Source organism: Hemicordylus capensis, chromosome 2 (assembly GCF_027244095.1).
Source record: "Hemicordylus capensis ecotype Gifberg chromosome 2, rHemCap1.1.pri, whole genome shotgun sequence".
In the NCBI taxonomy this organism is placed as follows: domain Eukaryota; kingdom Metazoa; phylum Chordata; class Lepidosauria; order Squamata; family Cordylidae; genus Hemicordylus; species Hemicordylus capensis.
The window spans coordinates 8,921,512-9,209,869 of record NC_069658.1 but is presented as its reverse complement, the minus strand read 5'-3'; the positions used below and the strand labels follow the sequence as shown (position 1 = coordinate 9,209,869).

The following is a 288,358-nucleotide window of genomic DNA, read 5'->3' as shown; positions in this document are numbered from 1 at the left end:
GCATCTTGTAACTCTGACTGCACCATAAATCCACTTGGCTCTCACGCTTTTTTCTTCTGTGCATAATGTGTCTCATCTTGTTTACTTATTACTGGTGATTTATTTATTAAACTGCTCACAGAAAGAAGCTATCAACCCAGAAGGAGGGGGGAACCCATTGAAGACCAGGAGGAAATTTCTTTCTGGAAGTGCTGTAACCCAAACTGCACTGAATCTTCACCCTGAAACCTGTTTAGGTAAAAATGTGGTCTTGATAGATGAAAAACATATCTCAAAAACATCCATACCTTCTACCTTTTCATGTCTTGGGGGGGGGGCTGTTCTTTGTAACCATCATTCTTCTAATCTGATGCTACTTCAGTACCATTTTTAACTTTAATAAGGGCTTCTTCATTCTCCTTCACTACGTGATCCCAACCAATCAGGGATAACATAGTGAACATGATGATGTCACAGAGACAATCAGATTTAATTATATGGAGATATCAGTGAGAGCAAAAGAAGCCACATTGCTGTGATTTTGAAGTCCTATCTACAAAAGATGTTCTAGGGCAGGGATGGGGAACCTTGGCACTCCAGCTGTTTTTGAACTACAACTCCCACCATCCCCAGCTGGGGATGGTGGGAGTTGTAGTTCAAAAACAGCTGGAGTGCCAAGGTTCCCCATCCCTATTCTAGGGTATACTGCCAAATTAAAAACTAACAAATCATGAGTTCTGTGTAGCATATACTCAAGAACCCTCAAATAACTCAAATGTGACATTTCTGATCTTCTAACCATATATATATATAGAGAGAGAGAGAGAGCCAGAGCCATCCCTAAAATTGGGCTCTGTGCCAGGAGATTGGAAAGTAATGCCATTTTTTAAAAAGGGGGATCCAGGGAGAACCCAAGAATTTTCAGGATGCGCAGCTAAAATTGGTGGGAAACACAATTAAAGACAATTTTTAACACATATAGAAGAATAAGCCTTGCTGATGGTGAAGAATTATGGCTTCTGCAAAGGTAAGTCCAGTCTCACTAACCACTTACAGTTCTTCGAGAGTGTCAACATGCACATGTGGACAGAAACAAACTGATTGATATTGTATTGGCATGGAAGCAGCAGTTGTGGCGGAAGGGAGAGCATCTTGAATAGGCAAGTCCACCAGTCCTGCCACAGTCTTGTCTCAGCTACAGCCACAGCAGCTGCCAGACTACCAGACTCAATGATAAAGCTAACCTGAGCCACCACTGTGACCTCCTCCTCCTCCTCCTCTAGCTCATGCATCAGCAGCCATCTAGCCTAACCTCCTTTTCTGTGTTGAGTGTTGAAAAGTTGGGTCACAGCTGTGAAGTTGAAATAAGGTGGCAATTTACACCTATCTTAAGTGCCAAAGTATTTTAAGTCAAGGAATGGCCGTAACTGGAGATAGACTTGACTTGGAATGTCCTAAGTCAAGGAGTGCTTGTAGCTGACATGGCTGCTAGCTTACTGAAAACAGCCATGCCTCTTCCCCTCTTATGCTAAATATGGGTAGCTGCATAGCCTGAGAACCTGATTTGAAGTTCTAGAGCACATCAAGAAATCAATCAGATGCAAGGGTGCAGCTGCCAGTGTTTCAAGGGTGTCCTTGGAACCCAAGCCGCATTGCCCCGAGGGCTGTCTCACTCACCTCCCCCTTCGGCCAGCCATTCCTCCTCCTCTTCCTACTGCCTACCTGGCCACCATCCATCCATCTGCCACCTCCTCCTCCACCGCCCTGCCACTTGCCAACCCTTCTTGCTTCTGGCAGTTGTAGTGGTGGCAGCGGCGGCAGCAGCAGTGGGTGGTCAGAGTGGGGGCCACATGCACCACCTGGGGATGGGGAACACAGGCCCCCTCTCCCCTAGCTGCACCACTGGTCAGTTGTGTATCGCTGTACATGTGCAGAGGGCTTTTCTACTGATAATCAATAAGCACAACCAGCCTCCCGGTCTCCTAGGGTTAAGTTGGTATCCAAGTAGAAATGTTGTATCAGTCAATAAACTGTCTGATTGGGTTGTATGTGCCACATTTGAGCATCATGACTGCATTTTGTATCTAAGCTGTCTGAAAGCCCAGGTTTAAAGAGGCCGCTTGGAAAAAGCACAGCTAATCTCCTTCAGAAATGAGAGCACTATCACTGCCAGGTTGTATTTTAACAGGGGAGAAGATAAACCTCTCCATATTTGAACCGAACATGGTTATTAATGGCCTTCCTCATGCTGCCTGACTGTCCGGATCCAGGCTGTATTGCTCAACAGCTGGATTTCCCAGCAGCTTCATATAATATTCACAGCCAATTGTCCCTGCTGATTCCCGCGCCGGTGAAAGATATATGGCAGCCTGAATTATCTCTTTGGTGTTTGCTTCTGAACTTTTACAAAGATATTGGGCAATTATTTGTCTGTTGCTCACTAAAAGGAATCATGTGGAAGTGCAAAAATAAAGAGTGAAGAATTTGGTATCTTGTCCTACATGCATGCATTTTAAATCAGCATATGCGGGGAGTACTTCCCAGTGACCCTGAAAGGTATATAGAAGGCTGAGAGTTAGGGCCAAACTATGTGTTAGGGTGATTCTTTTTCTCAGTTATTTTAAAAGGGGAAAAAACATCTGCAGGAGTCTTAAATCTTGAGCAGAGGTCTTGGGGTGGGAAAGGGGATGCTTAACCCTTGGCTCAACAGTCATTTTTTTAGTGCAAGCTGCTTTTCTCCCCATGGGGGAAAAGATGTGGGAACCTGCTGTTGGGAATTCTCTCTGGTAAGAAATACCCTTCTATTACAGCAGAGTGCACAGAGGCACAACACAGTGGAGTCTGCCTAGGCATGCGTGTATGCTGAGAGTAAAAGAAACTTGGAGCCAGTTCATAGTTTCCAATCAATATGAGGAGTCTTTATTGGTGAACTCCATTCTAGATAGGAAAGTGGAGAGATAGGATCTCTAATCTCGCCAGCTAGCTGGATGCAGAGGGATGGTTTCTGCATCTCTACACACATGGTGCAGGGAGAGAGGAGCGTGTGTGTTGCAAGGGAGAAGAAAGGGAAAGAGGAAGCATCAGGAAGGAAGGAAGTCCCTGAGAGTAGCAATCTACATATCAAAGGGATAGTGTCAAAACAGTAGAGAAGGGATGACCAATGTCTTGACCCCTCCGACTCACTAATCTGTCCCCCTCTGTTACTGAGACATTAGACAGCGCAGAGTCCTTCACTTCCAACACCTGCATCATTTTCCCCACAAGGGCAAAAGCAGCTGAGGAGTGTGACTTTGAGTGGGCAAAGGATAGGAGGAAAAGAGATAACCCGCCTGTCCCCCCCACTCCCCTGCCATTGAACTGGTCCTCCAATCAAGGTTCCAGCCTCCCGTGGGTGTGTTTCCTATAAAAAATTAAGCACAAAACTACAGCTAATGTGTAGTTTAGCTGACTACCAGTCACCCAGTGAGATTCATGATTGAGCAAGAAGATTTGAATGGTAAGGAAATGCCCCTGCTTGTGGGTTTATGGCTGGTCCAATGCTCCTGCACAGACAGAAAGTTGGCAACCTAGAAGACAAAGAACAGCCATGCCTGTAAAAGGCCTCCTTGATTGTGACATATTTCTGCTGGCAGAAAGGTATGAGTCATGAACCTAGCTAATCAGCATTTTGATGCATTTCCCCCAAATATACACAACACTCTACAGGGAACAGAGTTTCTGGGGTTTCCTTCTAGAAGGCATCCTGATGAGTCACAAGAACAATAACACAGCCTCTGGCTATCTTAGCAGCATCTCTACAAAGTATCCAGTGATGTTTGATTAAATACAGAAGTCTGATCTAAGTGGGGAGTCGGCATAATTGAATTCACCAAGTGATACCCATTCTAGCCACAGGTCGGAAGCCCTTTCTTCAGACTAGCAAATCAATAATGAAAGCACCCATGAATGGCACCCAGCCCAGTAGACCTTTTCAGGCCTTTATAGTCCCACTGGAAAGTAAAGGCTGATGCGGGTGTAAGCAGAGGACCCCTGAACCAGGTCAGGCAGAGAAGAATTGAGTTGCAAGAAATTCCACAAACCACACCGTCTTCTTGACCCAGACCAACATTCCATCTTTCTCCCAATTCTGTCCTTCCCATGCTGCTTTTCTTTTCACTGCACAAGTAGCCATGGGTGTTCTCTCTCTCTCTCTCTCAGTGTGTGAGTGCTAGCATCCTTTCTATTTTTAAACTCACACTGGTGGGGTTCTGCAGAATTCGCTTTTTCTGGCTCATTCAGCTTGGTGGCGGCTTGTTCGCTATCTATGGAGCAATATTAAATCTGTGAGCCTGTAATCGGAGCAAGACAATGGAGTCAAGAATTTATTTCCTTGGACCAAATGTGGGCATCAGAGCCATGCATCGCTGAAGTCCTGGCTGTCCTCTCTGCTCTGGAGTGCCTCTGGAAAGCTGCTGTTCTAAGCTACCTCAAAAGGACTCTCTCTAGCCCTCCTTTACCTTACCTGCATGCATGTGCAATATTAAGAACTGCCTTGCAGTTCTCACAGTGCAGCCAGCCAGGTACAGCACTAAAAGGACAGAAGGGTAGGGATGGGTTGGCTCCCCACCACCCAGCAGGGATGGGTTGGCTCCCCACCACCCAGCCTGCTCAGAGAGATCAGTTGCCTGTCCCTACCACTACGTCTCTCTCTCTCTCTCTTCTCTTTCTCTCTTTCTCTCTCGCTTCTGCAATTCAGCTGGAAGCCAATCACTCCTGCTTGGCTCCAACAGCCATATTTCACTTTCCCCTCCTCTCTGGGAGCTCTAGACTGCTAACAGCCTCTCTAGGAACCCTGTCCCTCTAGTACTCTTTGGTAGTTCACCATTCAGTGTGCCTCAAACACATTTCAAGGCAAGATCGTGTGTTATTTCCATTAAAAAAGCAAGCATAGATGACTCAAATGACACATTTAAAGTAATGTGTAGATATATACCCTCGCTTAATCAATAAGCTCCATCACATGCTAAAAAAAAAAAGCAAGTAGTTCCTAGACAACTGAATACCTTACAGTCCAACAGTCTTTCTCCCTCTCCCTTAGATGCTTCAAAATATCTGTGGCCTCCCTTGGAAGATGGGCTGTTTTCAAATCCCCGTTCAGAATTTAGCTACCTCGCGAGTTAACCAGGATGCCAGAAATGGTCCTGAGGAAAGGCTGAGCTCCTTTGGGAATGCTATTCCAAAGTTACTTCTGTCTTATCCCCTGACGAAGAGAATCTGACTGATGTTGTGTTTTTGGTTAACCCATTCCTGGATTCAGGCCAGCTTTTGAATGGGGCATTAGTTACTACTTGTATTCCAGTCCTGGAGAAAAGGCAGTGCTAATAAACAGCCAGCAGCGAGAGCATTGAAAAGCAGTCTGCACTTGCCTCTTTGTATATAATATCTATTTCATTAAACTGTTAATATTCCTGATTCCACTGCACTGCCTTGCAACAACTCTTTCTTCCAACAATAACTCATTTATTTCTTTCAGCAACTCAACTTTCATACAGCAACACTTACTTTCCCTTGGATTCTACCACTGACATCCTTACTGTGCATGTGTTCTGAACACTGTGCATGTGTTCTGAATGAAAGCTCACATACAGAAATAGCCTCTTCACTTCTGAAGCTGGGGCATTCTTGTGAAAAAGTGCAACAATTCTCTTCAATCTCCCCTTTCTCCAGAAGTGCTATTTGACTTGCAGAAACATATTCCAGAGGGCTGTGCGATTCTTGGGGATGCATTTTGCACCTCATTTCTCTGTTGCACAAGAACACCATGTTTTGGAAGTGGGGAGGCTAGTGCTGTGCATGTGCTTTTGTAAGAGTGTGCACACAGCATTCAGATGTCAGTCCCTATCTCAAACATATTGGGTTTGTTTGATTCCCACCCACCCCACACACAGTTAAACTGTATCCTGCACCCAGATAAATTCTTATTTTTATTTTCCAAATTGGTATAGTAGTTATTTAAATGGGTTACCACTGGAATAAGCATGTACTTCCTGTTCATAGAGCTGATCATGGGTATGCATGAGCCTAGCAGTGTGCATGAGAGAGCCTAAAACAAGTGCATGGATGTCAGAGTGGGGCTGCTCTTGAAGAATATCCAGAAACTGCAGCTAGTGCAAAATGTGGCAGCTAGGATTTTATCTGGAGCTGCCCGATGGGAGCACATCACACCCATCTTGAAAGAGCTGCACTGGCTACCAGTTTGTTTCCGGGTCCAATTCAAGGTGCTGGTTTTGACCTTTAAAGCCTTTAACGGTTTGGGCGCGGGGCACCTGAGGGACCGCCTGCTCCCAAGGGTTGCTGCCCGCTTGACGAGGTCATCTGAGGGGGCTCTGCTCTGGGTGCCGACAATGAGGGAGGCCCAGCTGTCGTGCACTCGGGACAGGGCCTTCTCTGTTGCTGCCCTCAGACTCTGGAATGCTCTCCCGGTGGCTTTTCGCTCCTCGGTCTCCATCTCAGCTTTTAGCATGTTAAATCTTGGCTTTTTACCCAGGCTTTTATATGATTGTCTCTGCTGCTGCTCTTTGTATTTTGTACTGTTTTTGTGCTTGTGTTTTAAATTTCTTAATCAGATTTGTTTTATATTTTTAGCTTCATATTTTAATTGTGCCATTTTTACAATCTTGTTTTCAAATTTTGCTGTAAACCGCCTTGGGATTGTTTTAATGAAAGGCGTTATATGCATTTAACAATAAATTTAAAAAGTAAAAAAAAAAATAGTCTTGTATGGGAATATTTTATTTTTTGTTCATCTCTCCATCACTTCTCTTGGTCTTTTTTGAGGGGTGTCCATAAAGAATACCACCCTTTCAAAGATCTTTTAATCCCTTCATCCCTTTTGTCCAACTTGGTCTTTAATAATACCCAGTCTGTTGTTTGCTACAACTTTGCAACTGCCTCCCTTCTTTAATGGCAGGCTTAGTTTATGGATAGTCCCCATGCATGTGAAGGCCTGGGAGGCTGCACCAGTTGGCCTACAGAAACATAGACTGGGCCACCGCATTATTTATGGGGCCCATTTTAGTGGCATTGCCATTCATGCCCACCAAGCACACAGACTCCTCTGTATTAGATCTCTTGATACTGTGCGAGGTAGTGGAAATAATTTCTCCAAATGGAAGTCAGTGTTGGAATGCATTATTCATACATAGCAAGTGGGGGGAGGGGTGTTGATGTTCTCTTGCAGTTAAGCATCATTCGGCTACCCAGAGCTCTGCTTATTACCTGCTGGGAAAAGTTGGAAAGTTGCAAATTGTACACCCCAAATGTAATTTATTGTGATTAAATGTCGAGAGAGGAGTAAACCGATCTACCACTGTGATTTTAGATCTTTTCTTATAGCACAGCAAAAAATGGGCATTCACCAAGGGGATTTTTCTCTTCAGTTTTTTGTTAATTACTGTAATTTTTTTTACCCTTCATGATCACTTTATCCTATTCTCCCCATGCAACATTAAATTGTATCTTTTAGCAGTGACATACCAAATGAGCGTTAAGAGTGGAAAAAATAAAAAGTGACATCAATAACATATTTCCCAAATTCCCTCATTTATGCACAGAACTAACTCATCTGTTGGATAAGGCTTTCAGCAGAACCCTATTCTCAAGTTATGTTCAATGCACATAAAATCTGTGACTGACATTCTGCGCAGTGTTCCATGTGTATTTATTGGACTGTGCACACATTTGCGCGAGCGCGCTCTTGCACAAATGTAGTTTGTGGCACAAATGCACCGTGGACAACTGGTGGAATTATCTGTTGTCCATCACACAAGTGCTTTAGCACAATTCTAGCATTTGTGCAAGTGCTCTTGTGCAACATACTGTGCACACATTCTGTTAAAGCACACATGGAACATTGCACAGTATGTCCACCTGTGTACAGTGTACACATATACTGATCTGTATGCACATATAGTTAATCATGCTCATGTATTTTTCTTAGGCTTCTGACCTTTCCATATTTTAATTCTTGTATTTTTACAACTTGTAGTCCCCTGAGGAAGAAGTCTTAGCCTCAAAATGCATTGGGACTTGCTTTCAGCAAGGAATAACTTTTTCAGTCTTCAGTCTTACACATGCATTTCAGTCGGCCCATGCTGCTGAAGGTGCCTACTAACATAAGACCATAAGAGCAGCCCTGCTGGATCAGGCCAAAGGACTATCTAGTCGAGCATCCTGTTACACACAGTGGCCCACCAGATACCTCTGGGAAACCCACATTCAAGAGGTAAGGGCATGCCATCTCTCTTGCTATTGCTCCTCTGCAACTGGTATTCAGACAAATCTTGCCTCTTAGGCTGAAGTTGGCCTATAGCCACCAGACTAGTAGCCATTGACAGACCTGTCCTCCATGAAGTTATCCAAACCCGGTCCTGGCAACTGCCATGAACCAAAAATGTAAGCACCCCTTCTAAGAGCCTGGTCTTCCCACAACACATCCCCATGTTCGGTTTTTGCTGATCACAGTCACCTGGCTAGCCATGGACCACTCTAACCCATAGGTGTTCTTCTCCAGAGTTCCCCGCAGAGTCTGATGTGCATCTTTTGCAACGTCCAGCCTGACTGGGCATGATCAGCCTCCAAACATTGGATTCATCCCCTGTCTTCCCTAATCTGCCTGCCCAAAGCCACTTGGACACCTGAAGCGGCCAGGACCCCTTGGCAATCTAGAAGGGTTGAGTAGAAAGTGGAAGGTATGGAACATGAGCTATTGCTAACCAGAGGTTACAGAAGCCCCACATCAGCAGCCCCCACTATAGTCAAAAAGGCTACCTCATGAGAATACAATCAAATGAAAGCTGAAGCACATGGTGCTTCTGCTTGCTCTGGCAGATTAGCCCTCTCATGAGAAGGGCAAGCTGGCGTGAGACCAAGGGTGTGTTGAGATTTCCTGGACTGCTTGTTTCATGTCTGCTACTCTAATAACCCCCTTGGTTACAGTGAAGCAAACCTGAGGATCCTCTGCCTGCCTTCATATGCATAGCTCTACCTAGGAACATGGTCTAAGCCCTTCCTCGAGTGCTGGATAATCACCCCAGACTATCTTCCCATCCGACAATCGTCGTCTCTTCCCCCAGGAGTCTCAGGCACATTTTCAGGTCCTGTTTCTCCCACCTCAATGTTCATTCTCACTAGAGAATCTAAACTCCACTGGCTAACATCAGAGAGTCCAACGATTAGTCATACACATGAGTTTACCTAGGTTTATTAGCAGTTAGGGTTTTTCTTAGCAGCTAAGGTTTTTTATTAGCGAGAATTGTTCAACTTTAGAAAATCAATGTTTTGGCATGCGGGTTGACTCGTGTGTACACCTGTCATGTGGGAATGCCCACTTACCTCTAGTTTTCGATTTTCCTTATAAAATTTTGCTGTTGGACTTTTGCTGTGTCTGTAATTGTCTCGAACACTCCTTCCAGCTTCTGATCCCAGAAGGGAGTCAGAAGAACATAAGCACAGCCCTGCTGGACCAGGCCCCAAAAGGCCCCACCTAGTCCAGCATCTTGTTTCACATAGTGGCCCACCAGATGCCTCTGGAAGCCTACAGGCAGGAGTTGAGGGCATGTCCTCTCTCCTGCTGTTACTCCCCTGCAACTGGTACTCAGAGGCATCCTGCCTTGGAGGCTGGAGGTGGCCTATAGCCCTCTGACTAGTAGCCGTTGATAGACCTCTCCTCCATGAAGTTATCCAAACCCCTCTTAAAGCCATCCAAGTTGTTGGCTGTCACCACATCTTATGGCTGAGAATTCCACTAGTTGATTATGTGTTGTGTGAAAAAATACTTCCATTTGCTGGTCCTAAATTTCCCGGCAATCAATTTCATAGGATGACACCTGGTTCTAGTGTTATGTGAGTCCTCCCTTCATAGCAGAACTACAACTCCCATCATCCTCAGCCACAATAAATTGTGGCTAGGTGTGATGGGAGTTGTAGTTCAGCAACATCTGATGATGAACTACATCTGGAGGACCACAGGTTGGGAACTCCTAGGCTAGAGAATGACTCTTCTTTTAATGATAGCTGAAAATTCAGGGTCTGGGATACCTCCGGGTGACCCACACTCCCTGTGTCTATGACCCTAATTTCAACTAATGACAAGCTTCTCAAATCAAAAGCCCTTCTTCTGCACACTTATTAAAGGCACAGGGGTCCTTTTCTCCTTTGCACTTAGAAAGGAACCCCCTAATCAACAGTGCTTATGGATAGAGTACTCTCCTGTTTGAGGCCCATGGCAGGATTAGCAGCAGTGGGATCATACAAGCAAAAGTATTTTAAATCCTGACAATAGGTGGGTGCAGAGATCAGCAGTCGCATATTGTATCATTCACCCTAAAGGCGACCGTGTTGCTACTTACATCAAACAATCAACCTGCAACCAGCTCAGGCAAGATGCTTTAATTTCACTGCTTGGCCTGCAAAAAAAGTCTTTCCAATCGAATCTTTATAGATCTTTGAATGCTAAATCTAGTAAAGTTATCTTATTCCTGTAATAAGAAGGTCAGTAGTTACCTGGGGCTCTTCTCATCCATCTTGGCATTTAGTAAATCAAGCATTGGTTACAAATTAGAGAAGGAAATTAAATGAGCGCAGCAGCCTGAAGTCTGAGCTTGAAGGTTGAAAGTTTAAATACCGTTTTGGGTGGAAACCTGGCAGAACTCCATATGTCAATGCCTGAGCACGGTGGAAAGGGGTGTTCTGCTAGCATGCCCTGGACAGCAGGCACCCAAAGCAGCAAATGCATATTCCTTTGGGACCTGATTTGATGGGAGAAAATTACATTTATTAACCTCCATCCCTGCAAAGGGAGCCTGCTTGAGGTAAAAGAACATTCATCAGAGAAGAGATATCTAAAGAGAGAGCTACAGAGGTTTCATCAGATGCTAGGGTCCAAAAACCGGGGATGGTCCATTGTCTTCATTCCAGCCTGCAGAGACCAGCTGCTACCCCGTCAGTAGCACTCAAGCACCACCTCAGCTGGGCTCTGCGAATCCAGCCAGTTGTTAGCTCCAAGCCCAGCCCTCCATGGAAGGTCCTCCAAGGCTCTGAATGCCTCCCAGCATGCTTTGCCCTGCCAGCAAACTGCAAAAGCCGCATTTCATTAGCAGCTGCCCTCCCATTGGCTACAAAAGAGCAGGGGATGGATGCAGCCCTGCCGAAGCTCTTCAGCTTCAGGAGCATCGAGTGTGCTTTGGAGGCTAGCACTTCTGTTGCTGACAACCGCTCTGGGCCCAGGTGTCTATGGTTGCCCTGAAGATGTGGGCAGTGTGCATGCTGGTAAGCCCAGGTAGGAGCAGCAGGCAGGTCGATAGAACGATCAGGGTAGAAGGCTCTCTACCCTAATAAAAACAAAGAAACAAAACAAGCTGGGTAGCCCTGCTGAGAGAAATCTGGGCTCAAGGGAAATTCATGAGTCCTGATGATCATGCAAATCTGGGTAGCCCACCTCCTACCCTGATTTTAATGGTCATGTGAACCAGCCTAATAGCTGGCATACTGTACAAAAGTTCCTTGTGCATTGTAACCAAGGGTGCATCTAGGTAATTTGGGTGCCCAGACCACCCAGCCAAGAGGCACCCCCCATGCATGATGACCCCCCCGCACACAACCCCCCCAAAAAAAATCTCCTTTGGGGGGCCCGCCCAACCAAACCTTTGCTTTAAAAAAAAATTCTTACCGCAGCCAAGGGGTGGCTGTGTGTGCGTGTGGGGGGGAGTGGAACAGTCCTTCTCCCCTCTCCCCCCTCCCCAGGCAGCAGTGGTAGCTGCTGGAGGCCCCCGGCCCTGGCCATTTGGAGGCCCCCCTGGACCCTGGAGGACTGGGCTGGGTCCCCAAGGTCCAGGGGTTACAGCACCGCTGATTGTAACACAACATGCATGCAAATGCAAAAATTGTGCAAATGCAGTTGTGTGATGATATGGCCATGTGCATTTGCACAGTTCCTGTGTTTGCTCCAGAGCTCACTTGCACAACTCTGTGCCCATTGTGTTGCAACATGCATTGATCTTTGCACAGTATGCCAGCCAATACTAGGTTAGAGGTACCTGCGGTTTAGCCCAACAAACAGTTCTTTTAGAATTACACTTTTCTGGATTACGTTCCTTGAGGCTTGATTTTTATCTCTGATGGAAAGCAGCACATTGAGAAAGGAGGCATAAATAACAGGGATCGGAAAGGTGAAGGAGGGAAAAGTGTTTATCTAAAATCCCCAGATGAATATTTAAGTGCTGTTATTTCAGCATGCAGGAGAATTTCAGCCTGGAGAGACTCATGCATAAGGTAAGATGCTTTGTGGAACCCCAGTGGGATCAACCACTAACTACTAGCTTTACAACACTCTGTGTTTCCAGGGACAGCCATCTGAGCATATTAAAAAGGAAATTGTCACATACTGGATGCAATTAGAATGGGGGTTATGGAGCGGAGAGTGGGTACAGCTGATGACTGTTGGAATTAATAGTGACTATGGGGTTGGTTCATATGTATTAATTTATTTCCAGCGACTTCTTTTATGCCAAACACCTCAAAAGTAGCTGTACGCAAATTGGTTTTCACCCTGTATTCCTTTTAAACCGAAATCTGCAAGCAGTTTTATGAGATGGCCGCTTTACATGGTGCTGGTTGAAAAAATCATCCGTGGCATTCACATGGCTATCCTGGGTGAACGGACCAGTTTTACACCCCTTTGCTGCTCTCCGGTAGCAACCCTGCTGCCACCTACAGTGTCACCAGGTTCTGTGCAGCAGCGATTAATATCCAGTGGATGATCATCATGCGTGCCCAGAGCCCACCTCTATGAACTACAGGACAGCCATGGCTACTGCCATAGTGCAGCAACCCAACAACCTATAGACCCGCAACTTCCTGGCTACTCTTTTACTGGCTTATATTTTTGTGTATATTTTATGATATCCTTTTAACACATATTAGCTCTTATTATTTTAAATGATGACTGTCATGATTTTATACGTTCTAAATCTTTTAAAGCCTTTCTTACTTTATAAGCATGCAACACGATCTAGGGTACAGCTACATGGTCTATTCCTATGCTTCTTATTGCAAAGGTAAAGTAAGTGTGCCGTTGAGTCGGTGTCGACGCCTAGCGCCCACAGAGCACTGTGATTTTCTTTGGTAGAATACAGGAGGGGTTTACCATTGCCTCCTCCCATGCAGTATGATATGATGCCTTTCAGCATCTTCCTGTATCGCTGCTGCTCGATTAAGTACCAGCGGGAATTCGAACCGGCAACCTTCTGCTTGTTAGTCAGGGGCATAGCCACCATTGTGCAAACGAGTTCCAAGAACCCAAGTTGCCAATGGCAGGGGCTGCTGAAGCCCCCAGTGGGGCGTGGCTCAGGCTCCGGAAGAGCCCCAAATGAGCCCTTTCAGCGGGAATTCGAACCGGCAACCTTCTGCTTGTTAGTCAGGGGCATAGCCACCATTGTGCGAACGGGTTCCAAGAACCCAGGTTGCCAATGGCAGGGGCTGCTGAAGCCCCCAGTGGGGCGCGGCTCAGGCTCCGGAAGAGCCCCAAATGAGCCCTTCCACCCGCCCACGCCTGGGCTACTAAGATCGCCAAGCTGAGCGCTTGCCCATCCTTTTCAACACTGCCTGAAATGACAGGGAAGGGCTCGCTCGGGCTCTTTGGAGCTCGAGGCCACACGCATAGGGGCCATGGCCTCGAGCTCCGAAGAGACCGAGCGAGACATTCCCTGTCATTTCAGGCAGTGCTTGCTGCCTGAAAGCATCTGTTCTCCAGTTCATCTATTCATCTATTCACAGTTGCTTTCAGGCAGCAAACGCTGAAAAGTGCTCACTCCTGGGTGGGGAGGGGATTTCTCTCGGGGCACGCCCTGTATGTGTGAAGTCACTCACACGGGACGTTGTCAGAGGGGCCGCCGGGTGGGGCTGGACCCAGGCTGCTGCTCGGCTGGCTCTGCACCTGCTATTAAGCAAAGCACTTCCCCGCTGCACCACTTAAGGTGATCTTCTTATTGCAGCCGTAGTTAAATCAGAATGTAGCCCAGAGTCAGCTATGTCTCTTATGAGAGCCATAGCTAGATTTTTAGTGCAGTCACGAGCCTATTTTTTATATTTTAAATCATTTTATGTTAGTAATGTGCTTTAGCATTTTTTAATATTTCTTGTTGAATATTTTAAATCATCTTGTGATAATCTTAGAGTATAAAATCGATTGCTACTTAGGTTTTAAAATGTACTTTATGCTGTTCTCTGTCCGGAATAAAGATTGATTGGTTGATTGGTTGATTGATTGACATTCTGAGAGCTTTTCAGGGGGAAGAAACTTTGATACATTCATGGTGGACTCACAGAAGTATCCACTAGGGGGGGCAGCTTTTCAGTTGTTTATTCTTGCTGGACAATGGCAGGGCACTGCATATTCTCGTGGTGTGTGAAAACAGGACAATCTCCATGGATAGTGACGGCGGCAGCACTTCTGCTCACTTCTCCAGCAGCTGGCAGTCACGATTTTCTTTCCCAGGATGCACTGGGAAAGCATCGCTCCAAGAAAGAAAATGGCAGCTGGCAGTTACTGCAGGAAAGGAGGAGCGCTTGCAGGGACCTAGCAAGGTGGAATTAAAAGTCTCGCTTCATCTTCAGAGAGGCGTGAGGGGAGAGAGCAAAGAGCAAGCTGTCACCCAGCCAGTGGGGTCCTCCTCCTTGTGGGGCCAGGGATATCCCCCCACACTTGTTATTTTGTTTGTTTGTTTGTTTGTTTCATTTATAAACCGCTCCATCCAGAGGCTCTGGGCGGTGTACAGCAACTTTTAAAAACATAAACCCCACAATTAAAACAATGCTAAAAACAAGATAAAAACAATTCAAAATGATTAAAACTGTTTAAAACCAATTAAAATGCATTTTAAAACAACACCACTTTACAAGCCTTGGAAGGCTAGGCCAAATAAATAGGTTTTTAGGGCTCTCTTAAAGGCCGACAGCGAGCCTAAACTGCAGATATCTGCCAGGAGTGCATTCCATAGACCAGGAGCAGCTACAGAAAAGGCCCTGTTCTGAGTTGCCACCAGACGTACCGGTGGCATCTGGAGACGGACCTCTCCAGATGACCTCAATGAGCGATGGGGATCATACAGAAGAAGGCGCTCTCTCAGGTAACCCGGACCCAAGCCGTTCAGAGTTTTAAAGGTAATAATCAGCACTTTGTATTTTGCCTGGAAACATATTGGCAGCCAGTGCAACAGTTTTAAGACAGTCATAATATGGTCTCTCCGGCTTACCCCAGAGACCAATCTGGCTGTGGCATTTTGGACTAACTGAAGTTTCCAAACTACGTACAAAGGCAGCCCCACGTAGAGCACATTGCAGTAGTCGAGCCTGGAGGTTACCAGCTGATGCACCGCTGTTTTGAGATTGTTCATCTCAAGGAATGGACACAGCTGTCAAATCAGCCGAAGCTGATAGAAAGCGCTCCTGGCCATAGCCTCCACCTGAGATACCATGGTGAGGTCTGGATCCAAGAGCACTCCCAAGCTGTGTACCTGTTCCTTCTGGGGGAGTGTAACCCCATCCAGCACAGGAAGATCTAACTCATCCCTTAAATTCCAACCCGCCACAATGAGCACCTCCGTCTTGCTCGGATTCAGCTTCAATTTGTTCTCCCTCATCCAGCCCATTACTGCCTGTAGGCAGGCATTTAGGGATTCAATGCCATTTCCTGATGATGAAAATGATGATAAGGAGAAATAGATTTTGGTGTCATCAGCATACTGATAACACCCTGCCCTAAATCTCCTGATGACCTCACCCAGCCGTTTCATGTAAATATTAAAAAGCATTGGTGACAAAATGGAGCCCTGAGGGACTCCATATAATAGCTCCCATTTTAAAGAGGAACTGTCACCAAGCTCCACCATCTGGAATCTGCCTGAGAGATAGGAGCGGAACCACTGCAAAGCAGTGCCTCCTATCCCCAATTCCCCCAGGCGATCCAGAAGGATACCATGGTCGGTGGTATCGAACACCTCTGAGAGATCAAAAAGAACCAACAGAGTCACACTCCCTCTGTCGATTCCCTGGTAAAGGTCATCCATCAGGCTGACCAAGGCTGACTCAACCCCATAGCCAGCTCTAAAGCCAGTCTGAAATGGGTCTAGATAATCAGTTTCCTCCAATACCGCCTGGAGCTGGTTAGCCACCACTCTCTCAATCACCTCACCCAACCATGGGAGATTGGAGATTGGCCTATAACTGTCCATCTCTGAGGGATCTAGGGAAGGCTTCTTAAGAAGTGGTCTAAAAATTGCCTCCTTCAAACAAGGAGGCATCCTACCCTCCCTCAGCGATGAGTTAATGATATTAACTAAGCCATCCCCAACAATCTCCCTGCTAGATAAAAGCAGCCAAGTCGGGCAAGTATCCAGAGAACAAGTGGTAGGCCGCACTGCCCCAAGCAGCTTGTCCATGTCATCAGGCATCACAGATTGAAACGGATACAATCTAATACTGCAAGAGGGATTGCTGGACACCACCTTAATAGACTCTGCAGAACCAGTGGAGTCCAGGTCAGCCTGAATACAGGAGATTTTGTCCACAAAGAACCCATTAAAAGCATCACAGCAGAACAAAGTCCAACTTGTTCAATTGTAGCTGAGCCCCTGAGCCCCTGAACTGATGCTCCCACTGGAGGGCCATAAAGGTCAAGAGAGCACCACCTTGACTTGGACCTAAAACACCACCCAGCTCCCGGGAAGTTTGATATTGCCATAGAAAGGAACCACATTGTTCATCCCAGCTTCATGATTCCCTGGTCAAAATAGTACCAGAAGGCTGTAGGATGTGCAGAAACACCCTGGGACAGTTCACTTGTCTTACAGAAACTTCTTTGGCTTCCCTTGATCTTTCTTTCTTTCTTTCTTTCTTTCTTTCTTTCTTTCTTTCTTTCTTTCTTTCTTTCTTTCTTTCTTTCTTTCTTTCTTTCTATCCCACCCTTCCAAAAAAGGCTCAGGGCAGTTGACATTTTCACATTTTCAGGTGTTTATCCCTGGGAGGAACCTTGAAATTTGCCATGAGTTTCACTTTTTTTGAAAATTTGCTGCCCTCTCTGGTGGAAAGAAAGCACAAGGAAGGCACGCCCATGCTTCTGTGGTACTGTAGGAAGTGCCTCCAAATGGCAGCCCTGATTAAGCACATTCCAAAACGGGTAGAATGCATCACAATAAAAGCACCAGAGCGAAATTACTGTGTGGATCCCATTAAGTTGCTAGATATCTCTATTTCTGTGTGGTTCATCTTTCCATTCACAGCCTCACAGCTATTTCAAACCCCCAGTAAGAACAACATGCATCCAGTAATTAATTTCCTCGTTGAGCTGCGAGCTACATTTCTCACTCACCGCTCCCCTCTGCCCCACACCTCTGTTCTACATGTTGCTGCTGAAATTAAGGTTTTCGTTCTTTAAGACTAATCTCCCTTGTTTACACTGAAGCAGTTGGCTGTCATCTTTTTTATGGCCCTGCGTCAGGATTATGTATAATTCAATCAATACCTTGGGGCAAACTATTTGATGATTACAATAAAAAAAATCTCATTTTGCTGTACTTTGTCAAGGCGGTTTCATTATTGTATGTCACTTCCTTACAAGACTTTATGGGACTGTAAGCCCCATAGGACATTTTAAAACATACGGTTTTTTACGACGATTAAACTCCAAGATAAACGAAAACATTAAAATAAGGTAGTGGGCTCATTTTCTTTTGTCTTTGATGGATATGAATGGGCGATATAAAAAACAGAAGCTCAGCACCACCTGGAAAAAAAAAATGAATGTATTGTAGGGAGACTAGTAACTCCACTTTCCCTTGTGGCTTATGATTGATCAGTGGCAAAGGGGCGATAGCAGAGCTGAAACACCCCAACAGATAAAATGTCAGCCGCAATATGGAAGATGACCCCCCTTGCAACAAAGAATTTCCTCTCGTTTTTTATCCTAGCATTGTTCCAACTTATTCTTTGCTCGGATGGATTTATTGTGCCTGAATATATTAGTTGCTACAATCATTCCATGATAAGAAGTGTTTAGTGAGCTTCCTTAGGAGTGCTGTGACGGACTTAATTGTGCAGAAGCCTCAAGAACAAAAAGAGTTTTGAGACTTTCTGAGCAAAAAAACCCAACTCATTTGGGGGATTATCAACACTTATTCATCACCAGGCACAAGAAAGGTATAGTAGAAGAAAAACTAATAGCAGCAGCCACTGCATATGGAAATATACATGGTAATTGACATGTCAGATACACAGAATGAATGTATAAGTATAGAAAATTAAGTTGCAGTCAAGAGTAGAGCTGCTTCTGGGATTCTTTTGTTTCTGTTTTTACTCCCCCCCCCACACACCATTGAATTTTATTTCATATTCCACTCAGATATTGTTGGTTTTGTTTCTATTTTCTTTCACTTTCCTTTTTTTAAATAAACGCTTTTAGAAAACATAAAAGAAAGTGGTCGACATACTGTGCAGCGTCCCACAGTCATGAGCAAGACCACACCTGCACAAATGCATCCACACATCTTTACAAGCCTGCCATGCTCACAACAACTGTGAGATGCTGCACAGCATGTCAGCCAGTGAGTTGGCCGCTCCCCCTAGCTTATCTCGAGGTCGGGCTCTTTGCCCTGACCTTCTAAGATGCACGCCATTGGCTAGAGGACTGTTGGGGGTGGGGCGCAAGCTGTCGTTGCGGTTCTCGGCCCATCCCAAACTCAGTCTGGAGTTGATGAGTAACCCCTCCCTCCCATCCCTGGCTATTGTGTGGGTTCTTGCTGGTCATCCCATTCGGGGGGCCGGTAGGGATTTTGGGGGCTCTGATAGATTGTCTTTTTCAAGGGTCTTTTTTGCCTACCTCACACTATATGCCTTAGTTAGTAGTAGGTGTTTCCATTGCTCACAACGGCAGGCACAGTGAGGTTTCTTAGATATTTGGCTTCTGGTGAGCACTTTTTAAGGCACGGGTTTGGCTTAAGGAGCGGTCATTGCAGGTCCCTAGATGCTTTACAGCTCAGGGAGGGTTGTGGCTTTCTTCAACCTGCCAAAGGAAGCAACACCCTCTAACACTTTATAGCTTGGGGGTGGACCTGACTATGGCAGGTGCTTGCACATTAGGTGACTATGATGGGCAGCGGATGGACTGAATCTACCTGGAGAGGAGGTGTATCACCCTAGGTGATTCTGGCTGGCTCGCAAATAAGCAGCGAGTGCTTCAGAACCACACTGTGTGGGGTGGAGCACTAATCCTCTCTGTTTTGTTATTATTAATAAAGTTGTGGCCCTATTTGAATCCATATTATTGTCCCGTGTCTTTGTTGTCCGGGTGCAATCTTTCTTTCTGGCAGTAGCTTCACCATGCAGCAGTTATTTTAATGGCCCATTTGCCCCAGAATATATGTTGCAGGGCATTATGGGTAAAAAATGGCTGCCGCCACAACAAAACTGCAATAGCCAGATAGAGCTGATATAACTAAAGGTATAACTAAATGTAGGTCCACAGGTTGACATCCAGATTATGTCGCATGCACTGAAATACATTTTGTGAACACAATGGGGAAGGGGTAATTTTAGCCAAACTATCATGACCCCAGGTGACTCTAGAGCAGGCCTGTTCAACATAGACCCCCACCCAGCTGTTTTTGGACTCTCTCTCTCTCTCTCTCTCTCTCTCTCTCTCTCTCTCTCTCTCTCTCTCTCTCTCTCTCTTCATGTGCCTTCTCTGATGAGGGGTTGGTGGCCAGCAAAAACCATAGATCATGGTCCCTAGAATCATGGATGGTATCGTCTCCAATTCTAGCCATTTTTCCAGGTCATCCCTCCTTCCTCCTTCCTCTTGATCTTGTTCCTGCTAGCTTTCCTTCTAGCCTTAGTTGTGGTTTTGGACTGCAACACCCATAACCCCCAGCCATAGTGGCCAAGAGCCAGGGATTATGGGAGTTGAAGGCCAACATCTGCAGGAGGGGACTGAAGTTGAGCAGCCCTGCTCTTGAGTCTGACCACTAAGAGGCAGTACCAGCCCTGAGCCCTGACACTGGGTCAGACGCTGAGAGGGCTCCAGAGATGCAGTCCCTCAAGCACCTGTAAAGCCTGAACTCCACAAAGAAGCACCCTTGGAATCCGAGCCTCTGTGGGAGCTGGCTCTTCCTCTTCAATCACGTGCCCCATCCTTCCATTCTCTACTGACTCCCTCTTCCCTCTGCTCCCTCAAGATGCTATTCAACCACATCCTAGCTCTCTGTCCTCTGACACATTCAGTCCAGTCCCTTTCTGTCCATGTTTTGGTTTCAGAACACTCCAGATGGGGACCCAGCTTTGGCTGGGTTGACACATGCAGCAGTACGAGATGGTCAAATGAGGAGGTGGTGGGATGGACTGCATCACTTGAAACCAGAGTTGGGGGAGTCACCGGACTGGAGGCTCCCTTATATGAGAGATTTTTAAAACCTGCTTGGAAATAGAAAGTCTGCACAGCAGGAAAAGATCGGGGCTAGAATTTTGCTCTGCTGTGCTCATTTGCTATTTGCAAGAAGTTAATGATGTGGGGAAGAATTCAAGGTCCCGGACTCTAATGTAAACTTGTACAGCCTGTTCTATCCACGTCATTCCCCCCTCGAGCTACTGCACATGGAGACCAAACCTTGGTACTGCCCTCCCTGAGCTTTATTCCAGCTCTGCACCACGACTCGGGATCTGCACAATGCTGGTTTGCCCAGTTCGGTACGAATCCGGACTGGATTTGAACTGGACTGGGCATGTTAGTTTTGGCTCCCCTTGAACAGGGGCCTGGTTGGGTTTGAATCAGAACCAATTCAGGCCCGGTTCGAGAATGAGGGTGTGTTCAATTTTCAGGTTTTTTTAAAATGACTTACTACCTGATAAGGGCAGTGGTGGCCTTGTGGTGGAGGGGTGCTGCGGTGGCCATGGGAGGAGGTCTCCAACATTTCCCCCCCCCCCCAGCTGCCCTTTCCCCAGTCTCCTGTTTTGGGGCCGTTTTGTCCCTCTGAGAGCACACAGCGACCATTTCCATGTGCATGCGCGAACCGAGCTGGCTTGAGTGTGAAAGGGTTCTAATTAGAACCAGTTCACACATCTCTAACCATCACCATCATCCATGGCTCAATCACTGAACATCAACTGGGCTTGTGGGGAACTCCTTGGATAACCATTTCACCATGGATTTTCAAACTGGATTTCCCCACCAACCCAACTTGACAGCAAGCCCCTTAATATTTTGTAGTTCATAGCACACTAAAGGTCTGCTAAGAATTACCAAGGTCTTGTAGTTTGTTTCCTCACAAAGCTAGGCCACCACAATCTGCTCCATAGGGACTGCTTTTGAGAATAATTCCAAAACTTCAGCTGGTGCATGTCGACCCCTGGCCAGTCTCTTGTTCAGGATGACTCACCAGATGCACATGACACCACAGCTCTACTCTTCTCCCAGGCTCTCAAGCACCATTCAAGGTGTTCTCATCTTGCAAACAGATGAGTAGATCTTCCATTGGGTACTGGTTCCATTGCTAGTTGTCTACACAGAGTAGCAGCATGAGCAGCATGACTACTTTAATGCCCAAAGAGCAGCATGTGCAATAAAGAGGTGGGCTTGAATGTGATCTGAGCTTGAGAAAGGTAACTCCTTCTTTTGTGAGGAGGGGTGTGTGTGTGTGTGTGTGTGTGTGTGTGTGAACAGCAGCTTGCAATTTGAAAGAGACAGAAGTTGGGTTCAGATAAAATATGAAAGTGGAGGTCCCTTCACCTCTGGTTTTTCTAACTGAACCCCTGAACCCGGGGAACTACAGTGAAAGGGGAAAATGGACTGGAGGTTTCCCTCCCCTGACTCCATTTGTCACCTTCAGTTATCTTTAGTTTCATTGCTCCAATCTCCAGTTTGCCTGTAGCAGTGGTTTGCTTGAAAATGGCACTGCTGTTAGCCTCCCCCCAAGCCAGAATAGAGAAAGGAAGCTCTTCTCTCACTCTTGATGCTATTAGCTGTGTGGGCTGTCCTTCAGGAAAGAAGGAAGCCCACACAGCCAGCTCCTCCACCTCTCTGCAGTTTCCTGACTGCAGAGAGGCCCCTCTCCCCAACATCCAAATGCAGACGGGAGAATGGGGGGAGGGGCGCGGTATCATGGGTCCATTGGATCCACAGCTCTGTATTCCTTCTGAACTGGGCCAGAAACAGAGTCAAAGTGAGTGATTTGAGCATTGCTGATGCTGAAGGCACCATGGGGATGAAAGTCCTCTCTGCACTCTGGTGGGCCACTGTGCGAAACAGGATGCCAGCTGTTTCTGGGCAATTCTTGGTGATCTCCCCTTCCCCAGGAAGCCCTCGGTGCCACCCAAAAGTATGTCTGTGCTGCAAAACTACTGCAGCCCTCAGGGACATATTTCTGGGTTTCCTGGGGAAGGGGAAGCCATCAGGAATTGCCCCTCCCCTGGTGTGATTAGTGGGAAAGTGCTGTTAGGCTCTGTATGCTAGCCAGTGTTTTTACTGCACATCCCTTTGGCACATTTTTTTTAGTGGAGAGGCAATTCATAAATGCAATACTCAAAGGTACCATTAGCAAAATGAATTCCTCCAAACCTCCTTGGAGCCTGGCAGGCCTGCAAACAAGCATCTGTACTCAAAGCGAGACTGGGTAGCTAACCCAGCTGCTGCCTTTCCTTCCTGTTACATCAGGCTGACGGAGGTCGAGCCAATTCCGCGTCGGATTCAGGGGAGCCGATAATGGGAAGCTGCCTTTCGCAAAGCGCTCCCAGGCCTCTGCTGACAGCAAAGGTCTGGAAGCAAGGTGTGAGTCACAGGAAACTGATGTGAAGTGATCCTTGATGGTGACGGAAGAGACTTGGGGATGCTCTGGTGAGCCCTAGCAACACATCTCTGGCATCTTCTTGTTATTTTCTGGCATTTTCTCCTGGCATATCTCTGCTTCAAAGAGGTTATATCACCTCTCTGCTGGAAGCAAAGGGCTGGCCATGACCCCTTTCATGCCTGCAGGTAGGAGATCAGCATGGACCTGCCTCCAAAAATGAATGGATGGATGGATGGATGTTTGTTTGTTAAGAACAGTCTCTGGCAGGAGTCTTCTCTTTTTCAGGGCTTAAGCAGACAGCAATGCCTGTTCACACTGGATTTGCAAAAGCACATTCTCCTGCATTATTTGAATAGGAGAGAATATTTTGGAGAGTGCCATATGTGTGCTGATGGGTTCTTGGGAGGAGGACCATTGCAGTAGGAAGCTGCATGGGGCTGTGGAGAGCAGATACGGACCTGCTCTCCTTTTGAAAGAATGCTGCTCGCCCCCACCCTGGTGGCGCCAAACCAGTTCAGACCTTGTCTGAACCAGTTTGGCACCAAACCTGTGCACGAATCATGGTTCATGCACACCCCTAGTGTACAGAGGGACACCTCGTGCATTGCAGGAATCCCAAAGGTGTGCAGTGTGCCCATAGACCCTAGGGCTGTGAAGAGCTGCAGGAGCCCATCTGCATTGGGCCCACTTTGACCCCCTTTGTCTCAAAGTCAAGCACCCCCCTGGTACAGGGTGAAGTGGTGATGAAGCAGAACACACCAGACTGAACCTCTTGCCCCCTCAAAGCTTTACTTCACCCAGGCATGTAGCTATAAGGGCAGATGTTGCAGCTGCATGTGGGCCACCAATGCCTGGGGGCGGCCTGTCACATCCTCCCTTCCCACCCCCCAATGGTCATGGGGCCACTTGCCGGTGCCTCCCTATGCAGAGCCCACCCACCACTGACTTGTCTCCCTTTGCTGAGTTAGGATGCATCTAAAGGACTCTGCACTGTCTCATGTCTCAATGACAGAGGGGGATAGACTCGTGAGTCAGAGGGCGAGAGGGGTCAAGACATTGGTCATCCCTTCTCTACTGCTCTATCTCTTTGATATGTAGATTGCTACTCTCAGGGACTTCCTTCCTTCCTTCCCTTCCTTCCTTCCTTCCTGCCACTTCCTCTTCCTCTTCCCTTTTCTTCTCCCTTGCAACCAACATGCTCCTCTCTCCCTGCACCATGTGTGCAGAGATGCAGACGGCATCCCTCTGCATCCAGCTAGCTAGCTAGATTAGAGATTCTATCTCTCCACTTTACTATCTAGAATGGAGTTCTCTAATAAAGACTCCTTATATTGATTGGAAACTATGAACTGGCTCCAAGTTTCTTTTACTCTCAGCATACACCCTCTGCATCCAGCTAGCTAGCTAGATTAGAGATCCTATCTCTCCACTTTACTATCTAGAATGGAGTTCTCTAATAAAGACTCCTTATATTGATTGGAAACTATGAACTGGCTCCAATTTTTTTTTACTCTCAGCATACACGCATGCCTAGGCAGACTCCACTGTGTTGTGCCGCAGTGCACTCTGCTGTGATAGAAGGGTATATCTTACCAGGGAGAATTCCCAACATAAATGACATCACTGTGCTGGTGTCTGTTCTCGCAGGAAGTGGCAGCATGCTCACACCAGTGCAATGATGTCATTAGACTGTCTTGCAACCCAGCTGGTTCAGATATCACATGAAACCATGGCTTATTTAAATTAACTGTGGTTACTTTGCATGTCTGAATCCATGCCACTCAATCATGGTTTATTTATTTCCACTCTCCGCTACCACGTGAACCCCATGTTTGAAGTTGTTTGGTTTGTCTTAATCATGGCCGTTCCTGACATCTGTACCTGCATTCATGATCTAACCTGGGTTTCAGTAGCTCCATCCTTTCAGGGTACTCACATAGACAGGGACCAGCCTAGGTCATGGGAGACAAGCAGAAGGGGCCATACCCAGAGGGGGTGAAACAAACCAAGATCTAGGGATTGTCTGTGGTAATAATCCAGGCTTGTTAAATAAGCCTTAGTTAAAATAAACCATGGTTCTTTGTGATGTCTGGTCTGACCCTAAGTGAATTTCCATTCTCCATAAGAATGAACATATGGTCCATTCGGTTATGGTTCCAAGAAAGTCACTAGGAGTGAGTGCTATACCTGCTCAACCATGGAAAAACAAGACTGCCTGATTTCTTTGGCTCTCTCTCTATGCAGCTAAATGTTTCTAGCATGCCATCTCCATTCTGGATTGTGTCTTGAACCTTCTTCAGATGTTATTCCAAAGATGCTGCATGCGAGTACAAGCATCAAAAGTAGGCCCAGAAGTACCACCCAGTGTGTCACTCACCGCCCCCACCTTGTCTGTGCAGCTCACAATTATGACAGTGAGGTGATATATCTTCAGATATATTCATTATATGGCAACCAAGCCTCTCAATCACAAAAATGCCCACCACCTAAATGGCTTGGACTCTGAGTATTTAAGAGAACGTCTTCTTCATCATGAACCCCACCTCCCATTAAGATCATCAGGAGAGGTCCGTCTGGACCACAAAATTGAAAAAGATAAACATCTGCCACACAATACACCAGATTAGTCAAAAAGAAAGAAAAACAAGTCAAAATAATCGACATAGCAATACCAGGTGATAGCAGAATAGAAGAAGAAGAAACAGAAAAAATAACAAAATACAAAGATCTACAAATCGAAATTGAAAGGCTGTGGCAGAAGAAGACCAAAATAATCCCAGTAGTAATTGACGCCCTGGGTGCAGTTCCAAAAGACCTTGAAGAGCACCTCAACACCATAGGGGCCACAGAAATCACCATCAGCCAACTACAAAAAACAACTTTACTGGGAACAGCCTATATTCTGTGACGATATCTATAACAACAGCAACAACATTGATAATATAATCCAGTCATCCCAGGTCCTTGGGAAGGACTCGGTGTCTGGATAAAACAAACCAGTCAATAACCACTGTCTGACTGTGCAAACAATAAATAATAATAACAACAACAACGATTGATTGATTGATTGAGCAAGTTATTGACTGCCTGACTTTTCAGGAGCGTCTTAAAGGACAGAAGAGAGGGGAAATTACGGATCTCAGGAGGCAGAGTGTTCCATAAGAAGGGGGTTGCAACAGAGAAGGCCCTCCCTTGAGCCCAGGGCCCACGCACCAGAACTCTGAGAAGCCCCACCTGAGACGACCTCACATGGCGGGTCAAAGTTGGTCAGGAGAGATGGTCTGAAGGTACACAGGCGCCAAACCCAGAAGGGTTTTATAGGTGACAACCAGCACCTTGAACTGGACCCGGAAGTGAACTGTCAGCCAATGCTGCGACCTCAGCAAAGGTGAAACATAATCATACTTTCTGCTGCCCATAAGCAGCCGGGCTGCGGCATTTTGGGCCAGCTGCAGCTTCCGAGTCGTCTTGATGACGATGATGATGATGATGATGATGATGATGATGATGATGATGATAATGGATATCACATTTTCCTCTTCAAATTCCACCATATCCATGAGCAGTGCACGGTTGGAGGTGCACTGCTGGGGGGTGAATATCACATACAGTTTCTTTGCAATACGGTCTGAAGAGGGCTTTGGTCACACTATAGTATGATGGAAACATTTAAACTGCATACAGATAGAGCCAAAGAAACCTGCCCAAACGTCCTCCTGGAACCCTAACAGCTGCCTTTGTTACAACACCTGTTCTTGCCTTAGAATTGTTGCCATCCCGCTGACCGAGGCCACTTCTCAGCCAAGATCCAGGGGAAGGACCCGCCAAAACGCAGTCCGCACCTGTCCCTCCTGTTGCCACAGTAACCTTTCAGGTGTCTCAGCCGGCATCCAACATCGGGAATAAGGCAGAGCTCATTCATCATATTAGCTTAGGGAGGAACAGCCCTGGAATACGGAATGACTGATACAACGTGTTATGATGGGAGCCAGGCTGGAGCTGGAGCGGCATCTGATGTGGCACTTACCAAACGGATTTGCATCTGGGTGAACAGGAGAGTGAGAGGAAGAGCAAGAAGCCATTAAGGGAGAGCTCTGTGTGTGTGTGTGTGTGTGTGTGTGTGTGTGTGCTGTGCATGGACAGGGCCCTGCATTCGAGCCTATTGAAATCCCTGAGCGACTGAGATGGGGAATCAAACTTCTCTGAGCACTTCAGAAGACTTTGCCCTTTGTGCTCCTTCCTCATGCTCCTGGTGCCTCTTCCCACAACTTGTATGAGCTGAGAGAGGGGGAAATGGGTTTGGGGAGGGGAAAACAGGTAGCGTTCACTCTAATGTTTTGGGAGGGGGTTTACAGACAGCAGTGGCAGCAGAGGGAATGTCTAAAAGGCTTTTGCTCCTTTACCACCACACCTGTGCAGGCAGTGGCAGGCATGTTGGGAGCACTGGAAGACTCCTGACAGCGACCAGGTTTTTACCCACATTGGACCGGGCAATGAAACAAGTGTGGTGTTTGAATACACCCATGCTATTGCCACCACTGCTGCTACAGAGTGGCGCCCCCACCACACGCACAAAAATTGGGGTGAACATTGTGCAAAAATCATTTGCGGTGCCTCCCCATTTTCACCACCAGTGCTCTGGGCAAAAATGAGGGAGTCTTTTCAAGCCAGCACTATATACAAATACAAATATTTATATACCGCTTTTCAACACAAGTCCCCAAAGCGGTTGACATAGATACAATAAATAAATAAAATGGCTCCCTGTTCCCAGCGGGCTCACAATTTTAAAAAAGAAACATAAGATAGACGCCCGCAACAGCCACTGGAGGGATGCTGTTCTGAAGATGGATAGGGCCAGTTGCCCCCCCCCCCGCTAAAACACACACAAGAGGATCACCACTGTTTAAAGGTACCTCTTTGCCTGCCTCCTGTAGATTACTCTTCATACATCTGTGAAGCTGAATGTAGTCTAAGAAAGTTTATGCTACAATTTTTAAAAAAGAAAAGACTTTCTGCCCGCATTCACATGTAATGCAAAACTGGAGGTTAACAAACCCGCAGTTTCAATTTCAAACTGTAAACATTTCAAACTGTGCTTCACAGACATTTATCCAACCACAGTCCGGCAACCTCTGGTTTCAGGAGAGAGGAGCCGCTTCCTCTTACTGGTCTGCCGAGTAGATCCCAGTAAGCTCCATAGCACTCATGCCACCAGAGCGGCTGCCATTGGCCATGACTGTAAAGCGGGGGAGGCGTGCCGAGTGCAATTGTGGCTTTTTGGAACTGTCCACTGGCCATCAGCAGGGAAAGGGCATTTCAATCTCACAGCAATTGCACCGCCACCCTCCCCAGAGGCCCACAACAAAACTGTCCCACATAAGCATGATTATGAGGGTGGGAGAAGGGTCTTGGGGGAGCACGATTTCCCTGTTAACCAGGAAAGGAAAGGGAACATGATGACTTCCTAGGAGGGGATATGTGTGTGAGGGAGAGCAAAGGATCCTGGCGGGTCTGTCCTGCCATGACCTAGGATGGTCTTGCAAGGGCTCAGCCTGGCAAAGTAGTCCATGCAGACCAAATCACACTCCTGCTCCCATTGGCAGCTTGCTGCCGGTGGGCTACTTCTCAAATGAGCGAGCCAGTCTACTGGGGAGGACCATATGGTGGAATGCCCTCGGTCTTCCTTTGGACTATGTGCTCATGAGTTTTGCTGATGCTCAACTCATCAACTGATGATGAGTTGAGCTCATGAGTTGATGCCTCTGAGTACCAGTTGCAGGGGAGTAACAGCAGGAGAGAGGGCACGCCCTCAACTCTTGCCTGTGGCTTCCAACAGCATCAGGTGGGGCACTGTGTGAAATAGGATGCTGGACGAGATGGACATTCTTGGGCCTGATCCAGCAGGGCTGTCGTATTCTTATGGTTAATGATGGATTTTTTGCACTGGCAACCCCCTCCTCCCCGGGAAGCCTTGCATGGACCCAAAGGAGATTGTGATGCTCCATGTGCCGGAGCCTAGTGTGTGTACAGGTGGAACACCGGGTGCGGGGATGGATCTTTACACTCAGTCAACATTCCCTGGTTCAGACAAGCATTGTGTTGTACACAGATCTGCCCCAGTGAGGAATCAGAGGAGAGGGGGACCCCCTCTCCAGCAAGTGCAGAAGAGCGGGTTCACCGTTTCAGAGCACATACAAGGGTGGAAATGTCCAAGTGGGTGGTTGGGCCGGCAGAGGGCAAGCTTTGACAACTTCTTGGCCAGGGAGAGCTGCTGATGGTGGAGCTTGTATAGAGCAACTGGGCCGGGTGTCATCTGCCATCTGGCCACCATGGCCTGTCACTCTCGCGAGAGAGTGGTCCATGGGAGACAGGGTTGTTTTGTCAGTGCACATTATTAGTGATTCTGCTCGACACCCCTGTCTCCACAGACAGTTCTTCTCATGAATTGTGAGGGGGGCCTTACACTCTGTGGCCTTGGCCTGGACCATGGCCTCTCATGAGTGAGTGGTCTGCTCAGGATCAGCATCCATCGTCATCCCATATGTAAAATCACTCTTTTCACTGGGGCAGTGCTGATCCTACTGCCCAGCCCTTCTCACGAGTAAGTCTAGGGACCACACAGGCACCCCCAAGGGGACTGGGCCCCCCTTCCCCAAATTATTTGTTCTAAAATTAGAAATTGGCTGCTCAAGCATCCCTGATTGGGGATGCCTTATAGCCCAGCCCTGCCTGCCATTTGTTTCCGTCCTGGGGCTTTAATGGGGTGCCCGGCTTATGTTGCCACATGGAGTGTATGTGCTTGTGAAAATACATCCTGGTTGCTTTATTCTCAGGGAGCAAGGCACTTATTGGCTGTCCTGTCACTCTGTCCACTTTTTCTCCTTCTTGCCAGATGTGGGGAGCAAGGGTCAGAATGGGAAGAGGGAATGCCCCAGTGTGAATTTACTGCTTGACAGGCTGACAAGTGGGAGGTGGGAGCTTTCCTGTTGCTGGGCAGGAATTTGTTGGATCGGAGACAGGAGGGGTGGGTTGAGTGCTCAGAGAGAAATGGCAGCTACCAGGAGACACCTGTATGTTGGGTCTTCTGCTAGAAACTATATCTGCAAGGAGGTGAGGCTATTCTCACGACCAGCAAGGAGAGCCTAGCCCGATTTTTGCTGCTCGTGTAAACTGCTTGCGAAGACCTCCCCTTAGCCCAGATTAGCGGAGCAAGTGCTCTGCTAACCAGGATTTTCAGATTGTGTGTTTTCAGAGCTGCGCCATGGCAACTCACGAGGATACCCCCAATCGAGAGGCTAAAAAGCAGCCGCCCTGCTCGGGGGTCTCTCCAGGATGTTCTGCGCACTCGTGCAGAGCATGCTGGAACTTCTGTAGCTGGCAGTCGTGTGGGTGGCCGATCCAGCCGCCCAGGGCAGATTGGACGATTGTCTGCAGGGAGAGCAGGCTAACCCCGTTATGGCGGGCCTCACCGATCGTGAGACCCACCTTGGTGTTTCACTTCTTTCTCTTAAAAACTCCCAGTGTTAATGGGATTCCTGAAAACGAGACTCCTCCATCATTGTCAATGGTCCCCTCTGTTGCAAAAATGAATGCATACCTTTACTGCAAAGGCATAGGATGACCAGTGTGGGCAAGTTAACTTTTTGCATTGCAAAAAAGCTAATCTTGCGACAAATTTGAGATCACATTCAAAAGCCCAGTACAAGAACTCTGCAGAAGACAGACGCTGTCTTGGAGAGATGATGGCTGTTTATGGCCATTGCTGATTTAACACCAGAGAGCTGGACTTTTTCTGCCACACTGATAAGCTAGAAGAGCAGTTAAATGCACATCCATTTTGCAGTAAAATTGTCAGATGGGATTTTGGGCTTTCAATCTATCCCAGAATGGTTGTTTTATGGCTTTCAAAAGAAGACATCTATTCCCTCTTTGACCTTATTAAAAGGCAGGGAGATGATAGAGCGAAGGGTTTAATTAATTCTCTTTTGTAGCCTAAAAAGGAGGTGGGGTCGAAGAGAAAGAAAAGCTCCATTTAGCAAATAACATCATCATAAATTTTCAGGTTTAATATTCCTCTCTTATCTATTTCCACCCCCCACCTCAAAGCACTCCAATATGCGGAGTAATAATGAGGCTGTAATAATCAATAACTCCCTAATGAGAGAAGCAGGACCACAATAATAATCTTTTGGCAAATCAATAGAGAAAGCAATAGGAAAACCATTTGATGAGTTCTGACTTCCTCCATTTTAATCTCCAATAATATTCTCTTCCTCCTCCTCCCCAGAGACTGGGGGGATATTTCCATTGTGTGCAATAATCACATAATTAAGATGTATGAAATGTGTCCACGTGTGACACGTGACATGCACATTGAATGAAAGAAGCTGATGCCGCCTGCAAGATGCACCTTCCCTACCTAAATAATAGTGTGCAGGCCCCCAAAGAACGCAACCCTCAAGAAAAAAGAATGGCAGCTAATTCATTTGCAACGGAAAAATTTAAAAATCATAGCCAACGTGTTGCACAAGGCAATGGCAGTGTTTCCAGACTTCTGGGGAGGCTGCACATGTGAAAGCCAGCCCAGCAACACAGTGCAGGAGCACACACTTCCATACCTAATTAAAACAACACATGGACACTTGCACAGCATGATATTCACTTCAATGTCATGCTCCAGGCAGTCTTGGAGGAAACTGATTATCTGGACCCATTTCAAACTGGCTTTAGAGCTGGCTATGGGGTTGAGATCGCCTTGGTCGGCCTGATGGATGTATACATGGAGTATACATCCAGGATACATGGAGACAGGAATACAGGTCTACCAGGACGAATTACTACAAAGGTTGAAGAGAGATTGCACTTGAAGCGCTGAGAGCATTTGGAAATGCGTTATATTTGCATCTTCATAGGCTCAGTATGATGGTTATCACGTGTCTGCAAGTGGCGGAATGCCAAGATTTCTTTGCATGTAACACTTCGGCCAGAAGTAGCCGCGGTGTGCTGAGGAAAGCTGCAAAGCTACACTCTGCAAGGAGGTGGGAAATGATGCTTAGCATAATGTGTTGGGAGATGATGTGATAAGTGTCTTCTTGGCACTTTATGCTAATACTGAAAGATGGTGCATTGACCCTGCAAGACAGAACCAGCTCCCAATAAGCAGTTCTGCCTTTTGGGGAAGGGGTAAACGTTTCTCTCGCTCACCCCCCCCCCCCTCCACCAGAGGGGTCCATTTGTGAAAATTGCAGCCAGGAAGTTCTGCCACCTGATGATTTTTATGAAGTTGAAGGGAAAAGCAAGGTACGATTTTTATGGAAGGCGCTATCAGGTAGATACACATTTGACACAGAGAGCGCTGAGTTATCAACTCCCGCCAAGGGCAGCCGTATATCTTGTGCATCCAGAGCCAAATGATATTTGACACTTCATTTCAAGACCAAGACATCTTGATGCTAAAGTAGAGGATAAGGGCTAAAACTGGGAACATTCAATTTGACAGAATGGATCTTTCTCATCTGATCTTCCTTGTCCCAGTAATAGACAGGTTCTAATTGACCCCTTTTCCCTCCCATACTTTTTATTTCATCTGGGTGAAAATCACTCAAGTGTATTTATTTATTAAAATATGGCCACCCGCATTGCATTGATGGCCAAGACCAAGGCATTTCTCTTTTAGCATTGTTGCTTCAGACACTCACAAGCAGAGAGCCATCAGTTCCTATTGTTTGGTATTTGAAGATAAAGTGCCTTTGTACATGGAGGTTCCATTTAGCTGTCAGGGCTAATACTATTGTGAATAGACCTCTCCTTCACCTATGTGTCTAATAAATTTTAAAGCTTCCTACACTACCAACCCTTTGATAGTAGCCTTGCCATGTCCCCTGGAATTTAGGGTAGCCCCCGGATTTTGGTTCCTCCACCTGGCTGCTAAATTCCACCCAGATTTACATGGATTTCAAATGCGCTGCCCGGATTGCCCCGACTTTACTCTGGTTCCGATCATATGGGAGGGCAGAGAAGGAGGGGAAAGTATACAAATCTGTCAAATAAATAAATAAATGCAAATTAGTTGCTGCCTAATTTGCATAACAGGCAAATTAGGCCACCCAGATTCGGGAAGCTTGAAGATGGCAACCCTACTCTCCCCATGTTTAGCCTGAAAGCAGAACAAACACCTGTAAAGAATAAACATCAATGGAAGTGGGGAAATCGCTAGACTTTGCAACTGGTAACAAGTGTACACGTGTGATCTTTGGAGCAAGGTGCAACAATATCTTACACTCCATTGCTGTTGCCATTGGCCAACATGTTGCACAAAGCAACGCTGGCATTTCTGAGCACACATGAAAGCCAGCCCTGCCTTGCACAAGAGTACACTTGCACAGCTATTTTAGGGACGTCGGAAGCTGCCTATGAACCTGAGACCTTCTGCCTGCAAGCATGCATGCAGGTGCTCTTCCCAGAGCGGCCCCATCCCCTAAGGGGAATCTCTTACAGTGCTTGTCTCCCATTCAAATGCAAACCAGGGCTGGCCCTGCTTAGCAAAGGGGACAAGTCATGCTTGCTACCACAAGACCAGCTCTCCACCTTGGAGGCGAGGTGACTGCAATATGCAGGGAAGCCTTTTATCAGCGGCAGCGGGAACGCCCACCGCAATCTTACTTGGAAAAGTCAGATCTGACGTCAGTCACTAATGCATTGGAGGCATTTAGATTGGATTACTGCAATGCACTCTATGTGGATATGCCCTTGGAGACAGTTTGGAAGCTTCACTTGGCCCAGAATGCTGCTGCAAGGATGCTCATGGGCGCCAGTCACTTCTCAAGGATTACACCAATCCTGTGGCAGCTTCATTGGTCACCCATTTGCAACTGGGCTGGATTCAAAGTGCCTTAGGGCCAGAGTACCCATATTCACCCACATGAGCCCACCAGGGCCTTCCTCGTCACATCTCAGGTCCTGTTTGCAGCCCCTCAATTGACTGAGATCCGGTTGACGGGGACTCGAGACAGGGCTTTTTCAGTGATGGCCCCTTTACTCTGGAAAGCCCTCCCGGGTGAACTTCGCCACGCTCCCCCCCTAAGTGGTTTAAAGAAACACTTACAAACTCATCTTTTTAAAGAGGCTGTAATTTATTTTTTTAAATTCTTGTCTATTCTGTTGGGTTATAAATGTGAAGATCGGGTTTTAACTGGGTCTCGTTTCAACTGAGTTTCGTGCATTTTATTTTGTTTTATTGCTGTGAGCCGTCCCGAGCACTATCACACGGGAAAGGCAGTCGCAAATGAACAAATATTTAAATAAATAAATATTTGAAATATTTATATCCCGCCTTTCTTCCAGTGCAAGAGAAAAACCTGTTTCTTCATTCAAAGGGCTAAATGTACATTTGGAAGGGGAAAATCAAATGCATGGTAAACCTGAATAGGAGGCATGCTATTCTGGTGTGTGGACCAATAAAGAAGTCTGGCTGGGCTACGGTCCACTTGAGAAATCTGTTTCAGGCTCTGACTTTTTAATATAGTCTCTGTTTTACTAACCTGCGTTACTGAAACGCAAAAAGTAGAAATATAGAGTGTGTATAGCAGGCATATAATACAGGCTTTGTGAAATGTGCATAATTCCACAGGAGCATAGGAAGCTGCCATATACTGAGTCAGACCATTGGTCCATCTAGCTCAGTATTGTCAACACAAACTGGCAGCAGCAGCATCTCCAAGGTTGCAGGCAGGAGTCTCTCTCAGCCCCATTTGGAGATGCCAGGGAGGGAACTTGGAACCTTCTGCATGCAAGCAGGCAGATGCTCTTCCCAAGCAGATTCACATGCAATTTCACATTTATAGAAGGAATTCCTGTAGACATTTAAGAAAGGAGTTCACAGATTGCATCAAAGAGATCATTTGAAGACCTATGCTCAGGCGATACATGCGGCAAAGAAGCGATTCTTTTCTGCCCGTATTGCATCCACAAGTTCACGTCCGGCAGAGTTGTTCAGGGTTCTGAGAGGGCTAGTATGTGCCCCTCCTCCCTTGAATCAGAATTTGGAATCATCGATTACCCGCTGCGATGTGTTTAATTAATTATTTGTGGGGGAAATCTCTCGTATTCGGGCCGACTTAGATTTTGTCTCCACACTTATTTCAGTATCTGATGTGGAGGTATCCAGTGACTCCTCTTACGTGGTTAGGTTGGATCAGTTCCAGTTTGTGACTCTTGAGGATGTGGACAAGCTGATTGGAACGGTGCGGCCCACCACCTGTCCTCTTGACCCTTGCCCGACATGGCTTTTACTATCTGGCAGGAGGGTTATTGTAGAAGGCCTGGTAGAGAGGTCTCTGAGGGAAGGTAGGATGCCTCCTAGTCTTAAGGAGGCAATTATTAGAATGCTTCTAAAGAAGCCTACCTTGGATCCCTCAGAGTTAAGCAATTAAAGGCCTGTCTCCAACCTTCCGCTCCTACTTCTCAGGCAGGTTCCAGATGGTGTCCCTTGGAGACTGTTGTTCTTCAAAATCTGAACTTTTGTATGGTATCCCTCAGGGCTCCGTATTGTCTCCGAAGTTGTTTAACAGCTAAATGAAACTACTGGGAGAGATCATCAGGAGATTTGGTGCAGGGTGTTATCAGTATGCTGATGAGACCCAAATCTATTTCTCCATGTCCGCATCATCGGGAGAAGGCATTACCTCCCTAAATGCCTGCCTGGAGTCGGTAATGGGCTGGATGAGGGATAACAAACTGAGACTGAATCCAGATAAGCCCCTGGTGGCGCAGTGGTAAAACTGCCGCCCTGTAACCAGAAGGTTGCAAGATCGATCCTGACCAGGGGCTCAAGGTTGACTCAGCCTTCCATCCTTCCGAGGTCGGTAAAATGAGTACCCAGAATGTTGGGGGCAATATGTTAAATCATTGTAAACCGCTTAGAGAGCTTCGGCTATAGAGCAGTATATAAACGTAAGTGCTATTGCTATTGCTATAAGACGGAGGTACTCATTGTGCGGGGACGGAACTCGAGAGATGATTTTGATCTGCCTGTTCTGGATGGGGTCACACTTCCCCAGAAGGAACAGGTATGCAGTCTAGGGATGCTTCTGGATCCAAGTCTCTCCTTGGTGTCCCAGGTTAAGGCAGTGGCCAGAAGTGCCTTCTATCAGCTTCAGCTGATAGGCCAGCTGCGACTGTTTCTTGAGATAGATGACCTCAAAACGGTGGTACATCTGCTGGTAACCTCCAGACTGGATTACTGCAATATGCTCTATGTGGGGCTGCCCTTGTACGTAGTCCGGAAACTACAGTTGGTCCAGAATGCAGCAGCCAGGCTGGTCTCTGGGTCATCCAGGAGAGACCATATTACTCCCGTATTTAAGGAGTTACACTGGCTGCCGATATGTTTCCAGGCAAAATACAAGGTGTTGGTCATAACCTATTAAGCCCTAAACTGCTTGGGCCCTGGGTATGCAAGAGAACGTCTTCTTCATCATGAACCCCACCGCCCATTGAGATCATCAGGAGAGGTCCGTCTGCATTTGCCACCAGCTCGTCTGGTGGCTACTCAGGGATGGGCCTTCTCCATTGCTGCCCCTGGACTTTGGGATGCACTCCCTAGTGATATAAGAGCCTCCCCACTTCTGATGATTTAAAAAAAGTCTTTAAAGACACATCTGTTCACCCAGGCTTTTAACTGATATTGTTTTGATTGTTTTAATGTTGTTTTTAGAATATTGTTTTAAAATTTTAAATTTCTTATTTTTGTTTTTAATTAATGTTGTTGTTTTTTAATCTTGTTGTAAACCACCCAGAGACGTAAGTTTTGGGCAGTATAAAAATATGTTATGTAAGTAAGTAAGTAAATAAAATATTTAATATTACAAAGTAATTGTAGTCCATGGGGACCTGCAGTCAAGAACCCTTGTTATAATGCATTCAGATGTCCCCTTCTAATGTCCCCTGCTAACTGAGCAGAGAGGCGCCTTTTTAAAGTGGTGATTCTCTTTCTTTAGCAGGGGGAAAGCAACTGGCCCTCTCCACCCCCAGCACAGTACCGCCAGTGACTGTTGCTGGCGTATATCTTATGTTTCTTTTGCACACTGTGAACCCATGTAAAACGCTTTGGAAACTTCTGTTGAAAAGCGGTATATAAATGTTGAGTACTCTCCAGCATCAGTTGGGTTGGAGAAACTAGCCATTTTGACAGAGATACAATCCAGTGATTGTCCAGTGACAATCCACACATAAGCATAAGTGATTCTGCCCTCTGCATAAGCATCAATCCATTTATGTGATAAGAACGTAATAATTATAAAATGGTCTCACTGATGCACAGCTCTGTCACTTTTGCACAGATGTTGCATTCTACCACGTGTGTAATGTTGCACCGTATGTCAGCCAATATTCATTAGCTGCTGTTTTATATTTCTTGACTGCCATTTCTCCCCATTTTTAGGAACATAGGAAGCTGCCATATACTGAGTCAGATCATTGGTCTATCTAGCCTCATATTGTCTTCACAGATTGGCAGCGGCTTCTCCAAGGTTGCAGGCAGGAATCTCTCTCAGCTCCTGATGTGCCTTGTAACCCCCCACCCCCAAATTACAGTACTACCTGCATATACTTCATCATCATCAATTTTATTACGGCCGTTGGCCAGCAGAAATAGGAGTAACAAATAAACTCAATACAATGATCAATAAAACAATGCTAAAACACAATAAAACAGAATGCAATCACTCATAATAAATTACTTAAAAACAATAGACAGCTCTCGCAATTAAGCACTTAATAGGGACCTTAGCCTGGTTGCAATGTAGAAAAAATTAGCTACAGTTGTTGTAATCCTGGGGCTTGAATCCACGAGGCAGTAATATGTATAAAAGAGCTCACACCTTCTGGGAAATTTGAGTAACAGAGGGGAAATAAGTTCTTCTCTAGCATCCCGATATAAAGAGCAATATAGCAGTACATGGGTGACAGTTTCCAGAAGGCCGATGCCAAAAGGGCAGAAAACCGCAACAGGATGATCTTTAGCAAATCTCCGTTCCAAAAGAGAAGAGGGCAACACATTAAACCGGGCCCGAGATATACTTCATAACCTTGTGGGTTTCCAAATCCTTGTGTGCAAATCTTTGTAGATATATCATGCAGAGGCATAACTGGGGAAAACGGCAAGCTCTGCTCCTGAAATTGCACCCCCCGCCCCCCCACATACCTGCGCCCTGGCCAGAGTGAACGCGGCGGTGGCGGGCGGCGGGCAGCGGCGGATCGTGTGCCCCTGGGATGGCTTGTGGTGGCGTGGGAGTGAGCACGGCATTGGCGGGCGGCGGCGGATCGTGCGGCGGTGGTGGGCGGCGGCGGATCGTGTGCCCCTGGGATGGCTTGTGGCGGCGTGGGAGTGAGCGCGGCAGTGGCGGGCAGCGGCAGATCGCACGGCGGTGGCTGGCGGTAGCGGATCGTGTGCCCCTGGGATGGCTTGTGGCGGTGTGGGAGTGAGCACGGCAGTGGTGGGCGGCGGCGGATCACCGAGTGCAGAGCGACGCCGAGGCCTGCCGTCTGGCCCGGCGTCATTTCCCAACTGCGAGGCGTGCCTGCGCAGTTCATTCTATGGGGGGGTCATGGCACTTTTTGGCGCCCCCTCCACGTGACCCACCAAAGTGGCGCCCAGGGCACGTGCCCTGCCTGGCCCCCCCCCCAGTTACGCATCTGATATCATGTACAAACAACCACTTTGTATATAATTGTGCTTTGGCAACGTACTGTATGCTTTGGTAGTTTGTTGGTTCAATAAAAAAATCTTGTCCTATAAAATCTTGTCCTATCTTGGAGAAGCCAGGAAGGGAACTTGTTACCTTCTGCTCTTCCCAGAGCGGCTCCACCCCTTGAGGGGAATATCTTGCAGTGCTCACACATCAAGTCTCCCATTCATCTGCAACCAGGGTGGCCCCTGCTTAGCTAAGGGGACAAGTCATGCTTGCTACCACAAGACCAGCTCTCCTCTCCTCTCCTCCTCCATAAGACCTGTACTCCTCTCTCCTCTCTTCTTCCTCTCCTCCTCTTGTGCACCTCTTATTTTGCTTAATAAGAGAAGTGGCTTGAGTTAGGTTTTAAAGGGTTCCAGAGGGGATATTGCAAAAGAGCCAGCATACTGTAGTGATTAGAGTGTTTGACTAGGACCAGGAAGACCCAAGTTCGAATCCCCATTCAATCATGAAACTCATTGGGTGTCTCTGGGCCAGTCATGTATCTCTCAGACTAACCTACCTCACAGGGTTGTTGTGAGGATAGAAATGACCATGTACACTGCTCTGAGATCCTCAGGGGAAGAGCAGAATATAAATGCATTACATCAATCAATCAATCAATCAATACTATTTAACTGGGCTTTGTAGGCTTTGACTGTGCTGTCAGCTGAATGTGTGTGTGGGGGGGCAATTTCCAGGGGATAGAATAAGGATGAAGTGGGGGGGGGAGTATCACCCAAAGCAGCAGTGCTATTCTTGGGAGCCAGTGGCTGGAAGCCACCATTTTTACTTCTGAGGCGACCCCCTAGGAATGATGCTGTCACCATGTAGTGTCTCTCTCAGGGGATTTCTGGGGCGGGGCTGGGGGAGGGAATGGGGCTGTGTCAGCTGCCCAGCAAAGCCCCACTTCTGCTAGGAACCTGGAGGCGGTCGTGAATAATGCTGAGCTCGGGGTTGGTTTTGCCCTTCCTTTGCCCCCTCCCAGGTTCCCCTCCAAATCTGAGCTGAGATTTTTCATCTAAGACAGGGCTGTACAATTTAGCTGTTGCTGTACTACAACTCCCATCATCCCCCACTATTGGCAGCGGTGGCTCGGGAGGATGGAAGCTGTAGTCCAACAACCACTGGAGGGCCAAAATTACATTGGAAGCTGCCGTCTACTGAGTCAGACCCTTGGTCCACCTAGCTCAGTATTGTCTACACTGACTGGCAGCTGTTCTCCACCTAGGTAAATTTGGAGCCTGGACCTAAAGGCCTTTGGAGGCCCCCCTCCTCTGCAAATTGAGCATTATCATGCCTGGCCAGGCATCCATACCACCCGGGACAGACTAAAGAGGATTTGGGGGGGGGGGCTAGGGGCTGTGCAGGCCCTGGACTTTGTCCCTGAAGTCCAGGGGGAAGAGCACCTCTAAATATGCATTTAGACTCGATTGCTGTGGCAGGAATTCAGTGCAACATAATATGCATGTGCAAACCAGCCCGGAGAAAGGGCGGAGGCACACATCAGCCACGAAGTGATCACAGCAGTTGATACCTGTGGCTATCAGCAACGTTCCTCTCCACTTGTCTTACATACTGAGCTGAGCATTTCCATGGTTCTCTTGCACTCTGCCTTGCCTCTAGAGCCAGCCCACTGACATTTCTATAATGGCAGGCAGCAGACTCCGTCATTCTCTCCCACTGTCGGCAGACAGAAGAGTCTCTCCTGCTTCTCGCACGCTCCACTTTTCTCCTCCCAGACCTTGCCAGGTTCGAAAAGCACACCACAGCTCCCGTATCAAGGCAACTCCGACCACGACCGAGGACTCCATAAATAAGCATGCAATATACCTGTCAGTCACCTGCGATGAAAAATACGGCATATGCCTGAATAAAAGATTGTAGGTTGGTGTACCTTCTCGGAGATAAGGGAGACGCCTGATGTTTCAGTGTATTTCAAGAGCAGCAAGTAATAAGTTTTGTTCTCGTGTCTAGACAGTTTTTATCCATTGGGTTAACCCATCAGGACTATCAGTCAGTCAAGGCAAGGAGAAAAGGGCTCAGTTTTAAATTAACATGATGCCATTTTCAAATGGCAAGGAAAAGACTTTTCTCACACTGCACATCATTCCTCAACGGAAGCTAAAGTAAAGTGTATCATCAAGTTGATTTCATCTCCTGGTCCCCACAGAGCCCAGTGGTTTTCTTTTGGTATAATACAGGAGGGTTTTACCATTGCCTCCTCCCACACAGTAGGAGCTGATGCCTTTCAGCATCTTCCTATATCGCTGCTGCCCAATATAGGTGTTTTCCATAGTCTGGGAAACATACCAGCAGAGATTTGACCTGGCAACCTTCTGCTTGTTAGTCAAGCATTTCCCCACTACGCCACTTAAGGGTAATTTAACAGGCACAAAATTAATCGGCACATTACCAAAGGGGTTTAGAAAAAAGGCAACTAAGTGGAGACACAATATAAAATTGCACATGATGTGGAGAGAGTGGATCTCCCTCTCTCACAACACCTGAACCAGGGCTCATCCCATCAAACTGATTGCCAGGAAATTTAGGGCCGACAAACGGAAGCACTTTTTCATACAACACATAATTAATCTATGGAATTCTCTGCCATGGGATGTGGTGATGACCACCAGCTTGGATGGCTTTAAAAGGGGCTTAGACAAATGCATGGAGGACAGGTCTATCAAGGGCTACTAGTCCTGATCGCTATAGGACACCTCCAGGTTCAGAGGAAAGATGCCTCTGAATACCAGTTGCAGGGCAGCAACAGCAGGAGAGAGGGAATACTTACATCTCCTGCCGGTGGGCTTCCCTGAGGCATCTGGTGGGCCACCGTGATTCCACAGGGCTGTTCTTATGAGGAAGGGAAGAGGAAAAAGAGGAAGGGATCCAGTAGGGGTTTGAGTAAAGCAAGTTGTTTCAGAGGTGGGCTTAATAACAAGGCTGACATAATGACAGAACATGGCGAGCTAGACCCCCACAAATCATGACCCCCACCATTACAAATGCAGCGAACCTTGTGTGCATTGTGGCCTGTCAGATGCTTGACAATCCTCCTCCAACTCCCACACACTAAACTCTGCAGTCCCAGGCAGGCAGCAAAAGCAAGATATTTACAGGGCCTCTGGTGAGCCATAGTACATGGCTGGTGGGCTGACTTTGGCTTGGTAGATCACCAGTTATGCAGACTTGGTTTCCTGCATCGTCCTGTAGTCCATCAGCAGCCTGTATTTCTACTATCAACTTCACCCCCCCACCCCAATACATACTTAGGTGAAATAAAAAAGGAAATATTCCTCTGTGGCAGCTGATGGGAGGGGGTCAAGGCTGGTGTGTTGCCGAAAGAGTTTCTGTGGCTACTGCCAGACGTGTGTGTTATCCAGGAGGCCATCTTGCCTTGTGGACTCTTACATGGCCATGTCCCTTCTGGGTGGATGCCTTTTGGACTTTGTTTGTTTTTTGCTTGTTGCTGTGTATGGTCTGCTTTCAGAACAAGACAGTTATCCTTCTCCTTACCTGGAGAAGTACGTGGAATCACCAGAGTTTCAGCCAGTTGCCTTTTGAAGTCAATGATCAATATTATGATTGTCTCTACTGCTGCTTCTTTGTATTTTGTACAGGGCTTATGTTTGTATTTTAAATCTTTTTAGTCAGCTTTGCTTTTATATGTTTAGCTTAATATTTTAATTGTGGCATTTGTATAATCTTGTTTTTAATGTTTATGTGAGCCACCTTGGGATTGTTTTAATGAAAGGCGGCATAGAAATGTAACAATAGATAAATAGATAAATAAAAACATAAATGAATGAATAAATGAATAAAATTATTTAACAGACAAAGACAGAACACTATATCCTTGCAGATTTCCTTTTTACATAACAAATTGCTCCTTGAAGTCAAATGTGGCATCTTTTTCTACATATACCTCTCCCCTCTTTAAGATCCAGTATTGAAAATCCATTGATGGATTTTGAAAATCCACATACACACATAGGAAGCTGCCATGTACTAGTCAGTATTGCCTAGACTTTCTAGCAGTAGTTGATGTATTGCACAAGCTTCTGATCATGCGGTAATAATGCACGTGTGCAAGAATGCTCTTGTGCAAGCGCCTGAAATTGTGCAAATGCAGTTATGCAGTGGACTGCCATTATTTCCAACGGCCATCTATTGCACAACTCAAGTTGCTCAATGTCAAGCATTTGTGCAAGGGCGTTCTTGCACAATCATGCACCCGCCTCTTTACAAGCTGAACGGAAGCTCTTGTTCAGTATGTCAGCTAGCAGCTCTCCTAGGTTCCAGGCAAGGGTCTTTCCTAGCCCTATCTGGAGATGTCAGGGACTAAAACTGGGACGTCATACATCCAGAGCATATACTCTCCCACTGAGCCATAGCCCTCCTCACTCCATCAATCCATCTAGACTTATGGCCATTGAAGAATGGCCCTTTTCCTTGTTGGCTTCCAAGCAGTAGAATCAGTTGCTGGTGAGGCTCTGTGGCTCTCATGGCCCATTCAAAAGAACTTGGTAGTTTAGGCAAGAGTGTGTGTGTGTGTCCCCTACTCCTCCTCACCCCACCAGCTCTTATTCCTCCAGCCACCACTCCAGGCCTTAGTGGAACCCTTGATCCCAAGGAGGCTCCCAGGTCTCCAGGGGTTGCTGATTTCTCCCCAGAATGCCCCCAACACAGGCTGACATCCTAGCTAACACTGCAACAGCATTCCTGGTGGATGTGTTTGCACTGTGGAGAGCTTTGAGGGTAACACAGTTGGGGGAGAAGAATGTCTCTGATCTCTGGAGGCTCTTGCAGAAGAAGCAAAGATGAGTGAAAATTGCCTTCCTCCACCGCATGCTCAATGCTGTGCCACTCAGAAAGCTCTCTCCAGTACAGATGCATCTTCTTGTGGTGGTGGTGGTGCTGCTGAGTTAGGGTGCCAGTCACTGTATCATTCTGGAGCATTCTGGCGGAAAGCTTTTTTAGAAACTGCTTCCAGTTACTTCTTGGTTTGCAGGGAGTAAAACCAATGAATTTGCTTGGAACTACACAACTCTTCACAGTTCTTCTTGTTATCGCCTTCCGGGGAAGTGAAGCCCTACAATGGGGCACTCTTTAAATCCCAGACAACCATAAAACCTCTGGAGTACGCAATCACCCGAAAGGCAATTGTGCAATCAGTTTCCTTGAACAAAAAGGAGCAGAGAGACTTCTGTTACAATTCTTCCTCCCTACATGCTTTTGTACTGATGTAACTTGAGTGGAATTACTTCTTGCTGTACTGGGGGAAAGTGAGATTAGAAGTTTGCAGAGACGAAAGGGAGCCCAGATTGATTAAAAGTAGTAAATACACTCCAAGGCCAATTCCCTCCCCTCCCCTCCCCAAGAAATCTCTTCCTCGATCCTAGTTATTCTTTGTGAGGAAAGGAGATTAAGGATCCCCACTATTTAATTGTGTCGCAGAAAAGCAAGGACTGTGAATTCCTGTCACTGTAACAAGTAAAACAGAACTTATTTATTTTTTAAGCTAGGCTCCTTAATTGGTGTATGAACTGCCCAGCTCCTGGCACCTCCTACAAGGTCTTCTGGGGCTGCAGTGGTGGGCCTTCTACATAAAACGAGCCATGTTATTTATGAAAAGGACAAATGTGAAGTCAAGGAGTGTAGGGGAACTTAGAACTCCCCAAGTCAGCTGCCAACACACACCGACTTTTCATCAAGTGCTTTTACAGAAGTCCTTTTTGATACTTAGGAAATTGAATTCACGTTTCCACTTCAGTAGGAAGTGAGGATCCGAGGAGGAATGTTAGGAGACCAAAAGGGCAGAACACATTCAAAACTAGATGCGTGACTATGGCATGCACTTTTCTATGGCCGAGAAGGTGAGAAAGGGAGAGGAAAACTCTGCAGGATAAGGTGAAGTTGCACAGTAAGAAGGAAGAAAACCGTATACCAGGGCTGCTCAACTTTGGCCCTCCAGCTGTTTTTGGACTACAACTATAATCCTCAGCCACAGTGGCCCATAGCCAAGGATTATGGGAGTTGTGGGCCAATATCTGCAGTAGGGCTGAAGTTGAGCAGCCCTGCATATACAAACGATTGTTCCTTAATTCCTGAACCACTAACCCAAACCTGGTTTCCCAGATGCTGTTGGACTACAACTCTCATGATCCCCAGTCACAATGTCTATCACTCTCATCAGCCTCCTCTGCGAGGTCAAAACTGGAAGATCAAATTCCTCCTAAGTTCCTCTCTTGAGATCTGACTCCCTTCTCTCTTGTCCCATAGTATGCATGCTGGAAAGTCTTGAACGGTTCCATTTCTTTCCACCTCTTTCCATGGCCTAAGTAAACCAGATGGGATTAGAATCACACCCAGTTAGTTTGTCTCCTCTTAATAACTCTGAAGCTTTTGCCATTTTTAAGCCATTCAGTTTTTTAAAAATGTGTACCGATTTGATGCTTATTTACACACAATAAAGAAGTCGTGAAAAGGGGTTGTGCAGTAATTAAGTTCCATCTCTCCTGTCCGTTCTTGGAACGTGAAGATAATTGCCTTCAGCCCTTATAAATCGTCAGCCAAATTCCACCAAGCAATAAACACAGTACTGTATCTTGGTAATTGTCTATTGACTGCACTTTCCAGTATGAATTAATTTTCAATTACAAAACTTACCTTCTTTCTGGATCAGGCCAGCAGCTTTCTTTAATTGAACTGACAAGTAATGGGTGGCATGTCATGCGCCATGTCGATCCCGCTGCTCAAAGGACCAGCTGCTGCTTCTCCAGTGGGGCAAGGAGAGAGAGAGAGCATGACTGGCAAGCTGAGATGTGGGGTTTCAACCCTCCCTCCTTCACTTCTGTCTTTCTTACCACCACTAGCAACTTGACATACCGAACATAAGAGCACAAAAACAGCCCTGCTGGATCAGACCCAAAGTCTAAGTCCAGCAGCCTGTTTCCCACAGCAGCCCACCAGGTGTCTCTGAGAAGCTCACAGGTAAGAGGTGAGGGCATGCCCTCTCTCCTGCTGCTGCTCCCCTGCAACTACTATTCAGAGGCATCTTGCCTCTGAGGCTGGAGGTTGCCTATATTTCATTTATTTATTTATTTATTTATTTATTCATTCATTCAATTTCTATACTGCCCTTCCAAAAAGGGCTCTACAATTAAAAAGCCACCAGACTAGTAGCCAGGGTATTTCAGAGAGCACCTCCTTTGTCATGAACTTTTAAGATCATCTGAGGAGGTCCAGTTATGGTTACCACCGGCTCCTTGGGTGGCTACTCCAGACCGGGGTCCTTCTCTGTGGCTGCCCCCGGGGCTCTGCAATGCACGGGGTCTATGATTATGAGAGTGTCTAGGCCAGTGGTGGGCAAACTTGGCCCTCTCCAGCTGTTTGGGGGTTTTGTTTTGTTTTTTTAACTACCATTGTGGCTGAAGATGCTGGGAGCTGTAGTTCAACAACCGATGAAAGGCCAGGTTTGCCCACCCCGGCCTAAGGCCTAGAAAGACTTTAATCTGGCCCTGCTCCTACCAGCTGTGTTCCCTCTAATCAAGATACCAGAGTTGTGTTTACTGTGAGAAAAATGAGTCTTGGGTCCGGGTATAGGGAACAACTGATGGGGTCGAGGCATTTTAATGAAAACCAGCAGGTAAGAAGAGGCAGTATGTACCCTTCTCCAGCACAAAGGGTCTCACGCTTTTGCCAAGCCAGGCCCTGCCCAGCTAAAGGAGTGGCTGGACTTTGCAATTTACATATTCCCTTTAAAAAACAACAACAAGCATAGACCATTTTATCATCCAAAAAAGAAACTAAGCAGCCAACAACAATGAACACTTGATATTGTAGCTGCTGTGCGCTTTTCGAACCTGGCAAGCTCTGGGGGAAGAAAAGTGCACCGTTCAAGAAGCAGGAGAGAATCTTTTGCCTGCTGACTGTGGGAAAGAGCAACTGAGTCTGCCACTGTTATAGAAATGTCAGCGGGCTGGCTCTAGAGGCAAAGCAGAGTGTAAGAGAACCATGGAAATGCTCAGCTCAGTATGTAAGAAATGTGGAAAGGATGGTTGCTGATGGTTGCTGATAGCCAGGGATCAACTAGTGTGATCACAGTCACCATGGCTGTGTTCTTCCCTTTCTTTGGGCTGGTACAGCATCAAAGCAGCTCCCACTACTAACGGGAATTCCATGACAACAATGGAATTCAAAGAGAAAATTTCTGAAGTGAAACCAATAAAATATCTGAATCAAAAAAGAGGCAATAATACTAGGATCTTGTTCATCCAGGGGCAGGAACTTGAAAAGCCTGAGAGGGCTTTCCATGTGCTCCAGGATAGGAACATAGGAAGCTGCCTTCCACTGCACCAGACCATTATTGTCTACACCAGGGTTTCGTAACCTTGGGCCCCCAGATGTTGTTGGACTACAACTCCCAGAATCCTCAACTGCAATGGCTTTTGCATGGGGATTATGGGAGTTGTAGTCCAACAATATCTGGGGGCCCAAGGTTAAGAAACCCTGGTCTACACCATGGGTTCTCAACCTTGGGTCCCCAGCTGTTGTTGGACTTCAACTCCCATAATCCCCAACCAAAGGCCACTGGGGTTGGGGATTATGGGAGCGGCAGTCCAATAATATCTGGAGACCCAAGGTTGAGAATCCCTGGTCTACACTGACTAGCAGTGGCTTCTCCAAGTTTACAGGGAGAAGTTTCTCTTAGCCCTATCTTGGAGATGCCAGGGAGAGATCTTGGAACCTTCTGCTCTGCCCAGGTGGATCCTTTCCCTTCCCTACAGCAAAAAACCGTAGAAGAAAGAGATGAAGGAGGATGAAGTGGCAGCATGGAAGAGGCATTCCCACTACGGGAGTGCCTGCCAATGCTGCAGCTTCCTTGTTCTCCTCACATCCTCCTTCTCTGAGAAGGGAGATCTGCAAGCACAGCTGTGAGCAGAAGCGAGATGGATGGATTGCTCAAGGCGAACTGAGCCTGTTTTGATTCAACTCGCACTCATGTGAGCAGATGTGAGTACTCCTGGCTCAGATGATTGCCCCATCCCATAAGAAGAACAAAAGCAACTACACAGGGTCTGGGCAGTTCACAGGCAGTAAAAAGCAGGTGCAAATATCAAAATGAAACTTACATCAACTAATCAGCAGCAACAGCAGGGAACCTTCTGTGGTTCCCAAAGGCTTCTCAAATTAAAAGAGCCACATTTTTCTCTTGTGCTGGAAGACACTCAATGAATGAACCAAAGGGGTTTCTCTAAGGAGGGCATTCCAAAGCCTTGGTGCCATGTCAGAGAAGGCCCTGCTCCTCATAACCACGCACCAAATGTCTTTTTACAAAGGGATATGGAGTGGGATCTTGTTGAGCAGAGGGCATTAATGGGGTTTATCTGGGATCAGGTGTCCCATAAGCTATTCAGATTCCAACCATTTAGGGCTTTAAAGGTAAGAACCAGAACCACCAACTGAGCCCAGAAATGATGGGTAACTACTGCAGATTAAATGACATTGGGACAATATGTTCCAAAATACTCAGCCCCAGTCATATGTCTGGCAGTAGCATTCTGTACCATTGGCAGAGAAGCACGGACTGCAGGGAGAACAGAAGATCCAGTCATGGAGTACGTTGGCACCAGGGAGTCTGGCTAGCTGGGCTGCTTCTGTTCTGTTCTGCTTCCAGGAGAGCTGATCTTGTGGCAGCAAGCATGAACTGTCTCCTTTGCTAAGCAGGATCTGCCGAGCTTGCATTTGAATGGGAGACTAGAAGTGTGAGTACTGGAAGATATTCCCCTCAGGGGATGGGGCTGCTCTGGGAAGAACAGAAGGTTCCAAGTTCCCTCCCTGGCAGCATCTCCAAGATAGGGCTGGGAGAGACTCCTGCCTGCAACCTTGGAGAAGCCGCTGCCAGTCTGGGTAGACAATACTGAGCTAGATGGACCAATGGTCTGACTCAGTAGAAGGCAGCTTCCTATGTTCCGATGTACTGTAGTCATAGATGGGGAAACTGGAACATCAGGATAGGGCTGGAGAAGTTCATAAAAGCACAGGAGCAAATAAAGCCATTCCCTCATCTCCAACCTGAAGTGGGGCAGTCCAGGAATGGATTTACCATGTGGCACACTGAGGTTATTCTCACATGCAGCCAAGACCAGGCTAAGGCAGCCAAGCCTGGGCTTGGCTGAGTGTGAGGACTGCCCGGATCGTGTCCGATCCCAGCAGCACTTGGGTGGCAAACCCACCTGCGGAACCAGCCCCTTCAACAAGGTTACGGGAGCAAGCACTCCCTTAGTCCCAGTTTTTTAACCGTGTGCAGTGCCAGCTGCTTTTAGCCAGCACTGTAGCAGTGATGGGCACCCACCTGTCACTGTGGAGATCTCCCCACAATGGGATTCCCTGGGGCTGGGATGACACATCCCAGCCTCTGACCCTCCACGCTGCCAGGAGCAGCCTGTGTCCATCTGGGAGGGCATTCTGCGCATGCAGCATGGACCCAACAATCATCTGTGGGAGAGGTCAGCTTCAGCAACCTTCCTCCCCATGGACCCTCAAGCTCCTCTCATTGATCGTGAGAAAGGGCTTAATGAGGCTATTCCCATGAGCAGCAAAAATCGGGCGAGGACAGCCGAGCCCAATTTTTGCTGCTCGTGTAAACCAGCGGGCTTGCAGACGAGCCCGGTGGCTAACCTGCTTGAGTAGCCCACCCCTTAGCCCAGGTTAGCAGAGTGAGCATTTAGCTAACCGGGGTTAAGGGATCGTGAGTTGCCTCTGCGCCACAGCAACTCACAAGGAGACCCCCGACCGGGAGGCTGAAAAGCAGCCTCCTGGCTCAGGGGTCTCTCCAGCATGTCCCACACGCTCCCGCAGGGCATGCTGGAGCTTCCGGGAACCACGTGGCCCCCCAACTCCCCAGCCCTGGCTTGCTCTGTCACGGAGCCGACAGTCGTGTGGGCGGCTGCTGTGGCCACCCAGAGCAGACTGCTGCTCATCTGCGGGGCGAGCAGGCTAAGCCCGCTCTCCCCAATAACCCCCTAGAGGCTCTTCTCACTAATCGTGGGAAGAGCCTCATTGTCTATACCAGTCGTTGGCAGGAGACCAGTTTGGCCTTAGTTTTGATGGGCCATAACACCTCAGCTCAGAGCAGCATGATAACCCTGAGGCTGATCACGGCTCTTCTTGGCTGACCCAGGTCAAGGGATCAGCAGGGCAGATCCTCCACACATGCTATGCAGCATTTAAGGTGGGTGATGCTCCTGCTGCCCCCGCCCCAACAAGTAGAGAAGACGTAGTCATGACTCCCTGAGTCACAAACGCCCTATTCACGTTATGCTCAACATGCACACAACCAGCATACACAGGTACAGAACTGAACACAGGTACAATTATTCACACGTTATGTTGAACACAGGTACAGCAGTAAACTTCCTATCTATACCCTGCACTTGAGGGATGTGAACCCAGGTTCATTTTTAACATGAACGCAGGTACATTCATTTACACCAACACATGCATGAGTGTATAGACATCTGTATGCTTGTACCGCTCTATGTCTGAATAGGGCTAAAGTCTCTAGGGAATGGCTAGAACTCTCTATTTTGCCAGACAGATGCCTTAGAGTGCTCACCATGGTCGATCTAGGTCTCTTCTGACCAGGGAACTTGAAGAAGAAGGAGCAGGAGGAGGAGAAGTAGTTGTTCGGGCAATTTCCTTTCTGTTCAACTGGAAGCTGCTTATTAGTTAATAAGTGTTGCATTACTTCACCTGCTATTATTCCATCAGTCATGCTTTGCAATGAGGCACAGTGATGTAAATGGGCTATACCTCCCTTGCAGCTCAGGTGGAAGAGGAATGGAGTCCATCAGACAGTAGAGGAGGAGAAAAGAGGCCTTGAAGAATATATCAAGGACAGTGAAGAAGATGCACTTCAAATGGTCAAGAACGAGAAACTATTCAACACCAATGAAAGAAAGCAGGCCTACAAGAAAGAACAAGTCAAGAACCGAGCAGAAAAATGGAGATATAAGCCCCTGCATGGTCAATATTTGCACAATATAAGTGGAAAATCAGACATCACCAAGACCTGGCAATGGCTTAAGAATGGCAACTTGAAGAAAGAAACAGAGGGTTTAATACTGGCTGCACAAGAACAGGCACTAAGAACAAATGCAATAAAAGCAAAAGTAGAAAAATCCACAACAAACAGCAAGTGCCACCTTGCTTGTAAAGAAGCAGATGAAACAAAGGACCACCTAATCAGCTGTTGTAAACAGATCGCACAGACTTACTACAAACAAAGGCATGACAAAGTAGCAGGGGTGATACACTGGAACATCTGCAAAAAATACAAGCTACCTGTAGCCAAAAATTGGTGGGGCCATACAATTGAAAAAGTTGTCGAAAATGAAGATGCAAAAATATTATGGGACTTCCGACTACAAACAGACAAACATCTGCCACACAATACACCAGATATAACTGTAGTCGAGAAGAAAGAAAAAGAAGTTAAAATAATCGACATAGCAATACCAGGGGATAGAAGAATAGAAGAAAAAGAAATGGAAAAAATCACAAAATACAAAGATCTACAAATTAAAATTGAAAGGCTGTGGCAGAAAAAGACCAAAATAATCCCAGTGGTCATTGGCGCCCTCGGTGCAGTTCCAAAAGACCTTGAAGAGCACCTCAACACCATCGGGGCCACAGAAATCACCATCAGCCAATTACAAAAAGCAGCTTTACTGGGAACAGCCTATATTCTGCAACAATATCTATAACAACTGACAATAAAATTCAGCCATCCCAGGTCCTTAAGAAGGACTTGATGTCTGGATAAAACAAACCAGTCAATAACACCTGTCTGACTGTGTAAACAAACAAACAAAATAGCCCCCCCCATAACAATATGGTCTTTGATTAACTATGGAGAGCAGTGTGAGGTAGGCACAAAGTCCCCCCCCCCAAACAAAAGTTTCTGGGACATTCTATTGAGGACCAAAAAGAGTGTCTCTTTTGTCATGAAATCTCCGGCCTTTTCCGATCTTCTGGAGAGGTCCGGTTACAGTTGCCACTAGCTCATCTGGTGACAACTCAGGACCGGGCTTTCTCTGTGGCTACCCCAGGGCTTTGGAATATGCTCCCGGCTGAAATAAGAGCATCTCCTTCTCTGTTTGTTTTCAGGAAGACCCTCAAGACTCATCTGTTCTCGCAGGCTTTTAATTAAATTTTTAATAATTTGTTTTATGTTGTTTTTACTGTCTTTTATGTATTTTAACCTGTGATTTTTAATATTAAAATTTGGACACTGTCTAGAGATTTACAAATTAGGCGGTATACAATATGATTGCTTGATAGCTTGAGAAATAAATAAATACAATACAATACAATACAATACAATACAATACAATACCCAAGACATGCTCCCCTTCATCAACTGACAGCTGCAGATCAAACTGCAGTTAAGGCACAAGAGTAGTCCCAATTGCTTGTTTTCCATATCAGCTGGCAATCCTGAGATGGTTTTAAGAAGCAGGGTTTAGACACAAAGCAGGCATTTTATGAAACAAAGCAATCTGGGTGAAAACTTTCAATGAAATCTCAATAACATCCAATGCAAATGAAAAAAGCTGATCTCTGGCGCGAGATTGTCTAAAGGCGATGCATTTTTCATATACTTCTGAATTATTACCTTTCTCCCAAAATTAAAAAAAATGAAACATTAGATCAGCTAAGTGTATCACTTTGATAAAAGCTATGCAAATCTTTATATACAGACCCCATCTATAATGCTGACAGTTCAGATAAAGTATTTGATTCCAGCTTCAAAAGAGAGAATCTAAGTACTTTATGTAAACGAAAGCTATTTTTAAAAAGGAAAGCATTTGGCCTTTTTTCCTTGCTATTTCTGACAGTTACAAATTACATATATTATTGACTGTGCTTCCCTCCACCTCCCTGAAATAATTAATGCTGTAATAAGACAATGGCTAGAAACAAATTCTTCTTCTTCCTGGGTTTCAAGGAACAAGACAAAGAATACAATTAGAATCAGCATTTGGGTTTCAAGATGCTCTCAAAAACAGTGAAAGTACTTTTAGACTCTTGTAATAGCTCAGGAAGAAACACTATAGTGTCAGATTATTTTTGGCAGAATTTCCAGATGGAACACCTAACAAGGAGGCGGCTGTGAAAATGTACTATCTTCAGCTGATGTGGACAAATATGTGAATCAGAGGGTCTTTGCGTTGGCAGCAAAAGAAGATTAGGAATAAAGTTGCTTGAAAAAATGTGGTTCATTGTTATGGAAAACATCTTATTTAATGGTGTACAGGTCAGCACATTGTCTGATTATATTTTTTATTCACTGCTTTACTTTGTAAACTTTTATAGCTGGTTTTTATTATTAAACTAGTAGGCGCAGCCCATCATAGGTAACATAGGTAACATAGGAAGCTGCCATATACTGAGTCAGACTCTTGGTCTATCTAGCTCAGTATTGTCTTCACAGACTGGCAGCGGCTTCTCCAAGGTTGCAGGCAGGAATCTCTCTCAGCCCTATCTTGGAGAAGCCAGGGAGGGAACTTGCAACCTTCTGCTCTTCCCAGAGCGGCTTCATCCCCTGAGGGGAATATCTTGCAGTGCTCACACATCAAGTCTCCCATTCAGATGCAACCAGGGCAGACCCTGCTTAGCTATGGGGACAAGTCATGCTTGCTACCACAAGACCAGCTCTCCTCTCCATCATAGGGCAAAATCATTTTGGGTAGATTACACTTATAGAAAAGTTAAAGGAATTAAATATATGTCATATAATTTTTTAATTCATGTACATGCAAAATGGAAGTCAAAGAACGGTCTGAAATTTATAGGATTTCAATTTCAGACATTATTCATTTAATTGTCTAATGACCATATATGGTAAATTCGAATCATGGCAAATCTGAATCTGAGAAAGATCTGCTTTTCTTGGGCATGATGTTGTCTTGGAATTATTGATCTTATTATTGAGTGTTAATGTAGAGAACAATAACAGTTAAAATATGATGATTATATTCAGAATTTCTGCTTAAAATGATTTTTAAAAACTGTGTCCCCAAGCATATTCTGGTGTAAAAAGTAGTGTATTCAGCTAATTTAAGTGGCATTATTGTTCATGCAAAAATTGGTATCTGCAAGTATTTGGGAAGTCTGATATTCAGAATTTATTTTTTAAAACTACCAGAAAAAGTATTTACATTTTCACCAAACATATCCCAGTGTAAAAAGTAGTGCATTCAGCTAATTCCAGTGGTAGGATTCTGTATGCAAAATCTGGCATCTTTAGGTCACTGGGAAGTATGACTTTATTTCACACAAATGAACAAACTCTTCAAAATACATAATAGATGTGTGGGTTTTTTTTTGGCGGGGGGTGGTTTGCAGGGACCAATGGTCACAAACAAACTGATACTGACTGAGCTTGTAAATGCCTATACACTTAGCTGGAAGAAGGCATCACAGAATACAGTGGCTGGCATCTTGTCTAAGACAGTGGCAGCATGCCAGGAAGATCCACACTATGGAAGTCTTCCAGAGCTCTGGAGGGTGGAGCATGTGAGGGGATGAATTTTGCCAATTTCTGCTTCTCCCAGAAGTACCCTGTGCCACCTGAAAATATGTCCCTGAGGACCCTGCAGGGGGAAGGAGAGATCAGTGGAATCCTATGGAGCTAACAAACCTTTCTTCAAGGGATATGCAGAACATTCTGTGGTAGGAACGTTCCACCTCGAAACAGGCCATTTTGAGTGTGCCAAGCTCAGAACAGAACACTCTTCAAATGAAGGGCCTGTTCCGAGCTCGGAATGGAATGGCCTGTATTGAGTTGGAACGTACTGAGCATTCTGAGCACCATTTTGGAACTGAAATGGTGCTTTTCTGGCCTCTGCACACATGCGGCAGCCATTTGAGGGGTCACCACCACCACACAAATGTCACCATGTGTGCACAGAGTCCAGAAGAGCACCATTTCAGTTCCAAAATGATACTCAGTACGTTCCAGTGAGGAATGGGGTGGGTCCATCGGAAGCACCGGCTTGACTGATTGCTCCAACGGAATGTTTCACAGATTTAGTGTTCATTTCATGCACATCCCTACTTTCTGCAGCAGGGGTGCATATTCCCAATAGACTGTTGCTGGCTTAGTCAGGATGTCAGCCAATGACACTTCCTTCTGCGTAGAAACACATACAATTGCATTGGACCTGTGACTGATACTATTATGTCTGGTGTACTGTAATAGTTGTGTTCATTTTCTGCTTTAAACATCTTTCTTTTTTGCTTTTGTATGTTTATGCAACAATAATAAAATCTGAAAGCAAAAACTGATATGATAATAAGGCAGTGTGGAAAGATGTCTCCAGTGGGTTAGGGTGGAATTCGATGTTACTGGAGATGCTGTCAAAAATTGCAATCCTTCTGCTCTCTAAAAATGTATAATGAAATATAAGATGTGATGTGATGTCATCACACTCAAAGGCTGCCTTCAGACGTAACATAGTACTGCACGTCTAATGGACCTGTGTTTCCATGCCTGCCTCCCCTCCGCTCTCCTGTCCAAATTTGGACATTCAGAAGAGCTCCCTTTCTGCCGTCTCACTGACTATAGAAAAGTGGGGGCAATGTCTGCTTGGGCTCACTTCTTTACTGAAAGACAGTCCCGGCAGCAAATATTACCTGGAGCAAGGGAGGAGCTTCCTCTCTCAACTCTGGTGGCAGAAGGGGAAGACTGTGGTGCCAGTGTTCGGACATAACTCTGGCACCATGGAAAAGGAGGTCCAGGAGGAGGACCTTACTACAAACCAAAGGTGCAAAATACAGTTTGGGGAGGGAAATCTTGGGTCCTTTTTAAAAAGGAACTGTGGCTGCCCGCATTCAGATGTACAGTTTCCAAAATGGGGGGGGTCCCTTCACCTCCAGTTTCATGTTATGTGCAAATGCAGTCCAAGTTTCCCTGCCTTTGCTACACCTCACTGGCTGCTGTCTACAAGGGTGGGGAAACAAAAACAAAAAAAAAAAAGAGCAGAAGATATGATGACACAACATCATATATTCTGCTTAAATAAATACTACCAGGAAGAACAGAGTCCTGTTGACTTATTGCTTGGCTGTAATATACATTGTATGGATGTGACAAAATGGATTTTGTGTTCTGTTTCAAGCTCAAAATGGAACACAGTTGGCCGAAATGTTTCGTCGAAACAGCGGCCGACCCTGGCTGTTTCAACGGAACAAACTCAAAACATTTTGAGTCTTTTAGCCTTAGGGAACAATGGGGAAACTCAAAACACCCCATTGTTCCCCATGGGTAGTTCCTAAAGACACCAAAGTGGGTTGTTTGGTAGGGCATGATGGGTTCTACCTACCACCCAACCTACAAAAGAAATGGGCAAGTGGGCAATTTTTAAGAAATGTTTAACCTTTCCCCCAAACCCCCGAAGGATCCAAATGGCTATCACACAACCCACTTTGGTGTCCCTACGAGTTACCCACGGGGAACAATGGGGTGTTTTGTTTTTCATGTTTCCCCATTGTTCCCTACGGCTGGAACAAGCTGCACTCACTGGCTGCATTCACATGTAAAGTGGAATCGCAGCTCCAGTGGACCCGCAGTTCTGAACACCCCTCCCTCCGCTCTCCCATCCACATTTGGACATCCAGGAGAGCGTCTTCTCTGCAGTCAGTGAGTCAGCAGAGAGGTGGGGAAGCTGGCTGTGTAGTAGGGGTGTGCAATTCGGGTTTTTGGGTGATTCGGCTCGGACCCGAACCGAATCACCCCTGATCTGTTTTGTGCCCAAATCTGGGTCACCCGAATCACCCTTGATTCGGTTCGGATTTGGATTTAATCTGAATCTGAATCCGAATTGATTTGGGGGGTAAAAAAGGGGCCCAGGGGCAAAATTTTTGGGTGGGGTGGTAGGGCCCAATGGGTAAAGTCTACCACCCCAATTTCAGGGGGATTGGGCAAAATCCAGATTTTTGGTGAATTTTTAAAGTTTTAGTGACTTTGGGGCAGTTTGGGGCATATCATGGGATCTGGGCAAAAGGAGTGGGGTGGGGTGGTAGTGCCTAATGGGTGCAGGCTACCACCCCAATTTCAGGGGGATTGGGCAAAGGGCTGATTTTTGGTAAATTTCTAAAATTTTCATGTCTTTGGGGTAGATTGGGGCATATTGGGGCAGAAAGTGGGGCCTGGGGCAGAATAGTGGGGTGGGGTGGTAGTGCCTAATGGGTGGAGGCTACCACCCCAATTTCAGGGGGTTTGGACAAAAGGGTGATTTTTTGAGAATTTTTGAAGTTTTAGTGATTTTGGGGCAGTTTGGGGGCAGAAAGTGGATCTACCCCAAAAGAATGGGGTGGGGTGGTAGTGCCTAATGGGTGGAGGCTACCACCCCAATTTCAGGGGGATTGGGCAGAGGGCTGATTTTTTGAGAATTTTTGAAGTTTGGGTGTCTTTGGGGCAGATTGGGGGCAGAAAGTGGATCTGCCCCAAAGGAGTGGGGTGGGCTGGTAGATAGTGTCCAATGGGTGGAGGCTACCACCCATCCCCAATTTAAGAGTTATTGGGCAGGGGGTGAATTTTGGTGAATTTATTTTTATGAGGTTTGTCTTCATAAGGTGAAGTGTGCAAAATTGATTACTTCCTCATTTATATTCATAGTAAAGGAAAGTGTGAAAAAGTGAAAGTGGGGTCATGAGAGTTGTCTAATTGAAAAAAATCTCATTTGCTATGATAGAATGAGAATTCACACCTCAGAAAAAACTTCTGAAAACTTCCCACTCCTTTGGGGCAGATCCACTTTCTGCCCCCAATCTGCCCCAAAGACACCCAAACTTCAAAAATTCTCAAAAAATCAGTCCTCTGCCCAATCCCCCTGAAATTGTGGTGGTAGCCTCCACCCATTAGGCACTACCACCCCACCCCACTCTTTTGGGGCAGATCCACTTTCTGCCCCCCAAATGCCCCAAAGTCACTAAAACTTCAAAAATTCTCAAAAAATCACCCTTTTGTCCAAACCCCCTGAAATTGGGGTGGTAGCCTCCACCCATTAGGCTCTACCACTCCACCCCACTATTCTGCCCCAGGCCCCACTCTCTGCCCCAATATGCCCCAATCTGCCCCAAAGACATGAAAATTTCAGAAATTTACCAAAAATCAGCCCTTTGCCCAATCCACCTGAAATTGGGGTGGTAGCCTGCACCCATTAGGCCCTACCACCCCACCCCACTCCTTTTGCCCAGATCCCATGCTATGCCCCCGAACTGCCCCAAAGTCACTAAAACTTTAAAAAATCGCCAAAAATCAACCATGAACCGAATCACCCGAATTTTTTGGGTCTGAAATTTGGGTGATTCGGCTCCTGCCTGAAAAATATCGGGTGATTCGGTTCAGCCCCGAATCACCCAAAATTGTTCATTTCGGGCACAGATCGTTCTGTGCCCGAAATTTTTTGCACATCCCTACTGTGTAGGCTTCCTTTTTTACAGTAGGGCAGCCCGCACAGCCAATCAGGGAGGGAGAAAGGGAGGATTTTCCTTCCTCAACTCCAGTTTGGACAAATGCAGCCTCCAGTGGTGCTTGGATGAAAAGGAGGGTCCCTGGATGCTTGGTTTGGAGCAGCTAAACATCACTCCAAACTGAGAGTTCAAACTGGAGTCTTGTCAATACAACCTTGGGTTGCACTGTGGACGGGACTGGAGTTAGCTGGGTTTGGACTTAACGGTAAGGAAACTGGCTATCGCCAAATCCAGTCCGCAGTTACGTGCAAATATGGCCATAGAGTACACAAACAAGTTTTGCATTGCAATTTGCAATGCATTTTGCAACCCTGGTGATTTTCTCCCCGCATGTATGCTGAATTTGATCGTACTATAGTCACTGTTCCCTAAAGGGTCCATGACACTGACATCACGCACCAGAACCTGGGTGCCACTCAGGATTAAGTCCAAGATTGCTTTCTCTCTGGTTGGTTCCAAGACCAAATGTTCTAGGGCACAGTCATTCACTCATTCAGCATATCTAGACATTTGACCTCTTTGTTGTTACCTGACTGTGAATTTACCCAGTCTATCTGTGGGTTATTGAAGTCACCCATTATTACTGCCCTCCCTCTCCTTGACACCTCCCTGATTTCCTTTTTCAACTCCCAGTCACTATCAGTGTTTTGATCAGGAGGGCGATAGCATGTCCCCAGTAGCTCATTTCCACTTAGGCCTTGTATTGTCACCCACAGGGTTTCTGTGGAGGACTCCAGTCCTCCTAGGTTTTCTCCCTTGTTAGATTCGATCCTTTCTTTTACATACCATGCTACTCCACCTCTAAGGCACCTCTCCTTGTCCTTTCTATAGAGTTAGTTAGTCTCAAGGCATGATATGGAGCTCCTCACAGCAATCACCAAGGAATATTAGAGAGAGAGGGAAAGAGATCGAGCTTCCACTGTCCATTTCTTGCCACAACACTATCTCACAAACAAAACAAACCACAACTCAAGGAAGGCAAGCACCCACGTTCTTCCTTTGTCAATCGGAGACCCAGCAAAACCAGATAGTTATAGCAGGAATAGCACAGCATATTATAGTCATTTCCTCCCAGTCCCTTTGAATACATTTTTAAATTTCCTCCTTTTGTGACCCCCTCCCTCCCCTCAGCCAATGTGGGCATAGTTGCCCATGACAACACTTGATTTGTATGATAACAAGCCAACCAAGAAGCAAGGAGATCACAAGCCACTCAGAAGCCAGTGCCAGAAAACCAATCAGCAAGAGAAAAACAGGCCTGCAAAATGGCACTTGGAATGTCAAAACATTTCCATTGAAATGGGATTGTTCTGTTTTGAGCTTGAAATGGGCCCTTTATTTAAGGGTGTTATCTTTCAAGCTCAAAATATTTGACATATTTCATCGTTTCAAGTCAAAATGTTTTGATGTCAAATCATTCTGCACATCCCTAATACCTTGCGAGGCTGATTGCACATCTTACTGGCTTGCAGTACTGAGCACCCCCGCCCCCTCACAGGATCCCCTCTTCAAAAGAATTCTGACCATTCAGCCATTTCCTACCCCTTCTGACTTTACCTGTGAAAGCATCAATTCCTCCAGCTAATTTGGTCATACTGAACACCTGGCATCCCCACTGAAGCACAAGGCTCCGCCTGCAACTTGCCAATCTCTCCCTGCATTGTCTCAATTAGCTCGCCTGGTACACCTGGATGCAGCACGGAAGCGACTTCTGTACGGATGAGAGGTGTTCTGTTCTGTGAGCAAGCCTTCCATCACTTGGAAGGAGACAGAGAGCTATGGTCGGAATCACTACGATCGGCATCACTTTTAAGGAGATGGAGAGAGCCTGTAGTAGTAGTATCACCAGTCCTAGCAAAATACTGTGTTACTGATGGCATTGGGTTGGAAAATTAGAAGGTGGGATAGGGAATGTCATCATTGATCCAACATCTGCTCCCCACACTCCACCCCAGTTGGGGGTTCTACTAGGCCTAGACCAGGGATTCTCAATGTTGGGTCCCCAGATGTTAGTAGACTTCAGATCCCATAATCCCAATCCCCAGTGGCCTTTGGTTGGGGATTATGGGAGTTGAAGTCCAATAACATCTGGGGGCCCAACATTGAGAATCCCTGGCCTAGACCTTTCCCAAGTCCTGGCCAAATCAAAATGCCTCTTTTGCCATCCATGGCACATCCCTCCTTGCCATTCCCTTCTTCATACTCAGATTGGCTCTTCTTATAGAGATGTCTCAATAGTGGTTTCCTCCAAAACATGGATTTAAGACAGGAGGTGATGCCAGTGGTTGAGGTTTACAGGAATCTTTGGAGAGTGGGGGAGAGCTGGTCTTGTGGTAGCAAGCATGAATTGTCCCCATAGTTTAGCAGGTTCCACCCTGGTTTGCATTTGAATGGGAGACTAGAAGTGTGAGCACTGTAAGATATTCCCCTCAGGGGATGGAGCTGCTCTGAGAAGAGCATCTAGGTTCCATCCATGTTTCCTCCCTGACAGCATCTCCAAGATAGGGCTGAGAGAGATTCTTGCCTGCAACCTTGGAGAAGCCGCTGCCAGTCTGTGAAGACAATACTGAGCTAGATAGACCATTGGTCTGACTTGGTAGAAGGCAGCTTCCTATGTTTCAAATATGCACTGTAGCTAACTATGGCTTCTGGTTTAAAAGGTACCCCCCCTTTAAGTTCATTTAGGCCCCTAAAAGTACAGGGAATCGTGGGAATCAAAGTTCTTTTAAGGGCTCCAGTCATGTCTTGCATGCTTACCTTTTGCTAAGGCCTCTGATCTTAAAAGTCCTTCGGCACTCCCTTTAAGCTCCATGTAGGTCCCACCTACCCCTGGTGCAGGGGATTGTTGGTGTATTTACCTGAATACAAAACAATGTTGAATTTAAGATGAACACTTTAAAATATAGAAGCTAAATACAGGTTATAGCCTTATTTATTCAAAAGCAAGGGGACTCTGAATTTAAGATGATCCCCTGATTTCTAACATGAAAGAACTTTTTGGGGGGAAAACTAGTCTTGGATTCAGGTAAATACAGTAGTCCTTTTAAGGAATGCAGCCATGGTTGCATCTCTTAAAATAACTGCAATTCCCACAATTCCCTTCACTTGGGGGGACCTATATGGAGTGCAAAGCAGTGGTGTGTGTTGGGGGGGTGTATGTTTTAAACCAGAAGCTATGGTTGGCTCCCCTGATCCAGGGAGCGTGAAGAGGCCAGCATGCCTGCTGCTTCCTACATACGCCTGGGTCCTAGGTAAGGAAGAGGGATGGGGAGAGGGCAGGGGGGGGACACTGGGGGTGTGGGGGTTTCCACCTGAATGTCAGAACATTGTTGGATTTCCAACACAATCTAACCAAATCTGATAGTTTTGCAGGTTATTATGTTGGTCTCTCTGATGATTTATGTTGGGTGGGGTTGGATCGGTTCCTATAATTTTGAGCATGCACAGGCCTAGTAAAAGCTCATGGGAGAAGCAGTGGTGTTCACACGACAGCCAGCATGTGTAAGTCGTACTGTATCTGACAGCGTGCCTAGGCTCCCAAAAGTGCAACAGCCTCTGCAGCTTCTTGGCTGCTCTTTCCAGACTCCAACACAGCAAGAGACAAACTGCTTGGGGTCAATTCACATGACCAAATTGGATTTGTCCAGAATTTACCATCCACTGAAGAAGTTCTGCAGGTCACCCTATTACTTTGCATCAGGAATAAAAATGACTCCAATTCAAATATATGGGTAAAACCAAAAGAACAGCATTTTGATGAGGGTGTCAAGAGGAGAAGGATTTTTCTCGTTTGGGCACGGAAATTGGAAGCACAAACCCATTCTTCATCCTCCTCTCCTCCTGTCAAGACCTTGCAGTCCTCTGAGATTTCACTAACGCTCAATCGGAGGTCATGTTAATAGAGAGTTTCATACTGCGGGTAGATACAGGGCTCACTTTTTAATACGCAAAATCTTTTGATTCCAAGTTTTGATTCCAAGTATTTATCAGCTGAAATGTATTTATAATTTCAAGATAGAGCGGTCGATACAGGGCAAGGATGCACCGTGCAGTGAGAGAGCAGCCTAACAGAACTTCCCTATTGCTTCCCAAGAGAAAGAATTGGGAGAAGGGGGTGAGGGAGGTCAGGGGCAAGTAAAAGGTGCTACTTGAGAGCCTGACTTGTGCCATATGTCACTACCTGGACCTTGAGATCCTCTTCAGAGGCCCTGCTCCAAGCACCCCTGCCAAATGTGGTGAGGTGGGTGTCTACTAAGGAGAGGGCCTTTTCAGTGGTGGCACACGTTGATGGAAGAGCCTCCCCAGTGAGGTTTGCCAGGTATCATCATATAAGACCAGAGGGCAAGCTGGTCCTATGGCAGCAAGCATAACTTGTCCCCTTAGCTAAGCAGAGTCCACTTAGGTTGCATATGAATGGGAGACTTGGTGTGTGAGCACTGGAAGAGATTCCCTTCAGGGGATGGAGCCACTCTGGGAAGAGCAGAAGGTTCCCAGTTCCCTCTCTGGCAGCATCTCCAAGATAGGGCTGAGAGAGATTCCTGCCTGAAACCTTGGAGAAGCTGCTGCCAGTCTGAAGACAATACTGTGCTAGATGGACCAATGGTCAGACCCAGTATATGGCAGCTTCCTATGTTCCTTTGGATGCCAGGGGAAGACCTTTCTGTTCAACTCAGGCTTTTAAAAATTGATTTTAAAGAAATGTTTTTCAAATGTTCTTGCATTTTGTTGCAATCTTTGTTTTGTGTGTGTTTTAATTGTATGCTTTACTCGGGTGTGGTTTCACTTTGTGAGCTGCCCAGAAAATAATTTGTTATGGGGAGGCCAACTAATAAATAATAAAATAAAATAATAATAAACTGTACTGACAAGACTGAACCCTACATTTCACCTTCTTGCTGCTCCATCAATGCCCTTTTTTGTCCCTTCCTCACCAATCTGAGATTTCAGATCTGATGAAACATTTTTGTCTCATGTTCAACTTGTGTATATAATAATTATCATTATTACTGGTGATGCAGACAATGCCTTGTCACTCTTGGGTCTGTGAGCTGAAAAGGCGATTTGAGAAGCATCAGAGGGTGGACAATTTCTACTACTATTATTTATATATCACTTTTCAACTAGTTTCCAAAGTGGTTTACATAGAAAAATAAAATAAATAAAATAAGACTATTCCCTGTCCCCAAAGGCTCACAATCTAAAAAGAAACATAAGGTAGACACCAGCAACAGCCACTAGAGGAATGCTGTGCTAGGGATGGATAAGGCCAGTTGCTCTCCCTCTGCTAAATATGAGAGAATCACCACTTTGAAAGGTGCCTCTTTGCTCTGTTAGCAGAGGTGCACCTAGGTAATTTTGGAGCCTGGACCTAAAGGCTTTTGGAGGCCCCCTCCCCTACAAATTAAGCATAATCATACTCTGCTGGGTGACCACACCACTCAGGACAGACTAAAGAGGATTTGGGGGCCCCCAGGGGCAGTGGAGACCCTGGACTTTGGCCCTGATGTCCAAGGGTAAGAGTGCCTGTCTGTTAGCAGGGATTAGTGATGGTTCTATTCTCTTGGTCCCTTGATGTTTGTCCGACATAAATGGAGGAAGTTAATTTTGATCAAGAGCTCGCTCTTGCTCAAGATGGCAGCACTGTGGATTGAACACACTTTTGTAAGGCATTGACATGGCTGGAAGGCGTCATTCAACTCCAACTTTTGTTGTATGAGAGCACTTTTTGGAGACAAAACATGCATTTTCTTAGCAGCGTTATCAACTTCCCCAGTCAACTCTGGTTTTTTTCTTATTCTGTGATTTAAGCAGTCATTGATTAAAGCTCAAAGTCTTAAGATAACATGTGCACCAATTGGGTCTTCTTAATATGAATGGAGGCAGGAGCAGTTAGTCTCAGATGTTCTAGGGAGGCTGAATCAGCTCGTTTTTCTTATAGGGAGTGGATGAGCCAAGCTATCAACAGCTTCATGTGATGGAGCATGGTGTAGTGGTTAGAGTGCTGGACTAGGACCAGGAAGACCTGAGTTCAAATCCTCATTCAGCCGTGAGACTTGCTGGGTGACTCTGGGCCAGTCACTTCTCTCTCAGCCTAACCTACTTCACAGGGTTGTTGTGAAAGAGAAACTCAAGTATGTAGTACACCGCTCTGGGCTCCTTGGAGGAAGAGTAATAATAATAATAATAATAATAATAATAATAATGATGATGATGATGATGATGATGGAGAACTGGTCCTGTGTGAGCAAGCATGAATTTGATAAACTGGGTCTGCCCTGGTTTGCATTTGAATGCGAGATGACATGTGTGAATACTGTAAGATATTATTTTGGTTACCTGTCTTGCTTTGTTCACAGAACGGCTGCTGAAATTTCTGCCCAGCTTTTGCCCTTGTGCGATTCAGTGAGTGGAGACGTTGAGAGAGTCTTTCTTGAAATTATAGCCTCCTGCGAGGGAGAAACCTGGTGCGGCTGGAAAGAGCAATATTACTATATGTAGCCCAGGAGAACAATCTCATGTTATGGTTTCTACTTTCCCCAAAGACAACATGTTTTTAGCACTGGAGAAAATAAAGGACGGTGCAAAGGTGAACGTGACATTTGGATAAAAGGAAACAAGAAAGGCTGGCTGGCAGAACTATTAAGAGTTTTACAGAACACAATACAGGGTGCGGCAAAAGTCATAAGCCCATTTTATTTTTGCATAACTTGGGAACTATAAGTGATATCTTTGTCATTTTGGGCTCAGATCATGGATTAGGCCCTTGTGTTTCAAGGCATGGGGAAATGGACAGCTCAAGAATGCTTTGCTATAGTGAAGCTCTACTTTAAACACCGATTGTCCCATCACTGCTGGGCAGAGTGAAGAGGATTTCACAGGCCCCATCAAAATGTGTCATCAGATAATGTGTGTCCCGATTCCATGAAGATAGCACTGTGGCAGATGCACGGTGGACCGGCAGACCACTCTCTACAAGAAACAAGAGAAACATCAGGCAAGTATGTGAAAGTGTATTGAATGGTCTGTCGAACTCAACACAACCATCTTTGGCAACTTCAATGATCCAAAAGATCTATCAGACCAATTCTGAAATGTGATTTGAACTGTTTTCCATATAAAATCCAGTTAGCCCAGGAGTTGCAGCGAGTGGCAGATATTTCAATGACATTATTTCCCTAAGTAACCCATAAACAGCATATGATCTGGTGATTCTGAAAATATGTACCAAATTTGTAAAAATGCCAGGCGTTTCTTATTTATAAATAAAATTTATTTATGGGCCACACCCTTCAATTTAAGCTTCATATGGAACTAGATTTTTAAAAATAAAAGAATCGAAGCCAGCGGCATCTGGTGGGCCACTGTGTGAAACAGGATGCTGGACTAGATGGGCCTTGGGCCTGATCCAGCAGGGCTGTTCTTATGTTCTTAAGCCCTGCTCTATATGACACATAGTTCAATTTATTTCACACCCTGAGCTCTATTCAGACATGATGTTGAAGTCTGGGTACCCGGTTCCCTGAAATGCAGGAATACAGATAAGAAGTGTATTGCTGTCCCTGCATTCAAAATAATGTGAATAATCATACAGCTCTGTACCTGTGTACAAGGCACACAGATAGTAGGAAGTGAACATAATCAGTGAAGAGGACTCTGGTGTCAACATAATCTGAAGTTTCCCTGCTTTGGCCAACCAATGCTTTGAAGCGATGGTAGGGAAAAGCTCAGCCTAATGAACCTTCTCCCACCAAAAGAAAACCTATCTGTGATTCCCTACATGTCACCTTTTATTATATGCTTGTTCCGACTTTCTTCAGGGTCGTATATACGACCCTCCCTCAGCTTATCTTATGTTATTTATTAATTTATTTTTGCATTTCTATCCCACTCTTCTTCCAAGGAATCCAGAGTGGTGTACATGATTTGATCCTCACAACAACCCTGTGAGGTAGGTTAGGCGAAGAGAGAAGGGACTGGCCCATAGTCATCCACTGGGTTTCATAGCTGAGTGGGGATTGAACTTGGGTCTCCCCAGTCTTGGTCCAACACTCTAACTGCTCCTACAACCTTATCCCAATAACCACCTTGAGAGGGAGGTTGACCAAAGTCACCCAGTGGGCCTCATGGCTGAAGGGTTTTTTTGAACCTGCACCTCCCTTGTCTTGCCCTGACACACTAACCACTATACCATACTGGGTCTCATTTCCATATGTCCAAGTATCTATGGGAATATTGCAGGGATTTTTCACCTTGTGGCAATATCTCCCTGTGTAAAGTTGATGGTGCAAATACTATTCCACCTGGAACAGAGACCATTAGAAAAGTTTAAGAATTTCAACTTAAGAATGCAGACTTGAAAAGAAACTCAACATTAAGGGAACTTAGGGTTGCATCAAAAGAGCTTTAATAGATTTGAAATATTTGGTCAGTGTACATGAGTCCTTGTCAATAGAGCAAACACAAATGATCTCTGTTCAGCATCTGTTTAAGACCATTAGTGATCCATTTTAATCGCACCCCCCCTCGTCATGTGTGGGCTTTCAGTGGCACTTCATAAGCCATCTCCTCCTTATAAAAACCACCAGGCAATTGCTTTTTCCAAATGAGAATTTGGACAAATCCCATCAATGAACCCAAAACTTCAATTCTAACTATGCTAAACTTCCACCACACTTTTCTGTCAATGGTCGCAAACTCTGAAATGAATATGTCTATAGGCATGACCCAAGGTCCAAGTTCGGCGCAGTTATGCGATTCAGCTTCCCAGTCCAAAGATACAGCGACATCAGGTGCATATGAACAGTTAGAAAACCCAGAAGGCGTCGTCCTTCAGTAGAGCTACCGTCCTGTCATTGCCTGTTTTCCAAAATTCATGGCCAAAATATGTAGGCAGGAAAGCTCTTGACCATTTCAGCTGAAAACCAGATGATGTTAGCTATCCAAACTACCAAGCGATTCAGTCAACATCTTCAGGTACCATCTCAAGGAACCAAAGTGACAACCAACTTGTGTGCAAATTTTTGCCATCAGAAGTAGAGTTCATTTTCTCCAGTACTATGGGGAGAAAAACAGAGAAAATGAATCAAGAATCTCTTATTGTATTGATTTAGCCTGCATGTTATAAGTGCTTCACTTGTTATAAATGAAGTAAGTAAATAAATAAAAAACAGTCATCCCTTGTCAATCACGGTTGTAAGTATCCATGAATGGGAAATTGTGACTGGTCGAGCCAACCACGATCCACGTACCCTCAGCTGGAGAGGCATTTTTGTGATTTTGGTGGGGTTCAGAGGTTCAATCTGCTCATTCCTCTTGGTGATATTAAGGGATTTTTGGTTATTTTTAGTGGTTTTTGAGCATTTTGTCCTTTATTTTGGGTGTTTTTGCAATCGCAGTTCCCATAACCCCCTGTTTCCCATTTATTCCTATGTCTCACCAACCATGAATGTGTCAACCACAGGGTATTGTGGGAACCCTAGCAGTTGGCAAGGGAGGATTGTACTTTGTTAGTTGCCCCATAACAAATTGTTCTCTGGGCAGCTCACAATATGTTAAAAAAGAATCCAATCAAAATATAAAAAACACAACAAACAACTAACAACCAAAAAAATACAAAGCATTTTAAACTTTTTTTTTTAAATCATTTTTAAAAATCATTTTTAAAACTGGTTGCTGTTTCCAACAGAGTTAGAAGAAATGTTATTTTGGGTTGGTTCTTACTGGCTACATGTGGTAGGGGAGTGAGATTGTGGCTGCCCACCCTTGGAAGTGCTGGATCTCCATTCATGGGTATCCCATTTACATGGCATCCCATTGGTGAGAAATCCAACATGTCGCAAACCTGAATTTACATGACTGATTCCAAGACTGCATATAAGCTGTTGATTTCATTGTTGGAACCTATGGCATTTTAAAAATTTTAATGTGTTTTATCTATCACAATTGTACTTTTTAATGAATTTTAAATGTGTTATGTTTTAATTCTGTACCCCACCTAGAGATTTGTATTCTAGGCGGTATATACATTCAATAAGCAAATAAATATTGGACCTTTTTTTGCACACAGAAGCTATGCAAAAGGAGCTCAAACAAGGGCACCCAGTGGGCCCAAAGGCAGGACAAGCACTCGCAGTGGGAAAGGTGGACGAAATGCCACTCCCGCACACCCCTTCAATCAATGTCAGTCATGTAAGCAGATAAGTGATGTAAAAGATTATCTTCCTCCGACAACTCCAGAGAAGACCAAAGAAACCAGCAGCACACTCAAGCCCCACCCAGCCTGCTCCCAGCAATCTCTCTCAACAACCAGCCACTGCCCCTACATTTACAAATCTATTTTCAACACTTTAAGGACTAGAAACATTTTTGTAAGTGTCAGGGTTGTCTGGATGTAGAATGTGGTTCCCAGTTGCAATTTCTACACTTGTGCGATATGACAAGTCACAAAAGACTTGTGGAGTTGGGAACAGGAAATAGGCTTCTTGATGTGCACCAGAAAGGTAGATAACTTGGAAGTGGTTCCTCACTTCCTTTTGACTAGGACTCATTTTGTAGGCTTCGCAAGCTGATCAGCATCAGTCAACTTGAGGAGAGAGAACTGGGGATAGGCAGAAAGGGCTTCAATCCTCCTGGCAACAGGGGCAAGAGCACAGTGGAGCAAATCCTAAAGATAGTGAGGTACACAGGTCGAGGAGAATTTCATTACTTGCAGAAGTTCATTTCCTTGCCTATTACCACGAGTAACAGAACTGCGAGTACCGAGGCATTATGGCTATGGGGGAAGTGGGGGTAGGTTACAGAGTGGAGGGGGAAAGGCAAAACGCTGGCCCCAAATGCCCCATAAAGGTGGTGGTGGTGGTGGGGAAACAACTTACTGTGGTGTGCTCTGCAGTTCCCCCACGTGCCCAGGAATGCCCCGCAAAGGATGGAATGCCTCCAAAACCCATCACAGGAAAAAGTCCAATTTGTGTAAGAAACTAGCCACAAAATGGTGGGCAGAAGTGACCTCCACGGTCACTTCCGACCCTCTAAGAACCGTGGATACGTGCGTTTTCACCCTATTGTATCCGTAGATACTGGAAACAGGAGTCTATTAGACACGCGACAGACACATGGAACTGTCAATAGCGGTCCTGCAATTAATGAGGTTCTCTTGTACATTAAGTAACAAAAATTAACGTTTCTTCACTGCTTTTGAATCCTCATTCAAGGATTCAAGAGGAGCTATTAATTATCTGCTTGTAAGCGTCATATCAGCTCTGAAAATCAGGACTGCATTTGTCATTTAGTTGCGTCCCCCCCCTTTTTTTGGCTAAAAGTAGCCGCTTATAATGTCATTTTTTTAATAAAAGGGCTTGCACATTTATGGTATCTGTAGTTTCTTTATAATGCCTATAGGAGCTGATGAGATCTTTTTTTGGCCTGTATACACTCCTGGGCAAGCCAGATTAATTATCTGCTTGTAAGCATCATATCAGTTCTGAAAATCAGGACTGCACTGTCTCCATACTCCAGATGGTGAGTGGGTGGGTGGCTTGACTAAGGTCACTTCGAAAGTGCATGGCACAGAGGAGATTTGAACTGGGAGCCTTACCAATTTCATAGGTCAAGTAAAATAGCCACTCTCTTTAACTACCAATTACACAGTATTGCAGTGCAACATGATAAACCACCAAACCAAGGCAATCCAACCCAACTTCAGTTTCTTTGCTATGCACAAGGGCATAGATGAGTCCATTAATGAGGCTTTTAATTTGGATCTTGTTACAATCCTAACTTGTAAAACTGGAATGTAGGACCAACTCAGACACTTCTCATTTACGGCTCCGCTTAAGCTAACAATCCAGAGATGCAATAGACTCAGCGCCTGTAATTTCTATTCAATACAATATATAGATCAAAAACTAGGCTAGTCAGTTCTGGAGCCATTCATTTGGGAATGTTAAAATCAGATTGAGCAATTTCCTCTCTCTGAAAGAACCAGCAGCAATACTAAAATGAAGACAGTGGTATGAGGAGATTAGAATTTAATGCTGCTGACACTGGATTTTCTACTCTACACTGAGAGTCTTGCCCAAAGTCTGAGAGAATGTTCCGATTTTTTTTTAAATTAAAGAATGTACTTTGTCTGAAGAGGCAAACACCATGTGTGAACCAGAAAGCTGGGGTAACCTACCCTTCCAATCACAGAAGCAAGCGCCATCACAATTATGGGATTTTCCTCTTCAGATGAGCACTGTAAGTCAGAGGGCCACCTCCAGCCTCAAAGGCAGGATGCCTCTGAGTACCAGTTGCAGGGGAGTACCAGCAGGAGGGAGGGCTTGCCCCTTTCAACTCCTGCCTCTAGGCTTCCAGCAGCATCTGGTGGGCCACTGTGTGAAACAGGATGCTGGACTAGATGGGCATTCTTGGGCCTGATCCAGCAGGGCTGTTGTTGTGTTCTAAGTGGAGAGAGAATGAGGAAGGTGTTGTTTCTCAGTGCTGGCGCACCAGGGCAGGACTTCTGGGACGCTATATCAAAGTACAGCACCCATTTTTTTAAAAAAGTCCTTCATCCATCCATCCAGGTATAGGGAAATCTGAAAAGCATCACCACAGTCCAGAAAGCAGAGAAAGTCACCTGAAACCTTCTCTGCAGAGAGATTCTTGGCCAATTACCAACACTATATGCACTCTCAGTGTATTCATTGGCAAACTAACAGACAAGGGGGTCATTTTTAGTAATATGCACAGGGATGACAGACTGCTGAAAGAATAGCAGGCTTTTGGTGTAAGAGCCAGGCTACACCCCTCTTGGCCCACATCCCTGTTCTACTAAGATGCATTAAAGGAATTTCACGTGGTGAATCTCCTCCTCCAGAGTGCAACAACTCTCCCATTAGCTCTCATAATTCAAAGCACGTTTCTCTCAAGTACAGCATCTGGTCCACGGTGCCAATCTTAACTTTGTTACTTTGCTGTGGTTGAAGCAGTTCTTAACAAAAAACAAAAAAACACGGTCTGCCTTACTAGCAAATTATTGCCTTCCATGAGAAAGTGCTAGGGGTTGGTGAGGTTTGCTGTGCCATTTGTTCTGAAGCCTCACCTGGAAACAGGAGGACGAGGAAAAAGGTTTGAGGGTCTGGCTGCTGGTTCCTCCCTTCCCCCCTCCCTCCCTCCACCGCTCGGATTCTACATCTGGCCCCGCTGGGCTTCTGTTACCATCTTGCCCTGACGAGGAGCTGCCTGCCAGCTTGCTGTCTTCAAAATAGCCTGACAACCAACACCCATGTTGGCCAGCAGTCCTTTGTGGCAGAAGGGGCTGCTGGGTAGCTTTAAAACCTATAAATATTGCTGAAGACGCGCTGGCAGCGTGGCCGGCGGCCTGCCTGTAGGCGGCCACTGAAGCCAGCCGCTAAAGGGGGCCGGCCCTTTGGGGGTGGGACTGAGGGCTGGGAGATGGTTCTTTTGTGGGTGGGTGGATTTTTTGGGTCAAGTGCTGTTTTTATTGCCCTGAGTTGTGCCAGGCCTAGTTGAGGAGATGTGTTTGGGCTCTCCTGAGGGGCATGATGCGGGGAGGTGCGCCTGGCAGCCTTGGGGCAGCTATTGCTGTAGTGGTGGGGAATAGAAGAATTGGCGCTGGCAGAACAGCTGGCCGTTACAGGGGAAGAGAAATTAGTAATTTAGTAACTATTTCTACTTCCAACTGTTCTGTCAACTCTCAGGCCTTGGGGAGCAGCACCAACTACCCACAGAGCCTGACCTTGCTCCTTTGTAATGCCAGGTCAGTTCAAAACAAGACCGAAATTGTTCATGATCTGATCATGGATGAGGGAGCTGACCTGGCATGCATAACTGAGACCTGGTTGGGGGAAGCGAGTGGCCCAGTGTGGGCTCAGCTTCTTCCTCCAGCTTACTCTGTTGTGGAGCAGGTTAGGGGAAGTGGATGGGGGTGGGTGGGGGTGGAGTGGCTGTGGTCCATAAAAATACCATCTCCCTTACCAGTGCCCCTGTGAGACAGTTGACCTATATTGAGAGTGTATTTTTGAGGCTGGGAACTAGGGATAGATTGGGGATTCTGTAGGTGTACCGTTCATCCCGCTGCCCAACTGACTCCCTAACTGAGCTGACGGAGCTGGTCGCGGAGTTGGTGTTGGAGTCTCCCAGGCTCTTGGTGCTGGGGGACTTCAATATCCACTTTGGGAATGGCATATCTGGTGCGGCTCAGGAGTTCATAGCAGCCATGACAACTATGGGCCTATCCCAATTAATTTTTGAACCAACTCATGTTGCCGGCCACGCACTGGATTTGGTCTTCTGTTCGGATCAGGGGGGGTGCTCCGTGGGTGAGGAATCCGGTGGTTACCCCATTGTCATGGACGGATCACTACCTGGTTAAGGTTGGTATCACGGTCACAATCCACCCCTGCAGGGGTGATGGACCTATTAGGATGGTCCGCCCAAAAAGGCTGCTGGACCCAGCAGGTTTCCAAAAGGCCTTGGAGGGTTTTGATGTTGGTGCGGCCGGTGATTCTGTCGATGCCCTGGTGGGAACATGGAACAGAGAACTCACCAGGGCAGTAGATAGTATCGCTCCTAAGCGTCCCTCCAGGCCTGCTTCTAAGATGGCCCTCTGGTATACGGAGGAGTTGAGGGGGATGAAGCAGCTTGGTAGGCAACTGGAACGCAAGTGGAGGAGAACTCGGCTCGAATCTGACAGGATGCAGCATAGAACCCACTTGAAGACCTATGCAATGGCAGTGCGCACAGCAAACAAGCGTTTTTCGTCAGCGCGCATTGCGTCTGCGGGCTCACGTACGGAAGAGTTATCCCGGGTGGTGAGGAGTATAATCTCTGCTCCTTCTGCCCCAAATCAGCTCCCGGAGACACTCTGCTGTGACGCCTTTAGTGGGTTCTTTGCAAATAAAATCTCCTGTATTCGGGCCGACTTGGACTCCACTATTTCTGCGGGGTCTGTGAGGGAGGCATCCAGCAATCCCTCTTGCAGTGTTAGGTTGGATCAGTTTCAATCTGTGACTCCTGATGACGTGGACAAGCTGCTTGGAGCGGTATGGCCTACCACTTGTTCTCTGGATCCTTGCCCGACCTGGCTGCTTCGATCTAGCGGAGAGATTGTTGGAGATGGCCTAGTTAATATCATAAATGCATCGCTGGGGGAGGGTAGGGTGCCTCCTTGTTTTGACAAGGATTGTAGAATAGAACAATACTGGACCTCTGAAAAGTATAAGCATGCATATGCATTCAGTACTTGGTTTGGGCCCCTTTTGCAGCAATTATTGCCCCAATGTGGCGTGGCATGGATGCTATCAGCCTGTGGCACTGATGAGGTGTTATGGAAGACCAGGATGCTTCATTAGCGGCCTTCAGCTCTTCTGCATTGTTTGGTCTCATGTCTCTCATCCTTCTCTCGGCAATGCCCCATAGATTCTCTATGGGGTCAGGTCAGGCGAGTTTGCTGGCCAATCAAGCACAGTACACTGTATACTTTTCAGAGGTCCGATATTGTTCTATTCTACAATCCTTGTCTTCTTGGTTCCATGTAATATTCTAATTTTCTGGGATTGTGGATTTGGGGTTTTCATGAGCTGTACGCCATGATCATCACAATTATAACAAATTAAGGCTTGACTTATCTCGCTTTGCATGTAATACGTCTGTCTCATATATCAGTTTCACCTTTTAATTTGCATTACTGAAATTAATGGACTTTTGCACGATATTCTAATTTTCTGAGTTTCACCTGTATACTGAGAGAAGCTGGATTGGAAGAAGAAGAGTGTGGTTTTAAAGTTGGAGGAAGAAACATCAATTACCTACGCTACGCTGATGACACCATTCTGATAGATGAGAATGCAGTTTTGCAAGTCACATAACACAGGAATTAAAGCAGCAATTATTTTGACCCTTTAAAATAAAGCAGGGATTGCCAATACTGGGGCCCCAGATGTTGTTGGCCAATGAGTCTGGGGATGCGAGGTTGAGACTCCCTAAAGAAAACCACATAATTGTGGAGCATGGGGGTGAAGCACCAGCTCAGCGGACGAGCCCCAGTTTGATATGCAGAAGGTTCAATCCCTGGCCTATCTAGGTACAGCTGGCAAAAACCCTTGTCTGAAATCCTGGGAAATTCTAGATGTTACTGCTCAAGATGGACCAATAGTCTGATTCACTATAAGGCAGCTTCCTTTGTTCAGAACACGTAGAGTCTTGAGAACACCACTTGGGGAAGACAACTAAAGTTTGCACGACCTTCCACGTGGTCAGAAGGCATCTGCTTTAGCTTCTTTGAAGATCGAACGTGGCCTACCAGTTCACACGGCACACACTTTAAGAAGGTCTTAGCGTGTGGATTTGATCTGACAGACGAGGCATTTGCATGCTCCTTTGTGGGATGGGAGCTGGTATTTATCATACCAAGAAAAACTCACGTTTTTAAATTGTCACTCTAGCAATGCAAAGGTGGAACATAGAAAGCTGCCATATACTGGGTCAGACTATTGGTCCATCTCGCTCAGTAGTACACAGACTGGCAGTGGCTTCTCCAAGGTTGCAGGCAGGAGTCTCTCTCAGCCCTATCTTGGAGATGCTGCCAGGGAAGGAACTTGGAACCTAGATGCTCTTCCCAGAGGGGCTCCATCCCCTGAGGGGAATATCTTACAGTGTTCACACATGTATTCTCCCTTTCATATGCAACCAGGGTGGACCCTGCTTAGCATAAGGGGATAAGTCATGCTTGCTACCACAAGACTGGCTCTCCTCTAAACTGCTTTGAGCACTTTTGTTGAAAACTGAGATATAAATGTTTGTCGTTGTATACAAATCTTTACCATATAAATGACCCAATGATTATCTGACTACCGGTATATTAAGCATAATGTGTTCTCTCATATGAACCTGTCTTGAAATAGTGATCTGCTTCAGAGTTCCTCCTCTAGGGCTTGCCATCTTTGGAGGTGAAGCAGGTAGCAACCAAAGACAGGGCCTTTTTAGTGGTGGCACTCTGGTTACTGAATGCCCTCTGCAGGCAGTTTAAACTACTTTTTTGGTCTAGGAAAAGGGGCTAGTTTTACTCTCCAAGGCTTTTAATGGGCAACTGGTGGCTGCTGATTTGAGTAACCTCTTCTTATCTGATGCTAAACTGTATATTGCAGCTGATGCTGCTTTAATTCTTTAAATGTGGATTTTATTGTAAGCCACTTTCAATACTTTCATAGAACAGTGGTATACAAATATTCTAAACAAATACAGAATGAAACAAAAATGGTAAAAACTCAGGGACTTTCAAGTGCCTCTCTAGGTTTTATTTTTAATAGATATTTTAGTATTTCAAATCCTATTTTAATTCTGGTATTTATTATATGATTTTCATCTTGTTTTCTGATGTTGTATGGTTTTGAGTTGCTAGTCATGTTGCAAGAGGAGCTAGATTTTTTCCTATTATTTCTACTGCTAAAAATGTATGAAAGAGTCAAAGTTTTGATGTAATTGGAGACACAAACTTTGGGCAAGGACACACAGGGACAAAAGCTGGAGAATCTCTGCCATATACAACTGTCCACTTACTTCCGACAATCATACAGGAAACCCTTGATATTCGGGGTGTATGTGTGTTCCGTTCCTCACTGCAACAGCGGATATGGAAACTGCGAATATCAAGTCATTGGGGCTATGGGATTGTGGGGGTTAGGTTCCTGGAGGTCTTGAAAATCTCAAGAATTGGCCAAATTTGGGGGAAAATGTGGGGGGAGGGAAGCTGCCTAATCATGTTTCACTGTGCCCCCGAATGGCTGAAAATCGACTGAAAATGACATTTTTCTCTTTCTTTTTAAAAAACAGCCATTTTGAGGCTCCCAAACACAAAATAGCGGCTGCAAATGACCTACAAGGTCATTTCTGGCCATCCCTGACTCATGGATATGTGAAATTAACCCCTTATTTGCCGATTTCCCCTCATGTATACCAAGGTTGGGTGTCAATTACCCGACCACAGATACACAAATCTACGGCTGTGGAGTCCGTGAATATCGAGGTTCTCATATACACAGAATCAGAACCAAAAAAACATTAGAAACTATGAACTTGGTGTTCTCCAAACATATAGCCAGACACTCTCTCTGTGTTTTTAAAGAGGAGATGAGAAAAACATGCATCGTGCCACAGCCCAGCTCAAGAAAGCTCTGGATGGCTAGTTTAAAGTGCATTATAATGACAGTGCTAACATTAAAAAGGTCTCTAAAGACTTATTTTTTTCACCCAAGCTTTTTAACTGGACTGTGGTTTTAAAAAGGTTTTTATTTTTAGTCTGTTTTATGGTGTTGTAAACCACCCAGAGATAGAAGTTTGGGGCGGTCTACAAATTTGAAAAATAAAAATAAAATAATCAGAATGGGACACAACACGCCTGCAGCTTTAAAAGTGCTGGGGAAGAGAGGAAGGGAAAGGTTATGAATGAATGAGCTTGATTGCAAAAAAAAGCAGAAATGGATGGCTAAGATCAAATCTGTAAACTCTGATTTATTAGTCCGACCTGGAAAACACATTAACACGCTACTGGCAAAAGAACGATGAGAAATGAGGTCCAAGCACGGAGGTCTACAAAAGAAAACGGCTGCAAGCCTCCCTTGGGAAGGGCAAGAGGGAAAGACTCTGGTTGGTCTTTTCCTTTGGCCCATTTGGGATTCAATTCACTGGATCCATTCTCTGCAGTGCAGCATGGGTAGTTCTGATCCACTCACGCTGCTGCAAGCATGCAAGGAACCACCAGTAGCCTTCAGCAAGAGTGCAAATAAAACTAGCGTGCCCACACTCCTGAGTGCCTCTTCGGCTCCTTTAGGTATTTGCACTCTTCCACAAAAGTACAAGGTATCTGGAGATTCCTTTGGAGTCTCCAGCAGTGTGGGCGGCTCAGAGCCGCTCACATTATGATACAGAACATGCATGCCGCTATCTCAAAATGTGCCTGCAAAAAAGCAGAGGGGAGCAGAGCATGCTACCAAGGTCTATTCTTGTGAGATGTCAGACTACTGGATGAGAGGGAACAAGCTGAGACTGAATCCAGGTAAGACGGAGGTACTTTTTGTGTGGGGTCGGAACTCAGGAAATGATTTGGATCTGCCCGTTGTGGATGAGGTTGCACTTCCCCAGAAGGAACAGGTGCACAGTCTGGGGGTGCTTCTGGACACAAAACTCTCCCTGGTGTCCCAGGTTGAGGCAGTGTCCAGAGGTGCCTTTTATCAGCTTCAGCTGATAACGCCAGCTGCGTCCATTTCTTGAGAGAAATGACCTCAGAACAGTACATCTGCTGGTCACCTCCAGACTTGACTACTGCAATGCATTCTATGTGGGGCTGCCTTTGTACATAGTCCGGAAACTGCAGTTAGTCCAGAATGCGGCGGCCAGGTTGGTCTCTGGGTCATCTTGGAGACAGCATATCACTCCTATCTTAAAAGATCTACACTGTCTGCCGATAAGTTTCCGAGCAGAGTATAAGGTTTTGGTTATAACCTATAAAGTCCTAAACAATTTGGGTCCTGGGTATTTAAGAGAACGTCTTCTTCACTATGAACCACACCGCCCAATGAGATCATCGGGAGGGGTTCGTCTACAGTTGCCGCCGGCTCATCTGGTGGCTACTCGGGTGCGGGCCTTCTCCATTGCTGCCCCGAGGCTTTGGAACATACCGTATTTTACGGACTATAAGACGCTATGGACTATAAGACGCACCTTAATTTTAATCCAGTTTTTCAGAGTTTTAACATATTAAACTGTTAAAACATATAAGACGCTCCTGAATTTTGGCGGATGTTTTTCGAGGAAAAAAGTGAGTCTTATAGTCCATAAAATACGGTACTCCCTGTTGTAATAAGAGCCTCCCCATCTCTTACAACTTTTAAAAGGGCAGTCAAGACGCATTTGTTCACCCAGGCTTTTAATTAGATACTGTTTTAATTATGTTTTAATTGTTTTAACTTTTAATTTTAATTGTTGACATGCTTTAATCTTTTATTGGCTGTTTTTATTGTTTTGTAAAATGCCCAGAGAACTTGGGTTGTGGCCAGCATAGAAATGTGTGAAATAAATAAATAGACAAAACCCTGATATTGCCAGAACCATTGTAATTGGTGTCATCCTTGCGTCTCCCACAAGAGGGTGCTTGCGCTACCGCAGGCACATTTCATTAAGAGGCAGATAACACACACAGTATGTCAGCCAATGGATTGTCACACAACGCTCCAGGCCTGCTCAACTTTGGCCCCCCAGCTGCTTTTGGACTACAACTCCCATAATCCCTAGCCCCAGCAGCCAATATCCAGGGATTATTGGAGTTGTAGGCTAACGCCTGCAAGGAGACCCAAGTTGAGCAGGCCTGGTTCTAATCAGTGTGTGGAATCTGCTTCCAGAAGGTGTGCTGGCTGCTGGCCAGTTGTGGTTTTAAGAGAGGAGGTTAGGCAAATGCAGCTGTTCTATGATATAAACCATTGTTTCTAGCTCAATAAGATACATGGAGTCTCCAGGTTTAGGGGCAGTGTCAGGAGTGGCTCGTTCTAATGATCCGGGGGGCGCCAAAGGAGGCACACCGGCCTCTCCTCGGAGTTCAGTCTGCTCCTCTCCCCCACATCCTGTCCCAGCGTTAACAAGAGATGCGCTGCCTGTAGGCTGGTCATTAAACAGGTAGAGCTGTGCTGTTATGGTAGAGCCAGAGTGTTGGACCAGGACCGGGAAGAACTGAGTTTGAATCCCCATTCAACCCTGAAACTCACTTGGAGACTCTGGGCCAGTCATGTATCTCACAGCCTAACCTACCTCACAGTGTTGTTGTGAAGATAAAAATAAGCATGTCTCCGAGCTCCACGGAGGAAGAGCGGGATAGAAGTGTAATGAAATAAAAATAGTCAATAACCACGCAGCTCTACCTCACAAATGGCCAGCCTGCAGGCAGTGCAACTCTCATTAACACTGGGGCCGAAGAGAGATGAAGAAACTGAGCTCCAGGAAGCAGGGGCAGCTGTGGCTCCTCTGGTGCCCCACGGCTCATGAGGACGAGCAATTCCTTGGCAGCGCGTCTCCTTTGGGGACAGGGAGGCATTTTATTTATTCATAGCTATGTAAACTGCTTGGGGAACTTTTTGCTGAAAAAAGTGGTATCTAAATATTCATCATATTCATTGTATCGTGATGACCACTTGCTGGGGCAAGCTGGCAAGGAGGGAGAAGGCTGTTGCCACTGTGTGCCTGGAGGCTCTCTCTCGCTGGCCACCGCTGGAAACAGGACACTGGGGGGGAGAGTCTCGCGCCGAGATCTGGCCTTCTTACCTGAGCGAACTTGTGGATCTGCTCCACCACCGCTGCAAAGAGGGCGTGGACACTTTCGTCTATCAGACTCTGCATGTAGTGCACAGCCTCTTCGTCAGAAAGGTCGAGGCGGAACTTGTCTTGCACCTGGGAAGGGGAGAAGAGGACAGGCACATCTCTACACGGGAGCACATATGCGCACACTGCACCAGCCACTGGCATACCACGGAAACTGGAAAGTTCTTTTTGCACTACCATAAGAACGCAAGAGCAGCCCTGTTGGATCAGGCCCAAGAAGGCCCATCTAGTCCAGCAGCCTGTTTCACACAGTGGCCCACCAAATGCCGCTGGAAGCCACAGGCAGGAGTTGAGGGCATGCCCTCTCAACTACATTTTGATTACGCGGCCAGATTCCGGCAGGAATCAACTTCAGTGGGGAACTTCAAGCCCTGTGGCCAGAGTTGAATGACCTCCTGCACATTCCAACGCTGAGCCCAGCAAACTAATGTAATTAACAGTTTCGTTCAAGGGAAGGTCACCTTGGCCCTCCCACTGTCATTGAACGACAACTCCCATCGGTTGTAGTTCAATAACAGCTGGTGTTAACAATGGTGTTATTATTTCTTTTAATTTTATAAAAGCAGAGGCTCACTTTTTGTATGGACTGCTTACAAAATAAGCTTGCATCCACCTGGTTCTTCCTGACAGCATATCTGATTAATTTTTGCAGTACTCACTACAGATCTTTCCAAGTTCCAGATTGCAATCCCCCCGCCCTCAGTCTGGAATTTGGAAAGATCTGAAGCCAGCATTGCAAAATCAATCAAACAGGCTGCCAGGAAGAACCAGGTGGGCAGAAGTCCTTCTGCACGTTTGGATTTGTGAGGAAGCAACCATGCCAAAGCAGGTGCATGTAATATGGACTTAGATCCTGACTGCCCGGAGGTGGAAGGACAACCAGGGGTGAAGCAGAAGTTTCTTATCAGAACTTCTCTGACTCAGGATGGCAGCTTCAGGGCTGGGGCTCACAGAATTGTCCCACTGGCTTAGTCCGCTGCTGCAACTCACTCTGTGATATAGGCAGTGATGGGAATCAGATCTATGGGAGGAGAGCTGGTCTTAAGAACATAAGAACAGCCCTGCTGGATTGGGCCCAAGGAGGCCCATCTAGTCCAGCATCCTGTTTCTCACAGTGGCCCACCAGATGCTGCTGGAAGCCACAGGCAGGAGTTGAGGGCGTGCTCTCCCTCCTGCTGTTACTCCCCTGCAACTGGTACTCGGAGGCATCCTGCCTTTGAGGCTGGAGGTGGCCTATAGTCCTTGACTAGCCGTTGACAGACCTCTCCTCCATGAAGTTATCCAAACCCCTCTTAAAGCCATCCAGGTTGTTGGCTGTCCCCACATTTTGTGCCAGAGAATTCCACAAGTGGACTATGTGTTGTGTGAAAAAGTGCTTCCGTTTGTTGGTCCCAGAGTACCCAGCAATCAATTTCATGGGATGACCCCTGGTTCTAGTGTTATGGGAGAGGGAGAAGAATTTCTCTCTATCCACTTTCTCCACTCCATTCATGATTTGGTAGCTAACATGATTGTGGTAGCACGCATGAATTGTCCCCTTTGCTAAGCAGGATCTACCCTGGTTTGCATTTGAATGGGAGCCTACATGGGAGCAACGGAAGATATTTCGCTTCGGGGATGGGGCCACTCTGGGAAGAGCATCAGAAGGCTCCAAGTTCCCTCCTTGGCAGCATCTCCAGATAGGGCTGTGAGAGACTCCTGCCTGCAGCCTTGGAGAAGCCACTGCCAGTCTGGGTAGACAATACTGAGCTAGATAGACCAATGGTCTGACTCAGTAGAAGGCAGCTTCCTATGTTTTTTAGCTCCCAGCTGTTGGCAGCTGCTCTTTCCTCCCCAGGAATGTGATTTCGACATTGTGGCAGGGAATTCCTACCATGCTTCCTGCCTCCACAGTGGAGCTTTCTGGTGGCAGGGAACGGCATCTATCAGTGAGCAGGAGTGTAGCAGGAACACAGAAAGCTGCCTTATACTGAGTCAGACCATTGGCTGATCTAGTTTAGAACTGTCTACTGGAGAGATCAGTACAGAGGCTTTCAAGGTTTCTGGGTCTGATTCTAAGGAAACTGTGAGTACGTCCTGGCCAGCAAAATCTTACAGAGGAGAGTGAAGGTCTCCTCTGAAGCTGGATCTAGGATCCCCCCCCCGCCCCCAGCAAAGAATGACACGATGGACAGGGAAGTGAAAGGCCATTTGATCCAAACCCCTGCGGAAAGGCAAGCCATTCACTCCATGAGCACCCCCAACCACAGATTAGCCTACACAGTCCAGGCCAGGGTTTGGCTAAGGGAGAGAGAAGGTGCGCCATCAGCAGCAAGGTGGCTTGAAGCAGCGGTGGAAACAGTGCGCCAGAAGATTCACGATGGGCTGAAAGACATCATGATGTTGCATGCAGCTGGGTGAATCGTTAGAGGTACAAGGTGCAGTACCTCCAGTGACTCTTAGGAACATAGGGAACTGTCATATACTGAGTCAGACCATTGGTCTATCTAGCTCAGTATTGTCTTCACAGACTAGCAGCGGCTTCTCCAAGGTTGTAGGCAGGAATCTCTCTCAGCCCTATCTTGGAGATGCTTCCAGGGAGGGAACTTGAAACCTTCTGCTCTTCCCAGAGCGGCTCCATCCCCTGAGGGGAATATCTTGCAGTGCTCACACATCAAGTCTCCCATTCAGATGCAACCAAGGCAGACCCTGCTTAGCTATGGGGACAAGTCATGCCTGCTACCACAAGACCAGCTGCTGGTGTCTTTCTTATGTTTCTTTTTAGATTGCGAGCCCTTTGGGGACAGGGAGCCATCTTGTTTGTTTGTTATTTCTCTATGTAAACCAGTTTGGAAACTTTTGTTGAAAAGCGGTATATAAATATTTTTTGTTGTTGTATGTGGAATGCCCTGTATAGGAACATAGGAAGCTGGCTTGTCAGACCCTTGGTCCATCCAGTTCAGTGCTGTCGACACAGACTGGCAGCAGCTTCTCAAGTTTACAGGCAGAAGTCTCTTGCAGCCAGGTTCGACTCCCAATATCTCCCTGTGATCCCAGAAAAGCCACAGTCAGTCATATTAGACAATATCCACGACAAATATTTATATACCGCTTGTAGTGATCAGTCATTGACCAGCCCCTCCTCTCCCCTAAAGAGTAAACTGGAAGTAAACCTGTCCTGATTGACAGGTTGGTGAACTCCAAAGCTCAGCCAATCAGCACACCAGGGGGGTGGGACCTAGAGAGCCATGAAGAAGAGGTTCCTTTGTAAGAAGAAGCTAGGCTGGAGATGAGAGAAGCATGGGCGGAAAGGCTTAGTGAGGAGCAATGGAGTTTTACTCCCTCATAGTCAAAAGCTATCCTGGAGATTTCTGTCATGGAAGGATCTTTGCAGATCCTTGAGAGACAGGATTGCAGGAAGCTTGATTCTCATCAGATGGTGGGTGAGTTTTCAAGGAAAGGGTGATTCAATCTACTGGAACAGTTTGTTAGTCAGATTTTGCATTAGGAAATTATATTTCTTTTATGTGCTTTGTAAATCCCTGATACTGTTCTAGGATGGTCTCTCTGTAAGCTTTTAAAGATGGTTTTGTATTTTTCTACATCCATGTTCTTTGCAGCTGATAACTATGATTTTTAAAAATGTGCCACCCTAATATCATTTGGGGTGCTTTTTGAAGTATTCTTGTAACCTACTGAGTAGGTCTTTTACCAGTAACTAAAAGCTGAGAGAGCCTCAGACCGAAGCAGTCTGTAGCATTTGAATAAAGTTTTATCTTTTTGTTCTTTGCATTTTGTAAGCCTCTCTGGGTGGATTTTTAACTCAGGAAAGGGGGAGGCGGCAAGGGGGTTTCTCTGGTGCAACATGCCTCATACACTCAACAACTACCAGTTTTCTCACCACATGTAAGTTTGCATGTGGAAGGTTTTTGTATACTTTTCCAATAGCAAAAGGAGAGTTTTCCCTGGGATTTCCACCCAAGCGTGTGTGTGTGTGTGTGTGTGTGTGTGTGTGTGTGTGTGTGAGAGAGAGAGAGAGAGAGAGAGAGAGAGAGAGAGAGAGAGAGAAACTCTGTCGATAATTGGGTGGTGGCGGCAGCCTAGATCCTACCAAGATTACAGGAAAGTTTGGGGAGAAGACTTTGCTCAGAAAGCATAGAGGGGATGATTCAGCATTTTTCTTCCCTGCATGTGGGCTTGCTCTGAGACAAAAGGCAGGTAATCCACTACACCACTCTTCAACCAGAGTTCTCAAAGCGGTTTACACACAAAAAATAAGATGGCCCCTTGTCTCCAAAGGGCTCATAGTCATAAACAACAAAAAACCTCCACACAAGCTAGATACCAGCAACAGCCACTGGAGGAATGCTGTGCTGGGGTTGGATAGGGCCAGTTGCTCTCCCCCTGCTAAATAAAGAGAATCATCACTTTAAAAAAGGTGTATCTCAGTTAGCAGGGACATGCCTGTGCAAAGGAGGGCTGCTTCAGTTTCAGCATTTCGGAGGTTCTGGAGAAGTCCCCAGTTTGCAGATGGTGCTTTGCTCCAGGCTGAAGGGGTCTGAACCCCAACAGGGCCCCGAAGCTTCACAAACCCCTATTAGACAATAGTGGGCAAGATGGACAAATGTTCCAACCTCACTAAAAGGTAGCATTATATGTATTTACCATTACAGTCCAGCACCAAAATGCAGCCACCATGCAAAGCAAACACTGCAAACCAGCAGGGACTTTCATGAGAGGTTTTGATGTTGCAATTAAATAAAGGGGGAGGGGCACTGAATATCAGAGAGGAAGACAGATGGCAAAAAATTATTTCTTGGGGTCATTGTAGTAGCAGGATTAATGAACACCAACTCCTGCTTCCAAAGAAACCCATATTTACCCAATACCCATCGGGCAAGTGAGATATGGGAAGAAATCTGTGCCAAGGGGAAAAAATAAAGCTAATATTGTTTCAAGTCTTTGAGCGTTTGGAAAGTTTTTTTAGCGAAACCAACAAAACTGAGAATATTAAAGCAAGTGGATACTTACCACCACCACCCCAGCTTGCATGTGTATATTTGCATGCAGTGTTAGAACTCCTTGTTAAAAAAAATCTGTATATCATCATTAAGATTATTCATGTCTGCCTAGCAAATTGTATATTTAGATGCAAAATACAGGAAAAGAAACAGCGCTATAATTCCTCTGCTTCTTCTACAAAGGCCCTTAAAATTATATCTCCTGCTGCATCTAATTAAGTATGGACTTGAGACCATTCATAAGACCTGGAACTGAAGTGGGGTGTGTGTGTGTGACCAGCAGAAGAATGGAAGTTATTGTTTCAACATGGTCCTAGAACTAAAGGGGAGATGAACAAACACCACATCTTTTGCTGGATCAAATCTGATTGCTAAAAAAATATGCAAACTTTTTCATCAGTTCCTTAATACTGTTCCACTTTGGATACAGAGTTTGGTGAGATTCAAAAGATATTCATACATTTAGACCAGAGGCTCATATAAAGTGCAATGTACCATTATTATTAATTATTAATTATTATTATTATTATTATTATTATTATTATTATTATTATTATTATTATTATTATTTCTTGTTTACACATTCAGACAGGTGTTATTTACTGGTTTGTTTTATCCAGACATCGAGTCCTTCCCAAGGACCTGGGGTGGCTGAATTTTATTGTCAATGTTGTTGCTGCTGTTATAGATATCGTCGCAGAATATAGGCTGTTCCCAGTAAAGCTGCTTTTTGTAATTGGCTGATGGTGATTTCTGTGGCCCCTATGGTGTTGAGGTGCTCTTCAAGGTCTTTTGGAACTGCACCCAGGGCGCCAATTACCAGTGGGATTATTTGGGTCTTTTTCTGCCACAGCCTTTCAATTTCAATTTGTAGATCTTTGTATTTGGTGATTTTTTCTATTTCTTTTTCTTCTATTCTGCTATCCCCTGGTATTGCTATGTCGATTACTTTGACTTGTTTTTCTTTCTTCTCGACTACAGTTATATCTGGTGTATTGTGTGGCAGATGTTTATCTGTTTGTAGTTGGAAGTCCCATAATATTTTTACATCTTCATTTTCTTCAACTTTTTCAATTTGATGGTCCCACCAATTCTTGGCTACAGGTAGCTTGTATTTTTTGCAGATGTTCCAGTGTATCATCCCTGCTACCTTGTCATGCCTTTGTTTGTAGTCAGTCTGTGCGATCTTTTTACAACAGCTGATTAGGTGGTCCACGGTTTCATCTGCTTCTTTACAAAGGCGGCACTTGCTGTTTGTGGTGGATTTTTCGACTTTTGCTCTTATTTCATTTGTTCTTAGTGCCTGTTCTTGTGCAGCCAGTATTAAACCCTCTATTTCTTTATTCAAGTTTTCATTCTTAAGCCATTGCCAGGTCTTTCTTGGTGATGTCTTATTTTCCACTTATATTGTGCAAATATTGACCATGCAGTGGCTTGTTTTTCCATTTTTCTGCTCGCTTCTTGGCTTGTTCTTTCTTGTAGGCCTGCTTTGTTTCATTGGTGTTGAATAGTTTTGCGTTCTTGACCATTTGAAGTGCATCTTCTTCACTGTCCTTGATATATTCTTCAAGGCCTCTTTTCTCCTCCTCTTCTGTTTGATGGACTTGCAGCATTACTCTTCCACCTGAGCTGCGAGGGAGGTAGAGCCTATCGACATCACTGCGGGGTGCAGAGTATGATTGATGGTCATGATTTTCCTGGTCTTATGATCTAGCGTCTCTAGCTCTGCCTGGGTCCAGTCTATTATTCCTGCAGTGCATCTGATAACAGGTATAGCCCAGGTGTTTATGGCTTGTATGGTGTTCCCGCCATTGAGTTTGGACTTGAGGATTTTTCTAACTCTCCTGATGTATTCATTTCCAATTTTTCTTTTAACTTCAGTGTGTGCAATGTTATCAGCCTGGAGAATGCCCAAGTATTTGTAATGTTCTTTCTCTTCCAGGTTCTTGATCTTGCTTCCATTGGGCAGTTCTATTCCTTCTGTTTTTCTTATTTTCCCTCTGTTCATTATTAATGCAGCACACTTGTCTAGTCCTAACTCCATTGCTATATCGCTACTGAATATACGGACAGTGTTTAGCAGTGATTCGATTTCTGACTGGGACTTTCCATACAACTTCAGATCGTCCATGTACAGCAGATGGTTGATTTGACTTGATGTTTTAGATGTTTGGTATCCGAGTCCTGTTTTGTTTAGTATTTGTGAAAGTGGGGTCATGGCGATTGCAAACAACAGAGGGGATAGTGAGTCCCCTTGGAAAATGCCTCTTCTAATGCTAACCTGTCTAAGTGTTGTTGTTGTGGTGGTGGTGGTGGTTGTTTTACACAGTCAGACAGGTGTTAATGACTGGTTTTTTTAATCCAGAGATCGAGTCCTTCCCAAGGACCTGGGATGCCATAATTTTTTTATCATCATCATCATCATCATCATCATCATCTATATCCCGCTCTTACTCCAAGGAGCCCAGAGTGGTGTACTACATACTTGAGTTTCTCCTCACAACAACCCTGTGAAGTAGGTTAGGCTGAGAGAGAAGTGACTGGCCCAGAGTCACCCAGCAAGTCTCATGGCTGAGTGGGGATTTGAACTCTGGTCTCCCCGGTCCTAGTCCTGCACTCTAACCCACTACACCACATGTACACTGTTGTGCAAGAGCACTCTTTAAAGTTTACACCAACACAAACTGCTTGTGGATCCGAAGAGGGGTTTTTTTTGGGGGGGGGAGTTAAAAAAATTGCTTAAAATCGCCCACTTGCCCATTTGTTTTGTGGGTTGGGTGGTAGATAGCACCCATCATGCCCTACCAGACAACCCACTTTGGTGTCCCTAGGTGCTACCCATGGGATACAATGGGATGTTTCGAGTTTCCTCATTGTTCCCTATGGCCGGAACAAGCTGCACTCACAAAGTACACGCACAACCTTTGCACTGAAATTTGCATTGCATTTTGTAGTCTTGCCTTGAAAAACACTGTAGAAGCACACAATAAAGGGAATCTGTCCCTCCTGACACAGAACACACATTTCAAACAGTCCAAAAATGGTCAAAAAAAGAATCACTGACCAAGAATCCACAGCTAACCACAGTGCCTGCACTGCACAATTTGCTCTCTCTCACACAATTAGGACTCCTTATGTTACTAGCATGGCAACAACAGCAAGTACAGTAATAAGCTCAACTAGAGCAATGCCAGCCACATTTTGACCGAGTACAGCTTGCAATGCAGTTTGCAGAGCAGAGCAGAGCAGCGAGTGAAGCACACATAACTCTGAAGGCCCGACATGGAGCACATCACAGCAACCACCAAGAAATATTCCACACCAACAGAAACCCACACACACAGCTGCTACTGATGTATCTTCTTCAAGAGAGGCACACTATAGAGGCTCTCTTCCTCCCAGTCCCTTTGAATACATTTTGAAATTCCCTCCTTTTGTGTCCCCCCTCCCCCCAGGCAAAGGGGGCACAGTTGCCCAGAACAACAAGAGAGGAGAGCTGGTCTTGAGGTAGAAAGCATGACTTGTCCCCTTAGCTAAGCAGGGTTTGCCCTGGTTGCATATGAATGGGAGACTAGAAGTGTGAGCACTGTAAGATATTCGCCTCAGGGGATGGAGCCGCTCTGAGAAGATCAGAAGGTTTCAAGTTCTCTCCCTGGCTTCTCCAAGATAGGGCTGAGAGAGATTCCTGCCTGCAACCTTGGACAAACCTTGTCTGTGTAGACAATACTGAGCTAGATAGACCAATGGTCTGACTCAGTATATGGCAGCTTCCAATGTAACACTTGATTTGTATAACAAAAAGCCAGCCAAGCAAGGAGATCACAAGCCAATTGGAAGCCAATGCCACAGGCCTAGAAAATGGCGCTCCAAACACTGAAATGTTTCAAATCGAAACGGAGCTGTTTTGTTCCGAGCTCAAAACAGGTCCTTTATTTAAAGGGCATTTTGTTTCGAGCTTGAGACACTCGAAACGGCCCATTGAAAAGTTCTGCACATCTCTGCAAAGAACTTGGAAAAAACCTAGTCTTGGATTCAGGTAAACGCAGTATATTATGTCTTATGTGTAAAATATTTCCCTTAATGGATTGGGCCGTAGCTCAGTGGTAAAGCTTCTGCTTTGCATAATAGAAGGTCCCAAGGTTCACTCCTCCAGGTAGGGTTGGAGAAGACTCTTGCCTGAGACCTAGGAGAGCCTGCTGCCAGATAGTGCAAACAATGAGTGAGATGGATGAACTAATGGTCTGACTCCGCAGTTTCCTATATCCCTAGAGGTTCCTATAAAGCAATGAATGAGCTCTGGAACTATGATTCCAACCACTCCATTCACCCCAAACATGAATTCCAAAAGGCTGACTTCACACACACACAATGACAGGAAGACAGCAGAGACTTTGTAAAACTGTGATTTTTGTAAGCTTTATAGAGACTTAGAAAATACAGTGAGAAAGACAGTCCTTTACTGATACGCATCAGCGCTTCCCAGGTTGCATTCCAACCGTGTCAGACTAAACTGCAGGCTCCCTTCAGCAGCTTCGGAGATTACAGCTAAAACATCTTCCTCCTTAGCCATTGAAAGATTTCCTGCAATTTTTCTTTTAAGCACAAAATGAACCTTTGACCAAACGTCTGCTTTCTCTCGCTCTCATTCATCAAGAAGCTTCTTTGGAATTATTGATACTGAGGCACCTTTTGCTTATCAATAAAACTGGGAAAGTTAACAAGTGAGTCCTATAACATCAGGGGTTTTTAAGCTTGGTCCCCAGATACTGTTAGACTACAACTCCCATTATCCTTTTGCCACTGCAGTTGGGTGATGATAGGATTTGTAGTCCATCATCATCTGGCGACCCAAGCTTCAGAACCACTGGGTTACCAAATTTACCAGAATCCAAGGCTAGGTTTTTCCCCAGTTCTTTGATGCTAGAAATCAGGTGGTTTGTCATGAATTCAGAGTGCTCTTCTTTGGGGGTAAATACAAATATAACCTGTATTTACGAATACAACAAATATTTATATCCTGCTTTTCAACACAAGTTCCCAAAGTGGTTTACATAGATGTAAACAAACATACATACATTTGGGCGCCTGTCCACAAAGGGCTCACAATCTAAAAAAGATAGATAAGGTGGAAACCAGCAATAGCCACTGGAGGGATGCTGTGATGGTGATGGATAGGGCCAGTTGCTCTCCCCCAGATAAATAAATGAAGAGAATCACTACTTTAAAAAGGTGTCTCTTTGCACAGACTGGCAGCGGCCTCTCCAAGGTTGCAGGCAGGAGTCTCTCTCAGCCATATCTGGAGATGCCAGGGAGGGAACTTGGAACCTTCTGCATGCAAGCATGGTGATGCTCTTCCCAAAGCAGCCCCATCCCCTAAGGCAGGGATCCTCAACGTTGGGCCCCCAGATGTTCTTGGACTTCAACTCCCATAATCCCCAGCCAAAGGCCTGGGGATTATGGGAGTAGAAGTCCAAGAACATCTGGGGGCCCAACGCTGAGGATCTCTGCCCTAAGGGGAATATTTTGCAGTGCTGACACACATAGTCTCCCATTCAAATGCAAATCAGGGCAGACAGTGCTTAGCAAAGAGGACAATTCAGGCTTGCTGCCACAAGACCAACTCTCCTGAACTGGGCCAATATTTTCCCAGGCTAAGAGCGTCTTAAAGGCAGGGGCCTCTCTACCCAGGTTCTTCTATGTCTGAGATGCCTTTGTTGTTGTGCCATCGAGCCGGTGTCGATTCCTGGCGACCACAGAGCCCTGTGGTTGTCTTTGGTAGAATATAGGAGAGGTTTGCCATTGCCTCCTCCCACACAGTATGAGATGATGCTTTCAGCATCTTCCTATATCACTGCTGCCCGACAGAGGTATTCCCCATAGTCTGGGAAACAAACCAGTGGGGATTCGAACTGGCAACCTCTTGCTCCCTAGGCAAGTTACTTCCCCGCTGTGCCATTAGGTGGCTATCTGAGATACCTTTAGGGCTTTTTATATGGCAGGGCTTCTCAAGCTTGGGTCCCTCCCCAGATGCTGCGGGACTACAAGTCCCATCATCCCCAGCCACAGTGGAAACATCTGGGGACCCAAGCTTGAGAAGCCCTGATAAATGGAAAATATTCTAGCACTGAATCACAGCTCCTTCCTTCTCCCGGCAAAGGAGCCTCAGCAGCAGAAAACACACACAACACAGAAGGCATTAGAGATGGAAATCTTAACTGCTGATGAAGCTACAAGCACAGCAAACTCCCAATGGATCGCGAAGGGCTACCATCCCACCAATCCAGGGCAAGGATCTCCAAAGGGCTGCCCACAAGGCAGTAACCTGTCCCGGAGAGATAATGGATTAAGAAGCTGGGGTGGAAGTTCAGGCCGAGTCTTTCCCAGACAAAGGCGAACAATGCTTGCATCAGCTCCTCGGGGCGATTCGGCATCAATGTTTCATGACCGCACGTCGTGGACTCAGAGTTAAGTACAAAAACGGAGAGAGTGCTGCTCACACCAAGTCCAGAGCTTGCATGACAAGCCTCTCCTATAAATGCTCCCCCGGCTGGATCTTTCATTCCCAAGACTAATTGCAAGCCAATCACTCTGAAAATTACCTGTTGCTACAGCAATCGGGTTCAGCCGGGTTAATGGGCATTGCCGATGCTCGCTATGATGAATGAGCGGACTGTTTAACAGAAAATCGCACCACGTTGCCTGTTTTTAAAGAGTGCACGGCAACATTTCAGAGGGCGGTGGGCCCCTCGCGTCATCACGGCTGAGGAGAAGCTGCCTCCCACTGAGTCAGACAACTGCTCCACCCAGCTCAGTATTGTCTACTTTGACTGGCAGCAGCTCTTCAGGGTTGTGGACAGAAGTCTCTCTCAACAGGTGCTGAGATTCTTCTCCTAACTGGAGATGCCGGGGACTGAAGGTGGGACCTTCTGCATGCCAGCCATGCACTCCATCGTTAAGGCAGGGCTGCTCCTGTTATATAAAACAGCATCCTGGATGAAACTATTAGTTGAAGATGCTGTGGATGGAGCCTGGACTTTCTACTTGCAAGCCAAGCATGCACGTGCACCAGGGGAACTCAAACATGGGTCCCTAGATGATGGTGGACTACAGCTTTCATCATCCCCAGACACAATGACCATTGTGGCTGGGGATGATAGGAGTTGTAGTCCAAGAGCATCATCTAGGGACCCACGTTTGAGAACCGATGCCCTGCAGAGTTACTAGAAATCCTCTTGCACATCAATCATTCTGAGAATTACCAGCTTTACCATGGGAGGAGCTCTGGTCCGGTGGTGGCAAGCGTGAATTGTTCCCTTTGCTAAGCAGGGTCCAACCTGGCTTGCACTGGAGTGAGAGGCTACATGTGAGCACTGTCAGATATTCTTCTTTACGGATGGGGTCACTTTGGGAAGAGTGTCTGCATGCTTGCATGCAGAAGGTTCTAAGTTCCCTCCCTGGCATCTCCAGACAGGGGTTGAGAGAGACTCCTGCCTGCAACCTTGGAGAAGCCGCTGCCAGTCTATGAAAACCATACTGAGCTAGAGAGACCAATGGCCTGACTCAGTAGAAGGCAGCTTCCTCTGTTCCATCTACCACTGTTCTAGGTTTTCCTCCCAGCATTTCCAGGTAGGGCTAAGTAAGTCTCCTGCCTGAAATCCCGGAGAGGCACTGCCAGCCAGAGCAGACACCGGTGGCCCATCCGCTGCTTTTGGACTAGCTCCGCATCCCTGCAGTGGCCGTTGCTGGTGTCTCTCGTGTTTCAGGGAAGCATCTTGTTTCTTATTTATCTATGTACGCCACTTCATGCACTTTCTTGAAAAGCTGTATATAAATTATCCGTGGCGGTGGTCTACAACTCCCATCATCCCCTGCCAGAGAAGGCAACAGTCAGGATTGATGGGACTTGTAGTCCAACATCTGCAGGAAGGCCAAAGTTGTGTAGCCCTGAAGAGGAGAATATGGACCAAAGGTCTGACTCAGTATAAGGCAGCTTCCTACGTAATCTATGCCAATTCCTTCCTATGTAATCTATGCCAAGAGCCCCTGGTGGCGCAGTGGTAAAACTGCCGCCCTGTAACCAGAAGGTTACAAGTTTGATCCTGACCAGGGGCTCAAGGTTGACTCAGCCTTCCATCCTTCCGAGGTCGGTAAAATGAGTACCCAGAATGTTGGGGGCAATATGCTAAATCATTGTAAACCACTTAGAGAGCTCTGGCTACAGAGCGGTATATAAATGTAAGTGCTATTGCTATTGCTAATTCCCCGAGAACGAGCTCCAATTTTGGGGAAATGCAAAGATCTTCTTCCAGAATCAGAGTTACTAAAAACGAACCCCCTGCTCCCAACCTCTGGGCAAATGCTCCTTTGTCACTGGCTCCAAAATGCGGGGTCACTGTCACAGGAGCATAGGAAGCTGCCACCTACTGAGTCAGACCATTGGCCCATCTAGCTCAGTATTGTCTTCACAGACTGGCAGCGGCATCTCCAAGGTTGCAAGCAGGAATCTCTCTCAGCCCTATCTTGGAGATGCTGCCAGAGAGGGAACTTGAAACCTTCATGCTCTTCCCAGAGTGGCTCCATCCCCTGAGGGGAATCTCTTCCAGTGCTCACACTTCTAGTCTCCCATTCATATGCAACCAGGGTGGACCCTGCTTAGCTAAGGGGACAAGTCAAGCTTGCTACCACAAGACCGTCCCTGTGGGGGCTTGTGGGTGTCAGGAACTCCAAGGAGCACGCCTGGCCAGAAACACCCTAAGCTTTCACTACTATCAGCAATGCTCAAAAAAATAAATAAATAAAAATAGACACTTTGGGCTTAGCATAAAGCATGTCAGCAGATGGCCTCACAGACAGCCCACGCTCCTGAACTCCAGCTTTATAAAAGCAATGCTGCAGCGGCCCCTGCTGTAGGGCCTGGAATGCAGAGAGAACGGATTATGCCTCTGAACACTGAGTGAGCTCAGTTTGGCAATGCATCGTTGGTCCCAAGTGGTCTCATTTAAAAGGTCACTTTTTCTATGAAAGACACACGCTGGACTATGCAGCAGCCGAAGAAATGCAACTAAAAAAGAAAGAAAGAGGCAAACTCATGTGCCTCACGAGAGCACCACTCCTAACACCTCAGACCTCCTCTTCTTGAATGCTAAATTTGATATGGCAAAAAAACCCTTGCATCTTTTTTGGAATTGCATGTGAGCACGAACACACACACACACACACACACACACACACACACACACAGAGAGAGAAACAAGGGGGAAGATTCGTAGAGACAGATGCCTCGATTTCTCCTCTCAAAACAGTGATGGCTTTGACGATGAGGCTGTTAGAGAAAAATGGATATATGTTTCTATGTGGATGACTCCACCTGGGTTCTCTTAAAAGAACCTGGGTACAGGTCCCTCAAACGCTTGGCATAGACTAGGGATGTGCACGAATTCGCAGCACATGCCTGGCACCTTTAAAACGGAGGAAGGCACGCGTAGAGGACTTGTGTGTGCTGGTGTCGTGTGAGGGCAGCTGGGGGAGTAGGCTGTGGGCTGGAGGAGATAGCTGGGTGGGGTGCCACTGATACAGGAAGTGGTGGCTAGCAGAAGAGGAACAGGTATGCACCTGCTCTCCTCCATTTGAAAGGTGCCGGGGATGTGCTGCAAATCGTGCTTCATACACATCCCTAGTATAGACAGGAAGCTGAGTGCTTGTCACAGCCTGGTCTCAACCAGCCCTGTGATCTTAAGCTTCACCAATGCCACCAAGTAGACTTTTGTACTTCACCCCCCTTGGCTGTGTCTACTGAAACAAGACTTCCAAAACTCTGCTTCTCTCAAAGTTAGGAAGGATGGAAAGACTTCTAAGTGTGTGTGTGTGTGTGTGTGTGTGTGTGCGTGTGTGTGTGTGTGGTGGGGACAGACTGAAGCTACAAATCTTTACATTCAAAACAAGACAACTTTACTTTTTTCCTTCAAAAACAGTAGTTCTTTGGTAAACTTAGAACGAAGTAACAGCAACCATATGAGCATAAGGAACAAATACTATAGGAGAAAAACACATCCATCTAACCTTCATCTAATACTGTGCCCTAGCTCAGTGTCCTTACCAGGAGTCTTTTTATAATCACTTCTGGTCAGCTTCTGCAGCGAGCATGGCTTTCTCAGCCTCAGGTCTTGCTCTGTTGCTTCAATTCCAAATTGTTCTTTCAGCAGCTTTGAGAGTGATTCGGTTCTCCAGAGAGTTTCAGCTCAACTCTCCCAGTGATCTCTCAGCTCTGATTTCAGCAGCTCTTCTCTCCTGGCCCTCCAAGACTCTGTTATTAGTTGAGCTTATTCTGCCCAGCTCCAGAAGCCTCTTGTTTACAGCTGCATCTCCAGGCTTGGAGATTAAACTTTTGCTATGCTCAGGAGCTGCACCGCAATCTGAGCTCCCAGTTTATGTTATACATGGGGACAAGTCGCTTAGTTGGCAGTGGACTGGTCAGCCCTAGATTTGGGCTGCAAGTAATACAAATTGCAAAGGGGATTAGCTTCACGCCCCCTCTCCCTATGTGGGGGGGTCTGGCTAAGCAAGACCCCAGAACTAGATACTGCGGGTTATCTGGCCTCTGAGGCATTTTGGACAGGATGAACTCTAAAACTCCCCTCATCCTCCCACAAGAGAGATAACACCTGATGCTAATGAAGCAATTAGGCCAGGAAGGGAAGGCAGATAAGACAAGTGCAGCAGCAGACTCCCTCACAATAAGGATGAGTCAGTGACGTAATCTGAAAAGGTGCCCATCGAAAGTTTTGATAGAATTATTGGGAGTCGGTCCCAACACAGAATATTCTTTGACGCACCTGCACACTCTGATTACCATTACAACCAGCCTTGCATACAATAGGCGATTCACACACCTTCTTACTCAGGAAGGACGCTCAGACAAAATGCATTCCGAAAAAGCCTGTCTGGACTCTTCTATTCAGCAAAGTATGATGAAAGAAATGCGCCTCTAAGGCACGTTTTGGGATATAAGTATCCCTGGCTCCGTGACCCGAGTTCCCTTGTGCCTTTCACTCGGGAATCCATCAGACTGAAACAAGCAAGCTTCGTGCTCTCCTGTGTCCATCACTGGAGACTCAAACTGCAGAACATCGCAAGAAGTGTGTTCCCCCCTCTATCTTCCTGGGGACTCCATCTTTGTGCTCTCTCAGACATCCCTCTGGAGACTCCACTGCAACAAGAACTTCAGCAGACCACCTTGGTGTGCTCCTCTCCATTGAGGCCCCCTGAGCTGAAATCAATTCGCTGCTCTCAGGCCGAGGCTCAGCTCATTGTGCCTGGTTTTAGATTGGTCCATCTACTGATTTATCCAGCTGGCTTCATGCTGGAACTCTCCTTGTGAGGAACCCCACTAACTCCTTCAACTCTCCAGCTCCCCACTTCGCCACCCCGGACAGACGCTAGTCTCCAGCTGCCCGAGTTGGATCTTGGTGAGGACAGGTGATATAGCCTCTTGCCCGGCTCCATCAGGGCTGAATCTATCCCTTTCTCTTATTTCTGAAACCTTGCCCCTCTATCTTAAAATAACTCACTCTAGCCCGCCGGGAAATTTACACATAATTTGGAGCTTTATGCTAAATGTGCCTTACAATAGTCTATTTTTAAACATATGTGTATTGCCTTTACGTTAGGGCTACCTAGCAACTCAGTCTTACTACTTACGCAAGGCTGTCTATCGGTCTCTGTCTGTCCAGATCAGAATGAAAGGTCTGACCAAAATTGCTTTTTTAGAGGCTGGGCATGCCAGGCACGCCTGAGCATCACAGTGAACCATCTGCCTTTTGGCTCCTGCCCTGCATGAAGCCGCCTCCTTCACTGGGAGAAATGGGAGAGAATCTCCTCTGGGGTTCCATGCATGCAGAAGACGCTTGCTTCACTCCTCCCATCCTGCACCACGAGCGATGCCAGACCGGCGTAAACCTTCGCTTCTTGTATGAAAGATCGCTGTACATAGCATGGACCATTATTTCACCGCCTCCCCGACCCCCCCCCTTCCCTATTCTCATATTTCACCGACCATGAAGCTACTGGGCATGAGAGAGATCTGAACAATTTGCTTTCAGTTAGATGTTGAAGGTTGATTATAAAATTACATTCTTGCCAGCCTGTCCCTGGAGAATGTGGCTGAGGTTACTGGATGGGAAATGACGCCTGGGGAGAAAATTGCCTCGATTTAGAAAGGCCTCACCTGTCTTCCTGTCCAAATACCAGCCGGCTGCAAGATGTTCTCCAGGGTGCTTTATATTAGTCTTAGACATCTGCAGCCAAAGAAGCAACTGCCTAGTTGAAATCAGGGTGAACTTCGGCCCACCTCTGCACGGCCAGCTCGTTGCTATTTGCCCCTCATTTGACCGCTCAGGGTCACAAGGCTGTTTTAACCAGGGGACACACAACGAGCAGAACTCTCTGATCAAGCAGCCCTCCTTTCCCTCAGCTCCTGACTTCTTACCAGCAGCCCTGGCCTGCCTCTCACCCAGCACGATACCCCACAGTCAGGCCTGATCCTCACCACTATGCGTTTTCTTCAGAGTCCCTAGCTCAGGGCTTTTAAAACTTCTCTCTTTTGTTGCAGGTATGGACCAGTGTTCTCTCTAACCTTTTTCATCTGTGTGCAGAATGAGTTTTGAAGTGGGTGGCAGTATCAAGGCAGTGCACACACACATATATTCCGAGTGGGACCTTCCTGATTCAACCTGAGCGGGATCTAAAATTAACTGAGCAGACATTTAAAAACTTGCAAGTGTGCTCATGCCTTAGAGGGAACACTGGTATGGAACCCCCAGAGTTTTCAGCCAACATAATTGGACAAACCATTATTTTTGGACATCCATCATTCTCTCTTCAGAGACATACAAAAATGGTTTAAAATCTATCATTGTACACTGTTCCCCACGATCATATTTTGTTATATAGTCTGATAAAGCACCTTGTAAGAGTGAAAGATGTAACTATGAAACAAACAGATACTGTTCTAATTGTATTATTTGCATTCCTATAGCAGGATCTGGTTATTCCAATTTTTGCACTGAACCTCACAATACTGCCCCGCAGTGTTCCCTCTAACAGGGATTCCCAGTTGTTGTTGACTACAACTCCCAGAATCCCCAAGCAAAAGCCATTGGAGCTGGGGATTCTGGGAGTTGTCATCTACAATATCTGGGAATCCCTGTTAGAGGGAACACTGCCACCGCCCTTTCTGGTTGGTGCTGTATGGACCCCCCAGAGCCTCAAGGGTCACCCATGGACCACAGTTCCTTGTAACAGGGATTCTCAGATGTTGTTGACTACAACTCCCAGAATCCCCAGCCACAATGGCCTTTGGCTGGGGATTAGGGAAGCTGTGGGAATCCCTGCTGTGATGAACACCACCATGGAACCCTACCCTACTCCAGAAAACGTCCCCATGGGGACTGACAAGGCAAAACCAAATTGGCTCTCAGAGCATGAGGTTGGCACAAGATCCAAGAGATGGTGGGAACGGTGCCTCCCAGCTTCGACTGGATCTGTCCCCTCGCCTTTACTGCCACATCCTCACCAGTATTATAGCTATCAACAAAGGGCCAGGTGGGACATACTTCCAATATGCCTGGCCTGGGAGTTATTCGCACTTGACTTCAGGGTAAGAGTTGAGTGAAGCCACTTCCAAGTACACTCGCGGCATTGAGGGGAGCAGCCCTTCCCCTTAGCTCTCAGTTTTGTTTTGAAACAAGTCCACATAGCATGTGCTCCGTGTTTTCCTTCTAGCCAATTGTGGGGGCCGGGGCTCCTGCAGAGACAGATCCGCATTTCGGAAGAGAGCATGCCTCTTATGCGAATGATTGTACATCAGTGCCTCTCCCATTTGCTCCGGCGTTTTCAGAAGTAGCAGCTTAAAACCAGCACTTTAAAAACCTGGACATACGTCGAGATAAGCTAGAATTCACATCACAAAGCCTGGTTTGTGTGTGGAGTACGTCCAAAAATCTTGAAGGGACTTCGAGGTAATTTTGGCTGGTGTGTGAAGGCACACTCTTTCTTCTGAAGGCGATTTGGGGCAGAAGCCCTGAGTGTAAAGCCTCCTGGGGAAGGAGCACCTCCCCTCATCTCCTCCATTTCTCAGTGATGGGTGTGTGTGTGTGTGTGTGTGTGTTTGTAACCTTTAATACCACATTTTAGCAAAGTTGTTTATCACAGTTTTAACCCCTTCCCACAAAGCACTCATGGTGGTTTACAAACTCTCACCCTAACCCACTTCCCAAGATGAGAGTGGGTGGGAGGGGAGGAGTAACTGGCCCAAGGGATGCCTCTGAATTCCAGTTGCAGGGGAGCGGCAAAAGGAAAGAGGGCATGCCTTCATCTCCCAGTTGTGCCCCCACAACACATGGGACTGATCCAGAATAGGTATGATTAAATCCAGCCAATAGCCTGAAGCTGGCAAGCAAGTATACATCTGTATAGCGGGGATAAAGATGACCCGACTGTCTTACAGAGCTGTTCTAAGAGCAAAAAGAAAAAGCCTATAAAACCATTGTGAAGTTTACAACGCAAGAACATAATAGTATCAGGCAAATTTAGGTCTAATCATTCCCCACGTCCCTCTGGTGACAAAAGCTTTCACTGTGACACTGCTCTCGATCGCAACCGTTGCGGGAAACCGAGAACTCTAATTTATTCACAATCTTTACTCAGTCGGTGTTTAAAGCTACTCGTAAGATGATTTAAAACGCTTGAAGTATAAAAGCATTCTTCCCCCTTTCTTCCCGATTTGTCATCTTCCAGTCTTTGTCTATTTAAATAGAACAATTTACACCCACTGATACTTAACGGCGATGTGGGGTTTTGTCTACCAAAATATTTCCCTGTGTTGGATCGCTATAGCAACTGTATTCTTCATTAAAAATAATCAAAGGAAGTCTTCTTCACAAGCAGCACACTCAACTGCTTTGAAAAAGCAACACACACACCCATCTTTTCTCTCCATGCCTCCTCTTTGCTAATTCCTTTCCAAAAATAATTAAAAGAAAAGGAACCTCCCAACATCCTAATGCTGCACTTGCAGGAGGACGCTGAACTAGCATAAGACTGTTGTGCTATGTTTGGAGTCCAGACTAGTATTGTGCTGGCCACAAGGTGAACAATCTGTGGAATGCCTCATACGTTTTGTAAGTAGATTTTATGCAATAGCAGGGTTTTGAGCATCCCCATGATTTCGTGCAGCTCTGCAAACTTCCTGCACTAGTGCAACATTGTTCGTTGCCCAAGTGTAGCATCGGTCAGGACGTTGGCTATTCTATTCTAGGGAAGGGGATTCCTTCCCCCTGCCCTTTTGGACTCTTGTCCTTGTATTCAAAGAGAGTCAAGCAGGTCTACAAAAGGCTATTAGCCATAATAGCTAAATGAGGCAGTGGACCTCTGAATACTAGATGCCTGAGGCTACTGTTGCCATGCATCTAGAGCAGTGATTCTCAAACTTGGGTCCTCACGTGTTATTGGACTTCAACTCCCATAATCCCCAACCAAAGGCCACTGAGGCTGGGGATTATGGGAGTTGAAGACCAATAACACCTGAGGACCCAAGTTTGAGAATCCCTGATCTAGAGTGTCTACCCCTCTAGATGCGTGACTAACTGTTGAAGACAGGATGCTGGATGAGACGAACCCTACATTCGATTCAACAGGGCTCTTCCCAGAGTCCCCTAAGCCATTTTTAGACCTGATTTTTTTTGGTCAGGTCTACCTACAGAAATTCACAACTTTTACTGCTGTGGTAGTCACTCGTTACTTTTCAATACCTGATGCCCATGTGCCCCCTAGCTACACCCTCGGTGGCTGCAGGCTCGGCTGTCATGAGAAGGTCATCATGCCCACATAACATCATGGAAGAGGGACTCCGGTTCTCATGCCGAATACTGCTGCTATATCCAGAAGGATATCAACTATTCTCCTGCCTCCTCAGAAGAAGCATATTATCATAAAAATAAAATCAGCAGCAACAATAATTTCAGTCTTGGACAAAACAACCTAAAAAAGCAACAGCGCTTGTTTAAAGGTGGGCAGCAATGGGACAAGGTACACCTTTCACTGGATCCACATCTGAAGTGCCACCACCACTACGTTTTGCTATGAACATTTGTATAGCACTTTTCAAAGTTTTCAAAGTGGTTTACATAGAATGAATGAATGAATGAATGAATGAATTGTTCCCTATCCCCAAAGTGCTCACAAGCGAAACAGAAATACAAGGGATATGCTAGCAACCACCACTGGTAGGATGCTGTGCTGGGGATGGATAGGTACAGTTGCTCTCTCTCTGCTCAATATGAGAGCACCAGCACTTCAAAAGGTGTCTCTCTGCTCATTTAGGAGGGTTTAATCAAAAGAGTCCTCTTGCTGGTTACCATACTTCCAACAGGAATGGGGTGGGGGTACTTACAGGAGTACTTCCAAAAGAGAACAAAATTCTCACAGTTTCTTGATGGGGTTATGCTGATTCACAGGGTCACTCTCATGAAGACATGGCCAATACAAACCCAACCACACTGATGCTGAACCATGTAGCCACTTGAAGTGCCACTATTATGACAAATATTTATATACCTCTTTTCAACAGTCCATAGCTGTATGATTCCAATCAACTGGAATCACACCAAGGAAACCTCCCCACAAATTATAGCAGAGTTCTCGCTGTCTCTAACAGGGATTTTAAATGAATCATCAGCAGGACCCTCCATAGTTTAATCTGATACCTTGTCAACACATGGAGTGGAGTAACGGGATAGAGTCCTCAGGTGATGAAGTGGACTCTACCAATCAAGCAATCTTTATTACGGTCAAAGACCAGCACAGTGGACTCTACCACTTTAGACTGCAGGCGGAAAAGGACATTTTCAACATCCCCCTATCTAAAACCATCTCACTGGAATAGAATCACATAATTTTAGAGCTGGGACGGACCCTGGAGGTCTTTTAGTCCAACGCCCTGTGTGGTGTAGGAATTTGCCTAAGTTTTCCTGACAGAGGGCCATCCAGCCTCTATTGGAAAACTTGCAGTGAATGGAAGTCCATCACTGCATGAGGTCAACTGCTGAATAGCTCCTACTCTTAGGGTATTCTTCCTAATGCTTAGCCTGAATTGGCTTCATCGTAACTTCAACCCACTGGTTTTAAACAAGTCCACTCTCCCCCCTATGCAACAACCCTTCAGGTATTTGAAGATGGTGATCATATCTCCGCTTAGTCTTCTCCTCTTCAGAGTCTCCATACCATCTTTGTTGCCCTTCTCGGAACCCTGGAAATCTAGCACAGCAAGGTGGTGGCTACATCAGGAGTCCCCCAAAGTGTCATTTATTTATCAGCAGGATTTTTAATATGCAAGAGTCTTCCAAGGCAGCTAATAATTAGCAGTTAAAACAAGGATGGGGAAAAAACAAAACAAAACACACCAATGATAAAAGACAGGACAGAAGACAACACCACACAACAGTAACTGGCTGAAAAGGTGGAGGTGGAGGGAACATAAACTACTTCTTCTATCAAAAGCATGCTGGAATAGAACTGGTTTTCAGCAGGCATCTGAGTGCAGGCTAGACAAACCTGCCAGAGTAGAGAATTCCATAGTCTGGGCAACATGGCTAACATCCTATCTCAAGGGTGGGCAGACTTAAGGCTTCTGGGAGCTACATTTCCTCCCAGAGCCTTGGGAGCAGCCAGCACAAAATGGTGGCTTGGGGAAGCAAAGCCAGCGACAAAATGGTGGCTTGGAGAGGCATAGCTAGTCACAGAAGGGCAGCACGTACAAAAAAATTGCATCAACATAAACCTCCTGAATTGCAAGAGAATGCTGCAGCAGGAAAAGAAGAGAGCAAAAGGCACTGCTGTGAGGGGGAATAAAATGGAGATTAATGGTGGGGGAAGAGATTGACTGTAGAAGGAACCTAGGAAGCTGCCTTCTACCGAGTCAGATCCATTGGTCTATTTAGCACAGTATTGTCGACACTGACTGGCTACAACTTCTCCAAGGTTGTAAGCAGGAGGTCTTTCCCAGCCCTACTGGAGATGTCAGAGACTGAACCTGGGACATTCAGCATACAAAACTCTACCAATGAACTGTGGCCCAACCCCCAAAGGCAGCATATGTGGTTCCCCATCCAGGTATTGACCACACCAAGACCTGCTTAGCTTCAGCAAGGTGGCTGTATCGTGTGCCCTTAGACCATGCTCTGAGGCTTCACTTGGAGGACGGAGATTAAGTATGACACAGCCATGCCTGCAGTCAACTAGCCCATTACGTCTGTGGTACTGGCTGGGAAGGAGGGGAGGGAGAAGCAGGCCTAAAATCTGTAGAGCTGCTTCAAATAAGCCTGAGAGCTACTAGTCGCTACCTAATGCCTGCCACTGCCCCCGAATCGTACCATCCAAATGCAGCACCTTGGACAGCAACGAGACACAAAGCAGGGCCTCCAAAGACAACACGTGTGAGTAGTTAGGATCACATATGCAGGTTTCTCTCTCTTCCTTCCTCACACTGAAGCTTGTGTAATAGGCTCTCTCCGCTTGTGGGCTTCCCAGAGGCAGACAGTTGGTCACTGTGGAAAGACTGCTAGACTCGATGGGCCTCAAGTTTGATCCAACTGGGTTCTTGTTAAGTTAGTACTTGAGTTTCAGACTTCAAAGATTATAACCAGGACTTGGAAATAAACCAGAAGCCAATGAAGGTGTTACAATATCCTAAGGTCATGATCTGAAAAAACAAACAAACCAGTTCCTGGTCAAAACTCTACTGAACACTATTCTGTAAAGGTAAAGTGTGCCGTTGAGTCGGTGTCGACTCCTGGGACCCACAGAGCCCTGTGGTTGTCTTTGGTAGAATACAGGAGGGGTTGACCATTGCCTTCTCCTGCACAGTATGAGACGATGCCTTTTAGCATCTTCCTATATCGCTGCTACCTGATATAGGTGTTTCCCATAGTCTAGGAAACATACCAGCGGGGATTCAAACCGGCAACCTCTGGCTTGCTAGTCACGTCATTCCCTGCTATCCCGTACCACTCTTCAAAGAGTTGACAATCCTACAGAATGACCAGAACTGAAACACACAAATTGGTCCGTTACTGTGATGCATTTCTCTCTCTGATGCAGTCTTGTTCTTTTTTCAAAAGGGACTTTGTGCCGTTTCCTGCACTGAGCAGGGGATGGGACTAGGTCCCTTCTATCTCTAAAATTCTATGACTTGCATCAGGAGACAACTGACTTAGAAATACCATCTGCATAAAACAAATAGCCATGCTGGCCTTGTTATTCGAGAAACATAACCAATTTTACAAGCCTTTATCCTCAACCCTCCCATGAAAGTGATATTATGGCTGAAATTGGGCTATTGACTTCATTCAGGCAGCAAAAGGTAATTTAATTTTACAGGTCAAGGAAAAACAGATCCTTATCTTATTTGAGCTTCTTGAAACCTGTATGGATTTCTTGTTTAAAGCTCTAAACTTTAAAGGGGGATGGAAGAAAAAAAATCAATCAAGAGACTGAAAACATCTATTTAATTCTCCTCTCCGCAACATACAGTATTATCTTGTTAAATTAGTTTGAGCAAGCTTGCCAGGTGAGCCGAGGGAAGTTTAAGAGAGAGTTGCCGACCCTCACTGCCATTTGGAAATCACAAGAAAAGTGTAGTAGAAATGGATCTTGAGATTCACGGGTTCATTTCCCACAGTTTCAGTGATCTGCAGGCCATCTGCCGGAATACCAGTTTAGGTATTATGGGGGTTAGTTTCGCTTATTTGAGAGCTACCGCCTGCCATAGCTCAAGTGTCCCAGTCACTTGTGGAGCCTACCCGAAGTGGGGAGGGTGGCCATTTAAACGTTAAACCTCCCCGCCCGTTGGGTTAGGTTAGGCACTCCGATATTGCGGATTCCCTGTTCGCGGGACTTTCCTGGAATGTAACCCCCGAAATACTGGAGGGCTTCCTGTATTGTTCGCAATGCAACTACATGCACTCCGCGTTTTATGTAAGCACACAGACTGAATGATTGTACAAAGAATAGGCCCACACACCAGCTAGGGTATGAACCAATGCAGTAGAAACAACTGGAAAATGTCAGAGCCAGTGTGGTGTAGTAGTAAGAGTGCTGGACTAGGACCGGGGAGACCCAAGTTCAAGTCCCCATTCAGCCATGAAACTAGCTGGGTGACCAGTCACTTCTCTCTCAACCTAACCTACTTCACAGGGTTGTTGTGAGGAGAAACTTAAGTATGTAGTACACCGCTCTGGGCTCCCTGGAGGAAGAGTGGGATATAAATGTAAATAATAATCATCGACTTTATAAATAAAACGTTTAAAAGTAGGGTGAGGTCACACATGTGTATTGTACAACAACTGTATCATCAGGGGACAATTTACACACATAAAACAGACACACATTTTCACATTGCCTCAACACAGAGTACCTCTCATTGGAGGCTGTTCTCAGATTTGGGTGCTGTTTGTTCAGTGTGTGAGTGATTAACACACACAGTTGTAGGCACCATAAAAGTCGATACCCGCTTAAATAGTTTTATCCACTTTTTATTACAGAGGCTCCTAACTTTGAGTCCCCAGATGTTCTTGGACTATAAATTCCCTTATCCCAGCCACAATGGCCAAAGGCAATTTGCAGTCTGGGGACAAAAAGTTGGTATCCCCTGTTTTCTTGTATGTCTGAAAGTGAGTTGATCAGAGAACATCTGTATAATTAGATCAACCCTTTATGATCTGCTACGCCAGCTGGCATCTGCTCCTCAGCTTCCAGAACAGCTTTTGGAAGGCAAGTAAAAACACGGGTTTTTTTTAACCCAGGCTTTTAGATGAGCACTATATTCTGTGTTGCTCCTGCTCTGTATACTGTTGTGTTTTATTGTGTTTTTGTTTCCCACTAATAGCTGTGTGATATTTTAAATATTGAAATTTAATATTTGTATTGTTTGAAGTGTTTAATATATCTGTATTCTTTTAAAGATACTGTAAGCCACCTTGGGGTTATTTTTATGAAAGGCGGTATACAATTCTGACATGAATACATAAATAAAAGCACCGTTTGGGGATGTATCTCCATTCTGGCAGACTAACATACATTAATAAATGACATGCATTTAGTATTCCTTACAGTCCCTCAACCGCATTACAGCAAGACAATGTATAATTCCTATCCTTGATTATATCTAATGCTGTAACCTTTAGTTGCATTATTATTATTTTAAAAAGACAACATATCACACAAGAGCAAAAGCAACTCACTGTTCTAAATAGAAATGGATTACTTAAGTTTCACAGACACCCATAGATAACAACTGACCCTCCCCAACAGTGCACAGGAGGACTCAGAAAAGACAAAAAGGTCATCCGCACCTACAGTTACCCGCTCTGAAGAGTAATTTGAAAATAAATAAGATTCAGATATAGAGGTGCAGCAATTGCACAATAAAGCAAGTCTTTGCAAGACTGGCAATATTCAAAAAAGCTGTTCCATTTTTTAAAAAAACCCTTGAGAAATACCTCTTAGTGCTTGGAATGCTAAGGTAAGGGTGCAAGAAATACACTGGGACAGAGAGAACATGGAATCCCACCAATGCGAAACATGCAAGCTGTTACCCACGCATTAATAATCAGCCAGTTAAGCCATGCCTTAATGAGCATGAAAACACAGACAAGGAGACTCTCTGTGATAAAGGGAGAATGTCAGACTGCTGGCAAGAAAGCGTCCAAGGCGAACACAAACACCATCACGTCAAGCAACAGTGAACTCCTGACAGAGATAAATGAGACTAAACTAAATGGCAAGTCAGAACTTGAAGGCTACATATGAAAAAAAATAAAAGCAGCATGATTCTTGAAATCCAGAACGATTGCCAATTCTTTTCTTTGATGGCCAAACTTCTACCAATTATATATCCTTCTTGACTACACTTCAGTCAATGACAAGGGTAAAAAACAGGAAGCCTTCACAACAGAAATCAGAAATGTTCTAAGAAGTGGCAATTCTCCTTATTAGAATTAAAGCAGACCAGATGGAAGATGACACAGTTCTGAATTACCAAAACATAGCGATACTGCAGATTGATTTTGTTGGGCAGACTCCACACTTTTATAGACTTTTTCTGTAGAACACCTCGGAGGTTGCTTCTGATTTTGTGTTTCTCGCTTTGCAAAAGTGGGGGGGGGGCAATTCACACTGCTAAATTCCTCTGTGTGAGCGTGCAGCACACAAACAATTGTTTGAGGGATGGTTAGCGCACAGTCTTATGCTAATGTTTGATCAAATGCATAGAGGGTTGGGATTGCAATGGGCATCAGATTTGCACCTATGCATGTGGAGCTCAGCAGATGCAAGGCAAACTGCATCGCTGCATACTTTGAAAACAGGAGTGCACAAAGTTTATGGTTCAGGCTGACATGGGTTGGGCTCTCCTATATGTATATTCACTCTCCTGAGCAGGCCTTGCTCTTGAATCTGCCACTAACACAGATCTGGTTGGCAGGGACCAGGGACTGGGCCTTTTCAGTAGTGGCCCCTCATCTTTGGAATGCCCTCCCAGAGGAGCTTCTCCAATGAGTTTTCATCAGAACGTGAAAACCCTCCTCTTTCAAGGTACATTTTAAATCTGGTTTTAATCATTTTTAATTCAGTTATGGCATTGTGTTAATGCGTTTAATTGTTTGTGGGTTTTTTGCCATTTCTTTCAATAGTGTTGATTCTTATTGTTGTCTAATGGTGGGATAGGGGCATTTTAAATAAACAAGCATTCAGATGTAGCCTGCAAATTCATGGATAGTTGGAGAGGGCCCAGAGTGAGGAGGGAGTATTGAACAGGGGCAAGGGGTGTTAGCATTATCATGATCTCAAGTTCCCCACTATGCATTCGCTTCACCACCAGCATTGTTGTAGATGGGAGCGTTGGCAGCCATATTTCAGGTTGCACAAAACGCTTCCCAGGGAAGAGGAGAACAGCAAAAATGGTGTGCCCCCACACGTATGAGCGTCTGCTCTGCAGAAGAGTATAAGCAGTCCCTACACGTGTGCTGCTTTTGTCTGCAGGCACGCAGCATTAGCCAGAACATCAGTCACTGTATTTGTCAGTCCGGGAGTGAAATTTATCGCCCCCTGCCCCTATTGCTTCTGTGTGGCTGTGGGCATCACAGGAATGCCCACAGCATCACTCAGATGGCACAAGGGCATCAACTCAGGGCTGAAGGATCTACCCAAGAGACAGACTGGCACTGGTCCTTTGACCTTCCAGAATTCTCTTGAAATACAGATAATTTAACAGACGTTACTACTTTCTCTCGCAAGTAAAACCGTGAGCAAATCTCTAAACACACCCTGACTAAAGTTTGGCACGGCAACTAGGAGGGAAGGGGGCAGATTAAGCGACTTTGTGGGTGGGTGGTGGCCACATCTTAACTTGGATTTGCTTTGTAGTACAATAAACTGTGTGTTTACCTTTCTCACAGTCTTGTCCGGCTCAAGAGCAATGTCCGGAATGTTGGCATCGACCATCAGGGAGAACAAGTTCAAAATCAAGTTGGAATACCTACGGCGAGGAGGGGAAGAGAAGGTAAGGACGCTTTGGGTTTTAGAAAACGTCTGATACAGAATGGAGCCATGACAAGAGAGTTCTGAACATCAACACACATTCTACATCAAAATTATTATTTTCACAGAGGAAAACAAGCAGACACTAAGTCAGGCCTGCTCAACTTACGCCCCCCCCCATCTGTTTTTGGACTACAACTCCCATACTCCCCAGGCACAGTGGCCAATAGCCAGGGAACATGGGAGCTGTAGGCCGACATCTGCAGGAGGACCAAAGTTCAGCAGCCCTGCCCTAAGTGGTTGGCAACCAAGAGACGAGCTTCCCTGAAAAAGGTCAATGCATTAAGGAACTCTAGTCTTCCTTAGAAGCTCATCAGGGGTTTCTTAATTATGAGATCAGTAGTGGCAGACAAGCTTTTCTGAAAGTCTGCTTGACTATCAGCACCACCAGCCTTCCCCGAAATCACAAGCCTTAGGGGGTGTGAGTGAGTTCTAGACTACACAGAGTTTTCAGAGAACATGAAGGATATCCAGAAGAAGAAAAAAGGAGAAGCACCACCAAGGGGACTGGAGGCCAGGAGCCAAAAGCCCTCTCCCTACAAAAGCAAAAAGGAGGGCAAAATAGGGGCAACGCTTTCTAGGGACAAGTATCGGAAAACAGGCTGATAACCAAGGACAGTGGGAGCAAATCTGGCTACTGTTTCTCACCAACTGTACGCTCCCAAATATGCCCCCGAACCTTCTAGAATAGGGGTTGCCAACCTGTGGTCCTCCAGATACGGCTGAACTATAATTCCCATCATCCCCAGCCACAATAAAATGTAGCAGGGGATGATGGGGATTGTAGTTTACTTGTTACATTTTAATCCTGCCCTATACAGAGGCTCTGGGCAGTGCCCAATACCACCACAAAAAAACCCCAATCATTTAAAACAACACACACACACACACACACACACACACACACACACACACACACACACAGCTTTAAAGAAATAATATAAAGTGATTAACATCTAGACATTTAAACAAGGAAATATCAAAACAAGATTGAAAAAAGGTTACACAGCAATAAAAATGGCACACACTTTCCTGCTGCATCAGATTAAACTGGCAGAGGCACCATCCGGTGAAAATCCTTCAGTCACTAGGATTTGACTAGCATTCACATTCACACACCCAGGATTGCAGCTGATCCATACGTGCAGTGAGTGTCAGTCTAGAACCAGTGAACCTCAGGTTCAAATCCCTTCTCTGTCATGAAGATCACTAAACGACCTTGGAGAAGTCATCATCTCTCAGCCTAGCCTACCTCACAGGGTTGTTGTGCACCACCCAAAGCCTTTGGATGGGGCAGTATAAAAATGTAACCAGCTAACATGGAAACACATACCATGCCTTGGGCTCCTTGGAGAAAGTGTGCAACAACATCCTTACACCTAACCGGATGGGGCTGTAGCTCAGTGATACAGCATCTGCTTTGCATGCAGATGGTCCCAGGTTCTGACCCTGGTTCCCCAATTTAGGGCTGAGAAAGACTCCTGCCTGAAATCTTGGAGAGTCAGTGCCAGTCAGTGTAATACTGAGCAAGATGGACCAATGGTCTAACTTGGTATATAATAAGGCAGCTCTGTCCACCCCGCATGTGGTGTAGTGGTTAGAGTGCTGGACTAGGACCAGGGAGACCCGAGTTCAAATCCCCACTCAGCCATGAAACTAGCTGGGTGACTCTGGGCCAGTCACTTCTCTCTCAGCCCAACCTACTTCACAGGGTTGTTGTGAGGAGAAACTCAAGTCTGTAGTACACCGCTCTGGGCTCCTTGGAGGAAGAGCGGGATGTAAAATGTAAAATAATAAAAATAAAAACAACAATAACAACATCTACCTATGCTTATGTCCCCTCTGGAGATAGAATCTGCTTGTAGAGAGCACCCTCCTGTCCCACAGGATCTCTACCTACTGCTCTTGTGCCCAAGCAAACTTAAGACAAGGTTGGATCTGCCAGATCTCCAGTGTTGGATCTGCCAGATCTCCAGTGTTGGATCTAAGCATGCAGAGGGGTGGGCACGGCGCCTGGTACACACAGGCCTGCCTAAGCAGAGAACCCCGAATCCTCACTCTGAATAGCAGCTTTGTTAGAGCCGCGTGACTCTTGATCCTGGATGGCTTTAAAAGAGGCTTAGACAAATTCACGGAGGAAAGGGCTATCAAGGGCTCCTAGTCGGATAGGTAGCGAGAGGCCACCTACAGCCTCAGAGGCAGGACGCAGCAGAGCAACAGCAAGAGAGAGCGAGAGAGCATGCAAACACTTCCTTCCTGTGGGCTCCCCAGAGGCATCTGGTGGGCCACTGTGGGCAACAGGATGCTGGCATTGATGGGCTTTGGGCCTGTTCCAAAAGGGCGATATTTGTAACTGTGCCACTGTGAGCATGGACAGGGGAAGAGACCTGGTCTTGTGGCAGAATGAACTGCCCCCTTTGCTAAGCAGAGTCCACCATGGTTTGCACTGAATGAGAGACTACATGCGAGCACTATAAAATCTTCCCCTTAGGGGGTCGGGCCTCTCTGGGAAGAACATCTGCATGCTTGCACGCAGAAGGACAAAGGTTCCAGTCCTGACTGCATTTCCGAGATTCCTGCCTGCAACCTTGAAGAAGCTGCCGCCAGTCTGTGTAGACAATACTGAGCTAGATAGACCAATAGTCTGACTTGGTATATGGCAGTTTTCTATGTTTCTATAGGTGGCAACTGGGGGCAATTTTGCTGGCCCCTCCACCTGTGCTCACGTCCAAGCATGGCTCTTATGCCCAAAATAGATGCTGACCAAGCGCCTAAGAATGATGCAATTCAACAGTATCAGGGACAAAGGTTTTATTTAGAAAAAAAAACTATGCACACTCTAAAAATTTAACTTCTGAAACCGAAAAGCCATTTGCAACCATTAGAGAGGCACAGCCTGGCAGCTGTCTGACTTTTCCCATTTAACTTGGTGAGCCAGAAATGCCCACTGCTCTCTCCAACGTTTTCTTATTTTATTTTTGGTCTCTGCAAAGAGCTGCTTCCTATTTCTTCCAGAGATAACTCCAAAGCTGTTCAACAGAAATCTGAAACCACTTCTGCTTTTAGGCAATTATTTCAAATTGTCATATCTGTGCAGTGGGGGGAGATGGGAATTTTTTTTTTTTTAAGTGTGCATGAGAGGGAATAAGGGGAGGAAGAGGAGAGGAGATCAAGGACATGCATGAAATATGCCTTCAAATGGGGAAAAAAATTCTATTGCAAAGCCTGGTTATAGAGCCCAGAAGAGAGTAGTCTGGGAGAAGCTACCCTTGAGTGTTAGCCCCCACCCAAAAAACCACTATGGGAGGGAAACCTAGCTCAGGACTCCAGCATTGCAAGAGGGGCCTCTAAGAATGTGCCCCGTCACGGTCCCAAACTGAACTCGGCTCCCAGCAGATATTTGTCCGGGGAGAAAAAGTTCTTATTGGCACCAGCCTCCTTCTCAGAGCAAAAAACAGCAACAGGGGGCCTGAGCTGGATTAGCAGGGCAGTGGGGGGCAATCCCTCTCCCTGCCACATCCTCATCCCCCTTTCCCTCAACCATGCTCCTACTTAGGGGGAAGAAAATAGCCCAGGGCCCACCACCTGCTTGCATAGCTTGGCTCTCAGCTGCCAGCAGAAGACTTGAAGCTGATCACTCATCTGGGTTCAACCTTTGCACCCAGAAAAACGCACCAGAGTGCAAGAATTGCACTGGAGCTCTTGATGCAGGGTTGCAGGTGCTTATCCAACCCAGAAGAGTTCTTTTGGTCATACCTAGATAGATCCTGCAGCAGAAAAGAGCCAGCATAGGATAGTGGACTAGGACCGGGAAGACCCGAGTTCAAATCCCCATTCAATCAACCATGAAACTCACTGGGTGACTCTGGGGCAGTCATGCATCTCTCAGCCTAACCTCACCTCACAGGGTTGTTGTGAGGATAAAAATAACCATGTACTCCTCGGAGGAAGAGCGGGATATAACTGTTTCCCCGAAAGTAAGACCTACCCCGAAAGTAAGACCTAGCAGTAATTTCTGATGTACCGCTAATATGCCCTAGTGCATTTTGGGGGGCTAAAATTAATATAAGACACTGTCTTATTTTCGGGGAAACACGGTAAGCACAAAAATAGAGATAGATAGATAGATAGATAGATAGATAGATAGATAGATAGATAGATAGATAGATAGCCCGAACCTCTTAGGCCCAGGCTATCTGGGAGAATACCTTTCCCTACATGTTCCCCATTAAGACCATCAGCTTAACAAGGGTTCTTCTTAGTCATCTTCTGTGAGTCTACACACTCTCTCATCCTGCCCGCTGCAGCATGCCATTTTCTCCCGTGGCTACGGCAGATGCTCAAACGGAGAGGATGACGCTTCTGCAGCACCTAAAGAGTGGCGTGGAGGCGGGGTTCCCGCCAATTCAAAGGAGCTGGAGCTCTGGAAAGCAGACGCGTTAGCTCTCTGCACAGGTGCAGAAGCCCACTCGTATTATTCACAGAAGCCACTCTGAAGAACATTTTGTTTAGGGCCCCCAACACATGATTCCTCCGGTGGGTGTTGCTGGTGTCTATCTTATGTTTCTTTTTTAGACTGTGAGCCCTTTGGGGACAGGGGGCCTCATTTATTTATTTCTCTATAATAAGAGAATGTAAATATTTATCTCATTTCTATTCCACGATGGGAAATTTTGTTGAAAAGAAGTATATAAATATTGTTTGTTGTAGTAGTAGTAACAGTAACATGCTGGCTTTCCTGCACTCAAGGTGGTCTGCAGCTGTCAAGCTTTAACTTGGGAAGAAGGCACATTTGTGGATGGTAGCAATTAGCAACAGCAGTTAGCCATAGTGGCTAAAAGGAACCTCCATGTTCCGAGGCAGTGTACCTCTGAATAATAGTCACTGAGGATCAAACAGCAGGCGAGGGCTCCCTGCCTGGCTTGTGGGCTTCCTAGAGGCCTGCTGTGTGATGCAGCAGCTAGAGGAGTGAATGCAATCTTAGGTAAAGGTAAAGTGTGCTGTCAGGTCGATTTCGACTCCTGGCGACCACAGAGCCCTCTGGTTTTCTTTTGGTAGAATACAGGAGGGGTTTGCCATGGCCTCCTCCCACGCAGTCTGAGATGACGCCTTTCAGCATCTTCCTATATTGCTGCTGCCCAATACAGTAATCCCTCGACCTACGAACTACTCAACTTACGTTGTTTTCGAGTTACGAGCGACAAAAAGACCGGAAGTAGTTGCTTACCGGAAGTAGTTGCTTACTCGACCTACGAATGTTTAGATGCGGCTTCCTCGAATTACGAGTGCTTTAAGACTTCCGTGGTGTGCTCCTCGACTTACGAAAATTTCAACCTCCGAACGTGCGTTCGGAATGGATTATTTACGTAAGTCGAGGGACCACTGTATAGGTGTTCCTATAGTCTGGGAAACATGCCAGTGGAGATTTGAACCTGCAACCTTCTGCTTGCTAGTCAAGGATTTTCCCGCTGCACCACTTAAAGTGGCAGTCTTAGGCTCCATTAATAAAAGCAGAGTGTCCAGATCATGATACTGTGCCCAGTATTTTAAGGAAGGTGTTGATAATCTGGAACGGGTTCCAGAAGAAGGCAATCAAGATGGCGAGAGGTTCAGAAACCAAGTCCTATGAGGAACAGTTAAAGACGCTAGGCATGTTTAGCTAAGGGAAGATATGGTTGCAGCCTTCAAAGATCTGAAGGGCTGTGAGAGAAGAAGGAGCAGACTTGCTCCAGAGGGCAGGACTAGAACCTATTTTTTTATTTTTACATTTATATCCCGCTGTTCCTCCAAGGAACCCAGACTGGTGTATATGGTTATGTTTATCCTCACAACAACCCAGTGAGGTAGATTAAGCTGAGAGATACGCGATTGGCCCAGAGACACCCAGTGAGTTTCATGGCTGAATGGGGATTTGAACTCAGGTCTCCCTGGTCCTAGTCCAACACACTAACCACTACACCACACTGGCTCTCTTCCTATGACAAGGAAGCAGATATGGGCTAGACATTAGGAGGAATTTCCTAAGCGTAAGAGCTGTTTGACTGTGAAATGATTGCCTCGTGCGGTGGTGGGATCTCCTTCCTGGGAAGTTTTCAAACACAGCCTGGACAGCCCTCTGTTGGGGCTGCTATAGCAGTTTCCTGCTCTGAGCTCAGCCAGAAGACCTCCAGGGTCTCCTTCCAACTCTTTGATCTGCTGTGGCTCCTATGGGGAGCAAGATGTTAGATCTGATAAACTTTTGGTCTGATTCAGTAGGGCTCTTGCATTTTAAGTTCTCAAGTGTCCCCTTACACAATGGCCATTAAAGTAAGAAATATGATTCTCAGAACACCACCTGCAGTTAAGTTATATACATTAGGGAGCATCCATCATTTCTTTGCAAAGCTATCCTGGAAGATAGTATGCCTTAAGAATTTAAAAGCTTTTGCCAGCCTTTCTAAGGGCTATCAACGCTGCACTGGTATGCAATTAATTAGCTAAAAAGTACAGAGAGCATCCCCGTTAGATGCTGGCAGTTTCCTATGATGGGGAGAAAGTGTCTCTTCTACCAGCAGAAGATGTTAAAAAGCATGCATGAATGCATGCATAAATAAGATGGAATAAACTTTAAAACCCCACCACAAATGTTTCCCTTTTCATATTTCAGGGTCTTTTCACTAGTCAATCCCCCCTGCCTTTCCTTTCAGTCTCTCTCCAGTATATCTAAACATCCATTCATTCAAAGTTACTTAAGACGCACCAAACGCACATCTTAGATTTCAAACCAGACCTATCTTTCTCCTCCCGTATCTTTTTAGAGGGGGAATATCTATTCTCATTGCTCTTCCCTTCCACCTTTAAAGCTAGCTTCTTCAACATGCCTCCCCTCCTTGAAATTAATTCAGCAGGCAAGTGTTTCAAATGCATTTCCTTTCACCGATTACCCTTAATATTCCCCGCTTCTATGCATTTTTATTCCACATATATCAAAGATCCAATCAAGATGACTGGCCATTTGCATCCCTTCCAGTTCAGGCTTCCCAATGACAAAGGCTACACTGGTAAAAAAAAATTCATTGTATGTTATTAGGAGCATTTCAAAGGCAATCCTGTTGTAAACGTTAGAATCGGAAATGTTTGTCACCTTTTAATCTCATTACCTATTAATGGCTCTTTCAAAAACTTTAGAGACTCAACTCTCAATCAATAAATTAATGAATGGACACAATTCTTCAAGACCTGAGGGTGAATCGTAAGAACTGCCACTATAACCTTGCTCTGATAACCTCATATCTACATTATTATAATGTCATTCTTGCTGGCCTGACTTCCTGCCACATCTCTCCTCGTTAGTCAATTCACAACACTTTTGCTAAACTCATCTTTCTCTCCTGACGCTATCTCCCACCAGCCCTCTCCTTAAGTCTGTACAGTGACTCTCCATCACTGTCCACAGCAAAGCCCACTTCATAGACTTCACCTTCAAAGCTCTCCACGCTATCCTCCTCCGTCCCTTTTCTGTCCTTACACCTGATAATCTTTCCCAAGCTGTCCCCAAACTCTGGATTTTCACATTATTGTATGAATGACATTGGCCACAGCTCTTCCCTTAGGAACACAGGAAGCTGCCAAATTGGTCTATCTAGCTCAGTATTGTCTTCACAGACTGGCAGCAGCTTCTCCAAGGTTGCAGGCAGGAGTCTCTCTCAGTCCTATCTTGAAGAAGCCAGGGAGGGAACTTGAAACCTTCTGCTCTTCCCAGAGCGGCTCCATCCCTTAAGGGGAATATCTTACAGTGCTCACACATCAATTCTCCCATTCATATGCAACCAGGGCGGACCCTGCTTAGCTAAGGGGACAAGTCATGCTTGCTACCACAAGACCAGCTCTCCTCCTATAAAAGGTAAAGTGTGTTGTCGAGTTGATTTCGACTCCTGGCGCATTTCTTCCTATATCGCCGCCTGATATAGTACCAGCGGGATTCGAACCGGCAACCTTCTGCTTGTTAGTCAAGCATTTCCCCCAGTGCACCACTTAAGGCGCCCTTGCTTCCTATGAGGAAAAATATTGGGCTTTGAATATGAAATTATATTGTATTATTTGGAGAAGTGGCACAGAGTCCTGAAGTTTAAGGCTGACACTGTTTTTCTGACCAAAAGGGGCCTCTAATGAGATGCAGTCCGGATGCTGCATCAGAATGGATGTTTACATGAGTGTAATATGTTGACAATGCATAATTATTGTATAACTTGCTCTAACAGAATCATCTCAATCGACACTGGGCCAGTTCAAATGCTACTGGCAGCAGCACACATGAAGGCAGGGATATGCTTGAGACCACACCCACTGGAATGTCCTCCATGGATGTCCCGACAACCTTCCAGTGCTGGATCTTGATGGCTTGTGGAGAATGTTCATTCAAATGGCCGGTAAACACATGCTCCAAACAGCAATGAAGGGAACACGTTCATTCGGACAAACAGCCCAAGGGACATGACGGGAGGGTATTGGGACATTTGTGGGAGACCTCCCAACAGACATGCTCTTGGTGTGCCTCCTTCCTGTTCATGTGTGTGGCTGTGGTATTTTTTTGCACTGGACTGACATTATTTTGATCCATTTGCAAATGGCCCCATCACTCACTGTAAAAGAAAGGGAAATGATAGGCACCCGCTTCTATCTCCTTACTGTTAGGATAATCAGACTATTTCCACTGGTGCAGGAATTTCCTTTCCCTTGTTAATCCCTTTTAGAATCCAGCTGAAAAAGTTACACTCAGCAAGGGGAACAGGAATTGTGTGCAATGTGGTTTTGAAGGATTCATTACATGAGTTGACATTAACCTACTGTATCCCCCTCGTGTATGTGAGAAAACAGTAAACATTACAAGTTTGGGATCTGAAGTCCTGAGTGCCCGATTAACTTCCGAAATTCCCCGTTCTCCATATCACCCAGAGTTTCATAAAATCTCAAGTGACATTTGGAAGCAGGCTTCATTCACCTGGGTTGCTTTCAAGTAGTTGAGATCTAGCTAGAAAGGAGCATTGGTTACTTACCAGGAAGGCTTCTTCTTGCTGCTTCTTGTGTGGGTTATCCTTCCCACATGCGCAAGAGTCAGAACTTATGTAAATTAGCTGAAAGCTACAAGAAGCTAGGTAGGATGACCCAGTTCTGGATGGGAGAGCATAAGAGACTGAGAAGCCAACTATAAAAGGTCCCATGCAATGATAGAGGAACAAGTGTCCAGAATCGCAATACAGGTGAGTAGAAGGTCCCTCAGTGGGCCAAGGCACCCAGTGTGTGGGCCGAGGTGTCCTCAAATCCAGCAGCAAGATGAGTCCTTCATGGTAAGTAACCAATGCTCCTTTCTCTGCTTCTGGATGAGGACATCTCATGTGGGACATGTCACAGCCAACTATCCCAAAATGGGAAGCTCATACCCATTGAGAGAGAAGTACCTGTTGAAGTAGTCATCTGTAAAATGTTGCCTATCCGACAAGTAAAAGTCTGGTTTGTAATGTCTGGTGAACATAGAGGGGCACTTTCAAGTGCTGCTCTGCAGATTTCATGGAGAGGAAAGTTGGTGGAGAATGTGGCAGGCATGGCTGCAGATCTAGTGGAATGAGCCACAATACAAGTAGGAGGTCGAAGATTTTGTGTCTCATAGGCTAGGGAAATGCACACCTTAATCCATCCGGCAATGGTTGGAACAGAACCTTTGTCCCATAGAAGAAAAATTCTGTCCCCCCAAATACAACACCTCTGACAGACAGTGAGGTGCAGTATGTTGAATATAAACCTTGAGGCATCTACAGAAATCTAATTTGTGCCATGCTTTTTCGGCTTGGTGGACAGGACGTGGGCAGAAGGATGGAAGGACAACATCCTGCGACTGATGGAAAATTGAGCAAACCTTAGGCTGAAATGAGGGTGACAGAGTCCTGTGAGAAGATAGAGGTTTTTATTCACTGACAGTGCTTGAAGTAAAGACATGTGTCTTGCCAATGTTATGGCTATGAGAAAAGCAATTCTGAAGGCAAGAAGTCAAAGTGAAATGCAGCAGATAGACTCAAGTGGAGTGGTGTGAAGGACATGTAAAACACTGAAGATTCCAAACGGGAAATAGTAGAGCAGCTCCCATGAGAAAGTATTTAAGATGTGAATGGGGTGAAGGTATATTTTGGAAATACCCAAGATGAATCCCACTAGAGATGATGTTTAGTGTTTAAGATCATTGGCCTTCAATCATTTGTTGAGGCTGTCTTGAAGGAATAGTAGCAAGTCTTTTAATGTCAGCTGAGCCCTTAGGGATGTCATGGAGATACCATTAAACAATCTCCAGGTACACTGGTATATCTCGTTGGTGGGAGGGAGTCTGGACCTTGGGAGTGTAACCCAGTTGACTCAAGAGGTTCCGCTCAGTCTCCAGGTGGTTAGCTTTAACCAGGCTAGTTTGTTGTGATAGACAGAACCTTGGTGGAGGTGGTCTGGGGACAGTGGGAGGAACCATGGCTTTGATGTTGCTAGATTGAGAATTTCCATGAACCAGTATCTCCTCAGCCAGTAGGGAGCTAACAGTAGGACTTGCGTGTTTGGACATTGTGGAGTAGGCGAGTGATTAGTGGTACCAGTGGGAAGGCGCATGTGAGTCTGGGAGGCCAGGGTGAGAAAAGGGCAGTGACTGCTTCTGTGCCAGGGCATGGGAACCTGGTAAAAAATCTGGGAAGTTTAGCATTGTGGGGTGTTGCAAACAGACTGACTTGAGGGAGACCCAGTCACTGTGTTAGCAGGTTGAAGACTTGTGCCTTTAAGCCCCATTCACCCAGGTGCAGTTCCCTGTCAGTCATGCCAGGTTGTTCCCTACCCACTGTTGGTGAAGAACTGCTTCTCGGTGAAGTGACTTGCAGCGGGTCCCACCCTAGCAATTCACATGTGCCTTCACTGTGGTATCGGTGTATACGAGGATGTGTTCGTGTAGGAGAACATATCAAAATATCAGCAATGCTAAGCAGATGGCTCTGAGCTCCAACTAGTTGATGCTGTGTGGTTGTTCTTGGGAGGGCCATTCTGCCTTGTGCTGTGAGGTGTTGACACAGGCCCCCCAGCCGGAAAGGCTAGCATCCATTGTCAGCAAATTTTTTGGTAAGGAACAGCTTTCCCTTGGAGAAAGTTAAGTTGGAGAGGTCCACTATGAAAGGGACTGAAGAACTTGGGCTGTCACAGTTCGACTTTCATGAAACTCTGAGCTATCTCTGGTAAGGGAGGAGAAGCCATTGCAGGGGCCTTGGATGTAGTCTGGCCCAAGGAACGAAGTGCAGTGATGCTACCATCAAACCCAATAAATGCGCTAGGGATACAAGGGGATTAAATTTTTGCTGTTGGAATGATTGAATCACATTTTGCAGCTTCAGCATGCATTCCTGAGGCAGGAAGAGGCAGTCCAGAGAGGTGTCTTTGATGACCCCCGGTGGAGAAGCTGCCGGGATGGACAAATACAACTCTTTGCCTTGTTTACTAGGAAGTCATTAATGTCCAAAGTCTCTGGAGAATGAACTCATGTGGTGCCTGCAGATTTGATGACTTGACTAGGAGATGATCCAAGTAAATGATGCATACTCCCTGTAGGCAGAGGTGGGCTATTAGCGGCGTACAGACCTTCGTAAAGATCCTTGGTAATGAGGAGAGGCTGAATGGAAGGGCTCTGTACTGTTAATGTTTGTACATTTGAAGCGGAATAGGGAGTTGCTGGTGGAATGCATTGGCATATGAAAGTAGGTCTCCGTGAGATCTATGGATGCTGTGAAGTCCATGTGGTGAAGAGATTCTGCAATCGACTTTAATGTTTCAATCCAGAACTTTTTGTGCTGGACCCACTTGTTAAGGAACTTGAGGATGAGAACAGCTCTCAAGGAGCTGTCCCTTTTGGGAATGGTGAACAGAATAGAATAGATGCCAAACCCCTGTTGTGATGGAGGCACTGGCTCTGTGGAGCCTATTGTTTTGTGGTGTTACATAGCGGTCAGAAGGCCTGAGCGTTTGATAGATGAGTGAGACAATGGGGTTGATAGAAAGCGGTCAGTGGGGCAAGTGTTCAATTCTATCCTGTACCCATGGAGAACGGTTTGGAGGACTCACCGGTCTGATGTGGATAGCTTCCAGGTATGACAGAACTCTGAGAGAGAATTCTGGAGGAGGCTGCAAGTCAGGACTGCTGATTGGGAGTTCTGGGCTGGCTGGAGAAATTTGAGTGGAACTGTGTATTGAGCTTGTTTGTGGTATGCTGTCTGGGCCAGGAGGGGTGCTCGTCCCCATCTCTGGGTCTAAATGTAGATCTAAAAGGGACAAAAAACCTGAAAAGGTTTCCTATCTTGTCTACACTCATTTCTACAAGGAGCTGATGGTAAGGCCTCCCGCTTTTCCTGAAGTGTGTCATCACCATATCATCATATGACACTACAGCCAAGATGGAATGGGATGCCGTGTCCACTTACCAGTGGACTAAGCCACAAACTATGCTGGGCTACAACTGTGGAGTGAAAATCTAAGAGAGTTAAGTGAGGCATCGCTTGGGCCTTCTGGATTTTAAGGAATGTCTGTCTAAGCTGGGCTGGATAATTAGGTGGGTTCTTAAGTAGTTCATCAATCCACAGGAGGTATGCCCGAGCAATAATAGTTGAGGAGGCTGAGGAACAAACTGAATGAGAAGAGGCCTCATGGGCTTTTCTGAGGGCTGATTTAATCTTTTTATCTTTAGGGTCTTGAAGAGAACTGTCACCATCTCTAGGGAGGATTACGCCTGAGAGAAGAGCCACCACTGGAGCGTCAGCAGGGGGTACTTTAAGTAAATCTAGGGCCTCCTGGGAGCTGTTATAAAATTTATTTACTACCTATGAGGATTTCCGGTTGAAGGCAAGAAGCTTCCCTTCCTGTTTTACAGTGTCCGTGAAGCATTCTGGAAAGGGAAAAGCATTATTCTTAGACTTAAGCTTGGGGAACCCTAGCGCCCCTTTAAGGTGATTGGGTTCTTGCCAAGTAGAGGGCTGCTGGAAGCCCAACATATGCACCACTTTGGAAAGGAATAACTTTTGGGATTTTGCAAAAGAATTGCCACTTCGGTCATCAGACCATTCCCCCTCCTCCTTGGAATCTTGATCCAGGTCAGAAACAATAGGATGTTCTGGCATTTGAGGAATAGGGGAAGCAGGAGGATTTTCTGGAGTTTCTTGCTCTGTGTAAGGAATAGGAATGAGTGGGTGAGAGTCTGTGGGAATCATAGACATTTCTGGTGAATGGGGTTGTTCATTATTATTTTTGGCAGTAGAATGGGACAGAGGACCTGGAGGATTTATTTGCATGTTTGCGCTTCTTCGGCTTTTTAGGTGGAGGATTTGGTGATGCAGAGGAAGCAGCAGAAGATTCTTTCCTTTTGTTTTTGTGCTTTTCTCTCCTGGATATTTTTGTCCTGGCTAAGGGACTGGGACAGCACAGATTGAAACCAGTCCCGCCAAATGAGAGGAACCTTGTCCATCAAGTAAGAGGGACAGGAGAAAGGAGGAAGAGAAGGTGGTGGTGGATCCTGTATGGGGAAGTAGAGGCCTCACCAGTTCGCTGATGGAGCTGGAATTTGTAACAATGATAGTGGTGTTGGGGCCAGGGCCCTCTGGCAGAGGCTGACTGGTCTGCTCTTTGAGGTCTCCTGGTGCGCACACATTTTGGCAGCTCTGTTGTTACTCCGGGTGGCACGGCTGATTTTGCCAAGGGAGGCTGGACCCACTCAACTCTGTGAACTGTTTACACTTGAGGTCTGGGAAGGAGACATGTAGTCTGGAGCTCCAAAACGCTGGGTTGGGCCAGAAACACCTAGTGAGTGCCATGGGGCTGTTTTGCACGCCACGGCTGTGAGATGGCATCTAGGGCCTCCTCGCTCTGTGCTGGGCAATGGCAGGTCTCAAGGCCAGTGGGCAGGAGACCCATGGAACCTTCTGATAGGAGTTCCCCCTGCAAGTTTTGGTGGTCTGGGGGGGGGCGCAGTGGTCGTTGCCGTGCTACAAGATGGACCTGGCTGTTTGGCGTGTCCCCCAGGTGGCTTGTGAGGCATGTTGCAAAATGCTGTTGTTCCTTTAGGAACAAGGGTGTGCCTGATCTGTTTCCCAGAGGATTGCATCTCAGCCCCATCTCAGAGGCAAGCAATAGCTATAAGAGAAAAGGCCTGAAGTGGAAGAGAGGGGCTACCTCTGGAGCTAGATGCAGGACTAGAAAGAACTGGGTGGGGTCAACCTTCCCAGCCTTTTATAGTTTTTGGCTATTTTGCATAAGTCCTGCCTCTGGAGCATGTGGGATGGATAACCCACACGAGATGTCCTCATCCAGCAGAGAGAACTAGGTTGGTTTTATTGCAGAGATTTCGGAAAGTATTTCCAGCGCTGAATTTTTGATTCAACATGTTGTTGCTAGAGATGGAATTGCATTTATAAAAAATACAATCAAACACAATCTTGCAAATGTTTGGAGTCATTGTCAACTGAACACTGCCAACATAAAGATAAAAGAATATTTTTGCTACATGTACATGCAATGATTACGCCTTACAAGCTCTGTACGAGGAAACTCATACGGCTGATCCTCTGAATGTCACCTGTACAGGTTAATCCCTTTCCGATAATGCTCCGGAAGGAGGGACTTACTGTGTCCTTCCATTAATAACTTAACATTGTTTTCTCATTCTGCTGAACTGCTGCTAATGCATTACCAATGACAGTTTATGAAAGACTACTCTCTTTTTCTCCCCATCTCTGCTTTCAATAAGACAAAGCACTTTGTCTGCTTCCTCAGATACTGCTTTGCATTATACCTTCACCCCCTTCTTTCAGAGATCACCTTCCAGTTGGCTGATTTTCCTTGGCAGACTTCATTGATATAATGAAGGGGGACTCTGAGGGCAGGGGTTCTCAAAGCTTGGGTCCCCAGATGCTGCTAGCCTACAACTTCCATCATGATGGGATGGTGAGTGTTCTCCAATGCAGGAGGTCCTCTTTTATTCGTGGGGGTTTCATTCCTGCCAATAAGCGTGGATGCAGAAACAGCGAATTGAGAAATGTTACCCCATGAGAATCCAGGGGATAGGTTCCTCACTCAGGGGGAGACCTCCCAAAAAGAAGGGAGAGGGTAGAAATAAGAGTAGTATAGCACAGTACCTTTCTCTCCAGCTCCCCAGGAATGCCGCCTCCCATCCCCAGATTTTTTGCTTTCAAAAAACTTGTTTTTTTAAACCCACAAAATGGCTCCGTGCTTCAAAAATGGCGGCCGGAAATGACATCCGATGTGATTTCTGGACGCTCGGGAACCATGGTTAGGTGAAATTCACCTATATTTCATGCCGCAGATAAAAAACTGGGTCTCCAAGACCTACCCGCAGACACAGAGAACCACAGTCTGCAAAATTGCAGATAACAAGGGTCTCCTTATTTGGGGATTATGAAAGTTGTAGTCCAACATCATCTTGGGACCAAGTTTGGGGGAGGAGCAACAGCATGGGTGCTGTTTTAGGGGTGGGTGCTGTTTCACTGGTGGACACCTTTGCTCATGTCAGGAAATCACCCCCGCCCCCCACAACACACTGGTCAGCCTAAACTCATTGCATTATTATCCTCCCATCTCTTCTGAGGGTCCCAGGATCCCCTGAAACACGGAATTAATATTACTAGCTGACCCTGCACAGAGCATCTATGCGACAATACACTCCCCCCCCCATCTTCAGGCCCAGTCTCTCCTGCCCTCCCCCCAAACCTTTTGCCCCAGTCTCTCCTGCCCTCCCCCCACGTTCTGCCCCAGTCTCTCGTGTCCCATGTCCTCCTTTGCCCCAGCCCTCCCAAGGGCGGCGGGGCTTTGCCCGCTGCCCTTCCTGGCCCTACAAAGGGCGGCGGGGCTTCGCCCACCACCAGTCCTCCTCTGTCCCAGTCCTCCATCCTCCTCCTCAGTCCTGTCCCTCTGTTGTCCTCCTCGGCTTCAGCCGCCACCCATCCTTGTCCTCCCTGCTTCAACTTGATCAACTGTCACCTCCCTCCCTCAACTGTTCTCCCTCAGCCGCAAGTCCCGTGGAGTCTCGCCAACCAACTCCTGGAGCACGCTCCTCCCTCCCACCCTTGCGTGTATCTCCCCCTCTGGGCCCGCTGTGGAGTGGGGCTTGCCACATCCCCACGCAGCCCCCTGGTCCTCCGTCCCAGCCCTCTGTCCTCCTCCTCGGCTTCGGCTGCTGCCTGTCCGCACCCTCCAAAGGACGGTGGGGCTTTGGCCACCACCCATCCTCCTTCTCGGCTTCTCCTCTCTGCTTCAGCCAGTCAACCGTCACCTTCCTCTCTCAGCCGCTCAACCGTTCTCCTCCCTCAGCCGCAATCTACCTCAACCACAAGCCCTGTGGAGTCTTGCTAACCACCTCCTGGTGCGCACTCCTCCCTCCCCCTCTTGCGCATGTCTCCCCCTCTGGGCCCACCGTTGGTTGCGGCTGCAGCAGGGGCAGGGCTTGCCACATCCCCACGCATCTCCCTGGTCTGTCTAAAAGAATTAATTATAGAGAGTATATTGATAGATTTGGCACAGCAAGGGTGCACAGATCAAATACAATAGAATTACTTATGCATTTCACTGGGTGAGAGATAGTGGATAATTGCCTTTAAATGTTGCTAAGTAGAATGCTTCTAATTTACAGGGTGCCAAGACACCAACACTGCAGTCTGTTGAAAACCAGAGACCCTCTGCTCCCAAGTTACAAAATGCCCACCTCAGTCGAAGGCGTGATTCTGGGATGCTGAACTGTTCTTTCAGGGTGAAATCTGAATCATTCTGCTACCCAAAGGAGGAGGGGAGAAGGAACCATGGCAGGCATTCTTACACAGAGAAAAATGTGTGCAACAGCAAGAGTTTTGCAACAATGAAGGGCTATAGCTCAGCAGCAGAGTATCTCTTTGTATAAAGATCCCAGATTTGAGAACAAGAATCTCCAGGCAGGGCTGGAAAAGACCGTCTGAAATCCTTGCGAGTTGCTGCCAGTCAGTGATGACGATACTGAACTAGATAGACCGAGGGCCTGATGGTATAAGGCAGCTTAATGTGTTTATATATCCAACATGGCCATGAGTTTATATTCCCTTTTCTACCTGCAGCCAACAGAAGAGTGACTGCCTGCAAAACTAATCTTTGATGAGAGAGAGTCAAATGTGTGTTTGATTCTTTCTCAAGAAGGACTGTCACCTAGATGCCCCCCCAACCAACCATGGGATACCACCATACAAAACACCACCATGGGACAGGAGAAGGGTGCTACATCATCATCAGTGCTTGGAAGCAATCACAAGCTTATTACTCATTTGTCAAGAAGTACAGCAGCAGGAAGTCTTAACTTTGGGTCTGCAGATGTTGGGAGGGGGCCACAACTTCCATCATCCCTAGGCACAATGGCCTTGACCCAATGATAATGTCAGGGGATGACAGGAGTTGTAGTCCAACCTCATCTGCAGTCCCAAGTTAATGAATAGCTGGATTATGCCATCTATGGAAAACTCATGCAGAAGGAGCTATAAGAAGGAGCACACCAATTCAAACATGGACTATGGGAGTGGAATACATATTGCGAAAATTGCCTCTCTTAGCCCTGGATGTACCAAATACAGCCACCAGCATCCTCGGGGGAAACATGTGCATCTTAATTCAAACAGAGGCTGGGACAGCCATTTGTCAGGGATGCTGCAGCACAACTCCCAACATCCCAGCTGCATTGTAACTGGGGATGATGGGAGTCGTAGTCTAGAACAGCTGGAGAGCCTCAGGTTGGCACCCCTGTTGTAGCTGCTTCCTGAACTGGGGATTGGACTGGAAGACTTCCAACTCACACATTCTATGATTCTACACACACACACACACACACACACACACACACACACACACACACACACACTCTTACACTCTTGAAATTTCGCTTAGCAGATGAGGACTTGGGGGTTAAGCCAAAGGCTTCACAGAATGCTTTGAGGATCTGAACACACAGAAAAGTTACAACACATTGGGTCAGGCCTGCTCAATTTAGCCCCCCCCCTTGCTGGTTTAGAACTACAGCTCCCATAATCCCCAGCCGCAGTGGCCACTAGTCAAGGTTTATGGGAATTGTAGGCCAACACCTGCAGGAGGGACAAAGCTGAGTAGGCCTGCATTAGATGCTTTTGGGAGGAGTTCCATATCGAGCTGAGGTCCTGCTTCCTCCAACGGTGCGGGTAAGAAGAGAGGGGCAGTGGGGGAAAATAGTACTAAGATCTGGGGTGGGGGAGCAGGTGGGAAGAGGCAGGAGTGTCCTGCTGCAAATCACGTCGTCCCAACTATGCAACCAAAACAGCATCCCTACCTGCGGAGGTGAAGGAAGGCCGTGTAGCACTGCTTGCGGAACTCCTGGTACTGCTCGCTCTGCGTGCCGCCCATGCCCTCCACCATCTCTTTATTCAACTTCATGGGCGGAGGGAGAGGCTTCGGGTCGCGGCCCAAGATGTAGCCAAAATCAATGTGGAAAAGTTTGCCTGCATGCAAGGTGGAGAGGGTTCAGCAAAGTCAAAAGCGAAGCTCGTGACACGGACAGGCAGCCCTAGGCCTACTTTCCACTGCAGTGGTCTCATAGCAGGGAAGCCCCGTGCAGCCCCTCCTCTCAAACATTATGTGGGCAATTCCATCACCCTGAAGGAGTGCAGCAGGACACAGCCTGCACTACAGGCAGAGGCGCCCCAACCTGGGGATGCATGAAACTCATTTCCAGTGACGTCACAGTCACTATCCAATAGGTGCCCGCAATATTTGCATAACCACACTCTACATTACTCTTGTTAGTATAACTGACAGTCTGGAAATTGGAGAAGAGCCTCACAACATAGGGATGAGAGAGATTCCTGCCTTCAACCTTGGAGAAGCCGCTGCCAGTCTATGTAGACAATACTGAGCGAGATGGACCTATGGTCTGACTCAGTGTATGGCAGCTTCCTATGTTCCTATGTTCAGAGGATTTTTTAAAAGAACCAATAAGATGAAGCGGTGCAATCCCCACCAAAAGTCATTTATGCTTGAATTATGCAGATACCAAATTGCTCTGGACTGCAGCCATTCAAGAATTTTAAAGCATATTGCCCACTACAAATAATGCATACATGTGAGCATCAACATTTCAAAGCAGCAGGCTTTGATCTATGTTGCAAATTTAACACTAGTTATTTAATTAAGGACATTTAGAGGGATTCTTCTCTCTGCTCGTTTATTTCAAGCCTGTCACAATGAGTCTGGAGATACGTGTGTGTGTGTGTGTGTGTATATATATATATATATATATATATGTATATATATATATATATATATATATATATATATATATAAAGGCAACTGAGTAAGTCTTGTGACTCTAATTACATTTCTCATCCAGCTCTGTACACAGGGAATAAGAGGTGTTAATTAATCTTTGCCTTATTTGCGTATGTCGCTAGTACGGTAGGATCTCTATCACATTTCAGAAGACATCAGATCAACAGGAAAGATTGGAGAAGGACTGCAAACATGAATGAGAGCCTCCATCTTTAATATGCACTTAATATGCATTTTTTAATATGCAGTAACTTGGAAAGGAAAAGCTAATATTTACAGGCTGTAGTGCAGTGCAGAATTTGGGCCCTCCTGAAGATGTTGGACTGCTACTCCTATCATCCCTGACTCGTGGTCTCTGTGGCTGGGGATGATGGGAGCTATAGGCCAACGTCTTCTGGAGGACTGAAGCTGTGCAGCCCTGCTGTAGAGGAATCCTATCTGTGTCTCTTGCAATGATATCCTGAACTTGCAAGACCATCGTATCAAAACCAAGATGAAAAAGGCTCTCCTGGATGGCATTTATATATGGCACGGGTTCTCCAACTTGTAGCCCAACATCTGGGAATGCAACTCCCATCATATTGCACTGGAGGGGCGGGGTATACATATTTTAAATAAATAATTAATAAATCATTCCCAATCACGATAGCCAAAGGTCCTTATGGCTGGGGATGATTGGCATTCCCGCCCACGTTTGAGAACCTCTGCCATATAGGATAGCATGTGGCCTACCTTACAGAATCCAAGCTTTGCGGCCAAATTCGACACTTCAGATTGCACAAACTGAGCTAATCTCCACCTTCTCTTATTTGGCAGAGATGAACCTTGCTTCTGCCAGCTGTGGGCAGTGGGCAAGCAGCTACATTTCTAGACTTTATGGCTGCAAGTATGTGCCTGAAAGCGTGTAGACAAGGCTGGCTGATTTGCAAAACCAGAATTCTGCAGGAGAGCAGATATGCAGGATGATGTCAAGGATGGGAAAACAGGAACATGTGCTCAGTTTGAACATTTCAGGGTCACAGAAGCTGAATTGCCTGTTTGGTTGGTTGGTGTGTGTGTGCATCCCTGTTTAGGCATTCACACTGTATGCAGTGTACAAGAACATGGGAGCATAGCCTCACCCCCTCAGTTCTCCCTAGGTACAGCAATTGCCTCTGCTGACAAATACAATATGAAGGAAGAGCTGGAGGGTGCAGGCAAAGAGCATGCTAGCACACTTCCATTTGCCTTGTGCCTGCATACACTGTACCCACTTTGAATAAAGCCTAACCTGTTGTGCACCGCCCAGAGCCACTGGATGGGGTGGTATAGAAGATAGATAGACAGACAGACAGCTAACAGACAGTGAATACTCCTACTTTTCACCCTAGCATTTATGACCCATTAACATCCCCAACAACAATGGAGGAAGTTTTCCCCCAATAGAAAATAGAAATAGTGTCTTATACAGTATTAAGAGCTGCTCGTGCTCTCTCGTTTTTCTTTAATATTTTGTGGGGGTTTGGGGGGGTTACTTACTTTGTGTTTTAGATGTGAACTTACACTGGATGCATGATTTGGGCAAACATAATAAATTAACTCTTATAATAACTGCATAACAGAAACATGGTGGAACAGTGAGAACCAGTGGGACATGTTATTCCTGGATATAAACTCTAAGGGTTGGGGTGGGGGTGGAATCAAACATACATAGCACTGTATGTTAAAGGAGGGATATAATCTCACAAGCTAGAAAACCTAGGAAGACCAGAGTCCTCCACAAAAACTCTGTGGGTGACAATATACGGTCTGAAAGGAAATGTGCTACTAGGGACATGCTATCGCCCTCCTGATCAATATGCTGACAGTGTCTGGAAGCTGCAGAAGGGAATCAGGGAGGCATCAAAGAAAGATCTGTAAACTTACGCCCAGAGACTTAAGTTTTGGGCGGTATAAAAATATGTTAAATAAAATAAAATAGAATAAAATAAAACAAATAAAAATGGGTGACTTTAATTCCCCACACTGGGTAAATTCACATTCGAGTAATGACAAAGAGGCCACATTTCTAGATACCCTAAACTAGTATCTGAGCCCTAGAAAAGTTGGTCATAGAACCAACCAGCGAGAAGGTGACGTTGAACTTAACCCTGAGTGTTGCACAGGATCTGGAAGCGAGATGTCAGGGTCATTGAACCTTTAGGGAATAGTGAACATAGTGTGATCATATTCAGCATATATGTGATGAGAGAATCGCCAAAGGAGGTCTCACAGTCACTTTGAACTTCAGAAGAGAAACTTCTCTAAAATTAGGAGTTTGGTGAAAAGAAAACTGAAAGGGAAAATCAAGAGTCACTTCACTCCAGAATGCATGAAGTTCATTTAAAATCACAACAACAGAAACCCAGTTAGAAGGTATACCAAAAAGGAGGAAAGATACTATCAAGTCCAGAAAGATGCCAGCATGGCTAACAAGTACAGTCAAAGAAGCTATAAAGGGCAAGAAGAATTCCTTCAGAAATTGGAAGGCCTGCCTAAATGAAGAGAACAGAAAGGAACACAAACTCTGGAAAAAGAAATGCAAGGAGACAATAAAGGAGATGAAGAGAGAGTTTGAGGAACCTTTAGCAAAAAGCATCAAGGGGGATAACAAAAACTTCTTTAAATACATCAGATGCAGGAAACCTGCCAGGGAGGTAGCTGGACCATTAGACAGTGAGGGAGTAAAAGGGATTATTAAGGAGAATATGGAGGTTGCAGAGAAGCTAAATGAGTTCTTTGCATCTGTCTTCAGGGCCGAGGATATTGAGCATATACCTATGCCTGAACCGAGCTTATCAGGGACAGAGGCTAAAGAACAGAGGCAGATAGAGGTGATGAGAGATGATGTTCTAGATTGTCTGGGGGGGGGGGGAAATCAAAAATTAAGAAATCACCAGGACCAGATGGCACCCACCCAAAAGTTCTTAAAGAACTCAAATGTGAAATTGCTGACCTATTTTCAAGGAGATTGAAAATACAACTGCTAATATCATAATGACCTTATACAAATCTAAGGTGTGGCCACATTTGGAGTACTGTGTACAGTTCTGGTCTCCATACTACAAAAAGGACATTATAGAACTGGAGATGGTTCGGAAGAGGGCAACCAAGATGATCAAGGCCTAGAACACCTTCCTTACGAGGCAAAACCACAACATCTAGGGCTTTTTAGTTTAGAAAAAGACTGAGGGGAGACATATTAGAGGTGACATTAAAGGTCTATAAAATCATACATGGTGTTGAGACAGTGGATAGAGAGACATTTTTCTCCCTCTTGCATAACACTAAAATCAGGGGTCTTCCCATGAAACTGATTGCCAAGAAATTTAGGACCTAGAAAAGGAAGTACTTTTTCCACTCAATGCATAATTAACCTGTGGAATTCTTTGCCACAAGATGTGGTGACAGCCACCAGCCTGGATTGTTTTAAGAAAGGCTTAGATAAATTCATGGAGGACAGGCCTATCAATGGCTATTAGTCTGATGACTATAGGCTGCCTTCTGCCTCAAGGGCAAGATGCTTCTCAATACCAGTTGCAGGGGGAGCAACAACAGGAGAGAGGGCATGCCCTCAACTCTTGCCTGTGGGCTTCTCAGAGGCATCTGGTGGGCCACTGTGTGAAAGAGGATGCTGGACCTGGTCCCGATACAGCAGGGCTGTTCTTATGTTCTTAAGATGGGAAGTTGAGAGTAGATCAATGTATTATTATTGTTTACTTGCACATCGGGAGTATGATTTTGCAAACTATGTTATGAAAATGTATAATAACTTGTTAGTAACAACAAAAAGCTACTTTTTATAGACCCGGGGTGTTTTTTTTTTGGTTTTGTTTTGCCTTCCTTCCTTCCTTCCTTCTTAGAGTAATTTGTCAGGCATTGTCACATATGTCGCATCTGACAAATTTTTAAAAAGAGAAACCTACCGCAGACGTAGCATTCATGTAAGACACTAGGTTATTATATTGACAGGAACAAATAGCTCAGAGGTATTTTGGGTGTCCATCTTCCAGCCCCTCTCCTACAAACATGCATAACTCAGAAGACAGTGGAGAAAATGGAAGGGGTTCTGGAAGAATGTCACAAAGGAAGGTCAGAGCATTTGGAAAGCAGACGTCTACAGAGTAGGAGCACCTGACCGCAGGTTGCAGGGATGAAAACCAGGCAACCCGACAACCAGTCATCAGCTTGTTAACCAGACATTCCAGAACAAAGTCCCTTAGGTTTCACCGGAACCTGATTCTGCATGAAGTGTGAACTAAGCAAAACAAACCCTGGAAAGGGAGAGCTGTGAGGGACTTGGTTCGTTTTGCTGGGACAGACTAAAGCACCATTTCCACTAGCTAAAAACTCTGCTACCTGCACACCTACCCACCCGCAAAAAAAGAAGGAGGAGGGTCTCATCTCAGATGTCTCGAGGTTTGCAAAGAAAGGCTGTGCCACTCCTTCATTCTGAGCCAGGGAAGGGAAGAATTCTTCGTTGTCGCAAGCTAGCTTCAGAAATACTTGCAGTGCTTCAAAAGACTTGTGTGATGACAGGAGAGCCTCCACTTTCCCCCCTGAACAGACGACTCATCCCTGAATGGAGTGCTGAGGGGAGGATTCATCCCTGTTGCAAGAGCTTTTGGAAATGCAACTCCAGTCCTATTATATGAGTCGCATATTGTGGGGTCGGGGAGAGTATTTGGATGGGAGACGACATGTGTGAGCACTGTAAGGTATTCCCCTTAGGGGATGGGGCTGCTCTGGGAAGAGCTCCTGCATGCAGAAGGTTCCAAGTTCCCTCCCTGGCATCTCCAAGAAAGGCCTGAGAGAGACTCCTGCCTGAAACCCTGAAGAAGCCGCTGGCAGTTTGTGTAAACAATACTGAGCTAGTTGGAACAATGCTCTGACTCAGCATATGGCAGCTTTCTACATTCCTACAAGCCCCACCATGTTCCAGGAAAGGCAGGGAGCTCGTCTGTTGTGCCTGAGGTGGGTCCCATTCCCCTAATGGATGACCTCAGAAGAGTGGTGCATCAGCTGGTAACCTCCAGGCTTGCCTACGGCAATGTACTCTACGTGGGGCTGCCTTTGTACATAGTTCGGAAACTTCGGTTAGTTCAAAATGCAGCAGCCAGATTGGTCTCTGGGGCAACCCGGAGAGACCATATTATGCCTATCTTGAAACAGTTACACTGGCTGCCCATAGGTTTCCGGGCAAAATACAAAGTGCTGGTTATTACTTTTAAAGCCCTGAACAGCTTAGGTCCATGTTACCTTAGAGAGCGCCTTCTTTTGCATGATCCCCACCGCATGTTAAGGTCATCTGAAGAAGTCCGCCTCCAGTTACCACTGGTGGCGACTCAGAGGCGGGCCTTCTCTGTAGCCGCTCTCGGGCGGTGGAATGCACTCCCAGCAGAAATTTGTAAACTGAGTTCATTATTGGCCTTCAGGAGAGCCCTTAAGATCTACCTGTTTGGCCTGGCCTTCCAGAGTTTTCAAATTGTTGTAAATGGTTTTAATGTTATAACCTGATTTTTCAGGGTTTTCAAATTGTTCTGATTGTTTAATTGTTTTTATGGTGTTTTATAATTTTGGTTTTAACTGTTAATTGATTTCAATTGTTTTGTGTTTAATTGTAAGCCGCCCTGAGCCATTTTGGAAGGGCGGTATAAAAATCAAATAAATAAATAATCGGTGCCAGCCCCCTTTCCAAACAGACCCTCGCAAGCTTTGAAAGTGGCACAGGGGGCAGGGAGGAAGGAAGATTGCCAACAGACAATTTTTTTCTCCTTGTGCTTCCTGCAAGCTTTGCAAAGAGGCACACCTTGCCAAGTTTACAAAGGTCAGATCAGTTCCCAAAAGCTGCTCTGGCGGCAATGGCAAAAGGCATCACGCCAGCCCGATAATCTACTGCCTGAAACAACTGCCCCACCTTGCCTTGGCCAAGGGCTGCCTGGCTCTTGCTGATTAACGGAAGCCCTTTCCAGTGAGAAGCTCTTGAGAACATTGTTGTGACCCCTGCCCACAGGAAGGTGTCCTTCAGGGCACCTCCCGTTAAAATGATCTCATAGCGGAGAACCACTGATGGACAACGTAGACCAGGGATTCTCAACGCTTTGTCTCCAGATGTTATTGGACTTCAACTCCCATAATCCCCACCCCCAGTGGTCTTTGGTTGGGGATTATGGGAGCTGGTCCAATAACATCTGGGGACCCAACATTGAGAATCCCTGGCGTAGACCATAGTGCGGTGGATAGACCAACAGCCTGACGCAATGTCAGCCAGCTTCATATGATCAAAATATCAACCTATTACCAAATAGGGTGAAATACCCCTACCGGAAATATATGGAGGGTTATGTGTATTATTTGCTCCATATTTCAGAGTTTCCACTATTCACAGACAATGACCTTTGAGGGATGAGTCTCTTCCTGAGCCCTTTCATTCTTAACAGTCTCCCCCAATGCATATTTGTTGGGAAAGGGGTTAAAAAAGGCCACCCGAAATGCCTCGTAGCGATTTGTCCCTGTCAATTTAATCAACTGTTTCCTCCCAAGAAGGCTGTTCTTCGGTGCATTTCTTATTTCAAATTTGTCAGAGAGTCAACAGACATGACAATGCCTGAAAAATAGCCTACAATAAAGAAATAAGAGAGCGTGCATGAGAGAAAGCGGGAGAGACTTGACAAAGGGAATCGGGGCTGGGGAGAAGAGACCAACATTCATCCCCAGGGTTTTCCTTTTTTGATTAAGTGGAATGATCCAGTGGGCAACTTTTGTTTGGGAAAGTTTATTTTAAAAATCTTGTGAATTCGATCCAACCATTTTGCAGAGATGGACAAGATCGTCTTTAGCCCATAAATCAGAAGTTCTCCGAGTTGGGCCCCCAGACCTTGTTGGACTATAACTCCCATCATCCCTAGCTGCAATGGCCTGGGGATGGTAGGAGTTGGCCCCAAGTTGGAGGACCCCTGACAAACAATTGGCAAATTCATCACATATTTAATATAACCACTTCGCCCCTGCCCAGTCCCTCAGCTTGCAAGTAGGATTTGCAGAGGGTGGGTTGGGGGAAAACGTGAAAAGCATTTCGTTTAAGAAAGTAAATTATTTCGCTTAATATTTAGGATAGATCCTCAAGGGGTCCCTCTCTCACTCTCTGGCTGCAGTCTCATCTTTCTCTGTCCCAATGCAAACGCAACAACACGGACAAATGGTGGTGATGATGATCATCAGAGCAGGATTGCTCAAGAATGAAATTAACAGAATGGCACCCATCAGAGGCTGGCATGCCTGCTTTGAGCTTGCCTCTGCTTCTGAGAGGGGCAACCTCACCTCCCGCATCTGCAGCCACTAGCTCACCGGAGAAAGAGGAGGATACAACGATAAATGCATAAATCAGGCTCTTTATTCCCCTGCCGCCTTTGTTTAATGAAATGTGTCTTTTAAACACTGAGAAATGCCACGCTTTTTCAAATAATCCCCATGCATTTGTATAGCCTCAAACATCTGCAAGTGCTCATTGACCAAAACCCTTTAGTCATCACAATCCTACGCATGTTTACTCAGATGTCACATGGTTTTCTATGTGATTTCCTCCCATTGTAGCGCATATTGACGTGACACCGATTGGATTTTGACTGACATTACTTGACTGACTGCGATCTGACTGACATTGTACCTCTATGCCCAGCTTTTTATATATATATATATATATATATATATATATATATATATCAGCTTTCATGAAGCATATGCTCCTTCCTCTGAACACCTCATGCTACAAAAATTAGAGGGTCTTCCAAGTGCCACGGGTCTCTCTGTGCCTCTTTTCTCAGTGATAGACTTAACGGCTACCAGTCGGCAAGAAGCATTTTAGCTAGATTTATCATGGTTGTGCACTGCCCTCTGCAGCACTCTCTGGGATTTTCCAGTTAACACCTTGGGTGGGGCAGTCATGTAATCTTCTGCTTGCCCTGCATCTTCCAGTCATCAATTCCATTGACCGAGAAGGACAGAAAAGAGAAAGATTCAGCAGTACCTGAACAAAACATCAAAGGAAGCTGCCACCGATCATCCCCAGTGCATACAGATCAAGATACACAATCCAAACTAGGGCATGCATGCTCTGGTCTAATCAGAGGGCAGATGCACCAGGAAAGGTGACTGACCAGGTATGTACAACCTGTGACCCCTCCAAGCTCACTAGACATGCCGGACAGCTTCAAACACGTCCAAATTGTTGTCTTTGCAGTGGCAGGCAGAAACACTCTGGAAATTAAATAGGGTCTCTGGGGGGAGACAATAGAATGAGGCTACTGGTAGATTCCCCAGATTTGCAACAAACCAGTAAGGGTTTGGATAACTTCATGGAGGAGAGGTCTATTAACGGCTACTAGTTGGAGGGCTGTGGGCCACCTCCAGCCTCAAAGGCAGGATGCCTCTGAGTACCAGTTGCAGGGGAGTAACAGCAGGAGAGAGGGCATGCCCTCAACTCCTGCCTGTGGCTTCCAGAGGCATCTGGTGGGCCACTGTGCAAAACAGGATGCCGGACTAGATGGGCCTTGGGCCTGATCCAGCAGGGCTGTTCTTACGTTCTTATGATCCTGACTCTCAATAGTCTCCTGTTAATAAGTTAAATCAACCACTCTCTTTGCCATGGCTAGCCTTGGGCGAAATGGACCTAGCCAGTGTTCCCTCTAAGATGTGCGCACATGCCTGAACTCACAAGTTCTTTGTTTTCCACACAGACAATTTTAGATGCTGCTCAGGTTGAATCAGGAAGGTCCCATTCTGCACGCAGGTGCGCACACACTGCCTTGATACTCCCGCCCAGAACAACACTCATACTACACACAGATGGAAAAAAGAGAGAGAACACACTGGACCTAGCTGCCTTAAATGAGTCCAGGTCTCCAGGTCCAGATGAATCACAGCCCAAAAAGAACTTGAAGATATGATCTCAGAGCAGCTGTCTCTGACCTTAAGGAATGGGACCGGTGCTGGGTGACTGAAGAAGAGCTAATGTTGCCCCTATCTTCAAAAGACGGGGGGAAAGGAGGAGCTGGGAAACAAGAGACCTGTCAGGCTTGACATCTGCCCAGGCTGGTTCTATGGGACCCAAGCAAATGCACAGTCCAATAACTTGTCCATTACTGGGCCCCTCTGATGAAAACAAAAACCAATCTCCTCCTGGCAGCTAGCCAGGATTACAGTCCAGGAGGCAAGCTTCAGAGATGGCACAACTCAGGTTTCTCTGCTGTTCTCCCATCTGCCATGTCAGAGTTCAGCCCACTTTGGCCCTGGATAAAAGGTTTTGGCCTCAGGGCCCATCAGGGAAGCACGTTTGCCATGAGAAGCTGACAGTTCTGCAAGCAGGCCAAGCCATTTGCTGCAGGGACGAGTGCGGGGAAGCCAGGGGTTCCCATGCTTGGGTCTCCAGATGTTGTTGGTCTACAATTCCCAACATCCCATTGGCCATAGTGGCTGGGGGTGATGGGAGCTGTAACTCAACAACATCTGGGGTAGGGATGTGCATAACTTTCTGAGCTCAGAATGTTCTCATTCAAAACCGGATGTTGTGAGCGTTCCGTTCTGAAACAGAACACCCTTCAAATAAAGGGCTCGTTTTGTCAGAACAAGCGGCTTCCAGAATGTTCCGTCAGAACAACGGGTTGGGCTGGTTGTTCAGACAGAACGGGCCCTCCATTTGAAGGGCGATCTGTTTCAGAACGGAACGCTCACAATGGACCATTTCGAGTAAGACCTTTATAGACCTCTATCATGTTTCCCCGCAGTCATCTTTTTTCTAAACTAAATAACCCCAGATGTTCTAGCCTTGCCTTATAAGAAAGATGCTTTAGGACGTAGATCACCTTGATTGCCCTCTTCTGCACCTTTTTCAGCTCTACAATGTCCATTCTAATTTTATTTATTTATCATATTTTTATACCGCCTGATATGTATTATCTCTAGGCGGTGTACAAAATTTAAAATATTTAAAAGTTACCAGTTTTATTTACATGACAATGAAATTATTAAAATAAGTTTTTAAAAAATTATTAAGATTATTAAAATTAATCTATCTATCTAGATGTATTTATATATTTATTTCTCCGAGGCGTGCCAGTCATTAGTCCCATGTGTGGCAGCTCTCGTGAGAGTTTGTGAGCAGCCAGACGAGCGATGGGGGCAAACGGCCGCTGGGATGAGGAGGCGGCGGGCAGGAAAAGGAGACGGGCCAGCTTGAAAGCCATCCAGAAGCCACCGGGGGGTGGGGGGGGGGCAGGCAGATGCACAGATGCTCTGTGCCCAGCCCAGCTAGTTCTAATTAAAAGCCTGAGAGAACAGGAGGGTCTTGAGGTTCTTCTTGAAAATAAACCAAGAAGGAATTGCTCTTATTTCAGCAGGAAGCTTATTCCAGAGCCCTGGAATAAGCCCTTTTTTAGATGTGGTAACCATAATTGTACGCCGTACTTCAGGTGTGGCTGCACCATAGTTTTGTATAAGGGCATTAGAATATTAGCCGTTTTATTTTCAATCTCCTTCCTGATGATCCCTAGCATGGAATTGGCCTTTTTTACAGCTGCCGCACATTGAGTTGACACTTTCAACGAGCTGTCCACCATGACCCCAAGATCCCTCTCCTGGTCAGTCACTGACAGCTCAGATCCCATGAGCATATACTTGAAGTTGGGTTTTTTTGTCCCAATGTGCATCACTTTACACTTGCCAACGCTGAACCACATTTGCCGTTTTGTAGCCCATTCTCCCAATTTGGAGAGATCCTTTTCGAGCTGCTCACAATCCGTTTTGGATTTCACTACCCGAAAGAGTTTGGTATCATCTGCAAATTGGGCCACCTCGATGCTTTCCCCAACTTCTAGATCATCTATGAATAAATTAAAACGCACCGGTCGCAGTACAGATCCATGGGGAAGCCCACCTACTTCCCTCCACTGTGAAAACTCCATTTATACCTACCCTCTGTTTCCTGTCGTTCAACCTGTTAGCAATCCACACATGTACTTGTCCCCTTATCCCTGACTGCTAAGTTTCCTCAGCAGTCTTTGATGAGGAACTTTGTCGAAAGCTTTTTGGAAGTCCAGGTATACTATGAAGTACACAGCGGAGGAGACAAAATCTAAGAGGTTCAATTGCTTCCAGGTTGTACTGCTATGGGTTGCAGGTGACAATGGTGTTACATCTCCAAATATTCCCTGTGGGGGTGAACGGGGCAGGGACACACCATGATCGTACAGTTTTTATATGCATGGGTTGTGAGTCTACTTGTTTTTTGTAGAGGAAACACCACACCTCCTTAGTTTCTAATCCCTATAGAGACCGAGGCAAAGTGTGGTGACTCTGGGATCAAATAAAAGGAGACATCAGGGGCTTGATCCACCCTCTGGGCTGCCAGATGACCATTCCAACACCGCACTAGACTGCAAAAGCTTGAATTAAGTAGCAAGCACTATATTTATATGACAGAAACTAACTACATTAAGGCTTGATTAATACCATAATTGAAAAGCCAGAGGAAGGGAAAGAATCTCTTTGTGCAGTATGAATGCGATTATGTCCAATATCAGTCTAATTAACTAGTACTAATAAATGTTTTTAAATACACACTGTATTTGGAATGCAGTCGAGTGTATAATAGCCACTAAATCTGTCGAATGTCTTCTCATACACACACATAATTAACAGATCTTGAAATTGCTTTGTGATAGTGTGTTCGTGGAAAGGACTGCCAAATGCTAATTAGCTACATTATTTTATAAAGGAACAAATTAGAACTTTTGGAAATTATACTAGGTTTTGCACATTCATTTTATTAGGTTTATTTCTTTTTCTATCTGCCAACTTCTTGGCAGTTAAAGCTTGAAGAAGCTGTGCTGAATGAAGTTGTCACTGAAAATGCTTCCTGAACATCTGTCATTATCAGCTGCTTGGTTTTTTGTGTATGTGACTTTATATTAAACGTACAGTACATTTTTTAAAAAAAGTGTGTGTGTGTGTGTGTGTGTGGCCATTAGGAGATCTAAGTAAGAACCTGCAACAAAATATTACAATGAGTTCCTGGCACCCCACAAAAGTGCTCCTACCCAGGACTCCAGCCAGCTGGGGAAAGGAGCCCTATTTAGGACTTGCAGGTGCTGGTGGGAAGAGATTTCAGGAGGGTAGAATAGAAAAGTTCACTGCATGTTATACTTTAAAAGAAAAGTATTACAAGATGATGTACAGGTGGTATTTGATACCCAAAAAATTAGCATTAATGTATAAAAATGTTCCAAACAAATGTTGGAAATGTGGACATTGTGAAGGAACTTTTTTTCATATGTGGTGGTGTTGCGGGAAGGCAAAGGCCTTTTGGGATATGATATATAATGAGTTGAAGAAAATTTTTAAAATGACATTTACTAAGAGGCCAGAATCCTTCCTGCTGGGAATAACGCAAGGAGAGTTTTCCAGAAGAAACTTAACATTTTTTAAGTATGCAACCACGGCGGCCAGAATAGTATATGCACAGAAATGGAAGGACAATGAAATGCCCTCAAAAGAAGATTGGTTGATAAAAATTTTGGAATATGCTGAGATGGCAAAACTTACAGTATTGATAAGGGATGAAAACTTGGAATGTTTTAAAGAAGATTGGGAACCATTCTTACTATATTTAAAGAACTATTTTTCTAATATCGACTTTTCAGCAGGGTTTGAAATTTAGTAATAGCAGGAGGTTGGGTAGGGTAAAATCGAGTTTGCAATGTGTAGGATATATCTTTTGAATTACTATAGCAATGGTTGACTTGTATAGTTAATGAATCGTGCTGATTGGCGAGCAGGAAGTCAATATTTACTTAATCAGATGTAATGGGATTGTTAAGATATTGTAAAAACCAATAAAAAATTTTAAAAAGCAAAAGATTCTTCGGAGAATGCTGAAACCCCTGCTGTCTTTTTGGGTGGTCCTATTTCGCTGACAAATGGATAAGTATGGGACACCACTCAGGTTCTACAGGAATTTTGATTATGCAAATCACACTGAATTAAATATATGGTAATAAATTAAATATGTGGCATACCAGGAGCATATGCTTCAAAAGGACTGGATTTTAAGAACACACAAGCCCTGTTTACATGTTATGTTCAATACATGTACAACCTGTGTACAATGTATATACACACAGATCTCTATGCACGTAGTTATTCACACTGAACGTTACACACACATACAGTAGGACATGTGCTATCTGTTTCATGTATTTGAGAGACATGTACCAAAGATTCACTTTTTAAATGTATGGATGTACAGTAAGCCATTAAAAAATGTACATGTGTACAGACTCCTGAATGCATGTACAATGTAATGTCTGGACAGGGCTCTAATTTAGCCCTATTCAGTGTTCCCTCGAACAGGAAGTCCCAGATGTTGTTGACTACAAATCCCAGAATCCCCAGCCAAAGGTCATTGCAGCTGGGGATGCTGGGAGTTGTAGTGAACAACATACGGGAATCCCTATTAGAGAGAACACTGGTCCTAATCGCAGCATTTGCCCCAACCCAAAGCAGTCAAACGGACGCACAGAGAAAGTCCTCTTCATGCACTGCAACGACGACAAAAGGATGATGCAAAGGATGAGTGAGCACCAGAGGGGACACACTCCCAGCTGTGCATGGGATGCTCACACACCACTGAGGATACACTCAGTATCGTCAGCAGCAATTCAAGGCAGTGGGTGGGGGTGAAAAGTGGAAGATGACATTGCTGGACTCTTTCCGTAAACCCCGATCCTATCCTTGCCCATTCTTAGCTGCAACTGTGTTGAACACATTCTCTTAGGAAAGAAGGCTACTCTCTAACACAGCAGTGGATACCAACAGTCTGCTGGGCCTCCAGGTCTCACAGATTGAGACCGACAGAAACATTAACGCCTGGGCCTCGTGCGTTTGATCTTCGTTCAGTCCCTAGCTACTCCCAGTGCTTTATAACTATTATTTATTTTACCAGCAAGCACAGCAGGAAGGCACATAGGTTTGGCTGAGTTTGTACTCCTCCTGTATAAAAAGAGAGAGCTGGAAAGGGTGTGTGGTCTGGTTTTTCATCCCAAGAGACAAATAAGCAGATATTAGAATAGTAACCATTACCTGTTTTGGTTAGCAAGAGGTTATCCAGGTGTCTGTCTCCAACCCCAAGGATATAGGTTATCACACAATAACCAGCTGGAATGAGAAATGCAAAAACTATTCTTCATCACGAAGCATATTTTACACCCATTTTCTGAATAAAATATTCAAGGCAGGCCGCACAATGCAGCCATATGAAAGCATAAACTATCTAAAATAATTAAAAATATTAATAAAAACCACACACAAAATACACAGCAATATAAACAAAAGTGGCAGGAGAAGAGGGGCATCAGTATTCTACTATAACGAAGCCTAAAAGTACACACAATTAAAATGAATGAATTTGTTTTGTCTGTTTTTCCCTTGCCTCTATTTCTCTCCCATTTGCTCTGTTGCCTCCCTGCCCGGTCCATTTGCTAGACCAGGGGTTTCTAGATGATGTTCAACTACAAATCCCATCACCCCACACCACAATGGCCTTTGTGGTCAAGGGATGATGGGTGTTGTAGTCCAGCATCACCTGGGAATCCAAGACTGGGAACTTGCGTCCAAGCCCATAAGCCCCCTGGGGAAAGGACTGAGCTTTTCATTCTTTGTAAAGTGCCACGCACATCGTCAAAATAAATAGGCTTTATCCACAAAGGTAAGCATAGATGGAGCCAGGTAGATTTTCCTGGGCAGTGCAGTCTCATCTAGTGGCCATTACAAAAAGGCACTGCCTCTTGTTCCCATAGGAACATGTTAAGCTGCCTTCTACCGAATCAGGCCATTGGTCCACCTAGCTCAGTACTGTCTACCCAGACAAGAAGCGGCCTCTCCAAGGTTGCAAGCATCTCAAGAGAGCTGGTCTTGTGGAAGCAAGCATGACTTGTCCCCATAGCTAAGCAGAGTCTGCCCTGTTTACATCTTAATGGGAGACTTGATGTGTGAGCACTGCAAGATATTACCCTCAGGGGATGAAGCCGCTCTGGGAAGAGCATAAAGTTCCAAGTTCCCTCTCTAGGGCTGAGAGAGATTCCTGCCTGCAACCTTGGAGAAGCCGCTGCCAGTCGGTGAAGACAATACTGAGCTAGATAGACCAATGGTCTGACTCAGTGTATGGCAGTTTCCTATGTTCCCTCAGGGGAATATCTTGCAGTGAGGGCCACAAAAGCTCTCTGAAACATCTTCTCTTGCTACTGGAAAGCCAGCACTTCTCCCTGGAAAGCAACTTTTGAGCTTTGGTGCCACTATTGAAAAGACCTTGCACTGGGACACAACTCTCTCTCTTCCCCCAATCTGACATAAAGAGGCAGTTTCATTTGATGAAGAAGATCTCTCTGGGCGTTGGCTGTGACTGCTGATGTGCTCCAACCCTTTGATCTTAGTCCTTGTCCCTGTCTGTATCTTTTGCAGCCTTATGGTATCTTTTCTGTACACTACATTCTACATGCAGCTGCATCATAATATCAGCCATTTTATTTCTGATCCCATTCCTTATAATCCTGAGGGTTGAGTTTGTCCTCTTCATTTCTGCTCTAAACTGAGTTGATGTTGGCATTACGCTATTTCCCCTGATCCCAAAATTCTGTTTCTGACTAGTCACAGCTAGTTCAGATACCATCGGAGTCTGTATTAAGTTGGATATCCCCCGTTCCATTATCCTTACATTCAATTTCATTTGCCATTTTGTTGCCTATTCACCTAGTTACCCCTAGTAACCTCTCCTAGCTGAGCAAAGTCAATTCTCTTATATTTTACAGGGGGAGAGCAATTGGCCCTATCTAACCCCAGCACAGCAACCCTCCAGTGGCTGTTGGTGTCTACCTTAAGTTTCTTTTTAGATTGTGAGCCCTTTGGGGGCAGAGAACCATCTTTATTATTTTTCTATGTAAACCACTTTGGAAACTTTTGTTGAAAAGCAGTATATAAATAGCAGCAGCGTGTTTGCCCCCTCATAAATACGTCAATAACAAAAAACCCCGCTATTTTTAATTCTCCAACTGTAATGATTTAACACAATTCAAAGAGGGCCTTACACACACAACTAGGGATGTGCACAAAACGGATTTAGTGTTCAGTTCCAAGCTCAAAATGCAAAATCCATGGAATCTTCCACTGGAACAACCAGTTGAGCCAACAACAATGGAATGACCTTGTTCCGACTCGGAACGCTCCAACTTGCAGTCATTTGCTGTCACTTACCACAGCTTTTGACGTAAGTGTCCATGACCTCCGCGCTTATCCCGTGGGGCCCTGTTTCGCTTGGTGCATGCTTTCGGAAGAAGTTCTGAAAGATGACAATTAGATTTTTCATTTCTCTCTCTCTTGCATACACGCACATACGTCCAAAATGGTTTCAGGGGCTTGCAGAAAATGCAGGCTGTGTGTAGCCTTGAAGAAAATCTATTCACATGGGGTACTGCTGAAGAGATCCTCTCCAAGTATCAACCTTGCTACTTATAAAGGTTCAGCACAAAAATTTCCTGTTGTTTTTTTAAAGGCAGATAACATTAAGCAAAGAACAATCAAGCAAATTGTGTTCCCCCCCCTTCCTGCTACATTGCAGAGCTTTAGTCTATATCAGACAGAATTGTCTTAACCTCTGCAAGCCAGAAGATTTAAAATCACTTTGCTTTACGCTCACTCAAGGGCCTCTCTCTTTCTTTAAAATAATCCCACCCTGCTGAATTTCAAATGTAGAGTTATTGCATAATTACCAAGAGTATTAAATGCTTCAAAAGTAGATATATTTCATTTGTGCCTGGGTAGCAAAATTTAAATAGCATTAGCAATTTAAAACAACTGTGAATGAAGATACAGGAAACGAATTACAAATGTGCATTAATGTGCCTTTTTAAGGGTGTGTGTGTTGTGCTTCAGACATCAGAAGAAGAATTCCAGCAGTGCATTGGCCTAGAAACATTATGAAGAAAACCCAAAAGAGCCCCGAACCCTGGTCCATGTAGTCCAGGATTCTGTTTCCAACGTGGCTAGCTAAATATGTATGGGAATCTCACAGGCACAGCATGAAGGCCATTGCCTTCTTTCTGTTTTGGTCCCCAGACACTGGTACTCAGAGGTATACTGCCTTTGAATATGGAGGCTCTACTTAGCTATCATGGCTAGCGATTGGTGGTAAACCTTAACGGTTTGGGCCCGGGGTACCTGAGGAACTGCCTGCTCCCAAAGGTTGCTGCCCGCTTGACAAGGTCATCTGAGGGGGTTCTGCTCTGGGTGCCGACAAAGAGGGAGGCTCGGTTGTCATGAACGCGGGACAGGGCCTTCTCTGTTGCTGCCCCCAGATTCTGGAATGCTCTCCCGGTGGCCATTTGCTCCTCGGACTCCATCACAGTTTTTAGAAAGCTGGTTAAATCTTGGCTTTTTCTCCAGGCTTTTACATGATTGTTTTCATTGCTGCTTCTATGTATTTTTACCCGTGTATAATTTTTATGCTTGTATTTTATAGATTTTAAATTTGGTTTGTTTTTATATTTTTAGCTTAATATTTTTATTGTTATTTTATTGTATTTTTTAACTTTTGTAAACCGCCTTGAGATTGTTTTAAATGAAAGGCGGTATATAAATTCAACAATAAATAAAATAAAATAAAATAAAATAAAAATAAACCTATACTCCATGGACTTGCCTATGAGAACATAAAAACAAGGGGAATTAATATTGGCAATCAGTTAGATATGTCAATCATTCTGTTTGTTTTTAAGCATCGGAGTACAGCAGGGGTTTTAAAACTTGTGTCCCCAGATGTTGTTGGGCTACAGTTTCCATCATCCCTAGCCACACTGTCCAAAGTGAATGATGAGATTTATAGTCGAGCATCATCTGTGGACCTAAGTTTGAGAACCCCTTAATGTGCTTACCAGGACACTTGAGCAGTGATGTGAACACATGCACCCACCCCTCAAATACACAAAAAGCACATTGGAAATTCTCTCACAAGTTCCCCACACACAATTTTTTCTTACTTAAGATGGTGGGGGAGGAAATAAGCATTTCCTTCAGAACGAAGCACAAAACAGTTCATTCGAAGCAACATTTTCGCATTGTTTAAACACCATTTCTCAGTCCTTCCTAATGCTGTCTAGAATTAACCAGTGTGCTTTTAAACAGATGTGTCTATTTGGAACTGGCAGTTGTTTAACGTGACTGGAAATGACACACATAAAAATGAGATTGTGATGAGATGCCCATTTCAATTTGCGCAAACCTCCAGAATACTTGAGTGCTTGAAAGAAGCAGTGAGAAAAACACTGGAGGGTTGAATAACTGCAGTTACATCATTTGCGTGAACAGTTATTAGTACAAATAAGACCATCTGAATCAGGTGGATATATGTATGCAGCAGAATGAAGTGGAACAGCAAGACTATACTATTTCAGAATACGGGGGGAAATGCCACCCCCCGCCCTTAGTATATATCCCTATATTGCTCCCGGAACAGAAAATTAGCACAGCCCCACAAGCTCTTTAGCACAGAACCCCAAACCCTTTGGTTTCTCTCCAAAGTCTCTCTAAATACTTCTTGCATTTGGATAGATTTCAACTGTGTGAACAGAGGAGTCTGCAATCTTCATCTGGGCTAGACAGTCATAAGCGAGCACTGAATCCTGCACCCTGCTCCATCGCGACAGGCACCCAAGTCAACACGCACCTGTATACTTTCTTCGGTAGCAAGGACTTCTGCAACAGGGACCGACTGAATGAACTGCATGAAACCTGAGAAAATGGAATTCAAGATAAACCTTTCAGTGTCAGGAGAACTCATACAGGGTGAAGGGCAGGGAAGAATGCTAATACAGTACGTTGAAGTAGGCACCTAAATATGTGGAGGGCAAAAATGTAGTCTCCCATCCAAAGGCAAACCAGGTTAGACCCTGCTTAGCAAAGGGAACAATTCATGCTTGCTACCACAAGACCGGCTCTCCTCCCCATCAAGAATACAAAAGACATGGGATTAGCTGTGGCTTCTTTTTAACAGTGGAGACGAACTCCAAATACAGGTGGCCTCCAGATGTTGCTACATTCCAGCTCCCGTCATGCCCAACCACAATGGTCATAGGCCATTGTGGCTGGAGAGGATGAAACATCCATGTCATCTGGGGACCTAAAGATGGAAACAGCTGTTCTAATGGTGGGGCGAAGCAGCAGAATGCCTGTCCCCATGTGAAAAAATCTTGCCTCATTTTGAGTTGGGATCTGCCCCGGCTGTCAGGGCCTCCTGCAAGCCACCCCCTCCTACCTGTGCAAAGGGGGAGAAAGGAACTAATGCTGGGCTCACTAGACACAAGATAGTTCTCGGGGGACCTGCCCTTAACTGGAAATGTCATCTCTGGGCATGGTATCGTGCACACTTGTTAAGAGCAGATGCAAAAGACACTTGTTAGGGGCAGATGTACCTGACCGCGTTCTCCACTCTTCCTCAACAGAACTCCCTTAGAAAGCCCCCTCTCCAACTCTGGCTGGTTTCTAAGGCTTCCAGCTCAGTGCTGGTGGTGTTTTTTTTAAAAATGGCACTTTCCCCTCCTCCGCACTACAGATTCATGCTAGACCAAAATATACACTATTTTGTAGTAGCAATAGTAGTATTGATCCTCTATCACCTACTATTCATCGGAGGAACAAACTAGACATTCTATTTGGTTAAATGCAGTTGCAGCATGCACACGCCCCCATTTAGAAATGGTGGTAGGGAAGTAACTACCCTCCTCCCAGAAGAAGCCATTAGCTGCACAGTGGAGACAGATACAAAGATGGAAGTGTCAATTTCTATGGTTGATTCTCAAGCTAATGATGTGTATCAGGAATGATTGTTCCTTTATATTGTATTCTGTGATACACTGGCCGATTAAATTACTCTTGAGTAGTCCTAATGAAATCAAGCAGTCCTTTACAGTAATGTCTCAGTTTGTTACTGTAAAGTAGTCCTTGGCAGTAACAAACCAAACCACAACCCAAGGATGGCAGGCACCCATGTTCTGCCTCTATCAATCTGAGATCCAGCAAAATCAGATATTTATAGCAGCAATAGCACAGCATATTATACACAATGCTGATAAAAGAAAACCACAAAAACAAACCTTCCTTCCTCCTCTCCTGATGTATCCTCTTCAAGAGAGGCATAAGGGCTCTCCCTGTCTCCCAGTCCCTTTTAATACATTTTGAAAATTCCTCCTTTTGTGTTGCCCCTCCCTCCCCCCAGCCAATGGGGGCACAGTTGCCCATGACAACACTTGATTTGTATGACAACAAGCCAACCAAGAAGCCAGTGCCAGAAAATCAATCAGCAAGGGAAACAGGTCTCCAAAATGGCACTCAAAACATCTCGATCAAAAGGGGGTTGCTCTGCTTGAAGCTCAAAACAGGTACTTTATTTAAAGGGTGTTCTGTTTCAAAACAGCCCATTCCGAGTCAAAATATTTTGATGCTGAGACGTTCTGCACATCCCTACTCAATACTACTGATGCTAGTACTAATTTTGAGCCCCTTTTACAATGTGTCTCCAAAACAGTGAACACCACAAAACGAACATACGATTATGGTACAAAACGATCAGCATGCAAAACTAAAACAAGACACAATCGGTGCTTTGCAAAAATGACAGCATTGTGTCATTTTGGTAAGTAAAGACATATTGCTCTTGTTATTACAGGGAAAGAGGCAGCCTTACCATGTTTTGTACTTGTGGCCAAGACCTTGTATGGAGTCAGCTTTAGATCTAGATTCTCCTTGCGCAAGAGCTGTAAGAGAAACCGAAAGGTGAGTAGAAGAGAACGATGGAGAAATAGCAAGAAACCGTTTTAAAGAAAGGCGGTATACAAATTTAACAATAAAATGAATAGTTACTCATGAGAATGTAGAGGCTGGGACTGAGCCATCTCCTTCACGCTTTTGCTGTTCCATTCACAGGTGCCCAAAAGGAAGGGGGTGGCAGCGGGAACAAGAAACACCACACTTACTGGTGACAGCCGATGCTCCACAGCCACTGTTTTGTCGCACAATCTGACCCCCTTGAACAATGCTACTTCAGATACTATCACTCTGGAGAGTGGAGAGGATTGTTGGGTGGCGGGGACTAGACTAGTAGCACCACTGTGAAACAGGAGGCAGAATTTGTGAAGGCAGGTAGCTAGCTTTGCCTCGCTAAATCCTGCTCCCGAATTTGACCTGAAAGCTTTTGGTTTCGCTCCAGCTAGTGACTATGTGGAACATAGGAAACTGCCTTCTACCAAGTCAGACCCTTGGTCCATCTTGCTCAGTATTGTCCACCCTGACTGGCAGCGACTTCTCGGGAATATAGAAACCTCTAACAACGATACTTTACCTCTATGGGAATCTAGGCGTTACATTTCCATTTCATATCCCGCTCTTCCTCCAAGGAGCCCTTACGACATACTTAAGTTTCTCCTCACAGCAACCCTGTGAAGTGGGTTAGGCTGAGAGAGAAGTGGCTGGCCAAGAGTCAGCCAGCAAGTCTCATGGCTGAATGGGGATTTGAACTCGGGACTCCCCGGGTTAGGTTTCTAACACACAAAAAGGGTGAGGCAGAAATAAGAGGAGAAAAGCACTGTAGCTTAATTCCTCAGGTCTCTGGCTCTCCAGCAGTGCCCCACAAAACCCCAAAATGGACAAATTTGTCTTTTCTTCTTTTTTAAGAGCCACAATATGGCTCTCTGCTGTAAAACACAAGCCGGAAATGGCACTGGAAGTCATTTCCGGGACATCGGAAGTCATTTCCGGGACACTGCCAGCCACTCAAAACTGTGGATAGGCAAATTTGGCCTATTATTCTACCTGTGGAGAAAGAAAGTGGGTCTCTAAGACCCAACCACATATATGCGAAACTGCGATCCGCAGATAACGGGGTCCACTTGTACAAAAAATAAAATAAAGTAAAAAACAGATGACCAATTAAATGTGAGCACCTTCTGAGTCAAACAAAACTACATGGGGGGAGGGGCGTACAGGTGGGTGGTTAAAATTAAATTCATCTAATCAATGGAGGCTACAATCCTATGCACTCTTACTTGGGAGAAAGGCCCATTGAGATCAATGGTGCTAACGTGAAAGTAGACATGCACCAGTCTGCACTGTAAATAATCTTAAACATGGTAGCCCTCGATTTTAGGAGCCTAATAAATAAAAGCTATGCCCCACAGACCCAAGCACGACCACATGTCACCTTGTCCATGAGCGAGATGATCTGGAGAATGAGTTGATCTTGGCGCAAGTCGTCTCCGTGCTTAAATATCACCGGATATTTGTCCCCATCTTCAGTCTTGAAGAACAACTGGGCAGGCATTAGGGCACTCTGATGAGAGGAAATAAAAACAGAAATTAAATGGCCTCCCTGGGAGAAAGAGCCAGGAGCATGCGCAGCTGGAAGGGAGGAGGCTCACCTTTTCAGAGCCCCTTCTGCAGCCAGCAATTGCTGGTGCAAGGGTCCTTTTGGTGCCCTGATAACTGGGCAAAGAGGCACCTTTTGCAAGTGGCAATTCTCTTACCACTCCAGTGACTATTGCTGGTGTCTACTTTATGTTGAGTTTCAGATTGTGAGCCTTTGGGGACAGGGATCCATCTTATCTATCTATGTATTTATTATTTATCTATGTAAACCGCTTTGGAAACTTTTGTTGAAAAGCAGTATATAAATATTTTGTTGTTGTGCTCACCAGGTAGCTAGCTGCCTGCCACAATCAGCTCCTACACTTTCAGCTCAGATACCTTCTTAGCCAGATCTCCATACTAGCTGCCCTTTCTCCATTTTCCATTCAGAAATTAAGACGATCCTTTGAGATACCTTCTAAATCCACTATTCTACTTGCCTGTGATGAGTGAAAAATGATGCCTGACAAGTGGGGGGGGGGATCCTAATGAGTAACATATCAACATAGCTTCATGAGTAAAGGTTTTGCCTGGCTAGTGAACAGAACCAATGTTTCTTGACCCCTGAACAGAGGGACACACTCTGCACATTCATTCCTTTAAAAGCTCCCTCTCTTAAGAACAGCCCTACTGGATCAGGCCTAAGGCCTAATTAGTCCAGCATCCTGTTTCCCACAGTGACCCACCAGATGCCTTGGGAAGCTTTCAAGCAGGAGATGAAGGCACACTCCCTCCCCTGCAAATGGTCGTTCAAGGCATCCTGCCTCTGAACACAGAGATAGCTTATAGTCATCAAGGCTAGAAGTCATTGATAGATCTGTCCTCCATGAAGCTTTTAAAAGCTTCTCCATCCTTTCATTCACATGAAGGGAATTCCACGCATGCACCCCCGTCTTCCATGCCAAGAAGAAATTTCTGTATCGGGGTAGGAGTCTGCAGTGAGAAACCAGAACCAGGAAGAAGAAGAAAGCAGTTGCTAAGGACCCAACCCTGGTAAGTGGATTACTCTACCCATATAGTCACTGAAGAGAAACTCAGAACTCATGGTGCTTCCGTAGATGCAACGGAACATCTCAATTTAAACAATTTAACTTCTCTTTAAAGACCTGCATGAAAATAACTGGAACTGAACAGTAAGAAAGGAAAAGCCCTTAGTCGTTTCATTAAACTTAAAAAATGCTAAGGGAAGGACAACTTTAAAACAATTAGCCCCCCCTCCTTAATCCACTTAGTGAAGATGGCAGTTCTATTTAAAATGCCCTTCTGAAAACCACCTAATTTGTTTAGCAGGCAATTTGTTCCTCATCAAAAAAAAAAGAAAAGAAAAGGACAAAAAGGAAATCAATTAGTCTGTACAAACATATTTATGTCTTTGCGTTGCATTATCCAGCCTTGCCTCTCCCTGAAGCTCAAACAACAAAAGAAACAGTATCTAGATCCCGGCTGCCAGCCCTTTGCACACAATCGAAGAGCAGGTGTGCCCCTTTCCCCATCACCTCACCACACATGAGACATGGGTGCTCCAGAGGCCCCAACTTACAGATTCTCCCTCCCCCTGCCCTTTTCGGGAGAAGAGACACTCAATGGGGCCTCCACGGTCCTGGCACATCATGCTACTTGCATGTCGGAGGAGCAGTGCTTGCACACTCCTCCTCCACTACAGAAAGAGGACCAATGGCCCAGGAATCAACTGGAGGTGCCAGGAAATATTCAACAATGGGATGGAGGAAGGTAACACCAACACATGAATGCAATGCTAGGAATAATTATGCATGGAACTGGAGAGCAAAGGGCCGCCTACTTTTGCAACTGCACTGGCTACTGGTCCATTTCTAGGTGCAAGGCCAAGTTCTGGCAACAAGCAGCTTTAAAGCTCTCCAGGACTTTGGAACAGGGGACTTAAAGAACCACCTCCTCCCATGGAAAACTGCACATCCATCGAGATCAGTGGAGGCTCTCTTGCATGTCTCATCCCAGACGTAAGAAGTCCTTTTCTGTGCTGGTGCCCCATGCCCTGGAAGCCCTTCTGCATCCTGGGAGATTTGTTTAAACCCCTCCCTGACGGCATTTTGCCACTCTGCTGAAACTCCTGTTCCGGGAAGAATTTTTCCTTCCTGCGTTCTAATTGGTTTGGCCAGACTCCTCTAAGATTTTTGCAAGCTGTGATTTTATCTGTGTTTTTGTTTGTTTTGACCAGAAAGGAGACAGGAACACGAGCGGCCCTCATTGTTTGCAGGAGTTCCATTCTGGCCTACAACCACGGATAACGAAACTGCCGATAACGAAACCTTAAGTCTATGGGAATTGGGGGGGAGGGGTTAGGTTCCTGAGCAAAGGAAAATGATCAGGAAAAAAAATCACCAAAAAAACAGGGTAAAATCAGAAACAAGGAAAGAGCATAAGGAAGAACTGTGAAGGAAGGAAAGTGATGCAGTTTTGCCAGACACTGCCTCCAGCCACCCCCAACAGCCCAATACACAAAACTGATCATTAGCATCTTACAAGGGCTGCACAATGCTCCCCAAAGTTCCAGAAATTTGGCTGCAAGAAGCTGCACAGGAATGGCTCCCAAAGGCTTGAAATGGCTTTAAAAAGTGCAAAACACCTCCAGAGCAACGGCTCCCAAAGGCTAGAAAAATTGCCAAAGTAACTTTAAGATCCAAAAATGCAAAACACAAAAAACCCTGATAGAACACTCCAACGTCCTCCTCCAAACTCCTCTCTCAACCCAGACATGTGCAGCAAGAGCATGCCCGTAAAAGGGCAAAAATGTGCCCCCTCCCCCAACATGGTGGGTAGGTGAAACCACATACCATGAATAATGAGGTCAGGTATATAACCACGATGCACGGAACCACGCTCAACAAGGGCCTCCTGTATGTCAGTGTTATTTTTTGTGAGCCACCCAGAGAAGAGCAGTTATGGGGCAGCCAATAAACAAAATTTCTTAATATTCATAAACACTACTACTTCTTCCACATGTGCTCCTGCCTGGGGACATATCTGCAAGCCCTTCTTTTTTAAATTTATTATTATTATTATTATTATTTTATTTATCATATTTTTACACCGCCCAAAACTTACGTCTCTGGGTGGTTTATAACAAGATTAAAAGAAAAACATTATTATTATTTTTAAAAAAAAATTAAAAGCATGAAATTTAACACACAATTTAAATTTTTATAACAATATTCTAAAAACAACATTAAAACACTCAAAATAATATCAGTTAAAAGTCTGGGTGAAGAAATGGGTCTTTAGAGACTTTTTAAAAGATGTCAGAGATGTCACTAGGGAGATGTCACTAGGGAGCACATTCCAAAGATGTCACTAGGGAGCGCATTCCAAAGCCTAGGGGCAGCAACGAAGAAGACCCGTCCCTAAGTAGCTACAAGACAAGCTAGCAGCAAAAGCAGACGGACCTCTCCTGATGATCTCAATGGGTGGTGGGGTTCATAACAAAGAAGACATTCTCATTAATACCCAGGGCCCCAAGCTATTTTGGGCTTTATAGGTTATGGCCAAAACCTTGTATTTTGCCCGGAAACATATTGGCAGCCAGTGTAACTCCTTCAATATGGGAGTAATATGGTCTCTCCTGGATGACCCAGAGACCAGCCTGACTGCCACATTCTGGACCAACTGTAGTTTCCAGACTACGTACAAGGGCAGCCCCACATAGAGCGCATTGCAGTAATCCAGTCTGGAGGTTACCAGCAGATGTACCACTGTTCTGAGGTCGTCTAACTCAAGAAACAGATGTAGCTGGCATATCAGCCGAAGCTGATAGAAGGCACTTCTGGCCACCGCCTCAACCTGGGAAACCAGGGAGAGGCTCAGATCCAGAAGCACCCCTAGACTGCGTACCTGTTCCTTCTGGGGAAGTGTGACCCCATTCAGAACAGGCAGATCAAAATCATCTCTTGAGTTCCGACCCCGCACAATGAGTACCTCCGTCTTATCTGGATTCAGTCTCAGTTTGTTATCCCTCATCCAGCCCATTACCGACTCCAGACAAGCATTTAGGGAGGTTATGCCCTCTCCCAATGATGCTGACATGGAGAAATAGATTTGGGTGTCATCAGCATACTGATAGCACCCTGCACCAAATCTCCTGATGATCTCACCCAGCGGTTTCATGTAGCTGTAACATCAGAGACAATACGGAGCCCTGAGGGAAACCATACAAAAGTTCATATTTTGAAGAACAACAGTCTCCAAGGGACACCATCTGGAACCTGCCTGAGAGGTAGGAACAGAACTACTGCAGGGCAGTGATTCCCACCCCCAACCCCCTCAGATGCTCCAGATGGATACTATGGTCGATAGTATCGAAAGCCGCAGAGAGGTCCAAAAGGACCAACAGAGTCAAACTTCCTCTGTCCATTCCCAGTTGGTCGGCCCATCAGGCCGACCAAGGCAGTCTCCACCCCATAGTCAGCCTGGAAGCCAGTTTGAAATGGGTCTAGATAATCCGTTTCCTCCAAGACTGTCTGGAGCTGGGAGGCCACCACCCTCTCAATTACCTTGCCCAGCCACGGAAGGTTGGAGACAGGCCTGTAGTTACTCAGCTCCGAGGGATCCAAGGTAGGCTTCTTTAGAAGCAGTCTAATAATTGTCTCCTTAAAACTAGGAGGCATCCTACCTTCCCTCAGAGATGCATTTATGATCTCTACCAGGCCTTCTACATCAACCTCCCTGCTAGATCGAAAAAGCCATGTCGGGGAAGGGTCAAGAGGACAGGTGGTCAAGAGGACAGGTGGTGGGCCGCACCATTCCAATCAGCTTGTCCACATCCTCAGGAGTCACAAACTGGAACTGATCCAATCTAACCACGTAAGAGGAGTCACTGGATACCTCTACATCAGATACTGAAGTAAGTGTGGAGACAAAATCCAAGTCAGCCCGAATACGAAAGATTTTCCCCACAAAGAATTAATTAAACACATCACAGCGGTTAACAGATGGTTCCAAATTCTGATTCAAGGGAGGAGGGGCACATACTAGCCCTCTCACAACCCTGGACAACTCCACCAGATGTGAACTTGCGGATGCAATACGGGCAGAAAAGAATCGCTTCTTTGCTGCACGTATCGCCTGAGCATAGGTCTTCAAATGAGCTCTATGTTGCAATCTGTCGGATTCAAGCCGAGTCTTTCTCCACCTGGGCTCCAACCGTCTACCTCGCCGCTTCAGCACCCGTAGTTCTTCCGTAAACCAAGGGGCCAGTTTTGAAGCGGGTCAGAGAGGACGCTTAGGCCCGATCATGTCTACCGCCCCGGTGAGTTTGCTGTTCCAATTCTACACCAGGACATCAACAGGTTCACCGGCAGAGCCAACACTGAATCCCTCCAAGGCTTCTTGAAATCCTATGGGATCCAACAACTTTCTTGGGCGGACCATCCTAATAAGTCCCTCACCCCTGCAAAGTTGAGGTGTGACTGTGAGTCCAACCTTAACCAGATGGTGGTCCATCCATGAGAATCGGGAAATCACAAGATTCCCCACCCACGGAACACCACCCTGATCAGAGTGAAAGACCAAATCAAGCGTGTGACCTGTAAAGTGTGTCGGTCCTGAGACCACCTGAGATAGGCCCATAGTCGTCATGGCCGCTATGAACTCCTGAGCTGCCCCGGACAAATTGGTTCCGAAATGGACATTGAAGTCGCCCAGCACCACAAGCCTGGGTGACTCCAACACCAAGTCCAAGACCAAGTCCGTCAGCTCAGTTAGGGACTCTGTTGAGCAGCCGGGCGATTGGTACACCAACAGAAGTCCCATTCTATACGTGGTCCCCAAACTTAAGTACACACGTTCGATATGGTCTGACACTCTAACAGGGATCCTGGTAAGGGGGATATTATTCTTGTAGACCACAGCCACTCCACCTCCCTGCCCCCGGTCCCTCACCTGCTCCTCAACAGAGTACCCTTTAGGTGTTCCTGTCTTCCAGACTGAGACCAGAGGCAAGGGGTGGAGGGGAAGGACCATCTGATGCCAACTCACTATTTTTGGTGCCCTGTGTAGCTTTTTGTTTTTTAAAAAAGTGTACCCAGGTGTTTAACTTTTTGTTTTGATCTGTTAATCATGTTGATTTTCAGAAGAAATCTGGGCTGTTACCTTGAACAGTGTGGCCTTCTCTGGGATTATGCCTCGAAATTTCACCTGCGGCTCCAGAGGCAGTGGAATGGGCTCAAAATCCGATAAGTTCATCTTTTCGTTGTCCGCCAAGAGTGCTTGAAGTCTCTCATTCTGGGAGTGAAGGAGAAGAGGACAATCTGCTTATTGTCTTATGTACAAGAGTGAAGCTTCCCCTCCTCCTCAAAACTCCTATCTGTCCATTTGGAGTAGCTGTGTGTTGGGTGGGTAAGACATCAGCTGCTCAGCACTCCAAGCAAGGCGGCATGAGTGTCAAGGTACCCCAGAACCACTAGCCAGGGTGTCCTCAACACCAAATCTGAGGCCATGATCATCAGATCAGGCAGGAAGAGTCTTGGGGAACAGAGTGGCCAGTAAAGAAAGAGAAACTACAGGTTACTCACCTGTAACATTGGTTCTTCTAGTGGTCATCTGTCCTTTTACACTAATGGGCTATGTGCCTGCACAGAGACCTCGTCAGAATCTACCAAGCTCAATTATTCTGCTTTGGATGGGAAACCCGCCAACAGCCGCAATATGGGGCTGTGCCACTCCTCATCCCTTCAGTCACAGAGTCCAGCTTCAGTGAACCCCGTGAGGAGGACAGGAGGGCGTGTAAAAGGACAGATGACCACTAGAAGAACCAACGTTACCAGTCAGTAAGCTGTAGTTCTTCAACATGGTCTCTGTCTTTTACACTAACGGGCACATAACAAGCTAGCGCCCAAGGAGGAGGGAAGGACAGAAGCAAACAAACTGCCAGCAATTTTTATTTTAGAAACAAATATATCAACTGAAAATTGACTGCAGGACGCTCCTGCCAAATACACCATCATTTCATGCTCTTATATCGATTGCATAATGACGTATAAACGAATGTGGCGAGGCCCAGGTAGCTGCCTGGCATATCGAGTCCAACGGGACCACACGATCAAAGGCCACTGAGGCCACCACAGATAGAACAGAGTGAGCTTTAACTGTTGTAGGCAACTGTTTATGAGCCAACTGGTAACAAAATTCAATAGTAGACACGATCCATCTAGACACAGATTAGGCAGACACTTGTAGGCCTTTACGCGGCCCATCATATAGAACAAATAAGGCAGAGGATTTCTGCCACTCAGCAGATCCCTGAATGAAGAAGCTTAGCGTCCTTCGAACATCCAAAGGGTGTAACCTCCTTTCCGCATCCATAGAAGGATCTAGAAAAAACACCAGCAAAGTGAGCAAGGACAAGCGGTGAAACATAGACACCACCTTGGACAGAAACTGGACATCTGGCCTGAGAACTACCTTGTCCTTATGGAACTGAAGATAGGGCTGGTCAACCCTCAGGGCTCTCAACTCACTGACCCTCCTGGAAGAGGTAATGGCCACCAAGAAGGCAACCTTCCAGTTGAGGAGACGAGGATCAATCAAGGCCAAAGGCTCAAAAGGTGGACATAACAGGCCAGCCAAAGCCACTGACAGGTCCCAGGTAGGGGACATAACCGGATCATCAGGGAACAAATGTGTCAAACCTTTCAGGAAATGCTTAACCACTGGGTCCTTAAACCAAGAAGCAGAAGAACGTGCCACAATGGCTGCTAAGTACAGTTTAAGGAAAGAGAGTTTTAACCCAGACTCCTTAAGGGACAATAGATAATTACATATATCTTGTACCAAAGGATTACATGCATCAAACCAATGCAAGGAAGCAAACAAACAGAAACAAGTCCACTTGTGATTGTAGGCCTTGTGTGTGGACTGCTTCCTAGCCGCCACCAAAACTTCCTCAAGTCTCAATGACAAGTCAGCAGGACCAGCCGACAGACTCTCCATTGTCAGATGGAGAGTCTGAACGTTTGGGTGGAACATCTGTCCATTCTCCTGCAAGAGCAGGTCCAGCCGGGTTGGTAGTCACATCCAGTTCATCGCCAGATGGCCCAAGGTCAGAAACCACAGCCTCCTGGGCCACCAAGGGACTATCAGGATCGCCCAGGCCCAATCCACCCTCAGTTTGTTCAGGACCTTCGGAAGAAGGGGGAAAAGGGGGAAACAGGTATATGAGAGGACCTGTCCAGGAGAGAACAAAGGCATCACCGAGGGAGCCCTCGCCCACTCCTCCTCTGGAGCAATACTGATCACATTGAGCATTGTCCTGGGAGATGAAGTGGTCCAGAGTGGGAACACCCCATTTGACAAACACCTCCCTGAGAACCTTGTGGTTCAACACCCACTCATGTGAGACCACTGTCATTCTGCTCAGGGTGTCTGCTTGGACATTCAAGGCGCCCGGTATGTGCGCCCTGAGGTACGCCCTGAGGTGACACCACATGTGCCACACATCAGTGCCAAAGATCCAGGGCCAGGAGCAGCAAACTCCTCAATGAAGTCCCGCCTTGCCTGTTGGCATAGGCTTTCGCCATTGTATTGTCACCGAATGACTCCCAACCATGGGCAGATACCCCTTGAGGGCATTGAAAATGGCCAACAACTCTAGATAATTTATGTTATGGGAGCACTCCATGTGGGGCCAATGACCACTCAGGTGCAGCCCTTCCAGGTGCGCTCCCCATCCGAGCTCAGAAGCATCCGTTGTGATGACCCAAACGGGGGCTGGGATTCTGGAAGGGGGCCACCAAGTGCAGGTGTTGGGACCAACACCACTCCGTCATATTCTGTACCCACCAAGGAGGGATATGTTCCAGATGTCCTGGATCCTGAAGGGAATCGAACACATCCAAAAACCACCTCTGGATAATCCACATGTGAAGGCGCGCCTGCGGCAACATGTATGTGGTGGCTATCATGTGGCCCAATGAGCACTGCACTGCGCGCAGAGATTGCAGGCCTCCCGTCTGGAATTTCCCTGCTAGGTTCTTAGTGTATCGATATGGGCGTCGGGAGGAAAGACCTTTTCCAAGACCGTATTGAATATTAGCCCTATGAATTGTATCCTGTGGGTCAGTTCCAAATGAGATCTCTTGTAATTGATTTGGAAACCTACATTTTTCAGGGTGTGAATCACGAACTCTAGGGCCCTCAGAACCTTTTGCCTGGTGCTTGCCACAATAAGCCAATCGTCTAGAACGGTAGCACCTGCAGCCCGTTCTCCTGCAGGAAAACCACCATCAGGGTGAGGCATTTTGTAAACACCCTCAGTGCCGTTGTAAGACTGAACGGCAAAGCTTTGAATTGATAAGGGATCCCCCTTTCTGGAAGCTCAGGAAGTGCCAATGCAGAGTATGAATTGATACATGGTAATATCCACATACCTTTCTCTAGGACTGACATGATATCAACAGCATCCAAAACGGTTCGTATATCAAATCTCTGTTCAGGGCTCTGAGGTCTAGTACAGGCCTCCGACCTCCGTCCGGTTTCGGCACTATAAAGTATTGGGAGTAGAAACCGGGGCTGTTTGGATTGGCAGCCTGTTTGATTGCATCTTTCCGCAGGAGTTCGGCAACCTCTTGGTCCAACCCGGAGTGGACAGGGTAGTCACCCTACTGGAAACGGGCGGCGTGCCGTCAAACCCAAGGGCATAGCCCAATCGTATCATTGTCAGGACCCATTGGTCCAAAGTCACTCTGTCCCAGCTTGCTGAAAACGGGGCTAAGCGAATCTGGAAGCACCTTGAATCATTGTTTCTTCTGAAAAGAACTCGGGTGTTGCTTTTGAAAAGAAAGCTTATTTGGCTGTGAGCTGGACTTCTGCTGAAATTTGTTGCCTGAAAAGGAATGGCGGGATGGCGAGCCCTGTTGAGACTGATCCTTCTGTGGCCGGTACGGGGACCACTTGGAAGATTTCTGCGGTTTCAGGTTCGAGGACTAGTAAGACACCAAATACACTGTGCTTTTCAACTTTTGCACTTTCTGTAGCATGTTGTCTGTTTCCTCCACAAATAGGCTAGAACCTTCAAAGGGCAGGTCCTCTACCTTCGCACAGGCTTCATAGTTCAGCCCCAATGAACGCAGCCAGGCGTGCCGCTGAAGTGCTACAGATGTCGTCATGACCTTAGCTGTGCACTCAGTGGGATGTCTGGCCAAGTACAGCTCCTGTTTGGCCATCTGAACTGTCTCTCAGAAGAATGTCTTGTCCAGTTCCCTCTTGTCCTGTGGTAAACGGTCCAGGAACGGTCCCACTTTCCTCCACAGAATGTGGTTATATCTCGCGTTATATACCTGAATAATTAGCCACCCGTAAGCGGAGCGCTGAAGCTGTAGAAAGCCATCTCCCGAACGAGTCCAACTTTTTACATTCCCTGTCACTGGGTGCTTCCACTACGATCGAATTCGGTGTGAGGCGGTTTTTCAAGAAGGCCAGATTGTCCTGCAACTATATCCTGTAAAAGTGTTCCAGGTGCCGATTAGGTTGAGAGAGGGCTGCTGTTTTCTTCCAATGGGCCTTCATGACCTTCAGCAGTGCCGTGTTGAGGGACAACGTGGCCGGTATCTTGGCCTCTGAGTTGATCAAGGCAAATAGAGGATGCAGTTCTCCTTTTGCAGGGTACCGAGGGTAACACCCAGAGCATATGGGTCACATAAGCTGAGTAGAGTTTGAGGTCCTCCGATGGGGAGATCAGTTTCGAGTCTGACTGGATATTGAGCGGAGAAGACCCTTGCAGAGCGCAATCCGATTCATGTGAACTGGTGTCACTCATCTTCTGACTCAGGAGGAACTAGAGCGTCTGGAACTATGAGATTCGGTTCCATCAGAGATGCCGCCTTGCCAGCCAGGTCATTCGGTATCTGATTCAGTACTTCTGCCGGTAGCATCAGGAGCGGAGCAGTCGGCTGCTGAATCGGGGTCAAAGGGGGTGGTTCGCGATGCTCAGTCCGATCCCGACAAGGGTGCTGTGGCAAGCAGGAACACAGCCTCCCTTCTGCGTGAGACGGGGGCTGGCGCCACCCTATCCCTTGAGCCTCATAGGATGGGGCCTCCATGTAATGCGGACCCAATCTAGGTCTATTATAGTCAGAATAGTGTGATTGCTGATTCGCTGTGTACCGACCATACGAACCAGAGTCCCAGTACCAAGTGGTGTAGGAGGGCTCAACCGCCACCAAGGGGGATCGGTGCTCTAAAAAATGATAGCGATCTGAATTATACAGACTCCCAATGGTCCCAGGCTTAATCTTGCTTGTATTCCAGTCAGTGCTTTTCTGGTTCCCAGCAATCACCACGGTCCCAGTGAGGGATACAATCCTGGTGGCCCTGAAGGGGTGTACAACGCCGAAGGGAGTATTACTCCCTATCCGAAGACGCATAGTCACTATTGTCCAACTGGATGGAGCACTCCCTGCGAACCCGTGTGGGTACAAGATTCAATGAATCCTCATCAAGTGAGCGAGGCCTAGCCAGTATAGACTGTTTTTGTGTGGTACATGCCAGCCCGGTCTTAGGCTTCTTGGCAATGGGGGCCTCCGATGAGGGGGTCGAAGGGGACAAGTGCGTCTTCGGTATTGGGGGAAGATGCTGCCCCGCCGGCAGATCACCCTGTGATTTTGATTTCTTCTTCTTCTTTTGAGGAATTGAAGCCGGAGGAGCCAGGGCCGACTTTGCCTCTACCACCGCCAGATCTTGTGAAAAGTCTTCCACTCATGCCTGTTCTCCTGACGCCGCCGATGGGGAACCTCCAGGGGCATCGATACCAATACTGAGATTGGGATTTCGGGTTCTACTGGAGCAGATGCAGAATGCTCTGATGGTACCAAAGAAGCCATTTTTGCAGATCGCTTCAAGGAAAGGGCTTCCAAGGAATCGAGAGCCAGGTTCCACAGGGCTGCACGCAAGCGATAAGCCCTATTCCTGCGAGCCTAATTTGTGAACTTTTGACAGTGAAGTCAGGTCTCGACAATGTGGGATTCCCCCTAACACAAGAGAAACTTGGAATGAGTATCGGGGGAAGTTATTTTCTATCCGCACCAAACACACTTTTAAAAGTTCGTCGTACCCGGCATGAACGCCGAAGGCTTGCTGGCCTTCATGCTCCATCCCAGCCGGGATTGGAGCTCCGAAAGAAGAAAACCGTGAGAAATCAAAACACCAAGAAAAAACACTAACCATGCGAAGAGACAAATTCAAGAAAGAAGAAAGCAGAAGAAAATAACAAGGGGATAAAGAAATTTTACTTGTTGTCGAGCCGCAGATTCCACAATGTTCACTGAAACGCGGACGACGAAAGACTGAAGGGATGAGGAGTGGCGCAGTCGCATATGGTGGCTGGGGGCGGGGTTTCCGCCCAAAGCAGAAGAATTGAGCTTGGTAGATTCCGACGAGGTTTCTGGGCAGGCGCATAGCCCATTAGTGTAAACGACAGAGACCATGTCGAAGAACCTTTAATCTGTCCCTAGTACAAACCAGGTACCAGGGCCCAGCTAGACGGGTATCCCAGAAAGAGAGAGATGCCCTTCTTATCAACTACAGCCACTGTTCCCTCCACAATGGCCCTCAAGCCTATATTAGTGCTGCACTGGGAAACCAAGTGGGCACAGATATGAGCCACCTCCTCCGGCACCTCCATAGAGGTCTCATTAACACAAGATACTTTTATGATGAAATCATGGCTTAGGAACATAGGAAGCTGCCTTCTACTGAGTCAGACCTTTGGTCCAAGAAGTTCAGTATTGTCTACATAGACTGGCAGCGGCTTCTCCGAGGTTGCAGGCAGGGGTCTCTCTCAGCTCTATCTTGGAGATGCCAGCGAGGGAACGTGGAACCTTCTGCAAGCAAGCATGCAGGTTCTCTTCCCAGAGCAGCCGTATCCCCTAAGGGGAATATCTTACATTGCTCACACATGGAGTCTCCCATTCCAATGCAAACCAGGGCAGACCCTGCTTAGCAAAGGGGACAACTCATGCTTGCTACCACAAGACCAGCTCTCCTCCCATGGTGGGTTGTGGTGGAAAAGGGACATCTTTGGCTCACATTCTGTTCAACATGTTGAGGTCCAGCACTGCTCGCACCACTGTCTAAAATACCACTCACCGTGTTGGGCAACTGAGCTGTTCCACTGCGACTCCAAATTGTGCAAGCACAATTGTTGTGTTTCCAGTGGAGGTCACACTACGCAATTTCAAGCTGCAGCTGAACAGCCTTGTTACAACACCACAGGCGGTGTTTTAGACACATGCAGCAGCATAGGCAGTGCTGAACCACCCACATCACAGTGGGCAGAACACGAGCCCTTGCATTTAGACATTTAACCATGCACAAGAGGCCAACCAAGCGTCACTCTTACTGTGGGGCTTACCTTCTTTTTGCGATTGCCACTTTCACGCTGCACTGCTTTCATGAGATGAACCAGTCGATCTACAAACGTCTGCTGGGCTGCCAGCAAAGAGCGCATCACCCGGACAGACTTATCACCCTGGGTGAATGAGGAGAGGGGAGAGTCAAAAATAGTTCTTTCTGCTGTAATTATTCTGCCTGTAGTAGGCCTTGTAGCAATTATCTCTCTCAAAGTGGGTGGATGATAAACACTGACATGCTCACTCAAAAGGAATGTTGCTTTTCTGCCTCTCCCTCTAAAATGCCATCAAAGCTCCTTGTAGCAAGTCGCTGGCCATCTGACCTTTTCAGGGTGTTTTCTTTTTGGCAACTGTCAGCAGCAATCATTTCAGAGGTGATCATTCATGTGAAACTCAAGCCAATGTGCAGGAACACAGGAAGGCGCCTTGTAGCGAGTCAAACCACCTACCTCAGTACTGTCTACGACTAGGGCTGCCCAACTTCAGCCTTCCTGCAGATGTTGGACTACAACTCCCAACATCCCCAACTCTTGGCCACTGGCTGGAGATGATGGGAGTTGTAGTCCAACAGCACCTGGAGGGCCCAAGTTGTGTAGTCCTGGCTCAGCATTGACTGGCAGGAGCTCCCCAAAGTTTCAGGCTTTGGGAACGTTTTGTTGAAAAGCGGTCTACTTGCCGTATTCGTATTCAGGCAGGAGTCTTTCCCAGCGATTGAACCAGAGACCTCCTATAAGCAAAGCAGGTGCTTTGTTATAGCCAGAGCCCAATCCCCACACTAGGGTTTCTCCCAAGTGCTGGCTTTCCTCCCTGCCAGGGTGCACTCATGCAACATCCCCTGTAGAGCACTCATGCAACATCCGCCCGCCGGTCACTGCCCCACGCACTGGCCTCTCTCCTTCCACTGTGGCTGGCCCCCGCCCACCTGCATGCTCCTCGAGCACTGCCCTCTCTCCCTGCAGAAGGGGTCGAACACGACATCCGGCATCCTCACATACCGGGGGACAACTAGAGGCAGAGCAGGGCTGGCACGAGGAAGGTCTTCCTCAGAGAACTGGCCCTCATCACTGACGAGCCAGGGCTTCCTTATCCCTCCTAGGCCTCGTAAGTCTCATGAGATCTGAGATCAGCCTCAGGCAGGCAGGGGCTGGCGGTGGTGCAGGGAGAGAGGCCAGCATTCAAGGAATGTGTGGGGCAGCGGGAGATCGGCCCTCCGGCAGCCCCTGCTGTACAGGGGATGTTGTATCAGTGCACCCTAGAAGGGAGAAAGGCCAGGGCTTAGGAGAAACCCCTGCTGTGGGGAGAGGCCAGTACTGGGTGTCGCCTTTGTGGGGGCGGGGAGGCCAGAACCTTTTCTTCTTTCTCCCCTCTAGCTCCCCAAAAATTGTGGATTAGTGAACCCCTTACCTGTGGTTAACGAGGCTTGTCCTCTATTTTAAAAGCATGAGTATGTGAAACCGCAACTAATGGAACCATGGGTAAGGAGGAGGTTCTCCTGTATAGCACGTTAACATTGATAGAACTTTACAGAACGGAAGACGACAAGTCCTTGATCCAAGAAGCATGCCATCTAAAATATGAAAATTTCTCCTTGGGTGGGTAGGGGGCATTGCAGCCCTCAAGTATATGAAAGTAGACTTTTTAAAAATTAGCCATGCCTGTTCAGTTCCTAAGAACAGTCCTTGGAAAGAGTGGGGCTAATCCCTGGAGTTAGCAGAATTAATTATGCAAAATCATGTGTGCAGATGCATGCAAGCTGTTGGCAACATTCAGCTTTTCCTGGCACCAAGCAATAATGGTGTTCTTAAACATTGTTCAAGTATACGCAATCCTGGGAAGGAAACATCCTGCTAGCCAGTTCTTGGAGAAAACCAGCCCCCTTCAACTACACCCAGAAGTCAGCAGCTCCTAGAATTATGCCCACTTGCACACTAACCTTGGCACAGGGACAAAACAAAGGGCTTTACCTTTAACAGAGCTTGACTGAACCTTCTCATGACGTTCAGGTACATTTCGTGGGTTCTGGGGTCCCTCTGCTGGGTGTCTTGGTCTTCACATTCCACAATCACATACCTTCCATGAAACACAGAAATGATCCCCCAAAACCATAAATCATCACCCGAAGAGAGTAGCACAGAATCACAACTCTGTCAGAATCACCCAGTATACGTTTGCAGTAGGGGTGGGCAGAACTATATAACAGTCTACTGTTTCATGTTTTCTTTGAATCACAAATTAACTCATTTTACTGCCCAACATGCTCCAGAACAGTTCCAGCCACCTCAGCTCCCACATAGTTGCCAGGGGTGGGGGGTGGTGTTGGCGTTATGGTGCGCGCAGGCAAAGAGAGACTGACAGACGTGTCCCACAAGCAAGGGTGGCAAGAAGTCAAGAGCCCAAGACAAGCACTCCAAACCAATGGAGAGGCATCACTCAAGCAGTAATTATACAACAGGCTTCTCTCTACCAATTCTGACGGAGGGGGGGTGCTCTCTTTCCCCTTCTCTCATCCCTTGACTGCAACCTCCTGTTTTCCTTTCTTCTTTGATCCTATTTTATTACTTTTACTCCACCTGCATCCCACTCATCTCGCACGATGAAACTCACGGTGGCACCCATGGGGTTCCCAGGAGCTCTCCCATCCAGGCACTGGCCAGACCTAAACTTGCTTAGCTTCAGCAAAGAGCCTCCCGTCACGTGCCAGAAGACCATGCCTTGGATTTAAACACCTGCTTCCCCTCTTCAGGCAGGGCCACTTGGTTGCTTTCTCCATGCCCAGCACTGCCGTCTACCCTCAGATTCACCACCTCAAACCCCTGGAATCTGGCCTTTAAATAACGTAGGTAAAATGTAAAGTGTGCTGTTGAGTCGGTGTCGACTCCTGAAGGCCACAGAGCCCTGTGGTTGTCTTTGGTCAAATACAGGAGGGGTTTGCCATAACCTCCTCCCACGCAGTCTGAGATGATGCCTTTCAGCATCTTCCTAAATCACTGCTGCCAGATATAGGTGTTTCCCATAGTCTGGGAAACATACCAGCAGGGATTCGAACCAACTACTTCTGGCTTGTAGTCAAGTTATTTCCCTAAAGCGCCATTAGGTGGCTTTAAATAACGCAACAGAAGGCAAAAGGACAGTTCCTTCTCCTGTCATCCTCACCTGCTTTGCCTCTCACCTAGAGATCTCCTTATCACACCAGGTGAGGAAGGACAACATGGTGATCAGGTATATTTGTTTCCTTTGCCATCACAAGCTTTAAAGGGCCAAAGACAAGGCAAAAGATGGCAACCCTGTTTCTTCTGTGTCCTACTTACCAATACAAGTAGTTAGCCAGTGTGGAATTCTTGCATGCCCGGGATATCAAGAAGGTGCAGAGGTCTTGCTGAAAGTCAACAAAAAGATGGTGTGTTCCAGCAAAGTAGCCACTTTTGACTTCAGCAGCAGGAGGGCACCCACAAACACGCCTTTTCATATGGCCACTATCATGCGCAGTACAATTCTTAACATTCCTTACAACAACCCTACAAGGCAGTGCAGCCATACCACTACCCCCATTTTACAGATCGGGTTTACTTAAGGCAACCCAGTGAGACCATGGACGATGAAAGCTTTGATCTAGCGACTCTCTAGCCCTCCAGTCTCAACGCTGTACTTACCTCAAGATTTTCACTGTCGGCAGACTCCTTTGCTTTTGAGAGAGGTGGAGAGGATACCAGGGGAAGAGGGCTTGTGATGATCTGAGAACTGGGGAAAGAATGTCGTTGAAAGAAGGATTTTAATATTGGGATTCAAGGCTCACTCATACGAAGCCACCTTACACAGAATCAACGCACCAGCTCATCTGGCTCAGAAATGTCTGTTCCGACTCAGTTCTCCGGAGCTTCAGGGTGTGGTACTGCCCAAGCCCATTGCTGGAGATGTCAGGAGCGGAATCTGGGACTCTGCTAAAGAGCTACTATCCTTTTCTTCTAAAAGCTGAGGTTGAATCCAAACAAGAGGGAGGTACCGTCTGTAGGGAGTCAGGGTCCAAGCAATGGTTTAGATCTGCCTGTTTTGGATGGGGTTACACTCCCCCTAAAAGATCAGGTTTGTAGTCTGGGAGTGCTCCTGGATCCCAAACTCTCCCTGGTTTCTCAGGTTGAGGCTGTTGCCAGGAGTGCTTTCTATCAGCTTCGGCTGATACGCCAGATACGTCCATTTCTGGAGACAAATGACCTTAAAATGGTGGTACATGTGCTGGTAACCTCTAGGCTTGCCTACTGTAATGCACTCTATGTGGGGCCACCTTTATATGTAGTTCGGAAACTAAAACTGGTAAAGAGTGTGGCAGCCAGATTGGTCTCTGGTCTACCCGAAGGGACCATATAACACTGATTCTAAAAGAACTACACTGGCTGCCAATATGTTTCCAAACAAAATACAAAGTGCTGGTTATTACCTATAAGGCCCTTAACGGCTTAGGTCCAGGATACTTAAGAGAGCACCTTCTCCATTGTGAACCCTGACGCCTATTAAGATCATCTGGAGAGGTCCGGTTATGGTTGCCCCCAACCCATTTCGTGGCAACTCGGGGCCGGGCCTTTTCTGCGGCTGCCCCAGGGCTTTGGAATGTGCTTCCTGCTGAAATAAGAGCATCTCCTTCTCTGTTTGTTTTTAGGAGGACCCTGAAGATGTACCTGTTTTCCCAGGCTTTTAACTGAAATTTAAATTCTAATTTTAATGTGCGTTTTTATCTGTGATTTTTATTTGCCTTTATGAATTTTTATATTATATTTTAATTTGTACACCGCCTAGAGATTTCTATACTAGGTGGTATAGAAATGCAATCAACCAATCAATAGAAAACTGGGAAGGAGTATATAAGGAAATGCTGCATGAGCACGAAAGTAACCGTGGAAAGCTGCCAGACCTCCCATCCTCTCCCCTACCTGTCTATATCAGCAGCATTCATTCCCGACGTGGCCATGCTCTCCGACATGCTCCCCTGGCTGTCCTTCTTGGTCGGCTCCAGGCCATTCCTGATGTCTTCAAAGTTTTCATATTTCAGGGCCTGGACAAGCTGCAGCAGGTACATGAGCAAGTCCTGGGTAGAAAAGATGGGAGGGGAGGAAAGCAGGTAAGCAGGCTGTTGGCACTCTTGATGGTCAACCTATTTCGTCAAGAAGAGGTAGATAAGGATGAAGGCGACACTGGAGGAAACGAAATGGCACAGAGAGCAGAACGGGGGGAGGATTCCCTGGACATGGAGGGGGGGAATTTGCTAGTAGTTAAGCATGAGGCAGCAGGGAAACAGAGAAATATATGGGAGGGCAGTGAGGTCACAAGCACGTATGGATGCCAATCCATCATGCAGGGCTGTGCTACATCCCAGGCAGAAGGATGCGTTTGCTGACCACCTCCTCAAAGGCCCAGCTTGAGCATCTGAGAAAATACGAACTCCATCTGCACATTATGGAAAATATTTATACCCTGTCCCTCCAGTCCACTACTGCTCGGGGTGGCTTACAACATTAATAGAATAGATACAATACAGAACAATTAAAAAGTAATTTGAAAGGTTAAAAAACCAAGCTAATTAAAATGACTTTATATATATATATAAATTTTATCAATAAAAAGCTAAGCTCTAAGAAACCTACTAGATATAAGCAATGGATAAAATATTTTTCTTTTAAAGGAAAGGAAAGGAAAGATTGTTTTGTCCATCAGTGTCGATTCTGGAGTCCACAGAGCCATGTGGTTTTCTTGGAAGAATAAAGGAGTGGTTTACCATTGCCTCCTCCCGCACATTGTGAGATGATGCCTTCACCATTCTCACTGAAGTGAGTGAGCATCCACCTACAGCACCTTCCATTATTTCTGCTGCCTGATATAGGCGACTACAAATATATATAATTACTAAGCACAATCTGGGAAGCACACCGGCAGGGATTTGAACTCACAGCCTCTTGCTCCCTAGGTAAGCTGCTTCCCCACTGCAAAGCTCGTGTGCGCCCACAAACATGGAGATGTTTACCTCTGTACAAGAGGCCATGCATGTAACAGATCGGAGGCTTCTGGATTTATGTTGGAACACTGAACAGGAACAGAAGGCGGGGTGGGTGGGAGTCCTGCAGAGGTGCCATTTCAGATTCCAGCAGAGGCGGTTCAAGCTCTTGTGGCGCTTGAGGCAAGGCGCCAAATGCTTCTTATAAGTTTTGCAAGGAGGGCAAGGAGAGGAGGGCAGTCTTCTCTCTTCTCCCTGCAAAGCTCGGAAGGTCAAATTAAGCTTGGTGATTTGGGTGGGGGGGTGCATGGTCACCCTGCTGGTGCCCCAATAATCTGCCACCTGAGGAGACTGCCTCACTTTGCCTCATGAAAAGGTCACCCCTGGTGGGAGGACTGCTTCAACCTACCCCACTCGGGAAAGTGAAGTGTGCCTTTGGAATGCACCCCTAATACATACACCCACTGACATGTTTGCAACAGTCCCTAGAACTGTAAAATCAATAAACGGCTTAGAGCAGGGCTGCTCAACTTCGGCCCGCCTGCAGATGTTGGTCTGCAATTCCCATAATCCCTGGCCATTATGATTGGGGATTGTGGGAGCTGTAGTTCAAAAGCCACCTAATGCCACAGTGGAAAATGACTTGACTAGCAAGCCAGGGGTTGCCTGTTCGAATCCCCCACTGGTATGTTTCCCGAACACCTATATCAGGCAGCAGCGATATAGAAAGATGCTGAAAGGCATTATCTCTCATACTGGGTGGGAGATGGCAATGGTCAACCCCTCCTGTATTCTACCAAAGAAAAACCACAGGGATCTGTGGTCGCCAGGAGTCGACACTGACTCGAAGGCACACTTTACCTTTAGTCCAAAAACAGCTGGAGGGCCTAAGGTGAGCAGCCTTGGCTTAGAGATAAGAAGCCATTCACACTATCAAGAACTATGCAGCTTTCTCTCCTACCTTGCTTCCACACAACCAAAAACTGGGGGCACACACAGCTCCCAAACCCGGGTAGAACAGAGTTTCTGACTGTGGGAATGGCCTCACGTGACCTCTGAAACACTTGGAAGGTATGGAGGACGATATTCCCCACTGCCCAACCCTAAATGGTGCCCTGGAACCACATACTAATGGCAATTCCACTTAAAAGCGGGGGGGGGGGTTAATATCTCCCAGTGCAGAGTCACTGCTGTTATGATTTCATATAATTTCCAGTCTACCGTTCCTTCCTCCAAGGAGCTCAGAGAGGCATACAAGCTTTTCCCCAAGCCCCATTTTGCAGCCCAGGACAGGGGTAGGGCAAGCTTGGCTCTTCAGCTGCTGCTGAACTACAACTCCCATCATCCCCAGCTGCAACGTATTGCTGCAGGGGGATGATGGGATTTGTAGTACAGGATGAAGGTCACTCCGTGTAAGCTTACTGATCAGTGGGTATCTGAACCTAGAGCTTCACTGCACCACAGCAATCCCCTACAGAACGTGGGGTTTAGAAAGAGAGGATGACACAGCAGGCCTTTCCGCACCTCATCGTCTGCCTGCTGCAATCTGGCCACTGCGTAGCGCCGCACAGTCGGGTTGGTGAAGTGAGAGGAGAGCAGCTCCAACGAGTCCTCCACGTCCATGGGCTTCCACTTGCCCAGGAGCTCCAGGGCCTGCTTCGCCTCTTGCGGAAGGTACCAGTTGACGCATTTCAAGAACTTGGTCAAAGCCTAGAACAAAAACCACAGTCACACGGCCGCTCTTCTGTGCATGTATAGACGTCCAGGCCGGTAAATCGATTCAACTCTGCCCGCGTGATGAAATGGCATCGCTCTTTAAACAGGAGATTCCAGTCTTGGGTCCCGGATGTTGTTTGACTACAAATCCCATCACCCCTTTTGGCCACTGCAGTTGAGGACGGTGGGAGTTGTAGTCCAAAAATCATCTGGAGACCCCTACTTGAGAATCTCTGCTTTAGACATGACAGCAGTGCCAGCGGAATAACTCCTCTATGCTGCTGTGACATTTAAAAAGCCTGGGATTATTGATTCCAAGGGAAAAACCAGAAGTAAGTTTCCCCACCAATAACTGGGCAAGGAGGCACCTTTTAAAAGTGGTGATCCTCTTTATTGAGCAGGGGGAGAGCAACCGGCCCTCTCCATCTCCAGCACAGCATCCCTCCCTTGGCTCTTGGTGGTGTCTATCTTATGTTTCTTTCTTTTTTTAGATTGTGAGCCCTTCAGGGACAGGGATCCATCTTTATTATTTCTCTATGTAAACCGCCATGGAAACTTTTGTTGAAAAGCAGTATATAAATATTTGTTGTACAGAAGGTAGTAACCAAAACTGTTGATACATACTGAAAGAACCATCTCTTCAAAGGACTTTCTAGAAAGCTCCAAAACTGAACCAGCTCAAACCCTTAACTAAGGCTGCTCAAAAGCCATGGAAAGGGTAAAAAAAGATCTTACTCTCCTATTCAATTACCTCTCTGCACATCCGGGGATCATTTTATTCTACCTAATTACAATACCTCGATATTTCATCCTCTGTGCAATTTCAAACTGCAGGGTGGAAAACATATAGGACCCAAGTTCTAGGTGAAATTTTGGCAATCTTAGTTCTCGTAAAACCAAAATAAATAATTTGGTTCTCAGAGGAGGAGGAAAAATGCAGTGAGATTGTGAGAGAGGAGGAGATAATGAAGGAATATAAAAAGAAATCCAAGGCATCAAGAGAGCAGTGTAACAGAGAAATACAATTTTGAAGCTTACCTTTTCCTGATGGGTAAGGTAATATCGGAATTTCCACACAAGATCCTGCTCTTCGTAAGTTAGTTGCTTCGTTGGTGGATAACTCACTATGATCTAAGAAAGAGGTCACTTATGTATTGCTTTGCTGCAGTTTCTAGCCACTTCTTTCTCTCCCTCTGGTCTTTTGTTTGGGGAGTGGGATTAAAAATGAGCGCATCTGAAGAAGAGTGTTAAAGAATTCCATCCTTCTTAAAAGCTTTAGCTTTGGACAATGAAACCTAGCTTTCCCTCTAACTAAGAAGAACGAAAACAAAAAAACCCAAATAAATCCAAGGTCTTGCCACCCAATGGGGAAATGGACACATTTTAAAAGAAGTCTGACTGAGATAATGGTAGATTTAATAATCATGAAGCAAGCTACTAAAAAGAAAGAAAGAATGAAAGAGTACATCCACCACAAGGCACAATCTAGCAAGAAGCTCTTCCACACCAGCCAGTTGAAATTTATTTATTTAATCATATTTTTATACCGCCTGATATGTACATCTCTAGAAATGAAAGGAACCTTATTAACCATCATTGGTCTCTACGTGACTTTGCCTTCCTTACTTTGGAACCCTTTGCCTCTGCTTCAGATGGTCATGCTTCGAATCTGCAGAGACTCATTTCAATCCTACCCCTACTAACTGAGCGAAGAGGCACCTTTTTAAAGTGGTGATGTTTAGTGGTCTGTTTAGCGGCGGAGAGCAACTGGCCTTATCCAGCCCCGGCGCTGCATCCCTCCAGTGGCTGGTGCCAAGATCTACCTTATGTTTCTTTTTAGATTGTGCCCTTTGGAGACATCTCATTTACTTATTCATCTAACTTTCCTATGTAAACTGCTTAGAGAACATTTGTTGAAAAGCAGTATATAGATAATTGTAGTGATAGTAATAAACTGAAATCGGAGCTTTACTCCCTCTGACCACCAGCCTCCTGTAATATTACAAGCAGCTTGAGTTCAACTCCAATCATTTCTCTTCTGTGGTTTTGCATTTCCATGACTTCTTGGGGACAAATGGTTAAAAACTACTCTTTCAGCAAATCTAAAATTAGGGTGTCCCCTTGTTGGGGCTGAGTGTCTGCTGCAATTCTGCAGAATCACAGAATATGAAGCCATTTGGTTTCCTGAAAAACTCAGCTTTCAGTTTATTTAAAAACAAGTTTCTATCCCTTATAGATGTGAAGAGAAGTTTGAAAGTGTGTGGATGCTGCTGCTGCTGAAATCTCAGAAGCCTCAGAGATGGCTGGATAAGTTTCAATGGATGGGGGCAGAGGGTTCAATTTATTGCCCCTTCCCAGGACTTTAAACAAACAATTAAAAATGCAAAATAAATAATGCAGTATAAAAGAAACTGTGAAACACTATTAGATTTCCATTCTCTATGCAGGTGGCAGAATTCCGCTTTCATTTTTGGCACAGAATTCAGGCTCCCTAGGCTAAGATGCAAAGGAAAAAAGTACTCATTTACATTAAGCTGATCTCGAGTAGCAGCATTGGGCTTCAGATCGTGATCGGACGGTCCACTTCTTAAACTCCGAGCCAACTTGTGGTGCTTGCGTTCCACCAAGTTTTCCTTCAAACAAAAATTCCATGTGGTCAAAAGTCAGCAATTATTATTTTTAAATGCAATCAAGATGATAAAAGCAGCAGAGTCCCTTTACAGGCACTTTAAAATCTAACACACGTTTTGCAAATGGGGCGGTCCTTTCATAAGAACAGCCTTGATGGATGAGGCCCAAGATTCTTCTAGTGCAGCACCCTGATCCACACAGTGATCCACTAGATGGCCGCTGGGACAACAGCAGAGCGGCAAGATGCCGTCATTGGAACAGCCAGAGGTTTTCAGCAGGTATGCCCCATCTTTCATTTTATTCTATTAGCTAGAGCATCTAATTTGCATGGAAAAGGTCCCAGGTTCCCTCCCTGGAAGCATCTCCAAGATAGGGCTGAGAGAGACTCCTGCCTGCAACCTTGGAGAAGCTGCTGCCAGTCTGGGTAGACAATACTGAGCTAGATGGACCAGAGGTCTGACTCAGTATAGGGCAGCTTCCTATGTCCGTATTTTTAGACCTCGCCTCGGATGAGTAACTTGGGCCACCCCGATTGCTACCAAGTGCACTTCGTCAGATGCATGAAGTATTTCTTAGGTCTTTGTGCATTTGTATCACACATACCTAAGCTTCAGGGAAGGAACTCATGCTGATATGCCTAAACATTCCCTTGGTGGGGGGTTTCCAGGGAGCTCTTGGGCAGCCAGCCAGCCTGGAAATGGATGGTGGTGGCAGTGAAAACTCTTTGGGGAGCAATCTTGGGGGGCAGAATCTTGAAAACTACTGTCCTCCACACCCAACCTTCTTCATACCATCAACTGCCTAATCCTGGTTATCAGAGAGTGAGTGAGTGAGAGATAATGAATTAATGCCAGTCAGGTCACAATGAGGTTGCACAAAGGCGACCAGGCACTGCCAAGCCTGGGTCCCCAGGTATTTTTGGACCACAACTATGATCCCCAGCCACGAGAGCCAAGGGCTGGGGATCATGGGAGTTGTAGTCTAACAACATCTGGGGACCCAAAGGTGGCAAATCCTCAGCAAGAGCAACGCAGCAGTATTAGAGCAACCATCCTCAAAGACCACACACGAGAGAGAGCTATTTTGTCATCGACACTCTTTAAACAGCAAGTATAACCAACTTTGGGATTCCCATCTGTATATTCGCACACACTCCCTCCCTGGCCCAACAGCTCCTTGTTGTCCCATGAAATGCACTGTGCAGAAAATTACTTACCATAGACATCTGGGGATCCGGAACCTTAACAATTTCAGAGCTTGTTAAAATTGGAGATGACTCATCGCCGTCCTAGATGACAAAGTTATTCAGAAAGTCGCATTAAGACTCTCGGGTTATAAAGAGCAGTGTGACATGTCAGTGCTATTTAATGTGTCCCTGAGACAAGACGGAAACACTCCGCTATTAATCCTCTGTCTCTTCAAATGAGCACAGTGACCATTCAACCTTATATGTCAACCTCATATTTTTTAAAAGAAAAATATGCACAAGCCAAAAAATAGTAAGATATTAATGAACACACATTTGGAAGTCCATGGCTGGCACCCTCATGCACACTGCGCATGCGCAACAACAGTGCACAACCTGTGGAACATCATCATCATCAGTGCACAACATGTGGCACATGTTTCGCAGGAAACATTTGCCCAAGAGCGTAATAGTGCAAGAGAGCAATTCTAAAAATCCCCAAGTTTCCCCAGTGCAGCTACGTGCAAGGAAGCAGATTTAGGCTAGACATTCGGAGGAATTTCCAATGTGTCAAAGCTGCTTGGCTATGAAACAGTCTGCCTTGTGCAGTGGTGAGTTCTCCTAGATGCCTTTCATAACGGTGTGCAGAACTGGTTCTATTCAAACCTGGTTCAAATAGAACCAGTCTGGTTCAGACTTGAACTGAACCTAACCCCCCCAAAATGGGGTGCAGGGCTGAGCCGAACCGGCCCCAGTTCTAGAACCAGTTCGGTAGTTCAAGGGGGGCATGCTTGTAAAGGGGAATTCACATGGTCGGCTATGAGGTGCCCTCTTGCTGTGCCTATTAGGAATTCTCTTTAGGCAGGCAAGGTTTGCCCCTTTGCTTATAAAGGGGAATCCTCACCTGATTTCCCTTTACAACATGCCCCTTCGAGCCAGATCGAACCCGTTCTGAACCGGTTCGACCCTCGGAATAAACCGGGGACTGGTTCGACTTGGAAGTGGCTCGCGGGCCAGCAGGCCAGTTTGAATCTGGCTCAAATTCAAACAGAACCGCCAGAACTGGTTCTGTGCACACCCCTAACTTTAATCACTGGATGCTTTTAAACAGAGGCTGGGTGGCTGTCTGTCAGGGATGCTGCAGCCATTGCCAGTACTGAGCAGGGGGTTGGACTCCAAGACCGGCAAGGCCCACTTCAACAGGCTGCAAAAACCCATTTGTGTAAGCAGGTTTTCTGATGCGTGTTTTTAAAAAAAGTTTTATTCATTTTGCTGTTGTATCCCTTCCTTTCACTTCTTTTTTTCTCTGTTAATTTGGTTGGTGCCTTTCAGAATCAGTTGCCCACCAGTCAGAGGGGGTTGCTGTCGGAGAAACACAATCACACAGCCCCTCTGAACACCAGGAACCAGTGGCATGGCTTTCTGGATCCCAGCCCAGACTGACATCAGTCACCAAATCAAGTGCTTGGAAGCTAACAAGCGCCACATTTGCAGCTACATTCAGAGCAATCATTTTCTAGTGGAATTACAAAACAGAGTTGTGAATTATGAGCAGTATTAACACACGACATTTCCACAAAGAGTCAATTTAGTTTTACAATTCCTCCGCTTGCTTTAACTCTTAGGGCTGCCCCTCAATTTCCTTTTTACCAGTAAAACTCCTATGAGCAGCTACTGAAGACCAACTCCTTTGTCTTCAATAGCTGTTTGACATACAAGCTCTTTTTTCCTGGCATGGAAAGAAACGAAATGCAGAAAGCTGCACTTTCTCTGAGCTGGTCTGGTGTCAGGCTGTGCCAAGGATATATAAACAGGGCCAGCAAAAAAGTGTCATCTTACCCGTGTTTCCCCGAAAATAAGACAGTGTCTTATATTAATTTTAGCCCCCCAAAATGCACTAGGGCAATTAGTGGTACATCAGAAATTACTGCTAGGTCTTACTTTCAGGGTAGGTCTTACTTTTGGGGAAACAGGGTATTAATTCCTTATCAGTCCTCCCACCCTTTAAAAAAAAAAAAGATAGAGTAATTATCACACAGAACTCCCCCCCCCAAAGTATCAAATGACAAACTGAATTTGTGAGAGCACCCCCAAGTGGTGAGTTTACAAAATGACTACTCTAAAAATCGTATTTTTTCATTAAAGTAAAAGGTAAAGTGTGCTGTTGAGTCGGTGTGACTCCTGGAGACCACAGAGCCCTGTGGTTGTCTTTGGTAGAATACAGGAGGGATTGACCATTGCCTCCTCCTGCGCAGTATGAGATGATGCCTTTCAGCATCTTCCTATATCACTGCTGCCTGATATAGGTGTTTCCCATAGTCTGGGAAACATACCAGCAGGGATTCAAACCTGCAACCTCTGGCTTGCTAATCAAGTCATTTCCCCGCTGCACCATTGGGTGGCTTTACACTATCCTTAACATTTTAAGGCAACATACACACCTGTTTGTGTTAAAGAGCATGCATGCTCGCACTCTCTCTCATTCACACACACTTCTTTAAAAATTTCAAATGAGTTAAATTTCAAATGAGTTTATTTAGATTATTTCTAGGAGGTGCTTTAGCATAAATCACTGAGGGTTGTGCTGTTAACAACATTATAAGGAAAGAAAAATAAGAGCACAGGGCAGAAGGTCTCAAGCTCGGACCCCCAGATGTTATTGGACTACAACTCCCATCATCCCCACCATGGCTAAATGTCTCCCTGCCATCTCATGCCAGACCACCCCACACTGCCCACCAGCAGCACATCACCATCCTAAGCTGGCAGAATTAGAACAAGGAACACAACCCCGATTCCTCTCTGGAGTCTTTTGCCTCGAGTTCTCCTGGGCTGCAAGTGCCCAGGAGTCAATTTGCCCTTGAATTCCTCCAACATGCTATGGGGAAGAGCAGCCCCTGCATGGTTTGACCTGATAACCTGTAAAGCTTCAACAAAGCGCTAAAGACTCTGCGGTCTTTTCAAAGACGTTTGCTAACTGCAAAACAAGCTGTATCTTCTCTCTCTCTCTCTTTGGTCACTGCTGTAGGAAAATTAATGCCTGAAACAGCTGACTGGTCAACTGCTGACCCTGGTCAAAGTCAAGCGTCCCACTCACAACACCACACCATCCCTGAGGGCCAAATTACCTGTATCCTCGCAGGGAGAAAAGCGGCTGGGGTGCGATTCGGAGAAAACAAAGGGCTGGCAAGGAAAGGGTTAAGGAGCCCTCTCCTCCTCCCTTCACCTAAGCACATGCGCACCCGCAAACATACACACAGAGCCCCTTTCCATTAAAGTAAGAGACTTTGCAGGGAGGTGAGGAGAAGCATCCCATAATATGGAATCCTAATTGGTGGGCTCATTTGGGTCATCTAGTCCACCCTCTGACCAGTGCACAAAATCAAGAGGAGAGCTGGTCTTGTGGTAGCAAGCATGACTTGTCCCCATCGCTAAGCAGGGTCTGCCCTGGGTGCATATGAATGGGAGACTAGAAGTGTGAGCACTGGAAGATATTCCCCTTGGGATGAAGCCACTGTGGGAAGAGCAGAAGGTTTCCAGTCACCTCCCTGGCTTCTCCAAGATAGGGCTGAGAGAGATTCCTGCCTGCAACCTTGGAGAAGCCGCTGCCAGTCTGTGAAGACAATACTGAGCTAGATAGACCAAAGGTCTAACTCAGTATATGGCAGTTTCCTATGTTCTAGAGCCAGAGAAGCCCCAAATATGGTTGGCCAGCCTCTGCTCGAAGACCTCCAGAGAAGGGGAGCCTACTACCCTGTTTCCCCGAAAGTAAGACCTACCCCAAAATTAAGACCTAGCAGTAATTTCTGATGTACCACTAATTGCCCTAGTGCATTTTGGGGGGCTAAAATTAATATAAGACACTGTCTTATTTTGGGGAAAACACGGTACCTCCCTAAGCAACTGTGTCCAACAGGCCTTACCATTAAGACAGGGCTGAGCAAACCTGGCCCTTCAACTGTTGCTGAACTACAACTCCCATAACCCCTTACTACTGGCCACTGTGGCTGGGGATTATGGGAATTGTAGGCCAAACACACCGGAGGGTGAAGTCTGCCCACCCCTTCATTAAGACATGTCTAAGGTTCTCCTCTTATTTCAGGTACTTGAAAGGTGCTATCAAGTCTCCCCTCAGCCTCTCCTGCTCCAGGTGAAATATACCCAGTTCCTTCAGTCTTGCTTGAGAGAGCTTGTTTCCAGAAGCTTCGCCATCTTTGGTGCTCTCCTCTGAACTCTTCCCAAATGTGTCTACATCAGTCTTACTGAGGTCATTCACACAATCAAAAGCTGTGTTCGACCCAGGTTTGGCAGCTGTGTGTATTCCCAATTTTTGGTTGTGTGGAAGCAAGGGAGGAGGAAAAGCTACCCAGGTCTTCCTCCGACCTGGCTTCCACACAACAAAAAACTGGGAGCACACACAGCTACCCAAACCTGGGTAGAACACAGCTTTTGATCGTGTGAATGACCTCCGAGTGTGGCATCCAGAACCGTCACAGTACTCCAGACAAGGTCTGAAGAGTGCCAAGTGCAGCTATTATTTCTCATAACATTGCTATGAATGTGGTTTGGTTTTTTGCCCAGATACAAAACTCCGCATATGCTGCATTTCACTTTGCCCATCTCAGCCCAGTTTTCCATTCTCACCAAGTCATTCTGAATGTCAACCCTGCCTTCTAAGGCAGGGGTTTCCCCACCTGTGGTCCTCCAGATGTTCCTGATCTACACCATCCGAAGCCACAATAAACTGCCAGCGGGGGGTGATGGGAGTTGTAATTCAGCAACATCTGGGAGGGCCACAGGTTGTTCTGGGGCGTTATCTATATAGCTTTGTCACCTGAGAAATCTGATCGTGTGACTACAAAACATGGCCAAAACAGTTCAGCACTGAACAGGCGTCCAACCTGCTAATCAAAGAAAACTTTACACAAAAGATTCCTGCAAGGTAAGAAGTTTTAGGGCGAGTGCTTTTTGCTTTGATTTCGGTGGCCGGGACAAGACTGACAAAGGAGGAATAAGACAATACATCAAAGACTTTTAAAAATCGCTTATTAAAATCCTGTAATCCTGAAGTGCATTACATAAATGATTGCAGCCTCTAATCACGCTGCACCTTCAGCATTCGATTTGCATGTACATAAACGCTTCTGCCACCTGGCAGCTGTCTGCTGCTATCCCGGGAGGAAAATATTGCATCTCGGCAGGAGAAAACATACATTTACTTGCTTGGTGGTTTAAATAAAAACAAATAAAACGAGCAAATGTTGTGTACCTTCTCGTAATATACTATCCCATATTCTTTGTCTTCACACTTCACACAGCGGAATTCAATCATCAAGTACATAAAATTAGAACTTCGCTTCTCCCTCTGAAATGGTAAAAAAAGCAGGAGGGGGGGGGGGGAACATACAGATAAATGTACTGAGAAGGGAATGTTGGTGTCTGGAAATTTTCTTCATGACATGGGGAAATAACCAGTGTTCCTTCCTGATTTATAGAGTAGCATTTTTTGCAATTGCAGCAGCATTTACAAACCCCTCACCACCAGGGCTATTTAGCCCTTTTCAGGCAAAGTGTGTAACATGCTTGTCTTGTGCCATCAAGTCGATTTTGAATCCTGGTGCCCACAGAGCCCTGTGGTTTTCTTTGGTAGGATACAGGAGGGGTTTATCATTGCCTCCTCCCTCACAGTATGAAATGATGCCTTTCAGCATCTTCCTATTACTGCTGCCCAATACAGGTGTTTCCCGTAGTTTGGGAAACATACCAGCGGGGATTCGAATTGACAATCTTCTGCTTGTTCATCAAGCATTTCTCCGCTGCATGAATTGTCCACTTTGCTAAGCAGGGTCTGCCCTTGTTTGCATTTGAAAGGGAGACTACATATGTGAGCAATGTAAGAAATTTCCCTTGGGGGATGGGGCTGCTCTGGGAAGAGCACCTGCCGGCTTGCACGGAGAAGGTCCCAAGTTTCCTCCCTGGCAGCATCTCCAGATGGGGCTCAGAGAGACTCCTGCTTATATCCTCAGAAAAGCCACTGCCAGTCTGGGTAGACAATACTGAGCCAGATGGACCAAGGGTCTGACTCAGTATATGGCAGCTTCTTATGAACGCATGAAGCAAGGGGAGGAACTGTCACAGTTTGGCTTCCCTTACCATGAAAGGAGGGTTTTTACCAGAATGCAGAGGGATACTGGGGAATTGTGGAGTGACCTCTTGGAACTATCGTTCCAACATCCAAAGAGCTGGGAGGAGCTAGTTCCCAGACTTCCCTGTGCTCCTCCCTGGCATTCCCGCAGAACCCTCCCAACCAGGGTGGATAAAAATAAATGATTTTTTAAAAAAAATTTAAATCGGAATTTAAAAAATTAAATCAGACTTTTCAAATAAAATGCTTTTTGAGGAAAAAATCTATCTAAAGATAGTTTTCTATTTAAGATACATTATAGTCCAAAGGTTATTTATTTATCATGAAATAAGGATTAGTTTTTAATTATGTAGCATGAGGCTGTATATATGTAATGTTTAAATTTTTTGGTAAATGAATTCCATTAATCCATTCATAATGTCATGCTCTTCCAAAGGTTTCTGTAAGATTATTTTGGGAAGTTTTTCTATCTAGAAGATATTATCACAGATGCTTGGTTTTGCTATATCACAGTTCTCAAAACTGTGATTGTGTGTCTATCCACACGAAGATCCCAAGACTTGTGGAGTAGTCTGCTTGCTACTCTGCTCAAAAGGTTTCACTTTCATTTTTAGTGCTTGCCCCTCCCTCCTCACCCTTGGCTCCTTGTACAGATCTATTCCACTCCAAACAATCTTCTATTCATTGAACTTCTTGAAATTTAGCACTTAAGAGGTAAAGGGTTGATTCTATGTACGTAGATTTGCAAAGGAACAATGGGATTAAGAGGTCTTTCTCTCAATTCTGTATGTTTATTTTATAACATTTTTGCTGTGTGGAGGAATGTCCACAATGATCCTGTTGTATGTGCTTGTATTTCAGAAGAAAGGAATGTCTTTCTTGCAGAAACAATTGATACGTCAGGAAATGCACACACACAGCAGAATATCAGCAAAAGCTATAATAACATGTGAACAAAAATTCAAATGTCTAGTACTCAGTTTAGTCACAGACAATGCTGCAAATGTATCCAAAATGAGAAGAAATTTAGAAGAGCATGAAGAGAATACAAAGCTAACAGCATATGGCTGCAGTACCATGCAGTATGGTTGCTCATTTGCTGCACCTCCTAGCCAAAGACTTCAGTGTTCCAGAAATAAAGACAAATGTCGTTGAAATTGCTAAATACTTCCATAGCAATCATTTTGCAGCAGCAGCAGCTCTGAAAAGAATGGGTGGAACCAAGCTAACGCTTCCACAAGATGTTAGATGGAACTCTGTAGAACTCTGCTCAGTTTTGAGCAGTATATCAAGAACTGGCCTATTCTGATGACAGTTTGGGAAGAAAATTGAGAGAAAATAGATGGCACTGTTACCGCCAAAATCCTCAACATTGGAGCTTAAGAGAAATGTTGAAGATATGCTGAGAATCCTGAAATGGCTGGAGCTGGTTCTTGGTCCCATCCACCAGACAACTGTGTGACTGAAGAATATCATCCAAGTAAACATGGGCCCAGTGTCCCATGCTATAGCTAGGGAGTACATAGTGCTTTCACCCCCACATGCCCAGTCCAGGCAGGTTAAGAATGACGTACAGAGCCAAATCAGGCATAAGGCCATAGAATTGGCCAACTGGTTAGATGGAGTTTGAGGATCCAGATTAGAATTTGGGCAGGAGCCCAGGTGTATGTCTGATCAGGAGCGAAGACAGGAAGGAACTGGGGAATCACACCTGAGCATGCTGGGAGAAGGGGGACGGACTTCAGCTACTTGAAAAACACCTGAGATTTCCTGTCTATCGGGAGCAAGGAGTGGAAGTTAACCCTTTATGAGCCGTGACCTCCTACTTCGAGGGAGAAATAGCTGTTTTACTGCTGATGCTGTTGAAATTTGGAAGGAACTGAGTGAGCACTTAAAAACAGAACTGCACAATGACAGAATTAAATTACAAGCATTAAAAAAAGGAATGAGACAAGCACGGTCTCCAGCTCATTTTCTTGCAAATATTGTCAATATCCGGTACCAGGGTCAAACCTTAACTGCTGAAGAAGAGGAGTTAGCCATGACGTGGGTATCCAGCAATCATCCATCTGTAATGCCAACTATAATAAACTTATTTAACAATATATATATAATATTGTTAAATAACAATATATAACAAGAAATATATCTTTGCCGGTGATGGTTTAAAGAAAGTAACACCAGTGAACTGGTGGAAATCACTTATTAAGCACTTGGATGTAGAGACTGTTGATTTCACTTTTAACAGCAGTAGCTTCTTCTGCTGGCATAGAAAGAATATCCTCTTCCTTTGGACTAATTCATTCTAAATTGAGAAATCATTTGGGACCCGATAAAGGAGGAAAGCTTGTTTTTCTTTTCCAGATTATGAACAAACAAGGAGATGAAGATAAGTGAACTACAGAAGACAGTATTTTAATTTTTTAATGTGTGGACCTGGCTGATAGTCAGTCTAAGGGGTTTTTTTTTAGATATTTTGATTAACCACATCAGTTAACAAACATGGATGTTTAAGCAAATACAAGAATACATATGCTATAATGTTATTATTTTAGTTAAATAAAACTATTTACATTGTTATTAAGGTAATGACTATTTTTCTCCTTTCAGTAAAGTACAGCAGAAAAGTTGTCCAAATATGAATGATTAACCTATTAAACTGGAGACAGTTCACCTCGCAATAATTTCATAATTATCTATGTATTTCTAATAGAATAACCAAATCAGTAATTTTTGATACAACTGTAACTAATCTGAAAAGTTATTATTCCAAAAATGAAACCTTCATCTGGTTGTGAATATTAAGATTATACCAGCAATAATGAGTCTTTATGTAAAAAACCTTGATTTAAAGCTAGTCTTATTGACTAGTGATTTAAATCGTAATTTAAATAGATTTGATTTAAATCAAATCCCCCCTGCTCCCACCCACTGTTCCCTCTAAAGCATGCACGCATGTGTGTGCCCACCAGTTTTTGGATGTCCGCTCAGTTCATTTTAGATCCTGCTCAGGTTGAATCAGGAAGGCCCCACTCTGAATGCACATGCACGCACACTGCCTTGATACTGCCGCCCAGAACAAAACTCATTCCACACAGAGATGAAAAAAATTAGAGGAACCACTGCTCCCTGCATCTCCTTCCCACCCTCTGGGCATCCGCACACACCTGGCACTGGAAATGGCAGGTAATGCACGAAGCTAGCAGCACCAGGAACACCTGCCTCCACATGGTGTCAGTGTGTGCATGGGCACACTTTTTTCCAGAACTGGGGCTAAAAGGCCTACTGTTTACTTGTTAGGTTAGGAGCAGATGCCACCCCCCGCATCCATGAGTTCCTTGTACCTGCTTGAACTCCTGAACATGCATTCTATGCTATAAGGGGGTTGGGGGAGTGGCTAAGAATTCTAGATCAAGAGAGTAAGTTAGGTTGATTTAATAAGCGCCCTGGTTTCGCTGCCTTCCTAAGACAGCAACAACAGGATGGTCGTCAAGCACTTGGCAAGACACAAATACATGGTTAGTGGGCTGGGTGTGTGACTGGGTGGGTCTGAAGCTGTACAGGCCTGCCCTCTAACAACGGCCTGCAGGAAGTGGACATCCATCCTTCTCAAGCCCCTTGCCCTGCTTTCTAACAAACATGTACAATGACTGTATGGAGGATGTCTCATGTACCCATGGCTGATGCACTGAAGCCTCATGGTGCTAAATAATGCCGTTGAATGGTATGCGTGTCCTGTCTTCAGAAAACAGTTGCTATGTTTGCTTGTCTGCAAGGACCTCCTGAGCCTGTGCCATGGAACCAGAGCACCTTGAAAATGATTCTGGGGAATATTCTAGAGCAGGGGTAGGCTACCTTGGCTCACCAGCTGTTGTAGGTCAACAACAGCTCAAGGACCAGGAATGCCCAGCCCTGCTGTGGTTTGTAACATGAGTTCACCCAAGCAAGCCTATTAGGTCTTAGTTTCACCCTACCTGTCCTAAGACTGCCCCCTAACACACACACAAACACACTCCCTTGATGTTCAGCAATCGGTGGGTAATCCCTTTTTCAGACAAGACTGTTACTGATGTCCTCACAAAGAAACCCCAGGGATTCCTCAGAATAGAAGGTTGGGAGGTGGGGGAGAGATCACTAGCCAGAGGACTGGGCTGATCTTTTAAGGCAAGGAAAGAAGGAGAAGGAATCGTGGATATTTCCTGAATTATGGGCTCCCCAGGACACCAAGGTTTCTACATGAGCCAGGTCTGAAAGCTCATTTGAAGTCCGACAGACGCAACAACCTACCTCGTTGATCATCTCGATTTCTCGAAAGGTCAGTCTGTCCAGCCAGTCTACTTTGACCATGTGACCTTGCCGGTGAGACTTGGTGAGCTGCCATGGAGAAAAACAGAGATGTATCATTTCAACTGCTACTGCTAAGCAGAAAATGCAACCACGGGCTTGGCATAGAGGAGAATGGTGTAGAAGTGTATTTTAATAATAGTCTTCACCCGGGCTTCTCAAACTTGGGTCCCCAGATGCGGTCAGACTACAACACCCATCATCCCCAGCCACAATGGCCTTTGAATGGCCATTATCACCACAATGGATGATGATGGACCCAAGTTTGAGAATCCCTGTTCTATATGACACGGCCCAAGACAGCCAGGACTTCCTGATGCAGCCTCTGCAGGGAAATCTCAGAAGCATCCCCCTTGCATAGAACACACAGCCTTCCCGAAGCCCCAACTCTGCACAAGAGGGAGGGCGGGATGCTGGGGATCAATATAAACTGAACATACCATTGTTGCAAGGAGATAATGCCTCTTTGCTCTTCCAAGAGCTGATGGCGAAAATATATATATACAGTGCCTACAGGAAATCTACACCACCATGATTATTTGTCACATTTTTTGTCAGACATGCATGCATTTAAATGAGGCATTTCCCCACTCATCAACACACCATATTCCACACCTTTCAAAGGAAACAAAATGTGTTTATTGTGGGGGAAAGCAAACATCCAAAATATAGAACCAAAAGGTAACAATTGGGAAAGTCTGCATCCCGCTGAGTCAATACTTGGTGAAAGCACCTTTGCCAGCAATGACAGCTGTGAGTCTGTTGGGAGAGGTCTCCACCAACTTGACACACCTAGATTTGTCAATATTAAACCGTTCTTCTTTACAAAACTGCTCAAGCTCTATCAGGCTCCTCAGGGAGGATTGGTGGACAGCCATCTTCAAGTCATACCCAATTACAAGCACCATGGAACTGTCAAAAGAACTCCGGCCCAACGGCACAGCCCAGGGGATAGGTGTAAAAGAACTGCAGTCCTTGAATATCCCTCGGAGCTCGGTCAAGACAACTGTTAAGAAATAGAAGGTTTATGGCACCACCAAGGCCCTAGCTAGACCAGGCCATCCCTCCAAACTGGATGGGCAAGCAAGGAGGAGACTTAATCAGGGAAGAACCAATGGCAACTCTGAAAAAGCTACAGGCTTCCGTGGCTTAGACAGATCACACAGTGTGCATGTGACAACCATATCTCAAGCACTCCACAAATCAGGCCTGAATGGTAGGGGGGCAAGAAGGAAGCCATTACTCAAGAAAGCCCACCATGAATCCCGTTTGATGTACAGGAGAACATCGTTACTTGTGGGGGTTCAGTTCCTCGTCTACTAGCGCAAGGAACAGAACCGTAAGGAATGAAGCATTATGACTATGGGGACAGGGAAGTTCGGTCCCAGGGTGGAGGGAAACATTTTTTTAAAAAAAATGTCTCCAAATGGACCGGTGATTACTGTGGCATGCTCCACAAGTCCCCCATGTGCCCAGGAATACCACCACCACCACCCTGCACAAGAAATGCCTCCGAAAACCACGAAAAATCACAAGAAAAAGTTGATTTTGGGACGCAACGAGCCACAAAAATGGCTCCTTGAGACAAAATGGAGGATGGAAGTGACCTCCACGGTCATTCCCAGTCCTCTAGGAACCGTGGATACACATGGGTTTTGACCCGATCACATCTGTGGATACTGGAAACAGGTGTCTATTAGACACCCCGCGGATATTTATTTATTACATTTTATATCCCGCTCTTCCTCCAAGGAGCCCACAGCGGTGTACTACATACTTAAGTTCTTCCTCACAACAAGTAGGTTAGGCTGAGAGAGAAGTGACTGGCCCAGAGTCACCCAGCAAGTATCCTGGCTGAATGGGGATTTGAACTCGGGTCTCCTCAGTCCTAGTCCAGCACTCTAACCATGACACCACACTGTCTGAGAACCGTGAATAATGAGGTTCTCCTATATGCAAAGGAACACTCAGGAGATACTGTAGCCATGTGGAAAATGATCTATGGTCTGATGAAAGTAAAATAGAACAATTTGGCCTGAATGCAAAATGTTACGTTTGGCACAAACCCATCCCTATTCTGGTGGTGGCATCATGTTATGGGGATATTTCTCACTGGCAGGGACTGGGGCACTTGTCAGATTAGAAGCAGGGAAAGTACAGAAGAGTCCTCGAGGAACATCTGCTGCCCTCTTCAAGAAATCTGGAACTGGGACGGAAGTTCATCTTTCAGCATGACCACGAACCACAGCTTACAGCCAAAGTTACACGGGAATGGCTGAGGAACAAGAAGGCCAATGTCCTTGAGTGGCTCAGTTGGAGCCCCAACCTGAATCCAATCGAAAAATCTGTGGCATGACTTGAAGACTGCTGTCCATCAACGCTCCCCAAGGCACTTGACAGAGCTTGAGCAGTTTTGTAAAGAAGAATGGTTTAATACTGAGGAAGGAAGCAGGAACAGTACAGTAGCAGTAGATTAAAGAGTAGATCCCGACACATTTTGAGTAAAATCTCTTCTCCATGAGAATTGGTTTACAAAGCAGAATACTCCACTTGTAAGCAGCTTTGCTGGCAAAGGGAGGAGAGCTGGTCTTGTGGCAGCAAGTATGAATTGTCTCCTTTGTTAAGCTGGGTCCACCATGGTTTGCATTTGAATGAGAGGCTAAATGTGAGCAAGGTTCCAAGTTCCCTCCCTGACAGCAACTCCAAGATAGGGCTGAGAAAAGTTCCTGCCTGTAACCTTAGAGAAGCCGCTGCCAGGCTGTGTAGACAATACTGAGCTAGATGGACCAAGGGTCTGACTCAGTATATGGCAGCTTCCTATGTTCCTAAATCTAACTGTGCAACGTTGGTGGAGCCTATCCCAAAAGACTCACTGCTGTAACTACCGCCAAAAGTGCCCCCATCAAGTATTGACTCGGGCAGAGTCGGACATTGTTGCTGCAGATTATTGGAGCTGAAGTTGGACAACACTTTTGAGAGCCCCTCCCCTCAGTGTATGCTGCACATGCACAGAAGGAGCAGTCTTATGGCAGTGTCCACATGTTCAGTGCATAAAGGCGTGTAAACACACAGAGTCCTTCTTCACAGTCAGGAACGCTGAGTGATGATCAGGACTTCTTAGGCATGAACTCTGGATGCAAAGATACCATGAATGAGGTCCCCGGCCAAGGCTACAAAACCAGAAGCTTCGCAGAACACTCGAGAGTGGTAAAATACTAAACAAAGTATAAGAGGGAGAATTTGAAAAGCTGGCTCTCAGATTAAGTTTAAACTGCAAAAGAGTAAACACTGTTTACCCATCACTCCACACATTAGATCTGGGGAAATATTTTCCACAGAAGTGCAAACATTTCTATGTAATTGTACCATATGACACATTCAAAGGTCACTTTTTAAAAAATCCACACAAGACAGAAGGCTAAAAGCCAAGCAAAACCACACCATCAGAAACACACATGCAACAGTAATATTAAATGTGACAAACTCAATGTAAGGGGAGCAAAAAGAAACAGCTACTACTTTATTTATCTCTCCTAAGTTTTGAGGGTCATAAATGCCCCAAAACAGTTTTAAAAAGGGAAAAAAATGTTTTCTCTTAGTCCTTTCCCACTTCATACTCATGTATTTACTTAGGAACAAAGCAGGTGATTTATCTGTGGTCTCACTGGAGGGTTGCATTAAAATGTTATAGGAGTTTTTCCCTGAGACGGGAAGGTGAAACAATACCCAAACAAGGTGTTAGGGGTCAAAATGACCCCAGCATGCTGAGAATTCTCATTGAGCAACACAATGCAGCAGTTTAGAGAAGGAAATGTTAGCCACTCCAATTTTGTTTTGTCTGTTTCAATTGAACACCTCAAAATGAAAAGAAGAACGATATAGGACGCTGCCTTATACAGAGTCAGACCATTGGTCCACCTAGTCAGAACTGTATAGACTGACTGCAGCAGTTCTCCAGGGTTTGAAACAAGGATCTATCCAAGACCTTCCTAGAGAACCCAGGAATTGGACATGGGACCTTCTGTACACAGAGCAGACACTCTACATGGAGCCACAGCACTTCTCCAGCATGGCCACCACCAAACTTTTGGAATTCTTTGGAAATAAATAAAAGACATGTGGATAAAAGTGACCCAGTCGACATTGTATACCTGGACTTTCAAAATGTTTTCGCCAAAACTCCTCATCAAAGACTCTTGAGAAAACTTAGCAGTCATGGGATAAGGGGACAAGTACATGTGTGGATTGGCAAATGGTTGAAGGACAGGAAACAGAGGGTAGGTACATAGGAAACTGCCATATACTGAGTCAGACCACTGGTCCATCTAGCTCAGTATTGTCTTCACAGACTGGCAGTGGCTTCTCCAAGGTTGCAGGTAGGAATCTCTCTCAGCGCTATCTTGGAGAAGCTAGAGAGGGAACTTGAAACCTGCTCTTCCCAGAGCGGCTCCATCCCCTGAGGGGAATATCTTGCAGTGCTCACACATCAAGTCTCCCATTCAGATGCAACCAGAGCAGACCCTGCTTAGCTATGGGGACAAGTCATGCTTGCTACCACAAGACCAGCTCTCCTCTCCTGTATAAATTGACAGTTCTCCAAATGGAGGAAAGTAAGAGGTGGGGTCCCCCAAGGATCTGTACTGGGACTAGTGCTTTTTAATGTATTCATAGACGCTTGAGAAGTTGGGGTAAGCAGTGAGGTGGCCAAATTTGCAGATGACACCAAACTATTCAGAGTGGTGAAATCTAGAAGAGATTGCAAGGAGCTCCAAAAGGATCTCTCCAAACTGGGGGAGTGGGCAACAAAATGGCAGATGCAGTTCAATGTTAGCAAGTGTAAAGTGATGCACATTGGGGCAAAAAAACCCAACTTCACATATACACTGATGGGGTCTGAGCTGTTGGTGACTGACCAGGAGAGAGCTCTTGGGAGTCATGGTGGACAGCTCATTGGAACTGTCGACTCAATGTCTGGCTGTTGTGAAAAAGGCCAATTCCATGCTAGGGATCATTAGGAAGGGGATTCAAAACTGCTAATATCATAATGCCCTTATACAAGTCTATAGGCCACAATTGGAGCACTGTGTCACCATACCTCAAAAAGGACATTATAGAGCTAGAGAAGGTGAAGAAGAGGGCACCAAGATAGTCAGGGGCCTAGAGCACCTTCCTTAAGAGGCAAAGCTACAATACCTGGGGCTTTTTTTAGTTTAGAAAAAAAAGCCGACTGAGATGAGACATGATAGTGGTCTATAAAATTATGCATGGTGTGGAGAGAGAGAAATTTCTCTCGTGCGCACATAACACTAGAACCAGGGGTCATCCCATGAAACTGATTGCCAAGAAATTTAGGACCGTCAAAAGGAACTACTTTTTCATACAACACATAATTAACCTAAGGAATTCTCTGCCACAAGATGCGGTGACAGCCGCCAGCCTGGATGGCTTTAAGGAGGGCTAAGATAAATTCATGGACGACAAGTCTATCAATGGCTACCAATTCAAGGGCTATAGGCCACCTCCAGCCTGGGGGCTTCCTGGCAGCATCGGAGGGCCATTGTGTGAAAAGGATGCTGGACTAGATAGGCCTCGGACCTGATCCAGCAGGGCTGTCCTTATGTTCTTATGACTGTATCAGACCAAATGCATATCTGGTTCAGCATCCACTTCCATATAGACTTATCCTCCTTTCCTTCCTCCTCCAAGAATTTGTCTAATCCCCCTCTAAAACCATCTAAGCTAACAGCCATCACCACATTTTCTGGTGCTACAATTAAGAGAAGTATGAACCATTCTGGGTTTGTTTTTAAATTAATAAAATATCTATCAAGTGATTCGAGTTGGAGGGAAAAGCACCAAGGAAGGTCGTGGGGGTCCGCAAGACCCCACAGGCATTAACGTGTGAAGTCACGGCCAACCCCAAACACCATCCCTGTATAGCTGTATCCTCGCACTAAAAATGTGTGTTTCTTTTAATCAACCGACTGACTCCTTTTCTCCAAAGTGGTGTACCATCTCAGAAAGGACTAAAGTACAGTTTAAAAACCCAGCTAAACACCACAAAAGTAGTAAAACCAGCAATGGAGAAACGATCCACAATACAAGTTCATACGTTTACAGTAAAATGGACTCATAATCCAATAGAGGTGTACACCATCCAGCATTCGGACACTTCCGGTCTGATAACGACGGGCCAGCAAGAGGTTACACTAATGCCACGCGCAGCAATTTTGGACACAGTGCCAGAGCGGGAAATGCGGTGGGGGGGGGAGAGCATCCCTCCCTGCTCCTTAAAGGTAACTCCCTTGCCACTGAACCTCCAAACCAGTTCGTGCACATCCCTATTATCCAATACATTTTATTTTTAAGAGGACAAAATGGAAGACTAAATTAGGGTCAGGTTTGAGCACAGTACCTGGTTAAAGCTGGGCTTCTGTGTTTACAAGCATAAGAGCGTTAAGAGGCACGAACCCCAGGCAAGCACAGAGCTTCACTTCAAACACTGTGTGTTTCACAGTGCATCTATGAGGCACAGGAGAAGGCTTCCCCATTATTAGAAGTTAGTCACCCCGGAGGCTGCACACATGCGCTGGGACAAAGTCAGATGCTAGCAGGCAACAGTTACTTACTTCTTCCAAATGTTCCTTGTCAGAGGCCTATATTAAAGAGACTCGTTCATTAGTCACACATACAGAAGGCACAACCGTTTCCAGATCATTAACTAAACTCTAACATGGCATATCTGTGGACATTCTAGAGTGACCCAACTGGCCGAAGGTTACTCTCTCAGCATAACTCGAATGGAGTTAACATGCTGTTGAGCATCCACCGGAGAGAAAGGATGTCAAAAGCAGGATGCTGGGCCCTGCTCTCTGCTGGAGGCGCTCATGCACGTGGGAGAGCGAGGAGGCCGGGAAAACAGATGCTCACCAGGTGCAAACCAGCACTGCTCCGTCAAACACATAAAGGATTGTGTCTGGTGAAGCAAGTTCCGCCCCACAAAAGCTCACGAGGCAAATAAACAAGAAGAAAGCCCACGTGTGCAGCAGGGCATGTGGTACAGTCCACCCTCAAAGATGAATGGGGAGGAACTGCGTGCTTGAATGCCCCTTCACTTTCAATGTCTCCCTGCATGTCCAAAGCTAGCACGCCAAAGGGCGGGGGGGGAACGGCTAACTCCACATGCACAGAGGCATTGGAATATGATGGTGGGAGAAGAATCAAAAAGGCACATTTCCTCTTTCCCATGCATACCTGCAGTGGGGCAGTCTCAGGCACAACTGTATCATAAGCCATGCTGGATGCTTCATTCAGCCCTAAGTTGGTATTTTCTAATAGGTGCCACAGGATCATTGCAGCCCAGTTGCAAGTACAATCAGAACAATAGGAGCTTCTCTGGGTTATTTTCTTCACCACAGGGCCAGATCTATCCATAGGTCCTTCTGCCTCTTCCCTCTAGAGCAGTGATTCTCAAACTTGGGTCCTCAGGTGTTATTGGACTTCAACTCCCATAATCCTCAAGCAAAGGCCGCTGAGGCTGGGGATTATGGGAGTTGAAGTCCAATAACACCTGAGGACCCAAGTTTGAGAATCCCTGCTCTAGAGAGTTGGCACAACTAGATGTGGCCGTGCTGTAAATGTTAAACTACAGCTCCCATCAAACCTACTATGGATAAGGATGGTGGGAGTTGCAGTCCAAAAACAGCAGGAAGGACAAAATGGCGCAGCTCTGCTCTAGAGGGGAAAACCTGGACTCCATTGCTAGGGTCCAAAGCAGGATTTATTATCCTTTTTCTACCTACAGTCTGCCAAGATCCTCAAGGACAACCCATGGAACCCCACTCCAGTCATATAATATATTCCCATAAGATTCCAGTAAACAGAGAATAAAGTACTCAGGATAGTTATTTTCAAGAACTTTATCCTGACTTACCACAACACAAATCAAGTTCAGTGCAGAAAAGATATTCCACAGACCACCAGGCAGTGTTCCCTGTAACAGGGATTCCCAGATGTTGACTACAACTCCCAGCGGCCATGGCCTTTGGCTGGGGACCAAGAGAGCTGCCATCAACAACGTCTGGAGTCCCTGCTAAAGGGAACACTACTACCGGGGGGTGGGGGTACAAGGACCCCAAGTTAAGAACCCCTGGTCCAGACACAACTGCCACTACATAAATAGTCAAGTAATCCTTGGGTAACGTGGATTTTTGTGAGCAGCTGCTCTGAGAACCAATCAATAGAAAGAAAGAAGATCTAACAAATCAATTAAAACACAACTGGACAGCAGAGCCTCCCTCCTTACTTGCACCCATTTAACTCAGGTGTTCTCGATCTTGGGTGCTCTGATGCTATTGGACTACGACTCCCATCTCGACCACTGCAAGTGGGGATGATGGGGTTCGTAGTCCAACAATGTGGAAGCACCCACGTTTGAGAACCCCTGACTTAACTTGTCTACTCTGCCGATGGATTTCACTTTCCTTGGAATGGAGTGACACCTTATGGAGAATTCCAAGACTAACACCATACACACTCGGGTGGCTAGGATTTATCCACAAGGAGCATCAAACAAAATGTGTTCTCCAAACTATGAAGTGCTGAGCACAAATTTTATATTCTATCATGAAAGCTCAAGTACTGCTGAAAGTCACAAATATTTCCCTTTAACCATGTCACGCCTGTCAGCCTTCAAGAGGCCAATTGCTTAGAGAGAGGGCTGGTCAACTGCACATGAGCTCTCTCTCCTTCCACTCAACTTTACTTTTAAATAAGACACTGCTTCAGCCAGAATGCTACACCTGATAAAACAATAAATCAATCTCCTGTTAAAGGATATCATTTAAGACAGATGGAAGCTCACTCTCCGGCAGGAAATCAAGAGTTCTTATCTCACTTAGGAAAACAATGCTAACACTGAGCCATACCAAGATCTGAGCAGAAATCACTGGCTGGGATCCTGATAATCATGGTGTGCATGTTTCCAGCGACACAGTGCATGCAACAGTAACCCCGCCACTAGAGCCTGCCCTTCCGAAGTGCGGGCTCTCTTATACAACTCTGCAGGTACTTTTGGAGCTCCCCATGCTCCAGACACACTCTGTTAGATGGGAAATATGTTGCTGAACTAGCTTCCTACTGATTCTGTGACCTGATTCTGCTGAGGCCTAGCAAGCAAGCAAAGTGTCCAAATCCCTATGGCTTTATATGTGCTATGTGAGATGCACCCATGCAACAGAAAGCTTCTACTAATGAAGAAGTGATTGCCCCAGGTGAGAGGGTGATTTTAGCCAACCTCCACCCAGCAGTGCCCAGTGCCACCTGAAAGTATATCCCTGAAGGTTAAGGAGCCCTCAGAGACATATTTTCAGGGGGAAGGGGAGATCAGTGAAATTTGCCCCGCTCCCCAGCATGAGCACCAATGCTACAGTGGTCAAGAAGGCTTCTGCAGCCACTTCCTGAAGTTATTCACTGGGTCATAGAGAGGGGCTGTCTAAAATAGCACCTAAGCAATCTTTTGTGATGCTCTAATGTCAGGGTAGATCACACTTGGCTCAACAGTCATTGAACAGCCTTGAGCATGCCTAAATGCCTGTTGCTCAAATGACGCTGGGGATATGGAATAGGCTATCCAACTCTTCATCCACAAAGTAATCCCGAGAGAAAATTTTACATCTCAGCACACCTCCTCACCAACCAAATATGCTCTCTTGTACTAAGGCAATCTTTTATCAGCTACAGCCAATATGCCAGCTGTGACCTTACCTGGATGGAGATAGCTGGGCCACAGTTACCCATGCTCTGGTAACCCGCCACTTAGATTACTGCAGTGCGTCGTACGTGGGGGCTGACTTTGAAAACGATGCGGAAACTGCAGCTGATCCAAAATAGGGTCATAAGATTATTAACTGGGAATGGACGTTTTGAGCATATTACGCCAGTGCTTCGTCAGCTACACTGACTCCCAGTCCGTTTCCAGGCCTGCTTCAGAGTATGGGTTTTAACCTTTAAAGCCCTAAAGGCTTGGGACCAGGTTACCCGAGAGCGTGCCTTGCGCCATATGTTCCCACCTGGACCTTAAGATCTTCTTCAGAGGCCCTATTCCAAGTGCCCCCGTCAAATGCGGTGAGGTGGGTTACTAGGGAGAGGGCTGCACCCCATTTATGCAACAGCCTCCACAGTGAGGCCCACCTGGCATCGTCACTTTGTTCTTTTAGATGCCAGGTGAAGAACTAACTGTTCACTCAGGCCTGTTAAAATAGGTTTTTAAACAGTTTTAAAATGCTCTGTATTATATTGTACCTTTATTGGAACCTTTTATTTTGTTTTATGTGTTTTAATTGTTTTGTTTTATTGTGAGCTACCCAGAGAACAATTTGTCATGGGACGGCGAACCAAGCTATTATTCTTCAACATCCCAGAAGGAAGATAGGAAGCAATCCAACACTCCACCCCTTGTGTGCACGAAGAGAAGAAAAACCTGGTTGCAAGGAGTGCCAGAAAGCTCAGAGAGATTCCAGCAGGGAATCTACGGGAGGCCACACCACAGGAACTTTTTGGAGAACAGCAGAGCAACACAATGTGGCACGATGTGCAAGCAGATCAAATTCTGTGTGGAGAGAAACTGAATCCTGCATCAATGATGAGCCAGCGTGGTGTAGTGGTTAGAGTGTTGGACTAGGACCGGGGAGACCCGGGTTCAAATCCCCATTCAGCCCTGACACTTGCTGGGTGACTCTGGGCCAGTCACTTCTCTCTCAGCCTAACCTACTTCACAGGGTTGTTGTGAAAGAGAAACACTAAGTATGCAGTACACCGCTCTGGGTTCCCTGGAGGAAGAGTGGGAGATAAATGTAATAATAATGATGATGATGATGATGATGAAGATATATTATCTATAACATTTATTCTGTTTACACAAATGAGGACAGGTAGAGCTCTGCAGGTCAACAACGTACCCTAAAAGTCCTCCTCTTTGCAGATACTGCCGAAACACTTCCACAACAATGGCTAGAAGCCTTTTTTTCCAAGAATGTAAAAGTCCCTACAATGTTGCATTCCATAAACAATACTGAACGCCGTATCTGTGCTAGCACTGAATCTTAGAAGACTCCTAGACCTGCTCTGGATACGCTTAAGGCAGGGGTTCTCAAACATGGGCCCCCAGATGATGCTGGACCACAACTCCCATAATCCCCAGGCACAAGGGCCTTTGGCCATTGCGGCTGGGGGATGAAGGGAGCTGTAGTCCAACATCATCTTGGGACCCATGTTTGAGAACCCCCATCTTAAGAGATCGGGTATTTGTTACAGAGTGCCCCACATAGAGTGTCAGCAAAAAAACCAACACCACTAAAGTTGGCTTTAGTGTCCGATGCCTCCAACTTTACATGTATGAAAGTAACATTTGCTCTTGGATTCAACCTTGGCTATACGACAGCAGCCTGTTGGCAATAAATGTGTGGAATATAATGCATTTTTATTAGAATTCCAAGGTAAGCTGGCCTTAGAAGAGGTACATGGAGCTTCAATACAAGCTAGTTTATTGCCACGGTAAATCTCAAAAAGATCAAACAGACATATTTATAGCTCTGTGCCAACTGTTCTCCTCAGTGTGCACAAAACTAAAATCATGAAATCTGACTTGGACCTTTAAAAAAGCTTGAGCAATGTTTACTGACACGCATATGGCCAAGAATGATGGAACTGTTGCATGCGATCCAGTCACTCATAACCAACGTGCGGTACTTGTCAGGGTAGAGGATGGCAAGGGAGGGAGTTGCTACAGCTCAGGGGTTGCTACAGCCTCCAGACAGGCCTGCCCTGCAGGCAGTAACTGCTACTAATAAAGGCGTTTGGTGCCGGATGATGGCTACAATGGTTTCCAAGTCCATGTTTCCCTTGTTAAGTGGTTGGGGAGAAGCACAAGAGGTACTTAACCTTTCCCCAACCTGTCAATTCTCCCCTTCAAATACCCATGATCTACACCTCCAGTGACTTTTGATCATTTCTTTCCCCAGCTGGTCTCCAAACCCAGCAGTAATCCTAGCTGGAGAAAAGAAACCCCAGCAATGGGGGAGGGGGGCAGGAGCCATTGCTCAGAGACAGAGCATCTGAAGGTCCCCAGTTCAATTCATCTCCAGGTAGTGCTGAGAAAGACTCCTGGTTGAAACCCCGGAAACTCCTGCTAGGCGCCGAAAACGACACTGAGCTAGCTGGACCAATGGTCTGACTCAGTTTAAGGCAGCTTCCTATGCTTAACGTAAACCACTCGCAGAAAAGGAAGACTGGCATATGGGATGGGGCTCTTAGGTTCCCTGCAGAAGCCCGACTACACTCATGGTCTCAGGAAACAACAGCTAGCAAACACAAGTTTGCCAGGCACTCACTATATCACACAACAACCCGCACTTGCAGGTGGATAGATGGAGTCAGATAATTCATAGTCTGATAGATCTGGCAGTAAATTCCCCAAAGCCTCGGGAAGAGTCCTTGAAACAAGAGCTACCAGGGACTGAACCTTGCTGCCTGTTACGATCTTTGGAGAGGTCCAATTACAATTGCCACCGGCTCAGGACTGGGCTTTCTCTGTGGCTGCCCCGGGGCTTTGGAATATGCTCCCTGCTGAAATAAGAGCATCTCCTTCTCTGTTTGTTTTCAGGAAGACCCTCAAGACTCTCCTGTTTTGCAGGCTTTTAATTAGGATTTTAATAATTTGCTTTAATAACTGTTTTATGTGATTGTTTTTATTGTGTTTCATGAATTTTAAATCTGTGGGTTTTTTTAATATAGTTTTAAGCCTTAGAGGAGATGTACGTTTAGAGATACGGGTGTGATATACGTGATGAGATGTATATATCAGGCGGTATAAAAATATGATCCAGACAAACAAACCTTATTTACATGTTTTCATACATCGCCCAGAGTTTTTGGAGTGGGCAGTATATTAAATGTTTCTAATAAATAAAATAAATAAATAAATCTGGGGCACAGGACGCAAAGCCTGCAGTCTACCACGGAGCCACAAGCTCTTTCCCAAGCATATTGTCAACTACACATTTGTACACTGTCACCCCTTTCGGCAGGGGCTACAATTTGTTCTGGCTCAGGATGCCAGGAGCTGTAGCTCAGCATCATCAGGAGGGCCCCAGACTGGGAACCCCTTCCTTATGGAAAACCACTCAAGGCAAGTCCACCAGAAAGGGTCAGGATCATGGGCAGCTGCAGCCAGAAAGGTACATTGGTACTCACCGTGAAGGTGTCTTCTGGCTGGTGTAGAAGAGGTCACCCAAGCTTGGGATTACATCCCCCCACATGCTCCAAAAGGCAGGAAGTAGCAATAGCAATAGCACTTACATTTATATACCGCTCTATAGCTGGAAGCTCTCTAAGCGGTTTACAATAATTTAGCATATTGCCCCCCAACATTCTGGGTACTCATTTTACCGACCTCGGAAGGATGGAAGGCTGAGTCAACCTTGAGCCCCTGGTCAGGATCGAACTTGTAACCTTCTGGTTACAGGGCAGCAGTTTTACCACTGCGCCACCAGGGACTACTGCGCCACCAGTAGTCATACTTGAAGATCCTTAACCCAGTGCATGTGGGCGGATCTCCTCAGTGCTTAAAACAGCTCAAGCTACAGAATGAAAACCACAGAACATAACAGAGAAAATACAACAATTTACGAACAATAATGCAGAGAAAGACAGAAAAACTGTCCCTACAACCAGATCATCAGCTCCAGCCTAACACAACCCGGGCAGGCCTTGGGTGACCTCTTCTACACCAGCCAGAAGACACCTTCACGGTGAGTACCAATGTACCTTTCTCGGCTGGTGTAGGAGGTCACCCAAGCTTGGGACATACCACAGCACCAACCACGGGAGGGAAAATACCCAAGCTGGAGCTACTGACCCGGAAGGACCCGTTGCAGGACCCTCTGACCAAATGCCGCTCTGGCAGCTTCATGTTCATCCCACTTGTAATGCCTTGAAAATGTAAAAGGTGACGAGCAAGTAGCTGCCTTGCAAATCTCTTAAAGGGATGCCAGTGAAGATAACGCAGCGGAAGTGGCTGCAGATCTAGTTGAGTGTGCTGTAATCTGACCAGGCACCGGAAGTTTCTGGGCTTCATACAACACCATAATGCATGAACGGACCCATCGAGCGATAATGGCTGTAGAGACCTTGCATCCCATCTTAGAAGCCTTAAAGGCCACGAAAAGAGCATATGACTTACGAAAAGCCTGCGTCCTGCCAATATATATCTTCAACGCCCGCCTGACATCCAGACGGTGCCACTCCTTCTCTGCAGGGTGACGAGCACCCGGACAAAAAGAAGGTAAGTAAATGTCCGCCTCACGATGAAACTGAGACTTTACCTTAGGGATAAACGAAGGATCCAAGATGTCTCACAGAGACCTTAGAGAAAATACACAAATTACTCTTAACTGACAGAGCCTGCAATTCAGAAACCCTCCTGGCCGATGTTACAGCTACTAAAAAGGCCACCTTCCAGGACAAAAACTGCAATGACACAGATCAAAGTGGTTCAAATGGTGGAAACTGCAGACCCCACAAAACAATATGCAAATCCCATGATGGAAAATGATGGCAGACCGGTGAAGACAACAAAGCTGCCCCCCCCCCCTCAAGAACTTGCGTAGAAGAGTGTGCCGTGCCTGAAACGAACGTTGATGAGGAAAAAACATCTGGATCAAGCACGCCGCCTGGTGTTTAAGCGTGTTGGGTTTCAGACCAAGTGCAAGGCCATCCTGAAGAAAATCCAGTAATTCCCCCAACCTGCACTTGTCCAGCTGCAGGAAGCGCTTTGCTGTCCAACGCAGAAAACTACGCCGTCGATTGATAAATCTTGTTGAACACTTTCTAGACACAAGGATGGTAAATCGGACCTTGACACAGCAGACCTGGATGGTCTGGAAATCTGAGTGGATGACCTACAGCCAAGTCGATGATCTCAGAAAACTAAGGCCCTCTGGGCCAAAAAGGCACAATCAATATCAGGGGTGCCCGTGACCCCTGCAGCTTCCTGAGGTAACAGGAAAGCAGCGGCACTGGAGGAAATGCATACAGCAGACACAGAGGCCATGGCACCAATAGCGCATCCGTCTCTCCTGCCCCCAGCATCGGAAAACATGAGTAAAACCTGTGAATCTTGGCGTTCTGAGGATATGCTAACAAGTCTATCTGGGGACACCCCAGCCGCTCTGTCAGCCACCAAAATACTTGAGGGTGCAGGCCCCATTCTGCCGGCTGGATCTCCTGCCGACTTAGCCCATCTGCCCGGACATTGGAAATTCTGTTTACGTGATGGCCCAGAATGGATATTAAGTTGTTCTCCGCCCAATCCAACAACTCCACAGACTGAAGGAAAAGAGATCTTGACCTTGTCCCCCCTTGCCTGTTTATGTGTGCCTTGGCTGAGATGTTGTCTCTATACACTAAGATGTTCCTTCCCTTTACCAAGGGCGTGAAGGCTTTTAGGGCCAGAAAGACAGCCCACAGCTCGAGCCAGTTTATGCTATGGAGCGACTCCTCCACCAACCAAAGCCCCTGGGCAGACCTGTTCCAACAGTGAGCCCCCCAGCCCGATAGGCTGGCGTCCGTTGTGACCATCACTTTCTTGGGTTCCATGAACAGCTTGCCCTTGTGTAGATTCCCCGGGCCATCCAACGAATCGACTCGTGAAGAGACAGCAAGAGAGGAATGTTCTTGTCGCGCTTGAGAGCAATCCTGTGCTGGTAAGGGAGAAGAGCCCACTGTAACTGGCGTAGATGAAAACTCGCCCAAGGCACCGAGTCCATAGCCGCCACCATGAGACCCAACAACCTTGCTAGACTGAGAAGGCTGGCCCACAGTCTCAAAGCAATCACACGAGCCAGTGACTATAAGACCTCCATCCGATCCTGTGGCAGAAACAGTTTGCATACTGAGGTGTCCATTACCATGCCCCAGATGATGAAGGCTCTGTGTGGGCATCAGGTGACTCTTGCCCACATTTATCAAAAAGCCATGGGCACATAACACAGACATTGTTCTGGACAGAGCCGACCGAACTGCCTCTTCGGAACTAGCACAGATGAGCAAGTTGTCGAGGTAACAATTCAGGTGGACCCCCTCGGTGCGTAGAGTGGCCACTAGCGGACTAGAACCTTCGTAAAAACTCAGGGGGCTGATGAGAGCCCAAAAGGAAGGGCTCTGTACTGATAATGCCTCCCCATGTAGCAGAAGCGGAGTATATGTCGACGGAGTGGATGAATGGGGATGTGCAAATAGGCCTCCTGGAGATCTATTGAAGCCATGTAGTTCCCCATCTGCAATGCCTCTGAGATGGTACAAAGGGTTTCCATCCTGAACCTCCTCTTTATCACAAAGCAGTTGACTGGGCATAGGTTGAGAACTGCCCTGGCCGATCCGTCCTTTTTTGGCACCGTAAAAATCACAGAATAGATGCCCTTGCCTCTCTGAAGAGGTGGGACCTCCTCTGTAGCCCCTATAGCCACCAGATGCTGAATGGCCATGGACAACCCCTTGTGCTTTGCCGGTTTCCTGGATCTTGAGGTAAGGAGGAATCTGTTTCCTGGGGGGCTGGCCAGCTCCACTTTGTACCCGTGTAGGATAATGGAAAGAACCCACCTGTCATTGATGGATTCTTTCCAAACGGGCCAAAAGGCGGGGGCCCCACTTTGCCTGAGTGGGAGTCAGGACTGCTGCTTGGGGCCTCGCTGCTGGTTTCCGAAAGACTGACGGTTCTGCTGATTGAACCCTTGCCTGCCTTGGCCTCTGGATCTATTCCACAGCGATCGAAAAGGCCCAAAAGGCTCCCTCTGACAAAACTGAGGTCTAAACGCCCTGAAGGTTTGCGTCGGTCTAAGATTAAAACTCTTGTCCTCCTTCCTAGGGGCTGATGGCAGAGCCCTGCGCTTACCTTTAGTTTCAATTAGGACCTCTTTCAGGGCCACATCCCCAATTAGCTTCCCCCCAGCATAGGGAACAGCAGCTAAATTAGCCCTAGACCTATTATCAACTTTCCAATATTTCAGCCATATGTTGCGTCTTGCCAGGACACCCGCACTGACCACACGTGCCGAGAATCGAACACCGTCCAGATTAGCATCCACTGAAAAGGCAGCCGCCCTCTGCAGACGAAGTAGCTTACGCCGCATCTTAGATTGATCAGCGGGAGGGTCATTGGGTAACTCGTCGATCCACAAGACCGATGCTCTAGACACCAAGGACACAGTGGTGTCAGCTCTGATGGCCACTGCTCAAGCCTCGTGGGCCCTGCGCAGTGCAGATTCTGCTTTTCTGTCTCCTGGCTCCTTAAAAGAGGAGTACCCATCCTTGGATACCACTACGCTACTAAGTAGGGCCCCGAAGGGAGCATCCCTAAGTGGCACCTTCAGCAAGTCCAGAGTCTCCTCCTCAAAGTTGTACAATTTACTAGCCAATGCCAACATACGCTTTGGGAGTCGCAATAGCCACCCATTCCTCCTTGATGGTATTAGTAAAGCCCTCAGGTATCACTGATTTAATCTGCGATACCTTAGCCTTAGGCAGCACCAAGGAGACCCTGGACACAGGAGAAACCAGTTCCTCTGTAACTGGCTTCAGATCAAGCGCAGCAATAGGCTGGTTAATTAGTGGCTAAAAATCCTCCATAAGAGAGAGCCTCTGACTGTGTATGTTTGCTGAAGAGTCCTCAATAATCTCCCCCTCTTCCGAGGAGGAGGGCCCCTTGTCTGGGTTGCCCAGCAATGACTCCGACCCACTGCCCCTGGGTCGCAATAAATCTGGGGAGTCCTCTCCTGACTCGTCTGAAGACCACCCCCTACCCCTGGGCACAGAGTCCTGGCGTATAGCCACCCTGGGCTGCTTAGCGGGCACCATCTCCTCCTGAGAGTCTGAGGACGACACATGGATCACAGCCTGCTTTGCAGTGCCTTGCAGGCTTCCGTGCTTTAAGCCCCGCTGCCAGTGAGACCTGAAAGGCCTCTTGAATCCAGCCCTTTACAGTGGCAGTGGCAGGGGGAACCCCCACATTCCCCGTAGGAGTAGGCCCTGAGGGAGGGGCCACATAAGGGGCATCTGCAACCACCTCTCACCCCCCGAGCAAGTCCCGATCTCACCGGGGGGAGCTGTTCATGGCCTTCTGGGCACTCCTACCAATCCAAGGATGGGGACTCCTCTTTTGGGTATCCAAGGATGGATACCCAAGGATGGGTATCCAAGGATGGGGACTCCTCTTTTAAGGAGCCAGGAGACAGGTCCACGGGCCCAGCACCGCCTGCCACGTCCTCCCCGTCTGATTCCGACGGGCTCTGGGGCGGCCACTCCTGCTGATGTTCCTTTTGGCGCGGCCCCAGCGCTTGCTGAGGCAGTCCTCCTCCTGCACGCCCAACTGCTGGGGGAAGGAGTTGGGGGGGAGGCCAAATCTCACAGGCTTACCTTGCCTGCGCTGCCAGGCAAAAGCTCTCTCACCAACGGGGCCTCCTTGTAGGGAAGCCTCCGCTTCTTGTGCCGCCACTTGTGTCCTGCTACGGTGGATGGCTGGTGGCATGAATTGCGCCCAGTCTCCTCACCGGTATCTGGCAACAGAGAGGACCGCTGTGGCCTACTGGCACCAGCAAGGTCCTCTGATACATCCGCCATTTTCCTTACAGGATTTGCGCAGTCCCAAGTTTTTGGCGGGAACAGGCGCTAGCGGGAGGATCTCTCCCTAACGGCCAGGAGTCCGAAGGTCTTCTTAGCAGACATCGGCCAAAGGGTTGGCCAGAGGTGAGGAGAGGTAACGAATAACAGAACGGACAGTAGGAAGAACAGATATGAAATAATTTTTTCTTCTTTTTAATTTTTTTCTTTAGTAACTAGAGAAAACTAATAGTAGTAGAATACCAGGTGAAGAAGAGATTGGAAATAGTCAAAAAATAATAGGAATATAAGCAGAAGAGAAGAAGAGGCCTAGTAAACAAGGCCAGAGCCAGCGAGCTGTAATGCGAGCCTTCTGGAGCAAAGGCAGGAAGTAGAACTGAGGAGATCCGCCCACATGCACTGGGTTAAGGACCTTCAAGTATGGCGACTTTCTGCCTTTTGGAGCATGTGGGGGGATGTAATCCCAAGCTTGGGTGACCTCCTACACCAGCCGAGGAACAAATGATCAGTACATCATCTTTGACCCGGAATTCCCACAGTCCGGAGCTGGTAATCTGTGCCCCAGCCTTGGGCAAAGGCACAAGCTGCAGCTGGTGTGCAACAGACGAGAGGTACTGCTCTGTCCACCAGGCAAAGCAAAGACGGAAGGTCATGCTCCCAGGATCTGTGTATGGCTTGGCCAACCCACAGGCTTCAGACTACCAGCCTACTGCAGGAATCAATGTCACATTGCCCAGTTCCCATCCTCCATCTGAACACTGAAGAAGCTACTGATTAAACTGCTTGCCTCCGCCTAGGAAACCTTGATGCATTTGAATAATAGAATTTTAGGGCTGAAAGGGACTTGGGAGGTTGTCTGGTCCAACCTCCCCGCTCAGTGCAGGAAACTGCTCCAGCCTCTATCTGAAAACTTCCAAGGAGGAGAGTCCATCGCTGCTGGAGGCAGACTGTTGCATTGTCAAATCTACGGAATTCTCTGCCCTGGGATGGGGCGATGGCCACCAGCTTGGATGGCTTTAAAAAGGGGCTTAGAGAAATTCATGGACCGGTTACTATCCTCCATGAATCAATAGCAGTGGATAGTTAATATCCTCAACTATCAATGGCTACTAGTCTGGTGGCTACAGGCCACCTCCAGCCACAGAGGCAAGATATCTCTCAATACCAGTTGCAGGGGAGCAACAGCAAGAGAGAGGGCATGGCCACACCTCTTGCCTGTGGGCTTCTCAGAGGCATCTGGTGGGCCACTGTGTGAAACAGGATGCTGGATTAAATAGGCCATGAGCCTGATCCAGCAGGGCTGTCCTTATGAATAGCTCTTACAGTTCGAAAATGCCTCTTAACATCTAGCTCATGGGTGGGCAAACTTGGCCCTCCAGCTGCTGTTGGACTACAACTCCCATCATCCCCAGGGAGTTTAGCGTGGCTGAGGATGATGGGAGTTGTAGTTCAACCGCAGCTGGAAGGCCACGCTTGCCCACTCCAAGTCTAGCTCAAATCTACTTCCTTGTGATTGCAATAGGGGTGTGCACGAGCTGATTCGGCACCTCCTTTGGGAAGCACTGAACCTGCAGCCGAAGCAGTTTGGTGGAGTGCAGAACGGTTCCCGTAAGGAGAGGGTCCTTACCTTCTGCGCTGCCGCCCTGCTGCTTTCCCAGGCGCGGCGCTCACTTGAGCAAAGGCAACATGCTGACACCGCGCACAGCCTGCAGGGAACAGCACCACAGCTGCACAGGGCCTTTGCTCAGGCGAGTGATGCACCCAGGAAAGGACCTGCTCCTTAAGGGAGCCGCTCCCCACCCCGCCTGTGCCTGCACAAGCCGTTTGTGCACACCCCTAGACGGCAGCCCTCAAAAGTAACAGAGAACAAGCCCGCTCCTCTTCCTACGCCACAGCCCTCCAGATATTTTAGGGTTAGTCTTCTCTTCTCCAGGCGAAACAAACCCAGCTCCTGCAATGCTCTTCACAGGACTTAGTTCCAGACCCTTCACTGCCTTGACTGCCTTCCTCTAAACCAGTTTCAGTTTATTAGCCATTTTCTGAAAAGGCCATGCCAGCAGGATGTGCAATACCAATGTCAGCACACACACACCCATCTCCATGGCACCAGTACAGTGGAGCAGCCCAGACTGGCACCCACCCACCCCGCCTCCGGTGAAACCAAATCACGTCCCCTCACCTTGGCCAGTCGGCTCATCTGATCTTCCGAAAAGGTGCTGCTCGTCCTCCCCGGAGTCTTGGTGGGCTCAGAGCCGTCTGCTTCCAGATTGGGCCAAACTTTCAAGTCATGCATTCCCTGGCGAAACATCCTACCAAAGATACAGCCTGTGTTAGAATATGAACAGAGCAGACCACCTCCTCTCATGTCAGACACGTGGTCCAGCTCAGTACTGTTTACACTGACTGCCAACAGCTCTCCAGAGTTTTAGTCAGGGGCATTTCCTAGCCTGAATGGATTTGACCTGGGACTTTAACATAGGAAGCTGCCTTCAGCTGAGCAGGATTGGTCCGCTGGTCCGTCTATCTCAGTATTGTCTACACCAGGGATTCTCAATGTTGGGTCCCCATATGTTATTGGACTACAACTCCCATAATCCCCAGCTCCAGTGGCCTTTGGCTGGGGATTATGGGAGTTGAAGTCCAATAACATCTGGGGACCAGTGTTCCCTCTTACAAGGATTCCCAGATGTTGTTGACTACAACTCCCAGCATCCCCAGCCAAAGGCAACTACAAATGGGGATGCTGGGAGTTGTAGTCAACAACATCTGGGAATCTGTTAGAGCAGGGATTCTCAAACTTGGGTCCTCAGGTGTTATTGGACTTCAACTCCCATAATCCCCAGCCTCAGTGGCCTTTGCTTGAGGATTATGGGAGTTGAAGTCCAGTAACACCTGAGGACCCAAGTTTGAGAATCACTGCGTTAGAGGGAACAGTGATGGGGACCCAACTTTGGGAATCCCTGGACTACACCAGGCCTGTTCAACTTAGCCCCCTCCCCAGCTGTTTTTGGACTACAACTCCCATAATCCCCAGCTACAGTGGCCAATAGCCAGGGATTATGGGGATTGTAGGCCAACATCTGCAGGAGGGTCAAAGTTGAGCAGCCCTAGTCTACACAGACTGGCGGTGGCATCTCCAAGGTTACAGGGAGAAGTCTTTCTCAGCTCTATCTTGGAGATGCCAAGGAGGAAACTTGGAACCTTCTGCAGGCAAGTATGCTATTCCCGGAGCAGCCCCCGTCCCCTAAGAGGAAAATGTTACAGTGCTTCACATCCAAATGCAAACCAGGGTGGATCCTGCTTAGCAAAAGGGACACAGCTCTCCTCCTGCATGCCAGCAGATGCTCCACCACCAGTCTACAGCCCCTCCTTAAACGAAGGGCATGACCCCATCCTAGTGTACATAAAGCACCCACACATGGAAAGATCGTTACAGGATTTAACACAACTCTGTTGGGTGTCCTGGGTAGGCAAATAGCTTATTCCGACAGTTCACAATCTTGGGTCTCCAGAGGTCACTGGACCACAGCTCTCAATGGACTACAACTCCCATGATCCCAAGCTGAAGGATGGGTGATGGGAGGTGCGGTCCCACAGCATCTGGCGACCTAAATTTAAGAGCCCCTGACCAAATGCCGTGTGTGTTCGTACCAGCACAATGGAAGGGTGATTTTGACATGTCTCCATCCTCCTTCTGTTTCAGTGCACAATTCAATGAATTTAAATACAGACAATGGACGGAGGCCCCCACTCCCAACATTAGCTGGACAGACAGATCTCTACCATTCCTAGGCACAAGAAGGCTGCCAGAGTTGTCCAGGCCCCAGAGAGCTCCAGGTAGGATTACTGTCAGGTGCTGTACTCAGGGCTGCCATCAAAGATTTCCCAGACTCTTCAGTTCAGAATCCAAACACCCTGGCTTGGTGCCAGGGATCTCAACCCTGGCTCCCAAGTCGCTGCTGGACTACGACTCCCATCACCCCCAGCCACAATCCCCACCTCTGCTTAGCTTTTGGAACGCGACTCGGCCGACCCTGGGTAGAAAATGCCGGTGGTCGGACTCCGTTAATGGAGCAAAGGTAAGCGCCAAGAGTAAGTTAACAACAAGTCCGTTGTTTCATGGAAGTTGTTCTGAATTGGTTTCAGTAACGAATCCCAGTTTTGGATTTCAACTCGTGTGTAAAGCACTGAAGTAGATTATATATAGGTGGCCCTTGTTATTTGCAGAGGTACTGTTCCTGTCCATTTCCATGGACAATGAAACCCTTGTGAATAAAGAGACCTGAACCCTACGGGGATGTCTGTGGCTGGCGGTTGTGGTGGGCTCCCCTTCTTCAGCAGTTTTCAAACAGAGGCTGGGTGCTCATCCCTCAGGGATGCTGTAAGAGTTTCCTGCCCTGAGCAGGGGGCAGAAGACCTCCAAGGTCCCTTCCAGCTCTCACACTCCACGATTCTATTAATAAGGCAGAACAGGGCACAGCCCTTGATGCATTACCAGCATCTGGTGATGAAAGGGGTACTCGGACTTCAGCGAGCTGTGCTGGACTGCGGCCAGGCAAAGGGCTAGCACACGGCTATTTGGACTGCTGCAGAAAGACAGCTTTCAGGTTCACTGTTTTCCTTCCAGCTTAAAAATACAAAGTCGTGTGTTGTTTTTTAAACCCTTTCATTAGAACTAAGATGTTGCAAAGTAGTGAGCAAGCTTGCAGGTTCTGCAGCATTTTGATTCAGGCTGGTAGTGTCTTGCTTCACAGCTGGCATCAAGATAGGTTTTAAGTAACCCCTGCTAAGAGGCACCTTTGAAAAGTGTTGGTTCTCTTATATTAGCAGGGGGGGAACAACTGGCCCTATCCGACCACAGCACAGCATCCCTCCTGTAGCTGTTGCTGGTGTCTATCTTACTTTTCTTTTTAGATTGTGAGCCCTTTGGGGACAGGGAATAGTCTTCTTTTATTTTTCTATGTAAACCACTTTGGGAACTTTTGTTGAAAAGCAGTATGTATGTATGCACGCACATCACAGAGAGAGAGAGAGAGAGAGAGAGAGAGAGAGAGAGAGAAATATTTGTTATAGTTATCGTTTGGAGAATTCAAAAGCTTGCTTACTACTTTTGCAGCATTTGAGTTGATCCTAAAGAAGAAAGTCACCCAGGCTTCAAACTCTGTTTCTGAGTTCAGATCTTGCAAAGTATGGGTTGCAGTTGGGTGGGGGAGCATACACATGCGTGCATGCACACATAAAACCTACCCATATTTCCCAAAGAGTGACACCGTCGTTCCCCCAACAGGTACTGCTTTGCCAGGCCCGTACACATCCCAGATAGTCAGGGCCACTTGAGCATTCCGAGGCAAGTCTGGGTACTTGACGGGTAGTTTTAACCATTCGTTCCAGCTGAGGAGAAAGATCCAATGTTAATGCAGGTTTATATCCCTTTCTTTAAAATCCTCCTGTGGACAGGTAATGTGAATCTAGGGCAATCTCTCACAACACTAGAACAGTTTCCCATGGAACTGATGGCCAGGAAATTTAGGACCGACACAAGGAAGTCCTTTCTTCACACAATGCAGAATTAATCTGCGGAATTCTCTGACAAACGATGCAGGAATGAGGGTTAGACAAATTCATGCTGGACAGGTCTATCAGTGGCTACCAGACCTGATGGCTATAGACTACCTCCAGGCTCAGAGCCAGGATGCTTCTGATTATCAGCTGCAGGGTAGTTTTTTCTCGCATTCTTAAGTCATATAAATTATTGCCATAATGGCCTTGTGAGCATGAACCCATGATGTGGTGTAGTTCCCAGACTGGAGCTTTGCGTACAAGAGTTTCCTGATATAGCTCACAGCTAATCTAGATACGGGGGTGCGAGAGATCATCTACCCAGATGCAATTCATGATAGATCAAAAAGTGAGAAGGAACAGGAATACTGGACATTTTAGAGAAGCAGTGAGGTCTGATGTCCAGGGATCTACAAATTGTGGCTCAGCTCACTAGCCAGCCATTATTGGTAGCCACCGTCAGTCTCATCTCTTCCCTCAGATCCTTTTCTGGCACACAGGCAGAGAGCTTAGAAGAGAACTGGATCTCCTCCTGCTCAGGAAGGATGCCTGCCGCTTCTTACCTTCTCAAAAAGGGCAGTGGAAATGAGATCTCCAGAGAGAAGATCTGTATGGTGCTGGGCATCCTGCTTGCCAGAGGGCTTTGGGCACTTGCCGCTGCTACTTGGCAAGTGGACTGGCAGAGGCCTTCCTATTTTCCTTTAGGGAAGCAGGGATGCCTTCTCTCCCCGAGAGCAGGAACTTGGGTCCAAACTAGACCCAAGAGCCTCCCCCCCATCTCTGACAACTTTTAAAAAGTCTTTAAAGACACACCTATTCACCCAGGCTTTTAACTGATATTGTTTTGATTGTTTTAATGTTGTTTTTAGAATATTGTTTTAAAGTTTTTAAATTGTGTTCTACATTTCCTGTTTTTAGATTTATTGTTTTTGTTTTTAATTAATTTTTTGTTTTGTTTTGTTTTCATCTTCTTACAAACTGCCCAGAGACGTAAGTTTGGGGCGGTATAAAAATATGTACCACCCCAATTATTTATTATTATTTATTTATTCGATTTTTATACCGCCCTTCCGAAATGGCTCAGAGCAGTTTACAATTAAAAACAGAAACCATTAAAACCAACAACAATTAAAACAGAAATATAAATATTAACACCAATTTAAAAACATCTTAAAAACAATTAAACTATCAGAACAATTAAAACCCTGAAAACCGGTTAGCATTAAAGCAATTAAAACTAATTAAATAAATAATAAATGAAAACTAGACTTGACAAGTTCTACGATGTGAACTCCCGATGTCCCACCATCTTCAATGGGATCCAGCTCACAGGATCACAGCCAGTGGTCACATGGAGGTCCAAGACAAAACTAGGGACCAGCTCTTCCTCTAAAGCAGGGATTCTCAGCGTTGGGTCCCCAGATGTTATTAGACTTCAACACCCATAATCCCCAGCCCCAGTGGCCTTTGGTTGGGGATTATGGGAGTTGAAGGCCAATAACATCTGGGGACCCAACGTTGAGAACCCCTGCTCTAAAGCATGCACACACATACTTTTTTTTTTAAAAAAAAAATTCCGCTTAGTTAATTTTAGATCCCACTCAGGTTGAATCAGGAAGGCCGCATTCTGAATGCAGGTGCGCGCACACTGCCCTGATACTGCCGCCCAGAACAAAATTCATTCTGCACACAGATTGGGGACGGGGGAGGAGGATAGAGGGAACACTACTGGGGACCGTGTCCTGCTCAAAGTTTGGACCTGGGAGAGGGCAGGATTGCTTCAGTTGCATTGGCTTCAGAAGGCCACTACAGCTGCAGAGACGATCCCTACCTCCCTTCCAGCTCCAAATGGCAGGGACCTTCACCATAACTGCATGGGGCCCTCCGAAGTTCAGTGCAACTGCAAGGACAATCCCTGCCCTCTCCCCCAGCTCCATGCTGCAGATGAAGCCTGGAGCTCCCTCGTCACCCTCACCAAAAGGTGAAGGGACTCGCGAGAAGAGCCGTGGACTGCTGATGGCAACAGACAATGGGAGAGGGAGAGGGAGAGAGAGACTTACTTCCACCTGGTGCTAAAAGCTTTGTAGGACGTCCGCACTGGAAGAGCGAGGGGCTTCCCCTCTGCAAAGACCTGGCAGGTTACGTACAAGTCGGAGCAGGTCTCCTGGTATAACCCCGAGAACCTCAGCATGGGATTGTCCAGAACTGCTTTGTAGCTCTTCTGCTCTCTTTTCCCCTCCAAGCTTCCTCTAACGGGACATCAAAATAGAAAACTGTGAACATTTCTATTTATCACAGTTATATTCCACTCTTTCTTCAAAGAGACCAGAGTGGTACCCGTGGTTACGTTTATCCTCACCACCACCCCGCTGAGGTAGGTTAGGCTGAGAGATAAGTGACTGGCCTAGTGAGTTTCACGGCACAACGGAGATTGGAACCAGTTCGAAAGGCAGCCAGTTCCACCGGTTCAATGGTGGGAGGGGGGCTACTTTAAGAGCAGGGGAGGGTGCACTTACCCCTCCCTCCACCAATCCCCCACCAGTGTTCCTTTTTCCTGAAGTCCATCCACCTCGTTGCCCCCGTTTACCGGATACAACCGGAAGTATCCGACATGCCTGCGCACATCAGGCGCATGCACGCTCAGGTGCAACATGCGCACACCCGTGCCTGGCACATCCGATACTTCCAGCTGTATCCGGTAAACGGGGGCAATGGGGCGGCAGGGCATGGGTGTGTGCATGTTGCGCCTGACAGCGCATGCACCTGACGTGCGCAGGCATGTCGGATACTTCCGGTTGTATTCTTTAGAAAAAAGGAGCACAAACAGGGGGGAGAGGTAAGTGCACCCTCCCCCGCTCTTAAAGTAGCCCCCACCACATTGCCATCAAACCACCCCCGCCTGATCTGTGCACATCCCTATCCTGAGCCCAGTCCAACTTCCCAACGATTACACCACGCTCGCAATTCCACAGTGAAGGGATACTACTGCTCACCAGCCCACACCTCACAAGAGTGCTCGGACCTGCAAGGAAAGAGTTATTAGCATCTCCAGATCTTACACCCTAAAAGACACATAGTCAACCGATAGCAGCATGGCATACTTGCCCCATTATGGCTATATTCTGGAACAGGATTTTACAATGAATATACTTTTTGATAGTGACTCTCTTCCCATGGATCCCGAATACTGTAAACTGTTTCTTCAAAACTGTGTAAAGAAAAACTAAACTATTTTCTGAATGTTAGTGGCTAACATTACTTGCAAAGTTCTGAAAATTAAAGAATGAACCTCTTGCTCACCAGGATCTGAGCCCCTGGTGGCGCAGTGGTAAAACTGCCGCCCTGTAACCAGAAGGTTACAACTTCGATCCTGACCAGGGGCTCAAGGTTGACTCAGCCTTCCATCCTTCCGAGGTCGGTAAAATGAGTACCCAGAATGTTGGGGGGCAATATGCTAAATCATTGTAAACCGCTTAGAGAGCTCCGGCTATAGAGCGGTATATAAATGTAAGTGCTATTGCTATTGCTATCTGGGAAAACTGCAGACATAATGAAATTAACCTAGTGGGGGAAATTCAAGAAGGGTTAATCACAAATCTTGGAGGAATAACTCTGAGCCAAACTGTCATACTTCCCTCGAATGGCATATAGAAGTGTTAACAATTTCTCGTTTTCTTCCTTCTCTGTAATTATGTCATGTATTTAATTATATGTTTTAATCATTTTTCTGTCATACTATTGGTACAACGATTAAGAAAAAACGCAAACAATGATTTTTAAATGACCGAGAGAAAGTTTAGAGAGGAAGGGCAATTCATTCCCTACATCCATCATACCAACCTACATCCCATGATGTGGGTCCTCTCTGCAGGAAAAAACTCACAGACTGGCTAAAATGCATTACTATAATTTACCGTAAGCTGCTATGAATTCATACATGAAATATGGCAGCATATAAATCTTTTAAATAAAAATATTGCACATTAAAAAGAGCCCCTGGTGGCGCAGTGGTAAAACTGCTGCCCTGTAACCAGAAGGTTACAAGTTCGATCCTGACCAGGGGCTCAAGGTTGACTAAGCCTTCCATCCTTCCGAGGTCGGTAAAATGAGTACCCAGAATGTTGGGGGCAATATGCTAAATCATTGTAAACCGCTTAGAGAGCTCTGGCTATAGAGCGGTATATAAATGTAAGTGCTATTGCTATTGCTATTATACTAATAAATAAGCTTACAGGAAAGGAGAGCTGGTCTTGTGGTAGCAGGCATGACTTGTCTGCTTAGCTAAGCAGGGTCAGCCCTGGTTGCATATGAAAGGGAGACTAGAAGTGTGAGCACTATATTCCCCTTGGGGGATGGAGCCGCTCTGGGAAGAGCAGAAGGTTCCAAGTTCCCTCCCTGGCAGCATCTCCAAGATAGGGCTGAGAGAGACTCCTGCTTGCAACTTTGAAGCCACTGCCAATCTGTGAAGACAATACTGAGCTAGATGGACCAAGGGTCCGACTCAGTATATGGCAGCTTCCTATGTCCCTAAGCCATCACCATCAGTGTACATGGCACCTTACAGAGTTTCAAAGACAAGTAACCAAGGAGCAAACCTTGGTTACCTAAGAGCATAAAACTGAGAGAGGCAGATGGTTGCCATTGAGAATGCAAGCCCCTTGGGGCAGAGACCAGTCCTTTCATACTCTGAGAAGCACAATGTACACTGACTGTGCTATACATCCATATACAAACATAAAAATGCAAACTTCTGTCATGTTTGTATTGAGTTTTGTTGTCTTACCTTCTACTTATATTTATTTTTATTGGATGTTATTGTTTTATCTTGTGAACTGCCCTGGAGTCTTAGGACAAACGGCGGTATATAAATGTAAATTTATATATAAACTCTTTAACCATGAGACCCTTTCCCCCTATGAAGCCATCATAACCCTTTTCCCAAATGAAGTGTGCCCTCGAGTTGGTCTTGACTCCTGGCGAACACAGAGCCCTGTGGTTGTTTCTGGTAGAATACAGGATGGGTTGACCATTGCCATCTCCCGCACAGTGTGAGGTGATGCCTTTCAGCATCTTCCTGTATCCCTGCTGCCCGACAGAGCCATTAGGTGGCTGCTTTACACCTCATTATGCGTAACTAAGAGGCATGCACTCCCCCCTCCCCCGCCTTCATTTCCCACGCCCTGCTCGGTTGCCTTTTAGACTGCAAGCCCCGCGGGGCAGAGACCTGCCTCCTTGTACAAAACTAGTATGCAGAGGGGCGGCGTCATTAACAACAAGAGGACCCCACCCTGTGCAATTCAGCCCTATACACAAGGAGAGCAGAGCTCCTGCTTCTCTGCCCCCAGGCGCCCACCCCAAAAGTTACACACACACACACACACACACACACACACACTTAAGCAAGAGGCAGAGATCATTGCTCAACCTTTGCTATGAGACACGCGCACAGAGAGAGACCTCACTCCCCTGGGGGGGCTCCCCTGCACCCCCCTCCCCTTCCAATGGGGGGACCAGGTGAGCCCCCAGCCCGGGCCACTCACATCTTCAGCTGCACATTGATGTCCAGGTCACAGCTGTACACATAATGGAACTTCTCCGCTTCCCCCATGGCGGCGGCGGCGGCGGCTGCTCTGGGAACCTCCCTCCGCTCCTCTCTGCCCTCCCTCCAGCGGCGGATTCCCCCTCTGGCGCCCCTCCCTCCGCTCTCTTCCATCCCTCCAATCGGTGGCTCCCTGAGCTCAGACCGGCAGCCTGATTGGAGCCGACGCTTGGGGCCCTCCTTCCTGGTGCTTAAGGGCAGGGAAGTCTCGCTCGTCGGCTTCAGGAGTCCCTTCCCTTCGGAGTGCGTGTAAGGGCGGTCCCTCTACAAAGATGGCTGCGCCCACGGGAAGAGAAAAGATGGCAGCCCCCTTTCAACGTTTCTCCCGTAGAAGGAGGCTGAGTAGAGGATGATGCGATCATGCGCACCCAGGAAAGGATGGTCTTCGTTTTCCTTTGCATGCAAACAAAATAGACGTTTACTGAGCAACTCTTATGGTAAACAGCAAATCTAAATGATCTTGCATTGTAATGTAATGGATGGTCTTTCGTTTTCCTTTGCATGCAAATAAAATAAAATAGAAGTTTAGAAGCTGTTTGTTGTATAGCTGCTTCTCTCATGTGCACAAGGAAATCTTACGTGGATTTAACTATTATTATTATTTTTACATTTATATCCCGCTCTTCCTCCAAGGAGCCCAGAGCGGTGTACTACATACTTGAGTTTCTCTTTCACAACAACCCTGTGAAGTAGGCTAGGCTGAGAGAGAAGTGACTGGCCCAGAGACACCCAGCTAGTTTCATGGCTGAATGGAGATTTGAACTCAAGTCTCCCGGGTCCTAGTCCAGCACTCTAACCACTACACCACACTGGCTTTCTAAACTAAAGGTTTATCCAGCAACAACTCCCAGTTTTCTCCTTCTGCTTCTCCTCATTTTCCCTTTCTAACTCCACCTGCCACACTCTCTACACTACAGGATCCCCACTGGGACAAACTTCTCAATAAAACATAAAAGATTAGTAGATAAAATACAACACTGTTGCAAACAACAAATCTAAATAGTCTTGCATTGCAGTGCGCATAATCTTACTTGCGTAGTGTGCAATCCTGTATGGTTTTTGGAAGTGGAGGTGCTAAAAAGCACATGAACCCTAACTGAGATTCGGAGGCTGGTCTGCACGGATTCACTTCTTATGTCTTGGGTGTGGGGTGACTGTGGTGTAGCGGGGCGGCAGATGTGCACAGATCTACACTAACCCAGAACTGAGTCCAAGCTGTATCGATGTATGTAGGAATATGTGTATACTACATTTTTATCTTGCCCATAGGAACATAGGAAGCTGCCTTCTACCGAGTCAGACCATTGGTCCATCTAGCTCAGTATTGTCTACCCTACACAGACTGGCAGTGTCCTCTCTAAGGTTGCTTGTAACAGACTCTCCCAGCCTGTACTTAGGAAGGATTAGAGGAAGGACTAGGCTTCACTCAAAGCCACCTAATGACACAGCAGGGAAATGACTTGACCAGCAGGCCAGAGGTTGCCGGTTCGAATCCCCGCTGGTATGTTTCCCAGACTATGTTTCCCAGACTACAGGAAACGTCTATATGGGGCAGCAGCGATATAGGAAGATGCTGAAGGGCATCATCTCAAACTGCGCGGGAGATGGCAATGGTAAACCCATCCTGTATGCTGCCAAAGACAACCACAGGGCTCTCTGGTCTCCAGGAGTTGATGGTGCAACTTTACTTTAGGCTTTAGGCAATTAATTAAATTATTATTATTAATAATAATAATATTAATAATTAATAATAAAGGGCAAACACCTGGTGAAACAGGTGGATCTTAAGAAGGGCCTTAGAAGCAGCCAGAGGGTGCTGAATGAATCTGGGGGGAGTGTTCCAAAGAAGAGGGGTGGCTACAGAGAAGGCCCTCCTACAGACCCAGGCACTGCACACTACACACTACGCCAGGACCCAGGACACTAAGGAGGGCCAGCTGAGAAGACCTCACAGGACGGGATAGAACCAGCTGAGAGAGGTGATCCCAGAGATATACCAGTGCTAAGCCCTTAAGGGTTTTGTCGGTGAGAACCAGCAGTTTGGATTGAACCCAGAAGCGAACAGGCAACCAGTGCAGCGATGCTAAAAGAGGTGTGACACTATCAAATCTACAGCCACCCATGAGAAGGCGGACCGCTGCATTCTGGACTCGTCGAAGCTTCCGAATCGTTGTCAAAGGCAACCCTAGGTAGAGCGAGTTACAGTAATCTAAATGAGAGGTAACAAAGGCATGAGTTACTGTTGCCAGGTCGACAAAAAGCATCCCTGGCCACAGCCTCCACCTGCTGTTCAAGCAGGAGCCATGAGTCCAGAAGGACCCCCAGATCACGGAACCGTCTCTCTCAAGGGAAGCACAACCCGGTCAAGAGATAAGCTCACACACGGCAAGTGGCCAGATCGCAAATTCAACAAGAGCAACTCGGTCCTGGGGGGATTGCAGATGCTCTTCCCAGGGCAGCCCCATCATCTATGAGCCCCTGGTGGCGCAGTGGTAAAACTGCTGCCCTGTAACCAGAAGGTTGCAAGATCGATCCTGACCAGGGGCTCAAGGCTGACTCGGCCTTCCATCCTTCCGAGGTCGGTAAAATGAGTACCCAGAATGTTGGGGGCAATATGCTAAATCATTGTAAACCGCTTAGAGAGCTTCCAGCTATAGAGCGGTATATAAATGTAAGTGCTATCTAAGGTGCTCCTATTCAAATGCAAACTAGCGTGGACCCTGTTATCAAAGGGGACAGTTCATGCTTGCTACCACAAGACCAGATCTCCTCCCTCTTCTAAAGAAGTCAGAGTGGCATACATCTCTCATTTTATCCCAACAACTGGCAGTTGTGTGGGCGGCTGATTTGGCCGCCTAGCTATGTGTGACTGCTTGTCTGTGGGGATTGCGGGCTAAGCCCACTCTCCCTGCAGAACCCTCTCAGGCACTTCACACCGATCATGTGATGCGCCTCACTGTGTTTACTTTGGGGTAAGGGAAAGGCACTCAGCACATGTTCAGAGGCAATCTCTTCATATACTCCATCCCTCTGATTAAAAATGTGCTGTGGAACTCAGCCCTGGATTGTATTAAGCCCCAAGAAAAGTTCTTAAGAGAGAAGGCATGATGTCTGCCAGGCTGGAAGTCCTGAGGTAACCTGAATGGCTTTACCAGGCCTGGCTGAGGGGCAATACACACTACTGCTAAGTATACGGTAGCCACAGGGAAATTCTGTCTACTGGCTCCTGATGGTGGTCTCCATTCACTGCCATGCATGGGATTTGGCTTTCAACAGCCCCTGCCCCACCAATCCTAAATGCTGGTTTCTGAGCATCGGCTACCGTGTGCTGAACGCTGCATCCTGTACGTGACAATGGAGGGACATGGCAAGCTGTGGGGTTTTAAAGCAATTTTCCCACGGCTACCAGGAGCTCAATGGCCTCTGTCTTAATCAAGGATTCCCAAACTGCTGATGGTTATTTGCAAGTATGCCCAGAAAAGAAAAGATCCAGGTCGTACCCTTCACAAAGCAAGAAAAAGCCAGATCTGAAAGGCAGGAAAAGCACATGTCTTCCATTTCTGCACAGGGGTGGGTGGGACAGAAGGCTCCCTCCTGCCCCGCCCAACCTTACATTAAAAGTAAAGTAATTCATGGTAAGGAAAGGAAAGTGTGCTGACAAGTCGATTTCAACTCCTGGCACTCACAGTCCTGTGGTTGTCTTTGGTAGAATACAAGAGGGGTTGACCATCGCCTCCTCCCACGCAGTGTGAGATGATGCCTTTCAGCATCTTCCTATATTACTGCTGCCTGATATAGCGCCAGCAGGGATTCAAACTGGCAAACTTCAGCTTGTTAGTCAAGCATTTCTCCGCTGCGCCACTTAAAGTGGTGGAGCATCCAGACATACTCCCAAAGGGTATGATCTCACGGTAAAGTGACCTCATGGTAAAGTGATGTAATTTATGGTGGACAAGTCTATCAATGGCTATTTATGGTGGACAAGTCTATCAATGAGCCCCTGGTGGCGCAGTGGTAAAACTGCTGCCCTGTAACCAGAAGGTTGCAAGATCGATCCTGACCAGGGGCTCAAGGCTGACTCGGCCTTCCATCCTTCCGAGGTCGGTAAAATGAGTACCCAGAATGTTGGGGGCAATATGCTAAAATCATTGTAAACCGCTTAGAGAGCTTCCAGCTATAGAGCGGTATATAAATGTAAGTGCTATCTAAGGTGCTCCCATTCAAATGCAAACTAGCGTGGACCCTGTTATCAAAGGGGACAGTTCATGCTTGCTACCACAAGACCAGATCTCCTCCCTCTTCTAAAGAAGTCAGAGTGGCATACATCTCTCATTTTATCCCAACAACCCTGCAAAGAAGATTAAGCTGGGAGAGATTTGAACCTGGGTCTCCCAAGTGCCTGTCTGACATCCTAACCACTATACCATGCTGCCTTTGTTGTCATTATTACTGTCATTGTCCATGAATGTTTCTCAATGTGGTCTTGTGGGTAGCAAGCATGAATTGCCTCCTTTGCTAAGTACTGTAGGGTCCACCCTGGTTTGCATTGGAATGGGAGACCACATGTGTGAACACTGTAACGTATTCCCCTTAGAGGGTGGGGCTGCTCTGGGAAGAGCATCTGCATGGAGGAGAGGAGAGCTGGTCTTGTGGTAGCAAGCATGACTTGTCCCCTTAGCTAAGCAGGGTCTGCCCTGGTTGCATCTGAATGGGAGACTTGATGTGTGAGCACTGCAAGAGATTCCCCTCAGGGGATGGAGCCGCTCTGGGAAGAGCAGAAGGTAACAAGTTCCCTCCCTGGCAGTATCTCCAAGATAGGACAAGATTTTTTTATTGAACCAACAAACTACCAAAGCATACAGTACGTTGCCAAAGCACAATTATATACAAAGTGGTTGTTTGTACATCATATATCTACAAAGATTTACACACAAGGATTTGGAAACCCACAAGGTTATGAAGTATATGCAGGTAGTACTGTAACTCGGGGGTGGTGGATTACAAGGCACATCAGGTAATTGGGGGGGTTACGTCCAACATCCATTTCCATAGTTTGTCCCATTGCTGTTTAGAAGAGATACTCTTGACTTTTTGCACATAACCATACAAACTTTTCCAGAAGAGATTTACGGTCTCATCTGCGTGAACCTCTTGGTCGTGTCTTCCCTCCTTATTCCTATGCAGGAGCATTGCATACATGACATACAGGTTTACTAATCTGATTACGAGAAGGGGAACGTTCCAATTCCCTAGTATGAGGGCACCCGTTCCGTCCCGTTTCCTTGAAGGTTTCTTTCTGGGACCTCAAAAAGAGGTTCTATCGATCAAACCCGAGGTTAGTTCTTCCCAAGTCTGTTTTTCCAAATCAGGCCACTCTAACAGCTTGCTTACTCCCTGCCACACTCTTTTGGCTACCACACACTCTTTTAAGAAATGTGAGTGGGTTTCCCTGAATGTTTTGCCTAGCTCACTAGCTTTCTGTTTGCAGGTGATTTTAGGACACTCTTGCTCGTCCTCTAGAAACCATGGCTTAGCCGCATTAAGTGGTAGTACTTGGTAATATAAGCGCCACCTTGTTTCCCATAAATGGAAAGGGACTTTTTTCTCCTTAAAGAGAGCGATAGGGTGATCGGGTTGCAACAAGCACTGTGAAGTGCAGTGTTTGTAGCGTTTACATTCTAAATCAGGTTTTAAGAAACCCACTTCTAGAATCTCTCCATAAATTGTTTTCCTTAGCTGCTTAACTGAGGAGGATCCTTTAAATAGATCCGGTTCAACCTTCCATTTTTTAAGTGTGAATAACAAATCTCTCAAGTAATCCAGGTGTTCTCTTTTTAATACTTGTGTGATATTACCATTGAAAGATCCTTTCCCCCACCATGCTATGCTCCATGCTGACTTGCGCCAATGCAGAGTGAAAAGCGAGACCCAGGTTTTTTGCAGGAGGTTGGACATATTATGGACATTCACGAAAATCCAGTTTCCAAAATTGTAGGACATGAATTCAGTTACAAAATAGGGTTGCAGGGCAGGTAGGGCTAGGCCTCCCCGCTCAACCTCCTTAAATGCTACCGCACGGGCCACGGGCCAAAGGGAAGGACGCTGTGTGCCATACTAGACGGAAGATCTGGCTTTCAACTCTCCGAAGGAGATCGAGCGGGGGAGGATAGACTAACGCCAGGTTATGCACCGGGGGTATCAGGTAAGTCCGGATGTCAACCGCTTTCTGGTACATGGCAAGGCTCCATTTTTTCCACATGGTGATTTTAAGCATTACTTTTTCTTCCCAATCTGTCCAATTCCCCCCCCCCCAGGCTTTTTCCTTAATCCCATATTCAATCCCCAAAATGTTTATTGTATCTACCCACTTCAGTTTGGACTCTGGGGCCCCTTCGCTTTTACATTCAGAGATGGGTAGGCATGGGAGTTCCTGGCATCCGGGGTCCATTTTAACAAATACACTTTTGTCAGCATTTAATTCTGAGCCCGAGATCTTGCCATATTCCCAGAAGAGGTCTAGTATTACAGAGATTTCATTTTCATTAGATAACAGTAATGTAACGTCATCGGCATGAGCTACAAATTTTACCCTAAACTCAGTATGCGGTTCTGAGTGGACAGGTGGTTCGGCTATCCCCTCACTCTCCCTCCTCCTCCCTCCCGGGAAGATCTCGAAGGGCAGAGGGATAGAGACCGAGAGTCCTTGCAGATGGGGTTCTCTCTGAATCCTGATCAGGATCGGATCCAGGGCCATAACATAAAGTAATGGGCTCAGTGGGCATCCTTGGCGGACACCCGTATGCAAAATGATCGAGTCGCCCCGCCATCCATTAATCTGTGGTGTCACCTTTGCATTCGTATAGAGCAGCTGTATCCAAGTAACGAATAGGGGTGGTATACCTTTAGCTTTCAACAATGTCCACAGATAATTGTGGTTCACTTTGTCAAAGGCCTTAACTTGATCCAATAAGAGGAGGTGACCTTTCCAACTTTCATTCTGTATAGAGTAAAAAGGTTCTCTCAGCAGACACAATGAGTCTGTCATCTTTCTTCCCGAGATAGCGCTTGTCTGCAAGCTGTGGACCAATTTAGGGGCCACTTTCGCCAGTCTATTATTTAGGATTTTGGCTTCTTCAAGATCGGGCTGAGAGAGATTCCTGCCTGCAACCTTGGAGAAGCCACTGCCAGTCTGTGAAGACAATACTGAGCTAGATAGACCAATGGTCTGACTCAGTATATGGCAGTTTCCTATGTTTCCTATGTTTTAAGTTCCCTCCCTGGCATCTCCAAAATAGGGCTGGGAGAGATTCCTGCCTCCAAGCTTAGAGAAGCCGCTCTGTGAAGACAATATTGAGCTAGATGGTCCAATGGTCTCAGTATAAGGCAGCTTCCTATGTTCTGGTGTTCCGAACTGTGGTTTCTATGTTATTATTAGAGGAAAATGGCTAGAGGAGACATTGATACCTGAAGCAGCAGGACATTCAAAGGAAAAAGAATTCCTTTGCAGGTGCAGATCATAAGAAATTTATTATACAACATGTTTCTGTCTTACTCAGATTTGTTTTGGTACAATTGCCTTCATCAGGAGCACAAAGGGAATTATTGATCATGGCATAAACTTACCCTTTCTGTGCTTTTACGTCGTATGCTTTGCAGAAGGCATCTTCTAGGAGAACTACAATGAGTGGGAGCTTCTGTGCAACTACCAAAAATTATTCTTTAACAATACATTTCATAGTGGCTTGGAGTTCTCCTCCTGCGCGCACATGCGCACACACACACACAACACACACACACACACACACACACACACACACACACTTCTTTCATACTACGATTGCCTGCCCTCGGCCCAGGGGATAGCAGGTGACTGAAACAGCGGCAGATGAATAAATTAAAATGGCATTCTCTCTTGCTAGACAGCAATGTTGGAAGGAAAGCATGACCTTATACCAGGCCTCCGCAACTGTGATGCCCCAAGCAAAATGCAGACTATCAGCAAGGTACGGGAGCCTACCAAGTCTTGATAAAAGCCTGTGGGGTTAATCGAGGGCACGTGTCTGTTCTTATCAGGATAGGGTGGAAAAAATGATTAATGATTTTGGCCCAGGAATGAGGGGAGAGAAACAAGACAGATAGCCACTTTGAGATTTCTTTGCATCGAATGGCGTATTAACTGGAACTGCAGAAACGGGTTAGGAAGCGGCAATGCAAGCTCACCCGGAGCATTTCCAGACAGGGCTTTAAACTCACTTCTCCTCCAGAATGGAAGGGGTATGTTCACAGATCGGACAGATTTACCCCCAAGTCCCTGTGAGCTATTGAGGAGTACTCCACACACGATTCGAGTTTTTCATTATGCATTGGAACGTAGCTCGATCTATGTCTGGGGTAAAAATAATCCGCTTTTTGCATCGGTTGGGGGGGGGGCAAATTTGAACTTGCAGTAAACCCACGGCAAAGCCTGCTGTCTGGAAATGCTCCTAGGAAGGCTGTCATGGAGGCTATTCACACGATTGTAGAAAATCAGGCTAGCCTCCGCTAGCCCGGTTTCCTACAATCGTGAGAACCACCATGCTTGGCTGCGAGGTAACCCACTCAACCCGCTCTTGGCTGCGGGGTAACCCGCTCAAGTAGCCCGCCCCTTAAACCGGGTTTGCGGAGCGAGCGCTCCACAAACCCGGTTTTGGGGATCGTGAGTAACCGCGGTGCGGGTCCGCACTGCAGCTACTCACGAGTAGACCCCCGGCGGGTGGCTGAAAAACAGACTCCCGGCTCGGGGTCTCCCCAGTATGCCCTGTGCGCTGGCGCAGGGCATACTGGATCTTCCAGGGGCCGCATGGCCCCTGAACTCCCCAGCCCCCGCCGTCTCGGTCACGGAGCTGTCAGTCATGTGGGCAGCCGATCCGGCCGCCCAGGGCTCCCGCCCTGCTCGCGTGCATAGCCCACTCTCCCCACTTCGCTTCCCAAACCGGTTCTTACTGATCGTGAGGCCCGGCTCCAGAGGCGTAACTAGGGAAAACGGCGCCCGGGGCAAGCACTGAAATGGCGCCCCCCCCACCGCGCCGCCCCCCCTTAGGTTTTTCCTCACAAGCGCCCGCCGCCACCGCCAAGCCAGGCCACTGACTGGCCGCCAGGCGCCAGCAAAGCAATGGGGGGGGCGCGCGCAGGCGGCGCGGAAGGGACCGCTCGTGTGGAAGGGGGCACCGACGCGCTCCCTTGACTGCTGCAGCACTGCTGCACTGAGCAGGAAACATTTGTATTAACAAAAAATTAAAAAAAAAATAAAATTGGTCATGGCGGCACCCCCCACGTGACCAGAAAAGATGGCGCCCGGGGCACGTGCCCCCCCTGCCCCCCCTATAGTTATGCCTCTGCCCGGCTCACAATTTTTGAGTTGTATATCCCTCTCTCAGGGATTTTTGTTTTTGAAGAAAGATCTAAAGACCCACCTTTTCAGAGGGACCTTTTAGATTCTATTTGCTGCTTCTATCTATCTATCTATCTATCTATCTATCTATCTATCTATCTATCTATCTATCGTATTTATATACCACCTGATATATGTATAGCAGGTTTTTAAACTTTTATACATCTGATTTTAACTGGGTCTCATTCTTAACCAGATTTTTATTAATTTATGTTGTTTAATCTGTTTTATTGATTTATTATTTTGTGAGCCACCCTGAGCAGTTTTGTATACCGCAGGGGTGGGATATAACTATTTAAATAAACAAACAAATTGATGCCCCACATTTCCTCCAAGGAAGTCAGGATCATTTACATGGTTTTCCTCCCCCCTGCTGCATTTTATTTATTTTATTATTTATATATATATTTATTTGATTTGTATACTGCCCTTCCAAAATGGCTCAGGGCGGTTTACAATTAAAACACACCACTAAAACAGTAAAGAGCTAAAACAAATTAAAAAACAATATAACAATTAACAATTTAAAAACATTTTAAAACAACAATTAAACAATTACAGTGATTAAAAACCCTGAAATCGGGTTTTGAATTTTAAAATAAACCATAAATTAAAAACCCCACAATTTAGGAAGCTGAGAAAGCTTGGGTGAAAAGATGGGTTTTCAGGTGTTTTTTGAAAATTGCCAGAGATGGGGAGGATTGTATCTCAGCAGGGAGCGCATTCCACAATCTCGGGGCAGCGACTGAGAAGGCCCGTCTCTGTGTAGCCACCAAACAAGTTGGCGGTAACTGGAGACGGACCTCCTCAGATGACCTCAATGGGCAGTGGGGCTCATAACGAAGAAGACGCTCTCTTAGGTACCCAGGGCATAAGCCATTTAGGGCTTTGCAACAAGCACTTTGTATTTTGTCTGGGAACCTATTGGCAGCCAGTGTAGCTCCATCAGTAAAGGAGTAACATGGTCTCTCCGAGATGACCCAGAGACCAACCTGGCTGCTGCATTCTGAACCAACTGAAGTTTCCGGACTATGTACAAAGGCAGCCCCATGTAGAGCACATTACAGAAGTCAAGTCTGGAGGTTACCAGCAGATGTACCACAATTTTGAGGTCATTGATCTCGAGAAATGGGCGCAGCTGGCGTATCAGCCAGAGCTGATAGAAAGCACCCCTGGCCACCGCCTCAACATGAGAAACCAAGGAGAGACGTTGATCCAGAAGTACTCCCAGACTGCGAACCTGTTCCTTTTGGGGAAGTGTGACCCCATCTAGAACAGGCAGGTCAAAATCATCTCTAGAGTTCTGACCCCGCACAATAAGTACCTCCGTCTTATCTGGATTCAGCTTCAGTTTATTCTCCCTCATCCAGCCCATTACTGCTTCCAGGCAGGCATTTAGGGAGGATATGCCAGCTCCTGGAGAAGTTGACACGGAGAAGTAGATCTGAGTGTCATCAGCATACTGGTAACACCCAGCTCCAAATCCCCTGATGATCTCTCCCAGCAGTTTCATGTAGATGTTCAAAAGCATTGGAGAAAGTACGGAGCCTTGAGGGACACCAAGCTGAAACTCAGATTTTGTAGAGCAACAGTCTCCAATCGACACCATCTGGAATCTATCTGAGAGGTAAGAGCGGAACGACTGTAAAACAGTGCCTCCCACCCCCAACCTCCTCAGACGTTCCAGAAGGATACTATGGTCAATAGTATCGAAAGCCACCGAGAGATCCAAAAGGACCAACAGAGTCACACTTCCTCTGTCAATTGCCAATTGGAGATCATCCATCAAGCTGGCCAAGGCAGTCTCCACCCCATAGCCCGCCCGAAAAACAGTTTGAAATGGGTCTAGATAATCAGTTTCCTCCAAGACCGCCTGGAGCTGAGAGGCCACCACCCTCTCAATTAACTTGCTCAGCCATGGGAGGTTGGAAACTGGCCTATAATTGCTCAACTCTGAGGGATCTAATGCAGGCTTCTTTAGAAGAGGTCTAATAATTGCCTCCTTAAGACAAGGAGGCATCCTGCCCTCTCTCAAAGAAGCATTTATGATATCCACCAGGCTGTTTACAACAACCTCCCTGCTAGACAGAACAAGCCATGTTGGACAAGGGTCAAGAGAACAAGTGTTAGGCCTTATTCACACAACAACCCTGTGTGGTAGGCTCACTGATATTGACTGATGCAAATGCACCAGGTGAGCCACATGGCTGAAGCAGGGTTTCAATCTGGGGCTCCTCCTAAACACTACACCCCACTTGTTGTGCATGCCTGCCCCACCCTGATAAACTCACCAAACTAGGATACTTGATATATTACAAGCACAGCACAGCAGTCACCCGATTGTCTGATGCAGAAATTGTAAGCATTTGGAGAGATATTTGTGCTTACGGATGAGAATAGGAGCCTATCCCATTTTTAACAAGACAGCAGTGGCCTGGGAAGCTTCATATTGTTTCCTTCGTTTGCAGAGATCTATCACGACGCAGAAAAGTTAAGATCTCAAATAAAAATTCCAATTACACATTTAATGACTTGGCATTTGTGGCAATGCTTACTAGCACTAATTCACCTGTTCTGTCTTTTAGCCCCGTGGGGTTAATCGAGTGCAAACAGCTATTCTTATCAGAATAAGGTATAGTAGGAGAAAAAATGATTAATTATTTTGTCCCAGAAAGAAGGAAAGAGAAGCGAGACAAATGGCAAGTTTGAGGCTGGTTTGCATTGACAAACGGCCTATTAACTAATAGTCTTTTTCTTTTTCTTTTTTTGCAAAGCCAGAACTATATCAATACTAACAAATGTCTTCACAGTCCACTAGCTGAAAAGCAGCTCCAGTTAGGAAATGTGGTGATGACACAAATCTATGGAATAGTTATGGAATTGTGCCCACTTAGAGAAGTGTATGATCCATGGTAGCCGTTAGGGTGGTTCAAACGACCATTAAAATCAGTAGGAGCTGGGCTACCCACATTTGCATGATTCACACAATCAATCTATGGAATACACTGCCATGGGATGTGGTGATAGCCACCAGTATGGATGACTTTAAAAGAGGCTTAGACAAATTCTAGGAGGGCAGGCCTGTCAATAGCTACTAGTCATGATGGCTATAGGCCACCTCCAGCCTCGGAGGCAAGATGCCTATAAATGCCAGTTGCAGGGGAGCAACAGCACGAGAGAGGGCATGCCCTCAGCCCTTGCCTGTGGGCTTCTCAGAGGCATCTGATGGGCCACTGTGGGAAACAGGATGCTGGACTAGATAGGCCTTGGATCTGATCAAGCAGGGCTGTTCTTAATGTGAGAACTGACACAAATCCTTCCAACCCAGGTTGCTCAAAGCAGGGCAACCCAGGTTTCCTACCCATCTTTTAACTGAGGGTAGAGGAGAGACTTTGTTCCTTAGTTCTCTGGTTGTGAGAACTCACAAGGCTTTTCTACCCAGTCGAACACCATCCTCCCTGCCCACCTGCCCCCGTATGACAACCATAGAGTTCTGTTGCCAGAGCAGCTGTCAGAAAGAGATATGCTCTCCCACAAAGCAAACCATATAGTCCTGAAGTTGGAGCAGCTTTGGCAAGGCTGCATCCACCTCCTGCTCCTTCATAGCCAATGGGAGGGTAGCCACTGACATCATGTAGTTTTTCCATTCTGCTGGCAGCGCAAAACATGCTGGGAAGGCAGAGGCGGATTTGGAGGCCTTTCCGGGGTGGAGTAGGGATTGCTGCTGGCAGTTTCAACAATGGATGCTGCAGCCTCATGCTGCTACTGCTTGTCACAGCTTGGTTTCAACCAGCCCTGTGACCTTCAAGTTTGAGTGCTGCCACCAAGTAGACTTTTGGCTTATTCTGGCTGAGTCTGCTACAACAGCCTTTCAGACCACTGTTACCCAAAAAACAAAACACCTTTGGTAGCGTGGTAAGGGCTTTAGACCAGAGTTTTCTCTAATTTTTCTCATCTGTGTGCAGAATGAGTTTTGTTCTGGGCAGAAGTATCAAGGCAGTGTGTGTGCACATGCATTCAGGGTGGGACCTTCCTGATTAAACCTGAGCGGGATCTAAAATTAACTAAGCGCACATTAAAAAAACATGTGAGCGTGCACACATGTGCATGTCTTAGAGGGGAAACAGCTTTAGACGTGGGGTGGAGAAAACAGAAGCTACAATTTTTCTTTAAAGATAAACAAGTAATTTTGCTTTGCAATTTGTTTTAAATCGATAGTTGCTTAAAAGGTTTAGTACAAAAAACCAACAAGCAAAAGAGCAGAAGGAATAAACAAAATGTGGTCAAAACGCGTCCAGCTGGCCTGACTCCTACTGTGCCCTAACGTAGAGTCATTTGCAATCACTTCAGCTTTTTAGCAATCCCGACTTTTCCCTTTTTCAGCCTCAGGTCCTGTTCTTCTTTACAGTTCTGAGGTTCAGCTCAGACTAGTTCTTTTTGCTGTTGAGTGTTTTCAGCTCTCCAGAGAGTGACCACTCTCTGCCAGTGATTTCTTCACTCTTTTTAGCCCCAGTTCTGATCCTCTCTCAGACTGTGCTAGCAATACTTCCGTTCTTCTTCTTGAACTCCTTTCCCAACAACTCGTGCTCCAACTGGTGGTACGTCTGAATCTGAACTCACACTGAACAAACACTCAACAAGCTTTTTCAACACTGAAGCTCTGCTGAATCAGCCTCCTATATATACACAAATGTCCCGCCTATATTTTTCAAAATGCCCAATCAGCATGAATCAATTTCCCTCCATTTTTCAAACCATGACCAATAAAAACAAACCTCCACTTCCCTCCCAAATCAAACCAGTGCATTTCATCACCCTCAAAACTGGAACTGCTGAACAGAAGCCACAAACGTTTGACCCCTGCACAGCTTTCATAATATACACTGAATAGCAATGCAATTTACAATATTAAGTCTTATTTACAAAAAGAAGTAGTTTAGGCCTTGTTCCTCCACAGCTACAGATGGGGTAGGGGCTCCCCTCCCCTTTTACCCCCCCCCCCCAAATTATTGCGTGAATGATTGCCCCCAAATCTGACAACCACAGAAGAAGAGTATTGAGAATTGCAGCAGAGGTATCCCATCAGCTATAATTCCTGCATCCAAAAAGGTTTAAGATGAAAGTTATTTTCCGTTTTCACTCATGCTCCAAAAAGCATGGAAATTGACTTCCATGCCATATAAAGACTTTGTACAGTCTTATATAGTATACTGCTTCAGAAATGAGGCTCCATGTAACCACACTTTGACTTGGTCTTTCAGCTGGACATTGGGCTGGGGAGCAGTGCATCCAGGCAGTAATTTATGGGTGCAGCTTCTCCAGTCACTTCCTTTAGATGCCTCTGATGAATTTCTGGATGAAGGTTCTCTGCAAGACACAGTGCTTTCCCAAAATGTCACTACCCAGCTATAGTCCTCAAATAACCTGCACTGGATTCGATCAGCATTTTTGGAAGCAATTAAAGAGGCATTAAATATTTAAAAAGGCACATTATGTGTGGTGCAAAAAGGTAGCCGACACTTAAAATTCTTCTTTATCGGATTTAATATTTAAACTGATGTATCTAGGCCATTTTTCAATGGAGCTTCACCAAATTTGGAGGGGTCGTGTCTCTAGTCACTTAGTAGATGTCTGCAAATGGTCAAGCAGATTTGACAGACACTTTGGATTTTATGACCTGTGTTATGCAGGTCTTGGACCGTAATAAAGATGATTGATTGATTGATTGATTGACCGACCAAGAGAGTGTACAGGGCTTATAGCAACAGAATGTTGAAATGTCTCCTCCTATTAACAATACTCATTTTAACTACACAATTGTGGCAGTATATTTTCTGATGAAAGCACCAAAAACCTACTAGGCACGGTGCAAAAAACCACAAATGAACAGGGCCCTAACAGTTCACTTAAAAGTCCCCAACCATGCTTAAGTCACCCCAGATTTCAGCACCCACTTCCCACAGGAGTCAGTCCAGCGGTAACGCCCCTTGTTTTGTCTCTTTATTTTATTACTGCTTACACTGATTTATTTTTATTATTTTATTTAACATACTTCTATACCGCCCAAAACTTACGTCTCTGGGCAGTTTATGAAATAAAAACAGAAAGTAAAACATTAGTTAAAACAAAAAGTTTAAAACATTACAACAATTTAAATATTTTAAAACAATATTTTAAAACAGCATTAAAACAATTTTAAAAAAATCACTTATAAGCTTAAGTGAACAGATGCATCTTAAAGACTTTTTAAAAGCTGTCAGAGATGGGGAGGCTCTTATTTCAGCAGGGAGCATATTCCAAAGCCTCGGGGCAGCAACAGAGAAGGCCCGTCCCTGAGTGGCCACCAGACGAGCCGGTGGCAAATGCAGATGGACCTCTCCTGATGATCTCAGTGGATGGTGGGATTATGACAAAGAAGGTGTTCTCTTAAATACCCAGGACCCAAGCTGTTTAGGGCTTTATAGGTTATAACCAAAACCTTGTATTTTGCCCAGAAACATATCGGCAACCAGTGTAGCTCCTTCAATATGGGAGTAATATGGTCTCTCCTAGATGACCCAGAGATCAAACTGGCTGCTGCATTCTGGACCAACTGTAGTTTCCAGACTACATACAAGGGCAGCCCCACATACAGCGCATTGCAGTAATCCAATCTGGAGGTTACCAGCAGATGTACCACTGTTTTGAGATAATTCATCTCAAGAAACGGACGCAGCTGGAGTATCAGCCAAAGTTGATAGAAGGCACTTCTGGCCACCACCCCAACCTGGGAGACCAGGGAGAGGCTCAGATCCAGAAGCACCCCAAGACTGCGTACGTGTTCCTTCTGGGGAAGTGTGACCTCATCCGGAACAGGAAGATCAAAATCATCTCTCGCATTCCGACCCCGCACAATGAGTACCTCCGTCTTATCTGGATTCAGTCTGTTTGTTATCCCTCATCCAGCCCATCACCGACTCCAGGTGATTGAGGTCATTGCCATGACCGCCCTGCCAGGGTAGGACAGAGCTAGCCCTGGTAAGGCTGACTGTGAGAACTGCTGGGATCACTCCCGACCCCACAGCTCCTCCCCTGAGTAGCTGTGATCCTAAACCTAGGCAGAAAGCAAGGTAGGAGGACATGCCCTTTGGGGACAGGCAGCCATCTTATTTATCTATTATTTTTCTGTGTAAACCACCCTGAGCCATTTTTGGAAGGGCGGTATAGAAATTGAATGAATGAATGAATGCACACACCTCTTACCTCGCTCTTTGGTCATCAGGGTGCTTGTGCTTCCAGCAGCTGCTCCCAGGCTGCCAGCAGCCATCTTGGCAATAGCCATCTTGGAGAAAGGAGCAGACCGGAAGCAGGGAGGTTTGTGGAATTACCTAGAGCAGTGTTTCTCAACCACCGGTCCCTGGACCGCTGCCGGTCCCCGAAGGGTTGAGTGCCGGTCCCTGACTGGGAGTCAAACCCCCCCACACACAACTGAAATCAAGGCACTCACTTCCTCAATTTTGCACATGGCATGGAAGAGGAAGAGTATCACGGAGGCATGGGACCCTTCTTGTGCCTTGCCTCCACGTGCTGCTGAGATCTTCCTACAGCTATCTTATTCCCTATCTTTACAGCTTCAAACTGTATGCGGTGCGGGGGCATGGAGGAAAAAGTATGGCAGTGGGCGCCACTTGAAGGGCTGCTGGTTCTTGCATGCTCATTGTTTGCAGCCAAAGGTTGGTTGACTGAAACCCAGCTGCCTGTTGTGGTCGAGGCGCCTTGAGAGGGAACGCTGTTTCCCTCTTGCATCAGTGGGGCTTGCTTGTATGTAGTTTTCATTGGCCCCATGTAGCTTTTGAATTTTTCTAATGGCCCAACATCCCCTCTCCATTGAGTAATCACAAGCACCTCCACTCCAGACATACTGGAGACAAATTTGTTCACCCAGGCTTTTAGATTCAGGGGTTCTCAACCTTGGGTACCCAGACGTTGGTGGACTTCTACTCCCATAATCCCCAGCCATAATGGCCAAATGCCATTGTTGTTGGGAGTTATGGGAGTTTAACTGAGAGACCCAAGGTTAAGAACCCCTAATATTCCATGTTTGCAAAAGATTCCAAATTTAATTATTTTAATGCTTATATTATTTTCATTCTAAACTGCCCAGAGATGCAAGTTTTGGGCAGTACAGAAGTCAGATAGATAGATAGATAGATAGATAGATAGATAGATAGATAGATAGACTTGAAACCCCTTTACTAACTGCTGGTCCTTGAAACTCTGCACGAAGAATTTAGCGGTCCTTGAAACTCTGCACGAAGAATTTAGCGGTCCTTGAAACTCTGCACGAAGAATTTAGCGGTCCTTGAAACTCTGCACGAAGAATTTAGCGGTCCTTGAAACTCTGCACGAAGAATTTAGCGGTCCTTGAAACTCTGCACGAAGAATTTAGCGGTCCTTGACTCCAAAAAGTTTGAGAAACACTGACCTAGAGGCCTGGCTTAGTTGCCCACTGCTCCCGTTCATCGCTGGGTGCAGTGTAGCACCACTGTACTGTGTGTACTGCAGAGCCCAGGAGAGGCCCAAATCTCCTGGGGGGAGGCAGGTAGGATCCTGCCTTCCCCCCAGCCTTCCCCACTCTAATTGTGTGGATGACCTTATTATTTGCTTGTATATCGAATTTATAAAGCACCCTTGGGAACAGCGTACAATCACATATAAAAATACAATTAAAGCAGCCATGAAATCCATATAACATCATTTCTCACCCAGTAGCTGTCCTTGGACTTGTTTTCAGCATGCCTTCCTCTCTATCAGCTCTCAGCTACAGTAAGTTCTGAAAGCCTTCCAGCCTTTCTGGCTGATGGGTGGAAGGTGCTGAATTGTCCTAAAACAAACCTTCCACCAACCAATTCACAGTATACCTCAGCCACAGAATGACCAAAAAACTCAGCTGGAGTTTGCTGGCTAAGTGCACCCCTCCCTTGCTGGAATGAGCCATGTGATGTCACTCCCTCTAGAGAGGGAGAGAAAGGGAAATAAATGCACCCTCGAGATCTTGGGCCATGCCCCTTTCAGTGATGCCACATGCAAGGGGAGTCACTAACACCCAGCAGATCCATTGGGGGGGGAGACTTGGGACCCATATTCCCACCCCTCCCACCCTGTCTCATCCCCTAAACTGTCCACCTCATCCTCTAGCAGGGAAGGTTCTGGATCATGATACACCTGGGTCATGATACACTCCCATTGGACATAGTGAGATTTACTGCCCAAAAAACATGGACAGAATTGCACTGCCCAATTTGTTTCATCTGATAATCCAATCAGTTACTCTGCTGCTAGCTCCCTGTTCAAGAAGGCACACACTGGATATAATTTGTGTGGGATCCCATACCACAACAAAGGCCATTCCTGAGACCTTCTCCAGGTAGGACCTTCTCTCCCCCAGCTGCCCCTGTGTGATGCTGGCACGTAAACCGGCACCACACAAGGGCAGCTGGGGGAGAGCGTTGCCAGCATGCGCTGATAGCTGAGGGGAGAGCTGCATTTAAGGAAATGGCGGTGGGTGGAGGAGGAGCAGGTATGGACCTGCTCTCCTCTGAGTTAAAGGGGCTGTGAAAGCCCTCCATTTTATAGGGACTGTGCTCCGATTCGGGTGCCAACTCGCATTTTAAGCACATCCCTATCTCCAGTTACCCCCTCCCAACTTCAAAAGGTGGATTGGAGAGAAGTCTTTTTCAGCGAGGATACCCAAATTATGGAAACTCTCTTCTAAGACGTCTATCCCTGTCACATTGATTGCTACGTTTTCCATGCTAGAAAAGTCTGTCCTGTTCCCTTTGGCATTTTACAGTATTGGCATGATTTGTTTGTGTTTTCCCTTTTGTGCGCTATTGCTTCAATTGGCTGTGGTTCTAGCATCTTCTTTTTAGCTGTTGTGCTTTATTAAGTGGTTTTATTGTTTTTCACTATTAATTGTGTTGTTATGCCAATACTATTAGTTTCCTTGTATGTGTGTTTGATACAGCGGGATAAAAAACTCTACAATAAGGAAATAGAATTTGAAATATTGTGTTTGAAAATGCAAATTTCAATCCTACCACGAGATGGGGCTAAAACATAAGAGTTGCTGCCTTTTAGGAAGGCTGGAGTCTGGAAAAGCTAGATATTTTATATCTATTCAGACTTCATACCAAATGGTGGAAGAAGAAAGCAGCAGAAGAAAAAATAAAACAAAACCCTAACTAAATCTCTTCTCTACCTTTTTTGACTTAAAAAGAAAAATGGGCATTTCAAAAATGTTCCTGATTAGATTGGAACAAAAAGATGATGCATCCCTTCGGGATGAATCACAAGGATACGAAGCTTTCTGTCACCCTGATATAGACCTGAAATGCTTAGCTTAAATTTATGCTCCCTTCTATGAGGCACAAGACTCTGTTTACTCATATGGGAGAATTGGGTGCTGTTCCAACCGTTCTTCAGCATGATCTGTTACTTTATCACCTTGATGGATCCGGAAAATGCAATAACTCTCCCTTCTAATAGACGGGGCTACAGTAGATTCTTTATCAGCTCTCTTTGGTTTTAATCTCCTATCTTTGGGATAAAGACTGGCTCCCCATCTCTCACTTTGACACACACACACATGCACGCACACACACAGTTGTAACTCCTTGCCACAGAAGAATCCATTTTTTGTTGGAGAGCATGGGGATTGATCCTCTGCAAATGCAAAATTCTAATCTCACCCGCAACTCCAACTGGAACCAGATCTGAATTTTCAGAGAGAAGACCTTGAACATGGATAGCAGCACCACCAGCTACAGCAACTATTTTTTTTATTCCTTTTAAAATCTCTGGAGAAACCTTTGGGTTGAAAAGGGGTAGATTTTATTCATGGACATCCGGACCAACGCTGTGTTAGTGCAACAGACAAAGAGGCACCTTTGCAAGAATGTCTGATAGCTGAGTGGATGCTCAAAGTTGCTTAAACGCTTGTGCTCTGGTCAGCTTGCAGAAGAATTGCACTTGTGGAGTATGGACAGCGGATAGCTTTGCACCATTCCCGGTGACATATATGGACTGAGGAAGAGATTTCACAGCAGGAGGCATGCCTGCAGGTTATGTAAGTGCACACCTTTGCACCAACACAACACTCGTCTGGAATGCACTCTTCAGATTTAGCAGAACTAGCTAGCACAATAGCCTTGCTCTATGGAGCAGCGGAGAAATGACTTGACTACCAAGCCAGAGGTTGCTGGTTCAAATCCCTGCTGATATGTTTCCCAAACAATGGGAAACACCTCTATCGGGCAGCAGCGATATAGGAAGTTGCTGAAAGACATCATCTCATACTGCATGGGAGATGGCAATGGTAAACCCCTCCTGTATTCTACCCAAGAAAACCACAGGGCTCTGTGGGTGCCAGGAGTCGACACCGACTCAACGGCACACTTTAACTTTAGTGCAGCGTTAGTCCATTTTTACTATGCTAGTGCAGTGTTTGTCCCTCATCTATCATCATCATCATCATCATCATCATCATCATCATCATCATCATCATATTTAATTGTCCGAGGCCAAGAGTTGTTTCACACCACAAGCCCCAGATCCAGGGTTAGGACAGGCATGTAGCTAGGGGAGGGTGGGCTCGTGTTCACCTCGCTCCCCAGCGGCCACTTGAACGCACCAGCCACGCCACATGCAGGGTGCGTGGCCAGCACCCAGAAGGGCCCCATGCAGCCCTCTGGAGCTTATTTCCCAGCTGGCTTCATTGAAGTAACTATGGAGTAAATGCAGTAACAACATTTCTAAAAGGGTATTGCAAACAGTTCTGCGCAAGACAAAACAGGGATAAAATGCAAAAAGAGAAGGGTTGCATTTTAATTGCAATTCCTTGGAGTCATGTTTCCTGGAGAACAGTAACCCGATCCACATGTTATGTTCAATACTTGTGCAATGAGTGTACAGGTATAGTATACATAGGTACAGAGCTGCACACCTGTACCGTCATATGTTATGTTGAAGACAAGTACAACAGTACACTTCCTACCTGTACAATGCATTTGAGGGGCCTTTATGCCCAATTTCGGAATGAAGACAAGTGCAATCATTCACACAAACACCCACACAAGTGTACAGACATCTGCACACTAGTGCAACATAATGTCTGAAAAGGTCATGTTTCTCAGGCTTCTTAGTGCCTGGGATACTGCTGCTGCAGCATTGGAGGGAGGGTGGGGCCTCCCAAGAGAGACCTTTCTGCTACTTCTCCTGTCCCTGTGTCAGGGCTGAGCATTCATGATGGAGTCAGGAGCTGTATACCAGGAGGGCAAGCGAAGAGTCATGGCCAAAGAACAAAATAAATTCTGTACACCATCACAGCACCAAAAGCAAGTCCAGAAGACTCACCCCAGCCTCGTCCATCACGTCATTCTCCTGTTCATTCGCCTCGTTCACCATGCTGCCCGCAGTTACAGTGGTGTTTCTCTGAAGAGACAAATGCCATAATCGTGATGGTGGGTGTTTCTGTGACCGGCAGCCTGGATCTCCCCTGGCTGCTGATCATGGAAGCAGCTGCCAGAACAGTTACAGCATTTGCCTCTTCAGACAAAGGCCGCCGTAATCATGAGTAGCATGGTGGAAGAGGTCAGTGACACACCGAGGCGGGACTTCCGGTCCCACTTTTGGCACTGTAATCGTGTACAGCGGTTTTTGTATACAAGTCTGAATCGGGCTTCTGATTTCCAGATTGGTGTTTTACAGTGATACACTCAAAGAGGTTTGCAGTTACAATTCTGTAGGGATGCCTGGCCAAGTTTGTTGGATACCATGCACTCCTTCATGTTTGCATTTCCACGGAACAAATCATGATGAAGTCCTTCTTACCAAAACGGACTAAAATCAGCTCCCGCAGAATTCTCAGATATTCTGTTTCAACGTATACAATAGGCAGTGTGCACATTCTTGGGTCTTTTGCAGAACAGCGGTCATGTCTGGAGCATCATATTTCCTCCCTTCCATTCCATTACATATATTCCAGGGGTTTCCAACCATGGGCCCCCAGATGTGGTTGGACTACAACTCTCAGCAACGAAGGCCTTTGTGCCTGGGGATGATGATGATGATTGCATTTTTATCCTGCTCTTCCTCCAAGGAGCCCAGAGCAGTGTACTACATGCTTACGTTTCTCTTCACAACAACCCTGTGAAGTAGGTTAGGCTGAGAGAAAAGTGACTGGCCCAGAGTCACCCAGCAAGTCTCATGGCTGAGTGGGGATTTGAACTCGGGTCTCCCCGGTCCTAGTCCAGCACTCTAACCACTACACAACACTAGCTTATGGGAATTGTAGTCCAACCACATTGGGGGCCCAACATTGAGAACCCCTAGTGTGCACTGACAGGCAGCAGCCCTAAAGGCTTTCAGAGTTTTTCCATTCCTACCTAAGATAGAATTGAACTTGGAACCTTCGGCACATGAGGCAAATGCTTGGCCACAGAGCTACGGCTTCTTCCCCAGTGACCCTCAATACCAGTTGTGTCAGGAGGGGGCAATAACGGGAGAAAGGGCCTTGTCTTCCTGCCTGCAGCTTCCTCAAAGGCACCTGTCTGGCAGCTACTGGAAAGAGGATACAGGACAAGACGAACTTGGGATCCAATACGGCAGGGATGTTCCTTGTGCTCTTGACGTGGCTTCTGCTGCCCCACCTCCCAAGATCCTGCTCCAGAGACGTTCTTCTGCTGAGGCTTTCCACAATTTATCCACTGCCTCGTTCCCCATATCCCCCTCCCCCCTCCTCTCCTTTTTTGTGTTTGCGCTAATGTTCTGAACATCTACGCCGCATAGCCGATGATTATTTGCAAGACAGAGCGACTGAACGCAGATTTGCAAGCTGTTCCCATTTGTTAAATGTCAGAAAAACACATGCGAGTCAGTGGCTTTAGCACTTAGCTGCCAGCTGGTTCTTCTGAAAGGAGGGGACGGATGACACTCTATCAAACAGCAGGCGCTCCGAGGAAGAAGGGACCTGTTCCGGAGCTGCAGTTGGGATGCTCTTTTAACCACATAAGCAAAACAAGAAGCCCAGCGCCATCTCCTTCCCATTGGAGGCCCAGACCTCTGCTTTTTGAATGGGGCTGCTGGGTGGCTTACCACCACCAGAACTGCTGATAACACGGAGGAGGGAATGCTTTCGTGTCTCGCATGTATGCAAGGTAGTCATTTGTGTTTTAAAACCAAGTAGCTGTCTTCTCAAACTTTCAGGGCTGGAGCTCTTACTAGGCAGATGTGTTCAAGAAACACAAGCTGTCCAACATCTGGCAGCTGCATCGCTGGCCTCCCTTGTCCCCTCCCCTCCCAACGCTGCTGGCTGTCGGCCACTCACCCACCACCCGCTGATCACCCATGATGCCTCTGTCCGCTGGCTCCCAGGCAGTGGGAGGCAGCTGGAAGCCAGTAGCCCTCTGCCCTCCACTCTTCCCTCCTCGTGCTCCTGTTGCCACCGCCACCAGCCATTGCCAGCTACCTCCTCCCACTACTCTACAAAATCATGCATGGTGTGGAGAAGGGGGACAGAGAGAAATTCTGCTCCCTCTCACGTAACACTAGAACCAGGGGTCATCCCATGAAATTGATGGCCAGGAAATGTCGGACCAGCAAATGGAGGTACTTTTTCACACAACGCATAATCGACTTGTGGAACTCTCTGCCACAAGATGTGGTGACAACCAACAACCTGGTTGGCTTTAAGGGTTTTTTGGATTACCTCATGGAAGAGAGGTCTATCAGTGGCTACTAGTCAGAGGGCTATAGGCCACCTCCAGCCTCCAAGGCAGGATGCCTCTGAGTACCAGTTACAGGGGAGCAACAGCAGGAGAGAGGGCATGCCCTCAGCTCCTGCTTGTAGGCTTCCAACGGCATCTGGTGGGCCACTGTGTGAAACAGGATGCTGGACTAGATGGGCTTCCTTGGGTCTGATCCAGCAGGGTTCTTCTTATGTTCTTATGTACTCACCCTGGCTCCCAAGCCCATTCTGTTTCCTTCAGGCTGGGAGCCCTCAGGGAATGAGGGCATGCATATGCCCTGATGAAGACCCAGGATGCATGTGCGCCCTCATTCCTGGGGGCATCCGAGTCTGATAGAAGCAGTACAGGCCTGAGAGCCAGAGGCACTCCTACCCCTGGACTTCCAGGCCAAAATCTAGGGCCTCCACTGCCCCCGGGGGCCCCCAAATGCTCTTTCGCCTGTACTGGGTGGTGTGGTTGCACAGCTGAGCATGATGATGCTTAATTTGCCATGGAGGGGGGGCTCCAAAGGCCTTTAGGTCCAGGCTCCAAAATTACCTAGCTGCACCTCAGCTGGGAGTCCTGGTGAGTGAGTGGGTGGCAGGCATGCAGGCGAGGTGGTGCTGGTGAGAGGGTGTGTGTGCGTGGCACCATGGGGGGTCACGCCACCTCAAGAGACAGAGGCCGCCCATGCTCAGCAGCGATATAGGGAGGTGCTGAAAGGCATCATCTAATACTGCACAGGAGGAGGAACAGGCAAACCACTCCTGTATTCTACCAAGAAAATCACATGGAATGTGATCGCTAGGAGTCAACACCGACTCGACGGCACCAATCCAATCCAATCCAAAAGCCACTTCAGGAACTTTTGTTGAGAAGCAGTATATAAATATTAGTTGTATATATATTCCTATGAGAATTTCAGTTTCTCCTTGGAAGAATCCTGACTTTCTCTTTCACATATCACTTTGGAGTCATTTCAGTTCCAGACCTATGCCCAGGTCCCAAGCCATGCTGGACTTTACAAGTAAAAAGCAGCACCTTCAGTTGATGCTGGGAATATCTAGGCAGCCAATAGACAGAGAATAGAAGTGGGGTGAGGCTTGTCAACCCTCCTCAGCATTTGACATCAGATCACGATTGAAAGCAAACCTGGAAACGTTAACGACATGATATTGTGAAACGCTTTGGGGGGAAAACATCTCAGGGAATAAATCCATTCAGAGTTATAACTCCATTTGGAGAGGAGAGCTGATCTTGTGGTAGCAAGCATGACTTTTCCCTTAGCTAAGCAGGGCCTGCCCTGGTTGCATATGAATGGGAGACTGCATGTGTGAGCACTATGAGATATTCCCCTCAGAGGATGGGGCCGCTCTGGGAAGAGCATTTAGGTTCCAAGTTCCTTCCCTGGCATCTCCAAGATAGGGCTGAAAGAGACTCCTGCAACCTTGGAGAAGCCGCTGCCAGTCTGTGAAGATAATACTGATCTAGATAGACCAATGGTCTGACTCAGTATATGGCAGCTTCTTATGTTCCTAGGTTCTTCCTAGAGTTACTGACTTCCCAACATGCAGCCTCAGCTAAGAGCCTGGCAGTCACCCTTTGCACTGGTTGAAGTTTCCGAATCCTTTTCAAGGGCAGCACGATGCAGAACACATTACAGTAGTATAATTTGGAGGCTGTCATGAGGAGGGTCTCTTTGGGGCCCCAAATGCAGGGTATACACATATCCACAGCATAGTTAGAGCTAGAGTCAAAGGGCAAGGGTTGTTGTTGTTTTTTGTAGAACATTGAAGGTCATATGATAGAGATATCATGGTCTGTAATGTGCAAACTCGGGGATTGATTAACTGTGAGGGTAGGCACATCCGTGAATAAGGTTGCTGGATGCTGCTTAATTCCTATGAAGTGTATGTGTGCAATCTAAAACACAAAAGCAGCGGGAAAGGCTGAAGAGCATGCTTTCCCCCTTGCTGCTGCCTCCCCCATTGCCCTGTCCTGCCCCACAGAAAAGAGTTAACAAAGTCTGGAAGCAGGGTGAGTTACAGCACCACAGACAGCTCCACAGAACACGTTGCTCCAATGCACTCAGAGCTCGACTGAGTTCTGAGCTCAGGCTGCCCCTCCTGGGTGTGGCTTCCCTAGTACACTTTGCGCTAGCTGAAGTGGGAAAGAGTGATGAGCTTTCCCACACATGCTTTCCCCCCTGAAACTGCCTCTCCCCTTGTCCTCTCTCCTGGAGAGGAGAGCTGGTCTTGTGGTAGCAAGCATGACTTGTCCCCATAGCTAAGCAGGGTCTGCCCTGGCTGCATATGAATGGGAGACATGATGTGTGAGCACTGCAAGAGATTCCCCTCAGGGGATGGAGCCGCTCTGGGAACAGCAGAAGGTCTCAAGTTCCCTCCCTGGCAGCATCTCCAAGAGAGGGCTGAGAGAGATTCCTGCCTGCAACCTTGGAGAGGCTGCTGCCAGTCTGTTAAGACAATACTGAGCTAGATAGACCAATGGTCTGACTCAGTATATGGCAGTTTCCTATGTCCCTATGTTCCTGTCTTGTCTCATAGACAGGAGCAGAAAGGGCTGCATCTCAGCATAGAGCATTTGCTTTGCATATAGAAGGTCCCAGGTTCAGTCCCCTGGCAGTATCGCCACGTAGGGCTTGGAGAATTGCTGCCAGTCAGAGTAGACAATACTGACCAATGGTCTGACTCGGTAGAAGGCAGCTTCCTATGTTCCCAAGGTCTGGAAGGTGACAAGGGAAGAGAAAAGAATTTGCAGCACCACAAACAGTTGCTGCAGTGCAGACAGAGCCAGAGCCTTAACCTTCATCTGGGGTGCTGATTTTTTTTTTTTTACACATGAGTAGGACTTCTGACTCATGAAGCAACTTTCCAGCTCTGTTTCAGCTTCAGGAAGGCAGGAGAGGGGGAAGAGTGTCAGGCAGCATCCCTCCCTCTTCTTCTCCTTGCCACTGGCTGGCTGGTGCTCGGTGACATTTCTCCCACTGAGCCTGTCAGTCAGGGTGAGGGACAAGTGGGCTGAACCTTGACCACTAGTCAGACAGGCAGGAGGAGGGAGGACTGGAGAGGACTCACCATGTCACTTGAAGCTGAGACAAGTCCTCCATTCGGGAGCCATGAGTCTGCCAGTGAGTTGGGGAGGTGGGAGAGAGAGAGAGAGAAGAACGAGCTGTCACCCAGCTGTCTCTCCCACTCCCAGGGCCAAAGGACATCTGTCCTAGCTTGTTCAATTATTGGTACGTCTCTCCATATTATAGAAACCCATTTGTCAATCCTTGAAATTTTTCAGATATTTCATTGGTGGGGAGGGGGAGGAAAGGCCGTGCCGTCGAGTCGGTGTCGACTCCTGGCAACCACAGAGCCATGTGATTTTCTCTGTAGAATACAGGAGGGGTTCACCATTGCCTTCTCCTGCGCAGTCTGAGATGATGCCTTTCAGCACCTTCCTATATCGCTGCTCCCCAATACAGGAGTTCCCTATATTCTGGGAAACACACAAGGTGGGATTTGAACCAACAGCCTCCTGTTCTCTAAGCAGGTTCCTTCCCCGCTGCGCCATTAGGTGGCACTGTAGGAGGAACCCTGAAATCCCCTGCAGATTTCAATTTCACAAAAGTTTGGTGCCAGCCCTAATAAAAACAGCGGACTTATGGGTATTCCTGCCTCCCAACTCTACTTTATCTTTTCTATGTATACTGACTCTCTGGTTCAAGAATTCTGCTGCATTGCAGTCCTTCTGAACTATGAGCTAATATGGTCTTATGCAGGGGTTCCCAACCTGGGTTCCTCCAGATGTTGCTGAACTACAACTCCCAGCACCCCCAGCCACAAGTTATGGGAGTTGTGGGAATTGTAGTTCAGCAACATCTGGAGGAACCCAGGTTGGGAACCATGGGTCTAGTGGTTAGAGTGCTTAATGGAGTAGGGGAACCCAAAGTTAGGAATGTTTGAGAAGTTGGCTTGCGAGTTCGCAGTTTCCTCCGCTCAGCCACCGAGCTCTATGGATGACTGTAGACCAGTCACTACCTTGCAGGGCTGCTGGGAGGAGACAATCATCTCTAGCAACCTCACCTCCTTAGAGGAAGTGTGAGGTGGATAATAGAAACTGTGTGTAACAAAGAATAATGGTGGGTGACTGTTACTTGCAGGAGAGTTGCTGCCCTAATAGGACCAGGGAGACCTGAGTTCAAATCCCCACTTAGTCATGAAACTCACTGGGTGACTCTGAGCCAGTCACTTATCTCTCAGCCTAACCTACCTCACAGGGTTGCTGTGAGGATAAACATAACCATGTACACCGTTCTGGGCTCCTTGGAGGAAGAGCGGGACATAAATGTAAAATAATAATAATAATAATAATAACAACAACAACAGGAATGCTGCAAGTCCATCAAACCATAGAGGAGGAGAAAAGAGGCCTTGAAGAATATATAAAGGACAGTGAAGAAAATGCACTTAAAATGGTCAATAACGAGAAACTATTCAACACCAATGAAACAAAGCAGGCCTACAAGAAAGAACAAGTCAAGAACCGAGCAGAAAAATGGAAAAATAAGCCACTGCGTGGTCAATATTTGCACAATATAAGTGGAAAATCAAACATCACCAAGACCTGGCAATAGCTTAAGAGTGGCAACCTGAAGAAAGTAACAGAGGATTTAATACTGGCTGCACAAGAACAGGCACTAAGAACAAATGCAATAAGAGCAAAAGTCGAAAAATCCACAACAAACAGCAAGTGCCGCCTTTGTCAAGAAGCAGATGAAACCGTGGACCACCTAATCTGCTGTTGTCAAAAGATCGCACAGACTGACTAAAAACAAAGGCATGACAAGGTAGCAGGGATGATACACTGGAACATCTGCAAAAAATACAAGCTACCTGTAGCCAAGAATTGGTGGGACCACCAAATTGAAAAAGTTGAAGAAAATGAAGATGTAAAAATATTATGGGATTTCCAACTACAAACAGACAAACATCTGCCACACAATACACCAGATATAACTGTAGTCGAGAAGAAAGAAAAACAAGTTAAAATAATCAACATAGCAATACCAGGGGATAGCATAATAGAAGAAGAAAAAATAGAAAAAATCACCAAATACAAAGATGTACAAATTGAAATTGAAAGGCTGTGGCAGAAAAAGACCAAAATAATCCCAGTGGTAATTGGCGCCCTGGGTGCAATTCCAAAACACCTTGAAGAGCACCTCAACACCTTCGGGGCCACCGAAATCACCATCAGCCAACTACAAAAAGCAACTTTACTGGGAACAGCCTATATTCTGCAACGATATCTATAACAACTGACAATAAAATTCAGCCATCCCAGGTCCTTGGGAAGGACTCGATGTCTGGATAAAACAAACCAGTCAATAACACCTGTCTGACTGTGTAAACAACAATAAGAAGAATTAAAATTAAAATTAAAAATACATGCAATGTATTACAATCTTGGGGTGATGGTGAGAGGTTCTGCCCACCACTCATTCTCCTCAGAAGCAAAATTGCAGGCCTTGTGAGGCAGCAGCAGGGACATTAGCTTTCCTAATATTACTCATCTGACAAAAAGCTCTGTCTTTTTGGCTCCATTCCAGGGAGACGAAGCTTTGGCTGATAATGAGACCTCTCCCCCTGTCCCTCATTGTCCGGCAGTGATATTAACAGCTACGAAACACCTCTGCAGCTCGGATTTAAAACTAACCTTCTGTTTTTGTCCAACTTTCATGCTTGAAGGGGAATTTGTAAATTGTCAAGTTGACTTAATTTTTCCTCTGGACTCACACCTATTTGCCGTAATAAGAATTTCCCCCTTGAGTTTCACTCATCTTGCAGAACGTGGCAGGAGAAAAGGGATTAGGCCTGCGTTTGTCTTTTTTTTTTTAAGCTGATATTCTTCCAGCAACTCAGCTATCAGTTCTGGCTGCCAAAACAGCATTTTAATACTTTGCCTTGAGGGTCAAGCGCTTTATTTTAAGTTAACTTTCTGCTTTCACCCCCATCCTATTTACTTCAAAAGCTCTATTCTTCATGGCACCGGTTGTTTTTCAGGTAAAAACAGACACAAATCTCAATTAAGCTTTATTTCCAGCTCAGAAGGATTCTGCATTTGGGTAGGCCTAATCCTGCAGATCAGCCCATAATTGGTACAGATCACCACTCAGCCCTGTCCTCAGAGCCCATTCCATAGATTTATTTATTATTTATTTAATTTATATACCGTCCTTCCAAAAATGGCTCAGGGTGGTTTGCCTGGAATGCAATGGCCAGGACCTCTTGCCAGGACCAATGCAGTCTTACTCTTTCTGGTCTACCATTGTCTCCACTTCTCTAGTCAGCACTTTGGTGCCAAACTCATTCACTTCCCACTTGCACATCTTGCACAACCTCCTTGACCTGGGGAGGAGAGTTGGTCTTCTGGCCGCAAGCATGAATTGTCCTCTTTGCCATGCACCTTGGTTTGCATTTGGATGGGAGACTATATATGCACACTCCAAGATATTCCCCTTAGGCTAGGGGATGGGGCCGTAGCCCAGTGGAAGATCATCTTCATGCTTGTGTGCAGATGGTCTCAGGTTCAGTCGCTGGCAGCAGCTCCAGGTAGAGCTGAGAGAGAGTCCTGCCTGAAACATTGTAGGGCTGCTGCCGGTCAGTGTAGACAGTAGTGAGCTAGATAGGCCATTGGGCTGACTCGGTATAAAGCAGCTTCCGAGGTGCTTATGTACCTTCCCTTCAAAACCTTCCGTGGCTTTGCCCTACCTATCTCTCTATGGCCCCCAACAATCCCTGGGTGTGACCTGTGTGCCTGCCTCCAGCCTCACTGCCTTTAGCCATCCATAAACAGCTTGCCCCTTCAAATGACTCCACCCTTTCTCCCGGGCTGCCTCTTATGCCCGTGGCTGTCCCTGGAACACCTGCAAGATTATTAACTAGGAATGGACATTTTGATCATATCATGCCAGTGCTTCTTCAGCTGCACTGTCTCCCAGTCCATTTCTGGGCCCAATTCAAAGTGCTGGTTTTAACCTTTAAAGCCCTAAGTGGCTTGGGACCATGATACCAGACAGATAGCCTTGCCCCATATATTTTCCTACACATACTGTACCTTAAGATCTTCAGAGGCCCTCCTTTTGGTGCCCCTGCCAAATGAGGTGAGGCAGGTAGCTACTAGGGAGAAGGCCTTTTCGGTGGTTGCACCCCATTTATGGAACCATTTTTAGGAGCGCAGAGCTGGTCTTATGGTAGCAAGCATGACTTGTCCCCTTAGCTAAGCAGGGTCCACCCTGTTTGCATATGAATGGGAGACTAGAAGTCTGAGCACTGTAAAACATTCCCCTCAGGGGATGGAGTCATTCTTGGAAGAGCAGAAGGTTCCAAGTTCCCTCCCTGGCAGCATCTCCAAGATAGGGCTGAGAGAGACTCCTGCCTGCAACCTTGGAGAAGCTGCTGCCAGTCTGTGTAGATAATACTGAGCTAGATAGACCAATGGTCTTACTCAATATACGGCAGCTTCCTATGTTTCTTTGAACAGCACAGCATCCCTCAACCAACCCCAGCACACCAAGCACCAACCCCAGCAAAGCATCCCTCCAGTGGCTGTTGTTGGTGTCTTTCTTGTGTTTCTTTTTTAGACTGTGAGCCCTTTGGGGACAGGCAGCCATTTAATTAATTAGTTAATTTCTGTATGTAAACCACTTTGGGAACTTTGGTTGAAAAGTGGTATATAAATACTTGTCGTATTTGTATTCGTAACAGTCTCCCCAGTGAGGCTCGCCTGGCTTCATCACTTTGTTCTGTTAGACGCCAGGCAAAGCCTTTTTTGTTCACTCAAGCCTTTTAAATTCGGCTTTTTAAATTTGGGTTTTCAGAATTGATCTGATTTTTAACTTTTTAGCTGCTTTGTACTGTGTGTGTGTGTGTTGTTTTTTATTCGTTTTACCTTTTTTTAATCTGTTATGATTTAATGTGTAATGTGTTTTTATTATATGCTTTAATCCTCTGTTGTGAGCTGCCCAGAGAACAATTTGTTATGGGGATGCTAACATATAAAGATGATGATGATGATGATGATGATGATCATCATCATCATCATCATCATCATCATCATCGACTTTATCACTTCCTTCAAATCTCTCCCCAAACCCTCTCTTTCTGTGAAGCGTTTGGCACAACCTCTTAGTCCAAGGATACTCAACCTTGGGTCCCTAGATGGAGGGGGGGGGCAACTCCAGAGGACTCTGTGGTGATTAAGAGATTGGGATGAACATCACACATGAGCCACATTCACACATACCATGGAACCACAGATCTGAAGGAACCACAGTTCTGCTCCCCGCCTCCCATCTGAAGTTGAACATAACAGAGAGTGATCTCTCTGCAGTCAGAGAGGCTGCAGAGTAAAGGGGGAACAGGTGGTACAGGTTTCTTTCTTGACTGAAGGACAGCCCACACAGCCAATCATGGCTGGAGTTGGGGGAGGAGCTTCCTCACTCAACTTGGGGGAGTTGGGGGAGGAGCTTCCTCACTCAACTCTGGTTGAAGGAGACACAGCCTGCCGTTCCACATTCGGACACAACACAGGCTGCATCCAACCTCGGGTTGTGGTGACAAAACTCACTACAACCCGAGGATTCATATTAGAGATAGAAATCGGAAACCTCAGGTTGCCTCATGGAACCTTATTTGCACACCTTTGCACATAACCATTGGGGAACCTCTGGCCCATTCAACTCTGGTTCCACGTTACTTGCAAATCCTGCCATAGTGTGTTGTTTTCCTTGCCCCATTAAGTGAGGGGGAAATATGGCATGATGGTAGCAGGTCACCTGTCTTGTGACCCAGCATATTGTATTTAAAACATCACATCAAAAATGTGCTTTAAAAATAAATGAGCACATATCCTTATCCTATTCATGTTTATTTGGAATAAAGCTGATGTTGCTAGAGGTGAAATGCTAGAAGATGATAGTTGGAAACCCTGGTTTGAGACACCAACTCTGCCAAATGAATTCTGTTCTGTTATTTATTTATTTTGAGCAAGGTACTCCATTTCAATGCCACTTTTCCTCCAGTGAGCTCAGGGTAGAGTTCAAAGTCCCTCTTCCATCAGCCCTATGTGGTTGGCTTAGACTAAGACATTGTTTCTCAACATTGGGTCCCGAGATGTTGATGAACTACAACTCCCATCATCCTCCAGTCTCTGTGGCTGGAGGTGACGGGTGCTGTAGTAGTCCAACAACATCTGGGGACCCAAGTGGAGAAACCCCCAGCCAACCCACCCTCCAAGAGGGGGGATTTGAATTTGGGTCCTCCACTGACAGCCTTACTCTCTAACCACTACACCACATCATCTCCCAAGTCAATGACAACCAGAAGACATGGTCATTTTGTCCCGCGCTAACTTGGCAAAGAGGCACCTTTTGAACATGGTGATTCTCTTTATTTCGCAGGGGGAGAGTAACTGGCCCTATCCACCCCCCAGCACAGTACCCCTCCAGTGGCTGTTGCTGGTGTCTGTCTTACCTTTCTTTTTAGATTGTGAGCCCTTTGGGGACAGGGATCTATCCATTTTATTTATTTATTATTTCTCTGTGTAAACCGCTTTGGAAACCTTTGTTGAAAAGCAATATATAAATTGTTGTTGTTGTTGTTGTAGGGGGAGGAATGCAACTACTCAACCCCCCCTTGCCAGGAAAGCTGATCTTGGCTGCTTCGGTTGTCTTGCAGGAAGTGATTATTGTGACAAGCTCCTCTGTTTCTCTGTCCTGGCTCTGTGGAGCTTGTCAAACTTGATGAATGTCTGCCAAATGGGAATTGCTATCTGGGGTCTTGATTTAGAGAACGGGGGAAGGTTGGAAGGGAGCCCTATCCTTCTGGATGCCGTCCCATTCCATCCCCTTCTGTTCAGGCCTGTAGTTTTTCACCCCAGCTGAATGACGGGTCGCTATCCAATAACTCATGATCAAAAGCCAAAGCTTCTGACTCAGCAACAAGGAAGATTTCCTTCAGGGGGATGAGAACGGAGCGTAACCTTTCTGTTTAAAAAAAATGCTATTTCCAATTTTGCTTTAATCTGAGGGCACTATAGGCAAAGCAAACATGGCCGGGAGCCTTTCTTACATTCATTACTTTGCTGAGATAAACATAAAATAAAAATATGGAATACAAGGAAATTAATGGGGGAGGGAGAGATCACTGTATGCAGCCTGTCTGCCTACGACCGAGCCTGACTTATTTGTCGGCGAGGGCTCCACATTCCAGTTTTAGTTCAGCACGAAAATATCCAGCCCCTTAAAGGTGGAGAGATCATAGCTCAGTGGTACGGCAGTGGAGGAGAGATGGTCCTGCGGCAGCGACCCTTTGCTAAGCAGGATATGCCCTGGCTTGAATTTGGATGGGTGACTACATGTGTGAGCACTGTAAGATATTCCCCTTGAAGGATGGGGCCATGTGGCTCAGTGGAAGGGCAACTTCATGCTTGCATGCAGAAGTTCCCAGGTTTACTCCCTGGCTTCTCCAGCCAGGTAGGACTGGGAGAGACTCCTGCCTACAAACCCAGAAAGTTGCTGCCAGTCAGTGTAGACAATACTAACCTAGATGGATCAATGGTTGGACTCGGTAGAATGCTCCTGTTTACAGGCAAAAGGTCTCAGGTTCAGGTCCTGGCAGCATCTCCAGGGAGTGATTTGCACATGGCTTCATGCTGCGGGGTAAATGTTAAGCGAAACAACTTCGAATTACACTCGTGGCATTGAGGGAAGCAGCCCCTCCCTTCTGCTCTCGGGTTTTGTTTTGATGCAAGTTCACATAGTGTTTTCCTTCTAGCCAATGGAAGGGGGGAAGAGAGAGAGATTACTAAAGAGCTACATCTGCATTTCTAAAGTGAGTATCCCTCTTATTGTGCCTCTCCTTATTTGCTTTTTCAGAAAAAGTCACTTAGCACCACCATTGTAAAAAACCTGGAAATGCCTCAAGATAAGCTAAAGTTCACAAAACAAAGCCTAACTTGTATGTGGAGTGGGTCCGAGGTTCTCGAAGGGGCTTTGGGGTATGTTTGGCTGGCGTGTGAACGCATATACTCTCTTCTGAAGGAGATTCAGGGTAGAAACCCTGTCTGTAAAGCCTCCAGGTCGGGCTGGGAAAGACTCCTGCTTGGAACCCTTGAGATGCTGTTCAGTGAGCTGCCTGTCTAAGTAACAGGACTTCTTGCCACTTCTGCAGCACTTGCAAAGGCTCTGTGACTACTAAGGAACGCCTCCTCTGACTCCTACTAAGGAATAGGGATGTGCACAAAACTGGTTTGCCCGGTTCGGTTCGAATTCAAACCAGGTTCGAACCAGGAAAGGGAGGTTCGGTTTTGGTTTTGCTCAACCCCCCAGTTCGGTTAAAATTCGAACCATTTTGAACCAGTTTGAATTGGTTCAAACTGTTTATAACCCCCCAAAGTGGGTGGGGTGGTAGCTGGCACCCATGGGTACCTACCGCCCAAATCCCAAAGCAATCGGACATTCGTACGATTTTTAATGACTTTTTGAAATATATTTTTATTAATTTTTATAGGGTATAATGGGATTTGAACTAGCCCATTATTCCCTATTGTGGAGCACCCATGGGTGCAAAAAACCACCCAAACCCCAAAGCAATCGAAGACTACTATGATTTTTTATGAATATTTGAAATATTTTTAATTATTTTTCTCATAGGGTATAAAGGGACTAGAACCAGTCCATTGTCCCCTATTGTGGAGCACCTAGGGTCACAAAATGGGAGTGGGTGGTAGGCACCCAGTGCCTACCACCCACAAAACCCCAAGGCAATCAGACACTCCTCCGAGTATTGGTGAATTTTAAAATTATTTTTGAATTCCTCATAGGGAATAATGAGGATTGCAGCAAATGTATAGCTTCACTTGGGGGGTGGGGAAGGGGTAGCTTAGAGCAGAGTGTGGTGGGTGGCAGTTCCCAAGGGGAGGAAGGAATCTACCAGAATTATTTGAAAGGAATTGGGCAAAGGGCTGATTTTTAAGTGATTTTTGAAGTTTATGTGTCTTTAAGGTTAGCAATGAGAGCGGATTCATGGTTTGTCATTGAAAATCTCATATGCTACCAGAGAATCTACACTCAGAACACCTCAGAAACAACAAAACCCAGTACCCCATGGGTTAGCAGCCCATGGGGGTGGTTAGCACCCTCTGTGCACTACACCACCATTCACTCTGGGCCACTAGCATCCCCCCAAGTGCAGTTATGGGGACGCTGAAACCTCCATTCTTCCCTATGGAGAAAAACCTTAAAGACACATAAACATCAAAAATCACTTAAAAATCAGCCCTTTGCCCAATTCCTTTGAAAAAATTCTGGTTGCTTCCTTGCCCCGCTTGGGCACTACCAGCACTTTAAGAGGTGCCTCTCTGCTCAGTTAGCAAGGAGCCCTCACAAGCCGCACTGGTGGGGTTTTAAATGCCATGGAAGCGGTGAGCATACCCTTCGCTTAGACAGGTGACTCACTGCATGGTATGTGGTATTTTGACCAATGTAGACAATACTGGGCAAGACAGACCAACAGTTTTACTCACTAGAAAGGAGATTCATAAGGCTTCCTTTCATTTTGTGTGCATGTCTAGAACATGGGCCTTGCTTCCCTAAGCCTCAGCTTTTAGACAAGGCAGGGATTGATGACTCCTCCTCCTCCTCCTCCTCCTCTTCCTTTCTCTGTGTGACCTGACCTCCTCAGCATCCCTGGAGTCACCGTTAAGACTTCCTCAACCGTTATTGTTACCTCCAGCCATAGCTAGCATCCTTCCACTTCCTGACCTATCTCCCATATGGTTTCCTTTTGGGTCAGAGATGTTAGACCCACACCCTGTTGCTTTGACAACAAAGCCATGTTGCTGTGTCCCACTAGCTTTGCTGAACCCACCCACAGTTTCTATGCTGTTGTGGATATCGTCATTCTTCTGTCCAAGGCCCTGCATTGCAGGCCAATAGCCACTCTTTTGGACATCAGGAATGGGGTCCCAGTTCACCAAGAAAGGCTGGCCGTGGGCCCCAAACACCTTGCCAAAGCTGAAACCAACCCTTGCCACCCATGTTTCTGGAATCGCTTAACTCTGTAGCCAATGTGTGGGTTTCTTAATGGAGCTCTTGAGGAACAGTTAACAACAGGACCTATTTTACAAGCTAGCTGAACTGTACCACTTAAATGCTATTATGTTGATGGATCCTGCTGACAATGGTTGAGCAAGAGACAAGGCGTCAGACAAAACAGAGTGAATGTTTTATTGCCGAGGGGGAGGTGGGAAGGGGGATTTAATATCATTGCTCCCTGGAACTTCCTCTTGTGCTAACACAGCATTACAACCTTTTCACCTCATGGTGGGTGTGTGCTTCCACTTTTAAAGATGTGACACATTTGCACAAAAATCATCTGTTTTGTCATGGAAATGTAGTGAATAAATGAATCCAAAGTAAGGCACTGACAGCTCTCAAGCATCAGCACTTTTGGAATGTAGGCAATTGTGCTCCTAAAAAGAATCAGGGTAGCTTTGGCTGGAAACCCACCCCCCACCAGCCTATTGATGCCACAGTGGTTCTTTTCTGAAACCAATTATATCAGGGTTATTATTTACATTTTTGTCCTGCTCTTCCTTCAAGGAGATCAGGGGAGTGCATAGAGCCCCTTCTTTGTATCTTCACAACCCAGTGAGGTAGGTGAAGCTGAGAGAGAAAGGGTAGGTTCAGAGGATACTTTGTCCACCCACATGCGACAAGGACACACACACACACCATGAGCGCTGATGTCCTTATCACATATGGTTGGGCCAGCAGACAAAGTAGTGTCCAAAGAGGTCCCCAACTACAAGATTGATCATAGAATCATAGGGACTGGAAAGTTAGGTAATTAAATCTGATCACACTCTCTAATGCAGGGTATTCAGGCTTCCAACAATTTATGGCAGAACAATCAATGCTATTGTACATCTAAACTGCCAGTGAACTGCCCAGAGCCATCTGGGTGAGGTGTGAAATCGAATTGAATCAAATCTATTCAGTTCTAATCCAATCTAATCAATCAATCAATCAATCAAATTAAGCCACCGGATTATTACATGGTGCCACTACAGCTGGACTGTGCCACTTCAGCCTGAAAATGGTGGTCTGGCCACGAGTTCATATTATTTTCCCAAAGAGAGAGATTCTTTCTCTTTTTCTCGCGTAGGGCTGACTGGAACTATACTTCTGCTTGCCCCAAAGCTGCGGCATGCAGATAAGAAGCGGGACACAACAAGAGCACACCCATACTTACTTACATTGTTCTGGATGTCTCAGTGTCTTCCCTGTGCATTCCTTTATTGTGTGTGGGTGTGATTCATCTGAACTACCACTTTACACATGACCCAAATGCTAGTTCATTTGGACTGTGCAGGGCAGTGGGTTGGATGACTGCCCGTGTGGAATACTGTGGGAGGACATCAGGATTCCTGCGAAGACATCAGAATGGATCTGCTCTTGGTGCCCCTTACTTTTTAAAAGAGTGGGTCAGTTTGAGGCAGGCTAATTATTGTCTGAACTAGCCCCTGGGAAACAGCATATCACAAGGGTTCTCAAACTTGAGTCACCAAATGCTCTTGGTCTTCAGCTCCCATAATCCCAACAACAGTCCAACATCTGGGGACTCAAGTTTGAGAACCCCTGGCATATCATAAAGAAGGCTAGACTACACCCCTTACCTTTGGCATGCAAGTTTTCTGTGTTCAGGGAGTTGTTGGTTTTTTAAAAAAAATTGAGGTCACATTCAGAATATGATTTCCACCATCTGCAGTCTGAAGTGGTATAGTCCAGCAAAAGTGCTCTGCACAGCTGGTTGACTTTTCTGGAATATGTATATTTCAAGAAAGCTGCGTGCTTATCCTGGGCATGAAGGAAGTTTTCCTCACAGCCTTATTTACATCAAGGCTTCTTATGTATTAATGTTGGCCCCAAATCCATTCAGCTTAGTTATAATTACATCCCACTGAAAACACTCACCATAAAACATTTATCGGACCAGGGTCATAATATTTGCATTCTTGCTGCATATGAGGTGTTTCAGTTCACACCAAGCCTCATCTCTGAGTCTGAGTTGCTCAAAAAAAACAACACCCAGCCAAAGTACTCTTTACAGTTTAGACAACTTTCCTTCTCTTTTTATTTTTGTCTGGGATATACAGAGATAACCCAAGACATTTCAGAGCATGAGGCAGAAAATCTAAATGGCACTCTTCCGTGCGAACAAAGCTCCTGCGTTTGCAGGAAAACCAACCGCTGCCTCAAGATACCTGCTTTTGCTCTTAGCCATTCAAGCCATTCCTTTCTTTGCCAAAGCTGTCTCTGCTTGCTTCCACACTCGCAGTTTAGTTTGGAATTGCCACCTTTTCCTCCACTTACTTTTTACAGAGAAACTAGACTGTGGTGATGCCAGCCCATTTCAGTCCACATTTTTCATGTTGTCTGTTTTTCCCCCAGGCCTGATTTGTGGCTATTTAAAACACAACTAGTGCAGTGCCTACCTTTCCAGCATGGACAAGTAAAGCACAACTGAGGCTTCTCTGAGCTACTGTGCCTTTAAGTAGCAGTTTCCCCTTGCGGCTTCTGCTCCTGCATCCCAGTCAGTCTGTCCGTGACGTTATTGAAATAGCCTCCTAATTGCCCCTTTGAATAACCAGTTCCTGTTTCCTGCAGGGGTGAGTGTGGCTCAGTGGAAGAACACAGGCTTTGCATGCAAAAGATCCCAGCCTCTATCCGTGGCATTTCCATGCAGGCTCCGATGGTGACTGTGCACTCAACACATTACCAAGGTATAGAACTGCCATATTCTGGCTTTCCAAATCCGGGTGCCTAATTTGCATATCATGTAATTTTTATTTATTTTATTTTATTTTATTTTATTTAACATATTTTTATACCGTCCAAAACACAAGTTCTCTGAGAGGTTTACAAGAAAACAAAAACAACCAATAAAAAGATTAAAACATTTCAACAATTAAAATTAAAAAAGTTAAACTATTAAAACACAATTAAAACAATTTTAAAAGTATCTAATTAACAGCCTGGGTGAACAAATGTGTCTTGACTGCCCTTTAAAAAGTTGTAAGAGATGGGGAGGCTCTTATTTCAGCAGGAAGTGTGTTCCAAAGCCTTGGGGCAGCAATGGAGAAGGCCCATCCCTGAGTAGCAACCAGAAAAGCCGGTGGCAAATGCAGACGGACCTCTCTTAATGATCTCAATGGGCGGTGGGGTTCATAACGAAGAAGACGTTCTCTTAAATACCCAGGGCCCAAGCTGTTTAGGGCTTTATAGGTTATAACCAAAACTTTGTATTTTGCCTGGAAACTTATTGGCAGACAGTGTAGATCTTTTAAGACAGGAATGATATACTCTCTCTGAGATGACCCAGAGACCAACCTGGCTGCCGCATTCTGGACTGACTGTAGTTTCCAGACTACGTACAAAGGCAGCCCCACATAGAGTGCATTGCAGTAGTCAAGTCTGGAGGTGACCAGCAGATGTACTACTGTTCTGAAGTCATTCAACTCAAGAAATGGACGCAGCTGGCATATCAGCCGAAGTTGATAGAAGGCACCTCTGGCCACTGCCTCAACCTGGGAGACCAGGGAGAGTTTTGTGTCCAGAAGCACTCCCAGACTGCGTACCTGTTCCTTCTGGGGAAGTGTGACCCCATCCACAACAGGCAGATCCAGATCATCTCCTGAGTTCCGACCCCGCACAATAAGTACCTCCATCTTATTTGGATTCAGTCTTAGCTTGTTACCTCTCATCCAGCCCATCACTGCCTCCAGGCAGGCATTTAAGGAGGTTATGCCTTCTCCTGATGATGTTGACATGGAGAAATAGATTTGGGTCTCATCAGCATACTGATGAAACCCTGCACCAAATCTCCTGATGATCTCTCCCAGCGGTTTCATGTACAGTAGATGTTAAACAACATCAAAGACAGTACGGAGCCCTGAGGGACAACATACTGAAGTTCAGTTTTTTAAGAACAACAGTCCCCAAGAGACACCATATGGAATCTGTCCGAGAGGTAAGAGTGGAACCACTGCAAAGCAGTGTCTCCCACCCCCAACCCCCTCAGATGCTCCAGCAGGATACGATGGTCAATAGTATTGAAAGCTGCCGAAAGGCCCAAAGGGACCAACAGAGTCATACTTCCTCTGTCAATTCCCAATTGGAGATCATCCATCAGGCTGACCAAGGCAGTCTCCACCCCATAGCCCACCCAAAAGCCGGTCTGAAATGGGTCTAGATAATCGGTTTTATCCAAGACTGCCTGGAGATGGGAGGCCACCACCCTCTCAATTACCTTGCCCAGCCACGGAAGGTTGGAGACAGGCCTATAGTTGCTCAACTCTGAAGAATCTGGGACAGGCTTCTTCAGAATTGGTCTAATAATTGCCTCCTTATGACAAGGAGGCATCCTGGCCTCCCTCAGAGAAGCATTTATGATCTCTACTAGGCCTTCTACAACAACCTCCCTGCCAGATAGTATTAGCCACGTCGGGTAAGGTTCAAGAGAACAGGTGGTAGGTTGCATCACTCCAAGCAGCTTGTCCACATCCTCACGAGTCACAAACGGAAACTGATCCACCCTAACCACATAAGAGGAGTTGCTTGACACCTCCGATTCAGACACTGCAGTAATTGTGAGGTCTAAATCCAATTTGGCCCCAAATATAAGAGATTTTATCCACAAAGAAATAATGAAACACGTTACAGCGGGTAATGGATGGTTCCAAATTCTGATTCAAGGAAGGAGGGGCACTCACTAGCCCTCTCACGACCCTGGACAACTCACGTGACATGAACTTGCGGATGCAATACGGGCCGAAAAGAATTGCTTCTTTGTCACCCGTATTGCCAGAGCATAGATCTTCAAATGTGCTCTATATTGTAATCTGTTGGATTTGAGTCGAGTCTTCCTCCACTTGCGCTCCAGTCATCTACCTCACCAGCTTGGAAATAATGTTTTGAGCAGAATAGTGACTGCATGTTTTGCTCCATAACTGTGCTTCTACAAGGGCTTGAATTTAGCTAAAAGAAAAGAAAAGAAAGAAAGCTGAAATCCAGGTAAATCTGGGTGGGCTAAGCAATATGGGTGAGATGCTTAAAATCTGGGTAAAACCTGGAATTTTGGGGGGCATGGCAAGGTAGGAGAAAATGCCATATGGTGCCTTTAAGTCTCCCCCCACTGGGCAAATAGCAGCTTCAGTGTGTGTGTGTGTGTGTGTGTATGTGTGTGTGTGTGTACATATGTATGTATTTGATTTATATACTGCCCTTTCAAAAAAGGCTTAATTTTTTTTTGGTAATTTAAAAAATATATAGAATAATTTAAAAACAAATTGGGGAAATGGCACTGGAACAGGGTTGGCCCTACGGCCCTCAAGCCAAATTAGGACCTTCTGCAGCTGCTATTTCTTTTGGTGGTGGTGTTTTGTTTTAAAGCAGACGCTACTGCACGTGGAACTCTATTCTCACAACTAGCTTGACTCTCGGATCACCTGCTGACTTCATCGCAAGAAAGTGATGTCTTGGGAACTGATAACTTGCTGGTTGACAGCTCAGTCTCTTGGCCGTCTCTCATGGCTCTCACCTTCTCACTACTTGTTTAATAAAGCTAAGAGCGGACAACCAGTGTTTGATTTTATATAAGTTCATGAAACCTCCCAAACGCTCTAGCACTGTGGGTTTAAACATAACCAGCAACCTTCCCTTTTCTCTATTTTTGCCTGTTTGTTAAAATTGTACTTGATTTTATTATTTCGCCCCCTCATGCCACAGTGATGGAAGTGTTTGGTGGGAGGGAAAAATGACGGGCACTTTGAAGGAAGCTGGTTGTTGCAGGTAATTGTCGAAATATCAAGGGTATTGCGTCCTCCATTACTTAAACTTTCATTTGTGGCTTTCATGGTTTTGAAGAATGTTTATGACTGACAATCCTTTCTTTACGGCTCTATCCTTCAAGCTCCGGCTGATACCGTGGAGACTGACCGCATGAGTGCCTGATAAAATGTCAAGACGCCATTATTTCCAGGAGAGGGTTTGGGAGCAATGAGGTCCACTTCCATTTATCTCAACAGCTGACTTTAAGGCTCCAGGATTTCACTTCTTGTGACGCTGGGAAAGACACAGAAGGAAGGAGACTTCATCTTTGCCTGCCGGGCGGTACCGTTCTGTAGATGGCTGATCATAATGACGCCGGCAGGGTGGCGTTTGTGCCGTATTTCAAGGAGCAAGATTTGGGGTTTAATTTAATCACGCACACAAACAAGAGTTTATGGATGATAATTACCATATTTTAAGACACTTGAAATACCACCAGAAATGAAAAAACAGGACGGGCAGATGGTGGGAGCTGAGTGTGTACAAGAGCGAAGGTGATAGATTTACAAGGAGTTCCAAATAGTCTTCCTATGTAGTCTCTAGCCTGCGCCAAAGCTTGTTGTTTCACTGGGTCAGGTACAGTGTGTGGCAGAGGGGAAGCAGATCAGTAGGGCTCCTCCACCACAATGTTTTCCAACAAAGCAACATTTTGTCTTTTAAAACTAGAGGAGCAAAATGTGTGTTTCTTACATTTTTATCCCACCTCTTCTCCAAAGACCTTAAGGTGACATTCATGGTCGCCCTGGCATTCCATCCTCACAACAACCCTGTGAGGTAGGTTGGGCTGAGAGAGACGTGGGGGTTATGGCTCAGTGGTAGAGCCCCTCTTTGCAGGCAGAAGGTCCCAGGTTCAATCCCTGGCAGCATCTCCAGGTAGGGCTGGGGAAAACTCCTGCCTGAAACCACTGCCAGTCACTGAGCTAGGAACATAGGAAGCTGCCACATACTGAGTCAGACCATTGGTCCATCTAGCTCAGTATTGTCTTCACAGACTGGCAGCGGCTTCTCCAAGGTTGCAGGCAGGAATCTCTCTCAGCCCTCTCTTGGAGATGCTGCCAGGGAGGGAACTTGGAGTCTTTTGCTCTTCCCAGAGATTCTGCCAGGGAGGGCACTTGAAACCTTCTGATCTTCCCAGAGTGGCCCCATCCCCTGAGGGGAATATCTGACAGTGCTCACACATCAAGTCTCCCATTCAGATGCAACCAGGGAGCACCCTGCTAAGCTAAGGGGACAAGTAATGCTTACTACCACAAGCCCAGCTCTCCTCTCCACAATTTTGGAGGCTTCAGAGGTTCAATCCGCTCATTCCTCTTGCTAACCCTGCCAGCACCTCACAATTTAAAGTGACTTTGAGTGGTTTTGGGGGTCCAAAAGTTCCTTTGAGCGATTCTTGGGGGTTCACCCAGGCCTTGCTCCGCAATATGCAATATTCCCACAATATTCCCACATGAGCATAGAGACCTGAAGGAAGAGGGGTCTAGAATACATGGTTGGTGGGCTTCATTGGGTCACTAGTTTTTCTGGCCTCATTTAAACTATTTCTAGACACACACACATACAAACTGCTGTCTGTTTTCCATCACACTCTTCATCTAATTTATCTTATTCGTGTACAATCCTGCCTTCATGGATGTCCAGGTCTCCTTAGTAATTGGTTATAGGTCAACTTAGAAAGTAGCAATCTGTTACAACTTTCTCTATATGTATCTTATTACATTTGTCAGCAGTGAATTATATGAGAAACGTCTGGGGCTCCTCTTCTTGCAGATATTCATGATCTCTACCTTGGGCCACAAGTCTATTTTATTCACCACAATTGATTGATTGATTGATTGATTAAGTGCTGTCTAGTCGGTGTCGTAGCGACCACATAGATAGATTCACTCCAGGATGAACTGTATTCAACTTGGCCTTTAAGATCTCTGTGTTGTATTCATTGCTGTCGTAATCAAGTCCATCCACCTTGCTGCTGGTTGTCCTCTTCTCTTTCCTTCAACTATTCCCAGCATTATGGACTTCTCAAGGGAGCTGGATCTTTGCATAATGTGTCTGAAATATGACAGTTTGAGCCTGATCATTTGTGCCTTGAGTGAAAATTCTGGATTGATTTGTTCTTTGATCCATTTGTTTTCCTGACTGTCCATGGTATCCTTAAAAGTCTTCTCCAGCACCAAAGTTCAAAAGCGTCGATGCTTTTTCTATCTTGCTTCTTCAAAGTCCAGCTTTCACATTCATAGAGTGTCATGGGACAAACCATTGCCAAATGATTCAAATCTTTGTAGGTATAGACATGTCACGGCAGCTAAATATCCTTTCCAAGGGCTTCATTGCAACCCTACCAAGTGCTAGTCTGTGATGTATTTCTTGACCGCTGGATCCTTGACTGTTGATGGTCAATCCTAAATGGCAGAAGCTATGCACTGCAATAGCAGCCCCTATTATATCACAATAATGGTCTAGACAGAGATTTTGTTATGAACTCTGAAAACATACAAGCAACCAGCCTAAACAGGAGATGGCAAAGAGCTAAGAACATGATCATCAGTTTCAAGAGGCTCCATTATGATACAATGCATGGCTTTTAAGTTGGAACCATTGAGCCTTCTTTACAAAAATATTGGCTTTGATCTACAGCTCTATGCTCACAGAAGGGATCCAATTACGAAAGAAGTACATAATCATAAGTCCTAACTTAATGAGTGCAAAAATTGCTCTGAGGGAGGAGAGATGAAATAAGTGAGACTAAGGGCCTTGTAAAGATGTAAACATGTGGCTTGATACATGGCTTTTAGCCATGACAGCCCAACTGAACTTTCATAGTCAGAAGCAGTATACTCCTATACCAGAAGTAAACATATGGACAGGAGCAAGTGGCCCTATCCACCCCCAGGACAGCATGACAGTACCCCTCCAGTGACTGTTGCTGGTGTCTTTCTTATGTTTCTTTTTAGATTGTGAGCCCTTTGGGGATAGGGAGCCATCTTATTTATTCTCTCTCCCCTCTCCTCTCTTCTCTTCTCTCTCTCTCTCTCTCTGTAAGAGAGAGACTTTCTTTGGAGAGCCACTTTGGAAACCTTTCTTGAAAAGTGGTATATAAATATTTGTTGCCGTTGATATATTTTTCTTTAAGTTTTTTTGTAAACTGCTTTGGGAGGTTCGCCTGAAAAGCGGTATATAAATGCTTAATCAATCAATCAATCAATCAATCAATCAATCACCTGAGGCCTATAAGAAGTGCTCTCCAGTCTCCAACAGCAGACAAATGTCCATCCAATCCAGCATTCTGTTTCCAGTTCAGCCAGCGAGACATCTTCAAGAACCTCAAGCAGGCCATGAAGATGATAACCATTCTCCAACCATTGTATTTTATTCACAGCAATTGCAGACTCTGGTGTAGAGGTATACTGTTTCTGATTATGGAAGCTCAATTTGCCGGTTGTGGCTGAAAGCCACTGACAAGCTCTCATGCATGAATCTGATCAAAGCTAAAGCCATTTTATAATACCGTGGCCTTCGCACCATGTGATGCTAGTGATTCATCCAACTGACTCTCCATTGCACTGTATTAAGTCCAGACGTTACCACTTAAATAGGTTGCAGAGCACACTGTAGATACTTTTTTGGAAGTACTTAAAGTTTTTTAAATATCTCCCCCCCCCCCGCTTAACCCTTTATGCCATAAATATATTTTCGTCCTAATCCCTGGATACATACTGCGCCTCCAACCTCAAAGTGCTTTCAAAAATGACATATCTGAGCAATGAAACATTCTCTTCTGTGAATGAAAGCGGGGGTTGGGGAGAGAAGGAGAAAGTAGGATGAAAAAGCACTTACCTGGTCAACATTATTTCATAAGACGCCAAAGCATAAATCAGGAATGGGGCGACCTTCGTTGAAATTTCAGACTTATTTACAGTAGGATGCACTGATCGCTCTATCTAGCCCTAGCCCTGTTTTTCCCTCCCTTGGTGACTCATAAGTAATGTGGTCCACGCAACCCCCGTGTAAATAGATCCAATATTTCAAGGAAGGTCATGGTATATACTCCCTTCCTCTCTCAAGAATATATGACAGCGTACTGCAGGTCTGCTACAGCATCTGTCTTCATGAGCGAGGAGGCTGATTGTGCGACTCTTAAGGCCAGTAGGCATGGCTAGTGGGCTCCCAAAGAAAATGAAGCATGTGCCATAAATGTGTCTGGAGTCTCATTCTCAGGAGAACCAGCCAAAACCTGACTGGGGAGAAATGGAATTGAGCAGAAAAATGGTAACTTTGAAGTATCTGTAATATCAAAACAGAGGAAGACTTTCCTGTTTGGGAAAGACTTTCTTGTTCTGCCAGGATCATCATAAGACTCACTGATGTTGCTGTTCGGTGGAGCCACTGATAACTGTGACTCCTTTGGCAAATCCTGCTGAGTCCTTGTTGTAACTAACCCTAAGTATGTCTAGCTGAAATAACTGCAAATTCTACCACTCTTCATCCCTGCCTCCATTTACTTGCTTTTCCTCTCTTTTCTTCCTGTTTAAAATTTTAGATTGTATGTTCCTAGGGGCAGAGACTCACTCACTGTCATTTAAAAAGCACTGTTACACTGGTGACATCATACAGTTTTCTTCACTGTAAGGCCCGGGTGGGTTGGCCTTTTAAACTGCTGGGCCTTTCTAACTGAGCAAAGAGGCACCTTTTAAAAGTGGTGATTCACTTTATTTAGCAGGGAGAGAGCAACTGGCCCTCTCCACCCCCAGCACAGCATCCCTCCCATGGCTGCGGCTGGTGTCTGTCTTATGTTTCTTTTTTAGATTGTGAGCCCTTTGAAGACAGGGAGGCATTTCATCCATCCATCCATCCATCCATCCATCCATTCATATCTATGTAAACTGCTTTGGGAACTTTTTGGTGAAAAGCAGTATTTAAATATTCTTCTTCGTCATCATCATCTAATGTATTTCATAGGGAGAGAGCAGATTCCCAGATCAGCCCAGCATTGTGTCTCTCCATCAGCTGTTGTTGATGTATCTCTGTGCATGCATGTGCATGTGTGCATGCACATTTCTTGTTGGGAATTCTCTCTGGGAAGAGATACCCTTCTATTACAGCAGAGTTTACAGAGGCAAAACACAGCGGAGTCTGCCTAGGCATGTGTGTATGCTGAGAGCAAAAGAAACTTGGAGCCAGTTCATAGTTTCCAATCAATATGAGGAGTCTTTATTGGAGAACTCCATTCTAGATAGGAAAGTGGAGAGATAGGATCTCTAATCTAGCTAGCTAGCTGGATGCAGAGAGATACTGTCTGCATCTCTGTGCACACATGGTGCAGAAAGAGGCAAGCATATGTTACAGGGAGAAGGAAGGGAAGGAAGGAAGGGAAGCAGGAAGGAAGGAAGTCCCTGAGAGTAGAAATCTACATACCAAAGGGATAATGTCAGAGCAGTAGAGAGGAGGAATGACCAATGTCTTGATCCCTCCAGCCCTCTGACTCACTAGTCTGTCCCCCTCTGTCTTTGAGACATGAGACAGTGCAGAGTCCTTCACTTCCAACATTTCTAAGGCTGTGAGCCCCTTTGAGACAGGAACACTTTTTTCATATGTTGTGCAATGTAAACTTTTGAGAAATCTTTGCTGACAAGCAGTACATGATTTAGAACTGGCCAGTGGTTCAGTTTGTGTGCTTGAACCAGGTTGACCCGGTTGGACCTCGTTCAGGATGCTTGTGAGGGGAATCCGGTAAGGAGGATTCCCCTTTACAAGCATTGGGGTTTTACAAGTGAAAGGGGGTTGAAAAGGGAAGGCGGGGGGGGGGCAAGCAGGAGTCACCTTATTCACGGCGGCAGCTCCTTAGTGGTGGTGGGGCAGCGGAAGCTCCCCTAGACCTCACTGGTGCTCCCCCCATCAGCATGGGTCAGCTGGGGCCCGCTTCAGGCAGACAGACAGCCCAAGCTGTTGGGGCAACCGAGCTGCCACCACAGGTAAGGTAACCTCCCTCCCACCTGCCCCGCCCGCCCTTTTCAACCCCCTTTCACTTTCTAGGGATCTCCGATGCTTGTTGAAAGGGGGCTGAGAGGGTTGGAGACATTTTGAGAAGGATGCATAGAAGATTGAAAGCCTTCCAAATGTCGGGTTGGCTCAGCAAACCAGCCGATTTGTTAATGGCTATTTTGTATGTAGTTCTGTCCCGTCCCCGCCGCCACCAGACTATCCAGTGGGGAGGAGGAGTTTTCCCATCTCTGCGGGCCTAGCTCCACTCATGTGCCTGAGTATCCTCAGTAAGGCTATTTTGTTAGATGTGGATGCTTGCCTAGAAATACGAACTGCACGGACCCTTCTTAGAATTAGTGTGCAGCTACTCGCCATCTCTGTAAGTTCATCAAATTAAAGAGCTAACTAGTTCTTTGAAAACGGCAACTATCTAAATGCCTTAGGGTCCTGTCCCTCCTCTCCCCTTGTTACTAAGAAATGTTTTGGAAATGCCACATTGAACCACTGATTAAAGTCCGCATTATGCAAATCTAGCTGGTCTTTGATGGCTGCTGATAGAAGGTTGTTAGCTGTAGGCACGATCTGTTCCTCTCCATCTCTGCTTTAGGACTCTGCCTAGAAGGACCGAGACATGTAAATACCCTTGTCGTATGCTATCCATCAAGCCGAGCGGCATGTTCTTTGCAGCCACCCCTGGCAACAGTGAATCAATATGTATGAATTTTTGTCACTCAGTTGGTGTTTATCTTTGAGGGAGAGAAGCAAGCATCAGGGCCATAATTCCAGCGTTCAGCATCCGAGCCTGGGTCAGGGTTCAGAGATGGTGTTAGCATCACTAAGGGAAAGCAAGTTGACAGCTGGCAAGGAGAGAGGTCAGATGCTGTTGACTAGCTGGAGGTAAAGTGGGAGGGAGAAGGGAAGATCAGAGGTGTGTGAGGAGCCCAGCAGGAGGGAGCCGATGACCTCAAGGTGAGGAAGCAAGAGGAAAACCGACTTCAAAGGAAGACTCGTGTCCAGGAATAACCCACAAGACCTCTGGAGTGTCAGCAAGATTTTTTGGAAAAGAAAATAAGCATCAACCTGTGCTTGTAGCACAGTCAGAGACTTATGGCTGTATTCATAGAAAAGATGAGACGTTAGATTGGTGGGGCAGTTTTCAGGCCTACTTATGTAGTTTCTTTTTACTTATAGAAAGTAGTAGTTTCTACTACTTATGTAGTAAAGAGAATGAGATGTTACTTTGGTGGGGCAGTTTTCAGGCCTAATGGCGCAGTGGGGAAATGGCTTGATTACCAAGCCAGAGATGACCGGTTCGAATCCCTGCTGGTATGAACACCTATATCAGGCAGTGGTGATATAGAAAGATGCTGAAAGTCATCATCTCACACTGCATGGGAGGAGGCAATGGTAAACCCCTCTTGTATTCTACCAAAGACTACCACAGGGCTCTGTGTTTGCCAGGAGTCGACACCGACTCGACGGCACACTTTACCTTTTATGTTATTGTAATATTTAGATAATGTATTGTTATTGTTGAATTTAGTTAGTTTAGTTAGTTAGTTATTAAGGGGATTGATTGATTGATTGATTGAGTGCCGTCAAGTTGGTGTCAGGGGCGTAACTACCGTTAGGCAAGGGGAGACATTTGTCTTGGGGCCCCACTGCCTCGAGGGGCCCCCCAAAGGCACGTTACATGACTCCCCACCTGCCCATGTTGCACCCCCTATGAATTATGTTGAGTCTTTTGGAGATCGGCAGTAGCAGAGAGTAAAAAAACTAGATTCAATGTGCACTAGATATTCACCATATTCATAATGGGGATGTGAGTGCACTATATATTATGAAGTGTGTTTGTGTGTGTATATATATCAGTGAGGGGCCCATTTAAAAATCTTGTCTCTGGGCCCACTCCAAGCTTGCTATGCCCCTGGTTGGTGTCGACTCTTAGCGACCGTATAGCTAGATTCTCTCCAGGATGATCTGTCTTTAAATTGGCCTTTAAGGTCTCTCAGTGGTGCATTCATTGCTGTCGTCATCGAGTCCATCCACCTTGCTGCTGGTCGTCCTCTTCTCTTTCCTTCAACTTTCCCCAGCATTATAGACTTCTCAAGGGAGCTGGATCTTCGCATAACGTGTCCAAAGTATGACAGTATAAGCCAGGTCATTTGTGCCTCGAGGGAAAATTCTGGATTGATTTGTTCTGTGATCCATTTGTTTGTTTTCCTGGCTGTCCATGGTATCCTCAAAAGTCTTTTCTGGCACCAAAATTCAAAACCGTCAAAGCTTTTTCTGTCTTGCTTCTTCAAGGTCCAGCTTTTGCATCCATAGAGTGTCACAGGGAAAACCATTGTCTGAACGATTCTAATCTTTGTAGGTGTGGACACATCACAGCATCTAAATATCCTTTCCAAGGCCTTCATTGCAACCCTACCAAGTGCTAGTCTGCGACATATTTCTTGACTGCTGGATCCTTTACTGTTGATGGTCGATCCTAAAAGGCAGAAGCTATCCACCACTTCAGTGTCTTCATTGGCAATTCTGAGGCTGGTTGCTGTACCCGTTGTCATTAGTTTAGTCTTCTTTACATTTAATTATAGTCCCATTTTTTCATTGTGCTCTTTGACCTTCGTTACTAGAGTTTGCAGATCATCCACATTCTCAGATATCAGAGTGATGTCATCAGCGTAGCGTAGGTTTTTGATGTTTCTTCCTCCAACTTTAAAACCACGCTCATCTTCTTCCAATCCAGCTTCTCTCAGTATATATTCAGCATATAAATTGAATAAAAAAAGAGAAAGCCTTGTCTTACTCCTTTGCTGATCTGGAACCAGTCTGTTTCACCATGTTCTGTCTGTACTGTGGCTTCCTGACGTGTATAGGTTTATCATGAGAACAATGAGATGTTCTGAAATGCATTTAAAATGACATTTCCTAAGAAGCCAGAATCCTTCCTGCTGGGAATAACACAAGGAGCTATTTCTACAACCAACTTAATATTTTTTATGTATGCCTCTACGGCAGCTAGAATTATATATGCACAGAAATGGAAGTCTAGTGAACTGCCTTCAAAAGAAGACTGGCTGATAAAAATTTTGGAATATGCGGAGATGGCAAAACTTACAGCACTATTAAGAGATCAAAACTTGGAATGTTTTAAAGAAGATTGGAAACCATTCTTGTTGTATTTAAAAAATTACTTCCCTACTATGGACTTGACAGCAGGGTTTGAAACTTAGTATAAATTGCAGGTTGGTTAGATTAATTATGTTTGTAAGGGTTTGAACTTATGTTTTGAATTATTATTATAGCAAGGGTAAACATTATAGTTGATGAATCACGAAGAAATGTGAGCGGGAAGTCCATCTTTTATGTGTGTGTTTGTAATGAATGATAATAATGCTATTGTTAAAATTAATAAAAAATGATTTTTTAAAAAAAAGAGATGTTCTGAGATGCCCATTTTCTTAAGGATATTCCACAACTTGACATGGTTGACATAATCAAAGGCTTTTCCTTAGTCAATAAAGCACATATTGTCTTTTTTTTTGGTATTCTTTGGCTTTCTCAATTATCCAGCATGCATCAGCAACGATGTCACTTGTTCCTCGGCTTTTTCTGAAACCAGCTTGAACATCCGGCATTTCCCTTTCCACGTGTGGCTCTAATCTGCACTGGGTGATCCTGAGCATTATTTTGCTAAGGGGATACGAAACACTATAATAAAGTTCATATTAAAACATTGGCTGACATCCAGACTGACGCTCGTTGAAAGTGTCGACTCAATGTGTGGCAGCTGTGAAAAAGGCCAATTCCATGCTAGGGATCATTAGGAAGGGGACTGAAAATAAAACGGATAATATTATAATGCCCATATACAAAACTATGGTGCAGCTGCACCTGGAGTACTGCGTACAACTCTAGTCACCACCTCTAAAGAAGGACATTGTAGAACTGGAAAAGGTGCAGAAGAGGGCAACCACGATGATCAAGGGGCTAGAGCAAGGCTACAACACCTGGGGCTATTGAGTTTAGAAAAAAGACGACTGTGGGGAGACATGATAGAGGTCTATAAAATCATGCATGGTGTGGAGAAAGTGGATAGAGATGAATTCTTCTCCCTCTCCCATAACACTAGAACTAGGGGTCATCCCATGAAATTGATTGCCAGGAATTCTAGGACCAACAAACAGAAGTACCTTTTCACACAGCACATAATCAACTTGTGGAATTCTCTGCCACAAGATGTGGTGACAGCCAACAACCTGGATGGCTTTAAGAGGGGCTTGGATGACTTCATGGAGGAGAGGTCTATCAATGGCTACTAGTTGGAGGGCTATAGGCTACCTCCAGCCTCCAAGGCAGGATGCCTCTGAGTACCAGTTGCAGGGGAGTAACAGCAGGAGAGAGGGCATGCCTTCCCCTCTTGCCTGAGGTCTTTCCCAGAGGCATCTGGTGGGCCACTGTGAGAAACAGAATACTGGACTAGATGGGCCTTGGGCCTGATCCAGCAGGTCTGTTATTATTTTCTTATCATTGGCTCTGTTTGACCATGCTCCTCGCTTGTCCCTGTGTGACTCACCCTTTTGACTCCTGGCTTTTGATCCTTGGTTCTGTTGTCCATGCCTATGCCAACCCCTGTGAGACTATCCCTGGTACCATATCACCACCTGTGGACTAGAACTTGACACTTCCTCAGAGTCCTTGACCAGTAAGCACTTGCCTGCTCATTCTCCTGTCTGTCTTTGCCATCGTTTTTCCTGGGCCCTACCTACCAGTTGGGCTGCTTGAACTACTCTGGTTGTTTTGGACTCACTGGCAGAGGAGTGTGACCCAACAGCCTCCCAACATTCACCATAACTAATTTCTTATCCCTTTTGGGAATCCAAACTGCAGAACACCGTGGGTCAGAAATATACAACTTTCCTGTGGATCAGCGACTAAGTCTGCATAGGATGGCAGCCCATAGTCCTATTCACATGTTATGTTGTGAATATCCTTATCCACCCCCAGCACAGTAACCCCAGTGACTGTTGCTGGTGTCTATCTTATGTTTCTTTTTAGACTGTGAGCCCTTTGGGGACAGGGATCCATCTTATTTATTTATGATTTCTCTGTGTAAACCGCCCTGAGCCATTTTTTGGAAGGGCAGTATAGAAATCAAATAAATAAATAAATAAATAAATAAATAAATAAATAATGTCCACCTCATGCACAATCCAGTCCTGTTCGGGCACTATAGAAAGTAGGAATGCTGTAATTTCCAGGATACCAGTAGAGAGATGAGCCACAGTTGTGGCTGGGTATGATTGGAGTTGTAGTTCAGCAACATCTGGAGTACCACAGGTTGGGAACTCCTGCCCCTGTGGGTGAGGAAAAGTGGTAGCGGTGGGCAGCAGAGAGCCCATGGGGTGGCACCTGTGATGGTGGAGAGCAGTGCTTTCCGCTTCCGCTTCTCCTCCTCGTGGCCGTGCCTGAGGCGACAACTCTACCCTGCCCCACAGAAGGGCTACTCCTGCTTCCAGAGCTGCCAGAACGTTATAGAACAGTGCCAGACTGTTCTGCTCTTTTGTAACCAAGAATATCCATTAGAAAGGAATTCTTATTCGACCTCAATGTAACATCCATTGCCATGAAGATACCTCCAATTACCAGATGCTGGGGACACTGGTTCCCTTCACAACCTGCTAATAAACATCTCCAAACCAGCTGGTTGGCTAGTGTTGCTCAAAGGACCAGATGGACCTTTGATCTGATCCAGACGGGTTCTCCTAGTGCTCTTCTTAATTTTGCAGGTCTAAGTTTCCTGGGAGCGGTTCCTGATCAGCTGCTCTGTTCGTGCTTTAAAAGGAGTAATGATTTTCTTTCCCCTTTCCCCAGTAGAGACTACATTCATCCAGGCAGATATGATTTAAATATAAAGGAGACGTTTACTAGAATAGAATTTAAGAATATTAAGAAGGGATTTGGTTCCGAGAGAAATATTAGCAGCAGAGGCATGGATAAGGATTTTGAAGGAATTTAATTAAAATTTAATCTTCTTTCTAATTAAATTTCCTTTTAATTAAACTTAATATTAAATTTGCTTTGTTTAATTGGAGGAATTTAAAAAGTATTACCTTGGCATGTCAATCAATTATTTTAAATATATATTTAAAAGTTTACTTTGGTTCACCCAGTTTAGGAAATGAGATCTCACATTGATTTTTTAGGAAGTTTTTTTTTTTAAAGTAGATTTCTTGATTCTGCAATTATTCTCTTCTCCTTCTGTCTCCCCTGTTTAGTAAAAGAAAGTGCTTTTTGCCCTTATATATTATTGACCCACTTCTGCTGGGTTACCCCAGCTTGATAAGGATTGACTCCATACAGACCAATGTTCTATAGCTTGATTGAGCTCTCTGTCTCATTAAATACTCCCTGGTTTGCTCATTTTACATTTCAGCCCTACCCCACTTGGTGGGAGTAGATTCTCCCATGATCTGAGAGAGAGGACCCCCTCCTCACTACATTCACTGGCGACTCTGGGCCAATTGATTCTATTTGCCCTCCATCCTTTCTTCCAAATCTGGGAGGGTTAACGTTTTGCTCCTACCACCCAGTTGGCTTCATGTCTCTCTCGTCTTTTTCATCTCTTTTAATCTGCTTTCTTTCGTATATCACAATCTCCCAGACTAAGGGTATTAGAGCTCTCCTCCCCTTAACCAACACCAAAGGGAATTTGTTTTGCTCCCCTCAATCTCTCACTCTCTCTCCTCTCCCTTTCTCCCCTCCCCTAGTTTTCAAAGACATTTTAACCAGTTATTTATTTATTTATTTATTTATTTTTATTCAATTTCTATACCACCCTTCCAAAAATGGCTCATGGTGGTTTACATAGAGAAATAATAAATAAATAAGATGGATCCCTGTTCCCAAAGGGCTCACAATCTAAAACAAAAAACAAAAACCATAAGACAGATACCAGCAACAGTCACTGGAGATACTGTGCTGGGGGTGGATAGGGCCAGTTATTCTCCTCCTGCTAAATAAAGAGAACCATCATGTTAAAAGGTGCCTCCTTGCCAAGTTAGCAGGGGTTGCCATTCTCACTCTGACCGAGAGGCTTTGGGAATGACAGTTTGCAATCCAGGGGTGTCTGTAGCTTTTAGGTACCTCAGGAGGCCTTATATCTACTTCGGAACATAGGAAGCTGCCTTATTGTCTACACAGACTGGCAGTGGCTTCTCCAAGGTTTCAGGCAGAAGTCTCTCTGGTGCCAGGGAGGGAACCTGGAACCTTCTGCATGCAAACATGCAAATCAGGATGGACCCTGCATAGCAAAGGGGGAAATTCATGCTTGCTACCACAAGACCAGCTCTCCTCCCAAGTCATGCTTCAGCAGCCTAGTTGCTTTCCTGTCAATAGCTTTGGGGAATACAGTCTCTCTGTCACCCTCCCTTTGCTCTGCAGCACCAAGCAGCCATGCCAGCCAGGTAAGTGGGGTTGCAAAATAGGATATTGTGGGTTAGACTGGAAATTCTTCCCTTGCTCAAATTTCAATCTGAACAAGAAAAGAATTCAGGGGCCCCTAATGCTCACCTCTTCTACAAGGAGAGCATTATAAGTGCTGAAGCACATATGCAGTCCATGCTCAATGAGCATCATTGCAATTTCTGCATGCCGCGGACAGTTGGCTGTGGCTTCCATGTAAGAGTAAGTAATACAATATCTCACACAAAAGTCTGGGACAAAGGGAAAAGGCTGTTTGGCTTGAGATCCCATGGAATGCTCTTACCTCTACGTCCAGGTACATGGAGTACCTCCAAGATTGCCAAATCTAGGGCTGCTCTAAGAGCACCTGCTTGCTTGTATGCAGAAGGTTCCGAGGCAGAAGGATAGACGGCAGCTTCCTATATCCTTATGGCCCTAGGTGATCAATTAACTTCCTCTGCTGACCTCCCATTTGAGACGGCTTCCTCACTCACCCCCAGGCAAGTTTCATATTGCCTCTAATGCAAATGGATGTAAATGCACATGCCAAAACATATTAAGGTGGTGCATATGCACGCCTCACCCCCACAGCATCCCCTGCTAGCAGTATCATGCAAGGCCGGCTGCCACTGCTCTCATGTCCTGTCCCTTGTGGCTGATGCTGGTCCTGCCCTTCCTTTCGAAAAGGCAGAGGGTGGGCCAGTTGGAGCAGTGGGAACTGCTCACCTACTGGGATATCCAGGAACAATTATAGTCTCAACATGGGATGAGTTGGGGACTGTGATGGGAGCTGAGAGGGCAGCCAACCATGTGTCTCCCTCCCAAACCATCATAGGGACACTGGAAAATAGGAAGCTACCATATACTGAGTAGGACCATTGGTCCATCTAGCTCAGTATTGTCTACACAGACTGGCAGCTGCTACTCCAAGATTGCAGGCAGAAGTCTCTCTCCACCCTATCTTGGAGATGCCAGGGAGGGAACTTGGAACCTTCTACTCTTCCCAGAGCAGCTCCATCCCCTAAGGGGAATAACTTACACTGCTCACATGTGGTCTCCCATTCAAATGCAACCAGGGCAGACCCTGCTTAGCTAAGGGGACAAGTCGTGCTTGCCACCACAAGACTAGCTCTCCTCTCCTGAGCATGCATGCACACTGGGTTTCCAACTATTCTTATTGAGCAGGAGAGTCCTTGTTTTCTGGAATCTGTAAATCATCACTGCTCTTTGCTGCCTTTGTGGAACACTTTGTTTAAAAAGAAGTGGCTAGAGTTGTCATTCTTCAGAGTTCAATGCCAACTTTCAAGGTCTCTGGAAGTTAAATCTCTCATTGGGGGTGGGATTCATGATGTAATGCAGACATATGTAAATGCACACAGGCAAACTGATTAAGGTGCCCTTTAGCACACACATCTTACATGTGGGTGAGGCCGATTTTGAATTCTTGGTCACTTATTGTAGGGAAACAATAAGTGACAATTTTTCCTAGCATGTCTTTATCATCTCAGTGCAGGACAGACTATGGCAAGGTTATGTATGTAGTGTGCAGCAGGCAAAGCAGAGCCTTTGGCAACGGGCAACATGGCAGATCAGCCCATGGTCCTTGGCAGAGTGTCAGGGATATTACAAGCATATTGCTATGTTCATTTGTGAGATATCAATATGGGGACATGCTTGCACCCATAGCATGTTAATGTCAGATGCTACTGTATTATTCTGAATCTGAATAAATATTTTCCCCAAGTTCTTTGATGCTAGAAATTAGTGATGTGCAAATTGATTTGGATATAAATTGGTTTGTACCCGCATCTAGCTGATTTGGGTGATTCACAGACAAAACAAATCACCCCTGTGGTCCATTGGCTAGATTCGGGTACAAATAGAATCATGGCTGATTCGATTTGAATCGATTCGGGTTTCGGATCTGTCCTATTAATTCCCCCAGATTCCCAGCTTTCTTTCTTTCTTTCTTTCTTTCTTTCTTTCTTTCTTTCTTTCTTTCTTTCTTTCTTTCTTGTAAAGCTAAGCTCTAGCCCTTATAGAAGTGGAGTTATGGAGCAAAATGTGTGGTCACTATTTTTCAAGTATTTGGATTCTTTGGTGTATAATAACTTTCATTCAATGAATCTTTATGAGGTTTCATTATACACCTTCATTTCTTCTATTCATATTGACTGTCCTTTCGACAGCACTAACTGTCAACTGCCATGTGCCAACTAAACCCCACTCCCACCCACAAGGCAGTGGAGTACTACTCAGTTTAAGTTAAGTGTCTAATGGGTAGAGGCTACCACCCAAATTGCAGAGGGATTGGGCAAAGGGCTGATTTTTGGTGAATTGTTGAAGGTTTAGTGTCTTTGGGGCAGATTTGGGGCATAAAAGAGGATTTGGGGTGGAAGCGTGGGGTGCGGTGGTAGTGCATAATGGGTGGAGGCTACCACCCAAATTTCAGAGAGATTGGACAAAGGGCTGATTTTTGGTGAATTGTTGAAGTTTACACATCCTTAAGGTTTTCCACCATAAGGTATAATGGAGGTGTATTGCTTCACGTTGGAGGGAAAAGGGTGGCCTAGAGTGGTGCGGGGTTGGTGGTAGTGCCCAACGGGGGCAAGAAAGTTACCAGAATTTTTTTAAGGATTTGGGCAGAGAGCTGATTTTTGGTGATTTGTTGAAGTTTACACATCTTTAAGGTTTTTCTCGATAGGGAATAATGAAGGCTTCAGCAGCCCCGTAACTGCACTTGGGGGGCGCTGGGGTGGCACAGAGTGAGTGGTGGTGTAGTGAACAGAGGGTGCCAGCCACCCCCATGGGTTTCTAACCCATGGGGTTCAGGGTTCTGTTGTTTCTGAGGAGTTTTGAGTGTAGATTCTCTGGTAGCAAATGAGATTTTCAGTACAAACCATGAATCCACACTCATTTGCTACCATAGAATCTACACTCAGAACACCTCAGAAACAACAAAACCCTGTACCCCATGGGTTAGCAACCCATGCGAGTGGCTGGCACCCTATGTGCACTACACCACCACTCGCTCTGGGCCACTTCAGCGCCCCCCCCCCAGTGCAGTTATGGGGCTGCTGAAACCTCCATAATACCATATGGGGGAAAACCTTAAAGATACGTAAATTTAAAACAGATAAAAACACATTAAAATTTAACATTTAAATTTCAGTTAAAAGCCTGGGAAAACAGGTACGTCTTCAGGTTCTTCCTAAAAGCAAACAGAGAAGGAGATGCTCTTATTTCAGCAGGAAGCACATTCCAAAGCCCTGGGGCAGCCACAGAAAAGGCCCTGTCCCGAGTTGCCACGAAACGGGTTGGGGACAACCATAACCGGACCTCTCCAGATGATCTTAATAGGCATCAGGGTTCACAACGGAGAAGGTGCTCTCTTAAGTACCCTGGACCTAAGCCGTTAAGGGCCTTATAGGTAATAACCAGCACTTTGTATTTTGTTTGGAAACATATTGGCAGCCAGTGTAGTTCTTCTAGAATCGGTGTTATATGGTCCCTTCAGGTAGACCCAGAGACCAATCTGGCTGCTGCATTCTGTACCCCTTGTAGTTTCTGAACTACGTACGTACAAATGCAGCCCCACATAGAGTGCATTACAGTAGGCAAGCCTAGAGGTTACCATCATATTTACCACCATTTTAAGGTCATTTGTCTCCAGAAATGAATGTATCTGGAGTATCAGCCAAAGCTGATAAAAAGCACTCCTGGAAACAGCCTCAACCTGAGAAACCAGGGAGAGTTTGGGATCCAGGAGCACTCCCAGACTACAAACCTGATCTTTTAGGGGGAGTGTAACCCCATCCAAAACAGGCAGATCTAAGCCATCGTTTGGATCCTGACTCCCTACAGACAGTACCTCCGTCTTGTTTGGATTCAACTTCAGCTTGTTATCTCTCATCCAACCCAATATCGCCTCCAGGCAGGCACTTGGGAGCGGTGGGGTCAAGCCATTTCCTGATGAAGTTAGTATGGAGAAATAGATCTGGGTAAATTTTGGGTAAATACAGGTGTGTGTGTGTGTGTGTGTGTGTGTGTGTGTGTGTGTGTATAAATATAAAACATTTTACAGGAAGTCTATTTACATGTGACATGCACAGCTGTTTTGTGAGAGTGACTGTACTCACTCTTTAGCTTGATGATCTTCAAATCATGGATGCTGTACCTGGCACAGCACCCACGAGGTTGTGTCTGTAAGCCCCACGATGCTGAAACTGTGCCCCAATGCTGTACCTAAGTTCAGAGTTTGTCTGAATGAGTGTGTACTCGGGAAGAGATTCTCCCTGTGATTACAAATGTTGGGGTGCCCAAGTTTGCAATCGGGAAAAATCCCTCTCAAATAAAAGCGTAAAACTCCCCATTGGAATAAGCTGGTCTTTAAAACATGCTTAAGTTAACCGTGCTTAATGCTGGATCATACTTGAAGCATTTCCTGTTGTATTAACTAGGAGAGTGAGGAGAGGAAAAGATGTTCCCATGGACAGAGCAGGTTGGAGCTTGCTTTCTCTTTTATCAGTAGGATCAGTTCCCCCTGCAATCCCACCTCAGCCATTGCTTATTAGAGATGGCAAATACCAGGTTAGCCCCTGGACTTGAATATATTTTTGAAGGAAAAGCTCCAGCCCCATGTGAAAGGATTAACTAAGGATGGTGTATATCTTCTATGCAGATTTTGACACTTCTGCATTCATAATTTATCGCAAGTTGTTACAAAGGTAAACAGATTTTTATTTACTATGATTTTTTTTCCTCCCTTACCAGCTGGAAGCCACCTCATTTGTTTTCTCTTCCATCTGAGACAGAACCCTAAATAAATAATTCGATCTCTCTCTCTCTCTCTCTCTCTCTCTCTCTGCAATAGGCTACGTCTTTTCTCACCCACATGTGGCGTAAGTTACGGGACTTAGGGGGAAGCCAGATGTAACATTGAAATGGTGCTCCCGGGAGGCTTTTCACCTACAGAGCAATCCTGGCTTTGCCTGTGTCGCTGGATTGGCTATGGGTCTTTCCCCTCACCTGTGCTTCAGGTGGGCTGTACACTTTCAAAAATGAACTTCATGTTCATGCAGGAGAAAGCAGTTATTCAGGTATCCTGGCCCTTGAACAGTTTAGGGCTTTAAAGGAAGGAACCAGAACAATGAATTCTGTGTGGAAACGGATCGATCCAATCTACAGTCTCCATTGTGTGCCAATTTGAAAATGAGTTCCAGTCCATAGTTCTAGAGGGCTGGATGTCATCTTGAATTTTTGTATGAGGTGCAAAAGACATATAAGGCCACTGCCAGACCAGTAGCATTTGAGATCTGGTTCCAAACTGTGCCTTTTCTTCTTCTTCTTGAATGAGCACCCTTCTTACATAGGAACATTAGGAAGCTGCCTTATACCAAGTCAGACCAAGTCAGACCCTTGGTCCATCTGGCTCAATATTGTCTACAAAGACTGGCAGAAGCTTCTCCAAGGTTGCAGGCAGGAATCTCTCTTCAGTCCAATCTGGAGATGCCAGGGAGGGATCTTGGAACCTTATGCATGCAATCATGCACATTCTCTTCCCAGAGTGGCCCCGTGCCCTGAGTATCTCACAGTGATCACATGTAGTACCCCAGTGAAATGCAAAGCTGGGTGGACCCTGCTTATGTTCCAAAGAGACCATGGTTCAGATTCCTGCTTGCCACAAAATCCACCCCTCTTATTTAGTGGCCTCTGATGAAAATCATCTCTACCAATGGCTCAAGCTGAAGCTCTCCATTAAGAACTTTGGGCTCAAAACGGGAGGGACAAACGGTGTCCCAAAACCACCTCCTGGCTCAGGGGTGACTCATGACAATTTGTTGCCTGAGGCACAATCATGACACCCCACCATCTGTGGGTAGGTGTTCTGGGCAAGCTGCCAAGGCAGTGGAGGTGACTGGCAAGAGTTCTCGGATTGTGCCACCAAGCCAGGCAATCTGAGCTCATGTGGGGGGAGAGGGGAAGAAGAGGCATGCCCCAGTGGGTCAAGGAGGGGGAAGTGGGCAGCATTCCTCAGTGTGGTCTTGAAGGGCCTTTGGGGTGTCACATGTGGTAGCAGCAGTCATGTTGGTTCCCATACTGGGCATGGAACCACACATCTAATCTGTCATAATCTCTAAGCTAGAGATGGGCCCTAAGGAATCTGAGGAAGAAATGGGACACACATTCCCCTCACTTGAGGACTCAGGGGGTCCTGAACCCTTATCTCAACCCAAGGACTCAGTGGAAGAAGCAGGGTTTGAGGTCCCCCAGGACTCAGGGGATCCTGTAACTTCTGAACCCCTAATCCAACCCACAGATGCCCCCTTCCACTCTTCCTCCTCCTCCTCCAGTTCAGAGCATGCGGTTCCACCAGCTCCACTGCCAGTTCTGCAGGGATGCTGCACCCTATGCAACAAGGAATGGGCCCTTTAACCCTACCCACACTCCAGGCCAGGGATGGTGGGGATGATGGTCGTGGCGCCAGCCAGGCTTCACTTCCCCTTCACCCAGTCTGCTACAGGATGTTGCTGAAGCAATACTGCTGCAAAAGCTCCTAGCCTAGTCCTTACCTTGCTCTCATGTAGACCTGGCCTCCAGCTTCTGCTCTTGGCTTTGGCTTGTCCTGACTTACCTGCTTCCATGTAGAGCTGAACTCCCTGGCTCCTGTCCTGACCTGACCTCCCAGTTCCTGACTATGGCTTACGTCGAGCTCCCCTAGTGAGTCGCAGTTGTGAGAGCAGCCCAGCCCAGCCCAGCCCAGCCCTGCAGGACATGATACTCAGGGTGAAGGGCTTATGCTCCTTGTGAGCTCCTGGGTGCTTTCCAGATTAACCCCTGCAACGTATCTGCTAGGTGTGCTTTCGTGCTACCACAGCCCCAATGCTGTTAGCAGGGTGCCATTCACATCTCGGATGCCTTGTTTTGGATTTTATTGCTGCAATTCAATGCTATAACGTTGTCTGTCCATTGCAAAAAAGGAGCTGTATTTTCCGTTGTAGATTCAGGGAATCGATCCAGCCAAGCCGAAGCATTTCACAATCTGGGAAGCACCCTGCAAAGCACACCCAGGTGGCTGGGGAGGTGAGGCTGCTGTACGCCTGGAGTGTACTCCCATCAGCCCCCAATGGGAGAGGAGAGCTGGTCTTATGGTAGCAAGCATGACTTGTCCCCATAGCTAAGCAGGGTCTGCCCTGGTTGCATATGAATGGGAGACTTGATATGTGAGCACTGTAAGATATTCCCCTCAGGGGATGAAGCCGCTCTGGAAAGAGCAGAAGGTTTCAAGTTCCCTCCCTAGCTTCTCCAAGATAGGGCTGAGAGAGATTCCTGCCTGCAACCTTGGAGAAGCCGCTGCCAGTCTGTGAAGACAATACTGAGCTAGATGGACCAATGGTCTGACTCAGTATATGGCAGTTTCCTATGTTCCTATGAGCACTGTCAGCCCTGCATTTTCACAGGGAGTATTAAGAAGTACAAGGTGCTTCACGGGGCTTTCAAAGCGCATGCACACCTCCCTCTTAGATGTCCAGTTATCTGGGGGTTTAAGAGGTATGTTTGATTCTTGCTTATTCTCCTCCAATTCAACCATGGGTCAGTTCAGATCATACTTGGTCTGTTGTGCTCTGTGAGCGCCCCCTCCTGGCATGCGGGAGAGCTGTTCTATAATCACATTGCGGGGTGCCATTCATTCAAACCACCACTCTGCTGGCATGCCAAAGAGTACTTTGCAGTTCCATTTTTGCAGCACAATTATGAATTGAGTCCTGGGACGGGTAAAGGATAATATGCATGCTCATGGACCACTCACTTCCATTCACGTAGGATGGGTTTGGATTCCTTTTTTATAATGGCACTAGGGATGTGCGTTTCGTTTCGGATACAAAATGTTTTGTGCACAAAACTGGCCATTTTGGCTGTTTTGTAGCCAAAACAAAACACCCAATGCTCAAAAAAGAAAATTTTGTAGCCAAAACAAAACGTCCCTGTTTCGGATACAAAACATTTTGTTGTTTCGGCTGTTTTGGAACTCCATTTTGCAATCACAAAAAGTCTTTCTCCTTCAGCCTCCATTTTGAGTTTTGACATCTGTTTGAATTTCCAGCCCTTCCAGCCCGCAGATTGACCAGCGAAAGCTTGGTCTGATCTACTGGCAATTGACTCCTTATTCCTTTTAAGCAAATTTAAGGGTAAATTTTACCCTCATTGGCTCGTGGGGCAGTGTGCATTTCATTGTTGTTGTTGTGGAATGTTGTGTGTAGATAAATTGCATTTCAGGCGGGGGGGATGTGGATGTGCATGACCTTTGGAAATCTGCCTGATTTTTTCCAAAGCTCTGCTGTTGTTGATGTGGTGATGTTGATGTTATTCGGGGTGGATTTGGGGCAGAAAGGGGGCTTTGGGGCAGAAGAGTGGTTCAGGTGGTAGTGCCCCAATAGGTGCTTGCTGCCACCCAGATTCCAAAGGAATTGGGAAAAGGGCTGATTTTTAAAGAATTTCTGAAGTTGACATGTCTTTGGGGCAGATTTGGGGCAGAAAGGGGGAACGAGGGGAAAAACAGTGGGTTGGGTGGCAGTGCCCCAAGGGGTGCCTGCCACAACCTAGATTCCAAAGGAATAGGACAAAGGGCTGATTTCTTAGGAATTGTTGAAGTATACGCTTCTTTAAGGTTTTTTCCCCCTAGGGAAAAATGGAGGTTTCAGAAGACCCATAACTCTACCTGGGGGGCACTGGGGTGGCCAGGAGCGAGTGGTGGTGTAGTGCACATAGGGTGCCACCCACCCCCATGGGTTGCTAACCTATGGGGTGCTGGGTTCTGTTGTTTCTGAGGTGTTCTGAGTGTAGATTCTCTAGCAGCATATGAGATTTCCAACAACAAACCATGAATCCACTCTCATATGCTACCAGAGAATCTGAATCTACACTCAAAACATCTCAGAAACAACAGAACCCAGTACCGCATGGGTTAGCAACCCATGTGGGTGGTTGGCACCCTATGTGCTCTACACCACCACTTGCTCTGGGCCACCCTGGTGCCCACCAAGTGCAGTAATGGGGCATGAATTATGGAGATCCATCATTCCCTATGGGGAAGAACTTTAAAAACATGTAAACTCCATTAAATCTTTAAAAATCAGCCCTCTGCCTAATTCTTTTGAAATAATTCTAGCAGCTTTCTTGCCCCCACTGGGCACTACCACCCACTCTACTCTGCTCTGGGACACCCCCTTCCCCCCAACGTGAAGCTATACTTTTGCTGAAACCTCCATTCTTCCCTATGATTAAAATCCTACACTTCAAAAATTCACCAAAAATCAGCCCTTTGCCCAATTCCTCTGAAATTTGGGTGGTAGTTTCCACCCATTGGGCACTACCGCCCCCATCCACTAGTTTTCCCCTGGGGCCATTTTTAAAAATCTAAAACATTTCAGATTTGGATTTTGAAATTTCGAACAAAGAACAAAATTGGGGTGTTTCAGATTGGCTGATTTCGAACAAAGAACAAAATGGGGGTGTTCCAGATACGGGTCAAAAACAAAACAGAAAAAAAACCAAAATGCACAACCCTAAATGGCGCATGGTGGTGGATTGGTCCATTCCCAGGTGGTTGTTCAGATGGCTGACCATCTGAACCAGCCCAGTGGAAAAACAGTAAGTGTACTTTTTGAGTGTTTGCACTGAATGGTCGGAAAAAACCCTTGAGGTCTTTTGTGCATTCGGCATGAACCTTTGAAAAGGCCGCTTAGTTTTCAAGGCAATCTGTGAGAGGTTTGCACATCCCTAAATGCAGCCCACCAGCCATGTCTTGTGGCCCACCATAACCATGGCCGCTATCCCATTTTCACAATTCCTGGAAGGCAACAAACGAGGGCCCGGTTTGGATAATACATGACCTGCTGACCCCGCTCCACAGGATGTGTGCGTTCCATGTCTGTGCTCCTCCATGCTAAACAGCATGTCTCTAACCATGCCTGGGGGCAATTTTTCTGAACCACTCTTCTACACATGGCCAAAATGCTCATGTAAACTAGGATCTTTGCAGCATGTAGAAAAGTGGTTCAAATGAACCACCCCCTACGTAATTAACAAACAGTGTCCCTACATGCCAGGGGTGGGAGAGATGGCATGCATGTTCATAGGATGCACACCTCCTGGCCCCAGGAAGTTGACCAACCAGTGAGGGAAGTCCCTCCCTCTCCTCCAGTTTCCAGTGCTGGCTTCTCCGCAGGGCTGTCCTTAGAGTATAGCTCACTTGGCTGGCTTCCTTCCCTTCTTCATGTTCCCACAATGGGGTAGCATCTTCCCCTCTGTAAAATAGTACAGACTTGGATTTCACACCCGTCCTTTGGGAGGTCGTCTTCTCACTTCCTTGTACAACGGAGGCACAGAAAAATGAACTGCCGGAGAAGTTGTCCAAACAAGAAGTTAAGGAACCCTTTTATTCTCCCTCTAATATCTCTCTTCATTTTGCTATGGAGGGGGGGAAAAAAACTTGCAACTTCAGCACCTAATTCCATAAAATTATCTGTCAAAAGTTGAGATTTAATTTCCTAAGCTTGCATTTCCTTTGTAAGATCTTGGAACATTAGGCTACATTTACCATTAAATACTTTCTTTTTCTTTTCTTGTATATGTCAAAAATTTATCTCTATTACCCACAAAGTGGGAAAAAATAACTTTAAACTGTTCCAACAGAGGCTAGTTCAAACCCAAGGATTCCTGCTGTTTTCACAGAATATTCTCCAAAGAATGGGCCAACGAAGAGTCTGATTTTGCATTTGTGTGCGAATAACTTTATGCTGGCAAAAGAACTTTATTTTCTTTGCTGAGTTCCAGGGGAACTTCTCATAAGTTGAAATATTTCTCTTGGGCCTATGTCTATTTCAAATGCAGAGAGTGGGGGTCTAAATATTGGATTTCCCTTCTGCCAAATGATATATATTTGGGTTTCGTATTCTTTTTGTATATCTCACCTTATGAGCTGAGGCCATCAGGTCAAACTTGTTTTCTTCTGAGGCCATGAATTTATGGTTGGGCTGTGCTACTTCCAAATCCAGGTGGGGACTTACATGACTAAAAAATTCCCTGCACATAGAAAACTAGCATGTAAGTGAGAAGGCTTGCCTGGAACCATTTTCTCTGACCCCTAATTTTCTTCATGCAGGGATGATTATCAACATCATCGTCGTCATCATCATCAGAACATAGGAACATAGGGAGCTGACATATACTGAGTCAGACCATAGGTCCATCTAGCTCAGTATTGTCTACACAGACTGGCAGCAGCTTCTCCAAGGTTGCAGGCAGGGATCTCTCTCAGCCTTATCTTGGAGAAGCCAGGGAGGGAACTGGGAACTTTCTGTTCTTCCCAGAGCGGCTCCATCCCCTAAGGAGAATATCTTATAGTGCTCACACATCAAGTCTCCCTTTCATATGCAACCAGGGTAGACCCTGCTTAGCTAAGGGGACAAGTCATGCTTGCTACCACAAGACCAACTCTCCTCTCCCGATCATCGTCATCATTGTTTGTATGAAGGAGTATTCAGTCACATGAACCTCCCGGTACAGTCCAGACATAGATTACCACTACAGTGAGAAGTAGACCCTAGGGTTAGATTTCTCATCCAGATCCACACCAATGGTGTTCATTGGCCGCAGGAGGGAAATTCAGTTGAATCATTGCTGAAAATGGGCTGGAAACAACTGAAATTGTTTCAGAGCTAGTGAGATGAGAAGAAGGAGTGGACTTGTCCTCTGCTGATCCTGAGGGTAGGACTGGACACAATGGGTTGAAATGGCAAGGAAGCAGATTTAGGCTAGACATTAGGGAGAGTTTCCTAACAATTAGGGCAGTTTGATAGTGGGCTCTCTCCTTTTTTTTTGAGGTTTTCAAACAGGTTATGGATGACCACCTGTCAGGGTTTGGACTATCAGGGCTCCAAGGTCGAACTTCCAGCTCGGACATTCTGCAATTCTACGAGGCCATGCCCACCAGCCAGTTCCAATTAGCAGCCTAGTAGGCAGCTGTATTGTGGACTCACAGAATGCTCTGGCAGTCTTCAATGGTAACTTCACCTAGAGCACATTACAATAGTTTCTGTCAAGTGCATTCAGCCGTTGTGTACTGCTAGCTGGGACAGAGAAAATGGGAGATCTATCTTTGGGCCCAGGATAGAGCAGCAAGTAGGGCTCTTTGGGGAGGAGCAGAGGGCCCTGGCAAACAGTTGCAATATACGTCCAGTATTTGGGTCACACACAAGGAAGGTAGTCATCTTAAATAGTGTTGACCTGAATGAATTCAGCCGTATAACTTTTGCCTCACTTTGTGTGGGTTTTTGTTGTCGGAGTGGGGGAATTTCAGGGGAGTTGTGAATTTTCCCATTAATTTCAACATGGGGGTAGGTTACCTTAATGTAAGTGGCAGCAGTATCTTGTTGAGTCTATTGAAAATGTCGTGTCTTTGTGGGTGGCAGCAGTACTTAAAGAGATAATGTTCATCCCAGTGGCCAGCTCATACTGGACACCAGCTCTCCACCTGAATGCACCGAGGAATGATATAATGCCAAAACATGGTGTCCTTTCTAGTGCATTGCAGGACAGCAATGGGCAGCTTCCTATGGAAGCAGCTTTGTCTTCTAGAAATGCCAGGAATGATGCTATGTCTTGGTGCATTATTCTCCAGTGCAGTCAGGACGAAAAAGTGGTGGCTGGTACGAGCTGGCCAACAGGAAAAGAAGTGCTGCTGGCACTATCCATAAAAACACACCGTTTTCAGACAAATCAAGAGGATACCACCGCCATGGCCACCATCGACAAAGGTTGTTGCATTCTCCTGGCTTGAACTTCCAGGAAATTTGATATGTGAACAGCAGCACACTCTTTGAATAACTCACCTATTTATTGCAAATTGTCCATTGGGAAAGTCCAGTGCATAAAACGTATGACAGAAAGGCAGAAAAACAGAGAGAGGGAAAGAGAGAGAGAGAGAGGGAGAAGAAAAAACACAAAGAACGGAAAACAAGAAAAACATATCTGCTGCATAACCGAACCTGTTTTCCCAGGCCTCGGCTCTCATGTGACATAGGAACATAGGAAGCTGCCATATACTGCGTCAGACCATTGGTCCATCTAGCTCAGTATTGTTTTCACAGACTGGCAGCAGTTTCTCCAAGATTGCAGGCAGGAATCTCTCTCAGCCCTATCTTGGAGATGCTGCCAGGGAGGGAACTTGAAACCTTCTGCTCTTCCCAGAGCGGCTCCATCCCCTAAGGGGAATCTCTTACAGTGCTCACACTTCTAGTCTCCCATTCATATGCAACCAGGGTGGACCCTGCTTAGCTAAGGGGACAAGTCATGCTTGCTTCCACAAGATCAGCTCTCCTCTCTGACCTTTCCCACCCCGAGGCCTTCTGGCCCTGCCTCTTAAAGAAGCAGTATGCAACATAAGGTTCTAGTGGAATGAACTTAGAGAGTGTGGTGGGGCAGGTATGTAAGCTAGGAGCCTTATATTTCCAAGGTGTCACCCCCTCTTTCTGTGGCATCTCTAGTCCAAATCCCAGGCCCTAGGCCCATATGTGCCCTTGGAATGTGTGAGTGTTTGGTAAGCAGATTGTTCTGTTCTTTCGGTATTGCTTCACCTCTAAGGAGCCTTCTGGAAAAAAAGAGATTGATTTAAATGGAAATACATTCAAATAAATGGATTTTTGGTTTGAAGGTTGTTTCTGAGCAGCTTCTCCGGTGTGGGAAAAGGCCGATTTGAAAGTATGATGGCTGTTCTGCAGGGGCAACACTGTATCTTAATTCCTTCTCATTTCGAAGGGTATTTTTATATAAAGTTTATTGAAATGTTATGCAAAGCAGGGACTGCTAGCTATAAGACAAGACAAGGAGGGAATTGGGCGGATTTGATGATTTCGGGAGCTATGTGATAACAAAACTTAAGATTTTCAGAGGTAGCATTTATGCAAGGTTTCATCTACATGGCCCATGTTTTATTCCCCAAATGGAACACCAGTAGTAGTGTTGCTGCCTATCAAAGTAAGACCTGGGCCATAATAACTTTCTTCCCGGAGAAAATAACTCCATTCAAGGCTGCCTTCAGACAGTACGCCAGACCAGAAGTAACCATGCCAGAGGTTCAATTTTGTGATTGTCTGAATGTGTGAAACCACAGTTTCATGACCCAACTGACCCAAAGTTCTCAACCCCAAATTGTAATCAGAACCTTCTGTTTGTAGTGAGTTTTGCTAGTGGAACCTCAGGTTTGAAGGCAGCATCATGTTGTCCAAATTCTGCCGCCGCTGTAACCTGGGTCTTGTTCTGTGGCTGCTTCCGAAACCAGAGAGAGAGCGGCTCAGACCAGCCCAGAAATGTGCCAACTCTGTGCCAGCCGCACTTCTTGCTGGCAGCCTCTCCGATCAGTTGCCCTGCCCTCTGCAGTCTCCACACTCCTCCTGCCATTGACTGGCAACAGTGATATGGGGTGCACCTAGGTAATTTTGGTGCACCTGGACCTGAAGAGCTTTGAAAGCCCCACCCCCGCAAAGCCCCCCTTGAAATATTTTCTGATGCAAACCTTCATTGGGCCTCCTGGGAGGCCTCTGTCCTGGGGAGGCCTCCTGCCACTCCTTGCCCTGCCACTGCCCATGCCCGCCGCTGTCCCGGTTGCCACACCGCTTCTTGCCCTTTTCATGGTCTTTTCATGGCCGCCATGTGCACGGAAGGGGTGTGTGATGGGGGTGAGCTGAGCAGGCCTCAACTTCCCCTGTGGTGGCAGCGGTGGGCACAGTAGCTGGTGGGCCCGTCGGTCTAGGCCTTCAGCGCTTGTGCAATGGGAATATCAAGCCATCGCAAGCCCATGACATCACGGGCTTGTGACGGCTCCATATTCCCACTCTGCAGATGCTGAAGGCCCAGATGAATGGGCCCACCGACCGCTGTGCCGCCACCATGGGGGAGGCTGAGGCCTGCTTGGCTCACCACCCACCCCAACCCCCAGCTGCACACATGGCGGCTGCGAAAAGGGTAAGCAGAGGTGTGGCGGGGGTGGCAGCAGCATGGTGGACGTGGGCAGTGGTGGGCATGGGCAGAGGCAGGGTGGCAGAAGGCCCCCTGGACATCTGGAGGCCCCCCCGGACTTAGGAGGCCACAGACCGGGGCCCCAAGTTCCAGGGGTTAGAGCGCTGCTGACAGCGGTGCCACATTGCTGCGTCCCAAGCTTAAATGCATTTAAAAGGGGAGAACCACATTAGGTAAAGTCCATTTTCCACTGTTTCTCATGGTCCTCCCTTTGTCAATCCACACAAAAAGGATGGGATGCTAAGATGGGCACAACGGGAGAGGCCTCCAGCAATAAAATATTACAGAAGTATGTGCACAAACACATGGAGCCCTGGTGATACCAGGAACTGTTAACTCAGTTCCACCCCCCACCCCCACAAAGATCACACATGCCAGGTGAGTGACACCACATCCCTTGCCAGAAATACCAATGTGCCAACTCAGTGCAGAAAGCTGTGGAAACCCCATCCATGGAAACCTTCATGTTGTCCAGTCATATAAAGGAAGAGACTACACATATCCCCAGGTTGGTGGGGGCCCATGTGTGGCTGCTGCTGCCACGGCCCCCTGGCCCCACCCCCCGCATCTGACATCAGACGCACCCAGCTAGCCATGTCCCCACGTCTGACGTCAGACGTGGTGGCACGGTCTTCCTTCCAAACAGGGCCACATGGCTCCATTTGGAAAGGAGTTTGGCCCACACTGCTTTCATGGGCCAATCTCTCTCCTAAACGAGGCCATGTGGTCCTGTTTGGGAGAGAGATTGATCGACCCTGTTGCATTGGCAGTGGGACCAGGAGCGGCTCTCCCTGCCTGTAAGGCAGAGAGAGTCACTCCGGCCACACTGCCAATGCAGCACAGGCTGCTTTTGACTCCAAACAGGGATGCGCACTGCCCTGTCTGGGACCAAAATACCCCCCTGTGTCTGACATCAGACGTGGGGTGTGTGTCTGGGGCCGTGCTTGCAGCCCCTGATTGGGCGCAGCCCAGGTTCTTTGAACCCGTTCACCCAATGGTGGCTCCATCCCTGTTCCTATCTGTATAAGTCACCCATCCAAATGCAAACCCAAGCAGACCCTGCTTAGTAAAGGGGGATTCATGCCTGCTCCCCAAAATTCTCCAGTCCTGTCCCACATTAACTGTGGAGCAATTGCCTGTCTAAGCAGGCAGACTGAGGAGACAGACATTATATAGCACTTCCGGACAGATAAGGGATCATGCTCGGTATAAAGGGAAAGCACTTTGTACGTGCTTTGAAGCACCATTGAACTATGGTTTTGTTTTGTTTTTATTCTATTTTAATTTTTTAGTATTTGCCAGTACACTACTTGGGATAGAGTGGCACAAGATAAATCATGGGAAATTTGCTAATACCCCCCTGCCCCCCCCCCCCCCGGTAACTTATATATAAAATACACATCTAGGACACAGATCAAACATGCCATAAAAGTCTCCTACAAAAGC

General features: G+C 46.3%; 1 protein-coding gene across 2 annotated transcripts; it reads right to left on the bottom strand.

Moving 5' to 3' along the window:
* Window positions 1-66,507: 66,507 nt before the first annotated feature.
* PIK3C3 (phosphatidylinositol 3-kinase catalytic subunit type 3) lies at window positions 66,508-215,334 on the bottom strand. Of its 2 annotated transcripts, XM_053301985.1 has the most exons (25): window positions 215,174-215,334; window positions 211,694-211,882; window positions 209,322-209,465; window positions 206,254-206,383; window positions 185,346-185,432; window positions 180,183-180,278; window positions 174,944-175,015; window positions 173,625-173,729; window positions 172,135-172,227; window positions 170,905-171,090; window positions 168,323-168,477; window positions 167,051-167,138; window positions 166,709-166,776; window positions 165,365-165,470; window positions 163,403-163,519; window positions 156,148-156,279; window positions 149,822-149,950; window positions 148,310-148,379; window positions 146,294-146,358; window positions 143,827-143,911; window positions 141,661-141,735; window positions 126,515-126,683; window positions 107,992-108,082; window positions 79,439-79,564; window positions 66,508-67,180 (listed from the first exon to the last, which is right to left on the bottom strand). In XM_053301985.1, the coding sequence occupies exons 1-25, from the start codon at window positions 215,239-215,241 to the stop codon at window positions 67,166-67,168; spliced, it is 2,661 nt and encodes an 886-aa protein (XP_053157960.1). In that variant the 5' UTR covers window positions 215,242-215,334; the 3' UTR covers window positions 66,508-67,165. The 2 variants fall into 2 exon arrangements, 1 of the variants encoding a protein (XP_053157960.1); XR_008317552.1 differs by lacking the exon at window positions 107,992-108,082.
* Between the last annotated feature and the right edge of the window lie 73,024 nt (window positions 215,335-288,358).

What these genes read in the sequence shown, in the direction of transcription:
- PIK3C3 (XM_053301985.1), bottom strand. Translation starts at nt 215,241, where the DNA reads ATGGGGGAAGCGGAGAAGTTCCATTATGTGTACAGCTGTGACCTGGAC. An exon ending in CCGACAGTGAAAATCTTGAG is followed by an intron (nt 166,777 to 167,050) that starts GTAAGTACAGCG and finishes GTTGACTTTCAG; the next exon opens with CAAGACCTCTGCACCTTCTT. An exon ending in TCATCTCGCTCATGGACAAG is followed by an intron (nt 148,380 to 149,821) that starts GTGACATGTGGT and finishes TTTCTCTTACAG; the next exon opens with CTCTTGCGCAAGGAGAATCT.